General features: G+C 44.4%; 9 protein-coding genes across 24 annotated transcripts; 4 read left to right on the forward strand and 5 right to left on the reverse strand.

The window, feature by feature from the left end:
• Positions 1 to 15724: 15724 nt before the first annotated feature.
• On the reverse strand, positions 15725 to 20863 carry CRYGS (crystallin gamma S). Its single transcript, XM_077349137.1, has 3 exons — positions 20710 to 20863; positions 17361 to 17603; positions 15725 to 16067 (listed from the first exon to the last, which is right to left on the reverse strand). Exons 1-3 carry the CDS (start codon positions 20728 to 20730, stop codon positions 15795 to 15797), a joined length of 537 nt encoding a protein of 178 aa, XP_077205252.1. The 5' UTR covers positions 20731 to 20863; the 3' UTR covers positions 15725 to 15794.
• A 4262-nt stretch (positions 20864 to 25125) lies between these two features.
• TBCCD1 (TBCC domain containing 1) lies at positions 25126 to 33669 on the reverse strand. Of its 5 annotated transcripts, XR_013233527.1 has the most exons (9): positions 33370 to 33618; positions 31239 to 31608; positions 30749 to 30898; positions 29680 to 30046; positions 28446 to 28632; positions 27857 to 28354; positions 26734 to 26890; positions 25740 to 25868; positions 25126 to 25577 (listed from the first exon to the last, which is right to left on the reverse strand). XR_013233527.1 is itself a non-coding variant. In XM_077349141.1 (8 exons), exons 2-7 carry the CDS (start codon positions 31581 to 31583, stop codon positions 26761 to 26763), a joined length of 1677 nt encoding a protein of 558 aa, XP_077205256.1. In that variant the 5' UTR covers positions 31584 to 31608; positions 33471 to 33669; the 3' UTR covers positions 25126 to 25577; positions 26734 to 26760. The 5 variants fall into 5 exon arrangements, 4 of the variants coding, with proteins under 4 accessions (XP_077205256.1, XP_077205253.1, XP_077205255.1 ...); XM_077349141.1 differs by lacking the exon at positions 25740 to 25868 and having other exon boundaries at positions 33471 to 33669; XM_077349138.1 differs by lacking the exon at positions 25740 to 25868.
• Positions 33670 to 35925: 2256 nt separating this feature from the next.
• Positions 35926 to 51061, forward strand: DNAJB11 (DnaJ heat shock protein family (Hsp40) member B11). Its single transcript, XM_077349143.1, has 10 exons — positions 35926 to 36157; positions 37639 to 37795; positions 42870 to 42967; positions 44759 to 44891; positions 45477 to 45619; positions 48242 to 48324; positions 49087 to 49144; positions 49540 to 49651; positions 49814 to 49973; positions 50701 to 51061. The coding sequence occupies exons 1-10, from the start codon at positions 36090 to 36092 to the stop codon at positions 50763 to 50765; spliced, it is 1077 nt and encodes a 358-aa protein (XP_077205258.1). The 5' UTR covers positions 35926 to 36089; the 3' UTR covers positions 50766 to 51061.
• PROCR (protein C receptor) lies at positions 49729 to 63757 on the reverse strand. Its single transcript, XM_077349144.1, has 4 exons — positions 63544 to 63757; positions 57791 to 58042; positions 55275 to 55547; positions 49729 to 54136 (listed from the first exon to the last, which is right to left on the reverse strand). Exons 1-4 carry the CDS (start codon positions 63602 to 63604, stop codon positions 54024 to 54026), a joined length of 699 nt encoding a protein of 232 aa, XP_077205259.1. The 5' UTR covers positions 63605 to 63757; the 3' UTR covers positions 49729 to 54023.
• Positions 63758 to 74312: 10555 nt separating this feature from the next.
• PFKL (phosphofructokinase, liver type) lies at positions 74313 to 114995 on the forward strand. 2 transcript variants are annotated; one of them, XM_077349154.1, is made up of 23 exons: positions 74408 to 74523; positions 76750 to 76811; positions 85083 to 85156; positions 87713 to 87790; positions 90378 to 90567; positions 92026 to 92191; positions 93481 to 93525; positions 93753 to 93861; positions 94423 to 94518; positions 94821 to 94913; positions 96933 to 97058; positions 98083 to 98147; positions 100059 to 100122; positions 101785 to 101931; positions 102548 to 102618; positions 104180 to 104267; positions 104867 to 105019; positions 107225 to 107389; positions 108768 to 108829; positions 109533 to 109644; positions 109955 to 110054; positions 110553 to 110658; positions 111849 to 114995. In XM_077349154.1, exons 3-23 carry the CDS (start codon positions 85085 to 85087, stop codon positions 111994 to 111996), a joined length of 2256 nt encoding a protein of 751 aa, XP_077205269.1. In that variant the 5' UTR covers positions 74408 to 74523; positions 76750 to 76811; positions 85083 to 85084; the 3' UTR covers positions 111997 to 114995. The 2 variants fall into 2 exon arrangements, with proteins under 2 accessions (XP_077205268.1, XP_077205269.1); XM_077349153.1 differs by lacking the exon at positions 76750 to 76811 and having other exon boundaries at positions 74313 to 74523.
• Positions 114996 to 116329: 1334 nt separating this feature from the next.
• Positions 116330 to 124456, reverse strand: CFAP410 (cilia and flagella associated protein 410). The gene is made up of 7 exons (XM_077349155.1): positions 124251 to 124456; positions 122663 to 122681; positions 121037 to 121083; positions 119252 to 119481; positions 118176 to 118350; positions 117830 to 117923; positions 116330 to 117159 (listed from the first exon to the last, which is right to left on the reverse strand). Exons 1-7 carry the CDS (start codon positions 124433 to 124435, stop codon positions 117031 to 117033), a joined length of 879 nt encoding a protein of 292 aa, XP_077205270.1. The 5' UTR covers positions 124436 to 124456; the 3' UTR covers positions 116330 to 117030.
• On the forward strand, positions 124166 to 173714 carry TRPM2 (transient receptor potential cation channel subfamily M member 2). Of its 10 annotated transcripts, none has more exons than XM_077349145.1 (33): positions 124166 to 124316; positions 131439 to 131676; positions 131870 to 131955; positions 132762 to 132930; positions 134896 to 135076; positions 135168 to 135334; positions 136633 to 136813; positions 138917 to 138978; positions 140688 to 140888; positions 142571 to 142673; positions 143042 to 143163; positions 143847 to 144197; positions 146718 to 146855; positions 149908 to 150037; positions 150950 to 151095; positions 152256 to 152368; positions 153038 to 153251; positions 154262 to 154380; positions 155260 to 155392; positions 155546 to 155717; positions 156804 to 156984; positions 158177 to 158358; positions 159270 to 159402; positions 159727 to 159814; positions 160811 to 160898; positions 162301 to 162452; positions 163627 to 163703; positions 163864 to 163965; positions 166329 to 166415; positions 167031 to 167136; positions 167930 to 168031; positions 170408 to 170524; positions 171607 to 173714. In XM_077349145.1, the coding sequence occupies exons 2-33, from the start codon at positions 131482 to 131484 to the stop codon at positions 171730 to 171732; spliced, it is 4524 nt and encodes a 1507-aa protein (XP_077205260.1). In that variant the 5' UTR covers positions 124166 to 124316; positions 131439 to 131481; the 3' UTR covers positions 171733 to 173714. The 10 variants fall into 10 exon arrangements, 7 of the variants coding, with proteins under 7 accessions (XP_077205260.1, XP_077205265.1, XP_077205261.1 ...); XM_077349146.1 differs by lacking the exon at positions 124166 to 124316 and adding an exon at positions 129928 to 130130; XM_077349147.1 differs by lacking the exon at positions 124166 to 124316 and adding an exon at positions 130300 to 130546.
• Positions 173715 to 178366: 4652 nt separating this feature from the next.
• On the forward strand, positions 178367 to 182416 carry LRRC3 (leucine rich repeat containing 3). 2 transcript variants are annotated; one of them, XM_077349158.1, is made up of 2 exons: positions 178367 to 178743; positions 180486 to 182416. In XM_077349158.1, exon 2 carries the CDS (start codon positions 180681 to 180683, stop codon positions 181464 to 181466), a length of 786 nt encoding a protein of 261 aa, XP_077205273.1. In that variant the 5' UTR covers positions 178367 to 178743; positions 180486 to 180680; the 3' UTR covers positions 181467 to 182416. The 2 variants fall into 2 exon arrangements, with proteins under 2 accessions (XP_077205273.1, XP_077205274.1); XM_077349159.1 differs by lacking the exon at positions 178367 to 178743 and adding an exon at positions 178786 to 179106.
• Positions 182417 to 188674: 6258 nt separating this feature from the next.
• TSPEAR (thrombospondin type laminin G domain and EAR repeats) lies at positions 188675 to 238111 on the reverse strand. Its single transcript, XM_077349156.1, has 12 exons — positions 237501 to 238111; positions 223111 to 223331; positions 220499 to 220737; positions 219200 to 219290; positions 210866 to 211022; positions 204552 to 204683; positions 202642 to 202874; positions 196459 to 196645; positions 194404 to 194633; positions 192648 to 192835; positions 192249 to 192350; positions 188675 to 188828 (listed from the first exon to the last, which is right to left on the reverse strand). The coding sequence occupies exons 1-12, from the start codon at positions 237592 to 237594 to the stop codon at positions 188675 to 188677; spliced, it is 2028 nt and encodes a 675-aa protein (XP_077205271.1). The 5' UTR covers positions 237595 to 238111.
• Positions 238112 to 243793: the final 5682 nt, after the last annotated feature.

Genomic DNA, 243793 nt, shown 5'->3' on the forward strand with positions numbered 1-243793 from the left:
CATTTTGTTAGTGGGGAGCAGCCAATTGGAGTGGGTTTTTTTTTTCAGAATAAGTTGCCTCCCCCCTCCCTGCCACACATCTGTATGAAAATTATATTCTCCCTCCGTCTTCCATTGATGCTTTCCCTGCCTTTCTCATTGTGAGCTGTGTCAGAAGGCTGGGAAGGCTGATTTACAACAATTTCTAACCATTAGTGGAGCATCATGGGAAATCAGGGAAACTGCCCCGTCCTTCATCTCCTCCATTCAGAGTAGCAGCTGTATCCTGGCATCTTTTTTCATTATTAATTAGGATTGCTGCAAAAGAACGGGAGTAAGTGTTACGCACTTTAGAAGAGAATGTGCATGCTTGAGGAGAGAGGGTTTTTTTGCCTGTCTTTGTGAATACGATGTATCCATAGATCATTGTATATTATGGTGTCATGTTCTAGCAACCATTCACAATGGGGTTTGACAAGATTTTCTCTCTAAAAAGCTAAAATCAGCCAGTTTAAATATTTGCAGGGCACAACCGTGAAGGGAGCAGCCAGAAAGGGTGGGGGGGCATAGAGGAAGGGGGTGTCACTGAGTGTCCTTAAAGAGCTCTAACATCCAAGTTCCCTTTTAAAAAGGCCCCTGTCAAGAGTGTTTTCAAGGGAGTGAAGGAGGAGGGGTCCTCTGAGTCACCTGCTGCTGCCTTGTTTCCAGTCCCATGCAGGGGGTGGGGGGGAGCAGAAGCAATATGAGAGCAAGACACAGCAGAAGGGGCAGCAGCAGCAGTGAGGTGGCAGAGGGTGAGAAAGGGACCGAGCTCAGATAGAGGGAGGTGAAGTGGGCTTCTTCTTCTCTCTCTGGGGTGCAGAGAGCATGTGCATGCTAGTGTGTTCTTCCCAACAGGTCTCTTGGCTCTACCTTCTTAGGGCTGTGCATGTACAATGCGGCCACCTTCCTTCCTATTCTGGCACGTTAATGCTGCAATCCTAACATTGGGGGGGTTTATGTCAGTCTTAAGGGGGGTTTATTGGGGGTTTATTCAGACATTGTAACCCGCCTTGAGCCTTTGGGGAGAGGCAGGCAATAAATTGAAATGATGATAGATAGATAGATAGATAGATAGATAGATAGATAGATAGATAGATAGATAGATAGATAGATAGATAGATAGATAGATAGATAGATAGATAGATAGATAGATAGATAGATAGATAGATAGATAGATAGATAGATAGATAGATAGATAGATAGATAGATAGATAGATAGATAGATAGATAGATAGATAGATAGATAGATAGATAGATAGATAGATAGATAGATAGATAGATAGATAGATAACATCCTCATGCCATAAAAAGTTGAGGGAAAAGTGGAAAGGAGACAGGCTATGGTCCTGATCCATGAGGGGAAGGCACCATTCGGCGGCCCTGGAAGCACAGGGTCTGTAGCACGTGCTACAGGTGCTGTGTGGATAAACCGTCCCTGGTTAAAAGACCTTTCTTACTGAACTAGCTATCACAGAGATCCCCAAGAGGAGGAAATGTAAATGTGCCCAGTGGGATTGGTTGTCGATGGATTGTTTTCTACAGCCACATATACAGGAAACAAGATATCACAGACACACACAGTTACACAGCTGCTTCCTACATCTGATTGTTCTTCACACTGCAAAGCTTATACCAGAATTAAAAAAAAAACATTTAGATCAGGCATTCCTGTGGGGGTCTACAAACTTTCCCCTCCAGTCTTAATGGACTCAGCCACAAACTAGGGAACTGGCCGCTTCCATTGCTCCTCCTCCTGAGCATGAGTGAATTATCTCATTGTTTATGCGCCTGCATGCCCCCTCCACCTTAAACCACCTCCTGCCTCTTTCCCCTCAGTTCTGCTTGAGCCTGCCTCTTAACACAGGTGGCGATGTCACTTATGGGGTCAGGAGGTGTGGCCAGCTGACATCACTTCCGGGACTCCTCAAAGCCTGACAAATTATTTCAGGGGCTCCTCCATGGTCAAAAGGTTGAAAAAGCCTGATTTAGACCATAATAATTCAAGTTAGCAGCTAAATAGTATCATACTATATTAGCTTCCCTGATATTGACAGGCAACTAGGATCTAGTGGTGGTTAAAACTTTCTTTCTAGAAGGAAGGAAATTGTGCATGTCCTGCTGTGACCATGACGCACTATCTGAGAGACCAGATAGAGAACATCGGCACACTGATCCCTACTTTCAAAGATAACCATGCCCCTGACTAAGCAGCCACCAGGCATCTCTGAAAAGTTACAAATTGACAACATTCAGGGGAATATTCTCCATTCCCAAGCATATCACTTAGGCCCTCTGGCACAAAGCACCTCCTGTCTTATTAATATCTCCTACGTTTCCTAGTAAGGAAGCTTAGGAGAAAAACAGAATGGGGAAAGGAGAGAAGGGAAGAGACATCCTTTAGAACTGAGAAGAAATGGAGCCACAGAGATTCATTGTTGTCTTGTCAATAAAAGCCCACTATTTTAATGCCTACATAAGATGCAACGTATCCCAAGTGGGAGATGACCAAACAAAAACAGCATGCCTCTATTCTGCATCTATCTGAACTCCAGGCACAGAGAAAGTAGACATATAATTGACTAAGCTTTTCAAGAGGTTTTAAAACTCGGGAGAAATTCTTTCTGACCTTTTCATAACTGTTCAGCCCTCCCCATCTCCGTCCATCTTGATAGCTGCTTCATCTTCTGAACTTCCTTGGAGGCCTCCATCATTCTGATAAAGAGATGCAGGAAACCTTATTAACACGCAGGGAGGCCCTGATTGGGAAGAAAACATTTTTTCTCTGGGAACTTAAAAAAAAAAAACTTCTCAGACTACATGCTGAGAGATGAATTTCTTTTGGGGGGACAAATTAACAGGATGAAGATGGCCATTTTCACACCTGCCAAGAAGGGGCAAGATAGGTAGTTTATGGCTCAACTCAGGATATCCAAATAAGGATGTGTGCATTAATATGATTGACAAAAGAGATCCATGTGGGGATAAGGTGAAGTGCAAGTCTCCTGCTGGGACAGGGAGAAGGAAAAGGTCTGTCTGCACATCCTGTCAGAAGCCTGTGAGCCAAGATACAGGGAACAGGGAGCAGTGGAGGGTAGCCTGTCTCCTTCCCCCGTCCTCTCATTTTCACGGCTGTGTCCATTCCAGGGAAGGGAATGGCAAGGTAACTCTAGGGACTGTCGAACTTAGTTTTCTTTTATTTATATGTTTTCTTTTATTTTCTTGGCTTTGTTAACACCCTGTAATTATGCAGTTCAATATAGTTTTCCTATACACTTGTGCTCCAGTCAATTGTGACTGTATTTTAGTAAATAAAGATCTTTTCCTTTCAAAGATCCCAGATGGTGCTCAAAGCTCTCACACAGGCACTCGACTGCTCTTCCATGCGTCGAAAAGAAACTCCTGACTAGGCTACAGACAGTGAGCTAGCCAAGGAGAGGGGAGAGGAGGGGGCAATATGCTCAGAGAGACCCTGTCTGTGCTTCAAGTTGCAGGCAGAATAAGGTGTCTGAGTGGGGATGGCTCCTGAAGAAGGAAAGTGAGAAGGAAGGCTGGGGGGGAGAAGAAGGCCTCCCTCACACATGTAGATTCCCCCCCCCCCCACCTCTCAAGCAAGGGCAGGGTGAAGAAGGGAAGGAGGGATCCTTTTACAAAAATTAGAAAGCATTCTTTCTGAGCTTATTGTACATGTAATTCTGTCCCTTCCCATCTCCTTGTGCCTTATTAGCCACTTTGTCTCCAGAATCTCCTAAGACCATTTAATGACCTCAGAAAAAGCTCTGCAGATGAAAGAACCCAAGTGTGCCTGCATAAACAATTTTCATTATCTAGTTTACAGTGTGTCCATCTGTTCAAGGCCTGCGATGACTATCTAATATCAAAAATGTCAGCAGCCTATAGTGGACTGGTGGGGAGTGTATGCCAAAATCACTTCAGCATTCTGGATATTTTTCACTGAGACAAGCTGTTCTATTATTAGGAAAGGTGAGCTGACCTTCCTCAGATGGCGAATGCTACCAGTTATTTTGCTCAGTATATTTTTACCACCCTGGGGCATCATTTGAGTTCTCTGCCTCAGGCACCAAAATCTGTCTCTCCTTGGTGGACAAGACACTTTCCTTAGGCTTATATGTTTCTACCAGCTAGTGACAATTTATCCCCCCCCCCTCATTTTCCTCTCAAGAATTTTAACTCATATTCTATATTGCTCTGTTTATTATGAATTCCCTTTCGAGATGCAACTTCATAATATGCTGGATATCCTAGATTGGATCCCTTAACAGCTTTAATTTTATTTAAAGGCAATCAAGGGGATTAGATTATTTGTATCAGGATGCTGGTGTGGGTTGGGTGGGTAGGTAATCCTTTTTCTCTGCCATTTTCTTGATTGATAAAATGAGGGAAAAACTCCAGGCAATTGGCTGACCTTAATTATCCTTATTTTTATTTTGCAAACGGGTTCCAGATAAACTATATAATTCTATTCCCCTATATAATTCTATTCTATATAATTCTATTTCTTTCTTTTTCAGTGATATTATTTCAAATATATAAAGTGCCTCTAATTCTTTCAACTGTTTCATATAAAATGTCCTGACCAGCTCAAACTTTCTGGGAGATTTTCTAACAGCTCACAGGCTTCTGAAACCATTGATGAGATTGCTCCCCAACACCCTCTCTGTTCCTGTCCAAAGCCAGCTCTGTGTTGCACAAACTGAAAAAGGAACTGAGATGGCTAGTGTGAGTTTGATGGAAAACCCATGATGAAACTTCAAGAAACTTCAAGAATATCCTACAAGACACAAAGGCCACAGAAATATTTTGCAACCTCTATTGTCTCTGCTAGTTCATGCCCAGCACTATTATTCAAAACAATTTGGTTGTTAACATCCTTAACAACAGGATCATCCAATATTATTCAACTGGATATGAGCTGTGAGGCTTTAGCAAGCTTTGCAAAGAAAATCTTGTCAGAACCTCTCAGCTGACTTTGATACAGTAAGAGAACTGAAGGCCCCTTGGTCATTAGGCTGCTTCTGGATTTATCTGGCCCAGCCAACAGCTCTGGATTTATCTGGCCCAGCCAACTACCACCTAGTTTTGTGAGTGTAATTCCTAGGTAAGGTAGTTGAGCATGTGGTAAGAGAGCAGCTTCAGAGCTTCCTGGAAGATACATTGGCTCTTGAATCTGACTTCTGACCTTGTCACTGGGGGGAAACAGCTCTAGTTACTCTCACAGGCAATCTGTAGACAACTGGAACTAGGTGGGTCAATGCTGCTGTTGACATAACAGCAGTGTTCAACACTATCGATCATGAGCTATTAGCTCACCGCCTAGCCAATATGGGGATTCAGGGTAACACTTTGTAATCTCCTTTCGCCAAGATCAGGGGCAGGGGGATGGCATTAGGAAAGAAAACCTCCCAGCAGTATATCCTAATATGTGGGTCCCACTGGGAGCTATTGTCTTTCCAGTGTTGTTTTAACATCTACGTGCACCCCCTTGCCCAACTTGTCCAGAGTTTCAGGCTTGGGTGTCACCAATATGCTGATGATTCCTAACTATATCTGTTGATGGGTGGCCATCTGTCTATACTCCCAGGTTCTTTGTCCAAATGTCTGGAGGTCATAGTGGACTGGCTCAAGCAGACTCAGCTGACGTTGAATCCAACAAAGATGGAGGCCTTCTGGTTGAGTCAGCATGCCCCAGGTGAATCAGTGCTACCCCCAACTCTTGATGGGGTCCAATGAACCATCAAGAGGCTGGGTGTGACCTGGATGCCTCATTATCCGTAGAGGCTCTGGTCAAAAACATTGTGTGTCAGTTTTATCATCTTCATCAGGCATATCAATTAACATCTTACCTGTTGACATCCAACCTAGCTATGGTGATCCATGCAATGATCACCTCAAGACTAGATTGCTGTACCTTGCTCTACACAGGGCTGCCCTTGAAGTTGCTCCAGAAACTTCAACTGGTCCAAAATGCAGCAGCATGGGTCCTAACTGGGACCCAATGGAGAGTGCATATCGTACTGGTACTCTCTCAACTGAATTGGCTCCAGATTGAAGACGAGATCAAGTCCAAGGTATTGGTTATTACCTTCAAAGTCCTAAACGATCTGGAACCATCGAACTTACAAGACTGCCTTTCCCCTTGAGAGCACTGTGGTCAACCAACCAAAATCTACTTAGGATCATCATCCCTAAAGAGATAAAACTGGCTTCCATTAGAACTAGGGCCTTTTAGCCTTGGCCCAGCCTGGTGGGATGATCTGCCTAATGAGATCAGAGCCCTGCAGGACCTCAAATTGTTCTGCAGGGCTTGCAAGACAGAGTTGGTCTCCCAGGCCTGTGGGTGAGGTCGGAAGATTACATCAAAACTTTGCTGGCATCCCTGCCTATACTCACTCATTCAAATCTACTGAAGATTGCACTTTATGACCCACCTTTTCCCACCTCCTGGAAATCGGAGATGAACTGAGCAGGCTGGTGCTATTTGTTTCTAATAATGATCATTTGTATTTTAAATTTTATATTTATTATTATACTATTTTACTTGTATTAACTTTTGTGAGCCACCCTGAGTCCTAGGGGAAGAGTGGCATATAAATGCTAAAATAAATAAAATAAAAAATGTCCCTTGCCCCAAACTACTATTTGCTCCAATAAGGAAATAAAACAGGCTGTCTATCATTATTCATTACTGGGGTTAATAGCATCTCGGAGGTTACTTCCGTTCAGGAAATGACACGGAGAAAGGGTGACCGCCCCCAACAACATGGCTCTCATTCACATTGGACCCCTTTGGCTGCTTTTAAATAAAACATGAGGAAAGCCATTTGTGGATCTCCCACATCTTGACTATCTTCTCTGTTTATCTGTCAAAGCTTTTCACCAGGACCAAGCTTCCCTTGGCTGGAAGGTCTCACCAACTCCCTCAGCAGTTCCCTCAGTCACCACATCAGGTTTCCGAACACACTGCTAGCTCAGCTACATGGCTGTCATGAGGGGTATTCAAGCAGTTACTCTTTTTCTGAATTCACCAGCACTTCTCAAGCAGGCCGCTCACTGTATTGCCACTTCGGATTCCACTGCACAGGCTGCCAGGCTGCCCACCTGGGATGACATTTTCCCAGAATTCCCCACATTAAGGGCCTGGTCTTTTATTATTTAATCCCTTCCTCTTGCTGAGCTTTACTCAGTCTTATTCAGATTCACCAGTATATTATGAGAGTTGGTCTCCTTGTATGCATCCGGTAGTGTGATTAAAATATTCAAGACAAATGCTAATAACAATTCTCTGTTCTCAAAAGACTAAAAGGAGAGAAGGGGTACTTTTAAAGTTTTGGCTTATGGTCATATATATGCTATAGTCAAAGCAGCAAGACACCTTTGGAAGTGCCAGTACTTAAGAAAAGGCAAGATAATCAGCAGAGAGAGGCTACTTTTCTTTTGTGACTTTCTCTTTTTACAGCACAGCTCCCTGCACAGACTTTTCTGAAGAGGAATCAAAAGCAAAGAGAGAAGCATTCTTGTCAGGGAGTTTGGCTAGAACAATAGATGGGCTGCAGATTTCAAAGGTGTTTTCAGATGTTTTCAAATCAATCTCTGTGCCAGATTTCAATGAAATATGAACTCAGACAACTTGATGTTAACCCCGGTCCAATAGAGATGTCAGAAATACCGTCTTCAGTTCAAAAGCAGAAAAGCAACAGAGTCAGGAAATCATCTGTTGGCTGGCTTGACAGTGAAAGCAATTGACATCTTCAGCACAATAGAGCTGGCAGGGCAATTCAGGGTGGGAAGAAAAGTGGAAACCAGTGGAGGCACAGAACTACTGATGCAATACCTGGAAAGAGCCCCAAAGACTTTAAGAACATACAAATGTAAGAAGAGATTTGTTGAATCAGACCAGGGGTCCATCCAGCCCAGCATCCTTTTTCACACAATGGCTATCCAGTTGCCCTGGATCAAGGGTAGAAGAAGAATCTAAATAAATAAAATAAATAAATAAAAAGTAGAAGAAGAAGAGTTGGTTCTTATATGCCGCTTTTCCCTACCCGAAGGAGGCTCAAAGCGGCTTACAGTGGCCTTCCCATTCCTCTCCCCTCAACAGGCACCCTGTGGGGTGGGTGAGGCTGAGAGAGCCCTGATATCACTGCTGGGTCAGAACAGTTTTATCAGTGCCGTGGCGAGCCCAAGGTCACCCAGCTGGTTGCATGTGGGGGAGCGCAGAATCGAACCTGGCATGCCAGATTAGAAGTCCGCACTCCTAACCACTACACCAAACTGGCAGGGGCTCATGGGAATTGTAGTCCATGAACATCTGGAGGACCACAGGTTGACTACTCCTACCCTGGATGGCCAATAAAGAAAGCCTCCCAGCATTGGCTTTACTCTTCTCTGATGGAAGCAAAACAGTAGGGAATGGGGGGGGGGTAGGAATACTTCTGGTGAAATATAAGAGTCCAGGATTACCCTGGTTCAAACTTCAACCTTGAAGTGACAAAGCATCTTTGGGCAAAGCACCATCTCTTGAACTTCACACCTCCTCTGCAATAAGGAGATAGGAAGACTGTTCTCCTGGGCAGGGCTAGGGCAATACTTATTGAGATAATAACGTATGTGGAGTGTTTTGGATACTCATCAAATTAGTATGTAAATTCTAAGGATTAAGCCTGAGTTAGGAAAAGTCGGATAATTATAGACTATCCTTATGATCTATATGTGATTTTAATAATTCTGTGAAATTCCAACTCTAATCAAGATTGCAAGTCACATAAAGGTAGAGTCATCTATGGCAGGGAACACTCATCCTGCGGTCAATATTTTGCTATGGGTACTAGTAATAAAGAATTTTCCTCCTCCTATTGCTGTTTAAAATTAAGAAGCACATTAAGAATGGCAGGTGACTTTAGGTTCAGCAGAAAAAATGTTGGGAAATGCCTTTTTAAAGTGATAGTGGAAGCCATGCAGGAATTGATTCAGATGGGGGTGACAGGGGGAGAAGATATAGATGTCTCCTCTTGCCCTGTTATTAACCCTCAAAGGAAAAAAATGGCCAGCAAGATTCAAGAAGTCAGTCTTTCCCCACCACCCTTTTAGGGCTAATAAGAGTACAAAGTGGTCAGTTTCCAATGACAGAACCATACAGGTCCCCATTCTATACACATTGGATAATACACTTTCAGTGCACTTTAGAAGCAGATTATCCTGTTCTGCACAGGAAAATCCAGCTGCAAAAGCACATTGAAAGTGCCTTATCCAATCTGTGCAGAATGGACAGATAGGAAGAGTTAGGCCTCTCTTCTCCCCATAGCCACAATCTGAATTACTGATTTGCCCTAAGTTAAGCGTTATGTGTGAATGTGCCAAAGTGTTCCAAAAATGTACTTAAACCAACTTGACTGGAGACTGTGGCAAGATACAGAAAGTCGCATGCAAAAATTGGAATTCCAAAGGCTATTTAAAGTCCAATAATACATTCTTTTATTTCTTCTGTAATAATTTTCAATATATTATCCAAAATAATTGTTATTAGTATTCACAATCAAAACGGGTTCCCAGGTAAACTCTCTCCCATTTTCCCTGTCTTCTTTAAATAGCCTGTGTAATTCCAATTTTTGCATGGGACTGTGATACACAAAGAATTGACAGTTCATTAGGAGAATACAGAAAGTGAATTTCAGTGAAGCCTCACCTGTGCTGCCTGCAAAGTACTGAAAAACCACTGTCAGTATGCTTAAGCAAAGTCTGAGTCCAGAGGCACCTTTAAGACCAACAAGGTCCAGAGACACCCCCGCAAAAGCTTGCATCTTGCCTTGGACTTAAAGGCTCCACTGAACTCAAACTTTGTTCTGCCGCTTCCAATCCACGCAGCTACCCACCTGCGTCGGTACACTTTGTCAAAGTTCCCCGGCGCTAGTTGGCAGAGCCAATCTCTAAAGAACCATTTAGACAAAGCAGAGGGGGGAGATCCCTGCCAGGCCTGAAGAGCTGGCTGCCTGCCCTGTGGATTAAGGATGATGGAGGGAAAGAATTAATTCCTTCAGTGTAATTAACAACTGGACCAGTTCTGGAGGATCTTGGGCTGGTAATGAACCATGGCACCACTTTAATTTCTTTCTTGCCCCACCGTCTTGTTATTAAAACCAAGAATACTTTCCATCAAATATCCCTTAAAGGGGAAAAGGATAGAGAGAGAGGAAGGGCACCGGATTTGTCTCAATGGAACATGATAAATTAGACTTTGCAGGATAAAGAGAGAAGGGGCGAAGAGGAGGGCACGGACTGTGAATTTTTATATACAATCCATGTAGAGTATGTGTGTGTGCATGTGTGTGTGTGTGTATATATATACTCACATATATTCTCTTTTGGAATGACCTCCTTCTGCCCCATCCATCAGCCTGGGGTTGGCTTATTCTAACTAGAAGATTCTTTTCTTCTGTCTAACAGGCCCATCAGACACAATCTGCATGCCAATTACTGGAACAGACCCCCTGATACTGAAAAATGGAAATTAGCTGTCAAGGCAAGGCATCAGCTGAGCAGTTCCGATCGCTGGCTCTCAGTCTGTGGCTCATATCCATATGCACTCTCTTCTGCGTGCGGCTCCGACAAGGGAGCCCCCACTGGAAAAAGTAATCTAAAAAAAAGAAATTCCTCTCCAACACCTACCACACTTTATTGTTATTCGTATTAGTTGCCAACATTGGGGCACAATGTGAAATTCACCAGAGGGCAAGAGCTGTTTGGAGGGGAGAGAAAGGAATTCTGATAATTGCATTTTTGGTGCTAGGCAGATCAAGCAATCCAATAAAAGGGCACTCAAAGAAAATGCTAATGTGGGACAAGTGGAACAAGCAAGCAAAATGGCTTCTCTGCCCTCTAATCTTGCTCGGCTTTCCCATTGACATTTGCATACCTGGTCCACCTATCTAGGCACCCATGTGCAGCACATGTCCATGTGAACATGGGTCTGTTTTGTCCTAAAAGAAGCACTGACCCGAGAGCTCTCGATCTCCAGAGCAGCCCTAGCAGATGCAAGACAAAGCAGACACAAGGGTATATTTGAATATGTTCCTATCCTAGGTTGTTTTGAATTTCATATTAGGCTGTACTATCCTATGAAACTCCTCCTGAATGTTCACTGGTTTGTTATGATGGTGATGATGAGAGACAGTGTAAGATGCTAACTACGTTATGATTTGAGAATAAGTGCCATTATTAGGTTCCATTCATACATACAACAGATGGTCTAGAACAGGGGCAGCCAAACTGTGGCTCTCCAGATGTCCACGGAGTACAATTACCATGAGCCTCTGCCAGTATGGCCAGTTGGCAGGGGCTCATGCTAACTGTAGTCCATGAACATCTGGAGAGCCACAGTCTGGCTGCCCCTGGTCTAGAGTAAGCATGAGATCTCACCAGGTTACTGTCTTATGTAAAAAGAAGATTCTGTCTAAAGTTCCTGGAAGTGCAGAGTCCTTACATTATGACTACAGGTCAATATAAGCAAATGGACAATGGCCAGTTCTTCTGCTTGGAAATATACCACAGGATTTTTCAGTAAATAATGAAACCAATTCAAATTAGCTACTTATAGGGCAGCACATCAACACCTCTGCCAGTAACTTGTTCTTCTTTGTACTGATGGCCTGCCTGGGAAGGATGGGTCAAATAGAACCAAGGGTAAGAGGTTTCAGGTGCCTATAGACCAATGCTGAAAACATAGGCAATAAAAAGGAAGAGCTCGAGCTTCTCATGAGGACAGAGACATATGATTTTAGTAGGCATTACAGAAACCTGGTGGAATGATTCCCGGGACTGGAATGCAGTTATAGATGTGAGTTATTCAAAAGAAAAAAAAGGTCAAAGAGGAGGTGGACTGATGCTGTATGTGAGGAGAGGGCTTGCTGGTCAAGAGATACTAGAGGAAAATAGTGACACTAAACTATCTGGGTGAAGGAAGGGAAAAACAAGGAGTTTAGTGGTTGGTGTCTGCTACAGACCACATAACCAGTGTGAAGATGTGGATGCTGCCCTCCTTAAGCAGCTTGATAGAATATCTGGGCAACAAGACCCTGTAATTATGGGTGACTTCAGTTTCCCTGATATGTGGTGGGAAACAAACTCTGATAAGCATCCTGAATTAGGCAACTTTCTGGCCTGCATGGCTGATAATTTCATTTATAAATTGGTGGAAGAATCTATGAGAGGCTTGGCCATACTGGACTTAATACTGACCAACAGGCAAGAGCTGGTGGATGGGACAGGTGGTTACCCTGGTGGGAGTGACTATGTCCTCCTAGAATTTCTTATGAGATAGGTGGCCAAGGAAATTCCTAGTCAGACATGTCTGTTAAGCTTTCATAGGGTGGACTTCAATAAATCAGAGATGTGATGAGAGTCATCCCATGGAACAGAATGCTGGAAGAGAAAGGAGCAAGTGGTGGGTGGGCTCTTTTTAAACAAGAGTTATTGCATGCTCAAGCCATGACTATTCCAGCAAGACAGAAACATGGTAGGGGATCCAAGAAGCCTTTTTGTATGAACAGAGACCTTCAGGAGGAACTAAGGAAGAACAAGGAAATGTTCAAGAAATGGAGGGAAGGACAGACCTCTAAAGAAGGGTATCTGCAAGTTACAAGACACTGCAGGTCAGCCATCAGAGAGGCCATAGTGGGGAGTGAGCTGAGACAGGCCAGGGAAGCCCACTATGACAAGAAAAGCCTTTTCAGATATGTGAGGAGCAAACATAAGGTAAACGACATGAAGATGGAGAAACTCTGACAGAGGACGGAGAGAAAACAAAGTCTCAGTACCTATTTTGCCTCTGTGTTTTTCCATAAAAATACAAATATATCTACGGATGGTAGTACACAAGGTCTAAGGGGCATCTGGCTGCACTAGATGAGTTCAAATCCTCTGGGCCAGATGGTGTGTACCCAAGAGTGCTCAAAGAACTTTCTGGAGAGCTTGCGGAACCCTTGTCCATCACCTTTAGGACATCTTGGAGGAATGGAGAGGTGTCAGAAGACTGGAGAGCGAATGTTATCCCGATCGTCAAAAAAGGGAGGACAGATGACCTGGGAAACTACAGGCTAGTGAGTCTGACCTTAATTGCAGAGAGGATAATGGAGCAAATTTTCAAGGGGGCAATCTGCAATCATCTGGAGAACCATTTGTAGATCCAGGGAAGTCAGCACATATTTGTCTCCAACAGATCCTTCCAGACCAACCTGGTTTCCTTCTTTGATCAAATGATGGGCTTATTAGATCATGGAAACTCAGTGGATGTTGTTTTCTTGGATTTCAGTAAGGTTTTTGACAAGGTTCCCCATGATCTGATGTGTAAACTGGAGGACTGTAGTCTGGATTTTCAGATGGTTAGGTGTTTAGGGAACTGGCTAGACAACCTGACTCAAAGAGTGTTTGTCAATGGTATTTCATCAGAGTGGAAGGGGGTGAGCAGGGGGTGCCACAGGGCTCTAGTACCAATGACCTCGCAAACAAGAAGGGCCAGAAAGGCATTGCACCGACATTCCCTCTGGCCCATGGAGCTGGTCAGGAAGTGCATAGGGCTGCCAGCTCTGGGTTGGGAAATACCTGGAGAACTCTGATCAACCCCTGTCAAAACTGGCAGGGGAATTGGAATGATATTCTATTATATTATTACTAGTAATCAAGCCCGCTGCAGCTAAATGCAGCGGGTGCTAGACCACGGAGCCTCCGCAGCCGTGCGGAGCGCGGCTGCCGGGGCTCCGTGCGTCAGGGGGCTGACGCTGTGTTTGTTTTAGAAGTTGCTTTGGGTCCACATTGGGGATAAAAGTAAGAGATACTCCCAACTGGGGTCAATCATTACTTTAACAGGTTTAAATAATGCATTTTTAAAAAGTGAGTAATTGCACTGGGGATTTGGAGGAAGGAGTAATTGAAGATGCATGGGGGGCAGCCATTCAGCACTGCACCAATCCCTTCTGGTGCCAACTTCTAAAACCAACTAGACAGGAGACATGAATAGGGAATTTGAGCTGACCCTTTCTCTTCAGTCCTAGCCCTCTGTGCTGGGCCCTGTGTTAGTGAAGGCCCCTCCTTCCACATCATCCACCCCCCCCCCCTTCATCTTCCTCCCCATGTCATTCACCCTTTGCCTCACCTCTTAAAACCAGTCAGACCATCTTACTGTATTTCCATTGATTCCACCCCCCATAGGGGCACAGCAGAGGTCCTCTCTCTCTCTCTCTCTCTCTCACACACACACACACACACACACACACACCAGGGGCAGGGAGTCTTTCCTGCTAGGCCAGCCCAGTACCTAATTAATACTGTATTCACAGGGGCTGTAGTATCGTGGCTGCTGACAAGCATCACATACCCCACATCATTGCTACATAATAACCTCATATATCATACTGGAAGAGACTGTGGGCCTTGCTATGAAAGTACACACTTTATACACCCAATATCATTATCCAAAGTCCCCAATTGCCTTGCTTGATATGCAAAAAATTCCTGGGTTCCCTGGAGTACCCAGCAAAGAAAATGCCCAATAAAATGGACATTTGTTATTTCCTGAGACTTGAGGCATAACATAATAGAATGGGGAGGGGGGGTGAGCCTACCCAAAGAGGTGCTTATATTATCCTAGGTAAGCTGAAGGAGGACAAATGCTGACATCTGGTGGCTAAGAGAGGACGTGTACCTGTTCTGGACTGAGCAGTATTGGGGCAGGGAAGAACAAGGAGTTTCATTGTCCTGGAGGAAATCCAACAGAATTGAAGCCTAACTAAAATGTTACTGATTTCTATGGGACAAAACAGTGGTGAACCTTCTGAAGATTGCCCCTGTTTAACTGCAGGCAGGACAAAGTGTGCAGTTTTAGTCCTTTAAAAAGAATCCTGGACCTCTTTGTCCTGGAGCGCCTCTGCAGTCTACATTTGTATTGATTCTGTATCATTTTAGTGCACACTGTACACTGATTTCAAGCAAAGGTACAAAAAAGAATTCCAGGTGGCCTTGATTCAAATTAATAAGGAACAGAGTGTTACAGGCTTCGGCTCCAATTACAATAGAGCAATCTATGTCACATTGCAAGTGGGATGGAAAAGAATCAAAATGGTTCCAGTGTCCTCAATGGGCCATACATTTAAAAAAAAAGTCTCAAGTTCTCATCAGAGTTTGGAAAATGCTAATTCCCCTTCCTTCTATGACAGAAGAGGGCAGAATTAGCCCCCCCCCCTAAGATGACCAGAGCTCTCCAAATTTTATCCCATCTCTTAGCAGCCATGCTGAGGTGAGAAGACTGCAGACATCACCTTGACCTGCATAACAAAAGGCACCAAGACTTTAGGCCAAACCACAATGTCTGGATTCCTGTGCATCAATGGAGCAGACGGTGGCTCACAAGTGACCAGTACAGACTGTGCAGTTCATACAGCTGGGTTCCCATGACAGAGGCTGCAAAGGAATCCTGGGGCAAAGGGCTTCCCCGTGGCTGGGACATGTCCTACCTTCGAAAGGCATGGCAAGCTGCATTTGGGGCAAGCCCCAAGAAGATCCCTAAGTTTACAGAAAGTGTTTCTGCATGCCTTTAGTGCTACAGGACCCTAGCAACAGGGGTATCACCCATGAGAGACTGCAGGAAAGGGTGTATTGCATTCAGATGCGCAATTACAGCAAAAAACGACCCACAGCCTCAAGCCCTCACATACTTTATTTATGCATCAAGCCAGCTTCCACATCGGTTTCACACACAATGCTGCTCTTTACTCAACAACACGCCGGATGGACTGAACCATTGGGGAAGTTGCCCCCCACTCGACAGGCTTGCTGTAGTCTCCTCTCTCCAGAAGGTACTGCCGGCCGCGGAAGTTGGGGTGTTCGTAGAAAACCCAGGCTCCCTCCAGGACTTTGCAGGAATGGATCTCCCGGAAATGAAATTGATCCATGATGGAAGGGCAGTCATCCATGTACTCATGCATTTGGCCACTGAAGTCACTCTTCTCAAAGAGCTGGATCTGGTATTTGCCTCCGCTGGGCTGGAACAAGAGAAGAGAGCATGGGGGTGGGGGGGGGGTTACTGAGGAGCTGAGCAGAGGGATGCATTGGCTCAGAGTCTGAAGAGTACTGAAACAAGCAGGAAAGCAAAGAATGCACCAAAATGGTGGATGCATCTCCAAGCCCATGAATACACCTAAGCCACCTGTGTGTGCTGTCAAGAGTATTCTTCTAGCTCCACTTTGTCACCTCATGATACACCAGAAAAACCTGTTCTGTAATTGACTGTGCAAGCGGGATGGTTGTATGTGGCATGTTCCTTCACCAGCAGACTCTCGGGCCCCTTTGTCAGACCCATCAGCTCGTGTTCCCCAACTGACCAGAGCTTGGTACATCTACAGAGCAAAAGACCCCATTCTCCAGCACCTCCCTGGCCACACAACACCAGGGGGCTTCTTGAGCACTGACAGGCAGCTATGTAAGGCTGCTGGGGAGCATGTTAACCAGGACTATGGACCAAGCAGTCCAGCCCAGCATGCTTTGGGGAATAAGTGCTCCGGTTACTAAACGTGTTCCAGCCATGCTTTCCATAGGAAAGGAAGGGAGATGACCCCATGACAAAGCAGGAGCCACAAACGTGACAGATTCCCCCGGTAGAGCCAAATAAAAGATTTCAACAACCTGCTCCACCTGGAGACTGGCAACCCGACTCAACAGTTCTTATCACATAACCATTGGGCAAAAAACATGAGGAGGTTAAACATAGAGAGGCAATCATAATCAGTACTCAAATGAACAAGAGTCCTGTAGCAACTGCAAGACAAACACATTTTTATTCTGAGATTATACGAGAATGAGGGTTATTATTAGTCTTCAAGGTGCTGCAGGACACTTGTTTATTTTTGCTACAACACACTATTGTGAATAGCCCTCTGGAATTGTCAGTCTATGTGTGGGTCAGTCATTCCAGGTAAATTAACATGAGATAACATTCTGGTGACTTCTGCAAGCCCTAAGAAAGGAAATGGCCAAACGTATCCTGCTATTCAGACTTTGCGGTGTCTTGATAACAGATGTCCCAGACATTGTCAAATAGCAAATGTCCCAGGGGCCTGGGGAGCTGTGGCTCACAGGTAGAACATCTGTGTTGCATGTGGAAGACTCCAGGTTCAAACCTCGCCATCTCCAGATAGAAGAAGCAGATAACATGAAAGACCCGGAGAGCCCCTGCCAGTCAGTACAGACGAGACTGACCTTCAGAGACCAGGGGTCAAACTCAGTATAAAGGAGCTTTGTGTGCTCCACACCAGAAGGGAAAGAAATGGCAGACTTACCATCTGAATGTATTTGCATGAGCTGATACGATCATTAAGGCCCATCCAGCGTTGGTATTCAGGATAGTCCCCGTGGGTCAGCACATACATGTTCCCTGCAAAGTTTGGTCGCTCATAGATCACCCAGGCACCTCCTTCCACGCGGATGGAATTACAACGGCTGAGGTCATTGTGGAAATCCGAACTGTCCCTGTCACATTCGTAACGGCGCCCCTGGAAGTTCTTCCCTTCGTAGAAGGTGATCTGAAAGACAAGCAAAGCATGGAAGAAGGCAAGCCGGTTTCTGCTAGACACAGCATGCAGCCTGGCTGAGCTAAGGGGCATCTTTTATTGCATCAGAGGACAACAATATCCTACACTTCCAAATGCATTACAAGGTGCTGAGATGTTGGGCTGAAACATTGCCCCAATGGATGGAAGAAGACATGCTTCTTAGGCAAAAATACCAACCACTGACTGTCTGTGGGTTTCAGGAAGTACATAGAGATATGGTAGGTGGAAATGACAACTCACTAGAGCAGAAAGGCATGGTGGTGGGTGGTGTTTTCTTCTTGCATCTCTTCTGTGTCGCATTAATAACAACCTGCCCTTGTATCTGCTCTGTCTATAGCCACCTCTTCCCCACTGTGTGCACCAGCACCAGCCACTAAAGCAAACATGGTTTTTGCTATCCACGTTACCCCTTGCAGAGCCCAGTAAGCTCCACCTCCTGGCCCCACTCAGGTACTAATGCTGTCAATACCACTAGCTGGTAGCAGCAGAAAACATTTCCCATTCGACAATTCCTCTTATCTTGGATTCAGAAGCACAATCTTCTGCCCAGAGCCTTTGCTTCTAGTTAGTCTCTAAACTCTCCATAGATTGGACATTCCCTAATGAGAGGGGAGCTAGTGATTCTGAAGCCAAAGGCAGGGTGGGTACTCCCAGAACCATTACCATCCCCACCCATGAAGGCCAAACATGTGTTTGCCTCATGTGAGGCAAGTGTGGACAGTTCCCACAACAGGAAGCAAGTGCCCAGGCCCAGGCAAAGCAGGTATGAGCTGGTGCCATTCTGAAGCAGGTAGTTGGATGCTCAATTGAGACAGGTGCAAGTAGTCACCATGGAGCCAGCCAGCTTCCTAAACTCTGCAGGGGCTGGGCACAAGCAGCTGTAACCCTGAAAGAAAGGCCTAAGCCCCAACCAGCACAGCTGATTTGCTATTCTTTCACACACCCTCTGTTGATTGAGTAAGGCCAGGGGCAGTCAGCCCTACACACACAAACACACACCGTGTGGGTCCTGGGACACCCGCCCCACTTGGCTAAGGCCATCTCTGGTCTCTAGAGTCTTTCTGCATGGAAGCTCATTAGCTAAGTTTAGGCTAGTCACTTTCTCTTAGCCTAACCTACCTTACATGGGGGCTGTTGGAGGAGGGAAGAATGATATTATAAGTGGCTGTGGGTCCTCACTAAGGAGAAAAGTAGGATATAAACTTCTGAATGAATCAGTCAGAAGCCAAGCATTAACCATACACTTGATGGTCTTCTTGTAGCACTCCCATTAGCTTCACCCAAGAACCACATTCAGAATGGCCCAGTCTCCTCAAAGGCAGGAAAGTCCTGCCCCCCCCCCTCCCTTGGTAATGTGGAAAGACAGTGCCAGAAAGATTCTGAGTTGAGGCTAATGGAAATGCTACAGTAAGAACAACAAGCGTACATGTAATGTTGATTTTTCTTTCATTGATTTAAGGTGAAATATTCAAATCAGCTGCAAAAGACAACAGACAGCGAAACTAAAAGGTCTTGAATGGAACCACGCTCAGAAATTAGGCACCCCTGATTGTAGTATCATAACTCTCCATGTGGATTTAGTACTCATAACATTCAACAGGTACACATGAATCTTATGCAGCTGCGTTACACCTAGTAGTCTCAAGAGAATAGATGTGGTATTTTGGGAACATACAATATTTCCTCAGGCAATGCAAAATCCCTGCCACAACACAAGTGAGAGTTCATGAGAAATCATCCAGACCACAGAGAATCAATATGTAACAAATGCACATTTATTGCACTGAAAACTAATCAAGTAGAAAGGCTGTAAGAGATGAAGATCAGTGACTAAGGCTGCTTATAGGTAACCTTTGTATAAATTACATGAAACCGACCTGTCAGGTTTGTAACCCATTGGGTTGCATCGTTGAATACTGCCCTCAATAAGCAGAAAAGAAAAAACCACTCCAGATGAGAGCTAGACTAGCACCTTGACCGAGTTATCTTTTTATTAAAACAACAACAGCAAGGAACAACACATGGAATAGCATTCCACTTATGGCCTTAAGTGCTATCATGCCAGCCTGACAGTGCCAAATGATAGCATAGAATGTCTAGGTCAGCCCAGTCCTTTGCTTTTTTGCTAAATCCCTCTGAGTTCAGTATTACATCCAAGTAAATGTGCATGGGACTCCAATCACAGTGAGTCAAGGCAGCCGTAGAGGCATCAGCACAACCTCTTTCACTGGTCATCGTATCATACAATCATACAGTGATAAATCATGAGCTACTCGGCTGAGATTCTAATCCTGAATTTGTTGCAAACCATGGAGCAATTGCAACATTTCTTTGTAGGCATGAAAGTAATCAATGGGGGCTCATGCAGCATTCCAAATTCCACAGCTACCTTGGTGTGGATCGTTATGCCTTGTAAATAAATAGTTATGCAAAGCATTTGGAGGTATTGTCACAATAAAAGGTCTCTTCCCCTATTGCTTCGGGTGCAAGAATAAATCTGCAATTAAAAATTACCACAGTATCACAAATGTCCTTTTCCTTGTCTTTTAGGGAACTAACAACACAAGCAAAAGGAAGATGGATATATCTGTCTGAAGTCACTGTTTCCAAATACGGATCTTGTCATAATAGAATTTAGTACTTTCAAATTTAGTATTTTCAGAAAGGGAAGGAAAATCCATGAATGATTCTAGGCATTTTGATTTCCCAAAGTGGGTCTGTCTTATTCAGAAGTCCAGTTGTCCAGATTGGTACTGGGTAAACTGGCTAGGCAAGCTGCTATGAAGGGCTCTGGGAGGCCTTGCCTCCCTTCCTGCCTTGGTTTTAAATCAAGTTATACTGTGTTACTCAAGAGGGCCCTCAGCGTATTCCTGAGCGGTGGCAGCACCTTATGCTTGGATGGAGGCAGCGGCCTCTGACCCAAGAGAGCTAAGACCCTGCTGTCCTTCTGTTCTTGCCCCCATCGCCCACTGGTGGCCGCGGGAAGCCTGGCAGCCCTACTTCTGTGCCAAGCAGTTAAGACTTTCTCCCTTGCCTAGAGAGAGGGGAGGAAGAGAGAGGCTAGAAGCGTACTTACCCGGCTTCCTGATTTAGACATGGTCAAGGCTGGATGTGATACCTTGGTGGAGGAGGAGATCTAGAAGCAGCTGCAAGGGCCAGGAGCGGGAAGCCTCGTTTTATAGTGAGCTCATTTTTAGGCAAAGCATTCGCTTCGTCATGAGAATGGGATCCAAAAATTGAGTCAGGGATTCTGAGCCTATTCAGGAGTTCTAGAAAAGCAAACAGGATTAGAAAATAAAGGCAGGCTTCATTACCCCCTTTATGTTCTAGCATAGCCTGTTGCATTATTAGCTTTTGAAAGCTTTGCTGAGTCAGAACCCCAAGACTGTTTTAGAAATATTCAATTTTTCCCCAAAAAAAGTGCTTGCTATCTCAGTGGTGTGGGGCAATATGATTCCCCACCCCTACTTTGGCTATTATATAATTATATAATTTTTAAATGACTAGGATTAATTAGTATTAACATTAGAGCCATTTAGAGAAGCCCTTGAAACCAGAAAACAAGCCTGTGACACAAGCAGCCTGGAGAAGGGAGAGCGGGAAGGTGCCTTACTAACAAAGCAACATGTGCATAATAATTATGCAAGGAGTAGTGGGGAGGGGGTTGAAAACTGCCCACCATTGGCTAAAAACCATTCTCTGTTTTGCATATTAACACCGTTCAGCTTCCCAGACTCCCATGGTATGGGAGCCTAAACTGGGTAAGGGGATTCCACGTAAACAAGCAAGAAAGCTAGAGTTTGCTAGCTTTCTGGTTTTCAGATAAGGGCACCTGCCAGTCGAACTTGTTCTTGTGTCTGTAAGCACATGCTTGTCATGCGGGTGCCTTCTGATGTTTTTAGAGGTACGGCATTTAAAAAGTAAGAGATGAAGCGACCTTAATTCAGTGGTCCCCCACTAATGGGTTTTCTAGTGCCCCTCTGCTTCTTCAGCAGCAGAAACCTTCTTCCAAGCCAAGTGTCAGTCCTGGCTTTCTTCTACCTCCTTGGTAGGCAGTGCTCCAGATAGCCTGCGATGGATGCTGGACTCTCAGCCTCCTAATATCTTGTGACTGGACCCTGGCACCCCATGTTGGACATTTAGCAGTGACACCTGCTAAGCCTTCTAAAAGCGCCCAACAACACTGAAGTCCCCGCCTGAAATTATGGGGTTTTAATTAATCCCGTTAGTCCTACCGCCAGTCTTTTACTAGAGTGGGAATGGGAAAATGTAGCCTCCTGAAAGGAATGGCCATGCTATACGCACTACCCTCCCCCCACACACACAAACCCAATTCCTTCTACGTGGTACTCTTACGTCAGCTTATTCATCATACTTCAAGAGCAAGCCTCAGCAGGTCTTAACTCAGATTTCGACTTAAGTGTACTCAGCGGAGCTTACTCCCAGGAAAGTAATGTTAGAATTGCACTATCAGAGTGGGGAGGGTGTTGTTGTTTTGTAGAAAGATGCACATTAGAATTAATAAAGCTGATTAAAGGGTTTCAGTGAGCTATATGCACTGGGGGCAGCATATCACAGTAAAATCCCAAAATGGATATACTTGCAGTAAATATGAGAAAATAGCTCCAAAGGGATCGTAAAAGCTGAGAATTCTAAAACTTCAAGGTAACCCAGTTCAGAGTTTATTTTATGAAACTTCAAGTTCATTTAGAAAACTTTAAAAGCTAATTTTTAAACATGGGCTGCATTACTTTCTACCTTAAAAAAAAATCAGACCTATACAAACTCGGTTCTGAAATCCTACTAATGTAGGAACAAACTAAAAATGTAAAGTTTTGTTCTCATGTGTAAAGAATGCTGTCCCCTCATCTCCCCTTCAACCCAGAGAACATTTCCACTAAATAAACTCTGCTATAGCTGTCTGCTTTTCATTCTTCCCATTCCCTTGCACTGCAAGAGTTTTCATGCCTGTCTTGTCTTCCTACTGCATATATTAGCTGCCTCACAATGGATATTCAGTCACATTTTTAAGTAGCAACACAGAAAGGGCCGTTTTGCAAAACCATGCATTCAGAATTTGTTTCCTTAATTATTATTACCCAATCATAGACTCCAGGATAGTGTACAGCAGACCACTAAATACACGTCTTGCTGGAATTGATCCGTTAATCAAATTATAATCTGCGGGAGGTCAGAGTGGCTATTCTGTACTGTAATCTTGAGTCATAGAATCATAGAGCAATAAAGTGGAAGAGACCTCCTGGGTCATCTAGTCCAGTGGTCCCCAACCCGCGGGCTGCGGCCCGGTGCCGGCAAGCTTCTCACTTCGGGAGGGGAGGGGAGGGAAGAGAAGCTTGCCGAGCCGCAAGCTAATTGGCCGCTTTAGCGGCCGATTTGCTCGCGGCCCGGAGGGGCCGGGAGGGGGAGCCGCAGCCGGCGGCACAAACGCGCCTGCGCAGACTGCCGCACACGCGCGTTTGCGCTGGGGCTGCCACGTGTGCGTGGGCCCCCGGGCCGCCCTCTCCCCGGACTCCGGAGCGGCGGTCCGCAGCGAGCATAAGCTTGCGGACCGCTGATCTAGTCCAACCCCCTGCACTTTGCAGGACACTTACAACCCTATCGCTCATCCACTGTAACCTGCCACCCCCTTGAACCTTCACAGAATCAGCCTCCATCAGATGGCTATCCAGCCTCTGTTTAAAAATTTCCAAAGTTGGAGAACCCACCACCTCCCAAGGAAGCCTATTCCACTGAGAAACTGCTATGTCAGGAATTTCTTCCTGATGTTTAGATGGAATTTCTTTTGAATTAACTTTATCCCATTGGTTCTGGTCTGTTTCTCCAGGACGAGAACAACTTGCTCCATCCTCTATATTGCACCCTTTTAAATACTTGAAGATGGTTATCAGATCCCCTCACAGTCATCTCTTCTCCAGGCTAAAAAGACCAAGCTCCCCCAATCTTTCTTCACACATCTTGGTCTTCAAACCCATCACCATCTTTGTTGCCCTCCTCTGGACACACTCCAGTTTGTCTACATTCTTTCTTGAGTTGTGGTGCCCAAAACTGAACACAGTACTCCAAGTGAGACTGAACCAGAGCAGAGCAAAGCGGTACCATCTCCTCCCACGATCTGGACACAATATTTCATTTGATATAACGCAAAGTCCCAACACATTCAAAATCATGTGAGCTAAGCCCAGTAACACTGGGCTTCTACATGCCTGTCTTGAACAGATTTGGGATACAGCAATATCGCACCAACCTAACTGCAACAATTATGCATGTGTGCATTGAAGTCACTATGGATTGAAAGTGTAACAAAAATTACAAGTTACTGGGATTCAGAAGATATCCCGCTTAAAACGCTACTCATGCAGAATAGCGTTTTCCTTTTGCAATTTTGATAATAAATGTTTGGTTGATCTATATGTGTAGGTATGTGGCCCTATGAGAACCTACCAAGCAAAATCAGCACCAGACAAGCTGAGGGCTCACCATGTTTTCTAATGGAGGGCTGGTGGGTTGTATCTTCTTGTTTAGATTTGTATTGGTTAAATGTATCTGAGTCTTAAAGGCTGCCAGTGTGGGAGAATGGTAAAATGAAATTATTTACTGCTAGGAACTGCAACCAGGCAGGAGCAACGACGTTCTCATATAAAAGCACTGCTTTTGTGCAGACAACGCAAATGTATTTGGGGAGGACTTAACCCCCCCTCCCATATATATTACTTTTGATATCAGATTTTCGTGCAAAACTGGAGATTCCCCAGCCTGTGTTAAGTATCCACAATGGGGGCCACAATGGTATATAGATTTCCCATTTAGAAGGGATAATGGGAAACACCTCAAGAAATGCTGGCTTCAATTCCACAAAGGATTTTCCAAAAATAGCGAGGGAAATCCATGGACGTTCCCTCCACCCCCCAGACTGCAGACCCCTTTGCCTCCTCACTAGTCCTGTCATTGTCCCTTCTTCCAGAAGCAGCATTTCAAGAGTTATTTCAGGCTGCAGTAGGAGATGGAGAAGTCATGCTGTATAGATGGAAATTGCTTCTTTCCATCCAAGCCACTGTGAACACACTAGCTTTGTATCTGTCAAGTCTGCAGAGCTCCACATAGATAGAACTAAAGATATGCTGCCTCATTTCCTTAGCCAATGATCCAGGATCCGTTACCAGGGCCAGTGCACTGGGCTACTTGGGTGGCTCTTCAGGAAATAGAAATACAAGTCAAATGAAGTATGGGCTAATTAAGTATATATCCGTAAGAAAATATTAATTTTTTGATCCCAGAACAGTGCTTTTATATCTGCATGGTGTTTTTAAGGAGACAGAGGATTGAAAATTATGTTTTTAAAAAGAGACGAGAGGAGAGAGCTGTCTATACATCACAAGAACTCTTCCTGGAGCATAAAGAGGGTGCTGATTTTCAGAAAATAATAGACTTGTCTTAGAATGTTGTTCAATCAATCTGCAAAGAAACATGAAACTCAAAAATCATACCCATTTAATTAAACATCATAGTTAGTGCTAAACAACAGGTATAAAAATACATCTAGTGAGTTTTATATAATATAAAGTTATATATAAAGATCAGTGTTCAGTGAATAGGAGGGAAATCTTCACGTAGCAGCTGGTACTTAGTTCTTCGTTTCTAACGTGACTCCTTATCCAGGCACCTATACAAACGCTGCAAATTTAAATATTGTCCTCAGCCATTTCCACAGAAGAGGCAAAAGGCAGGCCCTGACTAATTCTGGCTTTCTGAGAAAAGTTCAGGCAAGGGATGATGCCATGACAGCTCAAATGGAAGAAGAAAGTTCATCTTCTTGACAATGACAGCAGCCAAATTCGTTATCACCGCCAGAAAAGCTTTAACCATCTTGGCTCCAGTGAACTGAAGGGAAAACAACTTCAGTTGGGCATGCTGAAATATCAGAACCTGTAACAAAACAAAGATACAAAACCTTTGAATGCACTCATCAACACTCCCCCTCGCACTCAGTAATAATTAGATGGCAATCACTTAGTTCAAAATCACTTAGGAAAATGAAAGACTCAAAATTATTTCCCAGAAATATTCATGTTTTCTAATAAATAGTACCTGCTTTGATAAAATCCTTGTTCACAGGTTTGTATGACATAATGATAAAAGGGCACTCTAGGCTGAGGCAATTGAGAATAGAAGGTGCAGCACAGATGGCAATATGGAAAGATCACGCTGAGGAAGGCACTTTGAATTAGAAAACAGAAGTAAAAGAGAACAAGAATTGTTATTTGGGGGTATCAAGAGTAACAAAGCAGGTGGGAGATGGAACTGGCAATCTTGCATGGAGTACACAACTGGAAATAATGGAAACACAGAGAAGCTATACAATGTGCAGCACGGAGATTTCAATTACCTCAAGCAGGTATGGAGAGCAAGGCAGAGCTAGTTCAGAGGTTCAGGCATTCAGTGGGACATAGGCTGCAGAAATGTACTCATCCGAAGCAAACAGCTCTTTCATTCCACCACTGCATTTGAGCCATGTGCTGCACTCTAAAATGATCTGACCTCTTGCAGGACATCTAAGGTGTTGGAAGCTCAAATGCACCAGCAGGGTTGAACTGCTGCTCCTCTCCAGTCAAGCTAAGTTCTGCACTACCTTTTGTTAAGGACATGCCCTTACATGCTTGCTGAATTTTGGAGGCACACCAATTCAGCAACATTTGCAAGTGCTTCTGAAGTTCATACCCATCCCATCCCAAATCTAGGACAACCACATTTTGGGGAGCGAAGCCAGTCAAAAGTTTGTAGACCTTTACTTTAAAATACATACTTCAAACTTGGAACAAAGGTTTAAAAATGGGAACACTGAAAGGGTTTGGTTGTAAGCCTTGGTAACCAGAAAAGGATGAGACAGTAAGACCAATCAATAGAGAACTCATCATGTTCTGTTTCTGCATGTGCAAGCGCACCTGTCTAATCACTACAAGTAAAACAAGGCTAGGTTAGATGCATCACTGGTGTATCCAACATGGCAATTATGCTCTTACTGCAAATGTATCTACAATCTTTCTAATTGACGTAGTAGGAAAGATATAATCATTAAACTCACCTGGCCATTCTGCTGTTTTGTGTTCTGCTATCCTGCTGCCTGTTTGGAACCTGCAGCAGGAAGCACCAGGCTGTCAAGCTGCTGACGACTGCCTGTGTGGACTAGCCATTCATAGAACTTGCTCTCCACCAACATCTGGAATCTCTTCCTCTGATCCCTGAAAGACACCAAAACAGTGGTATTTTCTCACAAAGACACACACTTCCTTTTAATATGTGTCATTTTAATTAAATGGGGGACAATTACAATCCCCCCCACCTTTCCCATTTTAAGTTTGAAACCCACAGCATGTCTTGGGTCAAATTCTCAAGGTTACCTTACAATGATAAGGCCTACTCTTGAGGCCAGGAAGAACACCCATAACATCTATTGGCTGGCCTCCCTTGAAGAACTTGGAAGAACTCAAAAATCCATCAGGACATCTTGGGAAGATACGTCTTCCCAAATATCAATACCCCCTTGATATTTTAACTTCCGCTATCTAATGTTCTATTAACACATAATATTTAATTGCTGACAGAGGGGCTGGACTTCTAGTGCTGTTTTGCTGTAAACTATGATTTTATGATCATAGTGTATTTATAAATGATGTTACCTTCCCACGAGGCTCAGGGCAGGATAGAAAAATAAGTTATTATTATTATATTGCCAACTCTAATAATTGCTACTGGGAATCAGAAGTTCTAGTACAGAACAGCAAGATTTTAGCCCCTGTATGACTTCCTTTCAAGGACACTACTTTCCATGGTGTTAGCTTCCCCAGCATTCCACCAAATTACTATAGCCTCCATATAGAAAAACTGCAAGTAGCATGTCCATCCATGAGCTATCCCCAATAGTTTTTGATTTTCCAATATATGGACACAGCAGGAAAAATATAATCCCTACAGAAGGCTCACAGTCAGTCACAGTCTCAAACACAGCTACATTTTGGTTCCAACCTGCTACCAGGTCTTGAAAGAAGCTGGTAGAAGAAGAAGAGTTGGTTCTAATATGCCGCTTTTCTCTACCCGAAGGGGGCTCAAAGCGGCTTACAATCGCCTTCCCTTTCCTCTCCCCACAACAGACACCCTGTGAGGTGGGTGAGGCTGAGAGAGCCCTGATATCACTGCTTGGTACTTACTTGGTCAACCCTGCCTCCTTCACAGTCTTTTGCCAGACCTGTATCCTCTGTTCCCGCTGGCTCAGTGCCTTCTGGAAAGCAGGTGGCAGCCCACCAGGTATTTCTGTTGTGTCACCTTCCATTTCAAATGGAACAACGAAAGGGTAAAACTCCGAGGGTGAGAGGAATCTGAAGACCTTCCAATCGCAGTTATCTTTGCACACCAACATTGGATTGTCCCAGTAGTTAGGCACAGTAGCCAAGCCAGTCCTGCCCATATGGTCCTCAAGCATCGGGTAGTGAGTGTGGAAGGGAGCAAAAGTGATGGCTTGGTTGCCTAGTAGAATGAGTGGTCTAGTTGGACTGAGAATGTGCAAAGTACAACCGATGGTGGATGACAGAGACAGACGGCGGCAGACAGCAACCACCTTGACATTGTCACAGCTGTGGAGATGAACGACTGTCTGCACTGGGCCTAGGACAAAGGTGCTATTCCTGCACTTCTCTATGCTCACAGATCTAAAAAAGAGAGGACAGAGTAACTGACTTGAGCAGGAGGAAATGTAGCTCTGAATAAGTTCCAAAGGTAGATCAGAGAAGGTGAACTCACCTCAGTGGAGACAGCAAATAAATGAAGGATTCACAGCAGCGATGGATCTTCACATGGCTGTCTTCTAAAGTATCTGAACTCTTTGCAAGTGTTTGCTTGTAGACTTGGCTCATCACGACCATGCGATGTGCTAAAGGGACTGTGCGAGTATTGCAGGCTATCTTGGCTCGCTTGGTGGCTCCTTCCACTACAAGAATCAAAGCAAATAGTTTTAAAGTTAGCTCTGATTAACCCAGTACACCAAGAGCTTCAGCATGTGCCTCAAAACCACAGCAGCCTCAGAACAAATAATTGGAGAGCTTCACTGATTAAAAACTATCCCGAAGTACAATCAACTCTTTCATACTAAAATATTAAAATAAAACAGATGATATTTTTCTGTCTGAAACTATATAGTATTTCATAAGAAGCCTGGTCATGTTCCCACATTATCCAATTATCCACCTACGCATATCACATGCACACACAGGTCTGTAGTCCTCTACATGCATTCACTAGTGAAAAAGTTTCCAAGTTTTTCACTCTTTTTACCTAGCAATGTGAAAACATAAGCTAGAACATCTCTATACACTCAGAAACACTGCACACGAAATAAGACATATGGAGTCACTACAGACTCCATGTGAATATCTGTCCCTAATTCAGAAACAAATATTTAAAGCTAGGTATTTTATAACCTTCCATCTGCTGTATACTCTGTCTCCAACGCTTTAGCTTTAACATTCTCCATTTATGAAATGAGACTAGCACAAAGTTTACATTGTGTTATGTACTTTGTGACAAGATGCACAGCTGAAAAACAAGCACTGGGTAGTCTTGTTAACTTAGTGCAGCTAACACGGAACATATACTTGGTTCTAACAACCTGGCCTAAATTACTTTGGCAATACCAGAAGGAAATATTAGCACATAATATGCGGCATGAATAAAACTGTGTTCTAGTAGATGAAGCATAGAAGATCCTGGTTCAGTCCTTTCCTGCAGGACTGGGACCTGCCAATCTTTGCAGTAAGGCTAATCATTCAGCTACAAAAATGAAGAGGTATGTTATAGGACTGGAATGCTCCTTAAATGAAAAGTACTAATTTTGCTGCCCAGGTTAGTAGGAAAGCAAATCATACATACAGTTGATCTGACCACCAGCATCTGCTCAAAGATGCTATCTTACAGCGTAGGAAATAACATATAAAGTATCATGATTAAATGACCAAATATAAAGAAAACCTCACTGTACCTTGCTGTGCCCATGCAAGCTTCTTCCCAGACTTGAGGCAGGCTGATGTTCCAAATGGGTTCCCTATAAGGGAAGCCCTCAGCCAGGACTCCAGCTTGGGGAAAGAGAAAGCTTTAGAGATCTTTGAGAAACCACTGCTTGCATGCAGTGGCTGCCAGAAGGCAAGCTCATGCAGAGGGTGGATAGTCCTGTTGTTGTTCACAGAGCCTTCAATCAGAAAGCTGAGAGCTCGAACTGCTTCGGGAGTTACCAGGCTATTGTGAGTGGAATGAGAGGAGGCAGAGAGCTGGTCTGGATCTAGTAAGAGTTCTAGAAGATCCTGAAGGTGATTCTGGATGAAGGCTTGATGGTAGCTGTCATTCCAGTTCTTATAACAAAGAAAGAGCAGGTTGTCAGATACCAAAACATCTGCACAAAGCCAAGTAACAGTTCAATTCCATTCCATTCTTGCAAGTTTGCTACCCACCACAAATATTCACCCAGTATAAGAAGAACCAAAAAGTGTCATACTATATTTCCTTAAAGTCAAAGTCACTGTGAGAGGGGCATACACTGTCACTTGATTCAGACAGCATGGTCAAGCACCCTAAAGTACATTAATAATTCACACAGGTATAAAAGTTACAGAAATGTGATAAAAAACAAAAGCATTAGATATCTGAGGAAAGATAGGGGGAGAGGGAATCTACTAGGAGAGAAAAAATACTGGATCCTTTTAATGTAGATTACTTTAAAATCTATGAATACATAAAATATCCTCTCTTCTTAATTGAATTTGCATTGCTTTTTACTATGTCTCTAACACTTTTTTTGGTAGACACTCAACTATTAGTGTTGCAAAGGAATTAATATTTTTATTTCAAGTAGAATATTTTTGTTTTAAAAATTAGTTTGGGTAAAGGCTTTATTTTTAGAATACAATGCAACGAACGGTGTTGAATAGACTCTCAGAATTCTCAACATATTTAAAAGTTATATTCAACATATGCCAAGTTCTTGTCTTCAAACAAAAGCATGGAAGCTGCTTCTAAAAGAAAATAACCTTTGCAAGAAAATCAATTCAAAATACCTTAATCTGATTGGTAAATTCTCCAGTCAGGCCATAACTCTTAGATTTAAGATTTGGCCACTCTTCTCCAACTAGAGATGTCCTTAGGGAAACTTTGTTTAGTTGCTGAATATAGAGGAAAAGTAGGAATTGCAGAGTGTCCACAGATAACTGAAAAGATCAGGAAAAGATTAAAATTCAAAAAATGTTACTCTTGAGAACAACATTGCTTAGCAGAGATTGGTCATTTTATGTTAAGGTGCAAATCAGTATGGGGAACGGAGAGAGACGTAGATCATTACTTTTAAAAAACAGAGGCAATTTCAGTGGATAAACACTCTGACATCATACTAGATTATGGTCCACCCATACCAGAAGTATACTTTGTTTCACAGGGTTAAGAAAATAAGCTACCATTTTCTACACTGTATGCATGAAGACCAAAGACATTGCTAAGAAGAACATAACCCAGATTGCATTACATTAGAAATTACAAATTGATGTCCCATGCCTTGTTCCGTTGCTTCTCTGCTTCCTCCTCAGTTGCACAGCTTGACATCACTTCCGCCCATTCTAGTCGCTCCTCTGCAGTCCGTTCAACGAGACTGTCAAACAGCTCAAAATATAGCCAAGCCAGGTCCTTCTCTAGCTGCAGCTTCCCGCAGGCAATGTGTCGCCACATAGGCCAGAAAAGGTAAGGATAATAGCCTTCACTAGAATGCATCCGGACATACGTGGACATCTTTCGCAGATAATGATGACTGAACTTGGATGGAGGTGGGATTTGCAAAGCTCCCACTATGAAAGGTTCCATCTTCACCCAGAGATTAACTGTTAATTGATCCATTTTAGCCATTGTAAGAATCTCACATCTATGCTTTCTGTAGAGAATGAAAACAAAAAGTATGTTTATTTTTTATTTATATTTCTATTTTTATACCACCACTCACAAAAAGGCTTAGGGCAGCTCACAACTCACAACAATGAAACCCATAAAACAATCATAAAAATCCCAATATCAACCTCCCCTTGATGACAAAAAATCGCCCTCTGAAAACCAAACCTCAAGGGACAGTTTCTTAGGGGGGAGCCTGTTGACCTTGATGAGGAGCTCCAGATCTTCTTTGTCCTGGCCTCAACCAAAAACCTGCTGGAAGAACTCCATCTTTCAGGCCCTACAGAACTGTGAAAGCCCCTACAGAGCCCACAGCTCTCCCAGGAGCTCATTCTACCAGGTAGGGGCCAGGACCAAGAAGGACCTGTCCCTGGTGGAGGCCAGACGAACCTTCCTTGGGTCAGGGACCTCCAACAGATTCATGTTTATTTATTCACAAAACAACAGATAAAGCATTGGTTAGCAGGAATGAACAGGGGGAATGCCAAACAAAACCCCAAAGTCTTCAACTGTTGGCCAAAGATGGCAAAAGTAGAGGAAAGACAAATCTCTCTAGTGAGAGACTTGTAGAGCTTTACTGCTATGACCAATCCCCATTATATGCTAGCCTGTCCCTTTTGACAATTTTCATATGACAATTGCTGGAGGCAAAAAAATCAAGTATTCAGATCAGACACCTAGAATTAGAATGAATGTTTTTGCAAGGTGGGGTGAAAAGCTTCCAAATTCGACAGGCAATTGGAGAACAAATTAAATCTGGCAAGAATGATAAGGGAGATAATGCTGCCACTTTAAGAGGCATAAAGGAATGGATTTCCTCATCAAGGAAAATAAGACATGAGACTGTACCTTTTAAAAATTAAAACGTTCTTGCACCACTTTAAGACCTAACAGACTGATTATGACATGAAGTTGGTGAACCAGACTCTATTAGACTCTTGAAACATCATCCTCAATTAGCAGATACTGAAGAAAAATATTATAAACAATGAAATCAAAGGCCTGTGCCCCCTCCATAGACACATTTTTATTCCAGCAGCACAAGGTTTCATGAACTAGATCTGACTTCAAGAATCCACAAAACCTTATGCTAGAATAAACACTTTAGCGTTTTAGGTACCCGAAGGTTCCTACTTATGATTGCTGCAACAGACTAACAGGGCTGGTCCTTTCAGAATTATCCACATGAGTGTTGTATCTATACAAAACCCAAGCACATCTCCAAGAGAAGCAGCGAGACTCTTTATAGCAGCGGTCCTTAAAAGCCTGTTAAAGTGTATCTACCACGTTCGCCCAAGTCCCTCCGGGGACAAACTCAGGCGGATAGGCGTGTAGGTCTGAAGCTGCACAACGACGCTTGGGGCCAATGCCACCTTTAAGGTAAACAAAGTCTAAGTCTGGATGACAGCTTCCGTGGGGGTTCGCCTCGAATAAAACCGTGTTGGTGTTAAAGGAGCCACTGGCCTCCAACGTGGTTCTGCTTATACATGTGAGGGCGGGACCGGGGGGGGGGGGAGGGCAAGAGCAAAACGGTTTGGCGCCAGCTTGAGGCCTTTGAGTGTACACGGGAGGCGGAGTTCACCAGCCCCACCACCACATCCCAGCCAGGAAGGAAGGAAGGAAGGAAGGAAGGCAGGCGCACAGGCACCTGCGGAGCCCGGGACCGCCCCGCAGCACCAGTCCCCGTGTCCCCAGCCAGGCTTCAGCAGAGGGCAAAGAGCGTCTGTCCGCATCCCGCTCCCGTTACCTGCGCGCCGCTCTTGGCGCCTCCCTCGACAGCCCAGGTGGCTTCCGACGCCCACTCCCGCCGCTCCACCGCGCCCGCCCATCAACGCCAGAGACACTCGCCTAGACCGACGCTTTTTTGAACCTCGGGGAAGCCGCCCGATTCGCCACTCCTGCCAAACCTTTTTCGGTCTCTATGGCCTTTCTGGAGGGGGTGAGGCGACAGCGCCCCGTCCGGCGTGGAGGACTCTGTCACTGGAACTGGGAACACGGGCGGGTCGAGTTCAGAGAAGTAAACGCAGTTCCCTGGCCTTGAACTGGTCGCAAAGCTTAATGTCCTGAGAAAAGAGACGGAGGAATGGAGCAGTCCGTGTTCCCTGGCCTTGAACTAGTCGCAAAGCCTGGGAAAGCGGGTCCTAGGCTTGATTCACCCAGATTTAGGATGAATCAAGGACTCTGGGAATGCCGTTGCTGGCCAGCAGCCTTCCACTCTCCCCACCACAATGTACACACCATGCCATTATGCTCCCTTAACCAGGCCTTAGCTTTTGTAGAAAATGTTTTATTTGGCTCCCTCCTTACGGAAGGCTCCCACTCTCGCCGCTTTCCACAAAATAGGCTACACTTAATTCAAGAGAGATTTTCTACATAGTGAATAGAGTCGCATTGTGCTAAGTGCTTCAGAAAGGTACTTGGCTGAATTATTAGGGACTGTGGTCTATACTGCTGTGTATAGCTTACGGAAACCAAGATCCTACTATGTAATTTTTGCATCATTTAATATGTTAATAAGAGCCTCTTGTGGCGCAGAGTGATAAAGCAGCCGATATGCTGTTTGAAGCTCTGCCCATGAGGCTGGGAGTTCAATCCCAGCAGCCGGCTCAAGGTTGACTCAGCCTTCCATCCTTCCGAGGTCGGTAAAATGAGTACCCAGCTTGCTGGGGGGTAAACGGTAATGACTGGGGAAGGCACTGGCAAACCACCCTGTATTGAGTCTGCCATGAAAACGCTAGAGGGCGTCACCCCAAGGGTCAGACATGACTGGTGCTTGCACAGGGGATACCTTTACCTTTACTAATATGTTAATACTTATGCTTGGCTTCAGTTGTTTTTACAATGCTTCTTGGTTCTATAGCCCTAATTTCTACTCAGTATTGTTCACTGAATTTCTCATTTTATTGATTGTACTAATTCACTTGGTAACCTACCTTGAGTTCAAGTGAGAAAGGCAGACTATAAATATAATGTAAATAAAATAACAATGAGTAAATGTAGCCCAATGTTGCTATTGTGAGGGGGTGGAGGGAGGCTGTAACTTTACTATCAGTCTGTGATGGATTCAGGAACATATACCATAGTCACCATTTTGTAAATTCAGAGTTAAAAAAAAATAGTTTAAAATGCTGCCTTAGAATTTATAACCACTACATCTAGTCACTTTCTGACAAGCTTTGAGTTTCCAGCAAAAATACTTGTACAAAATACAGTTACAGCAAAGATAATTCTGGCCTAACTGGTTGCCTTCACTGTGCCCTCATTTTAAAACCGTTGCTTTCTATAATGTCTCCAATAGTTAAGTATATATTTTTTAAACACAATAATGAAATTTGCAAAGCTCCCACTATGCATATCCATGCCATACCCGAACCCACAATTCTATCTATTCATGTTCAGGAGTATCAACTCTCTCCCACACCCCAGAGCCATGGATTAGCACCAGAATAGTTTCTAGTCCTAGATGGCCTTTATACCCAGAGTTTATGGATGCTGTCGAAGTGGATCATTAACTTGATCAGCATCCTGTTATGCTATTATTCATTCACAACCATAGCAATGCACCAAAGATTGCTGTCTCAATCAGTCAATCATTTATCATGGTCACAGAACATTTATATTCTTTGTCACAATTTAAAAGGTAAAGATAAAGGTATCCCCTGTGCAAGCACCGGGTCATGTCTGACCCTTGGGGTGATGCCCTCTAGCGTTTTCATGGCAGACTCAATACGGGGTGGTTTGCCAGTGCCTTCCCCAGTCATTACCGTTTGTCACAATTACTTCAGTTCAAATATTGAATATAAGCTGATCTGTGAGTCTTCCAGTTAATCTTCAGATAAGACAGTGCAACTTTGCTGGTCACTCCAACAGTTCCATGACGGTATTCTAACTAAAGCATCACGGCGACAGATTCAGTAGAACTACATACTGTAAACACAGTGTGTGCGGGGGGTTGCACAATGGAGATTTAGAAATAGAGCGGCTCCACCGTTGAGATGTATACACTGGTTCTATACACAGTACCGTTCACATTTAACCAAAAACGTAAAAATCCCGTGCGTTTAATTCTGATGCTCCCGTTACCGACGAGTCTCGCCAACCCTTGACCCAACTTGCTTATGGACCCAGCATGAGAGTCCACAGCAACCCGAGCAGTAATATACACCCCCCTGGCCACAACCTCCTTAGAGCTGGCGTTTCCTTGTGACGACTTCAAACAAGGACCAAGCCCCAAGCGCTCTTCCTCGTGTCCCTATTTGTTGACGTCGTAGCATTTCATTGGTGCCGCGTAGCCGGCCGCGGGTGAAGTGTGCAGTTGTGATTGGCCACTGAGGGGAAAGGGAGTCTGCGGTGCCGGGTGTTGGTTGGTCGGTTTTCCTCACCGGGCTCGCTCTTTCCCTCTTATGCCTATGGTTCCCGGCAAGTGAGCACGGTGGGGGTACGGGAGCTGCTCGAAGACACCCCGCCATGTCCCCCCGCTCCTTCGGCGGCGTCCTTCTCCTGCTGCTGTGCATGCTTGGGGCCGCCATTGCTGGGTAAGCCTGAGGGCGGCGGGCGGGAGTAGGGAGCGAATGTCACGCCGGTGACTGCGCTCTCGTGGCCAGAGCTACGCTGCTCCCCCACCCCACTTCTGCCCTCGCAGTCTCTGGGTCCATCGTGGTCAGTGGCACTGTTTTCCCGCCGTGCTTATGGGGAGCCTCGCTTAAACTGGGTTGCCAGCCTCCAGGTAGAGCCTGGGGACCCTCGGGGGCTACAACTGACCACCAGTTGAGATAAATCAGTTCTGGAGAAAATGACTGCTTTTAAGGGGGGGGGGGCTCTGTGATATTTATACCCTGCTGAGGTCCCACCCCTCTTGAAACCCAGCCCTCCTTAGGCTCCACCCCTAAGACCGCCAGCATTTCCCACCCCGAATTGACAACCCTAGGTTCAATATCCCTTGCTGGAAAGCTTTATTGGGTGACAGGTTAAGCTGTTCGCTTTTAGCCTAACCTACTTTACAGGATGCTTGTAATAATAAAATGGAGGAAGAGAAAAATATGGTTCTTGGAGGAAAGTGTACATTTCTATTATTATTATTATTATTATTATTATTATTATTTATTAGAGGTTATAGCCCATAAGGCTCGTGGCGGGTGACATTCGATAAAACCCCCATAAAACCCCTAATACAATAAAATCCCTCCTAAAACCAACCAACCTGACCCAAACCAAATCCAAGTTTGGTCTAGACATTAAATGTTATCTTCCCAATAATGAACTCTGTAATGAATGATAGAATTTCTGCAGATGCTAATTGTCAGGTCATGGTTTGGAAAGGTGAATGTGTGTGAGAGAAGTTTCACATCCTGAAATTACTCTTTATTTAAAAATATAAGATTTGTGGCAGCTGATTCCTTCTCACATGTGCATACGTAATCACTCATCAGTCACATCTGGCGGTGCAGGGAGGGAAGATAATAATTAAGGTGACACTAATGTGGTGCAGAGCCTCTTGTGGCGCAGAGTGGTAAGGCAGCCGTCTGAAAGCTTTGCCCATGAGGCTGGGAGTTCAATCCCAGCAGCCGGCTCAAGGTTGACTCAGCCTTCCATCCTTCCGAGGTCGGTAAAATGAGTACCCAGCTTGCTGGGGGGTAAACGGTAATGACTGGCAAACCACCCCGTATTGAGTCTGCCATGAAAATGCTAGAGGGCGTCACCCCAAGGGTCAGACATGACTCGGTGCTTGCACAGGGGATACCTTTACCTTAATGTATACAAAGTTCTTATTGGAGAAGGAATTGTTGCTAGGAATGTGGGAAATAAGTGTATTTTTTCCAGTTGTTTTAGTAACACCTGTTTCCACTGTGTATGACTTTGTTGAATACAAAGTGTTTACTTGTTGAGCTTGATGCTGCCTTGGAGATACCCTGCATGGCATTTGTTGTGGTTGGTAGCATTATTAGAGGGGAACCATACCTTGTCCCTACACATAGCCTGAATGTTGCTGAAATGTTCAATGCATGACATTTTTTAGGAGGGATTTCTACAAAATCTTGGGAGTGTCTCGCAGTGCATCTGTTAAAGATATTAAAAAGGCCTACAGAAAATTAGCCCTGCAGCTTCATCCAGACCGTAACCCTGATGATCCACGTGCACAGGAAAAATTTCAGGATCTTGGAGCAGCCTATGAGGTCAGTATAAAAGAACCAAAAACCCAAAAGTGCCCAAGCTCTGGGTGCTTGTTATGAATTCCTGTCTTTGCTATGGTAAACTGTGACAGATTTAGCATTATTTGGTGGGGAGGGGAAAGGTGGATATGGTTGTGTACTTATTTCATTATATTTATATACCGCCCTCCCCAAAGGCAGAGTATTATTAGGAAACATTTCCCCTGAAAATTCTTTTTTGAAATTGATCCCTGGATGGTCTGAAGCAGGGGTAGTCAAACTGCGGGCCTCCAGATGTCCATGGACTACAATTCCCAGGAGCCCCCTGCCAGCGTTCGCTGGCAGGGGGCTCCTGGGAATTGTAGTCCATGGACATCTGGAGGGCCACAGTTTGACTACCCCTGGTCTTAAGCATAATAAACAAGCAAAATATTTGTCTTCAAAACCCACTAAGCTACAACCTTGAGTGCCCCTTTTTATCAGTAAGGTTGCTATGTGATCTAATTCTTGAGCCTTTGGCCATTTTGATAAGGGACAGTAGTAATATTTCTGGATTTAACTTGGAAATATTTGTTTTTAAAGTAAAAATTGTTTTATGCAAAGGCTATGATATATCTCTGACCGTATCCAATCTGGATCAGTCCTTCTCAGAAATAATGAACATTGTTAGATTTATTTTCAAATATCATCATTGAATATAAAATCAGTTTAATAAATTTGGAGTGGATTAGCTTAAACATGAAAAAGGAGAGGAAAACATTCCACGTTTATTTGACATATATGGAATTCTTCCCCTATAAGGTATCTAGGATCAGTCAGTCCAGCAACTAAAAAGCTATTTAAGGAAAAGATCTAAACAAATGAACAGTGTTGAAATTATTGTTGATAGAATTTCAGCTATAAAAATTAATGTCCTCCTTAAATTTATTTTCTGATTCATCAGTATCTCATTAGATGTTAGTAGTTCAATATTTACTTTGTGGCAAAAGTAAATAATGAATTTATTTAGGGATTTATATTCAGCTTTTTTTCTAATAGATCCAAAACAGCTTGTCATTCTCTCCTCCTCTATTTTATCCTCACAGTATCCCTGTAAGGTAGGTTAGATTTAAAGAGCGTGGCCAGCCAAAGTAATCTATCGAAAAGTAGAGCTTTGGGCCTGGATCTTTCAGATCTTAATATGACAAAATAATCACTACCATGCTGGATGTGTGCCAAGTCAGTATTAAAGGGGAATGGATAGTCCCAATATTAGGAAGCATTAGCAAGCTATTAATTTTGCTTCTGTTAAGCAGGAAAGCACCAGGCGCTAGGAGGCACACCTGGATTGTGACCTTCATGGGTGCTGGCCACATGGCAAAAGCATAAATCATGTTTTTGACATCCTCCTCCCCCTGCTTTCCACTCAATTTTAAGATTAAGTGTAGTATAGTTAAAGAGTGGCAGTCTCTAATCTCAAGAGCTGGGTTTGATGTCTCCTTCATGTGCAGCCAGTTGGGTTGACAACCTCCAGGGGAGCTGAGAAAAAGAATCAATAATTGGCTGTGTGATAAAGTCTATTTTGAACAAATAGACTTTATCACACAGCTAATTACAATTCATTTCTGGGCTTCTATTTCATGGGATCAACAAGTTTTTGTTTTTGAACCTCATGGGGAGACCTGGATATCTTCAGGAATTACAACTGGTCTCCAAGCAGCAGTCCCCATGGAAAAAACAAGTGCATTTGAGTGTGAGCCTCCCCCCGCCCCCCCCCCCCTCACACACACACACACGCATAGAGCTCAGGGAAAAGCACTCGGCCAGCACTTGCTAATCTTTAGCCTTGTGTAGGTCTTGTCAAGGGAATTTTAGGCACACAAACATGCATGTCATCTCAAAGTGCTGATCTGCAGTGTATAAAGATCAGCTCTGCAGGGGGGAAAGGGCTGCTGTGGAGAGTAAACGGTGAGGCATTCCACTATCTTGAGGCCCCAGCTCCAAACCTCCAGGAATATTCTCACCCTAGGGGTTGCTAACCTCCAGGTGGGACCTGGCGATCTCCAGGAATTAAGAGTTCATGTGCAGACTATATACAGATCAGCACCCCTGGCAGAAAGGGCAACTGAGGTGGGGGGGATTCTGTGGCCTTGGACCCCACTGAGGTTCAGGGATGCCATTCTCCAAGTGGGACCTGGGGATCTCCTGGAACCAGAGCTCTTCTCCAGACCACAGAGGAGTCCCCCTGGAGAACATGGTTGCTTTGGAGATGGGACTACAGGTGAGATGTGGAGATCTCCCAGAATTACACCAGTTCTTACCTGCAGTCATCCCAGAGAAGGACTGCATGGCATAGAATTGCAGGTGCCAGCATACAAAGGAGCCTGAGGATTCTCAGGTGATAAAATTGGCTGCTCTGAAGAGGGATCTCCAGAGGAGCAGACTCCAGCGAGGTCCCTGCCCACCAAAAATCATGTCTACTAGCCCCAAAGACTCAGGTATTTTCTAACCCAGAGCTAGCAACCCCCCTTCCCCCAAAGTACTCTGGCCATGGAAGAGGGAGGGGGAGAGAGATTTGGGGAGCCTGTGGATGGAAGGAAGGAAGGAAGGAAGGAAGGAAGGAAGGAAGGAAGGAAGGAAGGAAGGAAGGAAGGAAGGAAGGAAGGGAGGGAGGGAGGGAGGGAGGAAGGAAGGAAGGAAGGAAGGAAGGAAGGAAGGAAGGAAGGAAAAGAGAAAGAGGACTGGGAAAAGGAATGGAAATAAAGATGGGAGGAAGGAGGGAAAAGGGAGGCTTCTCCTGCGTGCTCTGCATCCCATAGGATGCCGGCCTCCAAGTGGGACCTGGAGAACCCCCAGAATGAAAGCTCCCCTACAGACTACAGAGATCAGTTCCTCTGGAGGAAAGAGCTGCTTGGGATGGAGACGGGGGTGCTGTGTAGTACTCCCTTCTACACACATTCACAGAGAGAAAGAGAGAACACGGAAGACAAAAGTATTCCTCCTTTCTGCAATTGCAAACCTTATGAAGCACACAATCACCTCTCCATGTAGGAAATACCTGAGTGTCTCCTTCCTTGAATTTCTCTGAGATGCCATTGCCCAGAAGGTCCATATTTAAAGGAAAAGAATCCCATAATGGTCAAGGAGCAAGTCAAAAAAGACTTATGCCGTCCTCCTGCAACAGCTTCTTCTGCCTGTATTCTTGAAGGCAATGACAATTTGTACTGTTTGGTGTAGTGGTTAAGAGCAGCAGTTTCTAATGTGTGAGCTGGATTTTATTACTTGCTTCTCCACATGCTAGTTGACCTTGGGCTAGTCACAGTCCTGTGAGAAGTTGTTCTCACAGAGCAGTTTCTGGCAGAGCTCTCTCAGCCTCACCTACCTCACAGGGTGTCTGTTGTGGAGAAGGGAAGGCTAATATAAGCCACTATGAGACTTCTTTGGGCAGAGAAAAGCAGGGTATAAAAACCAACTCTTCTTCTACTGGGAAAGTGCTACTGGAAAGCAGTCCCCATGGCCTCATGGTGCTTCTGTGCCCCATCTACAGTTTCCCCATCTTCTATGTCATTGGTCTCAAATTTGCTTTATTGTGATGGTCTTGGAAAGATTGCAGGAAGACCAAGGTGATATCCATGTGGAAAGGGAAAATCCCAGTCCCACCCACAGCGTTATTTTCCCTGCTGCAATTGCCTGTCATGGTTACCCCAAAAGCATTCCTCCCTTCTCAGATTGCAAACCTCACATAATTTACTCATGAGTAAACATTCCCAGAGCAGAGCCTTTTCCTGGCTGCCGAGTCCCAGAGGGCTGGCAGAGGGCCGTTTCTTGGCATCCCATAGCACCCCCCGCCGAAAGCTACACAGAGACTGTGCCAGGAGGCAGCTTGCTCTACCCACCCCCCACGTGCTCTGAGGTGAAAGAGGTCAAGAGACTAGGACAACTTATTGCCAGCAGAGGCTGGCTTTTCCTCCACCTAACAAACCTCTGAAACTGGCAGAAAGTTGGAGACGGAGAGCAGACCACTTATTAGTCTATCCTAGCTGTGAGCTTCCTCCTGATTGGGCTTAAACCACCAGAGCAAGCTGTTCCTGGCTGAGAATCATGACTTACTCATGAGTAAACATTCCCAGGGTAAAGGCTTTTCAGGGGACCATTTCTGCGTCTCTTGCAGCCCCCCTTCAGAATATGACTATCCATGTAGGAAATACACACTCCTTTGAATTGCTCTGAGATGCCAGTGCCCAGAAGGTCCATATTTAAAGGAAATACTGTTGTGTATGTATTCTGCATCCAAGTGAATGATTTGATTCCTTGTGTTCTTTCCTCATATGCATATCTATATCTAAATAAAACATATACTAGGCCAGCTATTGATATATTTATTATTTAGATTTTTATACCACCCTTTCCATATGACCCAGGGCAGTTTACATGGAACATTTTGGGAAACATAGAACATCATATGTCAAGTAACAGTCATAACATAACATATCAGTAACAGTTCTAAATATAAATATAATTTTAAATATAATATTTAAATATAAATATAATTTTAGCAGGTTACTATAGTTAATTCATTGAACAATTTCAATTGAACAATCCTTAGGGTAAGGTGACCAGATTGTCCCACTTTTGGAGGGACATCTGGGGGTACTTGGCAAATTGTACTTATGTTGAAATTAAAAATATATATATTACAATACTATTTTTGCGTTCTGTGTATTCAGTGAAACTTTTTGTTGGTCCATATAGACCAAATTTTTAATCAAGAACCCCCCCGGTCAATGGTGTCCCACTTTACCAATGTTAAAATCTGGTCACCTTACCTTAGGGAGGTCAGAATCCTTCAGATTATGGAGGATATGGTTTAAAGGGGACAACCAGATGTTTTCTTAGGTTAGATGTTTTGAGGTCGGATTAACCTAAATCAAATGCCTGGTGGAGGGGCTCCCTTTTGCAGGCCCTGCAGATATACTATGAAAACCAATCCCAGGATCAACATGAGAAGAATGAGGAAAGACTAAGTTTAAAATGCAAGCATTTAAACTAGCTCTTGGAGTAACATAAGAACTCATCTTTTATAAAGCTTTGTCTATATATTACATATTGTGTCATTCAGGTGCTGTCAGATGAGGAAAAGCGTAAACAGTATGATGCGTATGGAGAAGAGGGTTTGAAAGAAGGTCACCAAGGTTCCCATGGAGATATTTTTTCACAGTAAGTCTGTCTTATTCCTCCATTTTTTAATTTAATGTTTTTTTTTGTCATGGCAGAACACTAGTATTCTTATAAATGCCAGTATTACTGCCAAAGTTACTTGTTATACTGTGGTTTTTCCCTGGTCTGGCCAGAAGTATGAATGTTGACTGAGTGTATAGAGACTAACAGATAATGTGAGACATTTTTAAACTTTTGGAGGTGCGCCAACTTCACTGGACTAAATAGGAACACTTTTTCCTTTCCAGATCGCTGTGGTACACATTAAAGCTACTTGCTAGTGGGTTTTTAATATAATGTGTCTAGCAGAATGTTCAGTTAAAAGACTGTCATTAGACTGATTGTAGAATTTCATCTATAGCTTGCATCGATGGTCAGCTGGTGTTTTAGAGTGGCAGCTAGGGATATGCACATACATATGTTTTAGGTCTTGGTTAGTTTTAAACTTTGTTATTCCATTATTACACTTGTTCATTTTATTTTATCCTTTTCTATTACAAGCTCTGTTCTCACACAACTGGAATGCAATTGTGGGGTTGTTCCCCTTACCCTAGGGGTTGCCCTTGCCAAATTTTAGTACATAGGAGAAAGGGTTCCTTGCAGTGCTCCTCTGCACAACAGGCTGAGTTAGACATTTGTTAACCCAAGAAAACTGGCAGCAGTGGATACAAATAATGTATACTTGAGAATTCCTCTTCATGAATCCATTTGTTCACATCTAAATTGGAGCTCTAATTTTTTTTAGTGAAAATGGAGCATGCAGAAGGAGTAATTTTAATTGCATGTGTTGTCCTGTCTTCCTCACACTTGTAACTTTTTACTTGCAGCTCAGCTTCACTATAAGAAATGAGCCAGACTTCAAACACTGGGGTGTAGTGATGTAGGGTGCAGCAGGGAATGAGGTTTTGCTCCCCTTTCTCACATGCTCTTCTTGTTTAAAAAGAACTGTCCATGCAGTACTGGTTGATAGCAAGATTCGGGTGTAACTCAGGGTAAACATTATTGCTGGGAGTTGGTAGCAATGGCTGCATGGAATCTAAGGAAAGCATTCCTGTTCAGCACAGGGTAAAGGAAAATGTGGCTGGAACTACTGTGGAAGATAGGGCAACCCTGCATGCAAGTGTCTGTGTCAGGGATCTGCAACCAAAGTGGGAGTGTTAGGCAAGTACTTCTCATACAGAGCCTCTTTCACAGATGCCTTCCTTCATTGTGCTGAATTGCCCAGGAAGCACTCTCCTTGCTGGAGCACCTAACAACCACTCAAACCCATTCTGGGATCAGGAGCAGTGTTTGAGCATCCCTTTCCACATGTCTTCTCACTGAGAATGGAAAGTTGGACTTCTGTATGAGGTTCCAGTTCTGTCAAATAAGTTTGGTAAGAGAGTAGTCAAACCACCCTGGTGAAGAACAGGTAGAATTTACTGCTTCATGCTGTGCAGGTCCCCTCTAGCATCACATAGTACATCAGTAGCCTTCCCAAGTTTCCCTTGCTTACCTCTGTTTGTAATCCTTTTTTCTTCAGTTCTTGAAACTGCATATTGTTGCTGTCTCCGCAGTCTGCCATGCTGAGGTCTGCCCTAGTTGTTCCTGTTTTGTTGCAGTTGTCTCACAGATTGATATGCCTCTGAACTTTGGGTGGGGACATCTCATGCAAGCTTGGCTGATCCTCCTTTCATAGCTGACAGAATTAATGCTGTCTCGCCTGATGTCCTGCCAGTTGAGCCAAAAGGAACCTCGTGATATCCAGCTCCCCTTCCTTTCAAAATTAACAGTTGTTTGCATCTTTTGTAGTTTCTTTGGGGACTTTGGCTTCATGTTCGGGGGCAGTCCTCGCCAGCAGGACAGAAACATTCCAAGAGGAAGTGACATCATTGTGGATCTAGAAGTTACACTGGAAGAAGTATATTCAGGAAACTTTGTGGAAGTAAGTGTCTTGAGGTGCCTCGTTTGCTTATTGAAGCTTGCTAGCTTCATAAAAATGAATAAAATAAATATTTTGAAGAATAGTGGCAGTTATGTGCTGTTTAAACAGAATTGGGGGCATACAGAAGACTTCAATGTGACTATATCAAGGTCTCCTTGTATTTGTTGATGTCTGAGGCATATTTACTATTCTGTGCATTACTTTCAAATTATGCAAATGTTTTATCAGAAGGGTATTCTCTTTGTTAATTTAGAAGCATGCTGAAAACTAGTCAATTGCTGTCATTTTGTATTACTATTGAGAGGCTGTACTTTTCCAGAAGAGGTACATGTCATTAGTCAGTGAGAGGGATCTTGATGATGAAAGGGAATGCTGCCTGTGCTTGTACTTTATGCTTATCAGACAACACAGTGAAGCACGTTATTATTATCTGTCTCTGTATTGTGTTGGTCTAGAAGGTGCTGACAGATAAAAAGTAATGTTCTAGTGAATCAGTTGCAGCAAGCAGAATGTTGTAACCAACATTCTAACTGAGTGCTAACTGAGCGGGCATCTTTTAGCAAGATTCTGTATGTATTTTTTCAGGTTATTCGAAACAAACCAGTAGCAAGACAAGCACCTGGCAAAAGAAAATGCAATTGCCGGCAAGAGATGAGGACAACCCAGCTAGGCCCAGGGCGTTTCCAGATGACCCAAGAAGTGGTCTGTGATGAGTGTCCCAATGTGAAGTGAGTCTGACATTCCGTTGGTTATAATCATGTATGACTGTCAAAGTAGCAGAGGGAGGAGTTTCCAATATGAGCCACATGGTGGTGCAACTTATTGCTTGTCTTTGTGAGTGGAAAACTGATAGCTGGAAATTTCTCTGGGTGAATGTGAATAGCTTCCCTGTCAGTGTGGGTTTTTTATCGCTCTGGAACCTTAATAATTCATTAAGAAGATCACACCCATTCAGACCCTGTTCAACAGATAAAAATAGTTGTAGGTTTATTGTGGCACTTGGCCAGTGTCTAAGTTGGATGGTTTGTTGTCTAGTTAACAAATCCTAAATTAGGATTAAACTATGGTTTCGAATTCTGCTTTGCAGACTAGAAAACAGACCAGTGTGTTTTGTCTGATTTGGCCATCAAAACAAACTGTCCTTTTATGAATGAGAAATTCATTAATCTCTGAGCCACACAAGAGGGGTGGAGGGAAGGTAATTGCACAAGACTGATGACCTCCAAGGCGTGTTCCTAAAACAACAAATTGTGTTATGCTTTAACAAATCATGTAAATGGAAATTTGGAGATAAATTAGACAATTTATCCTCCTGACCAGCATCTTTACATGTTAAATTGAGGAAGTACCTTAACTAGTTCAAAGATTAATTTTAGGGCAATAGTTCTATTTCATGTTGTCTTGCCCAAAATATATTTTTGAAAAGTACAATTGCATAAGCCTTTTAGTTTCCTCACAACAGAAACAAGGAATTAACTCTCCTTCACAAATATTACTCTCTGCTAAATGGGGTGGGTGTCCTTTCCCAAGAAAGAGGGCTAAACAGTTTAGTTTTTTTCAGATTACAAATACAAAATAACACGTATTCCCAAATAACTCCCTCCCACCCCCCAAACATGCCTGTGGTCTATGCCCCATTCCTGCTCATCTTCCTCCACCTTAAGACTTGGTGTTGTAGGGTAAATACTGCTAGTGTTTAGGGTTAGGTGAGCAGAAAGCAACCCAACTCTATTGATGGGGGAAGGGAAATCTCCCAGCTGTGTGTCCATTGCCCTGTGATTCTTTGTGAGCCACCAACTTGTATAGCATGAGATATGAGTTGTTGCCATGGGTGTTAGACTATCTCAGATCAGGAACCCTGTGGGTCAGGTGCAGATTTCCCTCAACATTATCAAAAGTTTCTTGTTTTGAAAACAAGAAAAGACATAGATATCTCTTAAGGGGAGTTATTAAAGCCTCCTTTATTGAAAAATACAAAATTAACAAAAAAGTCACATGGTAACGTAAAATACCATATCAATAAACTTTCCATATTTTGTGTTTATGTGGATATAGTTGACCAATTATTTTACCTAGTGTCTCCAGTACTTTTGTTGAAACCATCTAGCACCCCTTGTTAGGACTATGATCATGATAATCACTCATACCAACCTGTTACAAAGTAGAGTTATAAAGAACGTTGGTATTGCAGCTTTTCCCTTCATTAATGATCCAGGTCAGCAGATGTGATCTTCACTTGCCTTATTTCAGGACTGAAGTTCAGGGTGACTATCTGATATGGTTGTCAGTTTCAATTCTTAAAAAGTTTCAGTAGAAATCAGACAATGTTGAGGATCTTTTTCTGTATCACTAAGGTGTCACCTCAGCATACTTTGGAGAAAGGCTGGCTCCTACAGGACACTCGCTGGACACTGGAAAGATCCTTAGTGTCCTAAATAGTTAGCATTTCATATCATTGTATGTAAAGGAGACTAGGTAAAGGTAAAGGTATCCCCCTATGCAAGCACTGGGTCATGTCTGATGCCCTCTAGCGTTTTCATGGCAGACTCAATACGGGGTGGTTTGCCAGTGCCTTCCCCAGTCATTACAGTTTACCCCCCCCCACCCCAGCAAGCAAGCTGGGTACTCATTTTATTGACCTTGGAAGGATGGAAGTGAACCTTGAGCCGGCTGCTGGGATTGAACTCCCAGACTCATGGGCAGAGTTTTCAGACTGCATGTCTGCTGCCTTACCACTCTGCACCACAAGAAGCTTCTTCGTAAAGGAGACTAGTGTATAATTAATATTTCTTTTCCTGTGTTTTATGTATGCTGTTTTATTTATGCCTGACCATTGATAAAGGCAGCTATGCCAAAATGCATCTGGTCAATGGAGCCATTAGTATGAATGTACACTTGAATTTTAATGCGGCTATATTTAAGCCTTGGTTTCTTAATTTTAACAAATATTAACATTCAATTGTACAATGTGTTCTACCCTACAGAGCCTTGAGCACATTTTCCTTATTTTGACCATTTGCGGGGGGGGGGGGGGGCGGGGAGGTCACTAAGATTTAAAACAAAAGGAGGAAGTGGGCATGCTATATAGTCGGAGACAGCTAAAAAGCAGAACTGCCTCAGTAGTGAAATAAAATGAGATTTGTAATTGCATTGTGCAGGATTCTTGAATAAACAGAAAATGTCTAGCTGCTTTTGTTGTTATTCCTTTACTAGACCCAGACTAGACCCAGAAGTATTATTCTGCAAAAGTGGAGAAAGTAAACAAAAAAAGAGAGCTCCTACTGAACAGTGAGGTCTGCTTGGTAGAGGTGTGTTATTTTTTCATTGGCTTGCTCTCTTTTGTTTTTCAGGCTTGTGAATGAAGAGCGGACCCTAGAGGTGGAAATAGAACCTGGAGTGAGGGATGCCATGGAATATCCCTTTATTGGAGAAGGTATAACTTTCATTTCAGGTCTAACCAACTTCACAAGTTTTGGTTTGACCAATAGTGGTAATGATTTCTCCCAAAGTTCCTAGTGCTGAGGTTATATCTGGAAAGAGAATGAGACCGGAGGACTGAAAATGTCAGCTCTGCTGCTATGTGTATTATTTTGATGCATGGCTTGTAGTTTCTGGGAAGCTCCACTTTTATTTTTCTTACATGTTTGTTTGTTTTTTCACATGCAAACTTCTGGTCCTTGTTGTTGTAGAAAGAAATATACAGATAGCACATAAGCAAGATTTCTTGTAATGCTAGAAGTGGAAGTTTGTCTTTCCTAGTTGCTTATTCTCATTTTGCCTTGACTGTGCACTTTTCCCATTGCTGCCCATGATGCACTGGCATTCTTTTCCCAAAGATTCCAGAATCTAAGTGAACCATTATATTGATCACAGCAAAAGTAGGTTTGTGCAAATCTTCATTTAGATAAATTATTTTAAACATGTGCACTTGTATTTTATGCACTGCATACCCCCCCTCATCTCTGTACTTTATTTGGACATTGGTGTGTGAATCATATTTTTGTGAACAAATTTGTCTGCAGGCCAGCAGACAGAATTAACTACCCTTGCATACTGAAGCAAACCAGTTGCTTCCTGTGCAAAGCACCTACAGCTTATATGATCATCTCAAACCGGAACAGACCTGAGTAGTATGTAGTGGTGTGCCTTTTGACCTCTACTTAACATGCCTAATCCCATTCTCAATCTTCCTCAGGTGAACCACATGTTGATGGGGAGCCAGGTGACTTGCGCTTCCGAATAAAAGTTCTTAAGTAAGTTGGGTTTCAATTTATTTTTGTCTTGCTCATCCAGGAAAGTCATTTGTCAGATGTCCTCTGTTAACTCCTCATGAAACAGAGCCATTCCCTCCTTGACAGGTGCTGAAAAAATACTGGTTTCATTGTGTTTCATTGTCTGTGCCAATGTCCTTTGTCAAGAAGAAATGTCATAATGTTAAATGGCTCACACACCCGGTATCATCTGCAGAAACACAGGACATCTGAAAGGGAGTAGATAGTAAATTGAATCTCTCAGCAAGGAGAGGGTGACTGCATCCCTAATCCCCCATCACTCCTACCATCTTTGGGAAGAAGGGAGTCCAGCCAGAGCTGTTGCTTTTGTCTGATTCAAAGAAGATGATCATGTTTCTCTCTCCTCTTGACTACAGGCATCCAGTCTTCGAACGAAGAGGGGATGATTTATATACAAATGTGACTATCTCGCTGGTCGAGGCTCTAGTAGGCTTTGAGATGGATATTGCCCACTTAGATGGGCATAAGGTAAGAAGACTTTTTTTTACTTTGAGTCCTGTTTTGAGGGATACACGCAGGCTAAAAGTATGCACTCTAGGCTCCTGCACTATTTCCAGAGTAGTTTTATGCTGGTTGGCACTTACTATATTGTAAAATCCCACCTCACCCCCTCCCTTCTGCTTCCTTCAGGTCCACATTGTCCGGGATAAAATCACGAAGCCTGGGGCAAAGCTGTGGAAGAAAGGAGAAGGCCTTCCCAGTTTTGACAACAACAACATGAAGGGTTCTCTAATAATCACATTTGATGTAGATTTTCCCAAAGAGCAATTGACAAATGAACAGCGGGAAGGTTTGTATTCTAAACAACTGAAAATTGTATATTACAACAGATTTCCAAACGTTTTGAACAATAATTTCTGATGTCATGCATTCTCCTCTGGCTGATATTCGGAAATTGTTTTGCCTAACCTGTATGTCAAAAGTATACAGTAGCAGCAACATTGATTATTTCTACCATATTCATTTTTTGCTGCTATATTGAGAAATAATCCAGCTCTGTAGCTAAAGTTATTTTTAAGATAGCTTGCTACAGCCTATTAAGGGGCTGCATTGTTTGTGGTTGTTTCTCTAGGTAAGCTGTTTTACTCACCAACTATGACATCTCAGTCAGTGATTCCTATGAGGTTTGTGAAGACGGTGCCTGGATCTCTTATGGACCTATTGTATAGTCATTAACAGACTGAAGTTGAATTTTCTGTTGGACAGCAAGCCACGATCTCTGATCTTTTCCATCATCCTTGCTTAATCAAAATGTACTTTGTAGACAATCGCCAGGGTAGTGCTACTGCCCTTCTCACACTGCTGTTTTCCTGTTCCTTGGCAGCATTTGTGTACAGCACTTTGTGGAAAGTGATGTCTCTTTCTCTCAAACCTCTTTGAAGAGTCATAGTGTTAAAGTAATGTTTTCACAGAGAATAAGAAAGGTGTGAGTGGAGTTGGTTTTCCATTGACAGTTCAGGATAAAATGAGATGAGCGTTGTGGCTTTATACAATGTTCCTTTTTTTTCTTTTTCTAGGCCTAAAACAATTGCTGAGACAGGCATCTGTTCAGAAGGTGTACAATGGTCTGCAAGGATATTAAAGACCAGGAGAAAATGGACTTTGTTGCAAACAAGTTAAATCAGTGCTGTAAACTGCAGTCTTCTGGTCATCGCAGAACAGAACTGAGGGATGTTGGAGCAGCTTTTAAGACCTCTGTTTGTACAAATAATGGGGGTGTATCTGGGGTGGATCAGAAGAGAGAAAAGAAACTTCCTGTTTCAGGACACAACTGGTGCTGCCTATTTGGAGCTGTCAGGCTCCAGAATCGAAAGAGACGAGGCATTTTAAGACAAGTACCTAGTTGAACTTCTGGTTTTAAAATATATTTTGATGTTACTTTTTCTTGCCCCTCTGAATGACTATTCATAATTTTGTTTCCCCTCTCTCTGCTTGAACTCACATCGCCTTTGTTTCAGGTAATGTCCCTCCTCAGTTCTGTGCTGGTGGCAGTTTGGGGTTTTGAGGCCTGGTTTTTACCCTGTTAGTTACAAGTGCTTCCTTTGCGTTCTTTTTTTTTATAATTTAAAAAATACCTAGTCTTTGAGAAAAGACAGGATTGACACCACAAATTTCGCTTCTCTGTCTCATCTTTGTAGGTTTCTTTATAAGCGTACATGTAATTCCAGTTGTTCACACTGCAGAAGGTTACTTTTAGTCTTTGCCGTCATCCAGAGGAGTGTCTAGTCCTCCCTGGGCATCGCTGCAGATTGGGGCACTGCCCATATGAAGCTGGCATTTTTCTGCGTATCTACGAAACCAGCACCTAAATGTTGACAGTTTAGACTGTAGCAAAAGGAATAAAATACATGTTCCATGGTATCATAAAAACAGTCCAGCAAGCAAAGGCTATATGCCCCTTTGGTGAGACAAGTGGCTAATATTTAGATAGAAGAAAAAAATTACCCTTTGATCTGTGGAGTGTAGAGAGAAGGTTCTACATTTTCTAAGGTACTTGTTGCTTGGCAACATATCCTTCACAGCTCATTTGTTCTATATGCACAGAACAAAATCTGTCATCCTGCCTCACCATCATCTTTGGGCACCTATTGTTGCAATTTCCCCAATTTTTTTAAAAAACAAAGTGTGCTGGGGGGTTTGATCTGTAAGAAGGGTCATGCGTCGACAAATGTAATTTTCATACATTTTCCTACTGATTTATCTAGTGGTCTGTTGTTCTATTACCAATTTTAGAGTTAATTTGCAGTTGTGTTTGCAGGAGTAAACAGCCTTAAAATGGAAATCCGCTAGGGGGCAGCAGCCACTCAGCTTATCACCAAATTGATTCTATTTCTCACTTGTGGTATTTTACTGCTACTGTCACTGGAATATGAGCAGCATACGCTTCTGTGCCTAAAATGTGAATTGACCCTTGGATAATTCCTGCTGCTGAAGAACACTGTTTCAGTGTCTTGGTTCTGAGATCCATGTAAGAGGATCATGATACGGAAAACTAGGAAAGGTATTCAGCTTTCCTTTTGAACTTGTCCATTGGGTTTTCATGGCAAAGATACTGTCATTTCCTTCTCCAGTGGATCACCTTTTGTCAGAGCTCTCAGCTATGACCTGTCCGTCTTGGGTAGCCCTACATGGCATAGCTCATAGCTTCACTGAGCTACGCAAGCCCCCTTGCCACGGCAAGGCAGCGACAACAACAACAACAAAGGCAGCCCCTTATTAGCATGCATGGAAGTTTTGTAAACACACTGCCTCCTAAATTTGTCAGTCAGGCAGAGAGCTGGTGTTTCCTCCTTTGTAGGAAATTTAACTAGAGTCTTTATTCCTGGCTCAGCTCCCTGCACTAAATATTGACTTGAGGGCCAAACAAAAGTTATTTTCTCTTTTTTAATGAGAATGCATGCATGGCTGTAACTACCGTTTGAAGCGACCACCACTAAGGTTACCACTAGCCACCTATTATTTTGATACAAACACTTTCCCATTGAAGTAGAAAAGATGTCCATATTATTTATATGGATACCGACTAAATTTGAAAGGTTTTATCTCGCTCCCCCCCAGCCCAAAAAAAAAATGAGCATTTTGAAGTATTCTTCTTTTCTCCAATACTTTTTGGATATACCTGAATATATAAATGGGAGGTTCTCTAAGGCCAGGTGCAAGACTTTGAAGGATGACTTTCAGAACGTCTTCTGCCTCACAGCTGAAGTTTGTACTGTTCTATAGGAAATATTTTGGTGCGTATACCAGAGGGACCTTGACCACTTGAGCAGCTATCAGAGGTTTCCTAGACAGACAAGATTAGTTTCTTTCCCAGTCCCCTTAGAAATTTAAAATGCATTAAGGTTAGGTCCTATGCAGCTGGCCTACCAGAATTCTGTTAGTGGGCAATTATTTCTGCTGCTGTCCTTCTCCTGCCCATACACATGTAGTTTTTGAGCAGAATTTTACAGGGGGCTCTGTGGACTGCAATGGGGGATGGGGGGACTGGGAAAGAATACTTCCAAGGCTTCACTCTGCCAGTGATAGTTGGGAATAACTCTGAGAGTTCGATTGTTAGCCTTACAATTAGGCTCAAGATGTTTAGACAAGGAAATAACCCTGTCCTGCTCTCTAGTGAAATTCCCCTTGAAGGAGAGAGATACAATAATGACATCTATGAAAGAAGCACTTTTTGTAGCTTTCTGTTTAATCAAAACAGGCCCTAATCTGCTGTGCCTAATCCAACTTTTATGAGCCTGGTTGCCCAAAGTTCCCAAGATGTTGAGTTGCCTTTGTTAAAATTTGTCACTTTATCATACTGAAAGAGGATAGAACAGTCTCCATTACTCACAGATTGACCAAGGTGTCCTCAATTGCACCTTTGTGTAACACTTTGAGAGGATAATGCAGTGGCCATCTCTGTATTTCTCCATTTAAAAAATATGAATCAAAGCCATCTCACTGCATGCTGCTGAAATGAAATAAGTGTTAAATGCTAATAATGCTCACTGCCAGGATACTTTTTTTAAAAAGTTGTGAGGGAGAACACTGAAGAAGTCCAGGAATTTGAGAACCATGAAGCAGTCCAGGAATATTATTTTTTATGCAGTGTTTTGCGGCTTCTGCCCACTGAAGGTTAGGGCATTCAAAGGCAAGAGTGGAGAGCTTTCCTTCAGGTAGTACTTAAAAATGTCCCTAGGATGATGATGGTTTTGCTGTATTCAAGCTCATCTCACAGGAAGTGTGGGATATAAGTTTTATGAACAAGGGTCTGTTTCTTCATGCGAGGATTAAACCCAGTTGGCAAAGTTTTACAGCATCCTTCAGTTGAGCTTGGCTCATAATGTTATGGTGATTGATGTTATCTTTTCCCACCTGTACATAGGAAGATGCAGACTGCTAGGCCCAAGAGAGCAAAGGCACCCACAATGATGCCCAGCACTAGTGGGGTGTGTGAGCGGCCTTGACGTTCTCCTGCAAGGCAAGAAGAGAAAACGTGATGAGAGTCTGTCTGCATATTTATGGATGGTAGCTGTACTTACTGTCGGAGTCATAAGGAAGTCTGTAGCCTGTAACGCCTAGGGCAGGGATTCCCAACCAGGGGCCTATGGATCCATGGGGGTCCGTAAGACCTCTGAAGTGGCGTGGCATGGCATGGGATGTCTCCTCAGCTCCTACTCTCTTGTCTATGTGAGGCAGAGTTGCCATAGTAGTAATAAAGGTGGGGGTAGGGAGCAAAAGGAGGACTAAGGGTGTAATTTCAGGCAGTGTGGTGGGGGCGTGGCCAGTTAATGTCACATCCAGAGATCTTCAAAATCTGAAAAAAGGTTGAAAAAGGCTCTCCTAGGGTAACACTCTGAAAGCCTTTGGGACCCAAGATGCAACAGTTTGACAAGTGTTGCATTTTGAGGCCTGCTTGTAAAACAAGGCTTGTGAGCAGGTGGCTTCCTGTGAGCATGAAGTAGCTTCCCATGCAACAGGGCCAGTTTTAACCACCACCACCACCCCTAACAGGAAATGATCTGATGAGGATCTCACGTGGTGGAGAATACTAAAAGTAACTTTTGGAGCCTCTGCAGCCATGTATTTTCTAGACAAACGCTAAAGGTACTATATCAAGAAAAGCTGGATTCTTTAGCCAAGTCATATTTGTGTATATTCTGGATTATTTTGTTTAGTGCTACCACTAGTAAGCAGGGGAAAGGAAAGAGGGGGAGGTCTTTGGAAAGCCTATTCATTTCCTCCATGCTACATACTGGAATTACTAGACATTTCTCACCTAGTTCCACCATGAACTCAGTTTTATTTTTACAGTCTTAAAAACTGGGTGCTTTTAAGAAAACTGAAAGAAAAGTGGGATTCTCACCTGCATCCATTTCTACTTTCTGTCTTTGTGAGGCAGTTTTGTGGCATTGCATGGAATATACTGAGTGAGATCATGCAGTTGCATGGAAATAAGTACATCCTTGCTTGTTGGAGTTCATGGTTAGGAACCTTTGAGATTTGGCTGAAGTAATGTGTTGAATGGCTGTACTGTGGATAGCTAAGCAGCATCCCAGCTATTATGAGAAAAGGTTTTGCTTCCCAGAGGTATAAAAGTGGTCATACGCACCAGTGACGGGTTGGTTTACATCACTGTGCTCCGTCACAAACTTAACACATGTTTCTTGTAGGAAAAACTGTAGGCTTTTGGTGGTCTCGTTGTAGTAGTTCAGCTGGCCAGTGGCATACCAGGCCATGGGGGAGGCCTCCAGAGGCACCCATGTAGCATTGGCAGCGTAGAATTTCAGGAAACCATGCCCATTCAGTGCAACCTCATAGAAGCTGTGACTGGTGCTGTTGTGGAAGATCAGGCAGCCCTGAATGCAGTGTACATGAAAGGGATCTACAACAAAATAGGAGTGTTAGGAATATGCTTCTCAGAATTCTGGTGCTTCTTCAAGTGATTCCAAAGGCTGGTAGTTGAGACATGACTGAGGTCATTCCCTCAAATGATCCAGGCCCCACACAGCTGGCACAGCACCAAAGAGGGTTCCGCCATCCTCTGGAAACATTTCCAGGCTTCAGAGGTGTAGGGGCACCTGCAGTGATTAGCAGATGTGGGCACAACCAGAGCTGCCTCCTCTGAGGGATTCAGGTAAGACACACAGGGCGGGGGGGGGGCTAAAAGGAGATGCCCAAGGGAGAGGGGGTAGAGGTTGCAGCACTTTGAGGTGCACCCCCATTTCTTCCTCTTGTGTACACCCCAGTCTCCTGTCTCCTTAGAAGGTGTGCTGGACTCTGAAAGAATCAGAAAAGGGGCATCTGTGTCTTCTAGTTCTTATAGCAGCTTCTGGGTCCCAGGATGAGTCCCAGACCCAAAACAATGTTATTGCCCAAACTAACCTCAAAAGACAGCTCTGGCTCCTCCTCCTCCTCCTGCCGCTGCTGAGTCAGAACAGCTAGAGAGAGCAGCAGACCCCTGCCCAGTGCCAGCACCTACAGGCACCTCAGCAGGTGGCACACCAGCAGCAGCATCCCTGAAGAGGGCCTTGTGAGTCCTCTTCGTTGCACCACCCCAGCCAGAGGATGCAGTGGTAGAAGGCAGCTCTGGGACAGCCCTCTCCCTCTGCTTAGCCTTTTCTCCAGGGCCCAGTTGGGCTCCCCTCCTGCCCCTCATTCTGTCCTTCGAGAGACTGACTGCATCACCAAAGTAATCTACCTGTACTACAGCTGACACACTAACCTGCTTGCCTGTTTTTTAATCTCCCCTGCACAATCTTTTTGTTGTATAAAGTTACACTTAGCCTTTTAAAATGGATTTTAAAAAACTGGTTCTGACTTTACAGCCTAAAAGCTGGCTAATTTTTAGAAACTAGCATGGAGCTGGAAGTATGAACTCTTTTTTAAAGCCATAATTTACCTTATGTTTCCAACCTGGCCTATAAGCAAAGCCTGACTTTTTCCCAAAAAAGCAAGCACTCCCTTTTGAAAACCTGGAAGACTCAACAATCATCCCAAAATACTTTTTTTTAACCACCTGGCTTCAATTGTTTCAAAGTCCAGAGCAAGGTCAGCCTAATATTTTTTAAAGTTAATTTGTACTCCAATTATTGTTTGAGAAACAATGTGGTCTTAATTGTTTAGCACAAGTCTATTAAGGGAGGAACTCTAAGCCCCATGCTGAAAATTATGTTGTGCCTTTTAAAATACCTAAACCCCCACTTTCGTTAACCGTCTTTAAACCCAACAAGAAGTTCCTTACACAATTCTATTGTTTAAAACTAATGGGAACACCCCCAAAACTCCACTATACCACTCGCCAAAGAAAACTAGCTTTTAAAGGGCCAGAGAGCAAACAAAGATCCATTTACACACACACACACACACACACACACACACAATCCAAACAGCACTAGGCAATTCAAAACAGCAAAATACAAAGATGAGGTTTAAAAACAAAACAAACCAAAGACTAGCCTTTCCCACCATCAACCCCCCCCCATACCCTAAACAGTTAAACGTGACATATTTTAAAGTGGATATTTGAAGCAGGTGACAGATTTCTTCACGTAGGTAGGAGTTCCCTCCAGATTCTGGAAACCTCCAAGGCAGCAGCAGACCAGAGCATCAGAGGCACACTCCAGAAGTCTTCTACCGTCTTGGAGTCAAGGTACAATCAGGGATTGCTTCTATGCTCTTTCCTCATGGTCAAAAATAATTCTAAGCTAAAGCAGCCTAGGAGAAAATCCCAGTAAGGTATTTTTGAAAGGGGTATATCCTAATACACACCACTACTGCTAGCTATGCATCTGTGCTCAGTTTTCAGTAGCTGGCAGATGCAGAAGTGATATCAAGTTGGCCAGCACACAGACAAAAGTTGCAATTCTATATGCACCCGATAGTTGTAGGTGAGAGGCATCAATGCTGTTTTATGCTGAACTGCTCTGAACTAATTAAAATCCATGGTCTTAGCCTCCTAGGCTACTTACATTACAACCTTGTTCAGTCTATTTGCAAATCTGCCTCCAAATCTTTAAATTACACTGAATACCAAACAGTGTTATCATGTGTCCAAGCTATGCGATAACAGTTAGTTGTGATGACATCTAGCACCAACATGGTCTTGCTCCCTGCTTCGTTACTCACATGCTACATGCCTCTCACGAGCTATCACTTTGGCCATGTTCTGGAAGTGCTGTATGTACATGTACAGGTCGTTCTTCCTCTGGGTCCAAAGATGGGACGGCTCCAGAGGAAGCAGCTGGCTCACATTGAGCTGCTCGCCGTGCCCCTCCAAAGTGTGTGTGAGCTTTCCATCCAGGGTGGCATTGCCCTCAACTTCCACTGAACCATCATCTCGAAAGCAGGACAGGTGGAACATGTCAATAGCATGAAGGTCTGAGAGAGAAAAGAAGACAACAGATATTTAGACTGACATTATAGTGCATACTGGAGCTACTACACAAAGCCTTAAAACCCTGTGCCCTCAAATTCTTTTTATCCCAGCCTCGTGACCAGGACGAAAAGGAAAGGTAGGCACAAAAATCATTCTCCTTGCTTGATTTGGCAACCCAGGCCGAATTGCTAATAGTTTCCGGAGGAAATGTTGAGTATTGAAGGAAGGGCATTCCCTCCATGGTTTTCCTCCTAAGGGCTTCCCTCTTGACTGACTGCAAGCACTAACTGGCTGCCCACCCTCTGTCCCAGACTTGATGGCACCAGCCTCGACTAAGGTCACTTTGGCCGTGCCTTTCCTTTTGTTCAAGAGTAGCAAAATCAGCAAAGTGCAAGGTGAACCTGCCAGTTCCTCCACTGCAAAGGTAATGGACCGTCCTAGGTAAACCAAAAAACACTGCAAATTGACCTGTTGTGTTCAACTTGATGCTTCACGCTTATAAAGCCAGTGCAACTGTGAAGCAAGAGGAAGCTGCTTTAGGAAGAAGTCAGAGGAAGAGAAAACTTCCTGCTTCCTTCTGTGTATCATTTCTTTTTTAGAAAATGAGCCAATCTGGGGCATCTTTTTTGACTTTTGGCTTCAGGTGGAAAATTAGAAGTAAAAAAAAAATGACTTGGCATTGCTCTTTTAGACTGGAACCCCCACAGAAGCTCACAATATTAATCAAATGTGGTATTTCATTTAACAAAGTTTTTCAGTTTAAAAGTTAAAACAAGACTATGTGAGAAGAGATGTAGGATGAGGAAAACCCATAATTTTAATATATTGCATGCACGCACCTGAAACAAACAAACAAAAAGCATTCTTACCAATGGAAGAGGACAGGAAGAAAACTAGAAACGAAAGGTCTGAGCTGAGCCAGCAGCAGACATGTGAGTGTCTCTGTGTTTGCTGTCCCTTTGTCTAGAATACTGTGGTCTTAAATGGCTGTGAGGGAACATCAGCCCAAATGAACCAAGAGCCAGGTGTGTGGTGGTGTTTTTACCTTCCTCTTCAAAGCTGCTGGACTTACACGCCTGATGGAATGGTGGAATGGTCAGCTCAGCTAAACCAGAAACAGGTATGGGACAGTGGCTTCATCTGTCTGTTCCACTCACATGGAGTAGGCAAATCAGTCAGGGCTATGAGGGAGCTAGTGCATCTCACAAGCTAGTAAGCATTTTGGCAAGCCCACCTCTAACCATTTTTGACAAAGATACTATGGACTAGTCCTGGTCAAAGGTTCAGTTGTTCATAATAAGCAGTATAGCTCAACTGATATTCATTGGTATAACAAAGCCATCTGACAAAAATGTAGAGAGCCATATACTCCTGAAGGATGAATGTCTGCTTTCTTCGTCAACCTGCAAGCACTATTGTACATCTCTGATAGTAATTCATGAAAACAAGCAACCATGAAATCAGATGCACCATGGAATGCAGATTTGTAAAGAATATGCCATCCTATTCCAGCTACCATCATGGAACAGCTTGGACATACAGCATGCTTCTTCCTTCTACTTTCCTCGTGGTGGAGTTCTGCAGTGCTGAAATACAACCTGTCTCCTCTAACACAATGGTCCCCAACCCCCGGTCTAGGGACCAGGACCGGTCCATAGATCAGTCAGTACCGGGCCGTGGCTCCTCATCCTCCTCCCCAGCTGCTGCCTCGGGGCCTGCCCTGCTACTCTGCCACTGGCTCACCTTTGGTACTCTCCAGCGGCCTCAGTAGAATTGTCAAGCGTTGACTGGTCCCCGGTGATAAAAAGGTTGGGGACCACTGCTCTAACATACAAGCAAAGGGAAAATGCTGAAGAAAGCCCCTCACACAAGAGGAAATGATTTTGCAGGGTCAGAAATACATAACTGGATTGAGAAAAACTTTCCATGCAGGGTGGGAGTGGGATATTGAAGCATTCGTAAGCACTGTGTAGGCAAGAGTGGAAAGTTGTCATTTTGTCCCCTTTCCATGCCCCTACTTGGTACTGTTTTAAAAGTAGCTTGGGATGGAATGGTTAGAAAAATGTTAGAAAAACATTCTAGGTACTCTGCCCATTTGGTGACACAGCTATGAAGCAATTTATCCTGCCCTCTGCAGCAGCTGGAGGAGGACTGAGATAGATCCTTGGCAGCTTGGCCTACTGTAACGCTGAGTCAAAGGATGTCATCCCATATGACCAGTTTCTTCCGCGGAGTCTTTCGTAATGCAGGAGCTGTAATTATGATTGAGGGGTGGCAGTCCTTGTAAAACAGAGTCCAATGTGGACAGCTGGGATGTGCATTGTGGAATAAGGATAAATGGGAGGTCATAAAGATTTTGGGGTTTATTTGTCAGCATGTGGGGGAATTGCACAAAGAGATGAGAGTTATTAAGTAGGGTACACTGGAGCTGCATATCAAGTTTGTTTATATTCCTTATTTTATCTGCTTGTTAGAGAGCCAGTTTGGTGTAGTGGTTAGGAATGTGGACTTCTAATCTGGCATGCCAGGTTCGATTCTGCGCTCCCCCAAATGCAACCAGCTGGGTGACCTTCGGCTCGCCACGGCACTGATAAAACTGTTCTGACCGAGCAGTAATATCAGGGCTCTCTCAGCCCCACCCACCTTGCAGGGTGTCTGTTGTGGGGAGAGGAAAGGGAAGGCGACTATAAACTGTTTTGAGCCTCTTTTGAGTAGAGAAAAGCAGCATATAAGAACCAACTCTTCTTCTTCTTTGTTTCATAAGAACATAAACACAGCCATGCTGGATAAGACCTAGAGGCCATTCAGCCCAGCATCCTTTTTCACACAGTAGCCCACCAGATGCCCCAGAACAGCTGTAAGCAGTTTCCAGACCAAAGCCTCCTTCTGGTTCTGGTCCACAGCACTGGCATTCAGAGGGCCTCCACAAATGGAGATGCCATGCAGTTAAATTATGACTAACAGCCATGAAGGCGTCTGTTTCCCTTCTCAAACTCAAGTGAACTAACAGTCATCACTACATCCTGTGGCAGTGAATTCTTCAAGTTAATGACACTCATACTGAGAAAGTGCTTCCTTTTTGAATCCTTGAACATCTGCCATCGCCAATTTTTTGCCATTGCTCATCGACCCGTATGTGGCTGTTTGGCAGGGTCATCCTGCTATGTGGTGGCAACCTTAGCAACATTAGTGACTGCACATGCGTGCGTTTTTTTTAAGTATGTAAAGCTGTTCAGCAAGCACTTAAATCCTTCCATGCTGAACCACACAGACCCTGATCAATACAAATCAGTTTGTTGTAGTAGAATAAGGTAGTTTCACGTGTCCAAAATGTTTGCAATTAAATTCACAACATTTCTGCTTCCTTTCATCTGTCCTGAATATGTTGTCCATTAACATCATTGAGTGCCCATGAGTTCTAGTCTTACGGGTTTGGGGGGAAAGTTCCCCCTATTCTCTACCCTTTGCATCATTTTGTAAAGCTCTACCATGTCCTCCCACCCCCGAGCTGTGTTTTCTCCAAACAAAATAGGCCCAACCTCGGCCTTTTCTTGCATGAAAGATGTTCCAACCCCATGGTCATTTTTTATTCCTTTTTTTTTTTTGCACCTTTTCCAGTGCCATGGTATCCCTTTTGAGACATACTCGTTAGAATGTACAAGATATTCCAAATGTCACCAAAACATAAATGTATATAAAGGCATTTCTATAGTGCCCATTTTATTTCCAGTGTATAAGCCCTTGTATAGAATTTGCCTTTTCATGACAGCTTTGGACTGACTCACACTTTATTGATCAGTCCTATCTACCATGGCCTCAATGTTTTTCTTGATCTGTCATTGCCAGTCCAGATCCCAATAGCACATACTTAACATCAAGATTTGGTTTGTCCCAGTGTTTGATTCTCACCATTTTGAATAGTGCTGTCTTATCCAAAAGCACACCTGCCTTGCTGCTCAGTGTAAATCCAGATGTATCAGAAAGTCATAGGGCAGTGGAGGTTTCTGAGTAATCTGACAGCTCTGGGTTGATTTGATGTTCAGTTGAGATCTAGTGGGTCACCTCTGGTAGGGTCAATAAGAGTTATTCCACCCCAGGAACTCATATAAAAAGGCGGATGTTGGTTCCCAGTTCCTAAGTTTTATTTATTCAGCGTATTGGCTGCCCCTCTGTGACAGCTGTTTTGGGGCAGCTAACAACATTAAAAACCCGTACATAGAGGTTTTTAAACTATTAACAGTTAACTATTAAGAATTTTAAAATTAAAATTCCCATTTAAAAGAATGCTTCAGCACTGTCCCTTTAGGTTCAGTATAACAGGGGAAGTCAACCTGTGGTCCTCCAGTTGTTCATGGACTACAATTCTCATGAGCCCCTGCCAGCAAATGCTGGCAGAGGCTCATGGGAATTGTAGTCTATGGACATCTGGAGGACCACAGGTTGACTACCCCTGCAGTATAATACTAGCTTAGTTTTATTATCCAGGTGCAGATGGGAGGGCAGGTGGAAAGGAGTTACATTTCCATGGTGCTGTGGTTAAGAGGGGTGAATTCTAATTTAGTGAGCCGGCTTTGATTCCCCACTCTTCTACATATAGCCAGCTATATAGTCAGCTACATATAGCCAGCCCTGATAGGGCTGTTCTGACCAAGCAGTCCTGTCAGAGCTCTCTCAACCTCACCTACCTCACAGGGTGTCTGTTGTGGGGAGAGGAAGGGAAGGCAATAGCAGGCAGCTTTGAGACTCCTTTAGGCAGTGAAAACCAGGGTATAAAAAACAACTCTTCTTCACATTTTGGGATGAATTAGGGCCATGGAGTTTTATTACTTGTTGTTGTTATGGGCCTTGGCTTTTAGCAGCCTGAAACCTGATTCTGCTTTACTTCAGCCTGTCATCAAAGCCCTCCTACGAAGAGATATTTTTAACATCATAATCTGACAAAAATCTGCATTTCCCCTCATTTTTAATTTATTTATCAAATCTATATTCATCTCCTCCCCTGAATGGGTCTTTGTGGCATCGGGCCAAATGAAGAGTTCTAGGGAACACAAGAGTCTACACCTGGCCTGCCTATCATGGGGTGCATCCTAATAAAGGTAGCATGAGGGTTGTGGTTTTGTCTTTTTACATATCCCACACTTCCATTTCTTTCCATTAAGTTAACAGTTTTGATAGAGTACAAGACGAACTTATAAAACACAGCTTGTGTTTGCAAATAAAGTTAGTTTTAAGAGTTTTTGTCTGATTTTTAAAATCAGTACCCCAGAATAATAGAGTTGGAAGGGACCTCATGCGTCATTTAGTCCAACCCCCAGAGTTTTATATCTACTCACAGAATTGGATATGTATGAAGTTTTAGACAACTGGCATCCTCCCCCCCCCCTTCAAGCTGCACAATAAACACCATCTGTTTTACAAAATCCTCCTCGTTGTCTTAAAGGTTAAAGGTTTCCTTAAACAGAAAGTTAACACAGAAACCATAGAGCCATGGGATTTCACTTACCTGCACTGTACGCCCAGGGGCAGAGAAGCCAAAGGAGAAGTGGCAAGAGCACGACTAACATATCTTCTTGTCTGCAGAAGAACTGAAGATGCTATAGTGGGTTACAGGGAAATACCAAGTTTCTTATACTGCAAGCCACTGAAACGGATTCTTCTGAGAAATGCAGGCACCACTCTCTACTCTGTCCAGCTGTAGGACTGGAGGAGGGAGGCCAAGGTTGGCAGAGAGTGAGAGGGTGGAGCATGTTATTCTGCCTTCTTTCTGATTTCCTCAGAGGAACTGACACCTCTTCCTTGCCAAACCTGGCTTCTTTGTTGTTGCTGCTATATTTGAAAAATGGCTTTTAAAAAGCCAAGATGTCCCTGTTCTTGATATCATCTCAAATGACAGGGAGAGTGAACAGAGAAACAATTAATGAGCAAAATAATTTTGTGGTATAGGTATATCTACTTACTGAGGAAAAAGAGAAGGAAGGCAGTGTGTTTGTGTAGATGGCAGAGCCTCAGCATACCTTTCTGGGTCATGATGGTCTCATGGAGATTTGAGAAGCAGATCCGTAAAGAATAGTATACCTCCATGATAGGTATGAGAAGAGGCATCAAGATAACAGCTCTGGACTGATGGATGTTTCAAGGTCCTGTCATTAGACCATAAAGGCAAACAAAGAAATGACACAAGCCCAGTATCAAGTTTCTGAGTCTTAACAATGATATCAGGTATCATTCACTAATGGAATGCTAGCAGTCTCTGTAAAGAAACTTTAACAAGTTTGGCCCCTTTCTTCTTTTGTTGAAGGTGTCCTGTCCTTGTTTCCTTGAGTTCTTTCACTCTCTTACCAACTGACCCCCCCCCACTCCAGCTTTTGCTCACATGGAATTGGAGTGAGCTAAACTGAAATATGCCCCTCCTACCTTCCATGAAACACAATAGAATAAACGACCCACAGCTCCACATACCCCCTTCTTCCTGAAAAGCTGACTGGGAAGTCTGAATGGCTCGGACAGAGGAAAGAAAGTGAACTTTGTTTGTGATGCACATAGAGCGGATTTACACTTATGTGTAAAATACTGCAAACAACAGAATGTTGCCACTTTTTTCCACTTAACATGTTGCTTCCCACTGTGAGCTGAGACACATATGCAAAGGTCTTGTTTCTGGTAACATGCATTAAAATACCAAACTACTGAAATGCAGCCTTGTGTGAAATGGATTCTTGGCAATGTGCAGTCTCATTATCTGAAATGCCTCCTATACATTATAGGCAGAGGGAGATAATGCTCCTGAGGGACCTCAAGGACAATGGCACATAAAAGTACTGCCCTACTGGTAATTCTTTTGATTTCCCCTAAATAGTTTACAATGCTGGTGTTGTGTATGTGGATCTGCCGAGGACGGAGCTTGAGATCCAAGGCAGAATCCAGGCAGACATGGAACCAACCAATGCGCAACAAGGATTCTGTCTGCTGGGTCCAATCAGTTTGAACCAATCACTTTTGATCTAGCCAGTCACATATGCTGGCAGGACGTTCTTTTGTCTGCCACAGTATGTTGGGGTTTTCTGGGGAGGGGGGGCAGCTCTTTGGTCTTGTTGTACTGGTACAACATGTACCCAGAGCTGTTTGTTTGCCCAGTAGTCTGTCTCTTCCTATAAACCCATGGATTTAACAACAGGTGTCACTTGTTGTTGTTAGGTGCGAAGTCATGTCCGACCCATCGCGACCCCATGGACAATGATCCTCCAGGCCTTCCTGTCCTCTACCATTCCCCGGAGTCCATTTAAGTTTGCACTGACTGCTTCAGTGACTCCATCCAGCCACCTCATTCTCTGTCATCCCCTTCTTCTTTTGCTTCAATCACTCCCAGCATTAGGCTCTTCTCCAGGAAGTCCTTCCTTCTCATGAGGTGGCCAAAGTATTTGAGTTTCATCTTCAGGATCTGGCCTTCTAAGGAGCAGTCAGGGCTGATCTCCTCTAAGACTGACCGGTTTGTTCACCTTGCAGTTCAAGGGACTCGCAAGAGTCTTCTCCAGCACCAGAGTTCAAAAGCCTGAATTCTTTGACACCCAGCATTCTGTATGGTCCAACTTTCACAGCCATACATTGCAACTGGGAAGACCATAACCTTGACTAGACGCACTTTTGTTGGCAGGGTTATGTCTCTGCTTTATAGGATGCTGTCTAGATTTGCCATAGCTTTCCTCCCCAGGAGCAAGCGTCTTTTAATTTCTTTGCTGCAGTTCCCATCTGAAGTGATCTTGGAGCCCAGGAAAACAAAATCTGTCACTACCTCCATTTCTTCCCCATCTGTTTGCCAGGAACTGAGAGGGCTGGATGCCATGATCTTAGTTTTCTTGATGTTGAGTTTCAAGCCAACTTTTGCACTCTCCTCCTTCAACCGCATCAACAGGCTCTTTAGTTCCTCTTCACTTTCTGCCATTAGAGTGGTATCATCTGCATATCTGAGGTTGTTGATATTCCTTCCTGCAATCTTGATTCCAATTTGTGACTTTTCTAGCCCCGCCTTTCTCATGATGCGCTCCGCATACAAGTTAAATAGGCAAGGCGACAGTATACAGCCTTGCCGAACTCCTTTTTCAATTTTGCACCAGGCATTCCATGCCCAGTTTTCACTTTTGCTTCTTGACCTGCATAAAGGTTTCTTAAGAGACAGATAAGATGCACTTTCACTCTCTTACCAACTGACCCCCCCCCATCTCTTTAAAAACTTACCACAATTTGTTGTCCTCCACACAATCAAAGTCTTTAGCATAGTAAATGAAGCAGAAGTAGATGTTTTTCTGGAACTCCCTAGCTTTCTCCATGATCCAGTGTTTGTTGGCAATTTGATCTCTTGTTCCTCTGCCTCTTCAAGGTGTCACTACCACTTCTATAAATCACCACTACTCATATTGAGAGATCTGATTACTTTTCCTTTAAATGTAAAGATACTCAAATGATTAAAACAAGACCTAAAAAAGAAATATACAAGCCTACAAAATGGCTGTAGGTCATCGATGACATATGGGAGGGGTGACATCAGGTACTGTTGTTACTTCCTCTCTGGGGTCTATCCTATAGCAGCCTGTCCCGAGATCTGACTGTCCTCCTTATTCTTTTCCCACTCTGTGGAGTGGTTGCTGTAGTTTTAAGAATATCTGCTTTAAACTTTGCCTCCGTTCAGGACAAGAAGGTATTTGCCTCCGTTCCAGGCAATGAAGGACCAATGAGGCCCTTCATGTGGCCAAGAATGATTATTTTGGCCTCCCTGCCTAACACTGGTCCAACTACCTTTGCCACATCTGGAATATTCTGGCAGATGTCAGAGGAATCTCTAGGTGAGAATGGTAGAAGGAATGTGAGTGTGGGATCAGTCTGAGCCCCTGTCATTGGTTCAGCAAGGAAACAGCTAAAATCTACAGGATCCTTTGAAGACAGCTCCACTCAACTACGCAGAAATATAATAGGCCACAGCTGCCTTCATACCAAAGATTCCTTTTCAGCCAGTTATTGTCCAAATGGGATCTCCAAGCCACTTTCATATCTCTAATCCCTCCTCTGCCTCTCTGATTGGAGGAGCAACAGATGTTCGATTCTCCCTGTGCTCTCTCTTTCTCTCTGTGCACCTGTCAGACCCACTAATTGGGACTTTTCCAGAAGTTCTCCCTTCTCCTGGCAAGTCAACCCAAGTCAGCCTTTTGTTTGGTGTTGTGTTCATTCCGTCTGAGTTTTCTGCACACTGCCAGCTTGCATGTGCATGCTATTCTGAACAGGGTTGCACTTGAGCTTGCCTCCTGTCTGTGTGTCCCAAGATTTGATTCACTGACCAGACCCAGCCTTTGGATTTATTGCTGTAAATTGCTGCTGCATCACCCACTTCAGTGCTTGTCAGAAGCTCTTCTTCGGAGCTGCCTCCAGTCACTTGCTTGGGGGCTTGTCTAAGCATCAATGGAATGAAGCCACTCACAACTCTTCAATGCAAAAAAGGATGAAGAATGCTCCTCTGTCTCCTTTCCCTCCTCCACTTACAGGCACTTCTCTTCCCATCCACACCCATCTCACGCTCCAGTTCTTTGAAGATAACTACTGCACAGGTGCCAGAACTGAGTGCTGGTATTGATGGGCTATGTGGCATTTTGTGCTGAAATGTACTGACCAATTGCTTTGACTTCTTCCTGTAACCCTGGTGTTTTTCAATAAACCAACTCTGATCATTTTATCATATTATAGTCCTTTCCTTTTAAGCCTTCTTTAGAGTCCTATCACTTTTCATTTTGGAGCAGGCATTATTCATTCCTCTCCATTTGAATGTATGCACACATTTGAGCCAGCTTGGTGTAGTGGTTAGGAGCGCCGACTTCTATTCTGGCAAGCCGGGTTTGATTCTGTGCTGCCCCACATGCAGCCGGCTGGGTAAAGCTGTTCTGACCGAGCAGGAATATCAGGGCTCTCTCAGCCTCAACCACCTCACAGGGTGTATGTTGTGTGGAGAGGAAAGGGAAGGCGACTGTAAGCCACTCTGAGACTCCTTCAAGTAGAGAAAAGCGGCATATAAGAACCAACTTCTCTTCTTGTCCTGAATACAGTCGTAGGAATTGGCTATAAACAATGGCTCATGTGGTGTGTTCTGGATAGTAGTTAGAAGCATGGCGATACATGCCACAGTGAGTATGTTTCTTTTTTTTTTTTTTTTTTATAGAAAGTTTTTATTTTATTTTCCAGAGTTGAAAACAGTGAGATACATGCAATCTACATTGTTAGTACAGAAAAGGAGAGCTATACTCTTCATTTGATACACTTGGTTCCCCATTTTTAATCCCTTTTGTAAATAGTTCAGGTAAGGGCCCCATTATTCTTGAAAGGCCTCTTAGTGTCAGTTTGGCTATCTTGGTAAGATCAGCTAGTTTATTCACCCAGTCTTCTGTCGAGGGTAGTTCTTACGTTTTCCATTTCTTGGCCAATTCTAGTTTTGTTGCCGTCGTCGCATAGTAGAAGAAGCTCTGTATGTGGGTTAGGAAGCGCTGTGGAAAAACATTTTGGTTCCCTGTTTCAATCTTACAAACCCTCTTCTCTCCATTTAAGATTATAGACTGGCTACAATATTATGGACTTTTACCCAAAGCTTATAGACTTTTTATAGACTTTTTCACGTTTGCACCACATTTAAAAAGAGAAGTCTACTTTGTTACCATCATTTCAACATTTGTTTGCATAGTTTCTGATAGTTTTAACAATCATAAACAGTTTATACTTAACATAGTCCTAGAGCCCTCGGTGAGTATGTTTCTGATATAAGGTCGTATCATATTCTTTTGTAGCATTGTCCACAGTGAGCTTGCTGATGATACTGTCCATCTCCAGATATAAATCCACGGGCACACAAATACCTGTTTCTATAAAGGAAAGGAAGTCTATTCCACTTTTCTCTTCTGTTACTCACAGTGTACAGGACTTTGTGCACAGAACTATCTGAGCAAGGCAGTGCCCAATATTAGCTCCCTTTGAATTTCGTCTGCTCCCTGCATATGCTCATAACATTCAGACACAGGGCACATGAAACTGGCAGCTGAGTTTTCACAAAACAGGACACAGAAGTGACAAGACTAGATGGATGTGTGCATATTTAAATTCCAAAAGCCTCTATATCAGGAAGGGAAAGACATTTCCTCTCATTCTTCTGGAAAATAAAAAGAAATGTAATCAAAAGGTAAAGATCCGTTTATTCCCAATTCTGACTGTACTTGACGCAAAATGGCTTACTTTGATAGCAGTGTGATCATGCTGTGGCAGTGGTTCCCAACCTTTTTATCACCAGGGACCAGTCAACACTTGACAATTTTACTGAGGCCCGGGGGGGGTAGTCTTTTGCCGACGGACATCACCGCCGCCTGAGCCCCTGCTCCACTTGCTTTCCCGCTGGCGCCCCTGACTTCCCGCCGCCCGCTGGGGGGGCGCTACCAGCAGCAGCTGCGCAGTACCACACTGAGGGGGAGCCCCAGCCACGGTGGCCGCTGGAGAGCACCAAAGGTGAGCCGGTGGCAGAGTGGCCGGGCAGCCCCCGAGGCAGCAGCCGGGGAGGAGGACAAGGAGGAGCCGCGGCCCGGTACCGACTGATCCATGGACCGGAACCAGTCCCCAGACCAGGGGTTGGGGACTACTGCTGTATAGAACTCTTTTCTTCATTGTTTCTGTGTGTTCTGGGAGTAAATTCTCTGCACCACATCATAAAATATGAACAATTGGAGGGGAGTGTTTGGTGAGGGGGGCTGGAAATGTCCTTTGGCATAAAGTGTCCAGATTGGTCCAATTTGTGATGGGTGTGTTTATGTTAACATGAAGCTGTTTTGTTTACTGTTGGGTAGCCTTTTTATATCAAGTACCACCCCCTCACACTGCCACATTTACAGAACCTATCAGGAAACTCCTCAAAAGCTGATACTCCACAGTAGACTACAGTCTAGTCTACAGAATGTGTTTTTGCTAGACAGAATGAGAATGTTCAAAAACAGAAATGATATTGATGGTGAAAACCAGGAACAAATGGAGACTGGAAACTGAACAAGAAGGTACGAGGGAGATGGAAGATGGTGTGTGATGGGAGGGATGATAAATGTGTGCGGAGCTGGAAAGAAGTACTGAGGGGCAGAACAGGGCATGGGGAAGTACACATTCCATTTAACTCCAGCTTACAAAGGTGTGTGTGTGTGTGGGGGGGGGGGGAACAGACCCAAACGAATTTCAGATAAGCCACAGGAAAACTGATCTGAAAGCAAAGTGAGCAAACATGCAATCAACTCTTTTTCTTCTAAATGAGACATTGGTCACATGGACAAGTTCTTGCACACCAGCATCATGATTAAATCAGGAATAAACTAGACTAACTGTGGTCTCAAAGAACTCTTGGGAAGGGCGCTGCAGGAATTTCAGATGAGGTATTGCACTGAACACCAAACAAAACAATGGAATCCTGGTCAATACAGCCTTTCCCTTCCAGGGAAAACAAAATATCACATTTCATCCCAAGGTTCACAATTGCTTGTCTGACCCTGAAATCACATGTAACTCCAAATGTTAACAAGAAACATAAGAGCCCATGTATCTTCTAACTGTTATGCAAATGCAAGTTGGTAGCTACATGTAAATATATTTTTGGAAAGGGAATCCCTAAGGTTTAAAGACATTATTGATCAAAACTATCTATACAAGGGACTGAGAAACAAAACACTGAACTGTGTCTCATCATAAAAATGCTCATGGGGAATGGTGGAGCTCCAATGTGTGTCTGTAGTCCTTTCCTGATATTTTTATGGGTTTTCAGAATTGTTTCCTTTAAGTCTCCACTCTGTTCCACTCTTAACATTGCACAATCAAATCTGAAAGTCAAACTGGGTATGATGAGAGTTCCACAATCAGACTACCCCAGCATTTCTGCTTTCTCAACAGCAGTTGTGATTAGGATCACAGCACAGGAAAAGTACAGGCTAGCCCTTGTACCTCCACACCATTGATCTGGCCTGAACCAGCTCCACAGATGTGCTATGAGCCCCACAAGGGGATGTAGGCATTCTCTGTGTTTGGGGAGGTTGGCAGAGCTTGTGCAACAGGGTGCCAGCTTCCTCCTCTCTGAAAAGACTCGAACTAATTTAGCTCTCAGCCACAGAAGTGGAGTGACTGTCCATTAAAGCAGACTCTCAGAAGAGGATTCAAGTTTACAGGAATTGTAGATGAAAGGAAGAAACCGTCAGTTGTGAGAGCATTTTGCAATCAAGCCCCCTAGATGAATTGGCTGGAGGAGTGGGCAGGGGGGAGAGGTTTCGAACTTACTATGAAAAAACTTTAGTCCAGGAAGAAAGGAAGTAAACATTGCTCTGGTTGGGAGCTGTGGAAAGAAGCACATTCCTTACATAGCCAGTTACAGCCAAACACAAAAGAATTTGCAAAGGAAAAAAAAACATGCAGGTACCATATGAACAGTTAGAAAAAGTAAGTGCCCACATTAAATAGACTGCTTCTCCTCTAGGTGCAACCCCTGAAAATGTTCAACAGCACAATGAGAACTAGGCTGTAAAACAAGAAATGTAGCCAGTTGCAAGAATTAGCAACCAAACAGCAAATCAAGACAAGAAACACAACAAACCCTCAAAAATTGTCAAAACAAAATTGCAAGATTAAAATAAAAATCTAGCAATAAAACAAGGAATAGTGGCAGCTGCAAAAGTATGCCATACCCACTGTCCATAATTTTTAAAAAGACCATTATGATTGAGAGACTATTTTATGATGGGATAGTCCTTCTCTAATATGATACATTTGGGCAGTTGGCAGAAAAGCTAAACATTTTACACAAAAAGAATGGCTGTAGACTAAATGGGGTAGCTAACAAACAGGAAAAACTTGAACTGGAATTCTTAAGAAATGAGAAACCCCCATTCAGGAAAGTATCTTAATAGAAGCAGGAAATGGAAACATCTTTTACCGATCACCCTTGTTATTAATAGAGTTCTTCGTTCAATCAGGATCTGCAGGGCAAATGTATTGTACTTCAGGCATGACAACATCCTCTTGTCTTGACATCCTGCTGCCATTTTCAAAATGCTACAGACTGAGGTGATTGTTCCCTCTCATGCCTTAAAAGTGCAGAAAACAGCCACAAGGCAGGAGGAAAGGTGCAGCCATTTTGGAACTTGAAAAGGCACTGGGGAGGAAACAAGGGAAACTCAATCTGTTGTGCTGTGCACTAGTGGGAACAGGACTTTGCAGTATTTTAAGATCATTTTAAAATGGCAGCAGCATACTCATGGCAGACACAAAGATACCATCACATCTATGTTGGCCCCAGGGACAAGCCCTTTGCTACATAACACAGCACCTAAGACCTGGAGGAGAGAATTTTCTTTAAGAAATGATCATGAAAAAATTGTTTCTCTAGCCATTGGCAATAGTCTAGTGAAGAATTACACATTTTAAATAAATGTTTTATATTTGTTGCTTTTAATGGTTGAGTCACACAAGGAACTTCTAAGATAATGCATCTAAAAATTAAAAACCATAGCTGAATCAGCTCAGTTGTATGTATATGCAATTTAAGGGATGGGATGGGTGGGGGATGGGAATGAAGAATTCCAGCTCATTCAAAATATTTTGAAGTCATGAAAATGTTCTTGAGTATGTAAACAGATATTTGTACATTCTATTATGCTTATTGTAACTTTTATTGTTTATTTATTTATTATATTTACATACCGCCCTCCCACAAACATGCTAGTCAAGCCTATTTGCTTCTCACAGACCGTTTATGCATTGGAGGTTTCATGCTGGGCTGCAGGCTGGAGTTGCCCACCTCTTCCTGCACCCACATGAGGGAACATTTGGCCTGGTGTGCTTCATCTGCCCCTGATTTGTGCTCCTGCTCGGGAGCTGGGGCAGTGCCCAGTGCATAAACGGTCACATGGAGGAATACCACCCATGAACAAGTGCTTTCATCCAGTATGATTAAAGGTATAGTTTCAAGTTCAAGAAATGTGCAACATCAATGGTTTTGGACTCCATACTGTATTGTAGTGGAAGCATTAATGTGGCATGCTATTCTTTGGGATACAGGATATCAACACTTTGTTTCACTTAGAAACATGGAGATACCCATTTTCTCAGTAAGGCAGTGTGATATAGTTCGGAGGCAGGGGAAGAAGCTACTATAGTTATAGCTTTAATATGATCTTTTAAACAAACTAGGAAGAGAATATTCTTGTAAGTGCTAGGATACAGCAGTGTACCTGGCCACCCTTTTTTAAAATAATTACCTTATGGATATACCGCCAGCCTTTATGTTCTTTTATGTCAGCAACAGGCATCGAAAAAGAATGCTGCTTGCATCAGCCACACTGCCCTACTCTCCTTTTAGCTTTACATATGACTTTGCCATTAATCAGCTGCCAGAAACTTCCCAAGGGCACCTTGAAGAGTGATGACATCCTGCGTACTTCTTGTTGCATGTCTGCCCCTGTAGTTTTGTGCTTTCTGGACCTACATCTTAAGAGTCTGATGAGTGGAGGTCTATCCAGCCAGGCACAGGAGAAGCCAGAGGAACTCACAGCTCCTACAGCAATGAGGTAGCTTTAGGTATCTTTATGGTAGCTTCAGGTATCACAACGGCCTTCCTGCCATCAAGGAAAATTAACATCTTTTCTTCTGTGGTCTGCAATTATGTCATTGATGAAAGTAACTGAATCATGGAAAGGTGGATAATGATCGACACCGAGGAACCTTTAAAAGTACTAATGAAAACAGAAACAGAAAGTACGATCTCAAATTATTGAGTTCACGCAGAGCAAGCAACATTAACATTTCTTGGATGAGAGGACAGAGAAAAGAGTAGTTGCTGCATATGATTCCAGACATGTTTTATGTCTCATACCACCTGATAATACAGGAAATCTGCAGAAAACATAGGTGCTCCTCAAGCACCAACACAGGTGGCCTGAAACCGGAACAAATGTGCAATGTCACGCTCCAGGGCATCCCTGGAAGCCAAGCTGTGCAACTCAAGTACATCTGCAATGCTACCCAGGTATATCTGGGTGAAAGCCCTACTGAGTTCTACATCGTTCCCCCCTAAATTAATGCGCTTCAGCAAGCCCGCGGTCTACCCACCCCCTCGACCCCTTCTCCAGGTGACTGCTCCAGCGAAAGGCTGAGCTCCGCCACTGCAAGGACTCTGGGCGGGCACCGAGCAACGTCCGACAGGTAGCCCCGCCCCTTGTGGGCAGGGCCAGCGGGGGGCGTGGCTGAGCGGGAGCGGGGTTCGGGGACTGCTGCTGCCGGTGCGCCTGGCGGCTGTCATTCTGTCGGGGGCCTTGTGCTTCGAGCATGGCCGGGACCATGGAGGGGACCGGGATGATCCTGGAGAAGCTGCTCCTGGAGAAGCTGCGCATGGCCGGCGCCGGCCTGGCTCTGGCTGTGCTCACCAGCGGCGGGGATGCGCAAGGTCAGTCGAGGAACAGCCTTCGCCGCCACCTCCCACCCCCACCCCTTCGGGAGAGGGGCGCGAGCCCGGGCTCGAGGCGCCGGTAGCGTCACGTGCTGCCAAGTGGAACGTGCAGCGGGGCACGACTGAGCGGCAGAGCGGCTGGAGGGCGGGCTAGGCCTGAGCAGTAGAGCCCTGCTGGCGAGGGGTCTCGGGGGGGGGGCTGAGAGTGTGGCGCAGGGAAGGCGTGCTTAATCGATGCCAGAGCGGCGGATGACGGTTTGAAAACGTTAAGGCCGCCCTTGTGGAGCAGTCCTCGTCGGCGCCCCTTTCCTCTTCCTCCCCTCGAAGATGGGGCGGCCAATAAAACGAGTCCCGAACCATCAGAGTTGTTTCGGGGAGGGACCTTTTCGTAGGAGTCGCCCCCAAATGTCTCACTCAAAGTAATGAGCGCCTCGTGAACGCTTCCGAACGCAGCCCGCGACAAGAAGGCATGGCGGAAGGGCCTCAGGGGCTGGCTGCTGGGGCTGGGGTGCGCGCAGCTGTCTGGACGGGGGGTAGAACTCTGAGACTGGAGTGGCAGGCCCAGGTGCAATATTCAGGCTCAGCTTCAGAGTACGTGGAGCAATCATCAAGGGCTTTAGAGCATGTGCAGAAGGGAGTCCTCCTCCCCAAGAAGTAGATGTAAGCAGTCCTCCTACATTCTTTTATTCTCAGGGCAAACTGAATCTTGTCTGAAACCATTTCATCTTCACAACCCCATAACTCTGTTATATTATCCAGAGAATTTCAAGACCCACATCTTCTCAGTCCTTATGCTGCATTCTAATCCCTACACCACAATGTCAGGGGCTCTCCTTCAGTGATCTGAGAAGTACAGTGATAACAGTACAATCTTACACATGCTTGTGAACTTGTCTGAGGTTGGCTTATTAGTGCAATCAGTTAGCTGGGTAGTTTCTGAGTGAACCACCCATAAACATTCCAAGTGTCCTTATGCCAGCTGCTTTCTCTCTGTTTCCCTCCACATCTATTGGATTTGCAAAATGGAGATAATACTGATATACCTTACAGCAGGGGTAGTCAACCTGTGGTCCTCCAGATGTCCATGGACTACAATTCCCATGAGCCCCTGCCAGCAAATGCCGGCAGGGGCTCATGGTAATTGTAGTCCATGGACATCTGGAGGACCACAGGTTGACTACTCCTGCCTTACAGGATGGTGATTAGGATTGCTGAATGAATATATGTGAAGCTAGTTGGACTAATGGTGCCATTCTAAGTAGAATTGCAATCTTCTGAGTCTGTTGAATTCAAAGGATATTTAAGATGGTGCTGTAAAATGTAAATAGCCAGTAGGGTTATTTTACATGGAGAAGGGGGCTGTTCATCACCAGTGGAGTCATTGGGTCCAAGACACCCAGTAGACTAGGTCATGGGAAGACAGTAATGTTAGTTTCCATAGTTCCTATCCATTTCATGATCAGGCTTAGTCTATTAAAATCATTGGTCACCTCATGCTGACTTACATAAATATTTTTTTAGTCTATTAACTAGTAATAGAATCTCTCTTTGAAATAGCTTCAACCATGAAGTGATTTGCCCATGGGAATTAAAGGCTCTGTGATTTGTATATTCTGTGTTTCCTATCTATATTACCACGACAGGTTAGAAAGGCTGTTGACTGATACACCTCTTATTCATTGACCAACACGTGTCCTATGTAATTGTTTTCTTGTCTAACAGCTATTCTGGTACAGTGGGGCTTATTTTTCTGTGCACTGTTACATCTGTGTAGGGAACAGCTGTGATGATGCTGCATCATTTTTTTCCTTCTGTAAATCAAGGTCACATGTATATTTGATGTTAATGTTCCATATAAGTTATATAATGTTCAGTGTAAACCGCCCAGAGCTTGAAAGAAATGGGCGGTACAGAAATCTAAATAAATAAATAAAATATTAAATTAGATTGTACAGCTTGGATAATCATAGAACTTCTCTAGGAATATGCATTGAGCTATTTTTGATTCATCAAAGTGCTTAGACCTTTAGGAAAGCAACATTAAGAGTTTTTCTCCATTGTAGTCAATCACAGCATTTTGCCTTTTTATAATGATTAAATCTTAAAATCATTTTGTTATGGTGCACAAAGAAAAATAACAGCTCATAGTTACGTGTTAGGGAAATGTCTAATTATATATTCTGTCCCTTGTAAATTATACCTTTTTCTTTCTTGACATTTCAGCAATAAGCGTTTTAAAATCTGCCTGTATATAGAAACATATCATATTGCAGAGTAAAACCTGAGTAAGTACAGTTTTCACTTTGTAAAAAGTTCATCTTCAGAAAGAGGTGGAGCCTGAGAAAAAAGTAGGAATGTTCTTTTAAAATAAAAAAAAATCTGGCTGTTGGAGTGGTTGAATAACTTTCCACAGCTTTCTCTTTGCTCTACATTTTTGTCTCTGTCATTTGTAGTGAAGTAATCTGTTCCATTTTCTTCTATATTAGTCCTATTCTCCAGAATAGATATAATTTGTCCATTTAGCTGTTAAGCAGAATCTGAATGTTTTTGCTGCAAAATATTTGAACTAGTGGCTTCTGGTAATTTTTCTGGTTTGTAATGAAATTGCAGCACCAACCTGCCAGGATGAACTGGCAAAGCACAATCTGTGTTAGAGAATAGCAAGGCAATTTCTGAAACCCATTTTTCTTCAGCTTATCACCACTCCCATGAATGGTTTCTAACTAGCTTGAATAAAAGTGTCATGCACAACAGTGCTGGTGATAGATATGTATATAGAAAATAATTATTAAAAAGTAAATATTCCCCCTCCTGGGAAATATGTAATATGTAGAAAGATTAAGAACTAGATCAGACCTCCAGAGGAATACAGTTTTCTCTATTCCTCCTTGATTTAGTGTTGATGTCGTTCTCACTATGACGTCAGCCTCAGCTGTTCACCTTTGGACATGCTGCTATGGGAACCTTGACCTTGCCTTACTAGCTTTCTGCTGCTCATTCACTTGCTTATGCTCCTTGAGGCTGAAAAGCAAGTCCTAGCACCCCGGTCAGCTTCTGGGAGAGGAGGTGGGGAGAAGGCAGTTTTGGACTCAGAGAAGAGGAAGACTTAGCTGCTCATGCATGCATGCATGCATGCAGAGGAGGAGGAGCAGTGCATCCGAGAGGCTCATTAGAGTCCCCCCCCCCAATGGATTAATGAATTGTATTTAACTGAATGGCTGATTACCCCAGGGAAGGAGAGTTAAAGCTTAGAAACTATGTTGTTGGTAACTGAGACACGAATCAGGAGAACAAGGTTTGATTTCCCACTCTCCCACATGCAGTCAGATGGGTGACCTTGAGTTAGCTGTAGTTTTCCCAGCTCTGAAAGAACAGTTCTGTTAGACCTTTCTCAGCCCCATTTACCTCAATGGGTGTCTATTGTGGGAAGAGGGAAGGAAAGGTGTTTGTAAGTTGCTTTGGGACTAATTCAGGTAGTGAAACGCCAGGTATAAAAAACAATTCTTTGTGTTTTGCTTGTAAGAACCTGCTGGAAAATTTCAGTCCTAAATAACTGACAGATAGGCTCTTTGAAGCTGATTCATATTAACCTTAATGCCACAAACAGCTTGAAACTGACTAGGCGAGGATTGGTTAAGAGATTAATTACAGTACCACAGGTTTCCAGGAAGAAACTATTTAATCTTGTTACACCTAATGACAATGAGACACTTAGGATCTAAATGTGTGGGGACAAGCATTATGGGGCTTTAATGATAGAGCACTATAGGAAATGTGGTGAAGCTCCACAGCCATTATTCTACTTTCTAATTATTATGAATAATTAACCAACCAGAAAACTACATGGAAAGAATATCTGATATGTAAAATCACTTGTGAAAACTATAAAAGATTTACTGAGTTGGAAACATTTGACCACAATCTAACTGTAGCTAGCCTAGTAAAATTCTCAAAAGATAAGTTATACCTGTCCTTTCCCATCTTTCTTCCTTGAAGAAATCTGTTTTGTATGAGCTGTCCATTGGGAGGAGGAATGGCTAAATGGTAGAACATCCGCTTTGCATTAAGATCTCAAATTCTGTTCCCGACAAATCCAGTTAAAGAAGGATCAGGTGGTATGAAATGCCACTGCCTGAGAACCTGGAGTAAAGCTACCTGATAGAATATGACAGATCATTTTGAGTTCAACTTTTACCAATTTACATCAAGTATAAGATTGCATGGTACAGTAGGAAATTGGAAGATAGTCCTTGCCAGCATTGCAGACGACTATGAAAACATTCCTCCCTATGTAATCCTCGCCCAGACTGCCTCTGACCTATTGCCGTATGCTACTTTCACCATTTTATTAATGCAGAAACAAGTAACAATATATGGCTTTTGCCAGTAAAACAAAGCATCTAATCAGTCAATGAAAGAACACTAGGGCAGCTTATAAACATATTAACAAAGTTCTAGTGCAAACAAATGTATTCCTGCAAGAGACAGAAAAAAACACAAAAAGGAAGAAAAAAAAAAGCCCTGCCTAAACTTCCACAGTTCCGCGGGGCCTGCAAGAGGGAGCTCTTCCGCCAGGCATTCGCTTGAGGCCGACCGACTCAGAACACCTGCTGGTCCCCACAAACGCCACCCCATGACTGAAAGAATTAACCTCCCAATGTTACAGTTAATTGTTATTTATATTATAAATGTGGTTTTGTAATCTTTTAATGCTTTATTGAAAGTTGTTTTGATGTTACAGTCTGTATGAAGTTCCATGTAAGTTATATAACGTTCAGTGTAAACCACCCAGAGCTGCAAAGAAATGGGTGGTATAGAAATCTAAATAAAAATAAATAATAAAAAAATAAAAATGCCTAAAATATCATTAGCAGCAGCATATTACATAAATGTGGTAAAACAGAATACAACTATTAAAACATATATAAATATGGAGTTTTTAAAGGTCAAAGAAACTATCCCTCAACCACCTGAAAAGACTAGGGTGTCATTAAGAACACCCACACAAGTCCCTATGCATCTTCAGGGGAACAGCAAAACAGAACCAAATCTAATCAAAAAGCCTGAGTAAATTGAAGTGTCTTTAAAATATATCAAAATATTTTAATGATTAGATTTGATTCATTGGCTTCTAGCATGGCCATAGGGTATTTATTTACTGTGTTTCATTTATGGTATTTCTGTGTATTTCTCAGCCAAAGCACATAAGACCACAACATAAAAATCACAAGTACAAAGTGCCAGCAAACTAAAGCATCACAGATTTTGAAACCAGCTATTAGCAATAGGCTGCTTTAACTGAAAGAACAATAATTATATAGCCTGTAATTGAGGCTATTTAAATAAAAATCTGATGCAGCTATTTAAATGTAATTAACAAAAGCAGAAATATAAGGGGACATCAAGTAATTAAAATCAAGATGTTTTTAAAATGTCTTGATCTGGTATGTACACTTATATAATAGTACTGGACATAGGGAAAAGAGGAGGCCATTCCAAATGGGCGGGGTAGCCACTGCAGAGGCTGTGTCCTTTGTGGCTACCCCCCTCTCTTAGAAGGTACCTGAGAGACAAAGCAGAATCCTCCTAGGCCATATAAGCCTTTACTGATCAAAGCCAGCCCTGGGACCAGTAGTGGGGGATTTTCAGCACTGGAGTGATGTGCTGCCTGCAGTCTTCCATTGCTAACATTCTTGCTGCTACATTCTAAACTAATTGAAACTTCCAAATGGTGTTATATGCAGCATTTTAATAATATATACATATTCCAACTGGAGCACGTCCAGAGGAGGCCAATAAAATTGATGAGGAGTTTGGAGAGGAAAGGTTGAGATAGCTTGGTCTGTATAGCCTGGAGAGAAGACAACTAAGAGATGATATGATAGCCAACTTGAAGTACTCAAAGGGCTGTCATAGAAGATGCCGCAGAGTTGTTTTCAGAGGGTCAGACCAGAACCAATGGGACAAAATTAATTCAAAAGAATTTTCAGCTAAACATACAGAAGTTCCTGTCAGTTAGAATGGTCCCTCAGTGGAACAAGCTTCCTCAGGAGGTGGTGTGATCTCCTTCCTTGGAACTCTATGGTTCTGTTATTCTTATCCCTGTGGATACTTTGCATCTGTAGGTGGAAAAAGTAGGTGGAATGGCAGAGAAAAATTTTGGCCGTGAAAAAGAGGCAGCCTATGAAAAAGGGCAGTATGGCGACAGTTGTACAAATGGCTCCAAATGGCCAGATGCTACTGCTACCTCTAATCACTTTATATCATCATCCACATGCTTAATCCCAGACACTTAAAGCCGAGTTGAAAGTCAGGACATTTTAAAAACAGACTGGAGTTGCAAAGATTTGCCTTCTGCAAGGGCAGCCTGATGAACATTCCTACTGCATGGATCCTTGGGGGGGGGGGGGGTCCTTCATAAATGGACAGAGTACATCTACAGAATTCAGTAGTGACCCTGTTGTTTTCTAGTTTTGGAAGTTCACGCTGTCTGACTTCCCCCTACAATGGTTCCAACACCTGAGTAAAATGTTAACACTAAACCAGGAACTGCAGGATGTAGTACAAAATATTGAAGGAAATAAAATAATTTCATGATCCCAGGCTAAACGCCATCCTGCCACTCACTGATTTTTGACATTTTTTTTATCTTCCTTTTTGGTGTCATTTTCAACAGTATAACAAGAAAACTGGTTCTAAATAGTCTCAATATGGAGAATTGGTTAGGTAACTTAAGAATTGTGCACATGCTAGCCTCAATCCAGAGATGGCTCATGAGCCAAGAAAGTTCTGTCTGAAAGTAGTTCTGTAGGAAGATCCTAAAGAAGATTATCATACACATCAGAGACAAGCATTCATTTGCATCTGTGGGAAGTATCCATTCATTACTGTCAACATGTACAATTCAAACAACACACAATGTCCTTAAGGGACCTTGAAATTAATACAGAACTATGTACCTAAGTACCATTTAATAGAACTCAGGCATCCTACTCAACCATGTCTCCGTTGTCTGCAATCCAGCATACAATTAGACATGCACTGATTTCACTGGAATTCAAATTCTATTGAAATTGCACTCTAGATTGCAGTCATAGACCAAGATCTCTTGGAATCTGATCAGACACTGTATTTTGAAAACTGCCCTAAAAGAAAATATCACTATATAAAGTAAAAAAAAAGTTTTTGTATAAATACCAACTAGCAAAACTATGATTATTCTGCTGACAGCCATGTGTTCAGTGGACTATTTGCATTCTAAGAATGAGAGGATTCTAGTCATACTGTGTGTTTTTTTTGGGGGGGGGAGTGGACACTGGCAAATGCTGGATAACTTATTCTCATTGTGATATCTTTTTGTTCTGATAAAGAGTTGGGATCAAAATGAAACCAGTTGTGGTAGGTAGGAGAGGAGGAAGGAATTAGACTGAAGAGATAATTTTTAAATCTGACATCTAAGCAACTTCCATTTATTTTCCATTCCCCAGGAGAGGTGGTTTTGGTAGAGGAGAGTGTCTCAGTCTTTAGGGAATGTTGTCCAGCTCACATCTCTTTCAGACATAGTACCAAAGTGGACAAGTGCCTTCTTATGGGTTTTATTCAGACTGCTGGCAATATTTTGTTTTTTGTCTTCTGTCTTGGATTGTTGTGATAAAGATAGCATTGGATGGATCTGCATGGGTTCTTGATCTTTTCAGTTCAATAACACAAATAATTCTAGATATGACATTTAGCATGAGGATCATCACATGCTGATGGTAAAGAGTCACTGTTCAATGGGCATGATTCTGTTGGAAAATCCTAACTACTATGACTGATCCATCCTCTGAAGTAGCAAAAAGAAGAGATTTGAAGTGAACCTTGGTGGAATTGATTTTTAATTAATTAATTAATTAATTAATTAATTAATTATATTTATATTTATATACCGCCCTCCCTGGAGACTCAGGGCGTTTTTGTTTGTTCGTTTTACTTTTCCCTCTCCCAAAATAAATTCTTTGGGAGGGAATGTCTTGTAATTAACTCTCACCCACAACACCATGAATTCCACAGAAAATTTCCTCTAATGAAAGAAGGGTATGATTTTGTTTGAGTCTCTCCTCCCACTACAGACCACCAATTCCCTTCATGCTGTCCCTGTCAGCAGCATGTTCCCCCCCCCTCTCCAGACAAGCATTTTAGGGGGGATTTGAAGAAGAAGAGTTGGTTTTTATACCCCACTTTTCACTTCCAATCACCTTCCTTTCCTCTCCCCACAACAGACACCCTGTGAGGTAGGTGGGGCTGAAAGAGAGCTGACAGAACTCCTTTGGGAGAACAGCTCTAATAGGACTGTGATTAGCCCAAGGTCACTCAAGTGGCTACATGTGGAAGAGTGGGGAATCAAACAGCTCTCCAGATTTGAAGTTGCCACTTTTAACCACTACACCAAGTTGGCTCTTGGGGGCTGCAGTGAAAACAAGATGGTGAGGAAGTACCACTCTGTTGATGTCAATCTCTTCCACCAGCAAATATTTACTGCAGAAATCTAAATCTCTGTTCCTCATTCAGTTAGCATCTGTTTACATGTGGATACCTCCCACACAACTTGGTGGGTCATCAAGTGCTGCTTGTTGGTTGGTCCATGAAAACAAAAGTTCTTCCTTTCCTTGTCTCCTGTAGAAGATCCCAGATGACACTTTTCTGTCTATCCACAGACATGCCCATCTTTTAAAAGGTATAAAGATATGTAGGGTGCCCCTCATCATACAGTAATAATTCAAGATGCTACCTCAAATTATTGGCCTGTTTCCTTGTCCATTTAAGATCATGCCATTCTCTGTGCCTACATGGGAGGGCAGTTAGAGGATACTTTCTAGTATAAGGCTTGTCACCTACACAAGAAGGCTCAGGAGGGTGTGTTGACCATGCCTGACACTGGATGCTCACAGAACAAATAAAAGTGGCGAAGGGAAGTGGACAGAAAAGAAACTGGTGGCTGACACTGTTTCTCAATCCAGGGCAAAGAAGCTTTGAGATGTTAATTTTCTTGAATTTGAGGAACTGTGAGATGAATGCAAACGTACCAAGATAAAGCATTGTTTTGCCAATTTTTTGTCGTATTGTTTTTCAAAGGAAGATGAGAAATGTCAGTTTCAGTTTCCTGGCTTCAATGGCCATTCCTACAGAGGGGAAAAATAACACTGACAGTGCGATGACAATGCTGGAAGTTTCAGGTTTCCCTTTAGGGCCAGTATGATGACTAGTGAAACCAATGTTCATTGATTCAGTATTGACTCATGTGCCAACATGGCAGGATGTGACGTGTGACTTGGTTAAGGACGTGGGGTATATGCTGCAGTCAAACAAGTACACATTTTAGGCTCTGGTTCAGTTCATTAATATTTTCTGATTTCTCTAGTTTGAATCCAGCCTAATTTTGCAAGAAACTATTAAGTCCAGCAGCTTTGAGCCAGGTTGAGCCAACTCACTTGCATCTCAGACAGCTGAATGCATAATATGTGACTTGCCAAACGGAAAAGAGGCCACCAATCAGCAACTTATTGTGTCCTGCCAGGTGCTTGAAGCACTCATTTTTTGCAGTCTTAAGACAGGTTGCAGAAAAGGTTTTCTAAGTGGGTGGTGGGCTGTGTTTGGCTTGGCAGATAGCAAGTGTGGAGTGGTCCAGTAAATGCTCACAATTGCCATACCTCCCATTTGAAGTTAACATAGGGATAAATATGAACCTTTAAAAAGTTATTTAAATGTACTAATGCAACTTTCTTCAGAACTGTCAATGGTTTTCCCCACAAAAGGACAAAAAAAATTCTACATTGACTTGCATAGAAATTCTTGGAGTGGGGGTTGCTGGTTTTTGGAGGAATCCCCCCCCCCTTGTGTCTTGAAGCTGCTACTATGAGGAATATTGACTTTGAATATGAGTTCATCAAATTTGAACCAAATGTTCATAACATCTGGGGCATTCCTCTAAATCCCTGATGAGTATTTTCTTTCACATTCCATTTCACTTGTAGCTTTTTGAACACTGTTGTTTTCTTTCTAATCCCAGGATCCCAGAACTGGGTAGGATGAGGGTATCCTATCTTGTTTCAGAAGAGGTCTAAGCTTGCAATTTAATTTCATGTCTCAGGATCCAAACACCAGTCCCAAGTGTTATGTGTGGCTTGATTTTACTCAGCCTCATTTCCCAACATGCAATGTAATTTTCCTGGAGTTTTGTGCACATGGCTTTCATATTTTTCCCTTGCTTTTTTGTCTTAATTTCTTCATATTAGTCTTTCAGGGAGTTTTGACACTACTGGTATCATATGACTGCAACGTCATACTTGTGTCTATCTTTTTCTTTCATCTAATTTGGGTTATAAGATGGTGGGGTGGAGTGGGGGGGCTATAAATCTAAAAAAGAATTCACTAGGGAATATTTGTGCAGTGTCACTTTCTAAACAAAGATATGCAACAGCAAAACTAACCATTTATTGTCCAAGAAAAATTCAAGTGCTTTGCAACAGGTTGGTTCAGGCTGTGGCCATTGTTTACCTTCTGCTCCATCTTTCCAGGTATGAATGCTGCGGTCCGAGCTGTGACTCGCATGGGGCTATATGTTGGAGCGAAAGTGTTCCTGATCTATGAGGTTCGGTTTTCTTTTCCTCCTTTGAAATGCTCTTCCTCTTGATGCTTTGATTTTTGTTATAATGTATTTTTAAAAACTGTTGCACTCTTCAAGGGAACATTTTGAGAGTAGTAGGCCTTCCTACAATGCCCCTAGTTAAATACAACACTCCTGAACCTCCAGGGAAGGGCGGGATATAAATGCAATAAATAAAACAAAATCAGTAAAATATCTGCACAAAATTGCATACACATTGGCCATCGCACAAGCTTGATTCCTGAATTTTGGATGGTATATTGAGGGTGCCATGTGAATTTACTCATGCTACGTTTTATGCACACATGCCCTGTTCAGCCCTTATGCCCATGCAAGGAATTTGATAGTGTTGCAGATGGGTGGAGTGTACCAGGTGAGTAGGCAGAGAAGGTGCAGTCTTATGTAGAGAAAGTGTAGTCTGAACCAGGCCTAGACCCCATTGATGTGGTGATCAAGCATTATAGGTCTTTACTTAGAAACTGCCACAACAGGGATGTTTGAGTCTTAGAATAGTACAGTAGTTAAATTGTCAGACTAGGATCTGGGAGCCCCTAGTTTGAATCTCCATTTTGCCATGAAAGTTTGCTGAGTGACCTTGGACTAGTCTCTCTCTCTCTCTCTCTCTCTCTCTCTCTCTCAACATAACCTCACGTAACCGGTGAGGGTAAAATGTAGAATATCAGAATCAAGTAAGATACTTTGGATTCCTATAGGGGAGAAAGGTGATGTGTAAATAAAGTAAATAAATAATTAGGGGGTGGGAAGCCACAATCTAAAATGCAAAGTTCTGCATATTCACTGGAAGCAGATTCAGTGTTGTTGGACTTCTTTCTGAACACAGGAGAAAGGGTAGAGAACAGCCTGGGGGCCCTGGGGAATAAATTCTAGAATGGATCTTGGGGGGGGGGGCAATAAGGTATGCATATGGACCAAGTCAGCGTTCTGGATCCAGGTGGTCATCTTTTACACGCTCCTCACATAAGACATTAGGACTAGGAGCTGGATAAGAATCCAAACTCCACAAATCAAAGCCTAAATAGCCACGCAGTAAACTACTCCTGGGGTGTAACAGTTCAACCAATGACTGCATAAATCAGGAGAAATCCCAGATGAAGCAGCAGCAGCAGTTAGTTAGCTGGTTTTATACAAGCTAAAATGTGACATTATTAGCAGATGCTGCTTAGGACTGTGAGGCAACAGAAAGCCAGGAGGAGGGAATGTGTAGCTGAGTATCAGCATAGTACAGTAGTTAGAGTGTCAGACTAGGTTCTGGGAGACTCAGGTTTGAATCACTCAGAAATGGGAGGGAACCTGTCTGCTATGTAAAGCTGACTGTAGTATAGGAGTGTCATGTACATTATAAACACCAGTACTGAGTGAGCAGCAACATTCCTAGAAAGTGTAACATCCATACAGCATCATAACACGGGCCATCAAAAAACCAGAAGTCCATTTGTAGAGGAAACTTTCATAGGAAAGTCCCAGGAGCGGCAATGATGAGAGTTGAACAGGTACTAGATCTTTAAAAATGCTGCTCTCGTAACTTTAGACGGTGAAGCCATGGTACAACCTGTTCTAATGGGAACTGTGTCCCTGCAGGCATCTCTAAGGCCCATTATGCATGGCCGCCGAAACGGCGATTTCGGGTCACATGGAAAACGCAGAGGGGGAAAACGCACACCGGTTATGCACGGGAGGGGGTGTGACGGCGGCAAAACCCAGAGTAACCGATTATGCACGCGGCGATACCGGCGCCACTTCTGGTTGCGCCCCGGTCACCCGGAAGCTGTGCTTTCTTCCGCGTTTCACTAACGCGGCTTTTTCAGCGGCATGCACCAAAGCTGCAGCCGGTTGCAGCCGGCACCGTGCGTTATCGGTGATTTTAGTCGCCGCCATTCCACCTCGAATGTGCGTTATTCCCCCGTGCATAATGGGTCTAACAGAGGCAATACCGTTCAATAGAAATTCTTCAGGTTCAACCAATAGGTTATCATCACATTTCTGATCTGTTCCATCGCTACAGTTTTCTTTGTGAGCTTCTCCCAGTCTGGTAAGGCTTTCCAAGAAATCCTGTTGTTCCATTGTAAAAACTCCTCTTATCAACAGTAAACATCAAAAGCCGTATTGTACAGGTGTCATTGCAATGTGCTGGTGTTTGTGGTGTATGTTGTTTTTCATGATATAGTTGTTTATATATATGAAAACTTTTGTATTTTGTTTGATAAAGCTTGAGAGAGGAGAATATTTTTAGGGGCCTTGTGGGTCATACTCAGAAGCTCCAAGGTTCAGTCCTTGGCAGCTCAAGTTAAAGGATTTCCTGTAGCAGATGCTGGGAACATCTTATTCTGCTGGAGACCCTGGATAGCTGTTGCTCATCACAGCCCTAAGATGGACCAGTGGTGTAACTCAGTGTAAGGCAACTTCCTATGTTCACAGAAGCCTGAGATGGCAGTGATGGAAAATGGGCAGGGTGTTATTTGTAACAGAACAAGCTTTCCTAGTGGGATGGGATTTTCACCTTCCTGCCTTTTCTCTTTGCAGGGATATGAAGGGCTGGTGGAAGGAGGAGAGAATATCCAACAGGCCAACTGGCTGAGTGTGTCCAACATCATTCAGTTGGTAAGGTTTGGGTAATTTCTATGTCCCTTTTGTGCCTGATGACAGATTTGTGCTTTCTTTGTGTAAGGTCATCGCAGCCTTCCACTTTCTGGAGTACAGGACTTTAACTATCTTAAATTTTTTAGTCCCAGTACATCAAAGTACTGGGACTCTGCCCTGGCCTCAACCATATGCCGGGCGGAATGTTTTTCATGTTTAATGAGGGAATGTTTTTCATGAAAAAAATATACATTACATCTGTGCGGAGGCTCCAGTTTTGAGAGGAATATATTGGAGAGAATACTTAGTACTTGATATACTGTCCCAAACTTATGCTGTTTTCCTAGGGGTGGATACTCCAACCAGATCAGTTGTTTTAGGATTCTTTTGTGTGTGGTTAGATTTGAGTCCATTTGCACCTAAGTGACCAACAAGTGTTTTTGGGGCATAAGGTTTTAAGAGTCAGAGCTGTCTTTGTCATATGTCAGAGCTTAGATCTGTTTAAGATCAGCCTGTTAATGGGAGCTATGAAGGGGGTGTGTGAAAGCGGTCATCTCATTTAGCAGCAGCTCTCACATTCCCTACATCTGCAGGGTGCCATTGTCTTTAATCCACGAACTGGCTAAATGAGGACAGGAAAGAGGCAATCTGTTTATCTTTGTGAAGCCAAATCCTCTCTCTGGTATGTTTTGGGTTAGGAAAAAACAAACAAACAATCATGCTCTGCTGCGGTAGCAAGGATAATCGCCACCAGCGTTGGAAATGGGGGGAGGGCCTTTGTGAAAACTTTGCATTCTGAAGAAAGCATCCCTTTAAATAGAAACAAAGTTTGATTTCTTGACCCTTCTGATGTATTCCAAAGATGGTCTTCAGGCCCTTGTCAGCCTTTACATCAGACCCTTCTGATGTATTCCAAAGATGGTCTTCAGGCCCTTGTCAGCCTTTACATCAGACCCTTCTGATGTATTCCAAAGATGGTCTTCAGGCCCTTGTCAGCCTTTACATCAGAGCCAGCATGATTGTTTAAACCAGGCAAATTTATACCAGCCATCTTCCCACCCACCCTTTCTTGAGGGTAATAGGAATCTGCGTTACTATGGTAGTGTCACTGTCTTTTTAGATGGCTAGGAGGGTTCAAGTCTCTTTGACTGACGTCAGCTGCACAAATTGTGGCCGCAATTACCATGGCTGCACTCTGTGAGAGGTAACGAGAGTGTGTGCACTGTTCAAGCTGGCGTCACTGCACAGGTAGATCTCATTTTGGGGGAACTTGCCTGAATTCAGTTTATTCCACCCAGTCTATTCACAAGCATCTCTTTGTGTGTCCCCCTCCTCCTTAGAGCCTTGCCCAGTTTGACTGCTGTGTCTCCTTTCCCTCAGGTAACAGTTTGGTGCTGCATGGCCCAGTAGAAGCACTCCTTCCTGCCTCTGTCCCCTCTAGTCTGTATGCTGTTGCTGGACAGCCGCTGCTTCTGACAGAGATGAGCTTGAACGAGGCTGGCCTGTTGTGTGCAAGGCTTTGTCCTATCCGCCCACGTAGACTTTCCTAGAATCTTGCACAGAAAGCGAAGAGGAAGGAGAGCAGCTGCACCAGTTTCCTGGGTGCCTTTGCATCTTCTTAACAGGTTATGACAGGCAGTCCCCACCTAACATGTGCTAACAGCATGTTCTCCCTCCCAGAGAGCCTCTCATTGCATTGCTCTTTGAATTACCAGTAACCTAAACAACTTACAACCATCACCTTTGTGCTTCTCTTCTTGGCTTTCCTTGCTTTCTTTCTCCAGAGTGACACTTCCTGATAACAGTCCAACGTTTTAGTTCCATTAACATACATTTTGCTAATTCTGGAGCTGTCGTCTTTTTCCTTTCACAGATGGAACAGGTATACTCTGTCACTTCCCGGAATGCACATGTGTTGTCAACATTGTAAAGTGCAAAATGGAGCAGAGCATTAAGCGATAGTTGTGGCTTTGAATAAACCAAAAGATGCCTCTGTTCTGGGATAAGGCAGGCCGCATCAAATTCTTCTGGCCAACAGCTGAGGATGACCAGTGACGCCCTTCCTCAAGTGCCTTTCAAAAGGAGTTTGTTTTGGTAGCAAGGCTGGCTACCTACTAGAACGGGAAGGACATCTTGCGCTAGTGTATAATTCAAACACAGCCTAAATACTGATGCAGAGATTCTCTGAAGGAAGGCCACAGCCCTGGCAGCATGTTTTGCTGGAGAAAGAGACTACTTTCTTGACAGGTCAAACACCTTTCCAGTCACTGCTTATTGGTTTATCAGTGTAATCCCATGCTTAGTACCAGTTGCTGCCCAACTGGTGAAGCTACAAGAGTCCTGCACTCTCTTCCTGGACTTGTCCAGCATGGTTCTGCTGCAGCCAGAGAATGGAACAACTTCGATATACTAGAATCGAGGGTTACCGAGCTCCTTCTTTTCCAATAAGCCCCACGTAAGAAGCACCCATATTGATTTCCCACTGAAATGCTGAGCCCTTCACAAATCATTTCTATATTTTGGCCTGCGAGCTCAACTGAGGCTCTGCCTATCTAGTATAAGGTTTGTAATCTGAATTTCTTTTATCACCTGATTTGGTTGTGTTCAGGGTGGCACCATCATTGGCAGTGCCCGCTGCAAAGCCTTCACCACCCGGGAGGGCCGCCTCAAGGCTGCTTACAATCTGGTGCAGCATGGCATCACCAACTTGTGCGTCATCGGAGGCGACGGCAGTCTGACTGGTGCAAACATCTTCCGCACAGAGTGGGGTGGCCTATTAGAGGAGCTTGTCAGTGAAGGTATTTAATCCTCTTCCCATATTGCTCAGCTGGCCTGTTAAGACGTGCCTCAAACACCCCCTCTCTGTGCCCCTGCCTTCAGAAGTGAGGCAGGGGGCATTTAGAGGCAGGGCTTTCTCAGTAGTGGCACTTTACTTATGGAGTTCCCTTCCCCAGAAGGCTTGTCTGGAACCTATATTTCTTTCTTCTAGGTGCCAGGCCACAATGTTTCTGTTTTCCCAGGCTTTTAATTAACATTGTTTTAGTCTAGAATGTTTTTTTTTAAGCTGGCAATGGTCTGATCTTATGCTTTTATGCAGGACTGCGTTTTTAATGCTGGTATTTTAGATGTTTTAAAATGTTTTGTTTTACTGTTTTTATTTTGTAAGCTGCTTCCTCCTGGTTTCTGCAGAGAGGGCATACAAATGTTCTAAATAAGCGTTCAGATACTGCATTTCTCACTGAATGGACTCAAAGCAGCTTACAACAGAAAAAAACACCATATAAATTAACCAATGAACAAGCTGAACAGCCAGCTATTCTCGGGCCAATCTCTGTCCCAGTGGCTGTGTCATCTGAAGGCAAAGAGCCAAAGGGACAAGAACCTTTTGGCTCTTATCCTTTAGCTCATCCCTCTGGTCTTGTACTTCTGGCTTTCCTAGAATCTTGCACAGTTTCGTTACAGTACATGGAACCAGAAGGGAAAAGTTCAGCAAGAAGTTGCAAAGATATGTCTTCTACTCTTTTCCTCCCTGTTTACAACTACACACGCATGCACGTACATGTTGCATTCTGATACTGGTATTGATCCTCTGCTTAATTCCAGAGCATCTGGTGCTTTCTTCAAACAGCTTCCAATGCAGAGCTTGTTTATTGTGCATTTGTGACCTTTGGATTGGTCTCTCCTTTCCATCCAGATCAGGATGTATACAGATTTCACTGGAAATCTGTGTAATGATCAAATGGAAACTGCTGTAGTTGAAACTGCTGAGAGCCTTCCACACAAATACTAAAAGTGGGACGCAAGCAGATTTTAGTGATTGTGCTCTGGCGCCTCCAGGTGATTTTTCAGTGGCAATAGCATGATTGTTGCTTGTTGCCTAAGGGGATACCCACTATCTTAGTTGCCCCTTTTCAAAAAATTGTTAAGTGTGTACAAGATCCACGTACTAAAGATGTGTTACCTCCAAATTATTAAAGGAAACATAACACTTTTAAAAAATGTCCTCATGTACATTCCCTTGCAGACCTTGTATGGCAAGTAAACAGGCGACTTTCAAATTTTAAGAATTCTAAAACAAAAGGAATCATAGCATGCACTGGGGAAAGGTGGGTGGGTCACTAACTAATTAGTTACATTCCATATTTTAATTAAATATCCTCTAAAATTGTCTTGGGAAATAGGCAACTTGTGAGCACACAACCATGCAAAACCTTTGGTTCTTGTGCATTAATTTATTTTCCCTCTCTTTCTTTTAGGGCAGATCACTGACGAAGTGGCTAACACATATTCTCATTTAAACATTGTGGGTCTGGTGGGTTCCATTGACAATGACTTCTGTGGCACAGATATGACCATTGGCACTGACTCTGCACTACACCGTATCATGGAAGTGATTGACGCTATAACTACTACTGCCCAGAGGTGAGCCCAGGGTCTCTTGTCTTTCTTTTCCTCATTTTCAGAAGCACTAGACCAGCCTTTCTTGACTTTTTTATTGTTGCAAAACCCTGGAACACTCCTCAGGCTTTCAGAAACCCTGGAAATAATGCAATCGCGCAGAATTTGGTTAGTAAGCATAGCTATGTACACACCCACCCAAGGCCTCTCCCCTTCCCCTTCCCCTTCCCCTTCCCCTTCCCCTTCCCCTTCCCCTTCCCCTTCCCCTTCCCCTTCCCCTTCCCCTTCCCTCAAGGCCCATTGTTGGCCATTGTTGGGGGGGGTCGATATGACCATATATGGCCTATCACTTGATAAATGTTTAACAAATTTTAAAAATATAATTAACTCCCACCCATTCAGAAAACCCTTCCAGGGTCATCAATTCTGGTTGAGAAAGCCTGCCTAAAACTAACCCTGGAAAAGCATTGTTCCCAAGCATGGCTAGGCATGATGACATGGTTTTCCTGGGCCTATTGTCTCCCAAGCAAGAAAAAAGTCTATATCATTTTTGCACTGTTAAAGCAACTAACTTATTGTAGGGAATACTGACTACTTCATTCAGGGTAGTTCCTCTGCTGCTCATATATCCAGTTTCCTTAAGCACTTGTACAGTAATAGGTTGGTGAGAAAATGTGATAATATGTGTGCAAAATCTTGTTGGCCTGTAAGGTATCATTGGACTCAAATCTAATGTTCTACTGCACTAGAAGAAGAAGAGTTTGTTCTTATATGCTGCTTTTCTCTACTCAAAGGAGTCTCAAAGCGGCTTACAATCTCCTTCCCTTTCCTCTCCCCACAACAGACACCCTGTAAGGGAGGTGAGGCTGAGAGAGCCCTGATATCACTGCTCGGTCAGAACAGTTTTATCAGTGCCGTGGCGAGCCCAAGGTCACCCAGCTGGCTGCATGTGGGGGAGGAGCAGGGAATCAAACCCGGCTTGCCAGATTAGAAGTCCGCACTCCTAACCACTGCACCCAACTGGCACTAGAAAAGAGCAAGAGTCCAGGAGCACTTTAAAACAAAATTTGTGGCAAAGTATGAGCTTTCATGAGTCACTGCTCACCTCTTCAGATTCATACACGAAGAAGTGAGCAATGACTTGCGAAAGCTCCTTCCCGGCCACAAATGCTGTTGGTCTTTAAGATGCTCCTGGACTCTTGCTCTCTTGTACTGCTACAGGCAGACTGACGTGGCTACCCATCTTGTTCTACTGCAGACCAACAGGGCTACCTTTGGAAGCTACCCTTACCCTCTGTTTTTTTGCTTTTCAGCCACCAGAGAACCTTTGTGCTGGAGGTGATGGGCAGGCACTGTGGGTAAGAAAAGAAGTCTGTTTTGTTTGACAGGTTAAATGAAGGGAAGTTTGGTGTTTATACTTGTTGAGGCAGGAGATTATATATATAGGTATGTGCAATACGGGCTCTCCCCCCAACCACCCCATTCCAGGAGTCCTGAGCTGCTTTGGTTCCCTGGGGTTCATTCTTTCACACTGAGTGATTCCCTGAGCTGCCATTCACATGCTGACTTCTATCTACCTTTCTAGGTACCTTGCGTTAGTTTCAGCTTTGGCTTCTGGTGCCGATTGGCTTTTCATCCCTGAATCACCTCCTGAGGATGGCTGGGAGGATTTCATGTGTGAGAGGCTTGGCGAGGTGAGCTAGCATGGTTTGTCGCTTTAACAAAATGAACTTATGCCATCTCTTTACAAACATGCTGAGGAAATGCAGTGAGAGAGTTCAGTTCTAAACTTCTGCAAGAAGATATCTGGCTAAAAGCCTCCCTTGAAATTACTTTTCTAGGTGACTTAAGAGAATGATGAGTTTTCTCTCTTCCTGTACTGTGCACCAACTCCTAGCTTCAGAGGGTGCATTCCCTTTCAGAAGAAGTGTCCATCTCTTCTGCTAATGCTCATCTCAAAAACATCCATTTTGTGTAACTTTTGCAGTGCATAAATGAAGCCGGTGCCAGGTAGTGAAAATTAACCAACAGACATGGAGATGTGGCAAGACCACTGAGAGACTGGATGTCGCAGTTGTTCAGGCATCCTTTAGTTTCCCTTGAGAGTTCCTGAAGAGTAAGGCTGGGAGAAGGCTCAGGATGGCAGGCTCAGAGCATCAGTGTTAGGGTTGCAAGAGAACTATAGGCAGTACAGCCTCCTTTCACCCATCAGATGCGAGCCTCAGTCACTGTCATCCATATTCTTATTTGGACAGACACGGAGTAGAGGATCCCGACTGAATATTATCATCATTGCTGAGGGTGCTATCGATCGGAATGGGAAACCTATCACCTCTAATTATGTAAAGGATGTAAGTGATCGAGTCGGGGGGTGGGGGGGCAGAGCCGGACTGCCAGTGGTACTTAGCAGTGCATAGATCTCCTAAACAATCGCAGCAGGGTTGCTGCTTTTCCAGTTGCATTTCAATAGATTTTGGGTTAACACATGGAATTTTAAAGGGACTGTTATCTTTTAATATGGCTACTTTCTTTTCTCATTGTACCATGGGAAAAGTAATTTGATGGGGAGGGGCATTACACATGCATGTCCATGTATAAAATGAATTGTTATTTTCTTTTAATTCTTTCTTTTTTGGTCCCTCTTTCTGATCAGCTGGTTGTGAAGCGCCTTGGCTTCGACACACGTGTGACTGTACTTGGCCATGTGCAGCGTGGTGGGACCCCTTCAGCATTTGATCGAGTTCTGGTAAGCGTGATTTATCTTCCACATGGGGACAAATGTGAAGCTGCCCTATACTGAATCAGATCATTTGTTTTCTCAAGGTCAGTACTGTCTACTCAGACTGGCAGCAACTTCCAGGAAGTCAAGTAGAGGTCTTTCACATTACCCACCCATTAGAAATCCACCAGTTTCCTTTTAAAATTGCCATGCAGGTGCATCTTGTGCATATTCATAGGTTAGCATACTTGATGGCTAAGGGTGTTTTACAAAAGGATTGACATGAACTGACCCATGAAGTAAAGTTCGTCATGAATTTTGGCTGATTTATGGTTCGTGAATTGACGTTCATGCAAGGACAGCCAGCACAAACATGTCATGGACCTTGGTGTTGTTTGTGGTGGTTTGTAAATGGGTATATTTCCAGGCAGATTGCCTCCACTCCAAGGCAACAGGGGGCAGAATTCTCCAACCTTAGAAACACCAAGAGGAGTCCTCCAAAGCTTTACAGGCACTGCTGGATGAGAATGCTGCATATAGGCTGAGCTCCACACCCTCTCCTCTGTCAGCTGTTGACAGTTACATAGAAAGGCAGGGAACTTGTTAAAAGCAGACTAGTAAAGCACATTATCTTCTGATTGTGAACTTCCCTGTTGGTGTTAGGTGGACATAGCTCTGGGTCATCCTGTCTCTCTGCTTATGCCAAGCAGAGGGACTTAGCTAGTGGGTTCCTCAGCTTTGAAAACATTTCCACACCCTCTCCAGTGACCCCTGTGTGGCAGAGTGACAGGTATGCCATGCTCACATCGGGAGGAGTGCAAATCTCCAACACTTGTTCTCCTCCACTGCACTGCAAAGGGTGTACCCAACTATGCTGCCACCAGGAAGAAGTGTTGTGGCCAGTGAGAGAGATGCATTCCCTCTCCTCAGGGAGAAGTGGAGGGGGAGCAGGGTGTCCCTCCAACAAGGGCTCCCCACACCTGGAGTGCTATTGGTGGGACATCAAATCAAGCCACACTTAACAGGTCATTTGCACGGGGATGCTGACAGTGCCATCCAGGCTATGTGGAGAGGCTGGGAAGCAATCTTTCACATCATTGGTGATATGATTGCTGTGGATGGCCAACCCTTCTCCCTTGTGGAGGGCGCAGCCTTTCAATAGACTTGGCTCTCTGGTACTCCATCCATTTGCAGAGGACCATGAGATGACATATCATACTCCACTCCACAGTGGTAATGGAGACCAAAAGTGGTAGATCACCTACTGTTGTGACAGGTCAGAAGAGTCAGCAGTTTGGGGAAATGGGTGTGGATTTTATTATGTTGTCATTCATTCTTTTACTGGTCTCAAAGGCATTCATTAAAAATTGTATCAACTTTCTGAACTTTGGGGTATTGGTGTTTCCATAACTAGGTGACATCCTCATACATTCCATCAGTATCTATGAGGGCTTCAAGTGTATGTTGACCATGATATATTGGTCACTAGAACCCCCATTTCTGTTAAATTAGGATATCAGTCCTAGACGGACATGCTTAACTACTATCGGCTTGTTGGCTCTCTGTGGAGCTCCCAGGAGATAGAGGACCCTACAGAACCACATGAGAGGGATCTGCAATGGGGAGGGGGACTTGGTAAAAACTGACAATTTAGTACATATCCATCCCAGATTATGAACATCTGGATAGAGTTCTTGCTTTTGCTTGTTGCAGAATTAGAAGATGTTCCTCAGGCTGTATGTTGTCCACAAAGTAGTGAAGTGTAGACTACAGGTTCCTGTTAGTGTCATGGTTTCTCTCTTAGGGGTTTACACATTTTTAAAGGAGATGAAGCATGATTTCCATTGCTTGGAGAGACAAGGCCCATCTAGCACCAAAGTGATACCTTGTTTTGGACCTGTAGCACACAGCCAAAATTTGTGAGTCATAGGTAGCTGTCAAGTTCATTGACTGTTTCCATTGGACCCTGGCCACAAGTTAGGCAGCAGTGAGTTCCTCCAATAGCGAGCCAGTTCCCTCACTTGGAATACATTGTGTGCCTCCCAGAGCAGCAAAATGGGTATGGAAGCTGTGATGGCGCTACTGGAAGCGACTCCAGACACTCCAGCCTGCGTAGTGAGCCTCTCTGGGAACCAGTCGGTGCGTCTGCCCCTGATGGAATGCGTACAAGTGGTGAGTATGCCATGGAAGCCAAGGTGTCCTCAGTGTGCAAGGCTGAGGCATTGTCTGAATCTGGGGTTTTAAAGACTCTGTTATGAATGGGGGAGGCAGGGAGATTGGCTTAGGAAGATGTTGATAAACAATGAAACTGGTATGACTTGTGCAGAGTAACTGGATCACACTTCTTGCCCACTGGGCTCCCTTGACTGTTTCTGTTCTATGTTTCCAGTTAACGCTAAGAATATGTTCTTGATTTTCTCGCTGCAATCAGACAGAGCCCCTTCTTTTGAACAAATGGAATTAGGCTCACTATCGTATTGTAGGCCTCTTATCCCCTTCCACCCGCTCTATCCATGCTGGGGAACGAGAATGTGTGCAAACTTCTTCCATTGGTGGAAATAAAGAATCTCCTCTCATCAACTGCTCCCTCCCTGCCCAGTTCATATCTCTTTATTTTGATATGCAAAATCTTTCATCTGTACAATTTCTTCTTGTGTTCCAGAGATTCTCTTCTGGTTCTTAATGCAGCTAGGCTTCCCAAATGTACCCTGATCAACTGAACAGAAAGCATGCCAATATTGCTCATCTGTGTAATTTATTATAGTTTCATAATTTGGGAAATGTGGGTGTGGAATTTTGAGCCATGGTTTCCAAAGGCCCTGAATGGAAGGAATGAGCTAATGCTACCCAGTTAGAAGTCTGGCTTACACAAAAGGAGTGCCTGGGCTGCGCTGCGTTAGGGAAGTTAAGGGGTTTCTTTTTGTTGGCTCACGCCTGCATCTGCTGAGATGAAGGATTTAATGAAATGAAAACAATATCTATCTTCCTGGAGGTCTTTGCAGTTCATGAGCTTTCTATCTCCCTTCTTCTGTTCTTTCCCACCCCCCTCTGTCTACTACAGTGGTAGATGTTGTTTTTCCTGGCCCTTGACAAGAGGGACAGTCAAAGATTCATTCAAGTCCCTGCTTTATTTTTATTAGAGTTCTGTTGTGGTTTCTCTCTGTAAGGACTTAACCCATAACCTTCTTCTTTGTAGACCAAAGATGTCCAGAAAGCCATGGATGAGAAAAGGTTTGAGGAAGCCATCCAACTCAGAGGGAGGTGAGAGGCCTGTCTGGAATCTCAAAGGAAATTGCATTTCTGCCATCTGTTTGTATTATGAGCCCTTCAGCGCTTTTTCCCATGAAAGCAAAAGCTGCCCCTACGCTTATCCTTTGACATCTATTTTATTCAATATTTACTTGGCCCATCTTTCCCATGAAAGACTCATTAACTAGGACACTAACTTAACTTGCTACTTGTTTCTTCAATGCTGTTTTCTCAACATGCTAATTTCCGAGGCTCATTTGGGTACCTGACATCACCAGCTGGTCTTTTGATATGACAGATAAGCAATTAATGAATCGTTTCATTATAGATTCTAACACTGTTGGTGCACATTGAAAAACCCTGACTTAGTAGCATTCAGTGTGTTCTTTTCAATAGGCATCATGGATAGCTGGAGGAAGTCTCTGGATGTTAGTGGCTCTGTGCTGACTTGCACCTTCTGTTGGCCAGCCCTGTTTATTGTGTTCCAAAATGACAGCTATTGTTCTTTCACGCTGCTTTCTAACTGTGCCCGTCAGGCCCTTCCTGTGTGCCTGGGCACTACTGAGCAACCAGAAGAGACGTGGGACGTATTTAAAGAGACGTATTTAAAGAACAGATGTATATCGTTCATTTGTTGCTCATTAATCTCACAATGCTCCAGATTGTCAGCACTCAGTTTCCTTCCTGTTTTAAACTGTTGGTGTTACCAGACTGAAGAAAGCAACATCTAGCTATGCAAGTCTCCATATATGCTGATAGTATAAATAAAGCTGATGTGGCCTGGCCCAGCCTGCAGATTCATATTCTCTTAGGAATGGTGCGGTGTCATGCCCAAGAGTTAGGAAGTGCTTGGTTCAGATTCTGTCCCTGCCATGACCCCACCAAGCGAAATTAGGCAAGCTACTCTCAGCCTGTAGCTGCAGTATGGTGACTGTGATACTCAGGGTGATTGTAGGCATTACAGTGTGAAGCACTTTGGACACTCGAGTGCACAATACAAATGCAAAGTAGTATTTATGCCTCTCCTAAAATTAGAAACAAGCAGTTGTATTGGACTGCCACGTCTTAATTATATTCCTGTTTTTCTGAGAAATGACCTGCAACAAATAGGAACGCGGCATTCTGTGATGTGTGACTGCAGCCTCGGTTTATGTTTAAACAAGCTTCAGAGTGAAAGGTTTGAGGTGTCCTTCAGGTGGCTTCTTTTAATGGCTCGTTGGTTTTATGTTCCTGACTTACTGTTTTAATTGTAAGCCTCCTTGAGATGACCCATTATGCACGGGGGAAATAACGCACATTCGGGGTGGAATGGCGGCGACTAAAATCACCGATAACGCACGGTGCCGGATGCAACCAGCCGCAGCTTCGGTGCACGCCGCCGAAAAAGCCACGTTCACGAAATGCGGAAGAAAGCGCAGCTTCCGGTTGACCGGGACGCAACCAGAAGTGGCGCCGGGATCGCCGCGTGCATAATCGGTTACTCTGGGTTTTGCCGCCATCGCGCCCCGTCCCATGCATAACCGGTGTGCGTCGCGTCTTCCCCCTCCGCGTTTTCCATGTGACCCGAAATCGCCGTTTTGGCGGCCGTGCATAATGGGCCGATAAGTAAGAGGGGGGATGGAAAGTCTGTTTGCCTTAATTGAAACACATGGAATTCCCCCCCCCCCCAAGTCAGCACTTTTGGCTTTCAGGAAAAAGCAGATTAGAGATTCTGAACAGACATTGCATTTTATTCTGTCCATCTGTGCTAGAAACATTGGGGTTTTACATGTCACATCGACGTCTGTATTACTGGGTCTCTCTGAAGTCCAACATTACGAACCAAATGGAGCATTCCATTTCAGAAAAGAGTGAGGAGAGAGCATTGACTATGGGATGCCAAGAGTCAAGAAGAGGCAACATCACTGTGGCTTTGTTTTACAGGAGCTTTGAAAACAACTGGAACATTTACAAGCTACTTGCACACCAGAAGCCTAAGCAGGAAAAGGTGAGGAGACAAGGACAAGTGGAGGGGCAGTCTTTTTATGGCCATGTGTCCCTGTTTGGCAAGTGGGAAGGATGTGTCCTCTTTACTCTTGCAATAAAAACAAGAGTACATCCATCTTAAATTCAGTGGATTGTGAGTGTGCCTAAAGGTTCATGGGGCTTCAGTACTTGTGTGCATGTACACAAAAACAAACCCACAAAACAATTTGGAAAGCAGATCCAGGAGATGTGGTGTAAACTGCCGTGTTTCAAAGTAAAACTGCACTTATACTGTGTGTGCCAGAACAGACAGGAAACACAACAGGAAAACAAAGTGTCTTTTTCCCCACATGGAGTCACTGTGTAGTCTTTATGCTGCATATCTGATCAAAGATTTTCAGGGTTCCTCCCAATTCAGACTGTTTCCTTCAAGTCTGAGAATTACTTACAAAAGAGCAAAGAGCTTTCCTCTGTACTGGGAAAGGACCTTTTCTGCGCGAGTCACACAAAGGAATGCAGGAGCGAGCAGTCTGGTCCTGCAGAAAATTCTTGTGGCCCCAATCTGTGTTGTGTCTCAAGGACATAGTCATAGAATAGAATCATACAAGCCATCTAGTCCAAGACCCTGGTTAATGCAGGATCAGCCTAATGTAGCCATGGTATCTGTCCAGCCACAGCTTGAAAACTGCCAGTGAGAGGGAGCTCACCACCTCCTTAGGCAGCCAGTTCCACTGCTGAACTATTCTGACCATGAAATTTTTTTCCTGATATCTAGCCGATATTGTTTTACGTGTTATTTGAACCCATTATTGTGGGTCCTATCCTCTGTTACCAACAAGAACCTTTCCCTGCCCTCCTCCATGCAGCAATCATGTCCCCTCTCCTCTTCTCCAGGCTGAACACCCCCAAGCCCCCCAGTCTTTCTTCATACAGCTTGGCCAGTTGTATTATGCCCCAAACACTTGGCTGAGGAGGTTGAGAACCCTTACTGAGAAAGGGCCCAAAGGTCTGTGAAGCTCTGAACTGCCAGTGCAAACTGGATCATCATGGGAGGACTCTGTTTTCTGCAGTAAGAAACAATTTGTAACTGGAATGTAGTCAGCCATTGGCCACTTCTTGTGATGTGGGAAAGGGAAAGAAGGGAGGGAGTCTTCAGCCAGCCTTGGCCACTTAGCGTCTGTGCAGGTTGCACTGTACAAAATGGTTTGCAAACTTACTTGGATAAATGATTGGGACTGTGGTCTATACTGCTGTGAATTCCTTCTGGTAAGTCAAATCTTATAATGTCATTTCTGTACCACTTAATGTGGCATGTCAGTACTTATACTTTGCTTCAGTTCTTTCTAGTGGTTCCAGACTTCTGAAATCCTAATGCGTTGGATACTGAATTCCCCATTGTGTTGGTTGTACTAATTCACTCTTGTGAAATCTGCCTTGAATATCTGTGAGAAAGGTGGACTATAAGTAATGTAAATAAAGGTAAACGTCGTTTCATATTCCCCAAAGGACTTCTCTGAAGCAAAGTAGGGCATTGCACACAGCTGTATTTCAGACCCCTCCTCTTACATCACTTTCTCTTCAGCAGAAGGGCTCCATCTGAAACACGGAGAGTTTCAGATCCAGCATGCAATGATTCCTTTGAGTCCTTTGCCTGACTGTTTCCTGTCTTTTCCCTCCTGGCCAGAGCAACTTCAGCATTGCCATCCTCAACGTGGGGGCCCCAGCAGCAGGCATGAATGCAGCCGTCCGCTCGGCCGTGCGTGTTGGCATTTGCCAGGGCCATACTATGTATGTGGTGAATGATGGCTTTGAAGGCTTGGGCAAGGGACAGGTGAGTCTCTGGTCAAAGGGATGGATCGTTTCTCCTGTCTGGAGCACCAGCCGTGCTCTTGGTTACTTGTAAATGGAGCTTATGCAAGCCAACCTGATGTGTACGGTTCAGAGGGAGGGAGAAAAGCAGCATGGTGTCACAGAGCGCTAGACTCTGTTTTGGGGGACCCAGGTTGGAATCCCCACTCTTGCCATGGTGGCTTTTGGGGTGACCTTGGGCCAGTCACACTGTCTCAGCAGAACCTGCTTCACAGGTTTGTTGCTGTAAAAAAAGAGAATGATGTAAGTCACTTTTGGTCCCCATTGTTGAAGAAGGTGGCATATAAATGAAGTAAATAAAAGAACTGGCACCAATCAAGGAAGGCTTTGGGATTTCAACTTAGAATATGGGGTGGGGAAGAGAACTTAAGAAGAGCCTTGCTGGATCAGACCAGTGGTCCTTCTAGTCCAGTGGAAGAACCTGATAGTCAGGCAACATTATCTCTGTGATCTTTCCTCACTAAAAGGCAGTGTCTTCACCATCTGGGCTTGGTGGAAAGTTGGTTGTGTTGGTGTACTCCCACTGGGGATGACTGAGCAAAGCACATGGAGACCCAATTCATTTTTGCTTCTCTTAGATCCGAGAAGTGGGCTGGCACGATGTTGCAGGCTGGCTGGGCCGTGGTGGGTCTATGCTGGGGACCAAACGGTGAGTGACTAGAGAGAAGTTCTCTGTAACCAGGTTTCAGAGGATCCCGCTGAAGCTTTCCTTAACATGGCTCATCGTCCCCCAATGAGCTGAAACAGAATTCCTTGAAGCCAAAATATGCCCTGTTGCCGCCTGTTTCCTTGAAAGTGATTTAAATTAAGGAGGAAATTTGACAGCTTCTTTTATTTTTTTATTTTATTGTTCAGCTACTGTAAATATTAATGCTTCTCTTGCACCAGCCTTCCTGTAGTGGAACTTCATTGTTTATGCTTTCCACAGACCTGCTTGTTGCTCTTCTGGCCCCCTTCCACTTCACAACCACAGTCGCTTTCACTTGAAGATATTTCTGCCCTTGCAGTCTGACATTTGCCGTCCAGTGCCAGTTTTTCTCTATTTTTTAAAACTAAATCTAAATTAGCAGCCCTTATCTTATTGTTTCAGTTGTCTGAGTTGGAAAGTTATCTGTGGTTGGGCAGCTTACATGCTGCTGTGTTATCTTTCCATTCTTTCTTAATTCTTAATAGTTCCTGGCCTTTGGATGTTTTGCTTTGCTTTCCTTCTGACAAAAACAAATCTTTGTCTGGCTGCCTGTGCGATCTGGTAATGGACAGGAGACTCTTTTGTTGAGATCTCTGTTTTTCACATGGGGGCCCCTCTTCCTCTCTCCATTCCCACTAAGCCCATTCTCACCCTGTCCAAGGGAAGGGTTCCCCTCCGAGTGCTACATGCCCCATGTGTGGCTGATGCAGCAGCTATGGCTGCTGACCAGCCTGTCATTTTATACCCGAGCAAGGGCACATCTTGCTGGAACAAACACAGAATGAAAAGGCAGGAAATCCTGCAACTGGTTCACGTATTAGATCTCTCTTACAGACCTTGCTTGATGTATGCGGTTGGACAAACTCTGCTCCCAGAGGGGTTTCTAGAATATGCAGACATGTAGGTTGGCAGGTGGCATCTTAACTGAACTAATGTCCTCATGCAGGACCTCCTTGTTTGTTTAACTCTAGAGGTAAGGGCTGGCCACACTCCTTTGTGAGCTAGCTGGCTGGGATCCTTTTCCATGGGTGCTTATCCCTCTACTTAGGGGTCACTTCCAAAACCAGAAGGCAATCTGAATTATGCTGTCCAATGATTAGCTGGGTTGAACAAGGAGCAAAAGGGTACAGCTAAATAGTAGTTCTCTTTTTCCTCTGGGGGGGGGGTCACAGGGCCATTCATTCAGGAAGTAAGACAAAGAGTACATTGTGCCTAAGTGATACTTGCTCTTGTCCCTGTTTCCTTGGCAAATAACACATTCTTTCAGAGCCCGAACATTAGTGCATTTGCCCCTTTGGACCTCATACTCTTATCTGGCAAATAGATCTAACACATCAAATTAAATTGAGAAACAAAATTTTAGATGATCTTTCTGGCTGCTTCATGTTTTAAACCGCTCCTTTCATTCCCTTGTTCAGAGATCATTCTACTCTACAGCAAGTTCTGTAACACAAAGATGAATGGCAGAGGTGAGTGCTGCCATCTGAATTTTCTAACTGCCTGTTTTCTTCTTCTTTGCCAGAACTCTCCCCAAGACATGCATGGAAAACATTGTAGACACCATCCGGAAATTTAACATCCAGGGACTGGTGGTCATTGGGGGATTTGAGGTGTGAAGAAACTCACTGGGCATTTTTATTTGAGAAATGTCTTTACGTATTCTGCAAGTTTAGGCTAGCATGCTTATCTTTAACCCAGTTGTGAGCTTACCATGTACAGTGGTGAGAAATCTTTTCTTCATTGTCCTTGCGGCTGCATAAGGTCCAGCAGCCACAGCCCTATCTGTTTAGTGGACTGAGCTCCAAAGGACCATGTAGGGAATATATACTGATAAGGAAAGATACTGGCATTGTCAGTAAGACCATTTATGCACTGGGAACTTCACTGCCCCAGCTCTGGTGCAGGAGCACAAATCGGGGGTGGATGAGGTACACTGGGCCAAATGCTCCCCCATGTGGGTGCAGGAAGAGGTGGGTCAACATGCCACGACTAAAACTCCAGCTTGCAGCCCAGCATGAAACCTCTAGTACATAAACTGTCTAAGAGGCAGGTGTGTGTCCCTCACAGCTCAGATGCTGGACCAAAATTCTTAGTAGCAGCCTGAAGGTACTGAAAGGTATTGAATAGTTTCTTTGCTCTCTGCTTCCTCTTACCTAGTGCTTGGCCTCCATTGTGTGGTGTGTATATCTGACTCAGTTGTCTCTTGCAGGCCTACGAAGGAGTGTTACAACTGGTGGAAGCGCGTGGTCAATATGACGATCTTTGCATCATCATGTGCGTGATCCCAGCTACCATCAGTAACAACGTGCCTGGGACGGACTTCAGCCTGGGATCAGATACGGCTGTCAATGCTGCCATGGAGGTGAGCATTCTAGGAATTAGAGCATCTTGGGAGACGAATTCAGTAATCTGTCTTGCCTCTCTTCCATGTGTCTGAGACTTGGGGAGAGGACGCATGGGATGGAATGCGGGGCAGGAGATAGAATGATACGGAACATAGCAACTCTTTCCCTGTCCCCTCCCATCACTAGAAACTCTATCCCAATATGCCCATTTCATTCTGAATGTTCAGCATGCTGTTTGCATGTTTGTGAACTCTTTCTCTCATCTGCATATTTTATACATGGTGGCTTGGATCGAACAGAATCAAGCTTAGTTGACAAGAGGGGGGTGGGAAGGATGATTTCACCCCCTTCCTCACTGCAGACCTCTAAGCCAGATGCCTATTCCTGTTCCTGGAGTCAAAGAGGACTGAAGGGTAGAAAACAATGCATGGAAACACCCTGCACCTTCCATGGATGCTGCTTTGGATACAAGCCAGTGTTTATCAGGAAGCCAGATTCTGCACTAGATTGCACAACTCAGGATTTCGTTATTCAGGATATTCACATTCTGTAGCATTCCATTTCACTGTTCTTGGGGGACCAAGTAACATCTGGAATGCAGAATCTCTGTTCTCAGTTGTAGCCCTCCAGATGCTTCTGGGAATCCTACAAAACAGAGCATGAAAGCAGGCATCCTGCATGCATTGTTTGTCCCCTAACAAACAAATTCAGAAGCCTTTGCTGCTATTGGCTGTTGATGAACCTGTCCTCTGTTGATTTGTCGACTTCTGTTTTGAAGTCAGTGGCTGTCACTGCCATCTTGTGGCAGTGAGTTCTACAATTTTCATTGCATTAAAACAACTTTCTTTTGTCTGTCTTGAATATGGTTCCAGTCAATTTCATCAGGCAATTTATAGTGCAATTTGGTGCAGAGTTACTCCAAGCTAAATGTGAATGGGTTCATGTTGGATTTATACTGTTAGAGTTTCAGTATTAATTAAGATTTGGTCTTCACAGAAAGGTGTGCTAATATTTTAATAAATATTACAAATGACGCAGAAAATTCCTCTCTACTCATTGTTGTAATTTTATATTGGTCTCTCATGTTTTCTGCTAGTCATCTCCTGTTTCTGAACTAAAAATCCCCCACACTTTTTTTCTCCACAAGGAAGGTACTCCAATGCTGGTCATTTTTGTTGCAGTTTTGCTCCTTTTTAAGAATTATGATACCCTTTTTGAGACAGTGTAACCAACACTGTATATAGTGTTGCCAAATGTAGCCACACTATAAGCTTACATTAAAATGTTATTAAAATGGCTGTTTTCTTTTATCCCTTCCTTACAATCTACCTTTTACACTGCTGCCATACCTTGAGTTAAGAAGAAGAAGAAGAAGAGTTGGTTCTTATATGCCGCTTTTCCCTACCCGAAGGAGGCTCAAAGCGGCTTACAGTCGCCTTCCCATTCCTCTCCCCACAACAGACACTGTGTGGTGGGTGAGGCTGAGAGAGCCCTGATATCACTGCCCGGTCAGAACAGTTTTATCAGTACTGTGGCGAGCCCAAGGCCACCCAGCTGGTTGCATGTGGGGGAGCGCAGAACCTGGCATGCCAGATTAGAAGTCCGCACTCCTAACCACTACACCAAACTGGCTCTCTTAACAGTATCACTTGCAACCTGAAAATTTTTTTTGTAGTCACAGTTCAGACCACACCTGTGCATCTGTGAATTTCCTTTGTCCTGTGTTCAGTTGGTCTAAATGGGCATTGTTCTTACCCATCCAAGCAGTTCATAAAGTTCCATTGTCTCTGGAATGTTGAGTTGGTCCTGCTACCACATCACCCTGTTGCCAGTCGAGGTATCACTGAGTTTTGGGGAAAGGTTTAGGGCATATGGGCTGATCAAACCTAAAAAAGCACTAGACCTGTGGCAACCCCCCCCCATAGAAGTTGGCATTTCTTCCAGTTGCAGCAGATGTGCTCAGCTTTGAGAACACAAAGTAAGATGGGTGGTTCATCAATAGTTTTCCCCAAAAAGAGGCAGATGAAGCAAGTTCATGCTCTGCAATCACAATTTTGGTTTGTTGTTGAACTAGTTCTGTTGTAATCACTAAGCAAAGCTGCACTCCATAACCAGAGATGATTCAGTGCTGTGGCTTGGCCTGACATGTTGAGGTCAGAATTCTTACTGTCCAGAAGCCCAGGTGAGTAAACATTCCATTCTCTCCCCTCCTGCCTGTGTAGAGCTGTGACCGTATCAAGCAGTCTGCTTCCGGCACTAAGCGGCGCGTGTTCATTGTGGAGACGATGGGGGGTTACTGCGGCTACTTGGCAACAGTGACTGGCATTGCCGTCGGAGCCGACGCTGCCTATGTGTATGAAGAACCTTTCACTATTCACGACTTGAAGGTACACTGTCTGGCAAAATGCTGTGCATGTGCTGGGAGCTCAGCTAGTTCTTCAAAAGGGGGTGGCACAAAAGGTGATCTCTTTGCACAGGTGAATGTGCAGAGGGGAGAAGGAGAGCAAGGCAAGGAGCATACAACCTGCAGGGGAGGAAATGTTACCAGTAGAAAGAATTCCACTGACTAAGAAGAGGTTCCTATTAGGAATCACTGCCTCTTAACTGATTTCCCCATTGTATGATAGCCTTCTAAATGGCCTCAAGGAATATCTGCCCTGAGTCTTTTTGAGAAAGGGCAGAATAAAAATCAAAACGTAAATATTTGGGAAAAGCTGGGTTACATAAGATATGCCCTACTTATGTGGCTCTGCAAAGGGCTGTTAATGTCTCCGATTAAAAGCAAGGCAAAAGAAATGCAGCACCCCTCTGGTCATCCTCCCCTGCTGTGTGGCAGGTCTTTACTCCAAATCCCAAGATGAGGAACGTCTAGGAAACCAAAATGGAAAACAGGATGTGAATGGGTCAAATCAAAGGGATTCTCTGCAAACATCCCATAGCAAACAAAGTATGTCCACATGAAGATGTATCTCAGCATCTGCCCCTTGTGCACACTACGTTTAGGAAGGTGTGATATATTTGAGCAAGATGTTTTGAGTCGGGCTGTATTTCCCCAGCTGACTGGGACAGTGAGTGGGGATGGGAGTGTTGTAGGGTTAGTGAAATAATAGTGACACTTGCCCACACTCCTCCCAAGAGGTGCCACATACACTGAAATAAATCTTCCAGGTACTCCTAGGAACAAAGATGCACAGAGAAAAGCAGACAATGCACCCCTAGGTGTAGACTCCTGTCCTTTCCTGTAGGTCTTAACACATGCTTCATACCATGAAACAAGCACCTGCTAGAGGCAATGGGTGTTCAACAGCTGAAGGAAGGCTTTCTTACAGAGCTATCTTAAGCAGGTTACTCAGAAGTAAGTTCCATTTTATTCAGTGGGGCTTACTCCCATGAAAGCGTTTTTAGGTTTGAATTGCTAGATTGCAAATTCTTTCCATCAAATAGCCCTAAAGTCTGCAAAGTAATCCACCTAAAGCTGAAAACCCGAGTTCACCCCACTCATCAAAGCGCCTGTATACACACGAGGACTCCAAGGAGACTTTGACTTGGGTGGCTTCTCTCTCAGCTGTCTTTTTGTTCATTGTCCGCTGTGCTTTTGACCAATTCTAAAGCTGTCCAATGGGAGCCCAGCACTTGAATTCTTACCCAGCCTAATTCCCTCAGTAGATAACAATCACCTTTCCCTCTCCTTCGTCCTGAAAAGACATGCTGTTGTCTTGAAGCAGCCAAAAGCTAGTCTAATGAAAGCTGTTGTTCTCTTTCCAGGCAAATGTTGAACACTTGACTGACAAAATGAAAACGGACATTCAGAGAGGCCTAGTTCTGCGGTGAGTGGCCGTGCTGCTGGAGCTCGCTTTAACCATGTTCTGGCTTGTCTGCAATGGGGGGAGACGGGATATAAATTAAATAATAATAATAATAATAAAAATAACACTTGCCAGCTGCTTCCCACACAGGCCTGGAAGATCCAAGGCCTGGTAACATTCAGTTCTGCACACTTCCTAGAATCCCTTGCCTTGCTAGCTGCAGACACCCATAACACTTTAAGGTTTATTTTAATTTTTAAAAACCCAATCAACGCATCCATGCCTTGTAGTTTAAATCAAGGAAATATATTGACCTGAATCTTAAATCCTTGTTTGTAAATAAAAACACAGAATAAAGTAGTAAATAAAAACCAGACCCCAGTCACTAGCCAGAATCAGAATGTCTTTGATTGCCTTAGGAAGATTAAGAGTCACAAGTGCTGACTTATTTCTACCTGGAGTGCCACAGGGCTGGAGGGCCTGCTCCTTGCTATTGTTGAAGGGCGGTGAGTAGGGGCCATCCTCATGAACTCAGGGGACAGGAGAGCCCAGATGAAGAGAACTGCTCTGGGATTCACGGGACTCGTTCACTGAAGAGTTTAAAGGTTCTGAGTTGGTCCCAGAAAGTCATCAGCAAGGAGAATGCTCACACACATCCTCTTGTGGAAGTGGTTGTACTTGTGTCACATGCCACAATACCTTCTTTCCTGCACTTTCTCCTCAGAAACGAGAAGTGCCATGAGCACTACACCACTGAGTTCCTGTACAACCTGTATTCCTCGGAGGGAAAAGGGATATTCGATTGCAGGATCAATGTCCTCGGTCACCTTCAGCAGGTAAGTGGAGCAGAATGGTGGGTGGACCATAGGTGACATCAGCACTTCTGCAAAATTACTGGATAGAATTGAGTAAGGTTTTTTTTAACAGACAAAAGGAATAATGGTGTTGTCAAGGAGACTTTGCTTGCGCAATGTTGGGCTCATCAAAACTTGGCATTCATCTGTATGGTGCATGCTAAGGGTCCTTTTTCCTTATCTTTTTTCTAAGTGTCCCTTTTCTGTTGTTTTTTGGTTTTGTTATGGAATTCTGTCTCAAAATGTGGCCTTTTGCCTCTTCCCCTGCCATTGATTTCCTGTTTCTTTCTAGGGAGGTGCTCCAACCCCATTTGACCGCAACTATGGCACTAAGCTTGGCGTGAAAGCTATCCTGTGGATGTCAGATAAGCTGAAGGAGGCTTACCGCAAAGGTCTGTTGGTGTTATCACCTGTGTGGTGCAATTGTTTACTGTAGCACCGTGTTGTAGGAAAAAAGCTAGAGACCCTGTCACCAGAATGGAAAGAAGCTCTCGTGCATCAGGCCTTGGACTCTCTGCCTACCGGCCAGGTTTACAACAACTGCTATTATTGCACTGTCAGCTTTAAGTCTGCTGGGACCACTTGGTTGCGGGACCGCTTGTTGCTTATGCCCCCCGCAGGGCTCTTCGCTCTGCGGGTAGGAATCTACTGGTAGTCCCGGACCCCCGGGACATTCATCTGGCTTCAACTGCCTGGCACCCATCACATTTGTATCCCACCCTTCCTCTCCTCCATTTGATCCTTGTGACTTCCCTGTGGTGTAGGCTAGAAAAGCCCATGACTGGCCCAAAATCATCCAGGTAGCTTCACAGCAGAGAAGGGATTTGAACCTCAGGTCCCCTCCATTCTAGACCACTCCGTACCTCATACTGGCTCTTATCTTTCCAAAGGTCGTGTATTTGCCAATGATAGCGAATCTGCTTGCGTGATTGGCCTGAAGAGGAAGACTGTGTCCTTCAGCCCTGTGACTGAACTCAAAGAAGTCACAGATTTTGAGTAAGTAGCACTCCTTCCACCATCCAAGTCATGGGATTTGAGCCTCTGGCAATAGCAAGAGAGGCATATTCTACCATAAATAAGAAATCAGGGAAAAGGCTAGAGTGTCTGTAATTGTGGTTAGGAGTCAAATACATCATTATATGATCAATCCAAAAGCACTCATTGGATATGATAAATCCAGACCACCTTGGTGTAGTGGTTAAAGGTAAAGGTAAAGGTATCCCCTGTGCAAGCACCAAGTCATGTCTGACCCTTGGGGTGACGCCCTCTAGCGTTTTCATGGCAGACTCAATACGGGGTGGTTTGCCAGTGCCTTCCCCAGTCATTACCGTTTACCCCCCAGCAAGCAAGCTGGGTACTCATTTTACCGACCTCGGAAGGATGGAAGGCTGAGTCAACCTTGAGCCGGCTGCTGGGATTGAACTCCCAGCCTTATGGGCAAAGCTTTCAGACGGATGCCTTACCACTCTGCGCCACAAGAGGCTCTGGTGTAGTGGTTAGGAGCACCGATTTCTAATCTGGCCACCTGGGTTTGATTCCCCGCTCCTCCTCCACATGCAGCCAGCTCACCACTGTTCTGACCAAGCAGTGATATCCGGGCTCTCTCAGCCTCACCTACCTCACAGGGTGTCTGTTGTGGGAGAGGAAAGGGAAGACGATTGTAAGCCGCTTTGAAACTTTCAGGTTGTCTCTTAACCTTCCTTTTATTACCTTTTATCATTGTATTTTTTAAGATTTGTGCCGTTAAATCACAGCTGTCATGGCCACCTCATGGTGTTTTCAAGGCAAGAGACATTCAGAGGTGGCTTCTGTCTATCCCTGGTGTTCCTTAGTGGCCTTAGCTCAGATCAGATCAGATCAGGCTAGCTTGAGCTATCCAGGGTGTATCATATTAACTACTGTTACTAATTTTACAGGTGGAATGGGTGGCTGTCAGGGAAGCCCCTTTCCATTAGACACTGTGGAGTGAGGTTTCTCCCTTTGTTGTCAGTGCTTTGGCCTCTTCATACAAAGTTTAAGAGGGAGCCTGGTGGACTCACTGCCTCTTTCCCACCATTGGCAGAAGATGATAGTGGATGGGAACACATTCTGCACATGTGCAGAGCTGCTACCTTCATCATTACACCTGTGGCCCAGCTGAGAGATTATACCCTGGCATCGTGACCCTGTTCTTTTCCTCCCTGCAGGCACAGGCTGCCCAAAGAGCAGTGGTGGCTGAACCTACGCTTGATGCTGAAGATGCTGGCCCACTACCGGATCAGCCTGACGGAATACGTGACTGGGAAGATAGAGCATGTCACCCGGCGAACACTCAGCATTGAGAAGGGATTTTAGCTGCCACCTTTCCTCTCTTCTCCCCTTCACCGCCAGTTTGCCGTAGTCCCTCACCCCCTCCCTGGCCTTCTCAAGCCTTTGGAGTGCAGTGCTGGTGCCACTATGAGTCTGCAAGAGAGTGGCTGGGGGCAGTCTGGCAAGGAGCGTCACTCTATGAGCTGGGGAAGGGGGGAAGTCAGACAGGGTTTCCTTGGAGTCCATTCCAGATTCAGAGGCTGTTGTTTTATTCTTCCAACAGCCCAAAGGCTGTTCCTTTAGGCACCTGATGAATCCTGTTGGGGCCTGAGAACTGCAGCTGGCCACTGCATCCAGCAAAATCTTACCTTGCGGGTCTTGCCAGAAGAGCACCTCTCCCCTGCCCACCAGGCTTCGAGTGCCGACCAAGAGAGGGCAGTACACGTGAACACTGGGTTGGGAAGGCAGCATGTTGTGGCTTTGCATGGACAATGTTCTTCTCCATGCCCATCTGGCTTAGTGTGCCTGATTCATTGTCTGTGGCTAGTGCTGTGGGCAACAACGCTGTGGCCATGTTGTGTCTGCACTCTCCCTGATGCAGTTGTGTGACCTCAGTGTCGTGTAATCACCTGTTTGTCTGTAGAAACTGAAGGGGAAAAAATCACTGAATCAAATCTGCGTGTTGGTCGCTTCTGCTTCTGGTTAGGGATCAGACTCTCGCCCTCCCAGAATGAAGTGAGCTAAGGGCATCACATTCTGCAGCTTTAGTTTAAGAGCGAAATCCTTTTCGGAGCATGCTGTCCTGAAATCAAGTGACACAAAGCGGGGAGGTTTATAGTGATAATAACTGCTCTGGCACGGGCCTGTTGGTGCTCCAAGCCTCCTCCCTCCACAATCCCACCACTAACCTCCTCCCTGCACAATCCCATGCTTGCTTCCTGCCACAGCTAGAGTGCTGCTTCAACAAAGCTACATGATATTTGGAGAATTTGCTACGGGCTGGATTTATTTAGTTTTTATTTGTAATCACATTTACACCTGCCCCCTCCCGGTCCTGCCATTCGTTTACTGCCAGGCATATGCAAAGGTGCTTTTCAACACCTGCTTCAAGCTAGGATGTGCCATGTGCATTCCTTATGCACTTTGCCAGGCAGGAAGTAGCAGATGTTTAGAAGCGCATACTACTAAAACAAGCAAGACAGGTCCTGGTAGGACTGTAATACAGTGTGCTAGGTAGATTGGCACACAACTGGCCTGCCTAGCTCCTTGGGGCCAAGAACGAATGGATTCCCAGTCATAAATAGAGCAATAGCAGCCACCGAGCTTCAATTCAGATTGGCAAAACTGCTTAGGAAAGAAAGTATAGCACCTACGCACCTCTTTTCCAATCTATTTTTAATGGTAGGAAACTTAACAAACTGCCAGCATTAAATCTGTTTTGGTCCTTAGCTATGTTTACTTGTTGCTGAGAAGTAGCAAGAGGTATAGTCCCTGGGCCTTGGGAAGTGGACTGTCTTTTGCTTTCATTACTTCATGATGCAGGTCTTCTTGGGAAGGGGGTGGGGAGTGCCAGGCCTTTGAATAGAGTTCTTTTCTGTATCTACATAGGAACAGGAAGGCTCTGTAAAACTCATATCTTTATTAGATCCCCCCCCCCCACTACTTCCCAGAAATATACCAGAATGGAGTCTGAGTTGCGCCCAGCCTGATGGCCTTGCAAACAGAAACAACCTGGGCCTCATACTCCATTTCTGAAACCTAATTTTGATATCTCCGTTAATTAAAGACTGGAAACCGTTTGCAGGGTAATAGGTTTACGCTGAGTAAGCTCCTATCATGAAATCTCCTTTATGAAGATCTGAAAATCCCAAACTTTCTAGTGTGTGCTCATCGCTTCCTTCAACTACCAGTAACCCACTGTCAAATTCCTGGCTGCTGTAACCCCTGTATTGTTCCACTACAGTGAAGCTGAAGCTATTGCTAATTCTCCTTTCCGTGTTCTCTTCCTATTTAAATAAAAGTAGCAGCTCGCCTATTTTCTCTTGGCATTCTACAGTGAGAGTTCATCACTCTGGCCCGCAGCGTATTCAGACAAGGCACAGTTGTTCAGTTACCAAAGACAGGAGGTTTCATGCCATGCATGTTCCTTTCAAACAGCATTTCCCCCCATATTTTTAGACAAAAAGCCTAGCTTGCTTGTGTCTGAAAGAAACAAGGAAAAGGACAGCATCACAAAAACATTTCTCTCAAAACAGTTTTAAAGAGTTGAGGTAGACAGAAGTTAAGAAATAAGCCAGTTTGTATGTTTTCTCCTTCCAAAGAAGAGAAACCTACACGGTTGCGCTTTCAACACAGAACATTTACCAATGACAACCCATACTTCTAAAAAATTCCAAGTATACCACTTATAAAGACGGCTTTTGGCTGTCACTTCAACAAAAAACAATATTGGAGCTTTTCCTGGAAATTATTATAGCCATAAGACTGCCAGTTTTTATAGACGATTCCTAATACAACCTCAAAAGAGCAAATTAGAGAGCCATGAGCTGGAGCCATTAAAATAAGGGTACAAGCACATCTCAGCCAGTCAAGAGACATATGAAAGGCCCCTTTATGGCTCATTAGCATGTACTGTGACTAATTTGAGGTTCTTGGCAGCCTGCAAGAAGCTACCTTGGGACACATAACTAGAACTGATTTTCTCGAAAACTGAACTGTAAAGAGATGTTTTTCAGCTTTGCAGTGGCTGGGCACAAAATGGTTTATGCCCCTTGGGTTTACAGTAACCTACAGAGGGACACTAACTCAGGCATGGGCAGGAGGGCCAAGTTCTTTTATAAGGAGCCCACTAGCACAAGTAATGGGAGGATCCCTGTATAGGGTGTTATCAGTGTTCCACAAGCAGAATGCCCAATTTAATCTCTTGATTTACTGTGTTCAAAGAAATTGTTCTCACTACAAATAGCCCCTTCTAAAATACTGTCATAGTTGATCACAGCAGAAATTAAAGTTGGTATTCTCTTTGTGCACATTCCTATGGCTAATCTGAGTTCCTGTTTTGATTCCACCTGCAGAGGCTGGTGATCTACCCAGGGATCCTTGACATCAGGGGATTGAGCAGGCTTTATGGCTTCATTGGGAGGTGAACCCTTTGTCACAAGCCAGGGTGGCGAGCATTCCCTTCAAAGGAGGTCTTTGGGGAAGGCATGGATAGATGCTCTTACATAGTTATTAGTACCATGGCAGCTTCATGGAAGGGTTCCACCACCATCGCCTGCAACACATGGTGGGTCTTCCTGGTGTGTGACATGCTCTAGAAAGGTGGCTAACCTTAGCAAATGTTGCTTTTTATGCTGGCTTGATCCTATAGAACTGGGGTAGTCAACCTGTGGTCCTCCAGATGTTCATGGACTACAGGGGCTCATGGGGATTGTAGTCCATGGACATCTGGAAGATCACAAGTTGACTATCCCTGCTATAGAACACAGTTAGTTTCCAGAACCCCCTTTTAGCATTGAAAAGTCAAATTTCCACTGTTGGTACGTTTTCTGTCTGATTTCTTTCCTGTACAATTCTGTACAGGACAATCATGAGCAGTAGCGTTTTGAAGATACTAACAAGACCAGCCATCAAAACAGCAGGTCTTAATGTAATGTATCTTACTTAATGTATCACTATCTCTGTGGTACTTAAAACAGCTAAATATTTTGAGTATTTGGGTTTGTCTGCAGCTGCTTTCTGGTGACTATAGTTACTATAAGCAGAAGCTAATCAAAAGGAAGACCAGGAAATAATTTATGCAACCATATTGCACATCTTTTAAAACACTAGGGCCTTGGATTTATATGCAATCCAAAGTCCTTCACTAGCTCAGAACCTAGGTTGAATGCTGAGGCTTTCTGAGCTAACTGGCTTGTGAAATAGCTGTCTATCAAGAGCTGAACTGGAACTCACAATGGTAATAAAGCTAGTGTGACAAATGGTACATCCTTGAAAAGGCAACAAAAACTCAGTCCCGTCTATAAGGAGGTGAATAACTTATAGCATAATGAAGCGGGCAGACACAAACTCTACCCTCTCGCAAGGGCAAGGTTTGCACCCGTGTTTGTTGAGAAAGTTGTCCTTTCTTTGAGGTAGTAACAAATTCTCCATTGCAGGCTAGAAAACTGTCAGCTTCTCAATATTATTTTTGTGTGGTGTCATACTGTATTAAGCAGGCAGCATGTCTCTACATTTCCATCTGTCCTCATGCCATAATCAGATTCTCACTTTGCCCATGTTAAAGTGTGTATGCAGCCTTGCATTTCCCCTGCCCCCAGGCTATTGAACAGATGGATTAGGCAAATGATTCGAGAAAGCAGAAACGAACTTCTAAGGATGTAGGACAGACTTCTTTATCAACCAAAAATAAAACATTCAAACAAATCCCAAAATGATCTGACTGCAGCTGATACTCCCGTTTTCTAGTCCAATTCACCACAGGGAGAGGCTAAAAGGGTACCACTGAGTTTGAAGTCTCTATTCCTAAATTTAAAAAGTTCAATGATTTTTGTAAGGACTCTTCTGCAAACTTCTGGCCTTAAGTGGCCGAGTTATGGTCAAAGGCTCCTCATGGTAAGAGGACGGAGGCATCTAATTTATTCTTGCACCAGCTCAGCAGTGCAATACAAATGAAGAACATCAACGCTAACAGAATCGCTATAGTCCAGGCTTATTCATAACAGAGCGAGACTAGGAGCAATTCATCTAGCTGGAGGCACATCTTGGACACAGGGCACAACAGCCTTCCCTTCTCCCTGTGAAAACTACCTTCCAGTGTTCTGGCCATGCTTGTTTGCTTCTTGATGGAGAGCCTTTGTGGAACACTGGGTAGAGAATGCACAGATACAGACATGTGAGTTGTAATGACAGGTGAAATCTCATGGTTGAGCAGGGCTCTCACACGTGAAGCACAGGGAAACAGCTGTCATTTCTTCCCATGCGTGACAGCACATCCCCTCACCCTGCTCAGCAGCATGGACAGCACTCAGTGAGAGCTGGTGATGCAAGTCCAATAACAGTTTCACTGCCTGGGGTTTGCTATCGCTCTTCATGCAGCTCCTTCTTCTGCAAGGCCTGCAGTTTGTTCCCAGATGTTTGACGGACAACTTCTAGCCCCTCTGAATCCAGCTCTTCCAAAAGCAGCAGGATGGCATTCAGGATGTTGTTCTGTTCACCCAGGACACACAAGACATAAAAGCATCAGGACAGATAGGGGAATAGCTATTTTCCTCAATGCCCAATCACATGACTGTTTTGTTTCAAGTTCCCTTCTGCTCAGTTCCCAGCAATCTGCTGTGACGTAAATTCCCAAACCCAAGGATGATAGCTGTTGGTGGCCACAAAAGCCAAAAGTGTGCTGTTTGGTAGATGCCTCCTCATGGCCTTATAAACTTCAGAAGGACACTGGTTGAACACCAAATACTGACCTAAAGAGAAATTGGGTCTAACTCAACAAGGCAATTCCAGCATTCTTATACTCTTATCATGTTATCTAGGTGCTCCTTATGAATACTGCCAATTGCTTTGCCTCCTTCAAATCCCTAAATGGCCGACTCAGGAGGTAAGAAATGATCCCATGTATTTGTTTAGAACATGTCTACGCAATTCAGGGTTCCCAAGGCAGCAAACATCAGAACGAAACATTAAAATACATGTGATGTTAAAGCATTAAAAATACATTTATAAAATACTGAAAATACATACAGAGAAACAAACTCCACCACTCCAACTCAGTGGACTCCCACTATGTCTTGTGCCATTCTGTTCTAACTGAGGCTGCTCAACACAATTCAGGAATACCCCGTTATCGATGAGGAAGACAGACTCTCATACTCACCCGATTCTTGCAGTTCCCATCCACTTCCCTTGGTGAGAAGGAGGAAAACTTATCTCTTGGAACAGGCTTCATACCAAGTTGCTGACGGATTTTGCTATACAGGAAAGCAAGTAACAAACTAAGCAAAGCAGCAGCTTTAGGTGATAGTCACCCCCTGAAATGAGGCAGCCTAGCAGCTGAACACGAGAGAGAATGTCAGAGATGGTTCAGCACACATTGCATGTCCTTCAAAATCATCTGCTGTGGGGAAGTGCACCAAGAAAGGCCAGGCCACAGCACAGACTCAGACATTCTATAAGTAGCCCAGCAAAGAACCCCCGATGACTGACAACTGAACCCTCCTCACTTTGTCTCCTCCAAACTGAAGTTCATTAGTTCATTTTCACTCTCTGCTGTAAAGTCTGTCTCACTGGACTCCAGGGTGGCGTTTTGGCAGCAGTTAGCCAGGTCCAGTTTGGCTGGGGGTGCTGTAATCTCATCTCCTTCCAGAAGTGCATGGGACAATTCTTCCTCTGTCACCACTACAAAACAGAAGAAAGCCTACGGTCACCACATACAAAATACTTCAAGGCACTAAACATAACAAACCATTAACAGTGTAATGGCTTTCTGGGTGATTTGCTCTATGCCAATAAGAATGGTCATCATCCAAAGTCTCTTGCAGGTATTTGGGGGAAGGGGATCATCCTACCTGCATGGTATGTTTCTGCCCACTAACAGCTCAACACAACCCTCAAAATACTAGCTCTCATGGGAGGCGATAAATCTATACTAATCTGAACCACAAGACTACGTGGAAGGTCATATGATCTGAATGTAAAAACTTTTCCTGCACATAAAGCCTAACCTGTCAAGAAGCCTTAAGCTCAGACAGCGAGCTTTCTATGGGGAAGAAAATGTTTCCACGTAGAGAAGCTCCCATCTTCAGACTCAAATCCAGACATCGGTTTACCACTTCCGTGCAAAGGAGGCCAGGATAAACAATTCAGCTGGTAGCACTTGCTCTTTCTGCACCAGCAGCAAGCAACCATATAGGAGAACAAGAACCATGGCCATGTTTTTACCTCCTTCAGACTGCTTGCTCTGGCCCCAGCAAGTAGCAACTGGGTTATACCACAAGGAGAAAGAAAGAGCTGCACCTCCCAAACCAACTGCTCTTTCCTCATCAAGAAATGCACTTGAACCTTCTAAAGAGGCACTTGGTTCAGAGATCCAGCAACCACACTTCTACTTCTGTCATGGTGCAAAGTGCAACCCAGTTTCACAATATCAAACTGAAATCACAGTCCCTCAATAAGATTTGTGACAACAGGTTGTGCTTGGAAAGGAAGCAGTTTTAAATAGCTGACGGGAGCTGCTGTGGTGCAATCCATGAGAAGTTAACAGACTGAAGAACCCAAGTGGCTTTTTTGAATTACGCACACTGGTTGTCAAGTTTCTGGAGGTTGGGGAGGTTCCGCAGCACCGTCATGCGATAACGATGAGAGTCTGAGCCACAGCAGGGATTTTCCGACAGCCAGAGGATTCTCAAGTGGGGCAGTTTTTTCAAGTGGAACAGTTCAGCAAGGCTGGCAATTCGGTTCTTCCTTAGATACAGCTCAGTTAAATGCTGGCACTGGCTCACTGGCTCAAGGTCAGAGATGTTATTCACACTAGTTGGAAAGAACAAGTGAACACTGAAAAACCAGAGACAAGTCTTATCTGCACCACATCTGTACCACACAAGATGCTTCCCTAGTTGCAATCCTCTGGGAGAACTCCAAATCCCCACTCTGTTCAATCACCTCCTCCCAAGCATCTGTACATCTACACTGCTCCCCAGGTTTGGAGGCATGTGGAGCTGATAGTGCCAACTTTTCCAATCTCTTCCTGTCAGCTAGCCATGCAGCACTGCCATGACCCCTCCTCCCAACATGTGAATTTGATGGGAGGGTAAAAGACTTGTGTGCAGCGGCCTCTAAACTCAGTGAAGAGGGGCAAGAATGTCTTGTTTTCAAGAAAAGGAGAGAATGAAAAAAACAGATAAGAAAATACAGTGAGATCTGTAGGGCAGGGGAAAAGTAGAAGTAAAAGGTGGCAAAAAAGGAATGATGCAGGGCACAAAGAGAATTGGAGGCCAGCGAAGGAGAAATTACAGTGCACACCTGCAAGACAGAAGACTGCATGCATGTTGTAGAGTTGGGGGAAGCCTCAAAATGGGTTAAAATGTGAAAACTAATAAAAGTTGATTCCTCCTCCATTGATAATGTAGTAACACAGATCAGCTGGGATAAAACAAGCCCGGCCCTAAGCATGAGTTGAATTGTACTCTTTTAATCAATACTCTCACTTGCAAGGTTGTGAGGCCTAAAATCTTGTCCCTCCTTATGAGCTGTTTCTGCATTGTTCCACAGCCAGCAAGCTTGAAGCTGCAAGTTTTATATTTGTCAACATAAGGCCAAAAATCTATGAGTGCTTCATTATTTCATGAAATGTGCATTGCCCTCATCTGTGCTTGTCCTAGAGCTCTTCTGCACTGTATCACTCTTATTTGTTCTGCTCCCATCTTCTTTGTTCTGATATGTAAAGGCCAGTGTGGTGAAGAGGTTAAGAGTATCAACCTAGTATCTGGGAAATCTGGGTTTGATCCCTACTTGTGCCATGGAAGCTTCCTGGGTATTCTTGGGCTAGTCACATTCTCTCAGCCTAACCTATCTTAGGTCCCCACTAAGGAGAAAGGCAGGATATAAATGAATTACATAAATGTCCTGCTATGAGACATCTAATGCTGGGAAAGGACAGCCTCCCAGCCAGCCGCCCTGCCCTATGTTGACACAATTCCCTCTCAAGGCAAGCACTCTGGATCAACAGCAGAAATGAAATATTTATTTACTCTTTGTTACCATTATAATACTTCAGCATCTCACCTACATTGGATATTTGAATTTCCAAGTTCAAATTCATAAAGCACAAGATATTTTGGAAGGACTGCATCCTCCTGCATTGCCCATCCTGCCAGTCCAGCCACTTCCTAAAAGCCTTGCTCTCTTTGAACCCACTTTCAAAGGGGAAGTGAGTGGCAATTAGAGATCAAGCTTTTCCAAGCACTCTCCACACAGCAGGGGAAGACAACCCCTGGTTATGGTGCAACTGGTAGGCCTTTCTAGAAAGGATGCTAAAAGGGCCATTTCCCTCACCTTGTCATGCATGTCAGACTCTGGCACTTACCTGAAAGTGATCACTTCAACATTGGGAAGCTCATGGCAGATTGAAATCTAGGCATAAAAAGCATCAAACAGTAACTTTAGCAAATGTTTGCAATTCCATGGGAAATGAAACACATATCCAACATGCCTGTCACCAGTATTTTGGAATGGAAGTTCTACACACTGAAAACAGATTATTTGAAGTTCACATAGTCAGAGGCCAAATCCAAAAATGCTGGCTCAGACATTAAAGAGATTTATTTCTGCACAGATTTGTAAAGTTGGACAAGACACAGTCTCCTACATCAAGGCAGGAAGCTCTATTCCCCATTGCAGAGAAAAGATTAACAAGTATGTTTCCTTAGACTAGACCATGCAAGGCACCCAGACTGAAGAGCCAAGAATGAGCCCAGTTTCACTTCAGACTGCCGAGGAAGCTAAATGGCTCCAAGAGTGGAGAGATTATTCTCGGGCATATGGTATAATACAGCACTTCCATTCCATTAAAAAGAAACAGTCTGAATCTGATTTTGTAAAAAGTAATAAACTGCAGGCATCTGCCAGGAATGGTGTATAATTCCCAACTGAGTCATCATTTTGTGTCTGAGCAACCAATGTTTTACTGAACAAATATGCCAAATTTATACAATTTGCAGAGTCATTCTCCTAACCATGAGAGGAGTAAGGATACTGATGCTTCAGCCACCAGAAGTCTTATTTAACCACTCTGGCTTGAAATCCAGTATGCCATGTAAATATACTCTAACCACAAACAAGCCAGCCTCCCTTTTTTTTGTTTGTTTGTTGGGGGGGCGGGGGTAATAAAAAAAAATAAAACTAGTGGGAAAACTCATCATCATCAAAGAAGCCAGCCTTGGGGGGCAGGCTCTTTGGGGGGGGAGTGGTTGAATAAAAAAAAAATACTCACCTGAAGTTATTCCCTTCAAAACTAGGCCAAAGTCCAAACAGAAAGATACTCTTTTTAGCAGGGTGATTCCTCACTCGCAGCTCTCACAGGAGCAGAGGTGGGCACTGCAATGCCACTTCCTTACATACTAATCTCCATTAATATTACTGGCAAGAAGAAGGAACTTGGACTCAGATTCATTCTCCCACCATCCAACCCAAATGACTCCCAGTGCTCACTATGTAAGGTCGGCTAGTGCTCTAAGGTTATTCATACATGAACTCATCCAGGGTCTCAGCCAGAGGTCTTCCACATCACCTACAATAGGAGGCCCCAGAAGCTGAGCCTGGGACCCAATGGGGTGGATTCAACCACTCTTTAAGTAGCCTTCCCAGAACTTAAGTGGCTCTTTCGCTAATGGACTAATTAAGCAAACAATCCTTTGCTCAGTGAAGGGGCAAGACAGGGGTGGAATAGATGCTCTATCACTCAACCCTAGCCCCAGTGCTATCCCCAGTCCTTGTCATTTCCATTGACTACAGGAGGGGTGCAGGCTAATGGCTTCTTCAAAGGAGTTTGAATTGGCTCTGAACTTGCAAAGAAAGACAGAGGGTAATTCTGAAGCTAGCATGCTAAGAATCAGTAACAAGATGTAGAACAAAGCCATCTGAACTCTTCTGTATCTCAGGGCAAACGTGGCAATTTACAGTATTCTTTTGGAAATACAGGAACAAGACTCACGTCTGTTAGGCGGTTACCCCTAGAAAAAGAAAAAAATATACTCAATCGAAGTAACACAACAGCATATGCTGTTAACAAAATGAAACAACATGGATACTAAGCAAAGAGGCTACTTTGGTTGCTTTAGCAAGGGGAGAAAAGCAGAAACAAGTGAAGTGTATCTGAAGTTCACAAAGCTAGCATCACAACAGTATCCTTTATATATGGCAATCTATCCTTCCTAAGGCTCTACACCAAGGACTGTCAACCTGGGGTCCGCAGCCTTCCCCCTCCTGCCTGGCTATAGACTAGGGAACTGGCCGCCTCTGCCTGGTGGGCTCTGTGGGTAGGTCGTGGGTGTAAAAAACAAAGAGAAAGAGTTGATTGTGGCATGGCTTGGGGGGTCTGGACTGTCTTCTCAGCTCCTGCCCTTCTTTCTGGCCTACATGAGACAGAGCCAGCATATTAGCTGTAAAGGCGGGAGAGGGAGCAACAGGTGGGCAAAGGTGATGTCACTTCCAGTGACATGTCACTTCCAAGGGGAGGGGGTATGGCCAGCTGACATCAATTCTAGGGGTCCTCAAAGCCTGAAAATTTATTTCATGGGCTCCTCCATGGTTAACAGGCTGCTCTACAAGCCCAATCAACAGTTTCGACAGATAGGGTGTCAGAAAAGAGATAGTACATGAAAAGTTGCAGCTAATTAAAAGATGGTTCAGGAAACAAATGAATTTCGGGCATCCAGGGGGAATCAATAACAACAAAAAGCTGCATTTAATTAAGCCATCACACCTCAGGTAATGGTGTTAGCTCTCAGGGCAGACCTGGGGAAATAGCCAAATACTGCAGAAATCTGACGGGAGGGCAACAGTGCAAGTCAGAACCACTTCTAGGTAAAGATCAAGAAGTTCTCAACAGCTGCTAAATGAACTGTTGAGCACATTGCCAGAATAACAAAGCACTGATGTCAAAACTGGTATCTGGAGGTCAAGCTAGAGAAAATGCTGGAATTTTCTGAATGAATCTCCCAGCAGCAGCTACAGGGGGTATAATTTGGGATAGAATCTACCGCACTTAAGCACAACACAATGCTGGCTCTCAAAATACTACAATCCTATCCCAGGCCCTTTCTTGGCCCGCAAACAGCTCCTTAAAGTTAATATTCCCCCCAGCGACCTGCAGGGTTCCTCCACAGATCAAAAGGGAGGGTGTGTGAGATGGGGGAAGCAGTACAGAGGCAAAGCCTCCTCCCTCCGTGCTAGCAAATGTTTGGGTGATCCAATGACAGTTCTAAGATGCCAAGTCGCTTCTGGAGACGGGAGTCAGGAAGGGCATTCCCAAGTTTCCTATCTGCATCCCCACCTCCTTGCTTTTAAGAACTGGCTGGCAGGCGGGCCTTCTGCCAGGAAACCCTCCTCAGTGCCTCTGCTGGCAGGAAGGAAGGGGTGGAAAGAGTGGAGCCTGCGGCTGCTCCGGGGTCAAGGGGGAGTCCCGCAGGCTGGGCTGGCGGCGGAGGGGCTCCATCTGCCTCTCCCTCCCCCGCCTCCGCAGCTAAACGGGCGGGGGCAGCCCCCTCCCCCACCACCACTCCCGCCCGCCCGCCCCTCACCAGCAGTTCAGCTTGCGGACGCCGCCCAGCTCGGAGGCCTTCGCCCGGGACAGCACCGCCTTGCGGGTGAGTTTCATGGCCCCGGCCGGGGCCTCGGGCTTGCCGGGACGCGTCACCAAGGCCGCCTCAGAAGCTGCCGCCGCGTTTCCAGGGGCGGGCCTGGGCGCAGGCGCCATCGCGTCCATCCCGCTCTCCAAAGAGGGGCGGGGCTTCAGCGCCGCGCGCGTCCGAGCCAACGACTCCCGGGGCGGAGCGGAGCGGGGCGTGTGCGCGCAGGCGGCCTGGATGCGTGCCGGGCGATGTTGAGGGGCGACGCGGGAGTCTGGCGTGCATTTGCAGCGGCCTGAAGGGTTGGCAGGGCCTCGGCCCTCCAAAGCTCGCCTTGCTCGTGGCCCCCGTTTCAGCCGTCGGGATGGCTCCGAAGCTGGGTGTCGTCTCCACCGCCTTGCACGGGGATTACGCCAGCCGAGGAGGCCTAGGACTGCGCGGCTTTAGTAAACTAGCTGAAGCTTCAAAGCTGCCCGCAGGTGCTCTTTAGCTGCACAAGGACTCACGGCTGCAATCTGACTTTTATTAGCGTGCGGAATTTTTGTCTCTGGGGGGTAGAGGTAAGCTTGCCTATCCTCCTTCAAAAATTTATAGTCCAGTGGCCCCTTTAAGACCAACAGATGTTACCGTAATTTTAGGGATGAGCTTTCGTTTACATATCTGAGGAAATGTGCCTGCACAGGAAAGCTCATCCCTTGAATAAAACATGGTTGGTCTTAAAGATGCTACTGGACTCTAAATTTGTTCTCCTGCTTCAGACCAACACAGCTACCCACTTGAATCTATCCTGCTTCACATCAGCCCTTAGTCCTGCGTTCATAACAAATGCAAAAAATAAAATACAAATATTTTGTAAAGCAGTTTAACCTTCTGGCCTGACTATCAAAGAAGCTGCTAGAAGACCTAGTAATTAAATGCTTAGAGGACAACGACAGGAGTCTTCAGACAGAACCTTCCACCAGGTTGGAGCCACCATCAAAAAAGCATTTGTTTTGATGGAGCTTAAATGAACCGCCTGGCACCATCAGAAATCTACATAAAGTGGAACACAAACTCTACAGAGGTAACAGGAGAGGCTGTCCTTAAGACAGTGGTTCTTAACCTGGGAACCTGGACTCCTTTGAGAGTCAAATGACCCTTACATAGGGGTCACGGCAGGGCGAGCAGCTTTGCCAGGGGGCGGGGGGGGGGGTCAGTGCCACTGTTGCCACTTCTCCTGAAGGTACCCACCAATTTATATATAATCATGAACAATGAATCTTCACACCAATGCTTAGTTTCAGTTTAATTTCTGTGAAAGAACATTTGCATAATTTTATGGTTGGGGGTCACCACAACATGAGGAACTGTATTAAAGGGTCACGGCATTAGGAAGGTTGAGAACCACTGCCTTAAGATATGGTGGTCCCAAACCTTTTAGAGCTTTAAAAGTTGAAAACAGCCCCTTGAGTTTGACTTGGAAGCCAATTGGAAGTCAATACAGGTGCTTAAAAAGAGGCTGAATGTGCAGATCTCGATATTATCCATCAACATACACCATAGGCATCACTGAAAACAGTGGACCTCTCCTCAAAACAATGACTATGTTTTATCAGGGACCTGTGCCTCCACTATCTCTGCCTCTGACAATCTAACCAATACACCATACGTTAACAATATACAGATCATGCTAATAGAAATACTTGGTTGACTAACTTCAAGCTAAATTGGCATACATCTAGTATTTTGATCTAGTTTATGGATCCATCTAGCACAACGTCATCCTTTAAAATGGATGTAGACAGAATGGAGCAGATGCAGAAGAGACCAATTATAGGATTATCAGGGGCCTGGAGACCAAGCCCTACAAGGAAAGGCTGAGGGATTTGGAAGTGTTCAATCTGGAGGAAAGGGGGTTGAGGAGGACATGTTTGCCATCTTTAAGCCACTTTTGGTAACAGAGGATAGGACTCGCAATTAGGTAGGTAGGTAGATGGTAGATAGATAGATGACAGACAGACAGATAGATTTAAATTGCAGGTGGAAAAGTACCAGCAAGATATTAGGGAAGGAATTATGGTAAGAGTTGTTCAGTACTGGAATGTGCTCATTAGGGAAGTAGTAAGTTCCCCCTCACTGCCAATCTTAAAGCTGCTAGATGAACATTTGTCAGAGATGCTTTAGTCTGATTCTGCATTGAGCAGGGGGTTGTACTAGCTGGCCTGTTTGACACTTTCCAACTCTTATGATATACTGCACTCTACTTTGGAACTGGTCTTTCTAGTACCAGTAAAATTTTCAGTCTGCAAAGAAAGCTAATAAATTTAAAAGTTCTAAACTAGTAAAACAAACATATTGCAATTTAAAAAAATTAAAATAATTAAACATCCCACCCAACAAATGACATACATCTAATGGAACAAAAAAAAAATCAATTCTGATTTATTGTGTGAAAAGCATAGATTTTTTTAAAAGGCCCTTCCATCTCAACCACCACAGTAGCTTTTACATTGCTTTGCTTGGTATCCTAGAAGCACTTAAGTAATTCTCAGTGTCTGAGAATAATGTAGTTTCCATCTTTTCAAAAATACATTTTACATAATTGTCATTTGCTTTTTCCTTTCAAAAAGCTGTAAAAACTTGAAAAACTTTCTTCATGTGCTCTCAAGGCCTCCTCCTGAACCCATTAGGCCCTAGGGTTAGTAGAGACCTCTTACCAGCCTAGCAGTGCAATCTTGCGTGTGGTTACGCCCTTATTTATTCCATTGAAGTCAGTGGTCTTAGGCAGTGGTCCCCAACCTTTTTATCACCGGGGACCACTCAACGCCGGGGACCACTCAACGCCTTTTACTGAGGCCTGGTGGGGGGGGGGGTAGTTTACTCCTCTACTCTCAACCACTGCCCTAACGCTCTCTGATTGCTATGGTAATGTTTAAACATCCCTTCAAAATAAGATACAGACATGCCACAACAATGAAGTGTGTTGTAAAGGGCTGGGGGGGATGAAGTAAAGGGCCTGGGGGGGGGAAGAAGGCGTCCTTCGGGGCCCACCTCCAATTAGTCGAAGGACCACATGTGGTCCGCGGCCCACAGGTTGGGAATCGCTAGTCTTAGGGATGGAACTCCGCTTAAGATGGGACTGTAAATGGGCTTGACCAAGGTCTTCAGTTTTACATTTTAAAGTTAGTATGTTAATGGGTGATGGGAAAGCAAGTGTTGGATGACATAGGAGTGGCAGAATTCATATTTCACATGTATTAAGAACCCAGTTCATCTCCAGCTGAGGGGTTTAAGGTAGCAAGGTGATAAATGGACTGGATCAGAATGTGAGACCCTGTTGTCTGCCAGTCCAAGGAGACAGAATAGGAAATGATGGTCTGAGTTATATCAAGTACACTGGCTATTGCACTACTGTTACACTATGGTAACAGTAATTCACAGCTGGATATTCCTGTGTGGACAATCTATTTAAGTACAAATAATTGCTACAAGTGTGACAATGGCACATATCCAACAATGTGAGAATACAGCCTAAAGGTGACAATGATCATAAGACTGCTGGCCAAAGTGGATTCCTGTGTCGGGTTTTCCATCCTCTCCCTTTCATTTATAGAAACACGTGCCATGACATTGTCATTAAACATCCCTGTCTCACTCCTGGTTGCCAACTGTGAAGCTAGGGTAAAGGTAAAGGTATCCCCTGTGCAAGCACCGGGTCATGTCTGATCCTTGGGGTGACGCCCTCTAGCATTTTTGAAGCTAGGGTGGGGAAACGCATACTATGATGATTGAATGGGGAAGGAATTGAATTCAGGGTTGCTGAATTCAACAGACAACAGACTGGTAACAGACTGGCTCCAGGCAATGCTGGTTACTATACTGCTTGGGAGCTATAATTTTTGTCTGTGCTGATGAAATGTGCTATGACCAAGTGAAGGTGAAACAAGGTATTCAGTTCCAGAACCTTGTCACATGTTGGAATAAAAGAGAAGACAACTTTTATATGTACCTTTGAATTTTTTGCCAGCTATGCCACAGTGTTTTTTCTTTCACTGATATTGTACCTCTGGTTATCTTACTTCATTTCAGACATATTCTTAAATGTTGTGTTTTTACTGATGGTTTCTAATAATATTTTTCCTTCTAGCATATGTGCTGCTGCTTATATTTAAATTGACATTGTATACCTCATATAAATGCTGTCTTTAAAAAAAACAATCTGTTTGTTCTAATGTCCATATTTGTGTCTTCAATTCCTTGATAGTGCTCGGGCCAGCACGCATAGAGTTATTTTATTCTCACAACAGTTCAGGTTAGGCTCAGAGATGATGACAGTGCTAGCTTATGGTAGTGAGACAGTAGCCGGTCAACAACTGCATCTGAGTTTTTCAAATGGAGCCCCAGTATAAGCCACCATACCTCTCAGGCTCTGGCCTAAGGCATAGGTATTAGGTGGCTGCTACTCATCCATGGCTCCCATCTTACTGATTTCCCATATTCAGTATCTTTATGTGCCCTCTTGCTCAACTAGTACATAAGTTTGGGCTGGGTTGTCACCGATACGCTGTTGACACCCAGCTCTTCCTCCTAACATACGGCTGCCTTGATTCTCCCCCAGAAGCATTAGCCAGCTGGCTAGTAGCAGTGATTTGGCTCAAGCAGAGTCCTCTGAAGCCCAACCCTTCAAGGATGGGGGTCCTGTGGCTGGGAAGGAAGGGTCCAAGCAAGGAAGCGGACTTACCCACTTATCCAACTCCACCAGGAACCTGGGCGTGATTCTCGATGCCTCCCTCTCAATGGAGGCTCAGGTCATGAAAGTAGTACAACTGGTATTTTATCACCATTAAGCCAAACTACTAGTGCCCTACTTGGCCCCAAAACACAGCCAGAGTGCTCCTCTGGGTCACCTCTAGACTGGACTCTGCCAACTCACTCTATGCAGACCTGACCTTAACTGTGATCTTGAAACTGCAGCTGGTCCAGAATGCAGCGGCCAGGGTCCTCACAGTAACACCAGGGAGGTCCCACCCTCGGCCCATCCTCCAACAGCTGTGCTGGCTTCCAGTTGAGTTCTGGATCAGACTTCAGGTTCTGATAATGAGTTGGGATGAAAACATAGACTTCTCTCTTCCTGCTACCTTGGATCTTTCACTGGCTTCTATCTTGTTATTGGTATTTTATCACGATTACTTTGAAGATTATTCATTGGATGGGGGATGCAAAGAGTCAATGTATTTCTATAAACATGCAGTGACCCAGGCTTAAAAGCAAGTGTGGATACTATTAGGAAGGGCTGCTCACTTTCCAAATTCAAAGTGCCTTCTAGTTACATAGTTTAGTATTGCAGCAATGTATAACGTATGCCACTCAGGACCCAGGCACCTTCTGGAATAGTTTGGATAATACATACTTGCCAGTGTGGACTCTGCAGGTAATGAAACAGTCATATTTAAACCGCTTTGAAAATTTTATCCCATGATTGGTAATACTCTTAGTTTGTTCAGAATTCCAAAGACCAGGCCGTGAGGTGCAGTTGCTTTCTCTGCGAATCAGGGCAGATGTGTGATCCACTGTACAGTCAGGCAAATTCAGGGGAGGGGGAAGGTATTTATCCTATCCCAGGTTTCTGAGCTGGCTTGGGACTGGCTTCTGCAGTGTGATTTGCTGGCAATCTGTCAGGCCTCATACCACAGTCTCCTCCTCCTAGCTGCAGTCACTTTAGAAAAGCTTGTGTCGATTCCAAGCTCTCCAGCCATAAAGTGACCTGCCTGCAATATGAGACAGAGGTGCGTCCCTCATGTCTAGCAGGGACCACGTGAGCAAGAATGTTATCAGGAGGATGCTGCAGGAAAGGTACATAACATTGCGGGGGGGTGGGGGAGTTGATGCGTGTGTATGTCTTCTCATTGCAAATTCTAAGGGTCCTTAAACTGGACCCTTCCAGTGACAAGGCAGGTGATCTTCGTCTCTAGCCGGTGTGGAGACTAACCATCCCCTGCAGAACTAGAGGTGAGCAGAAGACATACTGCAGAATTGCTTAGCAGTTGTACTGACTGGAAGCAATCTTCTGCACTGCAAGGTCATGAGAAAAATCCTTAGTGCATTTTAAACAGTAGCAGCTTGCTTTGTGCTGTGCTGATGGAACTGGGTGCTTTTCTGCATACAGCTATTAAGGATGTGTGAATTGGGAAGTCAGCATGTAGTTTTTTTATTTTCATGGTGTACAGCCTGATTATGTACATAGCTGCTCATAAGTCAACAGCACTCGGGTAAGTATACATAGAACTGTTGCCTATGTTTGCAAAGAAATCATTGTAGACTGCTCCTGGGGAGACTAGTTCTAGCATATCCAAAACTTGGGGGGAATGGATTGGCTTCTCAGAGCCAGCAGCAAATTTTTAGGGAGCAGTTCTGGATGTTGGGATCTCCTGCAAACACAGAGAGATGTCAGGCCAGGCATACATTTGCCTTACACATGGGCCTCTTGTTTACATGTGATTCTGCCTCTCAAACTACATCCAGCAGGACTTCAGGTGTAGAAATAAAGAATTGACAGCTTGAATGTTTTGGAATGCTCTGGGACTGGTAGCTAACAACTGATGGTATATTTGTTTCAAACTCAAATTCCACTGAGGCTTGAACCCTGAACAGACGTATGGTTGCAGCCCTAGGCCACTTACCTGGGAATAATCATCAATAAACACAGTGAGACCTGTTTCTGAATAGCCATGCATAGGTATGTGCTGTAAGGCTTTGTTGAAAAGCTTTAAAAAAGAAAAAAGCACAGTCAGTAAGAAACATGGGGAAATCCAGGCCAAGGCAGTGAAGTGACCTTTAGATTCAGTCTAGCAAAATCTGTCTGAATGCAAGCCCGAAAATAGCAAGAGATGCCTAAATCCCATAGAACTATGACCAAATTCTGCACAGAAATTTAATTGATTTAAATGGAATTTTTGGACACCTTTCTTACTTTTCAGAATCTTGCAATCCCAAAACATGCTGGAATTCATGGATTAAGCTTTTCAAGTAATAAGTCCCCTTTATGATTGTTTGGTTTAATATATTGTTTGTTTTGTGCTTTTAATAAGCAGGCAGTAATCTTCAGCTGTAATTGCTGTATTTTTTTAACTTCAGCATGATGATTTCTTTGAACTTTTCTAGTTGCACTTGAGAAGCTTTGGTGACTGAACAAAGAAATGTGGCCATGGCCGGACCAGGGAAACGAATCAAGACACTCACCTCAGAACTAAGCAAGGTCTGCCCTGATGAAGGAGACGGCTACTCTGTGTCCCCTAAGAGCTACTATGACCTTGATATGGTCCCTAACCTCAGGCGGAGTAACAGTAACTTCAGTAAGAGTAAAAGGAGGGCTCACTTCATACCCAGCACCAATGAAAAGGCAAGTTCAGTGGAAAGGAGAAGAAGGATGGATTGGTGCAAGAACGGAGTGGCTTATCATGGAAGGGGGAAATGGTTTGATTCTGTACCACCGATGTGATGAGTTGTATTTATATAACTATGCAAACAAAAAAAGTATGATATTTTGCTTCTGCTGGTAATAATTACGATTTTGTCCTCTGTTCCCATTGCAGGAGAATCTTAGCTCATGGATCCCTGAAAACATTAGGAAAAAAGAATGTGTTTATTTTATCGAGAGTTCCCAGTTGTCAGATTCTGGGTAAGGGAGCTGCCTTTATTCTTTCCTCTAAAATAATTTTTGTTCCCACCTATTTCTAGCCAAGTGCATGGAAGCATGATCACAAACTATGCTGGCAATATCTCTCCATGCATTAGGGCAGGGGTAGTCAAACTGCGGCCCTCCAGATGTCCACGGACTACAATTCCCACGAGCCCCTGCCAGCAAATGCTGGCAGGGGCTTGTGGGAATTGTAGTCTGTGGACATCTGGAGGGCCGCAGTTTGACTACCCCTGCATTAGGGGATCATGAAGGAATAGTTATTATGATGGATTTTGGTCATATTTGCTGTTGGCAGTTATGGGGCACTCACCCACTTCCCTCCCTCACAGGCTGGATTTTCCCTCTTTTTTCTTTCCCTTTCTGACTGAGCAACCCATTTTATCTATTTTCTTCTTATCTGGAGGTTTATTGCTGTCCCACCCTGTCATGTTATCATATGCTGATGTGGGCTCCGCCTGAGGTGACTCAATAATATCTCTTAGATAAACCACCTCTGCTTCTCACATGCCTGGAAAACCCCTTGCTGGGGTCACCATAAATCAGCAGCAATTTATACACATACAGAAGACAAGGAACCCCGGAGATTTATTTTTTAAAGTCTTCTTTAAAAAAAATTGTTTTTGCAGTGTGAGGATTGTAGTGTTTAACATTTTCAGAATGGCTGTGAGATTATGTAATGGGACTGCTTGAGTGCAAAAAATGCATATAGCTTTTTCTGTGGATATGGCAGGCTGCTGTGGCAAGGCTCCCAACAATTTTGAAAACACAATTGTGTTTTCTTACAGGAAGATTGTTTGTGAGTGTGGGTATCTCAGGGAACAGCATTCAGAGGAAGCCATGAAACCTGCCATGTTCCAGGGGAAAGAATGGGACTCCAGAAGACATGTCAATGAAGTACCAACAGATGCTTTTGGGGATCTGTGTTTCACAGGCTTGGGACAAAAAGTAGCAAAGGTAAGTTAAGTTAGCACATGACTCACTACCATGCAGAGGGTTGTGATTCATTGCATGAGTATGGGCAGTATTCACAGCTGTCTTAGACTTCAGTATGTATCAGAAGGGATCATTATTTGAATAGTAAGGGCACGAAATCAGTGAATCCATTCATTAAGTCCTTTGATTGTACATCCAGAATGCAAGTTCAACAATTAAAGACACTCAGTTTATGGTATCATTAAGACACTATAGCCCCATTGTAGTATTCTCTGGGTGTGACCTGTTTGTGCTTTTCTGTAAAGACTAAGGGCCAAAGTAGACATGATGTAGTGAGATCTCTAATCAGTTCTCCCCATGATATTTTAAAAATTGAAACAACTATCAGGAAAACAGGTCTCACAAGCCCTCATTTGCCCAATGAGTGTTTGTAGGACACATAGCCATCCTGGTTTTCCTACCTAGCAAGGCTTCCCCTTCCCCATACTCATGGTTGCACTTCTTTTATTCTTCTTTTATTCTGGTACCACCACCACCAGCTAGTTGGTTTCTAGGATTTGATCACCAGGGCCTTGCTACTAGGCAACCTCTGCTGCTTGGACACTTAAAGGTACAGCCCTGGTTTTGTACCTCCCACTTTGATTGCATTGGCTACTGCAAGAATTAGTGTACTCACATGCATTCTGAGAATGAGGGGGACAATCATGGATCATTCCCCAATTCCTCGTTGATACATGGATCATAGAGATCAGATTTGTAGCATTCAGATTTTGATAGGAAATGAAAGCATACACAGCATTTGTAGACACAACAAACTGAGTCGGGATAAAAAAGGGACGGTGATAAAACCACAGTCCTCTGTCCATAACTCTCTCCATACTCTAAATAATGGAAAATTAAGACAGGCTCTTAATTCTAGAAGCTGCAAGTAGCTAATAAACATGTTACCTCAGTCTCATGCTCTGAGGTTCTTCTCCAGTGATCACAGCCACACATGCTCATGGATACTGCTTAGAGAGGCATGCAGTCAGATAGAGACAGAGCAACAATGAAGGACAGAGCTAAGAGGGAAGAGCTTCTTTCTCATGCCCAAGAGTTTTATCAGTTTCCTTCTGCAGACCTTCTACAGACTGTTCACCTATACAGAGTGCAGGCCCAAGTTAAAATAAGCTTTAATACAAATTCAGAGGTATAAGGCAATTCACTGCAGCATCTACAAAAGGACTCCAAGTCATATTGGGACTGCAGCATGGGGGGAGAGAGACTCCTCTTTCTCCCCACCTGTTTTTCCAGTACAAATACATATCTCATAAGCTACTTAAGTTTCATGTTTTCAGATATTCTTTAGTATATCCCAAAGGTCCTCAGCTTTATTGAACCTATGGTCATTACTGGAATTTTGAGAACAGGTAATGGGTGGCATCATAAAATAGCTACTATGAGGGTGGAGTTAATGTTTGGAGGTCCGAAACCAAGCATCATCCTTCAAATAGAAGCAGCTGTGTGTGATTGGTTGCTTCCTGCTCTTTTCTGAAGCAGTTGCTGTTACACTGACATGGAGAAAAGCCAAGACTGGTTCCTTATTTTAGGAAACAGAAGTTTTAAATTAAGGAATAGATTCCAGAAAACATATCACCAAGCGCTTTGATAGTCATGGTCACTATGTTAGAGGTCACTGAAATAACCCACCCACATGTGCAATTTAGCCCTACTTGATTTACTTGCAGAGTTATTCCAAAGTAAATGTTGCATACCTGAAATATTCTGCATAGATAGGGAAGGGGAGACATTCTTGAAATCGAATGCATGCCACCCTGGGTCTCATGGAAGACAGGTAGTACATAAATGTAATAATAAACATTATACTCTGCTGTATTCAAAGCCCTGATAGTTACATCTTATAATACTCTAACGAGTCTGGAAATTTTTGCATACTTGTTAGATTTAGTAAATGCATCTGTTATATGTTTCATTTTGCAATTTCAGTTTGTGCGTGTGTCCTCTGACACTCCCCCAAGAGTCATCTACCAGCTAATGACACAACACTGGGGCCTTGATGTACCAAACCTCTTAATATCTGTGACAGGAGGAGCGAAAAACTTCAACATGAAGTTGAGATTGAAAAACATTTTCAGGAGGGGGCTTGTCAAAGTGGCACAGACAACAGGTAAAATGACTTCCTGGCCAATCTCCGTCCACAGTAAATGCAAGAGAAATGTGACCGCCATGCCAGTCCATTCATATTCTTTGTCCCATAGGTGCTTGGATCATCAGTGGTGGTTCTCATGCTGGCGTTATGAAGCAAGTTGGGGAAGCAGTGCGGAGCTTCAGCATGAGCAGTAGCCTCAAGGAAGGCGAGATTGTCACCATCGGCATTGCAACCTGGGGGACTGTGCACAACCGCAGCAGCCTTATCTGTCCCATGGTGAGTGTGAGAGACTTTGATTCTAAATAAGTAAACTCTTTGAATTAAATTTTCTTTTATTAGAAATGCAAGCATACTAATCAGAACTGGCATAGTCAGAAATACAGGCATAGTCAGAACTGGCTCACAAAGCATAGGATTGAGGGGGTTCTCTCTCTCCTGAGAACTCTAACCAGGCATGGTTCAAAAGAAGTCATAATATGGAGATAACAATCCAGGCATCAAGGGTTGGGAAGATGAGGGAACTAAGGAAACCAAATGGGGAGGGAAATGAAGGACAATAAGGAATAGGAGGTAAGGAATGTTTGAGGAGGTTGGTATGCATAAAATACAACAGCAGGAAATAAACCTTGAGGTATCAAATGAAAGCATCTGGGTTACATGAGGGTATACGAGTCAGGTTAAATGGACACACTAAATTACAGCAGAGATATAATAATGGCAGGAATACATGGGAGTTTCTGACAGTGAGCCAAAGGACCTCCAGACTTTCTAATAGTGATTTATAGGTGATTTATAGGACAATTTTGTGCAGAATTGCTCCAGCCTAAACCCACTGAAGCTAATGAGTTCAGACTGGATTGGTTTCTGCACAGTTATCTGACCTGGATAGCCCAGGCAAGCCTGATCCCATCAACTGTGAAATCAATAGCAACAAGGAGCAAGAACGGATTGTTTCTTCTTACATTCTGCAGATCTTGACACTTTTTCTACACTGGTCAGATCCAATAGTATTTGTTTCCTTTGGCATTAGGAAAATACCTACTCAGAATCCTGCCATCTTCCAAAAGATCTGCCATTCTTTTGCAGAAAGATTTTAGTAATGTCTACTGTGTACAGACGTACCCAACAATCGGTGGAACTATGTATTCCATTTATTTAAACTTTTTTTTTCTTGTGCAGATTGCATGCCCTGGGGCTGCAGTTTCCATGAGAGACCATGAAGGAGTGGGCTTCTTAGCCTTTGCCTCCATCCAGATTCCCCCACCACCCAAATCAGCATCTCTAATCTGCTTTTACCCTCTCTGTGGGAAATGTGCAGGTGTTCACGTTTTTGTTTCCTGGGAGGGGTGTCAGTGTATCATGGAAATAGTGACGAGGGGCAGCACAGGGTTTAAAAATGCCCTTTATGTCTTCACCTTTATATATGCCAGCCTCAGCATCTATAATTTGTAAAAGAAACAATGCCCTTAGAAATTATCACAGAACTTCACATACCATGTCATTCCATCCTAAGGGCCCGGGGTCCAAAAATTACTGTCACTTTGTCTATTTGTCACTTGCTTTTATGTTTGCAGGGCAGTTTCCCAGCAGAATACGTACTGGATGAGGAGAGCCAAGGGCACCTCTCCTGTCTTGACAGCAATCACTCACACTTCATCCTGGTAGATGATGGGACACATGGGAAATACGGCGTGGAGATCCCCTTGAGGACCAAACTTGAGAAGTTTATTTCAGAGCAAACAAAGGTGAAAGAAGGTATGGAAGCATCTTGTTGCAGAGCAAAAAGTTGGGAGCCACAACTGCAATTAATACTGGAATATTTCTCCAGCTTCAGAAGTAGGAGGGGAACAGTGACATATCTGGGTGTTTGGGGTGGACAATTTTTAAATACTCCCTTCCCTATGTTTTTTGCCATCAAGTCATAGCTGACTTATGGCAACCCCATGGGATTTTCAAGGCAAGAGACATTTGGAGGCAGTTAGCTATTGCCTGCCTCCATGTTGGCCTTGCTTCTGAGATCTGACAAAATCCAGCTAGGCAGAGTCTGTCAGTCAGGGCAGGGCTGTCGGTCTGTACAACATGATTATTTTCAGTAATAATCATGAAATAAAATGAATAATAATAATGGCTGTAAAAATATATTCAGATAGGTTAGCCGTGTTGGTCTGAAGCAGCAGGAAAAAACTTTGGTCTTAAAGGTGGCATTGGACCCAAATTTTGTTTCAATGGTCACAGTACACAGTGAACTTCCAACACACAAAAACAAAACAAAAATTCACCATGTATAAGAGGCCAATAATATATTCACATGTTATTGTAAATTCAAAGAATGCTAACAGTATCAGTGTAAAAATTTTATAACAATGACCATTAGTCCATATTTAAAATGTTTGCATACAAGTACGATTGACAAAAAATATGCAAATTAAAATACGTGCAATTTATTCTACAAAATATTTTTCTTGGTGGGCAAAATGCCTAGCATAATGGCACCATGCCTATCTTACAAACAATTTGCTTCACTGGCAGAATGCCTGTCTTACTAGTAAGTTAACATTTCATAGAAATATCAATTTTATCACATAGACTTCAATACTTGGAACATCATGAGGCTGGACAAACGGAGTTTCCGGATAGTCGCTTGTTTCACAGCACACTTCTTCATGTGTCAAAAAACATTGCATAGTCTACAAAACGCTATGCATTCATAAGAAATTGTACATGAGCAAATCAAAAATTACCATCAAAATAGCTTAACAAATATATTATTATTTCCTTGCCCAGTAAGCACTCCCTCTCACCTCATTAAATAAATGCAGATAACGAAAAATGTGTTTGATTTAACTTTGTATATGTAATCATAATAATTTAAATAGAACTTTGTATATATAATCATTATTATTAATAATGATTATTAGATTTATTACCCACCTCTATCAGTCAAGCCATCTCGCGACGGTTTAAATAAAAACAATACCCCACAGAAATAAAGAAAGACCCTGATCCCTCATTAAAACAAATATCCTGGTGGCAGAACTATCTCCCCTCCCTCTCAACCAACAATATCCCCTCCCTGTGCCTCAAGGCAGGGTTAGTCAACCTGTGGGCCTCCAGATGTTCATGGATGACAATTCCCATGGGCCTCAGCCAGCAAATGCTGGCAGAGGCTCATGGGAATTGTAGTCCATGAACATCTGGAGGTCCACAGGCTGACTAACCCTGCCTCAAGGGACAACGTAAGAGTGCCAGCTCCATTGCAGATGGTCTAGTCTAGAGGGTCCCAACGGATCTCCCATGCTGTGACTTCAACCAAGACCCGATGGAAGAGCTCCGTCTTACAGGCCCTGTGGAATGCCGAAAGTTCTTGCAGGGCCCTCAGTCAATAATCACGCCAGTAAAAAGATTCAGAGGCATGCTATCCCATCATGATGTGGTAGTTAAAGTGTCAGACTTGGATCTGGGAAATCCAGGTCTGAATCCCTAGTTGTGCCATGGAAGCTTTCTGGGTGACCTTGGGCCAGTTACATTACGGCTCAGCCTAACCCTGACCTGGATAGCCCCAGGATAGCCTGATCTTGTCAGATCTCAGAAGCTAAGCAGGGCCAGTGTGGAAGTAGGCAATGGCAAATGACCCCTGAACATCTCTTGCTGGTGACTGAGAGGAGGACTAGCAGTTTCTTGAGATTTAGACTGAATTTCCTGCAGTGTCTTCCATGTCGTTCCATGTTCTGAAGACTCCTTACAAAGAGCTTCCGGTGCCAAATTATTTGATTGACGCTGTGATAGCAAAGCACCAGCACAAAAGGAGGAATGATGCACCATATGCATGTAGAAATGAGCTTTTATTTTTTTTCACAGGAGTTTCCATCAAGATACCAATTGTTTGTGTAGTCCTGGAGGGCGGCCCTGGGACTCTTGATGTAAGTACTTCCCTGGGCAAAAGAGCAGATCATTTTGAAAAAGCAAATGTTGGATAGGGGAACATTTCCATTATAACACCTCTCCTAACCACTCAACTATAGTGCAGTCCTAAACATGTATATTCAGACACAAATCCCACTGAATTCAGTAGGACTTACTCCCTAGTAAATGTGCAGCGTGAATCGCATATTGTCTCTGTTGGACCTAATGTCTAATAACTACTGGTTTGTCTTCAAAGTGTTTTGATTTGCATGTGGGCTTTTCTTGCACAAGTGAAACAGGATGTATGGCAAGAGACTCTGTGCCAACATGCAGTCACTGGCAGTCTTCAAGCAAAGGTTGGATACACACTTTTCTTGGATGCTTTAGGATGCTTAGGGCTGATCCTGCATTGATCAGGGGGTTGGACTAGATGGCCTGCATGGGCCCTTCCAACTCTATGATTCTATGATTCTATGATTCTATGCCTTAGCAAGACAGAGCTCTTCCGCCAGGCATTTAGTTGAGGCCTGGGCGATGCTCAGAGTTGTCATTCTGTGGATCCCACACTACTTTACTTGTATCAATTTAGCCCCTGGATCAATAGGGTCATCTATTCAGACCCCTGGCTGGAACAGTTATTGGCTCCTTAAGAGGTTTTTAGCAATTATTACACCGCCACCTCTTTTTTCTATTTCCATTTTGATTTTACTGTTAAGGGTTTTTTAACGGGCTCTTGTATTGTATTTTTATCAGTTTCTACTGTAAACTGCCACGAGATAGCTTGCCATGAGTGGCGGAATATAAATATAAATATAAATATAAATATAAATATAAATATAAATATAAATATAAATATAAATATAAATATAAATATAAATATAAATATAAATATAAATATAAATATAAATATAAATATAAATATAAATATAAATATAAATATAAATATAAATATAAATATAAATATAAATATAAATATAAATATGTGTACATTGGGCACATGTACTCATGTGGAGATTCAGGAATGTCATGGCTGGGAAAGAGTTAAAAAGTACGTTCCTCAAACTTTCTCATGTTCTGTAACCCAGACTTATACCGCTTCAATGCACCACTGAGCACTGTTGAAGAGGAAAGGGGGTCTGATGCCTTTATTGGAAATGGCAGCCGTAATGTGTAGATGAACAGAAGAATGTCATTACGTCCACCCACACTACTGCTACACACTAAACAGCCATGAGCTGGCTTGGTTCTGCAGGATCAGCCTCAGTCCCTGCCTCACGAAGGCCTCCAATAAAGGCATCAACCTTCTTATCTCCTTGAATGACCATAGCCAGAGTCCTCCCAGAGAACCGCCCCACAAGTCAAGCCTGTCTGCTCTTAGACTGCTCAGAATCAGTCTTTGCACTGGAGCAGTAGGATTCTGGACTGCAGAACTTCCGACAGTTTGAACAATGGACTTTTCCATTTTTTCCCCACATACTAAACTTCCGACATTTAGTATGATATCATGAGTAAGGTTATGGTAACCCTTTTTCATGTGCTGTATGGAGAAAGTATTTTACATAGGAGAGCATTCGTACAGACAAACCCTTTCCAACAGCCTGAGGTGGCAGAATTCAGTCTTCTAATGTTATTCCGGGGTAGATTGGCTGTGAAATCAGCAGGCAATACAACAGTGGACATTTGTAAGAATTGGGATTAAGTGATATCATGGTCTCCTGTTCTACAGACCATCTACAATTCAATCACCAACGGCACCCCTTGTGTGATTGTGGAAGGCTCGGGGCGTGTGGCTGATGTGATTGCGCAAGTGGCTAACTTGCCCAACTCCAAAATAACCATCAATCTGATCCAGAAAAAACTGAGCACGTTCTTTAAGGACAGCTATGAACAGTTCACTGAAAGTAAGATTGTGGAGTGGACCAAAAAGGTAAGGCTGAAAAACACTCCCTGTGCAAATGTGGTAATGTTATAGGTTTTTGTAGGGGAAATTTTATCCAAGGTTAAGAATATGCATTTGGTGAACCTGTTTCTGATCCTGGCAACCTACTGCTTCAGTTCCTCAGTGTGCGCTTATTAAATGGCCACTGCCTTTCTGCATTCTCTGAGGAAGCCTTTGCTCAACACTGCAGATTATAAACTTTTGACTTGGTGGATAGTAAGTCATATAGGAGAAATCCAGACAGCAGTGGGGCTTCAGCCCATGGCTCAGGATCTTCAAATGGGTCCCAGAGCCTTTCCTATTAGGTATTCACCCAACCCTAAACCTTTTTTTGCTGATTTCCAGAAGGACCTACTGCTCTTCCAAAAATAGTAGGCCAGATTTCTCTAGGATGGTAAGACAGATGGCCTGAGCAGATCCTGACAGAGTGGTCCAGTTCCAAAAAGATCTTTGCTATATAATACACTATAGCAACTCTGAGGAAAACTCTGAAATTCACTAGGTGGTCTTTGTCTAGCCATGACACCATGCTGGCTTTCTTCTTATATAAACTAAGTATCATGGTGTCAAGGAGTCTGATGGGGTTAGAAAAGATACTAGGTATCAAGACAGAAAATCTTCCTAGCTTCTAGGTAACTGTGTGTGAACAAGACCTTGGGGTACTTGTGGATTGTAAGCTAAACATGAGCAGGCAGTGTGATGCAGCAGTAAAAAAGGCGAATGCCATTTTGGGCTGTATCAACAGAGGCATCACATCAAAATCACAAGATGCCATAGTCCCATTGTATACGGCACTGGTCAGACCACACCTGGAGTACTGTGTGCAGTTCTGGAGGCCTCACTTCAAGAAGGACGTAGATAAAATTGAAAGGGTACAGAGGAGAGCGACGAAGATGATCTGGGGCCAAGGGACCAAGCCCTATGAAGATAGGTTGAGGGACTTGGGAATGTTCAGCCTGGAGAAAAGGAGGTTGAGAGGGGACATGATAGCCCTCTTTAAGTATTTGAAAGGTTGTCACTTGGAGGAGGGCAGGATGCTGTTTCCGTTGGCTGCAGAGGAGAGGACACGCAGTAATGGGTTTAAACTTCAAGTACAATGATATAGGATAAATATCATGGAAAAAAATTTCACAGTCAGAGTAGTTCAGCAGTGAAATAGGCTGCCTAAGGAGGTGGTGAGCTCCCCCGCACTGGCAGTCTTCAAGCAAAGGTTGGATACACACTTTTCTTGGATGCTTTAGGATGCTTTGGGCTGATCCTGCATTGAGCAGGGGGTTGGACTAGATGGCCTGTATGGCCCCTTCCAACTCTATGATTCTATGATTCTTTGATTCTATGATTCCCTAACTGAAACTAAACCAGAAGATGTGCAACAGGAATGGAACACATTCTGCTGTTCTTCTTCCCCATCTGCCTCCCATCTCTTTGTTGTCTTTCTCATAATAAATTTTGGGTAATAAGCCCTTTGGTTGTTGTAAATCTCCATGTATGTTGATGCACATTAGAAATAATAATTACAACGTTTCAGATTTAGAGACTCTGGAGGTCAGTATATCTCTGGGAAAACTAAGAGACAGCAGTCCTAAATTAAGAGCTGGTGCAGTGACATCTTCGTGGGGAGGAGAAGTCATTACTGAATGGGGTTATTGCAGCTGCACATTTCCTTACAGATCCAAGATATTGTGCGCAACAGGCAGCTCCTGACAATCTTCAAGGAAGGCAAAGATGGGCAGCAGGATGTTGATGTGGCCATTCTGCAAGCCATGCTCAAAGGTAAGCCGCAGCTATAGCTCAGCTGTTGCTGAGGTTACAAGTGAGCATCCAGGTGCACAAAATTCTAGCTTTGACCCCCACTGTGTAGCATTTTTAGATATGCAGATTCCTCTCCTTGAAGTTTGTCTGAGGAGGAATTTATTATTTTTTAATTGGGAACAGAAGCTGGATTTTCCCAGTCTTGATTGGTAATCGATTGTGTAATCAGTACCCCCCCCCCGGGTCAATATTGCCCCGCGATACTAGAGGACTCACAACTGGGAATAGAAGCAGTGTGTTGAGGGTTTAGTTAGAGATGGGTGTGGTTGCCGCCATGGTCAAGACTGAGTGTAGGACAGGTTCAGGAATTCTTTACATCTGTGTTGCAGCTTCCAGATACCGTGATAATTTTGGCCATGAGAACTGGGACCACCAGCTGAGGCTTGCAGTAGCATGGAACAGGGTGGATATTGCCCGGAGTGAGATCTTCACTGATAATCATGAATGGAAGGTGGGTCGCTCTTAATGGTGACATATAGGTAAAGATTGTGTTTTGGTTTGCTAAAGAATTGGGCTCCACACTTATTAACATTAACCTTGGCAGTTATTATCTGTGTCACATATTATTTATTTGCTAGAAAAACAGGGCAACCTCCAGCTTCTTAGTTGAAACAGAAGGCAAGGGTCTCCATGTAGGGCAGAATTAGGGTTTTTGGGCTTGGCAGATATCCACTGGATCCACAGTTGCATTTCCAAAATTACCATATGATTTTTCACACATTTGTGGCAGCCCAATATCCCTCTGAAAACTCTGTTCCTGCAGGGCAACCCTCAGGGAGATTGTTGTCCATTGGGAAACACTAGTACGGTTTCTTGCTTGGAGCTGGCTGCCATTTTCCTCCTTTCACTGAGGTATAAATGAAGGCACAATGCAAGGCAGAAAAGCTGAGCCTCTGATGGCTGGTCCCTTCCCTTGGCTGCTTTCTGCCTGCTTACATTGGTTTCATGGCTAAGCTACAGCTGCTGCTACTACCAGAAGTGGCTCCAACTTCCTCATCTCCTGCTTCCTCATCTCTGCCTTTGGAGTTCCTTTTTTTACACCCTCTCCCTGCTTCCATGTCCTGGTGGGGACCAGCCTGGGCCTGAGCCCTCTGTATTAATGCTGCCTCCTTATGTCTGTTTTCTGCCCAACAGCCCTGTGATCTGCACCCGATGATGGCTGCTGCCCTCATAGCCAACAAGCCAGAATTTGTGAAGTTGTTTCTGGAGCAAGGTGTGCGCCTGAAGGAGTTTGTTACCTGGGATACCCTCAACTACCTCTATGACAATTTGGTGGCCTCCAGTGTCTTCCACGGGAAGCTGCAGAAAGTGCTGCTTGAAGAGAAGGAGCGTTCAGCCTTCTGCAAAGTGCCCAAGGTCCAGCTGTACCATGTATCCCAGGTGCTAAGGGAGCTCTTGGGGGACTTCACACAACCGCTGTACCCCAAGCCGAAGAACACCGAGCGACATCGTCTCTCCATCGCCGTGCCTCATATCAAGCTCAATGTACTCTATTTTTGCAATGTTGTTAACCCATGAAATCTCTTATAGCTCTGTAGCTTTGCAGTAGGATTTCTCGGCCAGCTTGGTGTTGTGGTTAAGAGCTGCAGCTTCTAATCTGCTGAGCCCGGTTTGATTCCCCACATTCCAAATGCAGCCAGCTGGGTGACCTTGGGCTCGCCATGGCACTGATAAAGCTGTTCTGACCAAGCAGGGCTCTCTCAGCCTCACCTCCCTCACAGGGTGTCTGTTGTGGGGAGAGGGAAGGGAAGGAGACTGTAAGCTGCTTTGAGACTCCTTGGGGTAGAGAAAAGCGGCATATAAGAACCAACTCTTCTTCTTCTAGTCACAATCCTGTCAGAGCTGTTCTCACAGATGAGTTCTGTCAGAGCTCCCTCAGCCTCACCTACCTCACAAGGTGTCTGTTGTTGGGAGAGGAAGGGAAGGCGATTGTAAGCCACTTTAGGACTCCTTCAGGTAGTGAAAAGTGGAGTATAAAAAACAACTCCTCTTCTATCACAGGGCTTCCATATCCATACTTGGGCTGCCTATTCTTCCCTCGCCTAATAGTGGAGAGAAGTGACCCAGTATATCAGTATAGTGCACAGTATGCCAGAGATGCATGTGCTTCAGCCCAGCACCAATCCTTGCTGAACCCCTAATATAAACAGGTCTTAACTCATATTGTCATTTCCTGCTGCCACTTTGAAGACGCAGGTGAGGCTGAGATGAGACTGAGGATTTCTTCTCTTGGCATTTAGGAACTCCAGACTGTAATGTTTAGAACCCTTGTTTGTGCTGCACTTTAATCTGCACTTCCAGTTTTGGTCTTTGATCTTTGCATCCCAAACCTTTTCTTATAAGAGGTTAAAAGCCAGATGAGTCCCCCAAATTCCTTTCCTGTGCTTTCCTGGCTCCCCTGCCATCCCAGGATATAGTGTTAGAGAAGTTCAGGTGAGTGGATGGAACGAAGAGCCAGGGACTTGTCCACCAAGACTTGGTCTCCTCCTTGCTTTTTTATTCTTCTAGTAGCCAAAGCTGCATGGTGACTCCCTACTGAGGCTGCTCCCACATGATCATGATGGTCCTTGTAGCTCTTATTCCTCTGTGAAATCAGAGGCATTTGCAGAAACAAAAGAGTCCCCATACATTGATTTCCCCAGCACTTTGCAACCCCCCCCCCCATACACACACACACATACCATGGCCACCGTTGCTCTCCAACACAAGGAACTGGAGGGCTTTTTGGGGTTTTTTTTAAGTGGTAATTGCTATTTTGTTGTAACACTATAGTGATATAACAATTACCATTAAAAAAAAAGTCAAAAGCCCTCCAATGGTAGGGAATAGGGACAGAGGCAGCCACTGGAAGGGGGAGCCGAATCAATGAAAAAGGTGCTAATGTGTGCAGCAGTGCACATTTTCCCATTCATATGGCATGAAAGTGGCACATGAAAGAGGCACTCTTTGACTGCCATCTTTCTCATGTCAAACTAGCTTTGGGAAAGGTTGTAGCAAAGTGGAGGATGATCTAGACAGTGCTCAGTTTTTATTATGGCCCACAGGTCTTTCAGATGCAGAAAGAAGCACTTTTATAAATTAATTACTACATAAGATTTCAGCATACATAATTCATCTTTTTAAAAAAACTAATGGTTTAAGGGTCAGTATCCAAATAAATTATGCACAGGACGTTAATCCTACGTGGAAAATCAGATTCCCCCCCCCCCCCCAAGCTGAAAGTGGCATGAAAGAGGCACCAGAGGGGTATAGACTCATGCTGCTGTTATCTTTAGCAAACATGATTTGCAGGTTTTTGTAGTGCTTCAAAAACATGATTGGAGATTCTTAGAAAAGAAATAGGATTCTATGGGAAGGTTTTGCTTCCTTTCAGCAGTTCTGTTTACAGTAGAATCCACATCCTCTGTTTAGTTGTTTAATGTGTCTTGCTCAGATCTTTTCCAATATGGCTTGATATGATCTTTTCAGAAAGACTGCAGCCAAAGAGGCTTTGAATATCATGTGGATTGGAAGTTATACTTTTCTTCAAATCCTGCCTACATTACCTCCATTTTTCTTCCCTCAGTCCCTGCAATGGCCATTTCACCCCTATATTGCTATAATGTTATAACAATATACTAATTTATTGCAACAGTACAGTAGTTCCCGACACCCTTCTTGTAATGTTAGGGTCTAGCCCTTTTTGTTGGCAAATTTAGAAAGGTAAATGTGTCTTTTTATAGCTGCAGCCAAAAGGATAGAGGCTTACTAGCACATCGTAACCATAGATTGTTATCATTTTATGATGGTATAATTACTATTTTTTTAAGCTTGAAAAAGTTGGGGAATTGGTAACCATGGGGCTGAGTCGAAGAGAGTGAGGGAAAACCTGGTGTGTGAATGCTCTGCAGAAATGAGGAACATGGAGAATCATCTCTCTGTAGAAGCCACCTGATCATAATGCCTCCAACTTTCTTAGCAGCTGTTGTTTGCCTTCAGCTTTTACAAGGAAGTTCATTTCTGTAGGTACAAGGGGTGAGTCTTCGATCCCTCTACAAGCGTTCTGCTGGCCGCGTCGCATTCACCATGGATCCTGTGAGGGACTTGCTCATTTGGGCAGTTGTACAAAACCGCAGGGAGTTGGCTGAAATCATCTGGGCCCAGGTAAGGACTTCTTTTCCCAAGATGTATCCAAACTGGAGGGATGTGGAATGGTATAGTATAGCCTGGTCTCATCAGTTCCCAGAAGCTAAGGATGGGAGACCACCAAGGGAAACTTTGCAGAGGAAGGCAAAAACAGCCCCCCTTTGCTTAATCACTTTCCTTGAAAACCCAACGGGGTCACCATACGTCAGCTGAGACTTCATAGCACTATAAACACACACATCCAGACTGAACTCCACCCACCTCAAATGGTCCTGTGGGCCTCCAGTTTTGGAAACATAGTTTGGCCAGTGATTCTGAGCCCTACCTCCTATGTCAGGGGTAGTCAAACTGCGGCCCTCCAGATGTCCATGAACTACAATTCCCATGAGCCGCTAGTGGCGAATGCTGGTGAATGCTGGCAGGGACTCATGGGAATTGTAGTCCACGGACATCTGGAGGGCCACAGTTTGACTTCCCCTGTCCTAGGTAATGACCTTCACCAACCCTGATAGAAAGACCCCTTGGTGAGAAGTTTAATTGAAATACCTTTGACAAAGAGACTCTGGTCTCACTGAGGTGCTAAACCTGTCACTGCAGGCTGCAAGTAAAGCCGCACATGATTTTAAACCATTCTTCTATGCAGAAAACTATTTTTTTATTTCCATTTATTTCACAAAATTTGCATCCTGCACTTCTGCCATCACAAGGGTCACCAAGGAGGCTAACAAAATGTGCATGATAAAATAACACTGTAAAATCGACCCCTCAAAACACACCTATCTTTAAAACAATTTTACAAGTAGCTGAAAAATGTACAAAGACCTAAAAACAGCAATTAAGACAATTGTCAGGAGGCAGAGATCCCTCAGGGAATACCAAACAAAACAAACTCTTCATCCACTGAAGGAAGAGGGATAGACACATCTCTCTGGGAAGAGATTTCCTGAGCTTTGGTGACACAGCCCAAAAGACCCTTTCAAGGGTTACCATTCTCAGAAGGTGGGGCACATGGAATAGGACCTCCAAATATTTATAGTTTGATTTGTATACCGCCACTCCCATCACTGGCTCGTGGCGGTTCACAACCTATACATACAATAAAAACAGATCATAATAAAACCACAAGAGTAAAAACACCAGTACATAATAATACGTAAAAACATCCTAAAACCCCCAACATTCCAATTTCACACAACAAGACTGCAGCCTAGCAAAAAAAAAAACATTCCCTCAACCTCTGAAGCAGTTGCATAAATGGACTAGAACCACCAGAGATGGAATAGTAAGGGTGGTGAATTGTACCTGGGAATAAATTGGGAGCCAGAGTAGATGGGCCAAGACTGGACATGGTCCCTAAGACCATTTCCAGTCAACATCCTGGCTGTAGTGATCTGAACCAACTGAAGTTTCCAAACACTTCTCAAGGGCAGCCCCACGTAGAGCACATTGTAGTAAACTAACCTAGATGTAACCAGGGCATGCATCACGATGGCCCATTATGCACGGCCGCCGAAACGGCGATTTCGGGTCACATGAAAAACGCGGAGGGGGAAGAAGCAAAGCAAACCGCTTATGCACGGGACGGAACGCAATGGCGGCAAAACCCAGGGTAACCGATTATGTATGCGGCGATCCCAGCGCCGCTTCTGGTTGCACCCCGGTCACCCGGAAGCTGCGCTTTCTTCCGCGTTTCGCTAATGTGGCTTTTTCGGTGGCATGCACCGAATCTGCGACCGGTTGCAGCTGGCTCTGTGCATTATCGGTGATTTTAGTCGCCGCCATTCCACCCCGAATGTGCGCTATCCCCCGTGTGCATAATGGACCAATGACCAGATTTTTCTGCCCAGGAGAGGCTACATCTGGCTAACCAATCCAAGCCGGTGAAAGGTCCTCCTTGGCACCGAGTCCCTTTAAACCCTTGTCTGCCCTATCCATGAACTGCCACAAATTGCTTTAAAAGTTTGTGGAAGTTTATGACAGCAGATCTGTTATGAACTTCAGTTTGCGGACTTTGAACAGGGCAAAATTTGTGATGAATTTCTCTTCATGATTCAGTTCATTCCCATCCCTAGTACACAATCAACAACATTGTACTCCTGAGTCCGTCTCCTAGAGTCATCCACCAGGATAACCAAGGCTGTTTCAGTTGCATAACCTGGGATTAAAAGCAGATGGAAACTGCTCTAAACAATTTTCCTCCCCACCCCCTGGGAAGGGCATGAACATCTAGTTGCTAAGGAGAAAGGTTCTTCTTGTTGCCTTGCTAGACTTCTGCATGCAAGAGTCTATTGATCTGTGTTAAAAACCATTCCATTATATTATGTTAGTCCCCACCTGCAGTCTGAAGTAGACTTGTGGAACAGACCAACATGTTCATTACTTCTGTGAGACCTAGGTGAGGGTAGGCAACCTGTTTGGTCTGAGTAACACCCCCTCCCCCATCTCTCCATGTGAAGATGAGCTGAGGAGTGTGCGGGAGAGGGGCAAGAATTGAAAAAGGGTTAGATATAGTGGTTGTTATGGAGTGTTAGGCCAAGATAGGCAAGATCTGAGTTCAAATTCGTACTCTGTTGTGGCTAATTGGGTGACCTTGGGTTACCCAGTTCATCCTAGGCATTCTCTCTGCCTGATCTACCAGAAAGTGTTATTGTAGGGCTAAAGTGGCAAGAAGAGCAATATAATGTGCCCTGAACTTCTTGGCAGAAAGGCAGAAAAAATACATAGACAGATACTTGGCCAGACAGAGAGCATGCTTGGCCCCAGCAGTGCTGCCAGAATTTCAGGGCTTCAGCTTGGCTGCGAAGGCAGAGAACCAGCCCTGTGTGCTGGAGCAAACTGGCCTGACATGCCACCAATTGACACACACAGTAGGCATCACCTGCCCTTGAACGAGACCAGAGCGTACAGAATTCAGTGTGAAACAGTGGGAATTGTTAGGGTGCTGGCAGGCTTGAAGTAGGGAGGGTGATCTGTGCTGAAAGAGCAACCTCCCTTCCAACAGCTAGGACACTGTCGACCCAGGGCCAAAAGAAGTATCATGTTCTTGCTAATCTGAGTCCTTTTGCTGCAGAGCCAGGACTGCATTGCAGCAGCTTTGGCCTGCAGTAAGATGCTGAAGGAGTTGTCCAAAGAGGAAGATGACACCGACAGCATGGAGGAAATGCTGACCCTGGCAGAGGAGTATGAACATCGAGCCATTGGTGAGTCAGGTTGTTCGGCTTCAGGCATGGGCTGAATAGCAATGCCAGTTTCCTGCTTCTGTGCTGCTGCCTTCCAGGCTTCTTCATTCCTGTGTCACTCTCTATACTGCATTGACCTATAGCAACCTGCTCCTCTCTGTCCTAGAATTCCTCCCCCTGCAGTGTTATCTCACTGATTTGATTCAGACTGAAATGTGGCAAGTTTTATGTAGCTGCTTGTTCAGCAGTGCCCTCAGCCACTGGAAACCATGCTCAGAAGCCAGAATTCAACTGATAAGGCTCAACTGCATGTTATTTTGGTTTTTGGGGTCATGTTGAGGTCCATCCTAAGGCCTTTTGATCAGGTGTTAATTGCAAGGTTCCTCCTGGGAACCCAGTTTCTAGGCACTCAGAGACGCAATCTATCTTGGGACCACAGAGTATAAGCTGGGAGGCCTCAGTTTCTCCCTGCACTGAACTGTTTCCCTGGTCTGAAATGGTCCCCCGGAGCCACTGTTTGCTCATGTATACCAATGGTATACATGGAGCATACCCATCCCAAACAGGGCAAAGAGTGCTCACTGGGGGCTGTTTCAAATTGGGAAAGTTCTCTCCGTGTCATAAAATGGCATATGTTCTTAGATCCAAATGTGAATTCAGACTGCCAACCCAACCTGGAAGCATACCTTAGGAAAGTGTATCATGTGGTTAGGCTCATACACCCATTTCCAATCTGAGTCTGTCTTTGAGTGCCCTTCTATCCTGCTTTATTCCTTTAAGTTTTAGCCACACACCTGGGTTCTGTCTTTTGCTTCTGCATGTACACACTGTGTACTGTGTGGTGTTACACAGACCTCCAGGCTGTGCATGTGTTGGAAGTCCACATGATGCCTTGAAAGTAATACATGTCTCTATCCGCTGTTGCTTTTCTAGGTGTTTTCACTGAATGCTACCGGAAGGACGAGGAAAGAGCCCAGAAGCTCCTGATCCGTATCTCAGATGCTTGGGGCAAAACTACCTGTTTGCAGCTAGCCCTGGAGGCCAAAAATATGAAGTTTGTGTCTCATGGGGGCATCCAGGTGTGATTCAATTTCTTGGGGTATTTCCAGATGACCATGCAAAAAAAAAAAAAAAGCAATGTCATTTTACTGTTACCGTACAAGAACAATTCAGTGATGATTGCCCATTGAGATCCCCATGCCTTTTCCAGACAGGATAGCTATGCTGGAGAAAGTTCATCCTCCCACCCTTTATTAGATAGTTCATCTCCATGGCTGCTGGTAGAGGAACTTCAACCATTGTTGTATGTAAAGAGTGCCTTCCAGCACTTTTGCTCCTGGTTCTCTAGGGATAAAAAGGCCTTGAGTTCCATCCAATTGCTGCTGCTTCCAAACTCTGTGTGCCTATCCTTTGACCCATAGGAACTCCCAGGACATTTTTGTTTTCATTTCATGGAGGAAGATAAAATGAAATGAAATTATGAGTGGTTCCTTCCTTCCTTCCTTCCTTCCTTCCTTCCGTCCTTCCTTCCTTCCTTCCTTCCGTCCTTCCTTCCTTCCTTCCTTCCTTCCTTCCGTCCTTCCTTCCTTCCTTCCTTCCTTCCTTCCTTCCTTCCTTCCTTCCGTGAAAACTACAAGAAGTGACTACACAGCAGAAGGGAAGCAAATCTTCTCAATTTTTCTTTTTTCTTTCAAATTAAAACCAGTGTGTATGACCTCTAGAATAGCTCCTCTTGAGACACCTCAATTTCCACTTGCTTTTTGCATTTGTGGGTAGCAGGCAAGCTCTCAAGGAGGAAAAAATGAGCTTTTTGGATTGCTTATGAAGAAAGATCAGTAAATGGCCATCCTCCCACCACCATGAATTTTTGTATACACACTTTGGCCTCATTCCTGTGAACAGCTGCAGAATGTAAGGTTACTACAATGTCATCAGTAGTCAAGTGGTCACACAGGGGCACCATAGTCAAGTCAAGCTTCTTATCCATGCACTTAGCAAAGCTGATTATGTGGTCTAAGTCAGCCCTGGCTGGGACACACCTATCCTCTAGAGGCCATTCCAGAGTCTTCAGTTCCCATCCTTATCCTGTGGGATGAAACCCACAGTGACCTAAGGCATGGAATGTTGCCCTGTCTACATAAAGAGCATTCGGTCCTTCACTGTCTGCTGCCCCTGCATAGAATCAAGCCTCAGCCAGTATTGTGCTTTGCACTCATAGCACTCCTCTCCCCATTTCCAGGCCTTCTTAACCAAAGTCTGGTGGGGAAAAATGAGTGTTGATAATGGAATCTGTCGGGTCATCCTGTGTATGCTGTTCTTCCCCCTGCTCTACACAGGCCTCATCATGTTCAGGTATTTGCAGGGCTTGGCTGTGCAACATTAAGCTTTCGTGCTTGTCCACACTGGAAAGTTGTCTCTGTCTCTGTCTCTCTCTCTGTCTCTCTATCTCTCTGTCTCTCTCTCTGTGAATGTAAGTATAAGACAGCATACTGATGGGATACCAGTGAGAAGCAGTAAAGCCCAGTAGGAGAACATCCACTTTGCATGCAGAAAGTCCCAGGCAATTCAAGCAATTCAAGTAAAAAGGATCAAGCAGTGGTTGGTGATGTGAAAGACCTTTATCTAAGACCCAAAAGAGCAGCTTCCATTCAGCGTAGATCAAGGATCTGATTCAGTATATGGAAATATTATGTGTAGAGACAGAGAGAGAAATACTGATGAACGATGCATTTCCAATACATGTGCATACAACAAAGCAGACGTACTAATAATGTTTGCAGTAGTGACACTCTTGCAGGAAAAATGTCATTGGTAAATCAGCCCACGTTTTCCAGCTGTTTCCATCTTAGTGTTGAATGCACACATGAACAACAAGCCTGAGGATTACTCCACTAGCAATCCAGCTGTGACCGCGTAGCATAGATAGAGATCTATGTGCAGCAGAGTTATGCAAAGATGTGAAATCCATGCTGCTGCTGTCTCTATCCACACCATTCTTTCCCACTTCCTTCGTTTTTGCAGAGAGAAGAAGCTCCAGCCAATGACTTGCCTGACTCGCTTCCGAGCCTTCTTCACGGCTCCCGTGGTCATCTTCCACCTCAACATTCTGTCCTACTTCAGCTTCCTCTGCCTCTTTGCCTATGTGTTGATGGTTGATTTTCAGCCAGTCCCATCCTGGCAAGAATATGTCATCTATTTCTGGCTCTTTTCCCTGGTGTGCGAGGAAACACGTCAGGTACTGGCTATGCTGAGCATGTAAGACTCGCTGGTGATAGTGCCATTGAAAAGGAGCGCATGCTAGTTTCTGGGAAATGTTGCTTCAGGTTTAGGGCCTTCCTAAACTATCCTTTTGTTATGCAGGGAACTTGTAATTATTCCTCTGTTATTGGCATTACATTTCATTCTCTTAGCTACCATGCTCTTTGAAAGGAAGCTGCATTTTCTTAGGAATAAACTGTATCATTCTGACAGCAGAAAATGCTCTTTTCCCTCCAGCTAAAGCATTTGTTACAATATCACTAATATTGAGTTTGATTGCCATTGGCATCTACCAGTCCATGCCTATGATGTATTTGGAGATACTCAACACATTTAGAGTCCAGTGGCACACTGTTGCTTCCTCTCTCTTGCCTGTGTCATTTTTAGAATTTTTTGAGTTTTTATAATGTCATTTATTGTTGACTGCTTTACAATGCAGTCCTAGGTAGTGGTCCATCCACTGAACAACGGGCTTAGAAGGGTTTAACATTTAGGATTGCACAGTTACAGATCCTATATCAAAACACTCATGAATGAGCTTCCTGTCATGGTGAAATATGGTCTGAGTCTTCTCGCCAATTACTCTTGATGAGTGTTAGTGGTGACAAGCAGTTCTGCCAGTTCCATTCATTCTGAATCTATATATATATATATATCAGTCCCAAAAGTATACCATCTTTTTTTTAATGAATTGGATAATTCAGTTTCTAGGCCTTTTTGAAACTGTGATTCTTCTGCCTGTCTGGAATCTCTTTCAAAGTATGACCTAAGTAACATCTCTTTAGACTAACTGAAATTAGTACAGCCTAAGCTTTTCTATAGAGCCTCTTGTGACGCAGAGTGGTAAGGCAGCCGTCTGAAAGCTTTGCCCATGAGGCTGGGAGTTCAATCCCAGCAGCCGGCTCAAGGTTGACTCAGCCTTTCTCTTTAGAAGGCCCTAAGAACAAGGGCTTTATTGACACAGCAAAACCACTCCTCTTCTCTCAGATTTTTTATGATCCTGATGGGTTTGGCTTCCTGAAAATGGTTTCCTTGTATCTCAATGATTTCTGGAACAAACTAGATCTCTGCGCCATCCTGATCTTTATAGCTGGACTAATGTGCAGGTAAGTGAACTATGCAAAGGTGCCAAAGTGCTTTTTCTCAAAAGTGAAGAGAATGGGGAGTTTTCAGGCATCATATTTTGTTTATTTGTTTAGGACTCAAGTCCGAGGTCTGCTGAAAACATTCTTCAACGTGTGGCTCATTTTTTACCCCTTCACTAGGTTTTCAGATGCCTGGGCATCAGGGATGCAGCTGCATTCAGCTTTTGCCTTGGGGTGGCTGCTTGGGGCTTCTGCTTCTGGCTTCACTTGTGAGAAAATAATATTTACACTGAACTGTACGCACCAAGCTGCAGTTTCCTCCAATGGACTCCTCCATCGCTTGGCAGGGACTGGAATTGTTGGTGAAGTTACCCTGTTCTTTTGCTCCTCCTACAACTCTTTTCCTAGGCAGGCTTTTCAAGGCCCACATTCAGGCAGCCTCAGGCCACTTCCTCCTTAGTCCTGTCTGTTCTGCTTCATGGGCCATTACAGCATCCTGGTAACTGGCCCCAACCAGCAGTCTAGCTAGTGCATCATTCTGCACTAACTGCCATCTCCACATGCTCTTCAGGGGTGGCCCCGAGTAAAGAAAATTGCAGTAGTCCAGGCTAGATATAATTAGGGCATGGATCACTGTGGCTAGATTTGACTGAGCCAGGATCAGGTGCAGCTGGTGCATCACCAAAGCTGGGCAAAAGCACTTTGAACCACCACAGCAGCCCACTGCTGCAAACCTGGTTTTTCAAGGGGAGATCTCAAGTCCTTGACTTGCCTTTCTGCTAACCCAGAGCACCTCTGTCTTGTCAGGATTAATTATGTCGTTGCTTCTGGATATAGAAGTGCCTCAAATGGTGAACAGAGTTAATACGTATGCTTTTCATTTCCTTCCTCTGCGCTAAGATGGATCGCAGCCACTTTCTATCCCGGAAGAATCATATTGTCTCTGGCTTTTATTATCTTCTGCCTGCGTCTGATGCACATTTTCACAGTCAGTAAAACTTTAGGACCCAAAATCATCATAGTGAAGAGGATGGTGAGTTGCCCTTGCTACTGATAAGAGATAATTTGGGGAAGCACCATGGAAGCTGCATGCGATTCCTGCCCTTCCTTTCCTGCCGAGAGTGCCACAGCCTGCACTGTGTGGGCAAAACTGATCTCACGCCTGCATTCTCTTGGGGGTTTGCAGATGAAGGACGTCTTTTTCTTCCTCTTCCTCTTGGCTGTCTGGGTGGTGTCCTTTGGAGTGGCCAAGCAAGCCATACTGATCCATAATGAGAACCGCGTGGACTGGATCTTTCGAGGCGTCGTTTACCATTCGTACTTGACGATATTTGGGCAGATCCCTGCCTACATTGACGGTACAGCATTATTTTGTGATCTAAGCTGCCAAGGGGCACTTTTGAAACCTTCTTCATAAAGGCTATTTGCAAAAAACAAAACAGAAAACCTGAATGACCTCATGGTGGGGGAGGGTCTTGGCTGAATTTCATAGCAGTAGAGATGAAGCAGTAGAATGATTTGAGTGAAAGGAGGGTGGGCCTATGATAATCATGACAATTCTATTGTGATATAACAGAAGTCCTGATGAGCATATCAATTGTTATCGTTTCAACAGGATGGCATCCATTCTTTCTTTTTCTCAGCACACCAATGGGCAACTTGAAACCTCCTAGCCACGCCCTGTACTATTGAAACCAAAGGACCCTGCATCCTACACAAGATGTACAGGGACCCTAGGATCATAACCATACTCCCCCCCCCCCAACCCAACCCACTTGTTTTTTTTTAACAAACCTGATAAAGAGTTCTTGAGAACTCGAAGCTTGCACATTGGTTGTGATATATCATTTAGTCTTAATAAAAAGGTATTTCATGGCTTCTGTTTTTGGATGATAGACCGTGAAGGCTACCTACTGTTTTTTGGAAATCTTGATGATACTGTATGTTGAGAAATTTAACCTGGGGAGTTTCCTGTTTTAAGCTAATTCTGGTCTGATTAAATGACACAAAGTGCACACATGCACACACACAGGTTTCTTTCCTAGGCGCAGGGCAGCTACATCCCTGGGCTCCTCTGTTCTTGTTTTCAGACTGCTGCTATAAATAGCCCTCCAAGCAGCTACAGATCCCCAGGAGATGAGCTCTTCTGATTTTTTCTCCAGCAGCCGTTCAGAAGTAGCACATTTCTTAAGAGCGGAAGAAAAGTGAATGATGCTGTGAATCAACCTGTGCTCCACCAGATTTTCAGTCAAGTTATATAGGACTGAGTCACACGTTTTACTTCTCCAAACCCCAGTAATGTTGCTAAACTCTAATAACAGAACCTGTTCTTATCTGTTATAGAAACGGATTCAGGAGACTCTGAACAAGCAGTATAAGATCTGGGCTTCCTTTCATTGCTGGGATAACTTGGCATTCTTTGGTTTCCATGTTTCTCATGGCAGGAGTGAACTTCAATCCGGATCAGTGCAGCCCGAATGGGACTGACCCATATAAGCCCAAGTGCCCTGAGAACAAGGCGAACCAGCAGCCCGACTTCCCCGAATGGCTGACAGTCATCTTGCTCTGCCTGTACCTGCTCTTCACCAACATTCTCCTCCTCAACCTCCTGATTGCCATGTTCAAGTGAGTCCCACTGTCTCTCTGCTGCCCCTTCGCGGACAGAGGGTTCTAAAGCTGACAGGGGTGGGTGCGATGGAAACCATGCATCACTGCTCCTGCTCAGTCACTTGTGATGGTCATAAGATCAGGATGCCAAAATGCTGCTGGGATTGGATTGAATGAGAGGCTGAGGACCTCACTTGAACAGAACACAGATAATGTTAGGGGGAGTCAGGGGCAGTCCTCTCTCAGTGGATAGCCAAGAAAAGAAGCCGGGCCTACCTCTGGGAGAACCCTCTCCACTGGTTATGCTTCAGGGTTTTGCTTTGTTTTTCACTCTGATGCAGTGCTAGAATCCTTGGCAGAACAAGCCCTCTTGAGAAGAGTAGAGGAATAGAGCCATTGGGCATGAACTGGCTATCAGGCTGCGGGGGGGGGGGGGGGGAGCTGGAGAGAAGCGTCTCCTCAGATCAGCTGGCTGTCAAGCTGTGCAGGGGGTGGGCATTTCAAACCCAATTCACCCTGATCCTGCTAGAGCTCGCTGCAGGCCAGGATTGGGAGGGGTGGGAATGGAGCTTGACGTATCAGCCCCTCACTTGGCCTCCCTGCTCCTGCTGGGGATGGCTGCAAGCCCGGACCAAGTGTAAGTAGACATGGAGCTGTCCTAATCAGTCTTGTGTCTGGCCTCCCTGGCCCTGCTGAGACTTGCTGCAGGCTGGGATTGGGGTGGGCATGGAGCAGGCTGGAGCCAATGCAATAGACTCCAAGTCTGTCTGCTGCCCTCCCCACACAGCCCAAATAGCATGATCCCCACAGAGAAGCCTCTGTGGGGATCATGTTTGTTGGGCTGTGTATGTAAGGGGAGAGGGGTGTTGCATGGAACAGCATGGGAATGCCAACAAAATTGAATGGACACACAAAAAATGGTAATTTTAAGGTATGAAAATGGAACATGAAGGCAATCTGGAAAAAGCCTAGATCTTGTGACTCTAAAGAACTTGCATCTTTCTGCCGTGAATCTACTGGGTGCCTGTAAGTTCTGTACTTATGGAAACCAGAGCTAAAATTCTCTCAACCCGCTTTCTCCATGCCATGCATGATTCTGTAGAACTCGATCTTGCCTCCCAGTTGCCTTTTCTTTAAACAAAAAAAGCTTCAGTGAGATTTAGAGGGCAAGCCACCTGTGACAGAGCCTCGTCCTTTCTTTCTGTCCCAGCTACACCTTCCAAGAGGTGCAGGAGCACACGGATCAGATCTGGAAGTTTCAGCGTCACGACCTGATTGAGGAGTATCACGGGCGGCCCCCTGCTCCCCCGCCCTTCATCCTCCTGAACCACTTGCAGCTTTTTGTCAAGCGGGTCCTTCTCCGAAAACCAGCCACTCGTCGCAAGCAGCTCAGTAAGAAGCTCTGTGGAGGGAGGTCTTACTGGAACAGTCTTGTGGGAGGTCAATGTAGCCTGTGGGATAAACTGCAACCACATGGTGTTTTGTGCTCTTCTTATGTTGACATGATATGACACTCACTGGTCCTGGAAGGAATGAGAGCAGGAGGAAATTTGAAATGAAATACCTTCCTCAACTCTATCAGTTGAGGAAGGTATCCTGGCTGGGTGAGGCCTCATCCCTTCTGGTGAAAGTCATACCCTCCCAGCTCCTGCATCAGGCTGTTTGAGAAGCTCCACTCTGACACTACAGCTTTCCTAATTACAAAATTCTCAGTGCTTAGCTTTTCTCCAGGCTTCTTATTTTCCCTTCCCATAGTTCCTGACCATTGCCAGGGGCAGGAAACAAAACCCCTCTGCCGTTTAACCATCAATTCACTCTGCAGTTATTACCTCTGGCCCCAAATGACAGGCCCATGTTGCCCAGGGCTGCATGGTGAGAGGTGCCCCAAAGACCCACTGGCTGAAGTAGACTCCAGGTACAGAGAGATGCGCTGAACACGGCCAAGCATGGGGGCTGCAAGACTTGATTGACTCAATGGACAACTCCCATGTTGTAACCAGAAAGCTAGTGTGGTGTAGTGGTTTAGAGTAGTGGCCTCTTATCTGGAGAACTGGGTTTGATTCTCCACTCCTCCACATGCAGCCAGCTGGGTGACCTTGAGCCAGTCACAGTTGCCTTAGGGCTGCTCTTACAGAGCAGTTCTCTCCTACAGATAGTAAAACAGAAAAATCTCATTTTTTCTCAGAGCAGGAGAATGAGTCTCTGTCCAAGCATGCTCCTTTCCAGTCATTTGGCCGCCTCAATCCTCCAGTGCTTCCCTCTGCTTCCTTTCCCTATTCCTTCCCTGTTTGATTGGACTGCAGAAGAGAAACTTGAGAAGAATGAAGAGGCATCACTCTTGTCTTGGGAGATGTACCTGAAGGAAAACTACTTGCAGCAGCAGCAGTGCCAGCAGAAGCAGAATGCTGAGCTTACGATCCAGGAGATGGCCAATAGGTGAGGACTGAGCCAGACAGCATCACTCAAAAGAGCTCAAGGGGGCTCAGCAGCTCTGTTGGTTCATGCCTTGTCCACCACACCAAGTTTTTCACTACAACTCACACCCTATCCCAGTCAGCCCTTCATGAGCCCCAACCAGTTTAGTTGTGCAGGGGGTACTGGACAGGGGCAGGTATGGCTGAGTGGAATGAGAGAAGGACATCCTGAATGGGGCTGCAGCTTAATCCCCCCTCCCCCAAAAAAAGAAAGTGGAGAGGACCTGGCAGCAATACGCAGCCTCTAATGCCTTGGCCACACAGTGAGCCCAAATCTCTTTTTTAGGGTGGATGTCCTGGCAGAAACTCTGGACCTCGATTGGGTGAAAAGGACAGGGCTGGTGGAACGGAGACTAGCCTTTCTGGAGGAGCAGGTAAAGCAGACTTCCAAGGCTGCTACCCACAGGAGTCCATCTAAAGATAGCTGAAAGTTCATGGAGGGCGGGCTCATTCTGGGGAGCAGGCAGCCTGGTCGAAGGGCCAGAATGGCCGGGAAGCCGATTGGGGTCAGAGGACTCTCTCTTGTGAGCCATCCTCCGCACTGCATTACTTAATGTGTGTTTATACAAAGAAGAGTCTCTCCAGATCCCTAAATTTCAGCTTTTGTGCTTATAAGGAAGTAAAACAAATTTCCTGTCCACATGCTTAACCAACACCTGTGCTGAGAGATAACTCTCCAAGGGAGACCAGGGCAGAGTCTGCACTTACTTTGTTTATTCCATTGTCAATCCTGTTGAATTCAGATTGATTTGAACTCGAGTCTTCCTCTCCCCCCCCCCCTCCCCATTGAAATAGGAAAGTGTTCTGCACGTGGTTAGGGAGGCTCAGGAGAGTGGGGAGGAGGCAAATGGAGACTCTTTCTTTGTTTTCTTGAGGGGGGGGGGATGATCGAAGAAGGCAGAAAAATAAATCCAAGACCTAAATAAGTTGAGAGAAGGCAAGTTTGTCACATGACCACCTGTGGCCAATCACAGGTCCTTTACCACGGAGGAGAGCCCAGATTCAAAACAACCTTTAAATATTGAGGGTAAAAAGATATCGCACAATAAAGGTAGGGTCACTCCAGATCAATCCTTCTTGCTGCAGAAGGAAAATTTAAATCGCCCCATATCCAAACGGAAATCGCATTCTGTGTAGAGGGCAGGGACTGAATCAACCTGGGGTTGGAATAAAAGCTCCGTGCAGTTTACACCCAGATCTGAATGATTTGCCAGCTTTAGAAAATACTTCCTCAACAACCCCTTTTCCCAGATAAAGTATATGTCCAAGTCCCTTTGTAGGACACAGAGTCCCTCAACAACTGTCTGCATCCTTCTTTCTCCGGTGGAGGTGGGTTAGAGGGACAGGAACTGATTTGATTTGCCCTCTAGATGTTCCAGTCTACAAAGGCACTGCAGTGGATTGTTCACTCCCTGACCAGTACTGGGTTTGGATCAGAGGATGATGCTCCGATTATGGGTATGTACAAGCACGTTGAGTATGTGGGTCACTTCTTAAAGGTATGTCACTTCTAGTAGCTAAATACAAAATACATGCCTCTCTCAGAGCCAGCAGGGTGCAATGGTTGAGAGTGGTTGCCTCTAATCGGGAGAATCGGGTTTGATTCCCCACTCCTCCACGTTCAGCCAGCTGGATGGTTTTGGGCTAGTCACAGTCCTTTTATAGCTGTTCTCTCAGATCAGTTCTGTCAGAGCTCTCCCAGCCCTGCCTACTTCACAGGGTGTCTGTTGTGATTCGAGGAAAGGAAGGCTTTGGGAATCCTTCAAGTAGTAAAAAGCAGGGTATAAAAACTCAGCTCTTCTTCTCATTACTTTACATAGGGCACTTGCAGCTTTCTTTTTGGGGGCCAAAGCATGATGGAGGTCACAGATCTTTGCCTGTCCTTGAGGTTACGTTACATAGCCATCAAGAAGGCCTTCAGTCCCTAGTCAGGAATCCCAAGCTTTTATTAGCATTTTAAAGGGAGGGGGACTGACCTTGGCCCTCAGAATTCTAGCAAACAGAAGCCTGACCTGTTTCCTGTTTCTGTTTGTAAATATTTTGGAAAGAAGCAGTTTGCATTACAGACTTGTCCTGTGTCCTTAATGTGAGATGGGCATCCTGCACGTTAAGACATTTAGAACCTCAGAACAAAACATGCTGCAGGATGTGGACCTGCTGAGACGGCATCCCCTGCCATTTCTCCATCACATTTGCTAATAGAGTGAGGTTGTTTTTCCCCCTAACTCATGCTCTGAGCCAAATGGTTGGAACAAGAAGAATGTAGAATAATGTATTTTTTGTGCCAGAATGGCAGGGGTGGGGTGGGGGTGCCGTTTGATGGTTGCTTCTGTTTTCCATTACTCTACCCCAGAGTTGACGTCTGAATATGTGAATATGTGTGTTCAGCATCACAGTGACTGAGGTGCTTGTAGCTCATGAAACTAAAAAACAAATAAATCAACATGTACTGCGCAAGGACATCTTCTCCATGTGTGCTAGATAATTTCCCCAAAGGCATAGTTTGATGACTTCATCACAACATAAAGCTCATGTGTGCTTGTATGTGTGTGCATTACCTGTCACTGGGAGATGCATGCCACACATTTGTAACTCTCCTGGAACTGGCCAGTTGCCATTTTGACAGCTGTACTTCCTCCTGCCCTAAATCTCCTTTCCGCACACTGTTTCTAGTTCATCTTGCCAGTTACAGTGCCATGGCAGGGAAAGCTTCAAACAAGCTATGCAATATCTAACATATCCTCAAGAGCAAGAGGAGAAGGCAGACAGAGGTCTCTTCTGCATGCTCAGAGAAGCTCAGAAGTAAGGCTAAATGGGAGTGATTATGGGGCCTGTATAGAAGACATCTTGTTTGTCCCAGTCCCCAGCAGAGCCCCTGAGATGAAGGAGTACCCTGAAGAAGAGGTCCCAGAAACTTTTCAAGCTCTATACCACATGAGTGCCAGGAATCTCTCATATCCTAGTTCCACAGCTATGCGTTTTCCAGTGCCCGATGAGAAGGTGCCATGGGAGGTAAGAGCTTCAATTCTTACAAAGCAAGGGAAAATAGACAGGAAAAAAGTGATAGGAACCCTGCCTTTCAATTGCAGTGACTTTCGTGCTCTGTAATAGTTTACTCATGTCTAGGAAACAATGAAGGGGCCTCCCCACTAGACTCATACTTCCGGCTTGCCCCAAGGGTGAGGTCCAAAAGTCCTGAGGCACACATACTTCTCTTTGGGAGTGGGCTGCTACCTCACTTCCTTCTCAATACCCTCAAGGAACTGGCGTGGAAAGCCATGTGAGTTAAACAGGCAAGTTTGTAATGCAAGGCCAAAGTAGACATTCAGGTTTTTGAAGAGCTGGGTGCCCCACAGCCACACAGCAGCTGTGGGAAGTAGCATTTAAAGGTCTCAGAATGCTGCCATGGGGGGAGGAGCTCTGGCCTCCCTCTCCCAAACTGTTTTCCTGTGCTGAAACAGTGCTGGAGCAGTATTTCTCTATTTTTGTTGATCCACATGCACAGAATACTCCATGCAGAGGAGCAAAACATGAAAACTAAGCAGTAATATCAGGGCTCTCTCAGCCTCACCCACCTCACAGGGTGTTTGTTGTGGGGAGAGAAATGGGAAGGCGAATGTAAGCTGCTTTGAGACTCCTTAGGGTAGAGAAAAGCAGCATATAAGAACCGACTCTTCTTCTTCTTTCTTCTTCTTCTGAATAACCCTGTCCCAGTGCTATTTCAGTGTAGGACAAATGGGGGTGGGCAGAAGCCCTTCCTCTCTCCCACAGCAGTGATCCCAACCCAGCTGGGTGTTCCTATATTTTTAAAAGCCATTCCTCACAGCTGCTGTGCGGCTAAACCCCAAAATGTCTAGGTCAGTACATAGACACGTCCTGATCTAAAGGAATCCAGGCCTAAGCGTTGGGCTCTCAACCCTGCCTTCGCTGGAAGTGGCCAGCAAAACTCTCCTCAGCTGCCACTGGCACAGGAAGAGGGCCCTGACAAGACTAACCTTCAGCTTTCACAAGGGATGCCCTGCCCTGCACAATGCCAGGACTGCCACAGAACACTTTGGGATCCCAAGAAAAGACATACATGGGATCCCAAGAAAAGACATACACCCCGTACATTTTGGGGCTGAAAAGTGGGCAGGCGTGTTTTTAGATGCTGAAATATGCTTGAAGCAGCCTCTTATCCTGGCAGGTGGAATTTCAGATCTACAACCCGCCCTTCTACAGTGAGGAAAGGAAAGAGACAGATCCACCTGAGCTCTCCAGAGAGTAAGTAGAGCCCCCTCTCCCACTCACTGAAGTGAGGTCTGACTACACTGGATTCTTGGGGGGGGGGAGGGGTTGCCCTTCCGGTGATTGCTCCTTGCACCCTCTACCTTTGGCTCTGTTTCCAGGAAGTGCACATGCTGAGACTTTGCTTCTCTTTCAGCACCTTGGAGAATCTTCCCAAGATAAACTTCAACAGTATGGATGGGGAGGTCAACAGACAGAGTTTCCATGGCACCTACATGGTTCAAGATGGCCTGCCCCTGTGAGTCTGATGGCATGAATGGGAACCTCCATTGCTATTCTTTATGCTCTTTGCTTTGGGTTTTATCCTGACAATGCTGTGCTAGGTAGGTGAGGCTGAGAAAGATCCCCTGGTCAGTTTCCATGGCAGAGTGGTCTTTCCGAGGCAACCTCACACTTCACATGTGCAAAGTAGACTGAGGACTTTACTCCTCTTTGATGGTGGCAGTAGAGAGTCAGTCATGGCAGGGGAGGGGGAGACTCTGGGAACCATGTCCCAGGGGTCACAGTCAGCTTTGGCCTATGCATCATGCAAAAGCAATTTAATAGAGGGAAATACATTGGGATATGCAATACCTATAGCGTGCATGATTGAACATGAAGGGTACCCAACAGAGGCATTGGAGGAGATGTGTTTTTAGCATAGTTAGATTAGGAGCTTCCAGGAGTTTTTCTCCTTGGAGACTTCCTGCTGCATTGAGCACACTTCCTCCCTGCTTGCCTATAGCAGTGGTCCCCAACCTTTTTATCACCGGGGACCAGTCAACGCTTGACAATTTTACTGAGGCCCAGGGGTGGGGTAGTCTTTTGCTGAGGGACGCCGCTGCCTGAACCCTTGCTCCGCTTGCTTTCCCGCTGGCACCCCTGACTTCCTGCCACCCGCTGGGGGGCGCTGCCAGCAGCAGCTGCGCAGTGCCACACTGAGGGGGAGCCCCAGCAATGGTGGCCGCCAGAAAGCACTAAAGGTGAGCCGGTGGCAGAGTGACAGGGCAGCCTCCAAGGCAGCAACCGGGGAGGTGGACGAGGAGGAGCCGCGGCCCGGTACTGACTGATCCATGGACCGGTACCGGTCACTGTACTGATGGTTGGGGACAGCTGGCCTATAGAACAACAAACTGAATGAAGACACCAGAACAATTAGACTATTTTATTCTCTTAAGCAGCCTGCTTTCTTTGTGTATTTAAACTGTGTCAAGCAGACCCACTGCCTTCATTCTGTTCCTGTTCACAAATGCAGATGGGGTAAACAGATCAAGCCTCATGACACTGAACAGTAGATTGGATAGAGCTCCAACTATGTCTGCTCACTTTCAGACTAAGAGGGAGTGTGACACACACAAAAAAGTATTACAAGTAATGAAAAATTGTATTGTGACCCTGTTCCTTGGCAACTTCATCAGCATCACTAAATATGGAATTCCCTTCCTAGGCATAGTTTTCTGTTGCTCTCATAGTTATCTGCCAAGCTGTGGCTGTCTTGTTTGCCGGAGCGTTTAATTACAGTTAAAATTGTTTTCACCAGTTCTTTACTTCTGCAGTTTTATGTGGCAAGGGCTTTACTGTTTTTTTATCCCTATATTCATATTGTCATTGTTGTTTTTAAGTGGATGTCCAAAGTTCTTTGAAAGCAAATATGGTACAAAGGTGGGATTGATTATTTTAAAAAAACACAGCTGCAATATGTAAATGTTTTGAATGCGCCCAGTTCAAACAATGGTGCTCACATTTAGAAGAGCTTGTTTATCAAAAGACCTCTGAGAAAAATTCTTGGGGAGTTTAAAATGTATGATGGTGCTTATAGCCAAACTAGATATGATGACAAGAGTTCTGTGAATGGATCCCTTGCACATTTTTAAAGTTAAAGGAATAGGGCAGCTGGTATGGAATGGCAAAATGGGAAGAGGGTATGGCTTTCCCCCATGCTGTTTTGATCTCAGTCACAGAGCTGCTACATGCAGATAATCACAGGAGATCCACTCCCATTGTCATATCTTGTTTGTCCCGTCTGTCCCCCCCCGGCATTTGTATTATTTATTTGTTTGTTTGTTTGTTTGTTTATGGTTTTCCCTCCAATGTGGAACCAATATGGTTAAGAATATTGCTTTCCCTCCTCCATTTTATCCCGACCATGCTGTGTTAGGTAGATTAGGCTGAGAAAAAGCACCTGGTAAATTTCCACAGCAGAGTGGTCACCCTGGGTTGCTATACCATCAACTTTCCTAGGTAACCTCATACTTCATATGAGCAAAGTAGACTGCGGACTTTACTCCTCTTGGTCTGCTGGTGGCAGTAGAGAGTCAGTCAGTGGTGGGGCAGTGGGTGGGAAGATGCTGGGAACCATATCCAATGTGTAGCACCATCTGTAATTTCTGAGTGGCAAATGACAGACACTCTGCCCATGCTCAGAGATTCTCTTATCTCTATGTGTCAAAACCTCTGGTGAGTTCTAGGTCAAATTAATTTCCCTATTGGTTATTACTTGTTCTGGACACTTTGTGATATTTTTCTATCTCCCCCTAAAAAAAGAAGAAAAGAAATGTTTGCAACTAAAGATAACCATGACCCCAGTTCACAACAAGACCAATGGGGCTCTTTTTCTTGCAGTAACCCCATGGGAAGAACTGGGTTGAGGGGCCAGGGGATCCTTCGGTTCTTTGGACCAAATCATGCACTTCACCCTGTGGTGACACGGTAAGTAGAACACAAAGACTCTTTCCCAGCCCTTTAGGGCAGCCTGCTGCTCTAGTATGTCAGAGCTGTGATGATGACAGTACTAAGAACTGGGGGGAAAGCTGGAAATGAAATGCTGAAATGATTTACTAGGTCCCCCCCTCAAAAGTCCCTCAAGAGTGAGGAGTCTATTCTTTTTCCTGCATCTCTGAGAACAATTTCATCTGGGTCATTTTCAGAAAAATTGGATGACTTTTTCCCATCATTTACACAAATCCCAGGGCTAGAACCAGCCTGCTTTTTACTGAGTGAACACTGTAAAGTGCCCTGCCTGTTTTTTAACAGTACTTTTTAGCCTTAGCTGATGGCTGCAGCATCGTAAGAGTTGTATCCATGACAACGGCAGAGTAAGAAAAAGAACATGGGCATCCCTGAAATCTGGCTCACTTCCTTGCTTCACGAGACTTTTGGTTGCTTCCAAAAGTCAGGATTTTTGTCACTTAGTCTGAAATCTGATAATTGTTCTGTGGCAGAGAAAGGGTGCTGGAGGCAAAGGACAAACCACAGGTGCCAGTGTAGTCTATCAGAGCCCCAAGCCCATCCCTGTTATGTAATCTTCCTCTCTGTCTTTTATAGCTGGAGGAGGAATCTGGATGGATCCATTGCTAGGAAAAGTTTAAAGAAAATGCTGCAAGTCTTGGTTGTCAAATTTCCCTTGTCAGACCATTGGGCTTTACCTGGGGTAAGTGGTGATGAGTCTCTCCACCAAGATTGGACTTGAAGAGACCAAGAGGTGCATGCAGGCATCTTGATGAAGTGGCAGAGCTATCTGACATATGCAGTCAAAACATTCATAATTGGACTCTACAGAAATCTGCTGTGGCAGACGGAAGCAGAGCTGGCGGCTAACAAACACTTTGCAGAATGACAATTGGGGCATGAGTGCCCAGTAGAGACAGGGCTCAGAGCGTCATTGGCTCAATAAACCAAGCTGCTCTACTGGAAAGCTGGCAAGTCTCTCTTTTTTCTGAGCCAGATTCTGAAATCTTGGAATGACTAAAGAACTCTATGAAGATAGATCCCAGTAACAGCAACAGCACCATGAGCTTTGCCAGAACGTCATATGGAAGAACAATTGTTACAGGCCACAGAAGCTCATTTTCTGAACCCAGGAAGTAGAATTCTGGCAGCATTTCTAGGGCCATTCCTCTTTCTTGATCCGGTGCCAGTGAGGTCAATGGATGGGTTGTACTAGGTATATCATTCATCCATTACTCCTCCATGTGTGCCGTAATTTGTGCCCAGTTCCTAGAATGTGATTTTGTCTCCGAGAGCCTCTCCGGCTCTTAATAATTCAAGGTAGACAACCTCAGCATTTTAGTCTGTAGCATACATCAACATGGCAGCTATGTTGCCAGATCAGACTTTCTTGCGTCATAGAGAAGCCTGCACTTGCTGGAAAGTGTCCCTTAGCCCCGTGTCTTGATCGTCTTATGGGAAAAGCCTTAGTCGAGTAATATTTCCATTCTCTTCAGGGATCTCTGGAGCCAGGAGAAGCTTTGCCACAGAAGCTGAAATGGATCCTGAGACGGGAGTTCTGGCCACAGTTTCAGAAATTGCTGAATCAGGGTATAGAGGTATTGACTGGAATCCGGCAGAAGCAGAGAGGCATTATATATAAGCACTTTCTGAACACTGTTATTTCTTTTCACAAAATGCAGAGTGAATGGTGGAGAAATGTCATCAGCCAATCCCTGGTGCATGATTTACTAGATGGCCTTGAATCACTGAATCGTTCCTTCTAAACTAAGAAAGCCTGGGGCACTGGACAGATCGCCAGTACTTTGCCAAGCCCTATCACCGTTGCTGTCATTTTTGCAGATACTCAAGCACCCACAGTCTTTTGCAGATTTGCATAGTCATCCCTCATTTCATCATTCCTCTCCCACAACTTTCTCATCTGAGATCAACATGGGTTTGGGGCAGAAAGAAGGTGAAAAAAGAAGCAGGGTAGAAGAGATTGCTAAAGGAAAGGAGAAGGAAATAATTGGGGAGGCTTGACTTGGAGACTGTAGCTCTAGGATGTGGCTCAAATCATCTTATTTTATTTTAACCAACATATGGCTTGCTGTGTGTGTGTGTGTGTGTGTGTGTGTGTGTGTGTGTGTGTGTGTACGTGCGCCTGGAGAGTCAATGAACAGTATTGTAGCCTTATGTATTTTCAACAAATATTGCATGGTGCCTGGCTATGCAGGGGGGCAGATTATATGAACCTTTGATTCTGAGGCAAAGGCATGTGAACACATGAGTACACATTCATACCATTCCTCACTTCTTTCAGACCCAACAAAAATGCACCTTCTCTCTGAAAACCCAAGAGTCCCTGTTGAACTAAGTTGGGAAGCAGCTCTCCAAGGTCTCAAGCGGAGACTCTTTCCTAGCCCTGTCACTGAGTGTGAATTAAACCTCGGACTTGTTTCATGCATGAGCCTTTTCACAGAGCTGCAGCTCTCCTTCTGGATTCTAAACAGTACAGAAGAGTTTCTGAGCAGCTAGCTCCTTCTCTTGGACACTCATTTAGAATGTAATTAGCCATCACTGCAGGAAGTCTGGATATAAGACAGGATCAGGCATGAGAACTTCTGATTGCCCAGACCAAACACACACATACACACACTAGCAGTCCTAGATTCTTGGGCATTTCCTTAACTGATTTTGCATGAGGAATCTGCTCCTGGAGAGCCTCTGGTTGCTGGTGGGTTTTAAAGCTTAATCCACATGATGTCATCTGCTGTCCAGGAGCTGCCTTGAGTTTTGTCCAGATTTACCTCAAGATTAGGGAAATCGCCAAAACTGGATTGGCCACCTCCTATCACGCTTCACATCAGTGAGCATCCAGGGGTAAGCCCATATTGAGGAGGAAAGGTGCAATAATCTCTGTAACATTGTCCCACCTTCACACAGCCCTCCCCTCTCCATTTCGTGCTCCATTGAATTTTTGTTTAAAATTGGTGCGGTCCGCGTAGCTGCGGGACCTCAAAGCTACTTTGCAAAAATTAAAATAAAATGTTCTTCTCACTTTGCACGGTCATTCTGGGATCAGACATGCAAAACGCAGTCCCATTTGTGTTTTCTGGTCATGGGGAAAGAACAGGGAAGGGGGGGCACATGATGAAGCAGCCCTCTCCCAGTCAGCTGGGCATCCGTACACTTTGTTTTTAACCATACTGTTTACACACCATCACTTTTTGTGGTCAGGTTACCTTTACCAGCATCTCACAAATCTACCATAACATAGAGTCCAAAACACCACAAATCCCCAAGGGGGGGAGGATGCTCTATTGTTCTGGCATGTCTGGCAACACAGAAGTGTTTTTATTTAAAACTAGTAATAAAGCCCGCTGTATGTCGAATACAGTGGGCGCTAGAAACTTACATTAGTGGCTTGTCGCGGCGTCCTGATGGCGCGGTCTCCGTCGGGCAGTGGGGCCTCCCCCGGGCGGCGGGTCTCTTGTCCGGCGGCTGTCCCAGGCGCAGAAAGGCAGGCCAAAATGGCAGGCCTTCCTGGCCGCCCCCCGTGCCTGGTCCGGGCGAGGGAGCTGTTTTGTGTTTGGTTTCTGAAGGGGGGTGTGAGGCGGCTCCAGGCCGGGCCCAGCTTTTCCGCCCCCATTGCTGGGGGGATGGGGGCGGGGGCCGAGGAGGAGGAGGAGGAGGAGAAGCCCAGCCCCGGCGGCTGAAGCGGTTCTTTGGCCGGGAAAGCGGCGTCCCCGACAGGCGGGCCCAGGAGGCAGGGTTCCCTTTGTGGGCGGCCTTGCAAGTGAGGTTTTCTCCTCCATGTGGAGTCAGTCTCTGTTTTCTGCTAGCAAAGCTACCAGACATTTCACAGCCCCCTCCCATCCCCCATCTTAAGAGAGAGGAGCCTTAGAACCCTAGTGGATTCTCATGACCTTCAGGAAGGCTCCATCCTCACCAGCTTCTCTCTTTCCCTCTCCATGGATTCTATGTTCCTCCAGGTGTATAAAGGATATATGGATGATCCCAGGAATACAGACAATGCCTGGATAGAGACCTTGGCCATCAGCATGCACTTTGAAGACCAGAATGATGTGGAGATGAAACGTTTGAATTCGGTACATATCTACAATGCCACTTATTTCATAGATCACAATAGGTTCTTTTTTAGTTGCAAATTCTGTGATGACTATGATTGTACAATAGAGAAATGGGTAGTTTTGTGGACCCTGGGCACAGTAGTGAGTCTGGTGTCAGCCTAGAGAGAGAGATTGATGGAAGGCTTTAAAAACCAGCACCCTGTTTACATGGGAATGAACATGACTGGGAAAAAGAGAAGGAACAGTTACTAGAGTAGAAGTGCAAAGCCGTGTATGAGATAGAGTGACTGAACATTACATAATAGTTGCACAGAATGCTGTGAGCAGAGAAACATTCACTGGTCCTTGGTGCATGTAGTATTGAGATCTGGATGCAGGAGCAAGGGAAGCCATGGGTTTCTCAGTTGTTCCCACCAGGGTTTTCAGTACAATAGCAGGTATAACCTGGAGGCTGAGGTGGTGGTAATGTCGACCTGGACTGTCATGATTCCATCATCTTGACTAAGATGATCTGAACCAAGGCACCAAATTTAGAGTGCTTGTTCCTGTCATTGGGCTCCCAATGCAGGACTGGGATTCTGGTGGTGTACCATCCACCTCACTGTCTAGCATAGTCCCTGTTTGAACTTGTAACTACTGTTGGTGTGGAAGTTTGTTGATTGGGGGGAGATGTCAACTTTCATGCTGAGATCATCTTTTCTGGATCAGCTCAGGATTTCGTCCCTAAACCCATGGGTCTGTCTCACTGTCAACTGACACGAACTCTGGTTCACAGAGCAGGTCTCATCCTACATTTGTTAATGATGATCTGGGAGTGACTCCGTTGTCGTGGATCAATCACTGGCTGGCTGGGTTTAGATTTAAGGAAACACAGACCTAGGGATGGTGGATCACTTAGAATGAGCAGGCACTGGGAATATGGCCACCCTCAGCTTAATTTTTACATGCACCTGGTTTCCAGCTAGAAAGGGCACTAGATGTTTTGATGGAATCTACCAAAATGACTGAAACTGCACCTGCTTCCCCATGATTGGTGGAATCAGAGGAGTGCTAAAATGCAGCTTAGAGTAACTTCTTCTCTCTGGGTCTTTTCCTACCAGTTTCTCCAGGGCTGTGACCTTGAGGTGACTGTCCGGTGGGAAGTTGTAGACAAGAGGATTCCCCTTTATACAAACCACAAGGAAATCCTTCAGAAGGCATCTGTCCTCTTGGGGGCACACTACTGACAGTGATGCAGCCCCCTGCACCAACAGCTGCTCTCCTGTTTCCTCTGTTTCCAAACAAAGCAAATCTGAGTGGTTTATCTCTGGTTGTTGTCATGGTGCATATTTCCTGTGCACAGACTACTATTCAGCTCTCTCCAGCCTTCTGAGTCATAAATGAGATCTTAGAAATCAGGCTTCCCTTGGCTCACTCAAAGGTTGGCATAAGCTCTCAAAAGAGAACGAACAGGACACTGCATCACCTGGAACAGGGGTACAGAAACAAGTGGTTCCATTTCCAGCTTTGCCACAGGCCTTGTGGATTGTGATGAAATTCCTAAAGCTCTCTGGTGGCTTTCTGAACAGGATGACTTATAATGGCAAGGGGCCAGTGACAATGCCTTCAAGATGGATGCCCAGTCATCAAGCCTACCTTTGGAAAGGCAACAGTGTACTCCACATGCAAGCTGGGGCCCAAAGTCTCCTGAGTCAGCAGATCCATAATACATGACAATCCCTGGCATGCTACTGAGAAATTTGAAGAATGTCAAGAAACCATTTCCAAAGTTGGGGGAATGACTACATAGAGCTATGAGACTGAATGAGGCTCCATTTTTTGGTTGTTTTTAAGGGGCCATATGCACTTCTGATCAGGATGCGGCTGGAGATTCTTCCTGATCCTGGGTTTCTGTTAAGTCAAACAAATTGTTTCATCTGATATTCCAGAGCTGTTAAGACAAGAGTAACTTTTGCTTCACCCTGTTGAGCTAGACCATGTGCAGGTGCACAGAACTGCAAAAGCTCCTTGAGTTTCTCCTTATTTTTGACTGCTACACTGTGGCACATATCTCCCAAAAAATGTCATTTATGATACCTGCATTATTTACATATCCATCTGTTTTTTCTCTTCTTGTGTATTCATGTTCAGCCTTTTGCTGCACAGAATGTGAGCTAAATCTTTGATCCAAACAACATTGCCTTTTCCATTTCTCATGTCTCAGGTCACAACCACCTATCCTTATCCATTGTTGTTCCTCTATATATTTGTGAAACAGGCTAGGGGGTGGTACGTGTCCAGCTGTCCAAGTTGGAATAGGGCCAATCAGGGTGCAGCCAGCTTTGCCCTGATTGGCCCTGCCCCTGCAGCTCCTGCCGTCCATCCCTGGACTCTAGCCTCTTTGCTCTCAGATGCCTCAGTGCCTGGAGCCAGCAGCAGGCAAGGGGAGAGGGCCCTGGGCAAAGGGTCATGGTGGAGGGCTTGCTAACGATTGCCTCTTAGCCTGCTAGGCTGGGCTTGCTGACGAGGGCCTCCCTGTCTTGGTCCTGCTAACAAGCTGCCCAGCCCCCGCCCGCCCCACTTGATCTGGCTGCGAGCTGCTGCCCAAAGCCACCTTAAGCTGCCTGGCCAGAAGCCAGGGGAGGTGACCCTTTCTTAGGAACGGGCTTTGCAGCTAGTAAGGAAATAACAAACATTTTCTTTTGGCTCAGACCAAAGATCCACCTCTTCCAGTATTTCTTGCTAACCATGACTTGCCAGAGCTGACAGGTATGGTTTGTTGGAAACAGTTTCTCCAACCATTTGACTCGAGCCTCAGGCAATGCGCTATACTAAAAATCTAATTGGAAATGTAGGTGAAACACGAAGGTCTGTCAGTGCTATTAGCTTAAGTAACTATACAATATTTATAGTTTGGATTTTAGCAACAAATACAACTGCCCTCCAGAAATGTATCTAATCTGCCTCTTAAATGATTTGTGAGCAGTAAAAAAACCCACAGCTCCTGCTGTTAATTGAAGCCTTTCACATTCACACAACTTTGCATTGCTTACAATGCATTTGTTTATGCTTGTCTTCTTGCAGTGCTCTGTATTTATAGGTGCATCCTATGTCCATACACATTTGTTTATGCTGGAAGGAGCAGACTGGCCTTCAGAAGATTTCCACTCTTGTCCTATCCTATATCTTCCATAAAAATATAAACAAATAAATGATACTTGCACAAGAATTGCACACCTTTTTGTGATTTCTGTGTCATCACCCATGCTGGGGTTCATGTAGCAGATCAGTGTAGTTTTACAAAGTATAATCAACTAAGTTAAATGTACATGATCAATACATTTGAGGAGCTGTAGAAAGAATGAAGCCACAAATCTGATGCAACCTGGAAGGTTCTTTTAGAGTTACTTAGTCAACAATAGATCAGGGATGTACAGCTCCATCTTAAACTATTTTACTCAGCTGCTTTGAGACTCCTTCAGGTAGAGAAATATAAGAGCTGGCATGTAATAACCAGCTCTTCTAGTTCAGCTGCATTCTGCTACTTCTACCAGACTAAGCAACTAGTGCCCTACCTGGCCTCGGAACATCTAGTGATCCAATAGTCACCTCCAGGCTAGATCACTGTAACTCGCTCTACATGGGTCTGCCCTTAACCTTGTCTCAGAAACTGCAACTGCCCCAGAATGCAGCAGCATGGGTCCTCATGAGGATACCTTGAAGAGCCCACATCCAGCCTGTTCTCAGGCAACTGCACTGGCTCCAAGTTGAATTCTGGATCAGGTCCAAAGTTTTGGTATTGACCTTCAAGGCCATTCACAAACTGGGCCAGGTGTACCTGAGGGACTGCCTAACTGACTATGCCCCCTGAAGAGCACTCTACTCCACCAATACAAACAGGCTGGTAATCCCCAGCACCAGAGATGCACACCTTTTTGGTCCTGGCTCCAACCTGGTGGAACCAGCTCCTGCAAGAGCTGTGGACCCTGCAGGAGCTCTTTCAGTTCTGAAGGGTCTGCAAAATGGAGCTTTGGTTGGGGCCAATGGATGATAGAACAGAAGCAAATGGTCCCTCCTCCGTAAACTCTCCTCCTAAATACAAGATGAGGTCGCACAGGTCTAACCAACAGCAGCAAACTGGAATAGTAGATTATGATTTATGATTATGATAATCTGGAGAACTGGAGTTGATTCCCCACTCCTCACAAAGTTTGGTGGGTGATCTTATAATTTGATATTTATACTACCCCTCCTGGCTAGTGGGGTCAGGGTGGTTTACAACAGTAAAATTAACATAATTAAAACAGTTTTAAAATGAAGTTCATGTTATGTCTGTGAGCATTTAGTCACTGATGCAAATGAGGGCTTCTGCCAGCCAAGGAACTAACCAATCAAAGGAACCTGATTGCTCTGCTTAGGGCCACTCAGATTGCTCTGCTTAGAGCCAATCAGAGGCAGCAGCTGGCTGCCTAAAAGGTATAAAAGTGCATGAGTTTCCCTGTTTTTCTCTATTCAGTAGTTGTAGTCTGTTGCTGGAGTTGCTAAATAAAAAGAGCTGTCCTGAAGGCTTGGAGTCTGTGATCACAGACTTAATAGTTCAGCTTCTCCATTCCCTTCTCCTTGGGCCAGTCACAGTTCTCTCAGAACTCTCTCAGCCACACCAACTTCACAGAATCAGTTGGCTAAAGGAACAATTGCTCTTTAATAAGAAAATGTTAGCTTATTCACATTAAATCCTAGTAACAGCTTTAAATTGTTTCCAAAATCAAAATGGCCAGATTATTATTTTTTTTAATTCCCTTCTCACTGCATCCTCTCCCTGGTTAGCCTAAAGCCCCCACCCCACCCCCAGTTCCTGTACAACATAGAAGAAAATCTGGGGAAGGGACAATTAGGAAACTGCACTTCCAACTTAGTTCCACTTAATTAACATTTTTTTTCTAGCTAGTGCCCACCATCTGTAAAGTTGATGTGTTGATTAATCTCAATAGTCTTGTGTTAATTATAAATGGTGTTGGTCTGATCCATAAAATTAATGAAGAAGAAGAAGAGTTGGTTCTTATATGCCGCTTTTCCCTACCCGAAGGAGGCTCAAAGCGGCTTACAGTCGTCTTCCCATTCCTCTCCCCACAACAGACACCCTGTGGGGTGGGTGAGGCTGAGAGAACCCTGATATCACTGCTTGGACAGAACAGTTTTATCAGTGCCGTTACGAGCCCAAGGTCACCCAGCTGGTTGCATGTGGAGAAGCGCAAAATCGAACCTGGCATGCCAGATTAGAAGTCAGCACTCCTAACTACTACACCAAACTGGCTGTCTTCTTATGTATTTATGAGTTCTTATGTTTACTTAAAATGCTGCCACTGAACTTTTCAAGCTTTTGCATTTATTGACCATGCTCCTACACATTGTCTTCCTGGTGCTTAATTTAGTATTTGGCTTTCTACCCTCTCATATTTTAGTCTGATGGTACTAATGTTAATGGCTATGCTGCTGCCACTCAAGAAGAAAAGCCTGCTCTCCTTGCCCCCCCTTGTTAATCTGCTGATGCCTGAGATTCCATTGGTGTTGCTGTTGTTATTTATTGATGAGGTAATCATGTAATAAGCTATGCATTCTTAGTACAACTGAAGCCAGCTCATCTTTAAGGATTTATTTCTGTCTGTTTAGCAGCAGCAAAGCAATTTGTTTGCAGATATTTATACCTGATCTTAGTTTTCAGCATAAATGTTCCAGAAGTCTGAGATGAATTTCAGAAGTTGTGGGAAATGTGGAATTTACAGAGAAGTTTTTAATACAGCTGTATTTATAAATTCTGCCAGAGTACAAGGCAAAATTCAACTTTTTGATGCATCAACATCTGTGCCTTTGAAGCTTAGGCTTCTAAGCCCAACTGAGATATGAAATTTTGCTCACGTGATGTATTCCTACCATCCTTCTGAGCCACATTCATGCGGAGAGCCACATTCATCCCACTACAGACATACCCATGGTCTCCCAGAAGTGATTTCCATCATTTAAGAGCTACATTTTCAGCGACTGCAGGCATGGAATTTTATGCATGGTCAATATCAGATCACATGTTATGCTCTCTGGGTGGTTTGAGTTAATTGTGCAAAGAAAACTGTCTAATGTCAGAATATGCCACACATTCCCAGAACTCTTCTTAGAAATGGGGGGCCATTGTTTATAAGTAGTACCTTTGTTCTTTCTAATGAGCTAAAAATACCAATTGCTATAGCTTGTAAGGCTAGGAAATAAGATCCTAAGGCCTAACTGAAGGAACCCTTGTTCTGACAGTGAGGCTCAGACACATTGACAGCACAATGAGGTCCATCACTGCTGCTCCCCAAGCCCTGACTATGATAAAGCTTCTTGCTTGCTTTTTAATCTTAGATCCATCCCATTCTCTCCAAAGAAGCTGCTTTCACTAGAGCCCAGATGGGTTGTTCTATAGCAGCCATGCCCATAAGGACAGTTACCTAATTTAGGGAAGGTGTACGTTTTCTGAGATCTGAGATCTAGTATCATAATGGCCTGTCAGTGCAGTCACTGCCTTCTACTCAGAGAACCTGAATTATGCCTTTAAGGGGACAGCAAATTCATCTGAACACTTCATCCAAGAGCCAGGGCTGGAATTCCTCCCTGCCTTTTGTTTTCATAAAGGAGTGTTTAGATCCTTTATCCATTCCACCTTACCCACTCCCAACTGCAGCCAACACAGGAGAAGAAAATACACTAGAAATCTCACATCAGATGTACCAAGAGACAGAGACAGTCTGTGCTCCTTAGGTGCTTCTCCTTGAGCCAGTTCCCAGCCCTGCCTCTTCCAAACTTTCTTCCTTTCCTCTTGCACAGCTGTCTGTGTGACCTTTTCTCTGCAGAGGGAGGAATGACTCATTCTCCAAGCTCTGATGGGTATCTCATTCAAGAGCAATCAGGGGGACATCTCTAAACAATTAGCTCCCATTCAGGAAACAGCCACCACCATTAAGGAGCATCAGCAATTTGCCTGGCAGTCGAAATGAGCAAGAATCCAGCCTTGAAGGTGCTTTGGGATTCTTGCTCTTTTCTACTGCTGCAGATAGTCTAACACAGCTACCCATCTTAATTTCCCGACAATAACCCCAGAGGGGTAGCTGTTGCAGCAAGAAAATGAGCAAGAGTGCATAAGTATGTGTGGGTGTATATACCAGCACCAGCTTTTGTGGACTGGAGCCCATTTCTTCTGTGCAAAACGATGCCCTGGGCCATAATCCACCAAACTTTACTGCAGATATTATGGGGGGAGGGAGCTAGTCTTCCACTAGGGTCCTCTTTACGTTCTTTGACAAAGACCTTCACCCTCTCCCCCAAGAGATGCCCCTTTAGTTCAAACCAGTGATTGTGGCATCTCACAGTAATCCGCCAGTAAGCTCACAGTAAGCATTTTCCAGTACAACTTATGCCAAATATGTGTAAGTCCCTAGGGCTGACAAGGGAGGATCACGTCACACACAAAAGGGGTGGTGGTGTTTATAATGCATCCTGCAGTGAACAGCGCCACTATGTCTTAGGGCATCCATGTGCCTCACCCAGCATGTGCACAGACAGGCGTTTCCCCTGCAAAGATGAGGGTATTTCGCCGCCGGGAGAGGCTTGCTGCAAACATCGCCAGTCTGTTTGTGTTCCCGAAAGCGCAAGCCGAGGCTCTGCTCTGTAATTAACGCGACTCAGCCACAAATAGCAATTAAACTCCCACCGTCTCCGGAGCGCCACAAAGCCACCCTGCCACCCTGCCGGCAGAGCGCCCTGCTCCACAGCTGGGAATGAGGACGCAAATGGAACGCAGCGGTGTGTGTGTGTGTGTGTGTGTGTGTGTGTGTGTCGTCTCCCACGAAAACGCACAGCCCCCCGAGCAGGCTTGAGCTTGAAGCCGACTCTTCCCAGGCGGGCTGAGCGGAGCCTGTGAGCGAGCTGCCCCTTTAAAAGAAAAAAAAATCCTAGGCTGCTCTGCCAGGATGCCAGTGACAAGCCGATGCTATCCAATTACAGCCCCCAGTCACCATGAATGGCTCGGTGTGCGGCTGACAGGAAGGCAAGAGGTCGGCAGCAACAAGTGCTGTGCGCAGCCCGCCAGTCCCTGCTCTTGCCGCCGCCGCCGCCGCCGCCGCCCTGGACCGCCCCGTGCTCCGGGAAGGGTGTGGCGGAGCGGCAGCCTTGCGGCGGAAGAAACTTGGGGCAGGCAAGCCAATGGGATCCGGTCGCCCTCGGCTCAGGTCAGGCGCCTTCCTTGTCGGGCTGGGGAAAAGGGAAGGGGAAGGGAATCGCGCCGGGGGCGCCCAAGGAGGAGGCCCCGGGAGTGCCGCCGCGCTGCTCCCGCCACTGCAGGACATGGGCCGGGGAGAACTGGGCGAGGCGAAGGACGGCGGGGCTGCCGCCAGGCTCCTTCTCCCTCCGGGGGTGGGATCCCATGCCGCGGCTTTCGCGGCTTGGCTCTCGGAGGGGGTGGCCGCCCTGCCGGCGGGATTATGACTCAGGCCCCTGGAAGAGTGGCGGGGAAGGCGGCCGGCGCCGCGGGGCATGTCACGGGGCGACGGGGGACCGGCAGCCCCAATAGGAACGGCGACAAATGCGGGCAGGTTGGCCGGCCGGAGGGCTCGCGGGAGGCAAGGGAGGGCGGCAGGGGGGATCTCCCCGGGGAGGGCACGGCGCCACACCGGCGCCCCGGATTTTGCAATCCAAAATTGCTGACTTCAGCTCATAAGAGCAAATGCAGACTTCAGCCTCAAACCGATCTAATGTTCCTTTCCCCCCAAAGCCTCTGGGAGTTATAGTCTTGTAGGGGAGGCAAGGGATCTCCAACAGAAGGCTTAGCACCTTGAGTGGACTACAATCCCCAGGATTCTCTGGAAGAAGCCATAATAACAGACATAGGGTATAAAATCGATTGTGTTGTCTGATAAATACAGTAAAAGCTGCAAGTGTAAAATGTTGCATAGATGGTTCATAATCACGTATCTTCAATAAGAGGTGAAATAGGTAATATGACGAGAATTTAAACTGGATTTAAACTCTCACCTCTCCCTTGCACACCTGAGGGTCTAGCTATGTATTGTGGAGGGATGTGCAGTCAAGTTGCAGCTGATTTATGCGACCCCATAGAGTTTGCAAGGCAAGAGACATTCACAGATGGTCTGGCTCTGCGTAGCAACCCTGGGCTTTCTTAGTGAGTTTGAACCAGGGCTGACCCTGCTTAGCTTCCAAGATCTGACAAAATCAAGCTAGCCTGGACCTTGCAGGTCAAGGCAACACTTTGTTACTGGTAACCAAAAACTGCTTTGAGAGGTTTTGGTTTAAAGCATAGAAACAGCAGAGAGAGACAGTGACCAACTGTTTTCCTGCCTATTTTTCTCCATCCATAAATGGCCGTCTCCCAAATTGTTTCTTCTCTCCATGTTTGCTTTCAGAACTCTGGAATTCCCTAGGGACAAATCACCTTGGAAGGGCAATTGGAAGCAGAGAAGCACAGGCTGAAAAAGAATTAAGAATCCCCATCCCTCCCCACTACTCTTTTGTCACTCTTACAGCAGGACATGTTCACAAATCCTGTATTTTCCCCATAGCATTATGTCTCCCCGCCTACTGACTCCTTCCAATGAATGTTCCTATTGATTTTAAACTCCCACCCCATCACTGGACTTTGAGGCTAGGAAGAACTGGCAGGTGCCTGATGGGGCTGAGCAACCCTCACCCTCACAGGCCAATTGTCCCAGCAAGTGCTGCTCCTACACAGGCATTATTTGGAAAACAGCCTTTGGCTGAGTAGACACACTTCTGTTCCAAGCCCCCTTCTTACACACACCCCAAGTGGATCTCTCATTTTTAAAAACAATGCTGTCTGGGGTTTGCTGCATGTATTTGCATGTTATGTTTAGCTGGGGCCTCAAACACTGTACAAATTCGCTGCCCTGTGACGAAATATGTTTTAAAAAGTTATTCATCTTGTCTGCCCCTATAGGGGTTGCCTGCCCTCCTTTCTCTGTTCTGAATGACAAGAGGAATAACTGGATGGCTGGGGCACACCTGAACCAAATGCAGACCAATCCCCAGCTGCCTGAAGGAAGTACTGTGAGAATTGTCAGTGCAAAAGATCACTAGAAAGACTAACGTTCTTCACCATAGCAGCCATGCTGGACTGCACACTGCTGCTTGGATGAACAGCATGTTTCTGGCAGCCAGGGCATTTAGGCCTGCACCGTTGTTGTGGTCTCAAGTTCTCTTCAGTCTCCTCTTCTGCGCCCTTTCCTGCGGTTGTATGTCCTGCCCCCAGCAGTGTCAGTGCACCAACTACTCAGGAGAAACAGCTGTCCTGTGCAGTGCTAGCAACCTGGAAGAAATTCCAAAGGATATTCCCAAAGACACCATGTTCTTGAAGCTGGATGCTAATAAGATCACCGCAGTCCCAAACAGCACCTTCAGGCACCTGGCCCACTTACAAGAGATAGACCTCTCTAAAAATGCCATTGAGAAGATAGATTCTGCAGCATTCAAGGGAGTGGCTGATGGCCTGAGATTGCTTGATCTCTCTGGCAACCACATTCAGAGAATCCCAAAGGAAGCCTTGGTCAACTTAAATGCCATGATTCGCCTTTCCAACAACCCTTGGCACTGTGAATGTACTTTGCAGGAGGTCTTGTGGGAAGTGAAGCTGGATCCTGAATCGGTCAATGAGATCACCTGCCAAACATCTGTGCAAGAAGAGTACGCTGGGAAACCTCTCCTCCATATCCTTGATTCAGGCATCAACTTTTGCAACATGCACCAGAAAACCACTGATGTGGCTATGTTCGTTACAATGTTCAGCTGGTTTACCTTGGTAATCAGTTATGTAGTGTACTATGTTCGCCACAACCAAGAGGACACAAAGAAGCATCTGGAATACCTGAAATCTCTTCCCAGCACACGGGTTCCTAAAGAAACCATCAGCACTATCCTGTAGTCAAAAAAGCAGATTCTTGGCTGGGCATCCAGTTTCTAAAGGAGAGAATGTTGGTTTAGGGTATAAAACTTTATTTAATATTAATTCTGCAGGAGGTTTGGGTTTTTTAAAGGGGATTCAATTAATGAAAAAATGTTTCTGTCCTAAACATAGTAAGAATTCCAAACCAAGGTTTACCATGTTCTCAGTAACATTCCCAGCAGTGGGGTCTTATAGTAGAAATTAGAGGTTTGTTAAGGGTGCTGCTATACAGGAGAACATTGATGTACCCCACAGGTGTCAACTGAGGATTCATACAGTGGGAGAGAACTAAAAGCTCCACAGCAGACCCACCTGACCAGAATCATGACAGAGATGGTCATGGTATCACAAGAAGCCTATATGTGATTGATAACTGTTTAATAGATTTTACCATAAGATCCCGAAAAGAAAAAAAATTACTCCTCAGGAGTTTTTGGAACTACACAAAGTCCTGCCTCCAAATTTGTAATTTTTTGTCAAGCATGCACACATAGATTGATGACATTTAACAAAGTATATTATGCTTCTCTTGGGCATACTTACAGCTGCAACTGGAGCCCATAGCTCTGTACAGTTTCCTTGGTTGTTATTGCAACTGTCGGTAAAATGGGTACAAAGCAGCACCAGAGAGGACAACTGGGGAACATTTATGTGAACCATCTTGAAAGGGAGGAAGCATGAGTAGATGGAAAGTGCTTGTCTCTTAAATATGCATCGTACAGCAAACCCCATTCCTCGAGAACTGAGCAAGACTGAAATACAGATTGTACATATAAACAAGATATTATGGCAGCATCCAAAACCCGAGCATTACCGACCAATTAAAATCCCAAGTGGCAATTCCCTTCAGGGGCTGAAAATAATTTCTAAAATAAATGTCCTTTGATGAAAAAATAAAGTTGAAGCAAAATTCTAGATTGTTCTTAAAACGATTGTAGATGTTCATAGATCCTTGTGTAATAGTCCCCTAGCTTACAATTTTCCATCCTTCAGTGATCTTTGTGAAAAGTGGATGTGGCACAAGCAAGGATAGTTCAATGTCAGAAGAAGAGGATCACCTGAAAGGCCTTTTCCAGACAAGCAGCTTATAGTGTAGCACCTGCACATTTGGTGATTAATTAGTTGTGAGAGTTCCAGGTGTCTTCCCTGAAAATTGCACCTGGGTTGTGGGAATTATATTGTGTTTGTGGCACTCAAACTGTTATATTTTCTTACAGGAAAAATGCAATTCCGTCAGTCAGGTCACACATTGTTATTGTGAAGGCTGTAGAATGTGGCTGCATTTCTCAGGGACCTATTAGTTAGTGTCTGTGTCATCACTAGGGACTAGTTATCTATACAAATTCATTTATCATCTTGTGGACTGAAAAAAAAAGTGGTTGTGCACATGTCTGCCAACAATATTAAAATCTATTGCTTCAGCAATAGATTGGCCAGGTCTGGGTTGGAAAAAGCCTGGAGACTTTGGGGTGGAGCCTGCAGAGGGCAGGGTTTGGGAAGGGAGGGACCTCAATGGGCTATAATGCCATACAGTCAATGGCCAAGTTCTCCAGGTGTTCTGATCTCTGTTGCCTGGGGATGAACTGTAATTCTGGGGTATCCTCAGATCCTACCTTGAGACTGGCATCCCAATTAAGCTCAAAAGTAGAAAATCTGACCCTGTTTTGCTGGAATTTTGTTGTATTTCCCTACTGGACATAAATTGCCTCACAGTACAAAGCCAGCACAACTAAGATGATAGCAATTCTACTCCCATGTCAGTAAGGAAGGCTACTTGTATTCATTATATTCGTTTGAGATACATTTTCTGGATGGTGTGCTGCAGTGGCAGCACTAAGAATAATATTTGCGTGTTTTGCTGTCCACAAAGCTGGTCATAAAGATTGTAAGGCATGACTACTGAAGCTTAAATCAGATGTTCTTTGCAAATCAAGCATTTTCCAGCAGTGAATTGTACTCCGTGGCCCTGGGAGTGACCAGAAATACAGCCTTTATCTTATTTTAGGCAGAAGATCAATGTGCAACTCATTACCAAGGAGGAACAATTGGCAAGTTTTGCTCGGAGACTTTTGCTCTGCATTTCATTATCTCTGTTTCCTTGGCAACAGATACCTACAGTAACATTTAGTGACAGGTTGGGCCTTCTTCACATATTACAAGTTCTAACAGGGTTTTTAATTTAGTGTGCACCTAAAATTTTAAATGTGACAATCTGGCATGCTGTTCTGTAATGCATGAAATATCAATGAGTGCACAAAGTCTAGTAGAATCTGGAGAAGAATATTCCAGGGCAAATAAAAACCTGGGGGGGGGGACTTTGATAGAGTGGAAGAAAGAGAAGAGGAACATGGCAAAAAGGAGAAGACTTCTCTGCCTTTGTACCCATACCCATTGCTCTTATCTATGTGGTTCTGAAGACAGCTGCTGCTTCCTTTCTACTTGAGCAGACAGGTTCCAGTAGATGTTCCTGGATGACGTTCCATGGAGACAACATAAAATACAGTTAATCCAAGCTTGAACCACAAAGTGCCTGATCTGAGTAGAGCAGCTTTGGTGGACTTCTTATAAAGGACTGAGCTTAAGAGGAGTCATGTGAGTAGTTCCCCTCCCCTTTCTGGTCATCCCTTAACCTTTAATAGTCCTCTTTACAGCTTAAATATTATCTTCATACAGCTTTAGCTGTATTCATATTTGGCTAAGGGCTAAGTGGGCGGAGAATGGGCGGGGCCAGTTTGTGTGAGGGGCCAATCAGAAGGCACAAAGCATCTTCTGAATTGGTCCCTCACCAGGACAGACAGCAGTTCTAGCCAATCGGGTGAGGGCACAATCTAGGCCCTCACCAGGACAGGCCAGAAAGACTTCTAGGCCCTCACTAGGACAGGCCAGAAAGCGACGGGGAAACGGCAGGACACCGTGAGTAAAGACGGAGGCCTTGGGCCTAGAAGCACACGGGGCCTCAAAGAGGCTGTGCCACCGCTGGGGGGGAGGGCCTTCCCCTCGGGCCTAGAAGCACACGGGACGGGAGGCCTTTCAAAGCCCATTCTCACGAACGGGCTTTGAATCTACTATATTTTATTTATATATATATACTAGTAAAAAAGCCCATTGTATTCCAAATACAATGGGCCCTAGCAGGGGGGTGGAGAGCGAGGGACTGGCGAGGGCAGGGTGAGGAAAGGTAGCTTACCGGTGAGAGGGCTGTAGCGACGTCGGGCAGCTCCTTCGCGGCGGGCAGCTCCTTGGGTGGCTCCTTCTCGGCGGGCAGCTCCTTTGCGGTGGGCAGCTCCTTCGGCGGGCGGCTCCCGGGCGCGTTCTTCTTGCCGGCGGCCATCTTTTTTTAGAGGCCGGGGACTCCCTGGGCGGCGGCGGGCGCGGCCGGCGGGCGCTGCCCGCGGGTGTGGCCGGCGGGCGCGGCCCGATCCGCGGGTGCGGCCGGCGGGCGCGGCCGGCGGGCGCGGCCGGCGGGCGCGGCCCGATCCGCGGGCGCGGCCGGCGGGCGCGGCCCGATCCGCGGGCGCGGCCGGCGGGCGCGGCCCGACGCGCGGGCGCGGCCGGCGGGCGCGGCCCGATCCGCGGGCGCGGCTCGCGGGCGCGGGCCGATGCGTGGGTGCGGCCCCCGCGGGGGCGGCCCCCACGGGCGCGGGCCGATGCCCTGCCGGTCCCCAGCCTAATAAAGGTTGGGGACCACTGGCTTAGAGGTTCTTAGAGGCTGGCTGGCTTGGAGCAACTGCGAGCTGCGCTACGCGCGGCTCGCAGTTGCTCCGGCAAGGAATCGGAGGGACCAATCGGCAGGCGCTTCGCGCCTGCCGATTGGTCCCTCCGATAGTCTGTCATGAGGAAGGGGCCAATCGGCACCCTTCCTCATCCCGGACACAGCCCGCCTTCCAAGGGCTTACTGGTTTATTTAGTCCGTGGCGCCCGCGGCGCCACGGGCGGTGTAAAGATATATATATATATATATATATATATATATATATATATATATATATATATATATATATATATATATACACACATATACATACATACATACATACATACACACATATACCGAGAGAGAGAGAGAGCGCATATATGCCCTCAGGCATACAGCCAGTTCTTCCTTCCTTTAGACCCTAGGCTGGAGAAAATCAAGCAGTAAACTCTTCAATGGATGCTGCCTCAGATACAGACATTAAGACAGCCCTACCTCTGTTTTTGGCTTCCTTTTTACTGAACTCCATGTTGGGGCAGTATAGGAATGGTATGACAAAACAGTTGTGGGGGGTGGCAGATGAAACTAAGTTACCATCATGATTTCAAATTAATTAGCCATCCCTATCCCTACTCTGTAATATTGAAATGGTATTTGATGTATGCTACAAGTCATCTTTGTACCACTTGCCAGGAAACCCACTATGACTAATAGTAGCTATCGGTAATTATCCCTTCCGTCCCCATACCCAGCATCACACATCTTCTTACAGAAGGATCCCCCTAGCAACTATAATAGCATATTTCGGTTCATCAAAACAGCTACCCCTTTATCTTAGACCTTTCAGACTTCTGGCTATGATGTCTCCTTTGGGCTCTGGACTGCCAGCATTAATGTGTGGCAGATACCATGACAACATTCCCCTTGTCAAGGCAAAAGGCAGCAGAAGAACTGAACTGTGTGAGATACCTTAAGTGTTGTTTCTATGTGTGCAAGATGGCTGAAATAGACGTCCCTGTAGTCTCAGTCTTAATTACAGATAAGTATTACAAAACTGGTGGGCATTTTAATCATTTTAAGGGTCAGCTACATTTGACTGTATGTGAAACTGACTGACAAACTATCATTAGAGGGTAAGACAAAAGAAGCAAACGAAAAAACTGGCAGTGAACACTAAATCATTTGGTTTGGTTTTACATGCAACTGGTACTCTCCTCAGAGGGTTATGGGGGGTGAGTTGGAACAAGCACAAATGAATGGCAGTGAAGGAAGAACACACTGGATGGAGTTGGCTATGAAACAACTGGTGGATTACCCCCAGAGTCTTAGAAAAAGAGCAAGTCTATCAGGGAAAAGGGATTCATTATTTTCTCCTTAATTGACTGAAACAGATTGTTCATCTTTGCAGAATTACTAAGCACACTGTGCCTTTTTACAGCATCTAAAACTTAAGAGCAGTACAATTCACTGATGTGTCAAAATTTCAGGGCAAAAGAATTCAGTGCATTGAGGTGGATGGGGGCAATACCTAAGCAAATTAGAACTGTCAAGAACAACGCATTGCGGTACAAACAGCAGACCAAGTTTAGGGAACGCTTTGTTTTCAAGTGAAATATTACGAACATGCCTACCTGCAAAGCAGCAGCCTAAATAAAATTAGAAATCTACAAAATTGGACCGTCTCTCAAGCACACACTAAAATGTTTGGTTCAGTATTCACCTATCTAAATGCTTCCCTTCCAAATTTTGCTACTGGGGGGTGGGTTGTTATTGTTTTTAAAATCTAACTTGGATAACCAACAACATTATGTGAATCTAGGGAGTTTGGGCAATTACCACTGCATTTGTCCATTCACTTTATCTGGGCTTGTGCTCAGTTGCATTGTGAAACAAACCCCAAAACAGAACATTCCCTTGATCAGAACTGAACATCTGGAACTGTGCCAGTCACTCTTATCAGGGAGTACTTCGGATACCAGAGATATTACACAGATAATAAATCATTTCACCTCCACATAAGAAATATGGTAGTCAATGTTAATTTATACAATGGAAACATATCATTTATAGACAGTGATTGAAACTCTTTATAACAACAACAAATAGAGGCTACATCGACACTACAAGAGGCCTTGGGAGTTATTCACAGACTAACATGAAAACAAGGACAAAGAGAGCACCAAGAACAGGAAGGAGGCTTTTATGCAAAAGTCATAGCTCCTTTCTCATGTCACGAAGTACCTGTGGGTGGGCAGCTAGTTGTGAGTTCTTGCATTGTGCAGGGGGTTAGACTAGATGACCCTGAAGGTTCCTTCCAACTCTGTGATCCTGTGAGTCTACCAACGTGTGCAATTCATAACTCCAGTTTCCCTTAATTGAAGCATAAAGTATTTAAATATTGACTTCCCATTCTTTCATGTTATGTTGAAAACCTAGAAGCCTCAAGCACAGACCACACATACTTTGTACAGGAAGGATCTTCTCTTTATCTCACTGACCTGATAAAATGCTGGGGTAAGCTCCCCAAGTATTCCTTACTTCTGACTAGAATACTCATGGGATGTGTGACCAGTTCTTTGGATAGGGTCTCATAATGGACTGCTATATGCAAATAGGTTAGAGTCTATCAACATGGTGTGCGCTCGTTCTTTTTCCCATGAAGGGACAAGTAGCAGTTGGAGGAATCTATGCACTTATGAACTGGAAGGGGTCAGTACAAATATTAATATTTGTTGTATACTTCTTAAATTGTTGATTGATAACCAGAGGCATAAAGGTACACAACTTGACATAGGGGTGTGAATTATATCAGCGGCTTCATATCATCTAGAACAGCTGTCCCCAATCCCTGGTCTGGTGACCAGTACCGGTCCATTGCTCCTCCTCGTCCTCCTCCCCGGCTGCTGCCTTGGGGGCTACTCTGCCGCCGGCCCACCTTTGGTGCTCTCCGGCGCTCATCATGGCTGGGGCTCCCCCTTGGTGTGGCACTGAGCACTTGCTGCTGGCAGCGCCCCCCAGTGGGCAATGGGAAGTCAGAGGCACCAGCAGGAAAGCAAGTGGAGCAGGGGCTCAGGCGGCGATGTCCCTTGCCAAAAGACTACCCCCCCCCCCCCGGGCCTCAGTAAAATTGTCAAGCGTTGACAGGACCCCGGTGATAAAAAGGTTGGGGACCACTGATCTAGAATATGTGATAGGGCCCATGGAGTGTGTGTGTGAGTAAGACTGAGGGACAGAGGAGAGAATTTAGGTTGTAGTGTTCAGTGGTACCATTGGGCAGGTCAAATTTGTTTTTAGACCATTTCTGGAATAGGACAGTCAAAATGGAGGACTAAAACCTCAATGGCAAAAGCATTTATCCTGTGGCATTACTAAAATCCACTGTACTGACCCCAAGATACAGCATTCTGGATTCTAGCCCTGAGACACCACAGTAGTTCCTTACAAGTCCAGGCTTACTCCTTGTTTGCACCAAATGAAATAATCTATTTACAGGTCAAAGGGTTTTCAGCTTCAGCACCCTGGAGAGTGGTTCTTTTGCGCTGGAATACATCAGGTAAGAGCCACCTGTAGTGTTGAAGGCTTCCCAGTCTCTGCAGCCAAATGTTGGAAGATGGTGAACTGCTACAAACCCTTCATATCCTTGCCATCTGCAGTGGAAAGAAAAATAGTTGTTCTATGCCCAAGAGCTCCAACCTAAAAGAATCTGATTCTGTTCCCTCTACCATCTGCAAATGGTTATCTCTCTTATCTAAAGAAACTGACAGGAGAAATCATTAGCCTAGAAAACTTCTAATTTTCTCCATCACTGAAATTAGACACACTGCTCACACCTGCTGTACACATGACAAGGTACCTAACCCAAGGTTCCTAAGTAAACTTAGTTATGAAAGAAGAGGACAGGTTCTCCTATGAAATAAAAATCATTTAAATGATAGGAAGCAAAGAGCAGGAATAAATGGACAATTCTCACACTGGAGGGAAGTAATCAATAAAGATCAGTATCGGGGCCAACACTATTAATTTATGTATAAATGATTTTGGAAGGAGGGATTAGCGGAGTGGCCATATTTGCAGATTACACAAAATTATTCAGGATGGTGAAAACCAAGGCTGGCTGTGAAGAGCTCCAAGAGGATCTTCACAAATTGGGTGAGTGGGTGACTACATGACAAATGAGTGCAGTGATGGCAAGTATAAGGTGATGTATTTGGACCCCCCAAAAAATCCCAACCACTTATAGACTAATGAGATCAAAACTTGCTGAGACTGAGAGGGGATAAGATCTTGGTGAAAATGTCAGCTCACGGTGCTGCAGCAGTGAAAAAGGCAAACTCGATGTTAGGGATTATTAGGAAAGGGATTGAACATAAACTGACTGATCTGATCATGCTCCTGAATAGATCAATGGTGTGGCCTCATTTGGAATACTGTGTACAGTTCAGGTCACCATATCTCAAAAAGGACATCAGAGAGCTAGAAAAAAATACAGAAGAGGGCAACCAAGATGATTAGGTGTTTAGAGCACCTTCCCTATAAGGAAAGTCTGAAGAGTATGGGACTTTTCCATTTAGAAAACAGATGATTAACGAGAGACATGATAGAGGATTATAAAATCGTGCATGGGGTGGAGAAAGCTGACAAAGTGAAATTTCTGTCCCAATATACTAAACCTTGAGGGTATCCAATGAAGCTGATGAGCAGTAGATTCAGGACAGACAACAGGAAATACTTCCTTATGCAATGAGTGATAATAATGTAGAATTTGCTACCGGAAAATGTAGAGATAGTGACAGGAATAGATGGCTTTAAAGGGGGATTAGACAGATTCATGGAGAATAGGTCTATCTGTGGCTACTGGCCATGGTAACTGAAGGGAACCTTCATGTTCAGAGACAGTAAACCTCTGATTCCCAAAGCCAGGAAGCAACATCAGGGGAAAATCTTGACCTCTGTGGTCTGTGGCTGGCCCTCCAGAGGAATTGGTTGGACACTGTGAGATAGGATGGTGGACTGAATGAACCACTGTTCTGGCCAAGCAGGGCTGGTCTTATGCTGAGAAAGACAGCACTCTGACTACATACCAAAGCATTTCCTCAGAACAGCCCTCCTTTCCACATCATAAGGAGTTTAGTACCATAGGGAAACTGTTCTGCCGCTAACCAAGTTAGGTAGAAATAAGTAGTCCATCCCTTAGTCCCATCACTGGGAGGCAAAAACTAAGCAGTGCAGCAATCTGTTTGATATGGGAAATGTAGAATGAGAATAAGAAAGGAATTCTCTTGTACATAATAGCATGATGAAGCAAAGCAGGCAACATTTTGTACTTGGATGAGGGAGCTCTTAGCCATAAATCTCAATGAATGGCCTCAGGCATGGCACGCTTGTGTTGTGGGATAAAAACAGAACAACTCGGTGTTTGTTGCGCTATGCTCTTTGAAAAGAGACATGATAAGTGATTTTAAACAAATCTGACAGTGCATATGTGCAACTGTCAGAACAATGTAGCATTTACCCTGTCAGAGAAATCAGCAACCATGCTCATTAACATGTTTGGTGGAAAGTAATAATGCCTTAATGTAACCCTCAGCTGCTCTTTGAGAACAGCTGATCAATACAATTTCCAATTTTCTGTCTGGGACTATGCATCCACAACTGTGATAGATGAACTGGGTAGAGCCTACATGTGTAGCAGCTCTCTCTCACTCTGTGGGTCTTCATGCACTTTGGGGATCTGTGTGTAGAAATTTGCAGTGGGATAATAGAGTCAAGGACCCAGTGATAGAGGACTGCTATCGCTTGGCAGTATACACATTTCACTTTAGGTTCATTTCCTACCTGTCTTTTGATTAAGGTTCATATTGCTAGCCCTCAAAACAAATTATATATAGCAGCCTCTCCATGAAAATGTGCATTATGTTACCAAGAAAGAAAACAGCATTGGTCCAGTCTGGTCCCAAAAGATTGGAGAAGATCCAAGAGATCTGCTTTTTGTTTAAGGGGGAAGAGAAATTCAGCGTCTTTGTTAGCTTAGCTTGGAAAACACTGCAGATTTTTTTTAATGGATGTTTTCCTAGAGCTAAATGGATTATTAGCCATCATTATGACTTTGTTAAAAACATGTTATAAGAAAGTTGGTTTACTTTGCTGATTTTAGCAAGGCTCTGAGCTGAAACTGAAATGACATCCTCCTGGAAAAGCTTAAGAAAGTTGGGATGAAGGGAGGGGGACAAAATATGTAGCTAGGTGACTATAACCAAAACAGTTATATCTACTGGTATTCTACAGAGTCGCTCCTGGATTCAGAACTTCCAGATATCTTACAGTTTGTTCACACATATTGTGTCATCCTTGAGTTCTTACACTTGATTTCTTAAAACTGATTGTGTGAACAAATTCCATGAAACCACTATGTTTAAAGTGATATGAAGATATGAGAAAGTTCCATCCTATACAAACTAGACCTCAATTTTGACATGCAGAAAGAGTTAACATATAACATTCATAGATCATACAAAAGTGATAGGCATTTGTCAGGAATTATTCAAGAACAGAAAATCTTAATCTCATTATAAATGTCCCACTGTATCCTTTCCAGTGTTCCAGTCCCTTCTAGTATCTTACGATTACATCATTCGGCATCCAGCGACAGAATCAACTGATTCTCATCACACGTTTTCTTCCTTATATTGGTTATTACCACTGGATAACCCAATAGGACCTATTCTGCCTTTTGTATAGTAACAGTAGTCATATGGGTTGGATCTTACTGAGATTTTTTAAGACAGTTTTTACTGATCCCTCACCCTGCAGCAGCCCAAAATGTTACTCTGTGTGTGTGTGTGTGGGGGGGGGGGGGGCTGGGGATGGGATTCCCCTAGGAAGAACTTGGAGGAATCCAAATATCTTGCAAGGGCAGGGGGGACTGGCAAAAAATGCCCCTATTTTGTGTCTTTGGAAATCTACATGGGATCCAAATAATCTCTCTAATTCTCATTCACTGTTGAAAAGACCCAATTATGAATTAACATAAGACAAAGGAAAGTTCTGCTTGTGACTTCTTATCTTACCTGTAGATAATACTGTTTACAGAGAAGGTTACACCATCAAAGGAATTTGCTACTACCAAAAAGTAATCTTCTCCCACTGAAAAGAACTCCCAGTCCAGAGCACTGCAATAGAAACCAGCCAAACAAGAAGAGATTGCAGAATCACCAATGAATATATCCTGTTTTCATTTCATATTTACAATGCAAAAGTCTTGCTTTTCAAAATAAAGGGTAATTTAATTTTCAGAGAAGTGAATGTATTTGTCTTTGTATATGTACTACTGGCAAAACCATTTTTTAAAAAATCTAGAATTTCACTTAAAAACTGAAAAAGATTCAGAACATTCCTGAAGGCAAAAATTATTCATTTATCTTTCAGCATAACACAATCCCAGTGTGAGCAACATACAAAAGAGGCACCTGTAAGTAAGAATATCCTGGAACTTGACAAACATCTGTGCAGTCACATTAAGCTCATAGATGGAGGAATTGATGGCATAGTAGTTGTTCGGAGCAACAGTTCCACTGTCATAGCTGTGACTGTTTGCCACAGCAAGGAAGACTCTGTCTTGGATGCGAAATACTTCCCAGTCAGCAGCACCAAAAGTCTAAAGGAGGCAGGGGAAATTATCATCAGAACATGGGTGGCAAGGGTAGAAATAGAGGAGCCTTATAGACTACTTGTGCCTGCAATTCAGAGAAGAAAATTAGTGTACACACACACACACACACAAAACAAATAGCTCAAGTATAAGTTTCCATTATCAGCTTGTGTGTGTTAGACCATAGTATCCCCATAACTCTTCAGCCTGTGCCTCCATCACTGAGAAAGCTGACATTGCCAACACTAATACCACAAATCATAATGACTGGAATCCACTGAAAGAACTGTTAAGAAGATGGCAACTGCCTTTGATATGCTCTCTGATTTATGCACCCTGTTCCCAGGTAATGCTAGGACATTATCCTCCTGAGTCATCATTAAAGATTAGCTTCTCACCATCCCGTCCTCAGCTACCAGACCAATGAGCTAACGTCATCTCCAAAGTTGTGCAGAAAAAAACAAGTTCCCACCATACTCATTCGGCTACATGTTCACATGTAGACAGACTTGAATGTTGCACGTGTACCCTGAGTTTAGGGTTGTGCCAAGGCTAATGGCTGGGCATGACATTAAGTTCCTCTCTGCTTCTTCTTCTTCTTCTTTTTTTTGACTCATATACCCAGAGCTTGTATTTTGCCTCCTATGCTGCTCTCCGCTTGGGGCAGGTGGCCCAGTTGTGCTGCACAAAGTGGCTATGTGGGTCATTTTGGCAGAGACCCAGCCCTGCAGACTCTATTGAGGAATACAAGTAGCAAATATATCCTGAATGGAAAATTCTCATAGATTTTTCATGAGAATTCCTTGAGCTCAGTTCTAGATCCCTTCTGGATTTTGCCTGAGCAATTCATATGCATTAACATTTTCCAAGGGATTTCTTTGAGCAAAGAGAAAAAATATGGCCAGTTCCTTGTTTTTGTTGGCCAAGCTTCAGCAAATAGCAGCCTGGACTAAGGACTCCTGGCAATTCATTCTGTACTGTTTACCTCAGCCACTCAAGTTCGTGCCACTGTTTCTCGGGAACCCATGGATGGTGAGTTTCCTATCTCCCTGTAAGAGGAACAGGTGCCTGTCTTACTCCTCTTCACATGCATATGCCAGAGCCAGGGGGCTGACTGAAAAGAGAACTACAGAACAGCTAGAAATGGTACCGGGGTTGTGTTGCCATGGCAACAGGAATATACTCTCACATGACTACCAGCATTTCCTGCTAGGAAAGATGCACTGGCCTGGTTGTCAGGGTGACCAAAATGCATATCGGTAGCACTACAGAAATGTGGAATCCCCAAAGCACCTGTGGGAGGAGCCAAATAATTCATCCTGGCCCTGCTGATCTTTTCTGCACATGTAGACTGGGGGTATGCTATTACATCTCACACAAATTTACTTGAGGGGGCAATACCCTTTTTTGCCTGTAGCAGCATCCAGTATAGATTTGTACAGAGAAGGTAACTGCTCCCCATGTGCCATCTTTCTGTACAAGTCATACACACCGTGGATACAAACTGACTGTTTGAAATATACTGTCCAAGCACTTAGGCAAAAGTACTAGTTTCCCTGTTCACAGCACCTTACCAAGATTGACTGGAAGAGCTGGAAGGCCCCACTGAGCCAAATGTAGATATGAGAGTAAATTCTGGTAGATGTTCCATTAAATGTGTTGGCCACCACAAGGAATGCATAAGGCCCAATGGTGAAAAATTCCCAGTCATAGGCTCCTGAGGTAGGGATGGTCTGGTTGGTTTCAAAAAGTCCTGTTCGGGAGTTCCACCTATATATTACACTGTCTATATTGTGGTTATCTCCTGTGGAGGAATAAGAAGAGAAGAGCATGTATGAAAATGGCACAGAAATATGGAAAGGAACAGAAGAGAGGAAGACACTTAGGCAAGAAGAATGAATTTCACTGAATATTTGGGTTTTGTCTGGCCATGACACGTCAATGTCTACTGATATGTTTATGGAAACCAAACCCTGATTTTTATATGATAAAGAAAAATTAGAAAACGCTAACAATTCATTTAATCCGAGAAGATTTCACCAAAAGAAAACATAAAGTAACAGGTTCTAAAACAAATTGCAGTTTTTTGTAGTTCCTTTAGTTCCTTCCTGCATTCAACCTATGCTCAATTTACTGCAAACTGATTCATGGAAACTGGCTAAGCATTTTGAAATTACAAAACTTTTGACATTAAAATGATTCAAAAACAAATATATAGATCACAAATGTCCCAAATGTATAGATCACAAATAATCACTATGAGTAGTATATTAGAATAACAAACAATTCTGATCAGCACAACAATAGGTTTCAATTATTTCACCCCCCAGAAAAGATCAAGAACTAAAGCTCATTATGAATATAACCAAAAGCTACTGTAAGAATTAAAACAATCTGCTTTTACATCACATTTACATCACCTTTTTGTTCACAGTGAAGTCAAAAAACAAGAAATGAATGTCTGTGCTAAAAGACTCCACTTGGTGGCAGCATATGGTAATTCTATCGACTCAGATTGCCCATAAATCCAATATCTAAAAATAATTGATTACAAATCCTGAAGACATTTTAGGAGGCTTCATTTCTATTCGAATTAACATGTATTTCAGATGCTTTGGAGGAATGTTTTGTTATTTGAGTGTAAATGGCTGCAATCTATACACCACGACAGTTGCTTAGCATCTTAGTTGCTTGTCCAAATCAGAGAATCGACTGCTTGTTCTCATAGCTTGGACTGACATGCAGAGGATACGTCACCTGTTAGCAAACTTTTAAAATACCGAACCACACAGTGAGCACCCTGCAGGTGTAAATTTGAAGTCAGGTGTGAAATAAAGAAAGGTACCCAATGCTTAGTGAATATGATCCAATGTAAATATATTCACCCATTTCTTTACATCTCATGAATATACTAACATAAAGTTGACCCACTTGCACACTTCTGCAGGCAACCTGCACAGACGTTTTGAACAGCAGGTGTGCATGTCTTGTTCTTCCAACAAAATAGCATATTTGTTCAGCAAAATGTTGGCTAATGTTGGCTAGAGTGTCCCCTGCAGTGTCTCTTCTTGTTAGAGTTACTTCCAGGAGGAGGGCTGAATGTGCACATGCCGTCAAGAAACATGACTGTAAATTACTCATCTTGCAGGCATTTTAATTGTTTCAGAAAGCCTGTACAAGTGCATTTAAAATTGTCTTTCTGATTTTCACCCATGAATATATGCTCCACCTGTGGGACTGAAAAGTGCTTTTAAGTGGTATATGCAAATCCAGTCTACATCCTCTCTCATGGAAGCTCCATGGCTTTAGGGCTGCCACTGGGGAGAAGGCAGGACTCAGGTGCTTTTTTATCAGGTGGATGATACCTTGAGTTCTTTATAAACAGAGAAAAGCAAGATATAAATTCAACAAATACTAGGCAGGGATACATTCAACAAGGGAAGATTTTTCTCATCTTGGCATCTCCATGCCAGAAGTTGCACCTATTCAATTTCTGCCTAACATGAAACAACTAAAGGTCTTTGTCAGGAAAGAAAGATGGCAAACCAGATGGTTGAAATTGCCCAGTGATAAATAACAGGGATTTCATACATGCTTCTTAGCATTCCTGCACATTAGTACCTAAATACCTTTTCTATGATTAGCCACTGCTAGGAAGGCCTCTCCATCAATGACAAATGCCTCCCAGTCTCTAGCACCAAATGTTGAGATCCTCTGGTACATGACAAATTTCTCTTTTCTGTGGTTCCACTTGTAAATTACCGAGAGTTCCTGGCCATTTTCATTCTTTTCAAAATTAGCCACTGCGAGGAAAATCTGAAAAACAGGAACAGCTCAGATGTTCTTCTCCCAGAAAACTATCAAGAAAAGCACATCTTCAACATTGGGCTCATCTTCAACAAAATGTGAACTTGCTGTAACAACCTAACAAGGGACACCAGGCAAGTCAGCATCAGCATCAGGTAAGTCAAAGTTCATATCTATGGTATCGTCAGAAGATGGTCCTTCTTACTCTTCCTCACCCTCCCCATTTCAAGCACAATCACGGCAACAAATAAAACTTCCAGCCTTTAGCAAACAAACTTCAAAGGGAGATTGCAGAATGAAAGAACAGACTTTAAATTCATCTGGAAGTTTAAGACTATCTCAGTAGGCCTTCTAACCATCAATAGAAGGAGAATAGGGCTCTCCCTTACCTCCCCACTGCAACTTCAAGACCCTCCCCACCAAAAACAAAAACAAAAACTGTTCCTGCCAGTTGGAGGGTTCTTAAGAGTAGAGTGGGAAACACGGGGGAGGAGGGGATGCAGCTTGAACGGAAACCAACAGAAATTGTCCCTCTTCCCTCTGGTGTGAGCTTCTCCACGTGTGAGGCAATTATTCACATGTGGGGGGGAGGAAGCGATATTTTGTACTTTCTCCAGCATTCAATTCTGTCCCCAAGGGCTCTCTAATTGCCTTCCAGATCACTTGGGGCAGGGAGGCCACACAGGGATGGGGGACAGAGAAAGAGAGCGAGGTCTCAAATTTTGCTGTTGTAAACAGTTATTGTTTTTACTTTACATAAAGGTGAGCATTGCATAAGAACGCCACTGTAATGTTTGCATTTAATTGACTCTGTTTTTTTCAGTTTTATCAAAGTTTTTATCACAATGAAGTTCTTAAGACTATGATGCACAGGACTCTTTTTTTAATTTGAGGTACAAAAGAGAGGCAGGAAGACATGGAATGGAAAGACTGCCAATGCCAGAGGAAGGCTGCTTTCATGCATATTTGAGAACAGCCAGCAAATATAAGGCTTCTACCTCATAGGCCTGTCCTTTGTGGTTACTGCTAGTTTCACTGCCATGTCAGTGCAACAGAAGAGCCAACTAACAGACCTGGTAGCTTACCATCAACATAAAAAAAGCATAAATAGAGTAATGCCTGTGGGGTTGCCCCATTAACTGTTGTCCTACTGCATCCGCCATGGGCAGGAGCAGAGGGGTGGCAGCCTCAGGCTACAAGTCCCCCCCCCCCCAACATGTTCTTGTAGAGCTGCTGCTGCTATTGTGGTACAGCTGCAGGAAAGAGTGAATAGGAGTGACCCTCACAGACTCCTCTGTGCTGCAGCAGGCAGCAAGGGTGGGCATTGTGGATGCAGGTGGGGGTGCCTGGGGGTGCCAGTGGGCCTCCTGTACATGCAGCAGGCCCCACCAGTCATGGGTCACAGTCCCTGTGGATCCTTCCTGTGTCCCTCCCTCCATCAAGTGGTGCCCAGTGGGTACTTTTCCAGCATTAATGTATAAGATATATTGGGAAATAGTTCTATTAACTTTCCAACATGATTCTTGTGATTCTGATGTTCTGGAGCCAGACACCAGCAAAAACAGAGGAAGAAGGTTAAGGTGCAGAAAGACAAACATCACCCACTCATGTAGTTTTCATACTTCAAAGATGTCTAACAAGACTCACAAGCTGTTGAACATCTGCAAGAGGAACTCAAACCACTAATAAGCAACTGGCTTTCTTCAGCCAGTCAGAGAATGCATCCTGTTGCCAACAGCAAAACACTGATGCCTGGCAACGTCCCTGCATATTTCATGTTTTCCGCACATTAGCCTAGTCTTGTAGTTAATGAGTTTCTAAGGGAAGATGGAGTGAGTGAAAATGGTCTCTCTGATCTGGAGTAGTTTCTTCCTCCAACCAGAAATAGTCAAGAGACATACATCCCCTTCAAAGTCTGCCATCATCTCATAGGCTTTGAATCAAGTTCTATCTGATTTGGCACGAGTCTTCTTCCACCATCAGCGCTCAAGATGTCTTCCAACTCTCTTAAGCTCCCTTGGCTCTCAGTAAACTAAAGAACTAAGGCTCTGTTTGTGGCGGGGATACCAAGGAGCAAATGTCAATTGCTCCTAAAGAGCCTTTGGTTCCATGGCCCCATTAAGGCAACCAAAGCCTCAATGTAAGTATTGAATCATATGCAAGACATGTTCTTTTCCAAGGGATATTATAAGGGAAGGTGGGGTATTGTACACTTCCATACAAATTACCTACTTTTGTACACATAGCCCTTATTGGAGGTGAATCATCGTTGCAAGTAAATAAGACCATTTTTTAGCACCCCCCCCCCCCATATGCCCAGCCTCAGGAGCCAAGCACTGCTACGGTCTATCACTCACTCTTTATTTCTTCTCTTCCTCCATCCTTTCTTTGAAGCTCTCAAGGAGGCACACCAGACTCACCCCTCCACCACCCCATCCCCAACAACAACAACAACCCTGTGAGGTGGGCCAGGCTGAGTGACCTGCCCTGTGTAATCCAGGTGACAGATTCCTGGCTCAGGAAGAGGGGGGATCTGAACCAGGCTCTTCCAGACCCCATCTCCATACTTGCAAAAAATCAGATCGGTCAGGAGAGGGAGCTTCATGCTACAAGTCTGTGTGCAGAGCATTTGGAAGCCTGATTGGTGAGGATTGAAAGTGGCAGAATCATGACAGAAGGGGAGACTGAGAGAGAGAAGGCAAAAGCGGGGTGTTGTGGGCTACTGAATTTGCCTATGCTAAAAATCATCTCCACCACTGTGGGACCATACCTTGCAATCCTGCTATCAATCTCTGTATGCAAGGTTATCCACCAGTTGGGGGGCAACCAGAAGTCCTAGGTGGCAGGGAATGGGGAGTGCCATTGGACAATGGCTTTATGCCACTTATGAGGGAAACCAGAAGCAACACCATGCAAATCACCAAAGATTCTATGGGGAAAGCATAGAGGTCCCAGGCATTCCTAGACAGGCATATCATCATTTCTGGGTTTTCCCCAGAAATAATACAATGCCATCATCTAACAGTGATTTTAAACACTTTTTCCTTCCTTTCTTCCTGGAGCACACATGGGTAACAGGAGTGGTGTTGAGAGATGCTTACTGTATGCACACTAGTATGCAGGTCCTTAAAAAAGAAGGCAAAAAAGGTAAATCTGGCAAGCTGTGCAGCTCCACAACACACCGGAAGGTCACAGTCCACTAGGTGAAGAACACTAGTTTCTTCAGCTCCAGCAGGACAGAAATGCAGTTCTGGATCAAAGCCTATACCTTATTATGACCAAATTGTCACACAGTATTGAGCAAGTTCAGAATCCTGCATCAGTTTGTGGAACAAAATATTTTAAAAGAGGAAGATGTTTCAAAATCAATCTCAAAACATGCAGTTGAAAGAAACTCATACTAACTGTAGCCGCCTGTGCATAACATGTCACCCAAGTGTTAGGGGGCACATTTCTTTCCTTCATACATCATATGCTTACTGCAATTATAACCAGTGTATCCACTATGTTATACAAAATTCCTGAACAGCTCAAAGAGAGCTCTGTATGGCAAATATAGAATCATAGAATAATATAGTTGGAAGGGACCTCCTGGGTCCTGCACTGTGCAGGACACTCACAACCCTATCGCTCATCCACTGTAACCTGCCACCCCCTTGAACCTTCACAGAATCAGCCTCTCCATCAGATGGCTATCCAGCCTCTGTTTAAAAATTTCCAAAGATGGAGAACCCATCACCTCCCGTGAGGAAGCCTGTTCCACTGAGAAACCGCTCTGTGAGGAACTTCTTCCAGACGTTTAGCCGCTCTAACTGTCAGGAACTTTTTCCGAATGTTTAGACAGAATTTCTTTTGCATTAATTTCATCCCATTGGTTCTAGTCCATTCCTCCGGGGCAAGAGAGAACAACTCTGCTCCATCCTCTCTATGGCACCCTTTAAAATACTTGAAGATGGTTATCAGATCCCCTCTCAGTCGTCTCCTCTCCAGGCTAAAACAGACCAAGCTCCCCCAACCTTTTCTCATATGTCTTGGTCTACAAACCCTTCACCATCCTTGTTGCCCTCCTCTATGAAATTGCTCTTACACAGCGACAAGTATTATCTTAAAAGACATGGATTCCTACATGTTTCTATGATCTGAACTTCTCTGGAGACAAGAAGTCCTGTGGTAGAGTATTTTACATACATTTGAGGTCATCTGTTTGCTAAATCACCCCAGATGAGCTCAGCCCGGGTGGTAGAAGATTCTTAAAACCAACATCTTGAGCAATGCTCTTCTTCTTTTCACAAGAGCTATTTCTGCTAACAAAATGCCTTCCACATGATGTTCTTCCAAACTATTCATTTTCTTTTTGTATAGGGCCTAGTATATTTAATAATTCCAGAGGTTTTGCTGCATTAGGAGTCTTTTGACACTTAATGTCTTGCCAGTTTTTATTCTTGCATAAACTCTCATAGACTAGAGTGTAGGACCCATTTCATACACATGATGAAGTGGAGTCTGGTTCAAAAATGCTCATGATGGAATAAAAGGTTTTTAAAAAATAAATAATTACCAATTGGGGGGCTGCAAGTTAATTTGGGGCTAAACCCATGGGGAGATGGCAAATCCCAAAATTATAACCAGGAAATAATTCAGGATTAGGTCTGTAACATCTTCATACCATTGGATATTGCATTGTTGTTGTGCTTTAACAGTCATTTGCTACTGGATTAGCTTGTCCACACAGGGAAGTCCAGTTATAAACGACTGCTATTCATTGGGATGGGCAAAAGGAACCATAATTTGGCTATTTGGCAATCACAGTGATGGGTTGGTGCAGACTGAGGCTACTGAGGCACTTGACTTATGGTTGCCAACTATAAATTGAAAAAGGTATTTGGGAACCTGGTGAGGGTAGAGTTTAGAGAGGAGAGAGAACTCATTGTAAAATAATGCCATTGAATCTACCCTCCAAACAGCCATTTTCCCCAGGGGAATTAATCTCTGTCACCTGAAGACTGGTTATAATTTTGGCTGTAATTGACAACCCTAATTTGACCATAATATGTTATCAGAGTGAACAGGATGAGGACCTGTGAGAAATCATGGGAACAGGGAGAAGACTGGCATGTGTATGAGTGTAGAAAACCTATTTTATTCTAGAATGGGGAAGATCCAGAATCATTTCTGCTCAGCCATGAAGCTTATTGAACAGCCTCTGGGTCGTCCCTCTCCCAGCCTTATTGGAATACAGCAATGTCTTGTGTGCAAAGAAAAAAAGGAAAGAAGATCCTGCAGAGGGTAGCAAGCTCTAGCCAGACAAAATGGTAGAGTTGCCTGCTCTAGGTTTGGAAATCCCTGGACATTTGGGGGTGGAGAGTGGAGAGGGATCTCAGCAGGGATAATGCCATAGAGTCCAGTTTCTGAAGCTGCCATTTTCTCAGAGAAACTGATTTCTGTTGTCTAGAAATCACAATTTCAGGAGATCCCCAGTCCCATCTGGAGGCTGGCAACCCTGCTTAGGAGGAGCACCTACAATAAAATATTCTTAGGTCTTTCTTACAGAATAGTCTATAACTCTCTCTCAGCTAGTCAGGCAACTAGGTATATCTCTTCTCATTCTTAGCCAGTTTATTAGTTCCAAATGAAACTTCTGTCAGTCGTTAAACAGTTCAGTGTCCTGACTCTGCCAACAAGCCTAACATATCTCATGAGATTGTAGTGTGAAGAAAATGGAGGATGGGAAGACTATGAACATAACCCAGATGTCCTTAGAAATAATGGAGAAATAAAAACATACTAGATGGACAACCCATTTTTTGAACTTATTATTTTATTACTTCTACAAACTGCCTTGTATGGTAGGGCTGGCACAATATAAACCATGCAAATTAATGAGAAACAGAAGTTGGGGAGTTCTGCTGTGCACCTTCCATAAAGCTGTTCAGAAGAAATTCAGGTTTGGCATGCTCCTAGTGGCTTGACAGACTAACAACACTGAAAGATGATTTACAACGTACCTTTTTTCCAACAGTGAAGAATTCCCAGGATTGAGCTTGGTAGGTTGGAAGATTTTGGTAAGCTACAAATTTCTCATCAGTCCATTTGTAGATGGCTGAGCCAGGAGGGGTGTAGCGATTAGCAGTTGCTGCAAAGAGTCCCACCTTGGGAATGATAAAGACTGCAATGCCCATTGTTTCAGAATTTGTAGCAAAACTCTGGTATTCTTCCAGATAGTCCAATCTTTCTTTGACTAGAAAACAGCACAGAATAGGAAGTCAAATATCACTCAATTATGCAGGCCTGGTCCATAGAAAGAAGCCATGTATGCTGCCACCCTGCTCTGCAAAGCATGGAATCTTCCTCTAGTCTACACAGGAAAAGCTTCCTAAGCTGGAGGAAACCTTCAAACTTTGCTGAATGGAATGCCTGCCTCCAAATACATGCTGACACTATCTAAATTTGTGTTTTCATTGTTTAGGTTGGTTGGTTCTCTCCATCCTGTAGTCCTGTTTCTTGAGCCTGTTATCCATTATAGCCTTGTCTGGCCCAGCCTTATTTTGTTCAAGTTTACGTTCTAAACATTGAGACCGCCACACTAATTGAGTAAAGAAAATTACTGTTAAATGGAGGAGAGGAAAACAATATAAGGCTCCTTGCATCCCCCTTTGGAAGAAAGGCAGAGTATAAATGAATGAACACATATTATATTACAGTGCGATCCAGTTTGGTGTAGTAGTTAGGAGTGCAGACTTCTAATCTGGCACGCCAGGTTCGATTCTGCACTCCCCCACATGCAGCCAGCTGGGTAACCTTGGCCTCACCATGGCACTGAGAAAGCTGTTCTGACCGAGCAGTGATATCAGGGCTCTCTCAGCCTCACCCACCTCACAGGGTGTCTGTTGTGGGGAGAGGAAAGGGAAGGCGACCGTAAGCCACTTTGAGCCTCCTTCGGGTAGAGAAAAGTGGCATATAAGAACCAACTCTCTTCTTCTTCTTCTTCTTCTTCTTCTTCTTCTTCTTCTTCTTCTTCTTCTTCTTCTTCTTCTTCTTCTTCTTCTTCTTCTTCTTCTTCTTCTTCTTCTTCTTCTTCCTCTTCTTCCTCTTCTTCCTCTTCCTCTTCTTCTTCTCAAAGTTTCTCATATATAACCCCAATAAAAACAATGGGCTTAGATTGACATAATTCTGCACAGGACTGAACTGTAAACCACCTGATAACCATGTGCAGGTGCCAGTGAATCCCTTCATCCCTAACATTCCCATTGTAATGAGGCTCGTAATGTCTTGCCTCTTTCTGCAATATGAATTGTTCACCCTAAGACTACACATTAGATATATCTACTCTCTTATATTTATACTGGTTTATATATCATTTTAACTATGATCTCCCCCCCCCCCCCGCCAGATCCTGCAAGCTGTATAATGAGAGATGAAGTTTAGGCTGGACAGAAACTTCCTAAATGGTTTGTGCCCTACCCTCCTCATCGTGCCCCATTCTCTCCTCATGCAACATGCTGAGATTGAAGACAGAAAATCTTCAGCTAAAGCCAATGAATCACATTTGAATGTGAGTTAAATGAAATGAGGTTAGTTTCTCTCCCAGTAACTATAATTCTTAACCACAAATTTAATTAGGTTTTTAAGGATCAAAGTTACTGGGATAGGGACCAACATCACTTTGCTAAGGAGCCTGCATTCTTACTTCATGACTAACTGGTGTTAATTGACGAACTTCCATCTTTAAGCTCAGTGTGTTGTGTGAGAGAGGAAGGGAGGGAGCCCCACAGCCCAACAATGAACCTGGTTCATGCCCTTCATAAACTTCACTTTCTAATCCTGTTTTTCACTCAGAGCAATATCTCCCTCCAGTCAGCATTCTCAAGAGCACCAAACAGACCCAACAATTCAGTTGCATTCTGACAACACTTACTTTCTATCAAAGAAATCCACTCCTTCCCATTACAAAGATACAGTCCTTTCTGAGCAGCATTAAACCAGAACTGGCCACTTTCACTCTTGGTGCAACGAGGGCTGAACCCTAAAGTCACCTTCATGTCTGCTTCTGAATGACAACAATAATGCAAAAGAAAAGCAAATGAGTTCCTCTAGAGAAAAGGAAGAGATAAACACTTTCTGTGGTACAACATGTCATGCCATTAGATATTGTATGGTAAAAATACAATATTTAATTGTACTATCTTAGTCATCCTTTAAATATAGACACACCAAAACATAAGGAAGTATGGTAACAAACCTTTCCAAATCTGTGCTGGATTTTAGCAAACCACTGCAAATAGCTTGGACAGATAACAACTGGGAAAAAAGTAATTTAAACTCTGCACCCCCTTTTTTGGCTTGTGATCTTCTAAACATAAGAATGTTTGCTACCTGTTCTATCTGTTACCAAGGAAAAAATGGTATGTGTAGAAGGTATTTGGTACCTGCTGCAGTTATGTCAGCTTTACAGATCTTTTACTTGGCAATATTGTTATAGTACAAGGACTGATTTTAAGAACATCTACAGACATCACACACAACTCTTTGGTCCCCATCCATGCTCATATCCTATTGAAATCAATGGGACAAGTTAGTTGCAATAATTTAAGATTCATTGATTTCCATCAGTTTTGAACATTTATGCCTCAGTACATTAATAGCCCTTAATATGAAGCTAGGTGGTAGAAACTACTTGTTCTTTTCTTGCTGTTTCCATCTAGCCAGTCCATAAGAGCACTCAACAGAGCCATAATTCAAAGCACGCCCAGACAGTACTTACCTTCTGCCATGGAAATCCACTCATTCCCATTGCACAGAAATAGTCCTTTCTGAGCTAGTTCCTACATGGAAATAGCCTCCATCTAGAAAAAAAAATGTATACTATCATGTGTGAAGTTGAACTGCAAATGCATGGGTCAAGAAGCTACCACACACACTTGCTTCCTAACCCATGTGTTCCTGTTAAAATAAGCACCAACTTCACACATGATGGTGAGCAAGGATTCTCTTATATGGAGTTTATCTCCATGTAGAAAAATGTATGAAGTGGCACTGTGAAATCAGCCTTCTCCTTTTCTAATAATGTTCATGATCACCAAACTTTCCCAGAGAATCAAGACTGACCACAAATGCCCTGGGATTGCTTTAAAGACTATGACTGCTTCTGTAACATGATGGTCCTCCATGTAGCAGAAGCAGACATAGGGACAACCTAGTATCCACATATCCTCCAGTAGGCAGCAACAAGGAAGTGAAGAACAAGGAATATGGCAGCAATGTGGGCAAGACCTACAAAAATGCACACCTTCCCATACACACGGCATATAAACATGCACTGAATGAGATCTTTCGGAAAATATCAGGTTAAAGAGAACAGCAAAGTAGAGGAAACCAAGGAAAGTGAACAATTAAGGTAAACAATTAGGTAAACAATTAGGGGATGACTTTGTGTTCCAAAAATGCCTCCTTGAACACCAAACCAAAGTAAATCCTGTATGTGGAAGCAGTCTTTGAGATGGCAAGAAACATTAAAGTTGGAGTTCTTAATCATAGGCACAATGGTTTTTGTTCATTTTCTTCAAAGGAAGAACTACTTGTTCTTAGCTTCAAAGGAATGCTTGTTCAGACTCCCATGCACTGTTTACAGCCACCATGCAGCCATATGTACACATGCATGGATTAGTTCTACCATTCTCTGTGTCTACTTTTTTTATTAATGCCATAAAAGAAACCATGAGTTGTCTGAAACCAGGAGCCTATTCATAAAGGGATCTGTGTGATCCTACGTGATTGCATGAAGTGATGGCCAGAGGCAAAGGCAGTTTTTAAAGGAGAGAACACAAATTTATGGAGGATAGGTCTATCAGAGGTTATAAACCATGGTGGCATTCAGAGGCACTCAGTCTCTGAAATCCCAGTGCCAGGAAGCAACCTCTATGCCCTGTTGGTGGCCTTCCAGAGTAACTGATAGGGCACTGTGTGAGATAGGATGCTGGACTAGATGGACCTCTGGTCTAATCCATCAGGGCTCTTCTTATGTTGTTATGTTATACTCAATCCTGAAACATGAATCCCCCAAGGGCCAGAAGTACCAAGTCATCAGATTGCAGATGACCTCCAATTATATTTCCTCTTCTTAAATCCTGGTGAAGAAATGGAATTTTTGCACAGAGGCCTAGTATAAGTAAAGGGTGGGCTGAGGGTAAACAGATGAAATCTGAGTCTAGATTAAATGGTGATGTGAATAAAGGTAAGGAAACTAGATGATCTTGAGGATATGATTTGCCCTGAATGGGCTGCATTGCCTTTTGAGGAACAAGTCTACAGACAGGAGATATAGCTGGTCCATGTTCTGCTTCTTAACCTGTAGTCAGAAGGGTTTTTCACTATCCTGTACTGGTACACTGGCTCAGCCCTTGTATAGAAGACAGAGGGAGCTAGCTTTTGTGATAGATTTTTATATTTCTTATGAAAAGGCCTGCCAGCAGGTGACATAATTCTAGGGATCCTGGAGGCTGCGATGCCTGCAACCACTAATGAAAGATGTGGAGGCAAGCACAGGGTTAGGGCAGCTGACTCATTCACTGCTGTTCTCTGCTGTGACATTGAGCAACAGCAGGTAATAGAAGCAGCAGGTTTGTGCTGCCCACTTTCCCAAGGGGCAAGACGTTTCACATGCAACACTGAGGCAGGACATCAGATTTTCCAAACCACCACAGACTCTCAAAAGAACCTGTGCCCCAAGGTGCTTCAGCCAACGTGGTTGTCTCCTCTATCTCAGCCTCCCCCCATTTTAACTCCAAGCCTGTTGTTTGTTTCTCTTTCTCTCTTCCTCCCTTCCCTCCCAATACATACACAAGTCCAGACAGACAACCTGACGCCCCTAGTCTCAGCTGGAACAGGCCATATCTACCAGGCTCATCAGGTATTTTAATATGGTCATCAAGAACTGTCTCGTAACCATTAGTGCTCTCAGAGGTATATTCTTTTTTCATATGTCCGGGCTCTCACCAGGTATTTCACCAAGCACACAGCACCCATTCCAAGTACATAAACAATCATTGCTTAGCCAGATTGCACCTTTCCTCTTGCTTTTCCATGCCACCCTCCTAGTAAGATCTTCTCATTACACCAAATGATCCACTGATCTCCAAGCCTCCCGTCTGCAGCCAACTTACAGCAGGAGCAAGCATACCCAACTGGAGAGTGAAAGGAATCGGCACCAGCAACTGTAGGCCCACCCTGGCTTTCCCTTTTAAGAACCTTGTTTATTTTCTGTGCCAAGAAATTGTGAAGTCTGTGTTCTCTACAAATGGTACATATGGAGTAAATTTGGGGAGTACTGCTCATTTTGGATAAATTGTGCTCTACTAGTGTGCCAGGAAGCACATATTGCCAACATAACACATTTGCATGACTCATGTGTTGTACCAGTCCCCCCCCCCAGCTCTCTTGAGCTACAAAAAGAGCATAGGAAAGGATTGCAGAGCTCTGCTTGCGGCAAATATGAATGTAGACCTGTTCATCAAATGCTGGGGAAGTCATATAAAGAGCTCTCCTATTTATTTTTACTTGAGAACAGAGCTGTTACGTTTGCTTAAAACACTGAAAGCATAGTGACACAAGATACACCAATTACAAGAAATCAACATGGCAATTTCTGGAAGAAAGAGGGGGGGAAAAATAATATAACATTAAAAACTCTTCCGCCTCCGTCTATAAAATAACATGAAATGCTAGCCCTTGTTGTACATCCACCTATTGTTTGATATTGTGCTCTTATTACTGTACAAGTAAGCTAACCCGCTGTACGTACAATACAGCAGGTGCTAGCGGGGCAGCGCGCAGCCGGCGAGTGGGCAGGCTGCCATGTCCCGCATGCCGGCGGTCTGACGCGTCGGAAGCGCTTCGTGCCTCTTGACGCGTCAGGCCGCCGGCAAGGGAGCAACTGCGAGCTGCGCTGTGCATGGCGGCAGGGCAGGAATCGGAGAGGCCAATCGGCAGGCGCTTTGCGCCTGCCGATTGGCCCCGCCGATGGTCTGTCCGGAGGAAGGGGCCAATCGGCACCCTTCCTCATCCCGGACAGAGCCCGCCCTACCTTCTCCCCCCAAGCCCTTACGGCTTTATTTAGTCCATGGCGCCCACGGGCGCCACAGGCAGGTTAGGATTTTGCAACTGAATTGGCTTGTTCCAAAAGGATAATCCAGTTGCGAATTATTCAGATAGCTGCAAGGTCAGAACAATATCGAGCAAACTGGATGTAAATACTGGAATCTACTCTGACTCCAGGCTTTAAAAAAATGTAATTAAGAGGGGAGTAAAGGAGGTTATTGTAGATGGTGTGAGTAAGTGTGATGAGTAGAGACAGAATTAGAGGAAGTTGACTGTGATGCAGAACATTCAGGGAGGATTGGGGTGAGGAAGGGGAGGGCCCAGTTGGGTCAGGGATACCAACTATCAGAGGGCATGGCAGATGGGCAGTGGGAGGAGATGGGATAATACAAGTGAGAGAAGCTATTTGCCTAACAGAACTCCCCCCCCCCTCAATTTCATATGGGTATGCTCGCACTCCTTCTAATCTCCATTCCATCCCTAGAGATGCAGGGCTGGAGACTAGGATGATTAACCCAACTCCGACACTGATGTTGTGTAACACCTGGCAAATTAATACAAAGCCTCAACCCTGCAGGCATATTTTGCAGAGTACAAGGTGGACCTGGCATGTGTTACCAAGACCTGGGTGAAGGAAGGCAAAATGGTCACCTTAAAAGAGCTAGCCTCTCCCGGGTTTTCAGGACTTTATCAATCTTAGACTTTGGGGAGGGGGGTGACAATATTTGTCCAGGAGGCTTATTCCCATTCCCAGCACCAACAATCCCAGATACTGCATGTCTTAGCCTGGGGTGGGACTCGGCCAAAGGCTTGGCCATCTGGTTGATGAATCATCCACCTAATGCACCACCAGATACCCTCTTGGGACTGCTAGAGGTGGTGGCCATCTGGACACTGCACTTTCCCAGATGGACCATTCTGGGGTAGCTTCAATGTCCATGCAGTTCTGCCAGCCACCGTACATGGCTCAGAACTGATATCATCAATGTAGACACTGGGATTCTTGCAAGTTGTTGCTGGTCCAAACCATCAAGCAGGCCACACCCAAGATTTGATCTTTGGTACAGGGGTAGATGTAGATCTGATGTAGATTTTATGGTCAGATGACTATTCCATGAAGGCCCAGCTCCATATACTGACTCCTTCCTGTGTAGGCAGAAGGTATCTATTTTATTTAACATTTTTATGTACTCTCTGACCCAGTTGGTCTGAGGATTTGACGGGTGTCAATAATATGCCAATAACATCCAGCTCTATTTCCTGATGGATGGCCATCTGGACTCTATCCAGAAACATTCTCCAGCTGCCTGCAAGCAGTAATGGTCTGGGGTAAGCAGAGTCACCTGAAACTCAGCCCTTCCAAGATGGAGGTTCTGTGGCTGGGGAGGAGAGGACCAGGAGAAGAAGCACACTTGCCCTGCCTAGATGGTGTGCAGCTCATGGCTGCATCATCTGCTAGGAATTTGGGCACGATCTTTGATGCTTCCTTATCTATGGAAACTCAGGTCACTAGAGTAGCTCAGCTGGCTTTCTACCATCTCTGTTAAGCTAAGCTACTAGTGCCCTACTTGGCCCCAAAACATCTAGCCACAGTGATCCATGAGACAGTCATCTCCAGGCTAAATCACTGTAACTCACTCTACATGGGCCTTCAGCTGGAAACTGCAACTGGTCCAGAATGCAGAGGCTCAGATCCTCACTAGGACAACCTGGAGGGCCCATATCTGGTGTGTTCTCAGACAACTGCACTGGCTCCCAGTTGAATTCCTGATCAGATTCAAGGTTTTGGTATTAAACTTCAAGGCCATTTGTGGTTTGGCCTTTCATACTTGAGAGACTGACTAACTGGCTGGGGCCTCTGGTAGTAGTCAGAGATCTCTTGGGTTACATCTGAACCCCAGAGACAAAAATAGTACCTAACAAACAGGCTGGTAATCCCCAGCACCAGAGATGTACGCTTGGCCTCATACAGGGCCAGAGCCTTTTCAGTTCTGGCCCCAACCTGTTAGAATGAACTCCTGGAAGAGCTGTGGGTCCTGCAGTAATTCTCACAGTTCTGAAGGGCCTGCATAATGTATCTCTGTTCTACAATTTTCATATGCAAGGTTGTGAAGCACTCTGTTCCGTATTACTGACCGTAAGGGTATTTCAGCAGCTCATTTCCCACTGGTTTCACGGGGAGATCCTGTAGTATTTGGGGAATGGAGAGCACTGCTAGGTTAAAGTTCATGCCAGTGCACATCCGTGAGGTAGCGTCAGATCCTGGCAAGAGGACTAGCTGCCTTAATAAGCCCTGAAAAGAGAGGAAGAAAAACTAGGGAATCAATTCTTTCATGCTTATGTTGGGGTATAGGGGGGTTAACACCAGATTTAATTTATTTAAAGAAAGAAGCTCTGGGGCTTAAACTTGTCTGAATATCAGTGGCCTAGAAATTCGAACTTCTAATCCTTGACACAAAGGGGCTAACTGAGATTCCTGATGGAAGAAATTTACTACTCAATATGTACTCCTTATTTTTTTTTCTTAATTTGAGAGCTGAGCTCTGCCACTGAAAACATGGTCCAGGGCTGGACTCACAGGTTGAACCTCAGCTCAAACTAAGCCCTAGATCTGTGTTTCTTCTCACTGTCAGACTGTGCACAGTAATAGCTTCTCACCAATGTCTACATGACGGGTGAACAATTACAGCATCTAGGCAATCCCTGCCCTTTGGCTTTTATTTTTATATTTTACATTCCAGAAATAGTAATAATACATATGACACACAACCCAAAATATTAACAACAAAGGGTATATATAATTTAAAGCCAAGTGTTGTAGGCAAGGATTCTGAGGTTTCAGAAAACAGTTGATAATAGGGCATTCCAATTTGCTATACTGGCTTTCCCACCCTCTCCATCCCTGGATCAGTTTCAGCCTCCCTACTGGCCACAGAATGGCAAAGAGAGGGGGGCTGGGGCCTCTGGTAGTAGTCAGAGATCTCTTGGGTTACATCTGAACCCCAGAGACAAAAATCAGTTCATCTGGAGAAAATGGCTGCTTTGGAAGGTGACCTTTATAGCATTATACCCAGTTGAAGTTCCTCCCATCTCCAAACTCCCCAAACCCTGCCCTTCCCAGGTCCCACCCCCAAAAGTCTCCAGGTATTTACCAACCTAGAGCTGGTAGCTCTATTCAGGCACCTTGGTCCTCTCCCTTTCCTCCAAGAGAGCACAACCTTGTCCCCTCTCACTCTCTGGCCCTGTGCACTCCATCCAGTTTTTCTTCTCTGACTTAACTTAGAAAATTCCATCACATACCACTCCTTAGATCTTGGTTCCGGTTAAAATTCTGCCCCACCTCTTCCTGGAAGTGATAAAAAGAGGATGGATACCTGCTCTCATAGCTGCCTGGCCTTTGTTTTTAAAGGTATCAGGCCCAGCCCCCTTTTTCCATCTTTTTGCGATACTGATCTTTCCCAGCTACCAGGCTTCACCCTTACAGGCTGCTACTGAGCTGTCCAGGGTGAGTTATGCATGTAAAAGTTATCATTGAAGCCAGCACACTGACCCTTTTAAATTGTTGTTTTTAAAAATGGCTGTGCTTTTCTAAAGGATTTGTGCTGAAAGACAGACTTACAACGGTAAATAGTGGGGTGGGGACAATTCCTCTGTTGTGCTAGACACTCATTGGCAGGCCATAGTCAGCTGCAGTGTAACATGACATTGCAGCTGACCATGGCACATGCTGCTGGCAGGGCCTTATGACACGGAGACCTCAACAAGAAATTTCTGTGGGGGCACACAACCTTTTGAAAGCACTACAATCTGTCCCTCTCATGGGGATGCCGTTCCTTGTAGAGAGTAGAATGAAATGCTTTCAAATGCCTCTGAGGGAGTTAATTAATTTTTTGCTGGTGTAGCGTTGTCATAGCGGAGGTGGGAAGGTCTGCGCTGAACAAGGAGTGCATCAAGCTCCCATTGGTGGACAAAGGTCTAGAGGCTGTCCATTTCCCTCACTGGTGTATGGTGGCACAGGGGAGGAGATCAAACCACACTAGCATTTGTGCATGCAAAAATACTGTTTTTATGACTGTTGTAAAAGAAGGGTCATTTTATAGCTAGTTTTATACTGAAAAGACACAATGGCTGCTCTGAGGGGGGAATGCTGTGTATAATAAAAAATACAATGATGGCTTTTCCATGGCAAAACCAGTTCCACATGCAGAAATAAAAACACCATCTTTTTGGACAGACTTTTTCTGAGGTTTCCTGCTATGGACCCAGGTCTCAGCTTCCCCTCTAGCAGTGGTGGGGGCCACTACCTGGTTGGAGCCTGTCACTGCTTGCCCTCCTGGATTTCAGGAGCCAACCCCAGACATACATATGTAGTTGTTACATATGTAGCCTTGTAGGGCTGTCATATCTCCCACTAGAGTGGGAGACTTCTTGATGGCAGCCCCTGATCATACCCTTCCTCCGCTGCTGCTTGGTAGGGTGGATGGAACAAAATTCTGGGGAAATTGCTGTTGTGACAACAATTCTGATGTTGTTCTGCAAGTGATGTCACTCTGTCAGAATGACAGCAGTACGAATTTTCTCATCCCTTGATGTCTGATTCATATTTCCCTGTACCAATTCTATGGTAGAATTCACCCCGGTGTGTCCAACATGCCTACGTCACTTCTGGGTCACACAGGAAGTCACATGAGCATGTTTCTGGAATATGCGAAGAAACCCCCAGCTCTCAGTAAGCTCACCCCCCCCCCATTCCCTGCCAATCGCCCAGAGAGACCTGGAAGCTATAATATTTAGTGGCTTGTGTAATATGTGGCCCTGCACACCATGTAGAGGAAGACTGAAGCAGGGACTATCAGCAGGCACTGGATATGTGCTAATGTACTGCACTGAATCTGGCTAAACTCAAATTGTTGGCACAATTAATTCAAGGTTTATATCCATTAGCTTTTGCCAAGTTCAGTTATTATATTGCTACTAGGGACCAAGTCCGTTGTACTTGTAAATACAAAGGGGCGCTAGGTGTGCTTTTGGGGCCCTCGGCAGCGGTGTAGCCTTCCCCCCAGGCCCAGAAGCACACCCGCGGCCTCCTCGAAGTCTGGACTCTGAGGCATTGTACGATTTTGAAGTCCCACCTCCAAAACTCTAGGAATATTTCCAACCCAGGGGTAGCCAACCTCCAGGTGGGGCCTGGAGAGCTCCTGGAATTACAGCTCATCTTCATAGTATAAAGATCAACTCCCCAGGCAGAAAGGGCTACTTTGGACAGGGTTCTGGTAGAGAAGAAACATTTAAGGGCTTCCACACAGGTTGTTGTTGAATTGAAAGACTTGATGCCTACTGCACATGGTTGTTGTGCAGATGAAACAGAAGACAAAAGAACCTCTGCAACAGCATCCAGTTTCTTCTGCAGAATAATGCTGGGCAGTGGCCTCAAATCTGCAGAGAGTTGCAAAGAAATACACATGGCTTGGCTGTGTCTAACCCCCGGCCAGAGCAGTATTTTAAGTGAGAAGGGGTTTTTCTGTGGCCTCCCTCAGCCGTTTGGCAGAAGGAGAAATCCCCCCCCAAAGGAATGCCCACCCCCATGCCCTGAGGCTCCCCTGCGTTGCTCTCGGAAATGCCTCCCTCCCCTCAGTCAGGGGCTGTTAAAGGCTCCTTCGCAGCAGGCCTGAATGGAGGGGGAGGTAGCGCACTCACCAGCCTCCTGCCAGCTCTGTCAGTGTTCTGAGGCAATTTACAGTTGGACACAACAGTTAGGACAGTCTTGGGACAAAAAGGGCTGGCACAGCCTGTCCAAGCCTCTGTTCTCATCCCCCTTGGAAGCCCTACTGACCTCCTCTCCCTGCGGTGGTCAGGAGCAGACTGGCAGCGATGTCTCCAGATTGCCCCTGGCTGGGCTGGGTGGGCGGGTCTGTCCTGGTGAGGGCCCAATCGGAAGGCACTTCGTACCTTCCAGTTGGCCCCTCACCCGACTGGCTGGAATTCTTGTCAATCCAGGCGAGGGACCAATCAGCACCTTCTGCTATCCTGGATTGCCCCCCCTTTATCCTCCCACTTAGGCCTTAACCAATTATTTATACCAGCGGTTTACAGATGTAGATAGGCAAAATTAGTTGGATCTGGTGCACCTGGTAAGTGGGAAGTGACACGTGTTTTCCTTCCCCCATATCATCTAAACTATCCCTAATGCTACCATCCAAGGTGTGTAACAGCCCAGTGACACCCACCCTAAGATAATGTGATGAACACTGTCTTTGAAAGAGCACTCTGCCCATGGTTAGCTATGTAGAGACGGAACCAAAGGTAGCTCCCCCCCACCCCCGAATTATCTGCATCCTTGAGGTTATAAGGTTCTCTGTGGAGAAAGTTTAAGTATGTGGTATAGATATTCACTCCACTATTTGAACTAGTAAATAGGTGAGAGAAACACACACACTCCAAAATGATGAATTGGAGTCAAATGGGAAAGGCTTTCCTCTTGGGTTCTTAAATGGATGCTTTCTCCGTGGTTTTCATTCAGCTTGAGAGACATAATAGATCTTTTGGAAGTGTAACCTGATCCTTTGTGCACAGGCATATATCTTTAAATTTAGAATCCAAAGGGTAATTTCCCATTCTCCCTCTTCCTAACATCCCCTGGGAGCCAATTTCAGCACTACCCTAATATGGTTCTTTCAGCCACCCATCCTGAACACCCACCCACACCCTTAACATAAATACTTTGGCTTTTCACCAGGTGTAGATTTTAGATGTACGCTTCAGGCTGCTTTATCTTAATCTGATTTTAATAAGTGATATTTACGTGTAAGATGAAAATCATTATAAATCACGTCAGTTAATGTCTTTCTTTTCTTCCTGTTTATTCTGTCTGATGTAAGAAAGGGTACATTACTAGGGCACATTTCTTACTAATAGTTTAAATACATAAGAGTTGCTGACCACTGTAACAAAACATCAAGAGGGAAAGTAGTTTATTGTGAATACGTTGTTTTTTTTTAAATAAATGTTTTTGGCATGAGAAAGGACTTGACTAAAGTCGGAATGTCATATAAAACAGTGGTCCCCAACCTTTCTGAGGTTGGGGACCGGCAGGGTATCGGGGCGTGGCCCGCGGCCTGCGCGGGCCACGCCCACACATCGCCCACGCCCACACATCGCCCACGCCCGCGGACCGCGCCCTCACATCGGGCCACGCCTGCGGGCCGCGCCCGCGCATCGGGGCGCAGCCGCGCATCGGGGCGCAGCCGCGCATCGGGCCGTGCCCGCATGGGCGCGGCCGGCCCTGATTCCCTCTCCCCGCCCTCCCGCAGTAAGAAGCTTCCCGGGCCACAAGCTTGCGGCCTGGGAAGTTTTTTACTGCGGGGGGGGAGAGGGAGCTGCGGCCCGGCACCACAGCCTTCGCGGCCCAGCACCGGGCCGCGGCCCGCAGGTTGGGGACCACTGATATAAAATCTGAAGTCTGATACAAAATTCAAATTTAAGGAATTTTGGTTTTCAGGACAAATGGCTGAAATTCAGTACAAGTTTTATATGTTCCTAGCAGGGCCTTGTGCTCTGCAGGTACCAACTTACTGACCATTCCTGGCCCTAGGGAAGCTCACCTGACCTCAACCAGGGCCAGGGCTTTTTCGGTCCTGTCCCCTACCTGGTGGAATGAGCTCCTGGAGGAGCTGCAGGCCCACAGAGAGCTTTCTGCTTTCCAGAGGGCCTGCAAAATGGAGCTCTTCCACCAGGTTTCTGGTCAGGGCCAGTGCTAGAACTAATGGTATGAGTCCCCTCTTCCTGTTGGCATCCACCTTGGCACGATACATCTGGTTTCCCCCATGCTGACCTTGTAAGGTAGTGTCTTAGAAGACAATGGTTTTGCCATCTGTTGAAGTTATTTTTTTATGTAGATATTGAGGTTTTAATGGGATTTTATTGTATTATTGTATGGATTTTTTTGTGTAGCCGGTTTTGAGAGCAACGGGCTATAAATCCAATCAATCAATCAATAAATAAAGTCACCACTTGCACAAACTTCTTCATTCAAGGGTGATGTTTTCACACCCCAACCAAACAACTTGCAAACAATCATGGTCCACCACCGTTTCAGCTGCCACAGTGCTGCTCACCAAATACAAATTCTGAAAAAATGTTCAAAGTTTGGGCATAAAAAACTGAGCCAAGATATGCAAAAGCAGTATAATTTCTTCCACATAATTTCTTGTACCTTTCTTGCATCTTGTCTTTTCAGCACAGAACCAATCCCACTCCACCGCCTCATTCAATTTTACTCAAGTAGAGAGGCAGGTCCACACATCTCAGGGTTTGAAAGGGGGGTTGCTGCCCGCTAAAGTAAATGAGGAAGCCTCATCATTCTGAGCACCATTTCCATGGTGACCATGTGATCTGATGTTATGAGGAAGGAAGAAAATCCCCTCTAGATTCATTCTCTCTCCGTGTTAGAAACCTTGGTCATTCTGGCTGGTAGTTTCTCTACTTTTTCCAGTGCTGTGTTATTGCATCTCTCTTATAGATGGTATTAACAGCATCTTAGTTTTATATGAATTAGAAACACTGAATTTGCTTTTTCACTACTATTGTACAGTGAATGGAACTTTCCATGAGCTTGCCATCTCAATCCTACAACTCCTTTCCTGTGTCATTATTTCCAAACTCCAACCTTGCCAGCTAGGACTTTTTTGCCCCAACTTGCCTCACTTTCCACACCTTTACACTGAATCTCATTTGCCATTTTGTTTCCAATACATCCAGTTAGGAAAGATCATTCTGGGGTATTTCTAGTTTTGGATTTAATTATCTTCAGTCACTTGGTGTTATCTACAAACCTGATTATCTCTCTGCTCAACCTTTAGTGCAATACAGATCCCTGGAGTAAATTTTAGAGAGTGCATCTAGTCTGCCATGTCCGTAGCACATTCCAGCATGAAGGAAAGATGCATAAAACACCTAAGCTCTAAGGCAGGGGTAGTCAACCTATGGTCCTCCAGATGTTCATGAACTACAATTCCCATGAGCCCCTGCAAGCATTTGCTGGCAGGGACTCATGGGAATTGTAGTTCATGAACATCTGGAGGACCACAGGTTGACTACCCCTGCTCTAAGGCATACATAATACAAGCCTTAAGTGATATTTCATCAAGGAATATGAGGCATGGTCAACCCATAACTATCACCTCCAATCCATCAAAGCAGCCTAACATCCAATAAGCTCAGAATGGACCATCAAGAAGACAGTTTCACCATCACTTCACATCTGGATCTCTCCAAGTTTGTGGCCAAGAAGCAAACACAAATAATAGTTAATGCAAATTCAGATATCACAACTTATTAAAATTAATGCAAAGACTTCCTATGCCAGGAAGTCTTCGATCTCAGATTAATATCTGAGAGGAAGAGCAGTCCCAGTTTGTTCATGATGTCTGATGACAAGGCAACACTGTGCCTGAACTCTTCAAGTAATGTTTGCCTGGGTGATGCCATATTGTGTAAAGGGAGATGCATCCTCTGAGCATCCTGTGGTTATATACCAGGAAGCTACAGATAATTGCATTTCTGCAATTATCTAAGTGCCTGTCTACCCCAGGTCCCTGCACAGTAAAAGAGTTGCATTACTTTCTCACATTTTGTACAGTTCACTAGAAGACACAAGGAGTAACACAGAGAAAGTACATATGCCACACAAAGTGTGATTTGGCTCTGAATTTGCATCTGTTGGAGAGAATTGTGTGCCTCTGATCTTACTGTCTGTGCCCCAAGGAATAGGTTGTTTTCATTCATTACACAATGAAAAAGGAGAATCTGGGAATTGTGGTTCTGTGACAGTACTAAAGATCTCTAAGAGGAATTCTCAACCAAACTACATTTCCCAAGATTCTTTGAGAGGAAAGCCATGACAGTTAAGGTGGTATAAAACTGTTGTAGGTTTGTACTATAAATGAGCCCACATGTATGGCACAGTTAGTTCAATCCCTGCAGAACGGCTATATCGCTGCAGTTCCCGGCCCTAGGGAAGTAAGCCTGGCCTTGACCAGGGCCAGGGCCTTTTCAGTCCTGGCCCCTACCTGGCGGAATGAGCTCCCGAGTGAGCTGCGGGCCCTGTGGGAGCTATCAGCATTCCGCAGGGCCTGCAAGATAGAGCTCTTCAACCAGGCTTTTGGTTGAGGCTAGGGTCAGCGAATGAGAGCTATCACCCCCCCCCCCTTGGGAGTAGTAGGTTACATCTTCTCCCCCATTCTTCCCTGCCGCTCTGATAGCAGGGGGTGGGAACAAGAGTGTTTTCCGCCATGTTGGGATTGTTTTAAAGTCTTTTAATGGGTATTTTAATGGGATGAAGACTACTGTTACCCGCCAAGAGCCTTCGGGGAGTGGCAGGAAATAAATCTAAAAACAACAACAACAACAACAACAACAACAACAATAATAATACCCACTCTTAAATGCAATCAAACTACATATTATACTCACATTGAAGAAACCTTTTCTTCTCCTTCTGCTCCCTACATAAAAGCGTGATCCTGTCACAGTCAAGGATGTAGGGAAAGGAACATCAGCAATCCTAACAGTTAAACAAAAAAGAAATGTGGGTCCAGACAGCTACAGGCACCATCAGGCTGGGAATACCAGCAGAGAGAAAAATCTGGGTGACACGAATTAAAAGTACAACTTTCATGAGTAGGAATTGGCATAAACCAGCTCACGAGCTAAAGTTAATGACAAATTTTGGGCAGTTCATGTTTCGCGAAGTGAAGTTCATGGCAGGTCAACCAACATGAACGTTCTGCAAACTTTCAAGCTGTTTGTGATGGTCTGTGAATGGATACATTTATAGACACACTCAATCTAAATGTTTACCAAACATTAAAGCATCAGGGGGGAGAACTTGGAGGGCATATAGACAAGCATCTAGGGAAGATCCTCTGTGACTTGGCTGTCTCTAGTTTGAACAGGATCATTTCTATACACTTCTGAACCACTCTCTACACTCCTGAATGCCCATCATTTCCCCAGAAAGCACTTCTTTGGGGGGCCATAACTAAGACCCTGTAAATCCAAATCCAATCCTCACCTAACTTGGAGGTCAGGTAGGAAAGAATGGTCCTGAGATCCCTTATGAGTTTGGTGTCTTTACCATACCAGGTGGAGCCATGAACCTCTTGAACTGAACCTGTTTGTTTGGTGGCTCACTGGTCATGATGGTTCATGGTTCATGAACCGGGCTCACCATGTACCATCAGCCAAACCTCATTTTTCCTGGTTTGTGCCCATCTCTATCCATGAGAATTTGGGCATTTCATCTGAGGGATATTTGTCTTAACACTTGCAAAACTTTACAAAATGACAGTGCCCAGTTATTTCTTGCCCCCATCCTTTGAAAATGCCTGAGTTTCCACACAGTGACTTCAGCAATATTCTTCTCATAGCTGTCCCGGATATTTGTGAATGTCCACGTCCACTTTGGGACGGTTCAGCATCTACTCAAATTCATGTGGTTCACACCTAGCCTGAAACATATTTCTTGCCCCCTTAGTCCTGTGCTTGATTAGTATTGTTATTCATCACATCTGCAGTGACACTTAAACAATCCTCAACCAAAATGAACTGTAATGCGAGAAACTGCATTATATCTAGCTGATGGGAGCCCTCACATCATGACCCAAGGCCTCCAGAAAGTACAATGCTGGGGAGTACTCATTAGCATGCAGCCCTGTCCCCAGGATGGGAGAGGTGGTAAAATTACCCCTGAATTGTACGTGCTTCACATACACATCTGTGGGGATGCTGCAGTCCACAGTGAGAGAGAAGGAATTTCTAGATACTGCCAGCACCAGCGTGTGCCATTGATTGTCTGACAAAAATACATCCCGGAAGGTGACCTGTGTCTGCCAGCCATTAGAGAGCTCTCTGCTCCAGAAGAGGAAGTGGAGTTTATTCCGGGAATACCGGAGTCCAAGCAGCAAAGTGTCACTGTTTTCCTCCAAAATGGTAAAGATGTATTCATTTCTCTGAAAACACAATTAAGCCTGTTAGCCTGATAAGAATTTTCATCAGTCTGTTCTTGCTAAAAGAAGTAATCATCATAGCATTTTGAATCAAAGTCCTTTTTGGCTATAGTCCCAGTCTTGTGGAGTGCCCTGCTGAAGGGCCCTGTTGGAACTCAAGGCAGAGCTCTTCCATCAGGCCTATAGCTGGGCCCATACAAAACACCAGGTACAACATCAAGAAGAGCTGGCCTTACTGCTAAAATAATAGAAGGAAGACCAATCCTCCAAAAGAGCTGCAGTTCCCCAAATTTTCTTGAAGTGAGGCTGCATGTAAACTATAGAATTTTATAATATACTGTTTTTAAGAATGGATTATTTTAATATATTGTAATCTGCCCTGAGCTACCAAGAAGAAGAAGAAGAAGAAGAAGAAGAAGAAGAAGAAGAAGAAGAAGAAGAAGAAGAAGAAGAAGAAGAAGAAGAAGAAGAAGAGTTGGTTCTTATATGCCGCTTTTCCCTACCCGAAGGAGGCTCAAAGCGGCTTACAGTTGCCTTCCCATTCCTCTCCCCACAACAGACACCCTGTGGGGTGGGTGAGGCTGAGAGAGCCCTGATATCACTGCCCAGTCAGAACAGCTTTATCAGTGCTGTGGCGAGCCCAAGGTCACCCAGCTGCCTGCATGTGGGGGAGTGCAGAATCGAACCCGGCATGCCAGATTAGAAGTCCGCACTCCTAACCACTACACCAAACTGGAAGGCAGGGAAAGTGTAAAGATTCTTCTTCTTCCTAATACTAAAGGTAAAAGTATCCCCTGTGCAAGCACCAAGTCATGTCTGACCCTTGGGGTGATGCCCTCTAGCATTTTCACGGCAGACTCAATACGGGGTGGTTTGCCAGTGCCTTCCCCAGTCTTCCTAATACTACTACTTCTTTATTTAACAATGGCAGTAATCACATGCTAGCCTGTTCATGTGAAGTTCTGAATGCATGGTAAATCCCTTTTTCACAGAGACCATGTCCCTGTGCCAGCAAATCAAGCAAACATGTATTACCATTTTGTTCTATCTATAATGTCATAAGGCACAGTTTAATTGAACCAATACTAGACAGACACCCCTTCCTTTCATCAAAGGAAAGAGTTAAAAAAACTTATAAATAACGAAAGCAGACAAATAACTCTCCACACTACTAAATTCTGTGCTGCTGCTATTAAATTGTACAGTTTATATATATAGGATAGAAAGTATCCTCAATCTAACTGAATTCTGCAACGATTTGATGTTTTGGAAATGGTGTTTTAATGTTGCATTATAATTGCAAATATTTATCTGTATTTTCTTGACATTCTAAATGTACATTTAAATTTTGGTCTGGATGACTGTAAATGAAATTTGATTTGACAATTGTAGCCTGTTCATGTAAAGCACTGAATGCATTGTGAATCACTATCTTTTCATCTATTAAGACCAATGGGGAGAATGTTCTCATGTAAAGACAGGTTGCTTCTCACTGGTGAAAGTGAATCTGTTAATGGGTTAGCAGGTTCCTTGGTTTTACTTTAGTAGTTATTCTCAAGTTGCATTTGGTTTTCTGTACTTTCTTTGGAATCATAAAAGTAAAATAATTAGCAAATTCCTGGATGTTTGTCAAAGTACTATTTTAATACACACACACACACACATAATTTAATAAAAATACATCACTCATCCAATTAAGAACTATATCTTGTTATCTATGACAGTTTCATACCACTACCCGAAGCACTGAAAATTTCATTTTATAGGTTGCATAACTGGGCTTTAATATCACCACACACAGTGAAATTGTCTGGTATCTCATTTCTAAATATATCTATTCACACCTAAATGTTTTGAGTGAAATTTACAATTAAATAAGCCTGCTTACAAGTTGTGCCAATTACAGTTTGTAGCAGGAGGTAGTTAAGAAACCCGCTGATGAATTATACCAAATTTCCATCTAATCTAGTACATGTTTACCACGGTGTTCACCACACAAAGCAACTCGGAACAAAATTTAAAAATAAGTGCTTAACAAAAACAGCCAAAGCTAAAGAAAAGGAACTATTTCCAGTAGTACTATTATTCTACAACAACTTTAAAAAACTGCTTGATTTTGTAGTGCCCCCTGAATGGCATGAGGATAAAAGCTTTTAATCTTAGAAATTGTTAAAAAGCTGGACTCTGAAGCAGTGGCATAGAAATATTATGAATGAATGAATGAATGAATGAATGAATGAATGAATGAATGAATGAATGAATGAATGAATGAATGAATGAATGAATGAATGAATGTGCTAACTGTGAGCCTACTAGTGGACGTTTGATTCTGTTCTAGTGGATATTTGATTCTGCTCTCTCCACCCCATTGCTTACCTTGGATTGCATATGGAAAACTTTCAGAGTGAATACAATGGAAAACTCCTCTGGGAAGAGATCACAGTAAATGAACATCCGTGATGCTGGGAAACTGAGGAAGCGGGGGCGCATTGCAGAGAACTGGAAGCCACGTGCCCCTTGGACCTGGATCATCCGTATTCCATTCTTCGCCCCATTCACAGGAACCACTTCAGCGAGAATATCCAAGGGATGCAAGTCTAGACCAGAAAAACCAAAAAGCCATCTTACTGAAGGTGACTGCGTCACAGACCACCAGTTTGGTGCAGTGGTTCTTTTGTCAAGCTAGCATCTGGAAAGCACAAGTCTGGACCCAGTTCTGCCACGGAAGCTTGCTGCGTGACTTTGGGCTAGGATTGCTAACCCCCATTGAGGCCTGAAATTCTCCCAGAAATACAACTGATCTTCTGACTATAAAGATCGACCCCTCTGGGGGAAAGATAGACTGTGTGGCATTATATCCCACTTTGCTGCCTCGCCTCCCCAAACCTCATCCTTCCCAGGCTCTATCCCCAAAATCTCCAGGTATTTCCCAACCCAGAGCTGGCAACCCTCCTTTAGGCCAGATGCACACTCTCAGTCTAACCTACCTCACAAGGTTGCTGTGAGAATAAATTGAAGGAGAGGAGAACAATATAAGCTGCTATGCGCCCCCGATAGAGAGAAATGGAGTCAATAAAATAAAACAAAAAAAGAAGAGATGGTTTTCATATGCTGCTTTTCTCTACCAGAAGGAGTCTCAAAGCGGCTTTTATTCACCTTCCCTTTCCTCTCCCCACAACAGACACCCTGTGAGGTAGGTGAGGCTGAGAGAGCCCTGATATCACTGCTTGGTCAGAACAGCTTTATCAGTGCTGTGGCAAGCCCAAGGTCATCCAGCTGGCTGCATGTGGGGGAGCGGGGAATGAAACCAGGCATGCCAGGTTAGAAGCCACCGCTCCTAACCACTACACCAAGCTGGCTGTCACACACAGCAAAACATACACATGCCGGTCCTGAAGAGTGGTGACAGGCCATGCATTCACTTTCTGATGGATCAACACATGGGAAAGAAACGAATTAGCGGGTGACAGGCCTTGGATAGAAATGTCCCTTAGCCAACAAAGAAAGAAATAGAATAGGTAGAGATGTTGGGGCATTTCCCACGGCTTAAAAATAGCACAATGGTTGCCGATTGAAAACGCTACTAATTTGCCATAACGCACGACGTCGTCAACAATCTGCAACAATCCTGAAACCGATCAGCAATAAGCGCTTCGTTGTGGCGCTTTCAGGGGAATCCAGAAAACTGGATTCACCCTCCGGATAGCGATACACTCCTGCAACCAATCTGCAACAGTAGCGCTAAAGACCTGTGCGTTACCATTGTAGCTGGTTCTTCAAAGTCCCTCCCCCTGGATCTCTCCTCCAAACTTCCGGCGAAGCGATCGCCATTTTTTTTTCTCGGAGCGAGCGGGGATAAACGCACCGGCGAGCCTCTTTCTGTTTAGAGGCTTCCCTGGCTTCAGTTCTTCACCTTTAGTCACTAAGCACAAACCACATAAAAGCCCGTTTGCTGAAATAAAGTCCCTTTATTTTTTACACATAAATTCAGCCGAAAATCGAGCCCGTGAGAAGGGGGGGGGGGAATTTTTTTTTATCACTCGAGCCAGCGTGCCAACGATCATACAATCAAACGATAGATCACATTAGGCAGCTGGATGGGTCTCTCCAGTGCAAGGAATCTACGTAGATTCGTTGCTATGGGTCTGTTTTTTTTTTTTAAAAAGCTTTCTTAAAGGGAAAGGGGCTGTTTGGGAGCATGCTAACGGCTGCCCATTGGCTGCTTGACGGCCAGGGGCGGGACAAGCTTGGCAATAGCGCTTCCTTTCTAGCGATTTCTGCCGAGACCGGAAGCCTGTGGGAAACGCTAAAAAACGCAACTGATTCCACTACAAAGCCAGGTGTGCAAAACGACGAATTCCACTATTTTAAATGGCGATTTTTCATTCCGCAAACAATTTGCAACAAAGATCGCCGTGGGAAATGGCCCGTTAAATTGAAAGCAAGCTGCCTAACCCCACAGGGCTCCTCGGGTTACAATATAGCCCTTATTTTAAGGAGGCCCTCTTTTTTTGTATCACAGATTACCTCAAAACTTAATAAATAATGTTATTCCAGAAAAAGACACCATCTGTGTATTACTGCTATACACAATAATTTAAAGGCGTCTTGAAGAAAAGTTCTTCATCTACTTGTCAGCTTATTCCAAAACATTTCAGTTTCATAGCACATGACAGACACTTTCTTGAGTTTAGACAAAACAATTTCAGAACGTTCTAGACATATTGATTTAGCCACTTGAGCTAACTTTAGCAACAAAGTTTATCCTTGCATGAAACAAGATGTGCTGTACAAACTGTGCTCACTATACACCCCCCCCCCAGGTCCCAAGGACACCGTTTCAGACTTCACTAGGAAGGGGGCAAGGATTTCTGCAGGGAGCAGTAAGATTCATGGCAAGGTTTAAAGGCCTTCTCCTGGAGAGACTCAAGATTAAATTGCCAAGAAACCTGTGAATGAGAGCATTTGATGTAGTTATATATCATAGTAATGAAAGATATCAGCCTACGCTTGAAGAATACATCATAGATGTTGCCCTCTCCATGAATCTGGCTCTTCAGCCTTAACAGACCGTTTGTTTATTTGACAATAACTTATTTCAAATAGGACTTTTTAAAACAAAAAGGAACCACTCTTACTAATTATGGACTCTTTCTAAAACTAACACATGGTTTTCTATGCCTTGAAATTCTGTGCAGCTTTTCAGGCTGTAATGTTAGTAGTCAATTTGCAATGGTTTGTGACTCTTCTTCAGCCTCTCCATGCGGAGGCCCAATTCCCTCAGCACCCCAGTTCACTGAGCTTCTTCCACCATTCTCACACCTAGGCCCCCTTTTTCCTTTTACCTATCTACTATCTTACAGTCCCCTTCCCTCAGACTTTAATTTTCAGCAATAGCCTCAGATAATGGATTAAAAAAAACTCTGCATAGTGTTGTCATAAACAGGTAAAGGATATTGTCCTTTCAGCCCAAGGAAATCCCAGCAGCCTTGCCAAAAATATGAAATGTAAAACATCAACAACAATAGTAATAATAGAATTTAAAAATAAAATCATAGAAGCAATGCCCTTTAAGCACGTTGGCTCTTTTTTATAATTATTGCACACATTTTTGGGAATTCCACATGGCCCTTGCTTTATATTGGTATTATTCAACGCTAACTTGGAAGATGCAAGACAGATATGACAGGACAGATGGCATCTTCCTCAATTGTCCCTGCTAGAGGAAGAGGAAGGTCAGGGGAACAGAAAATTTTGGAGATAAAGCTGTGATTGAAATGGTGATCTTTAAGGGAGTGGCTTAGTTTGGGGGATCATGGATTAGGATTCCCTAGAGATGGTTTTCTTGCATGTGATAAGCAAGGATCCTGTAAGGATGGGGAAGAATGTATTGGATCAGAGTTTGGCTAGATTCATTTTGAGGCTTTAAATTGATGTTGGAGAAGAATAGAGATGTCTGCTGTGGATCTATTTATTTAATTAATTACTATCCAATTTATAGCCCACCTTAATCCAAAACTCAGGGAGGGTTACAAAGAAGTTACACCTCCAATATAATACCCCTCCTCTGAATCCATCACTCTAATAAAACATCAAGATCAATTCCTTTTGATCATGGGGAGGCATTTGGGAAGTTGATGGGGATCCCAAAACTATGAGATATGGGGGATATCAGGCTTCTGGTGCTTGTATAATATTGTCCAAAGTATGGGAAATAAACAGGAGAAACTTGGATTTCTACTCTGGATTGAGGGGTATGATTAATAGGCATTATGGAGACTTGGGATGATTCACATCATTGTAGTGTGGCAGTACAGGAATGTAGAAAGAACTGCAAGAGCTGGAAGGAAGAAGTATGATTTTGTAGGTTAGGAAAGGGCATGATTGTCAAGAAATATTGGACATTTAATATGATGGTCCTGTGGAAAGTGTTTGGGAGAGAATAAGGAGTGAGTGGGTCTATGGTACTATGGTTGCAGTTGATTATAGAGACCTTTATCAGTTTGTTGCCGAGGTCTTAATTAGGGAGAGGAGGAAGATGCTCTCCCCTTGGGATAACTGCCCAATGTGTCCAAACAGTATGATGGGTGATTTTAATTTCCCTGAAACATGCTGGAAGACTTATTCTGCCAAGTGCCAAGAGTCATATAATTTCTTTGTTTACAGGATGACTTCCTTTCTTAAAAAGTAGAAGAGAAAATTAAAGGGTCTGCTATTTTAGACTTAATTTTGACTAGCAGGGAAGAGCCGGTAGGTGAGGTGACAGGTGGACACATTAGGGGGAAGAGTGATTGATGCCAGCCTCCAGGTGGGATCTGGGAATTCCCTGGAACTATCTACAGACTATATGGATCAGTTCCCCTGGAGAAAATGAATGCTTTAGGACAGGGGTAGTCAACCTGTGGTCCTCCAGATGTTCGTGGACTACAATTCCCATGAGCCCCTGCCAGCAAATGCTGGCAGGGGCTCATGGGAATTGTAGTCCATGGACATCTGGAGGACCACAGGTTGACTACCCCTGCTTTAGAGAGTGGACTCTATGGCATTATACTCCCACCACAGGTCCCTGTCCTCCCCACGCTTCATCCACAAATCTCTAGGAGTTTCCTATGGCAATCCAACTCCCCCCATCCCTGACTGAGTTGAAGGGACTATAGAGATGTCCCTGGAGGAAGCACCCTCCCTCCCCTAACTCCCTCCCCTCCCAAAGCTCCATGAATTTCCTAAACAGGAGCTGGCAATGCTATTCTATGGCTGCCATGTTCCACATGAGGTCTGGAGATCTCCTGGAATTCCAGCAGATCTCCAGAATACAGGGTTCAGTTACCCCAAACAAAATTATTTCTTTGGTGGACGAACTCTATGACATTCTGCTTTATTGGCATCCCTCCCCTCCTCCAATCCTGCCCTTCCCAGGCTCAGCCCCCAACCCTCCAGGAATTTCCCAACCCATATTGGCAACCCTACCCCACCACCACCACCCAATGGGAATCAGTTTCTGTTTCACATTCCCTCCTGAATAGTTCCTCCTGATTGTCATTATTTTGCTTTGCTTATCTGTTTCCCTGTTTCCCTCAGCCTGAACTCTCCAGTTTTGCTTGTAGTGACGATGCTTCAGAGAACATGCATATACTTGTCTGAATAAGAAGGCAGAGCTGCTGTAGATATTAAAAGGGAAACTTCTGAGTCTTTGTAAACAATAGGGGAAGATTTTTCCCCCAGCCTGTTATTCGTATGCAGAACTACAAAGAGGACATTTTCATTAAACCACATAGGAGCTACATAATTTCTTTTCCTTTTAAAATACAAAGCAGCTGAAATTAAATGGTATTGTTTCCCTGAAGGGAATAGAAAAGAAAAGGTGTTCATGGGCCACCACAATATTACCCCCTGATCATTTTATTAATATTAATAATACATTTGAAATGACAGCCGTTTTCTAATTGTGACTAAAAACATCAGAATTTGTAGCTAACTTTTTATCTTTATCAATCAAAATACTATTGAGCCATGAGTGTGGAACAGACCTGGATAAGATGGCCCAGAAAATGATCATGTATAAGTTCTCATCATCTGTTAAAGTTCCTTCTTTTCCTCCCTCCAGGGTCTAATTTTGAATCTCCAGGAATTTCCAGCCCAGAGCTCACAGTCTTGCTCCTCTTCTCCAGAAATGCAGCGAGTGCCGTTCTGGCATTAACAGCCTGTCAGTGGATACTGCCCAACTGGAATCAGTCACCTCCAGAATCTTTTCATCCACACAGACGATGGTTCTGTTCTAGCTATGCCTGTTTTCACTGACCACCAACATCCATAGAGGTTTGCCTCTTTGACCTATTTTATTCTACAATATGACTGCATGATATTCTATCACTGTTCCCCCATCTCTACTTTGTTACCATATCTGCTATTCCTGTATCAATTTCCCAGGAAGTAATATGGCCAACCTCTCCTATGCCACATTTTCAGCTAATTTGAATGAAAAAATTCAAGTTCTGCCTTTCAGATTTAAAGTTTCTGCTCAAAAGCTACACCCTGAGAAATATCCCTAATTATTAGCGTCCACTGCTTGTTACACTGGCAAATCATACATGTGACGGGGAAGCCCATGTTAAAATTTTCCTGCAAAGTGGTCAAATAAAACTATCCTGTCTATCAAACTGTTCTATGAAGTTACCCTAATCCAAAGATTATATCAATACAAAGAAGTGTTCTTTAGTTCAGGATACAATCATTTGAGAAGATAAAGAGGAGCGGAGATTTTTTTAACCTGCCTTTGACTACCAAAAGGAGTCCCAAAAGAGGCTTACAAACACCTTTCCCTCCCTCTAGCCGCAACAGACACCTTGTGATGTCCATGGGACTGAGAGAGCTCTAAGAGAACTGCTTTGCAAGAACAACCCTGTGACTAGGTCACCCAGCTGGCTGCATGCGGAGGTGTGAGGAATCAAACCCTGTTTTACAGATTAGTGCCTGCCACTTTTAACCACTATACCCCATTGCTTGTTAGACAGATTACTTTCTATTGGGTTCCATTTCCACAGAAGATTTTAACTATCTGTATTTTTACTTTATTTTCTATTTTCGTTCTAAACTCAGACCACCCAGATGGTGGTTAGATTTTTTAAAAATCTATACCAATTACAAGAAGCGTGTCGGGGTGGGGGAATGAATTTGTCGTACTCAATCTCTGGTTCAGTAGTCGAAGTAGTTTCATAATATTCTCCTCAGTGAAAGAGTTCACACTGTGGAAGGTTACCACGAACAGGCTGCCTCAACCATTTGCCTCAGAGATGGAAGAGCGGCTTTCTCTAAAACTGATGTAATAACAAACCCAAAGCAGTTATTTTCAGTTCACCTCCCACATTACACGGAGTCTCTTAACGATTAAAGTGCAGCAAGGGATTATGCACAATCTCATTAATGATTATAGAACAACCGCTGTGGATGCTTGAGAGCAGGTTAGGCAGCTTCTGTTGAGCAGACTGACAAGAGCTCTCTTTCACTTTTAACAGGGAGATGAGGACAGTGGCATCATGCAGATCAAGGGACTGCCTGGGGCCGCATTTTCAAAGTTTCTGTAGTTACACAGGAGTCTAAATCTCTCTTGATGGGCAAAGCAATCTCTGCTAGTGACTCAGATGGCCCTGCACAGGAAAAAGCAGGGAGAACTGAGGTAAACGGCCCCACAGCACCATTTTGTATCAATGTATATGGTGTTTTGGATCCGTCAGGCTCTTCACATCCCTCATGTTTTGTTCTCCCAAGAACCTACGTGAAGTCCTATTTGTAGTTTAGTTACATGTTCATTTATGTCCCCAGGTGGGACCTGGAAATCTCAGGTTTACAGGGAATCTCCAGGCAACATAGATCAGTTCCCCTAGAGAAAACAGCTGCTTTATACTCCACTGAGGTCCCTCCCTGCCCCAAATTCTGCCCATTCCTGGATCCACCCCCAAAGTCTCCAGGTATTTCCCAACCCAGAGCTGGCAACCCCATAGATTACAGTTGATAAAAAAAATGTCAAGTTTGTATAAATTGTTTTGAATTGGATGGTTTATTTTGAGCAAAGAAGAACATAGAATTTGGATTTCCTTGACAGAGAAAGAGAATAGCCCTGCAGATGTGCAGAGATTAATGACATGATTTTTATTGGTGCCCCAAAATGCTGGAACCCTTTGGACCCAATCCGTCCTAGTTTTCAGACACACGGTGATGACTACCTTCTTTCAGTGAGAATCGGACGTTTTCTCATTTTAGTTCCCTCAGTGCATTGGATACCTTAAATTGATTCATCTTTTCTCTCTGACAATTGTTATGATATATATTTGTTTGTGCTTTTTATTAAAATGTTTGGAGGCCATTTGGTCAAAAAGCAGGGTGCAGGCTATTTATAAATAAATAAATAAAATACCCGGAAAGGTTCTTGAATCAGCAGTACTGTGAGAACTTTTGTTTATGGCAACTAAATTATTGTTACTCAGCTGTTGTCTTTGCCTCTCCTGTATTTATCGGTATCCACACCCTGCATTATGGAAAGGCATGTCTGCGGAGGTCGGGAAGGTTCCCAGCCTCCTGGCTTTCTGTAGATTGTGAAAAGCTGAATTACTTGGGAGTGTTTCCCTATGCAAGCAGTAGGGTAGCACTGTACAAAAGGATTCATAAAGTTAATTGGATAAATTATTAGTGACTGTGGTCTATACTACTGTGCACAGTCTGCCGTAAATTGGATCCCACAGTGTAATTTTGCTTCATTTAAGGATTACAGGGTGCTTTGCTTCAGTTCTGCTTTTATATTCCTATTTCATTGTTTATTGAATGCCCCATGCTGTGGATTGTATTGCCCCACTATGTGCAACCCACCTGAAGTCCAAGTGAGAAAAGGGGACTATAAATAACGTAAATAAATAAATATCCAAAAAGTCAACACTCACTTTCCCCCCAAGCTTGCTATTTGCAACTAGCATTAGTTAGTTACTAATGCTTAACCAAATTTTTTGTAAAAATATATTAACTGGGTCATGTAACCCAGTGGTCTCCAACCGGTCAATGCTTGACAATTTTACTGAGGCCCGGGGGGGGGGGAGAGAGTCTTTTGCTGAGGGACGTCGCTGCTGCCGCCTGAGCCCCTACTCCACTTGCTTTCCCGCCGGCGCCCCTGACTTACTGCCATCCGTTGGGGGGCGCTGCTAGCAGCAGCTGCACAGTGCCACGCCGAGGGGAAGCCCCAGTCATGGTGGCCGCCAGAAAGCACCAAAGGTGAGCCGGCGGCAGAGTGGCAGGGCAGCCCCCAAGGCAGCAGCCGGGGAGGAGGACGAGGAGGAGCTGCGGCCTGGTACTGACTGATCGACGGACCGGGACCAGTCCCCGGACCAGGGGTTGGGGACCACTGATGTAACCAATCACGTTACAGCACAGTATCTACTACAATCTGTTTCTTCAGTCTTAAGACTGGTGGTGGTAGAGGAGAGTGCTGTCATTTCACCACTGATTATGGCAGCCTCAGGGGATTTTCAAGGCAACAGACATTCAGAGGTGGTTCACCGTTGCCTGGCTCCACATCATGACTCTAACTTTCCTTGGAGGTCTCCCATCCACATACAAGCCAGGGCCAGCCCTAGTTAGCTTCCAAGATCTGGCCCAATCAGATTAGCCTGGGCCCTCCAAGTCAGGGTAAATCTCAAACTCCTACCTGATTATTCAGATGCATTCTCAGAGGTGATTTCCCCAAGGCAGCATCACTTGTATTGTGCACATTCACCAAACTATTGGTGCTATTGTGCTCCTAATTCCTCCCCAGCCTTTTGCTTTACATGCAGTAATGGTATTAAAAAGGATTCAGCTTGGTGTCCTGACTAAGCCACAGCTTCTAATCTAGTGAGCCGGGTTTGATTTCCCACACCTCCACATGCAGCCAGCTGGGTGACCTTGGGCTCATCACAGTCCGGTTAGCGCTGTTCTTGCAGAACAGTTCTCTTAGAGCTCTCTGAGCCTCACCTGCCTTTTTTGTGTCATGGGGAGAGGAAGGGAAGGTGATTGTAAGCTGCTTTGAGACTCCTTTGGGTAATGAAAAGTGGGGTATAAAAACCAACTCTCCCTTAACCAAAAGTGCCTATCTATATATACAGCCACATCCATTAAAAACAGGCTTCCATCAGATCATCCCATTACAGTCAGGGACAGCATGTCCAATTTTAGAGGGTTTTTTCACATGTTAAATAGTGCAGCAATCATATTGACAAGTTCAATGAAAGGTGCCTGCGAGGGGTGTGGGAGTGTAGGAGTCTTGATAGCTGCATCCCTTGTAAAAGTATTAGGCAGTACTTGAGTCATTTTAATGTCAGCTGTCTGCTGATGCGAAATCAATCAGTGCAGTGGGTTGGCTTGGCAAATCTAGAAGATAATGACTCAGGCAGCTGACAGATGTGTTCGGAAGGGTATTTCATGGCTCTGAAACACACTGGAGTGGATCATTGCCTGATGCCATCAGTATATACACTGCTCCAAGTTTGTCAGTCCTTTACCAGATACATTTTTCCCTGGCTGGCACATGAAATCAAAAGTTCTGGACCTAACAGAGAGCAACAGGTCTTGGCACTCACAAGGGTGAAATTAATTCAAAAGAATTTTCGGCTGAACGTCTGGAAGAAGTTCCTCACAGAGTGGTTCCTCAGTGGAACAGGCTTCCTCTGGAGGTGGTAGGTTCTCCTTCTTCAACATTTTAAAGCAGAGGCTAGATAGCCATCTGAGAGAGATGACCTCTGAAGTCAGAAGACGTACATTCCTGAAGACAGACCTGTGCCCCCAGTTATGCACAGACACAGAACATACAAAATCACATTTTGTTTGTCTGATGCAATGGGTGAGCATTGGTATGAGTCAGATACTGGCACACTAGTTCAATTTACAGGTATGAAAGATTGTTGTTTGCTGAAGGTTCACAATAGGAAAATTTAATGTTCTTCAAGGATGGGGCAGGATTATGAGCAAAATGGTTTTGCATTTTATGGCAGTATTTTTCTCTGGTCAGTAGCATGTTGTCTGTACTTGACATGCTGGATTTCCATGCTGGGTATGAAAGGAAGGAATCCAGGCCCAGGATCCCAAGCAGCACAGAAATCACCAGCTGTCATTCAGCACTACAGTCCAGTGCTGATGCTCCTTTTAAAAGCCTGCTTTAGTTACAAAGACTCAGCTTACAGAGCAGGATTAAACAACAAAGAACCTGGAAGAATTGGTGCATTCCATTTAACTGCTTTTTTCTTGGAGGGGAAATGCAGGAGTGTTCCATGATCTGGTTGTTTCCACCATGCTGGTCTAGATCAGCACTGATGGGAATGCGGTTTGATTCTCAGGTTCAAAACTAAGATATGACTTTATGCAGTTTTAAAGAAATAATAACATCTTTGTGTGGCAGAAACATTTAAATTACTGTAAACAGCTCTGTACTTTTATGAAGAAAACTATAAGGAGAAAATAAGAGTGCTGTTTAATTTGCTCCTTGCTAATTTGAACCACTGTATAAGCAAGGGCTAATCAATGAGAAATACAGGAGAGAAAATATACTGGAACAGATTTATTAAGTAATTGGACATTTGCAGTTGGACATCTGCAAGATTGCCCAGTTAAGCTCACTGTAGTTTGCCCAAGGATAATAAATAAATGCATCCTTTCTGGGGTATAACTATATGCTGCACAGTCCCTGCATTCATGAGGACTTTCTATTAGACATGTTGCTATGGGCTCCTTACTGGGAACTCAGTTCCCAGGCATGTGATTACCTGCTTTGGGCCACAACTGTGCCATGTGTTGGGAGATCTACCATTTTCTGACTGGAAATGGCCCAAGAACTACTATTTGCCTCTTCAAGGAAACATACATGTACCATATCTGTGCACATGAAGCCCATAACAGGATAAATAGCAACCTACAAGCCATTGCTGGTTAGGAATCTTCCCTGTTCACCGTGTTGCAGTCCCTGTCCAAATCAGAATCCTGCATGCCTGGTTATTGACTTCCCAGCAGGGAATTAGTGGCACATGTCTGATAGGAAATCCCCGGGGCAGACATGAAAATGCCGTAAGCTGTAGGGAAGCCCCCTAATCACAACATTAACACATGCCCAAAGTGACAGAGCACATTTAGATATTCACCAGACATGTCTAGTCACAATTCTACTTCCAGATAATAATAGTTTTATGAAAAGGAGAGAAGAATAGCCATGGCTCAGTTGTAGAACATCAGCTTTGCAAGCAGAAGGTCCCAGGTTCAACCCTCAACATCTTCCATGAAGAGGATTCAGGAGGAGGTGGTCTGAAAGACCCTGCCTGAGGGTCTGTAAAGCTGCTGCCACTTACAGTAGCCAAGACCAGTTAGTGGTTGGCTTGGTGCAAGGCAGGCTTACATACTTATTATTGGAAGGATTTAGATGTAACCTTTGCAATTTGATTTATACATTTGCTTTGTTTTTCTTTTGTTGCTGTTGTTGTTTTTTTGGTCTATGCCTAAATATTCCTTCAATTCAGGCTCTGCTTTCACTATCGTCCTGCCACCATTTAGTCTATAAGCAGGGCTAAGGTTTGGTCCTCTGGAAAATTAGGGAATGAAAAGAAGGTCAATTACTGAACACATGAAACTGCCTTACACTGAAATCAGACTATAGGTCTATCTTGGTCAGTATTGTCTGCTCCGAGGCTCTCCAGAGATTCAAGCAGAGGTCTTTCACATCACCTGCAACCTGATCCTCAATGAGATGAAGCGGATTGAACCGAGGTTCTTCTGCAGACTCAGATTCTCTACCACTGAGCCACAGTCTCTTCCAGTTCATCCATCCTCCCAATTAACAAGAATGGTTTATACTAGAACCTTTCCTTACTCTTGCAAATTTGCTGCATTATTGGAAGCACATGCAAGGTGAGTGACACTTGCTGTGGTATAGGGTTACCAAGTCCCCTCTGGCCTGGTGGGGGTAGGGGGTAGAGTTGCCAGATCCAGGTTGGGAAACTGTGGAGATTTAGCGATGGAGCCTGGGGAGGACAGGGACCTTAATGGGGTACGATGTCAAAGAGTCCTGCATTGAGCTGGTATTCCTACTTTGGTATTTCTGATTGGGATAAGTAGCCCTGAGCATTGGACTGAGTCAGGGCTGTTGTACATGTTACAAAATTCCTCTGCAGAAGGCACTTCCTTTTAGGAATGAATGTCAGTGCTGCCTGTGGATAGTAATGTGCGAAGGCAAATATTTTGCTTTGCACTGAGAAGCCGTGATGATGCCACTTCCCAGAATTCATATCACATATGTAAACAAAGCAGTTATCCTCCATAGTGCCTTCCATACAGGCATTTGTAACATGCAAAACAACACTTATCTCCCACGTCTGCTGATGAATGGCTGTGCGGCAGAAGCTGAGACATCAGAGCACTTACCTGAAGGCAATTTGATCCCACTAAGGCCAATCTGAGGACATTTCCCCATGGCTGTGGTTGACAAGCTCCCATCTCTTGCTCCCCCTGGGGATGCAGGGTTGAAAATGTGGCTACTAGCAGAAAAATAAATTAGAGGGGCAGCAGCAGCAAAAAAAAAAAAAAAGTTGGACTGCTGAGAGAAAATGACACCAAATGATTGATTGATATATTGCTTTAAAAGTTTGATAACTGTGGAAAATAGCAACATTGATTTCAGGGGGCCCAGCCACATGACCCCAGCTTGATCATATGGTTGGATCTGAATGGCAATTTGCATTCAGGCAAAAGTAATGCAATGCAATGGTGCTGTTTATTTTAGCATGGACAACTTGTAACCCACCACGAGCCAGTCTTGGGAGTGGCAGGAAATAATTTTTAATAATAACACATATTATATTATATTATATTATATTATATATTATATTATATATTATATTATATATTATATTATATTATATTATATTATATTATATTATATTATATTATATTATATTATATTATATTATATTATATTATATTATATTATATTATATTATATTATATTATAATGCCAGCAGTGTCTCTTCCACTCAAGGCTTCTGCACACCCACAATAAAGCATGACATGGAAAAATCCCAAGCAGTAGTTTTTAATTTTTTTAGCAGTGCTGGAATTCTCTGTGGTTTTTCGCTAGCCAGTATAGCTAAGAAAAAGTTAACCAGTTCCTAGTTCTTTACTAATAGAACAACTATGTTATACAACAACAAACCATCCAGAACTCTTTGCATATTACTTTTCCCTAAATTGATGTGGTTGATAAAGAGGCTCAGTGTTACTCAAGAGCTAGCAAATGGTTGTAAGAAGAAGAAGAAACACTAGCCAATTGTACATAGGGATCCAGCCTCCAGGGAGGACTTGGAAATCCCCTGGAATTACAGCTCATCTCCTAACTAGAGATCAGTTCCCCTGGGGAAAAGGGATGCTTTTTTGGGGGTAGACTCTCTAGCATTGTATTCCACTAATGTCCTTGACCTCCCCAGACTCCATTCCCAAATTCCCATATTCCCAAATTCCCAGAAGTTTTCCAACCTGCATCTGGCAACCCTATGCCTCCATCCCCCATGGGAAGGACCTGACACCCCTCATGGTACATTTTTTTAAAGAAATGGAAGTTTGGAGTCACTGTATTTAAACAGCTGCTGTGCATACATTGAGCTCTGAAAGCAAAAAAAAGCATCACAGCTGAGACGGCAGATTTGTGGAATACAGAGAGTCACTTCCCTGTGGAAATGCCAAGAAATCAGTACTGATGCCATGGCTCTTACCTGTGCAGGGCTCCCATGACTTTCTTCCTCTGGCCAGAGACTGGTGGGTTCCCAAGTGCAAGAGCACAGCCCAGACCAGCAGCACAGCAGACATCAGGGAACTTGGTCAGCAGGTCCATGCATGGGAACCCTCTTGGTCATCATCTAACCTCCTCATCCTAAAAAGCTGGGTCTCTTCTAGGGCTTTCGGAGGTCTCACAAAGGCATGCTAGTAGGGAGACCGAGACCCAGTTCTTTACAGCTCCTAGAAGCAGATAATATCAGGATGGGGACCACAATGCTGTCCTTTCCCCCCCTGCAGCAATATTGACTAATATTATCCCAATATTATCAAAAACCACCACCTTAACCTGTTATTCTTAGGCCACTGTAGAGAGGCATCCCTCCCCCCAGCACTAAAGTAATCAATCAATCAACAGAGGAAGTCCAGAAAATGATTTTCCTTTTCAGCTGTCTGGTGTTTAGTAGCTGAAATGCCCTATCCCCAAGGAGCAGAGACCTCCCAGCCTAAGCAACAGCAGGAGGCTGTGTTTGCAGACATTTAAATGGAAACTAGCTTGCGGAGGAGGAGGACTACTGCCTTGGGAGCTTTTTATCTTTTGCCCAGCCCTCTTGAGGTTGGGTTTTAATGTTTGAGCAAAGGAATTTCCCTCTCCAGCAGAGCCAGTGTGCAGAGAGGATGGCAGATTTTTAAAAGGGAGGAGCTCAGCTGTGTTTGCACCTAAATCGATCCTCTCTTGTGATGCTGCAAACCTGCTGGATTAAGCTATAGTCGTGTGTGTATGAGCCCATAGTGTCTTCCCAGCTCTGTAATTACACACACCCTGTTCTGAACAAAGACAGTTTAAAAAGACACCATTTCTGAGCAGCTGCTGGGATTCTAAATAGCATTGCAACTGCACTGAATGCATGTTTGTCTAAATCAGGCAAAGCACCATTTGGAGTGTGTGTGTGAGAGAGAGGGGGGGAGGTTAGATTTGAAACATGCATTTACTTGATGTTTGGGTTACTACTTTTGGCAATGAGGAATGGGCTGTTTGAGCCCATGAGCAGGTCGCCTGGGCTGGGGCGCTGGTTCAAAAGAGGAAGAGGAAGCAAAGCCATAAAACATATGGCTTTAGAAGCTCTCTTCATTAACATTTTAAAATATTAGAATCAGAGACAAATGCAAAGTCTCTTTATAATTGCAACACCATTTTATTACTGTCACCACAAAAACACAAATGTCACCCTTTGACAATGGAATTAGCACATTAATTCCATTTTCCGCAAAATGTGTTTCAAAATGCAAAACTGATGTCCTGGAAGAGCAGCCAAGTACCATTTAGAACACATGTCTTGCTTTTGAAGAACATGCCCATCCCCTGAGCTGTATCTCCAGACTGGTTATGCATCCTTCAGACTAAACTTCCTACTCATTCTAATCCTTCCTCCTTGACCAAGTGGCCACCAGATTCGATGGACTGTTCCTCTGCATGCCCATAGTGCTCTGGAACTAAACTGGATACACACAAATGTTTGGGTCAGGCCATGCTCTCATGAGACCAGTCACTGAAAAGACTTCACGCTACACAGATCTGGGTTTTCCCCTGCTCAAGGCAATGAGCCCACCATTAAAGAATGATAAAACTGCCCTCCCCCTTCTTCTCTGGAGCAGAACAATAAATCTGGCATTTAAACTGATGTGTGTGTCAGATGCAGACAACCGTTGCATTAGCCATGAAATCCTAAGCTACTTGTGAGAAGTTGGCATAGTAGGTGATGTGAAAGACCTCTGCCAGAGACTCTGGATAGCTGCCAGTCCAAGTGACCTTCATAAACCAAAGGCCTGGATCATGCATTCAAGAAGCCTCTCCCACATGGCTGTTGGTTTCCTCAATACAATCCAACCAGTATATTAAGGCTGCAGTCTTAATATGCATATTGTGCATATTGGAAGGACAGTTTTTCAGCAGGTTCTTTTCTGCATGTCCTCTTAAATCTCTGTAACCCAAATTAGAGAATGTGTAGAATCAAAGCACAGTATAATTTTCATATGACACAACTTTTAAAATGTGATAAGCAACATGCCCTTTAGCCCTTTGCACTTGCTGCATGTGAAAGGGTGGAAGCTAAAATCTGGATTGCCTCTTTTATGACAGGAGAAGTTGTGGTAGTGAGGCGAAAAGAGTCCATGCACGTGACACTTGGTTGGAGACTCAAGGCGTGATAGGCAGCTACGCTTCTGACAGAAAAGGTCCCCATCCATAAACCCAGTCCATTTTCATCCCCTCAGTAATTTTGCTGACTTGCTCTGGGTCTGTCTCCTTTTCTGGCAAAGGGCCTACATAGATGAAACATGACTGACATAACTGTAACCAGCACGGCATTTGACAACACCGCAGCAGAATCCTGCCAAATCATTCTTCAAAAGTGGCAGTCCTGTGCCCCTGGCGCTTCTGTGTCAAAAGCAGACTGGTGAGGTACAAACAGGCATAAAACCACATCAGCAGGAGGAATTAAGGAATGAGTTCTTGGTGTTTGCTTCTCTTTTGACCCAGGGCAGACATGTCAAACATATGGCCCAGGGGGTGGAACTGGCCCATCCAGGACTCTTATCTGATCCATGAGCAACTGGGGGAAACCAGACCAAATGTGGACCGGAAGGGCCTATGTTAGAGTATTATATCCACTGCCAAGGTCCCTCTCTGTCCCCAGTGCAGGCTCTCCCCAGGGATCTTCCACAGGTCCCCAGGGATCAACCCAGGGTTGGCAACCATAAGGGGGTGAGGGGGGCTGGTTTAGCCCCAATGTCTATGCAATCAGTTCGCTTGGAGCCTGCCTCCTGCCTTTGCCCACTGCACTGGACTGGGATGCACAGCCTGCCATAGTTGTCACCACCTCCTCCTCCAGCCAGAGCATTTGGGCTCCTGCTTGTGCCTCCTGGGCTGCTGGAAAGATGGCTGGCAGAATCTCTTTGCCCCCCTCTCCAAGCCCAGCTGAGCAGTTTCCCACTTGTAGGCAGCACAGGGAAGGTGCCCATAGGGACAGGTTCCTGTGGAAAGCTACTGGCCAGCTTGCCAAACATGCCCACTTACACAAACCTGTGAACGGAATAACTGGCCAGGCTGGGTGTGCTACGTAAAGCAACTTGAGCAGGAGAGAAAAGCCCAGCTCTTCTGTAAGGAGCAGAATACAGACAAAAGGCAGAGAATCAATGCAGAGGAGGCCTGCTAACCTGCTGGCCCAATTGTGCACAGCTCCTCTCCTGTCTCCCTCCCTCTGAAGCACAAGGAGGAGGAGGAGCCAAAACACATGCATACCCCCTGCATGCAAGTATTGCCTTATGTCACAGTCTAACTGGAAGCAGGGAAGGGACAAGGGGTAAGGCCAAAGTCAGGCATGGGAGCAGGCATTCAGATAATCACTCTGGGTTTGTTCATGGCAGAGGCAGGCACTGGATGTGCATCTATGCACTTGCACATGGGGAGTAATGTTTGGGGCAGCTGGCTAATGCTGTGGAGCTGGCAGGAAGCAAAAATCTGCAAAAAGTGGCATCGTTTATTTATTTGGCGAGTGGCAGTACTTGAAGATTGCTTGTGGTTTTGGGGAGCATGGCAATTCCTTCCCAATGCCCATTGACCACAGCAGTTTCTTCAAAACAGGCTTTGTTGGGGACCCCTGGATGATGCCACTTGACTGCTGCATCTGCAGCCACAGAATGCAGCTCTTCATGCTCCAGCTCATCAAAAGTTTCTGAAATGTCTCTCGTTATTGCACTTTGATTGTCAGGCAGCAGCTCCCTGTGCTGTGCAAAATGTCTTGTGCATCTAGAGTAAATGGTGGTTGATTAGGTATTGAGGAGGGGTGTGGGTCATGGTCAGGGATAGAATAGCTCTGGTACCTGGCATGGCGCTTTATGGCACAAATGGCCTGGCCTACAAAATAACTTTTATGTCAGGTGCAGCCCTTGTAACAAATGAATTCGACACCTCCGATTTAGGGTTTCAGAAGGGAAAATTATCTGTGAACATTATCATGTTTCCAGATCAAACTACCTGTTACATCTGAATCCATTATGTTTCTATCAGATCTAGTTTGTGAAAGGCAGTGGAAGAAGGAGGACGAAAGAAGAAGAAGAAGAAGAGTTGGTTCTTATATGCCGCTTTCCCCTACCCAAAGGAGGCTAAAAGCGGCTTACAGTCGCCTTCCCATTCCTCTCCCCACAACAGACACCCTGTGGGGTGGGTGAGGCTGAGAAAGCCCTGATATTCCTGCTCAGTCGGAACAGTTTTATCAGTGCTGTGGCGAGCCCAAGGTCACCCAGCTGGCTGCATGTGGGGGAGCAGGGAATCAAACCCGGCATGCCAGATTAGAAGTCCGCACTCCTAACCACTACACCAAACTGGAAAGAGGTACAGAATGCTCACATCGGAGGAACCAGCCCTTGAATTTTGTCCTTAGAAAATGAGCTGACTCAGGGCCATAGTGACAGGTGGGCAGGGTGAGGCATTGTCCATTCAAAAATCTGTCTCTCCCTCCTTCCAGGACTGCCATGGCTGAGGAGGATAAAGGAATCCAGCTGGGCAGAAGCCCTGGGAAGGAAGATAAGGGACTGGCCCGATAGAATGGGGAAAGATGCTGGAAAACATGCAAAGCAAGGAGAAGGGCCAGGCAGGAGGGCAGGCAGTCAGAAGGCGAGCCATACCCAGAAGCCTCTCTTCCAGCAGGCTGGGCAAGTGGGCTCCATGCAGTCTTCTCCCAACCTCCATCCCAACCACTTCCTGCTTCAGGGCTGGGCAAAAGCTTCACCAGCTTTGGTTTGTCTGGAGGATCAGACCAGCAGCAAATGCCCAGGAGTCCCTTCCCCAGCAGACATGCAGCAAGGGGGGCACCACCAAGGGGAGGTATGGAACAGGCCCAGTCCTGCGTGTACTTGCTGGGAGTCAATCCTATAGGAAGTGGTGGGGCAGACCTCCAAGGAAGCAGAACTAAATTGCCTCTGTTTTATAAGTGTGCACTTTGAAGGTTTCAGGGCACGATGGGTCTGTCTATCTGCAGGCAGTTCTGCTCCCTAAGTTTCCCTAAACTCTGCCAAGAAAAGGAAAAGGCCCCAGGGATGCACAGACTTTGCAGGGCTCAACAGGGTGGATTCTGCAGGAGGGCAAGAAGAGGAGCCCAGCTTGGAGATGCAGCCCCTTTTGCTCCCTCCAGAAAATCTGCCCAAGGGGGAGTTTTGGCATGGGTGGGAGGAGAAGCAGCTTGTTCTTGGCAGGACCCCTAATGAAGCGACTTTAAAATGAGTCGGATTCTCCCCCAGCCTAATTGAAGGCGACAAGGCATGTGAAAGCCCCCCCTTCTTTCTAACTCCCTCCTCTCCATGTCACTCAGCCCTAGCTGTACTGGGGACTCTTACTAGACAGAGAGAACTTGGGCTTCTTTTTCTGAGTTCTCTTTCCCAACCCAGGCAGACCCAGTTTAAGGATTTGCGGGACCCATAGCATCACAACACAACAGGCACTGTTACTTGTGCTCCTGGAGGCTTCTATAGGTAGACCTGGCCTATCATAGGGTTCTATGATTGGATCTGGTCATAAAACCATTGAATTATAGAGTTGGAAGGGGCCACACAGGCCATCCAACCCCTGCTTAATGTAGGATCAGCCTAAAGCATCCAGGATGAGTACCTGTCCACCTGCTGCTTGAAGACTGCCAGTGACAGGGAGCTCACTAATTACTTGGGCAGCTGATTCCACTGCTGAATTAGAATCATAGAATCATACAGTTGGAAGGGGCAACTACAATAAACATAAAGCTCTCCACTGTGCTAAACTGCCCCCTTACCCAAAACCTTCTCGCTATGGGGCCTGGTTGACTGGTGTGTGTCAGCAAGGGAGGAAGGGAAGATTTGGGGATGCACAAAATAATACATTTCACTAAATTTTGTGTATCACCAGGCTACCAAATAATTACCTTCATTAATCATGCAATCGTTAGCTGTATAAGATTTGTATTTTAGGCTTCAGGGTGACTAAACATTCAGAATAGGTCATTACCATTGCATGGATCATGACTATGCACAGTAGCATAAGGAAAGCAATTTAAATTCCTTCCCATGTCTTCATTTCCCCCATTTTTCCTATTTTCATCACTGAATTCTCACCACATGGATACCTTCTTAAGCAAATCCTTGAAAGGGAATGGGATGGAATGGAATGGAATGGAAAGGAAAGGAATGGAAAGCAAGCAAGCAAGCAAGCAAGCAAGAAAGGAAGAAAGGAAGAAAGAAAGAAAGCTCTAACACACATGCCACC

Source organism: Paroedura picta, chromosome 8 (genome assembly GCF_049243985.1).
Source record: "Paroedura picta isolate Pp20150507F chromosome 8, Ppicta_v3.0, whole genome shotgun sequence".
Taxonomy (NCBI): domain Eukaryota; kingdom Metazoa; phylum Chordata; class Lepidosauria; order Squamata; family Gekkonidae; genus Paroedura; species Paroedura picta.

Coding starts and splice junctions, on each gene's coding strand:
- TSPEAR (XM_077349156.1), bottom strand. CDS start 237,594: ATGTCTGCTGTGCTGCTGGTCTGGGCTGTGCTCTTGCACTTGGGAACC. Junction 219,291..220,498: donor TGCAGCATCCCCACAGATGT/GTATGTGAAGCA, acceptor TTTAACTGTTAG/GATTGCTGATGTTCCTTTCC. Junction 192,836..194,403: donor AGCTCTTCCAGTCAATCTTG/GTAAGGTGCTGT, acceptor TGCCTCCTTTAG/ACTTTTGGTGCTGCTGACTG.
- PFKL (XM_077349153.1), top strand. CDS start 74,406: ATGGCCGGGACCATGGAGGGGACCGGGATGATCCTGGAGAAGCTGCTC. Junction 85,157..87,712: donor AAGTGTTCCTGATCTATGAG/GTTCGGTTTTCT, acceptor TTCTCTTTGCAG/GGATATGAAGGGCTGGTGGA. Junction 110,659..111,848: donor AAAGAAGTCACAGATTTTGA/GTAAGTAGCACT, acceptor TCCTCCCTGCAG/GCACAGGCTGCCCAAAGAGC.
- TBCCD1 (XM_077349141.1), bottom strand. CDS start 31,583: ATGGCTAAAATGGATCAATTAACAGTTAATCTCTGGGTGAAGATGGAA. Junction 30,899..31,238: donor CAGAGAAGCAACGGAACAAG/GCATGGGACATC, acceptor TGATCTTTTCAG/TTATCTGTGGACACTCTGCA. Junction 28,355..28,445: donor TATTTGCTGTCTCCACTGAG/GTGAGTTCACCT, acceptor TCTCTTTTTTAG/ATCTGTGAGCATAGAGAAGT.
- PROCR (XM_077349144.1), bottom strand. CDS start 63,604: ATGTTAGTCGTGCTCTTGCCACTTCTCCTTTGGCTTCTCTGCCCCTGG. Junction 55,548..57,790: donor TCGTGAGAGGCATGTAGCAT/GTGAGTAACGAA, acceptor ATTTTGTTGTAG/ATCCCTTTCATGTACACTGC. Junction 54,137..55,274: donor TGTAAACCAACCCGTCACTG/GTGCGTATGACC, acceptor CTTGCCTTGCAG/GAGAACGTCAAGGCCGCTCA.
- TRPM2 (XM_077349145.1), top strand. CDS start 131,482: ATGGCCGGACCAGGGAAACGAATCAAGACACTCACCTCAGAACTAAGC. Junction 140,889..142,570: donor TTGTGGAGTGGACCAAAAAG/GTAAGGCTGAAA, acceptor ATTTCCTTACAG/ATCCAAGATATTGTGCGCAA. Junction 142,674..143,041: donor TCTGCAAGCCATGCTCAAAG/GTAAGCCGCAGC, acceptor TCTGTGTTGCAG/CTTCCAGATACCGTGATAAT.
- CFAP410 (XM_077349155.1), bottom strand. CDS start 124,435: ATGGACGCGATGGCGCCTGCGCCCAGGCCCGCCCCTGGAAACGCGGCG. Junction 118,351..119,251: donor CCAGAAACTTGACAACCAGT/GTGCGTAATTCA, acceptor TCTGTTTTGTAG/TGGTGACAGAGGAAGAATTG. Junction 117,160..117,829: donor ATGGGAACTGCAAGAATCGG/GTGAGTATGAGA, acceptor CTGGGTGAACAG/AACAACATCCTGAATGCCAT.
- CRYGS (XM_077349137.1), bottom strand. CDS start 20,730: ATGTCTAAATCAGGAAGCCGG. Junction 17,604..20,709: donor TGTCTAAATCAGGAAGCCGG/GTAAGTACGCTT, acceptor CTTGTCTTTCAG/ATCACCTTCTACGAAGGGAA. Junction 16,068..17,360: donor CATGCAAATACATTCAGATG/GTAAGTCTGCCA, acceptor CTCTTGTTCCAG/CCCAGCGGAGGCAAATACCA.
- LRRC3 (XM_077349158.1), top strand. CDS start 180,681: ATGAACAGCATGTTTCTGGCAGCCAGGGCATTTAGGCCTGCACCGTTG.
- DNAJB11 (XM_077349143.1), top strand. CDS start 36,090: ATGTCCCCCCGCTCCTTCGGCGGCGTCCTTCTCCTGCTGCTGTGCATG. Junction 36,158..37,638: donor CTTGGGGCCGCCATTGCTGG/GTAAGCCTGAGG, acceptor GACATTTTTTAG/GAGGGATTTCTACAAAATCT. Junction 49,974..50,700: donor GACAAATGAACAGCGGGAAG/GTTTGTATTCTA, acceptor TTCTTTTTCTAG/GCCTAAAACAATTGCTGAGA.